This window comes from Astatotilapia calliptera, chromosome 12 (genome assembly GCF_900246225.1).
Source record: "Astatotilapia calliptera chromosome 12, fAstCal1.2, whole genome shotgun sequence".
Classification (NCBI taxonomy): Eukaryota; Metazoa; Chordata; class Actinopteri; order Cichliformes; family Cichlidae; genus Astatotilapia; species Astatotilapia calliptera.
Genome location: NC_039313.1, coordinates 13,901,387 through 14,116,479, shown reverse-complemented (window position 1 = coordinate 14,116,479; position 215,093 = coordinate 13,901,387). Strand labels below are relative to the sequence as shown.

The 215,093-nt window shown below is 40.5% G+C and overlaps 1 protein-coding gene across 7 annotated transcripts; it reads right to left on the bottom strand.

The window, feature by feature from the left end:
• Nucleotides 1–952: 952 nt before the first annotated feature.
• pde4d (phosphodiesterase 4D, cAMP-specific) lies at nucleotides 953–207,052 on the bottom strand. 7 transcript variants are annotated; one of them, XM_026186601.1, is made up of 17 exons: nucleotides 206,910–207,052; nucleotides 184,194–184,292; nucleotides 165,116–165,354; nucleotides 23,094–23,285; nucleotides 20,379–20,415; nucleotides 20,219–20,295; nucleotides 18,462–18,511; nucleotides 14,325–14,437; nucleotides 5,839–5,932; nucleotides 5,561–5,736; nucleotides 5,340–5,438; nucleotides 5,068–5,232; nucleotides 4,733–4,832; nucleotides 2,907–3,061; nucleotides 2,654–2,776; nucleotides 2,357–2,539; nucleotides 953–2,265 (listed from the first exon to the last, which is right to left on the bottom strand). In XM_026186601.1, exons 2-17 carry the CDS (start codon nucleotides 184,236–184,238, stop codon nucleotides 1,759–1,761), a joined length of 2,355 nt encoding a protein of 784 aa, XP_026042386.1. In that variant the 5' UTR covers nucleotides 184,239–184,292; nucleotides 206,910–207,052; the 3' UTR covers nucleotides 953–1,758. The 7 variants fall into 7 exon arrangements, with proteins under 7 accessions (XP_026042386.1, XP_026042385.1, XP_026042387.1 ...); XM_026186600.1 differs by lacking the exons at nucleotides 165,116–165,354; nucleotides 184,194–184,292; nucleotides 206,910–207,052 and adding an exon at nucleotides 155,899–156,362; XM_026186602.1 differs by lacking the exons at nucleotides 165,116–165,354; nucleotides 184,194–184,292; nucleotides 206,910–207,052 and adding an exon at nucleotides 104,149–105,222.
• Between the last annotated feature and the right edge of the window lie 8,041 nt (nucleotides 207,053–215,093).

Below are 215,093 nucleotides of genomic sequence, written 5' to 3'. Positions count from 1 at the left end.
CCAAAAAACACACACACACACACACACACACACACACACACACACACACACACACACACACACACACACAGAGGGGGGAAAAAAAAGAATCAAGCAATAAATAATAAATTGAGGCGTAAAATATGATAGAAAAAAGTGAAGAGTTTTGGCTGTGATGTAGGGCGACAACGTTCAAGCCTATGTGCGCACGCGTTTTGGCGAGTTTAAATAAAACAATAAATGTAATCATAAACGAATATATGTATCTGTGCAAGAGTATCTGGATATCTGTAGAGGATATCTGACGACTGCACGATGGAGCTGATTGTCTTGTCGAAAACAAAGACAGTAACTGGAGTTAACGTCGTGTAGGCAAAAAAACCCTATAAAAACAAAAATGTGTTCGTGATGAAAAGCACATTTACAACAGGTAAAAGAAAACACAGTGACTGGAAAAAAGCAGCAGTTCTTGATGTGCGTGTCAAATAAGGGCAAGAAAATGAAAAGAAGGACGATAAAAAGCTTTCGTAGCATTTGTATAAAATCACCCTATAATACCATTTCTATTTCTGTATACTTGGAGCACTAAACAAGCTTCTAAAAAAGGTGCTTTTTGTATCAACTACAAAGCATTGCATTGTCTTAGGATGTGTTCAAAAGAACTGCAGGCAACGACAATTAAATTTAAAGGCTTGTAACAATGTAACTGAAGTGTGAAAACCTCGGCTTTCACGCTTCCTTCTCGGTGAAGACGCTCACCAAAAACAATAGTTATTATGAATGAATTCCAAAATTCAAACTGACAGGACAAACCAAATATGAGTACAGTGGCATGGAAATAGTAGTATAAATGCTATTGGAGCAAGTGCAAACAGCTCAGAACACTCAATGTAACCCAGCTGTAAAGATATCCCCTTCAAGAAAAAAAACAAAACAAAAAAACACTGAATATCTACGACACGTTTCTCCCCCATTAGTTTCCAAAAGTGCCCTCGTTTTCTTTATTTCTAACAAAACAGAGCCTAAGATTGCAAAAGTAAATTCTAGAAAATATCTGAATCTTACATACAGTACGATACAAAAAAATTAAAGAGGTCTAGGACAGCGACACAGCCGTTTCGATTTGAGCTTGGTGTCAGTCAGGTTTTCAAGGAAGACTTCCACAGCAGAAATGTGTCTCAAAAAGTTCCCCGGTGTGCTGCAGCTTTCATCTCTGCGGCGCCCCGTCAGGTTTTCTCGACCGGATGACAGCATAACGTGCCTCCTAATTTGTAGCGGGAGGGGGGGGATATGACCTAACCGAGAGGGAGGTTCTCCTTGAACACGCCAACAACTGTCTCTGTAGAGTATGGGCACTTAATAAAACACGGAAACACTGGCAAACCTTCGGGCGAGGCTGAGACGAAGCAGAAAAGGAGGAAAACGTGATGTTACGTACAGTAAGAACAGCACGGAGGAGACTGAACTGCTGGTCCACAAACTTAAGCCTGTAAAAGGGAGGGGGCTGTAAAGGTGAAATAAAGACACACCACTTCAGTACAAATGGGAATGGAAAGGAGTTTTCCTGAGTGCAAAAAAACTTGAAGTAGTACCAGTGGGCGTGTCTGAACAAAGCGGGCAGGGAGGAGTGGCCAAGGTGGGGAGCAGCGCACGCTTTGGAACCAGAAACATGGATGTATAAAAACCACACACAGATTCAACAAAACCCAAAAAATATTCTATAAATAATCATCTGTCATTACTAAGAAGAAGAGTTAATCAGATGCTGTCCATAAACTGCTATGTGTCAGGGGATTTCGCTTTCTCTTCTTCCTCCTCTTCCTCCTCCTCTTCTGCTACCTCTTCCTCGACAACACATGATTGTGAGCAGGGTGTTTCTCCCTCTTCTACTACCTCATCATCATCGTCATCGTCCTCCCCCACCTGTTCGTCCAAAGGTATCTCTGTTGATTCAGAGTCCTGCGTACAGAGTGTTTTAGAATCAGTACAGCTGTTTTCCTCCTCCTCCTCTTCCTCCTCCTCCTCCTCTGGCTGGCTGCCGCTGTCTTTCTCAGTGTCCGACTCCCCGTCCTCCTCCAGGGTGAGCTCGAATTGGAACTTGTCCCCTCCCGGAGGTCGAGTGCTGTCCTCAGGCTCGTCCAACGCAGGGGAGGGACTTTGGGGGATGGTGCTTTGGTACCACTCTCTGTTGTCTTCTAATGTGTCCAGGATGTCCTGGGCATCCGGATGGACCAGGTCAGCCCACGTCTCCCACAAAGGGTGGACGATATAGTCTATGAATCCAACCTACAGAGGACACGCAGGAAAAACAGGACTCTCAGTGTGTGTCTACACAGCACACAAGTACAGTACACTTATCTGCCTGTGTGTGTGTTACCTGGCTCTTTTCTACTGAGGCATTGTGTTTGTCACACATGGGGCTGATCTCCATGCCCCTCTCCCGTTCTCGGTCACCTTGGCTGAAAAACTCTTCCATGATGCGATCCGTCCACTGCCGGTACAGCTGCAGAGGCTTGGTGGGGTTGCTCAAATCTGCACAGTGCACCATGTTCTGGAGAACCTGAATGTGACCGGTAACACAATCTAAAACACAGCGCCAATGTCCCAAAAGACAATATAGACAGCAGCAGGAAATACTACAACAGAGACGTGGATATTAGACAGCCAGTTTTACCTGTATCCTGTCAGAATAGTTATCCAGCAGTAAGACACCAGAGCTGGTCACTTTCTTAGTTTCCACCATTGTTTTCAGATCAGCCAGCAGATTCATGTGCTTGGACATGTCTGTAGCTAGCACCTTATAAAGACCAACAACAAACTGTTACTAGTACTCAGCAAAGAACACTGTCGCTTAATTTGTACGTAATATACTACACAAGGCTTTCTACTCAGCCTTTATTACAAAAGATGAAACTCTCTTCACTTACGATGTCAATGACCATCTTTCGCAGTGATTGTCTTTGTTTTTTGGTCAAGTTTTGGAAGATGTCACAGTTCTCCTCTTGCAGGAGCTTGAAACCGACTGCTAGATGATGGTTCTCTAAGACGGAAGAGTCATTGTACATCAGTGCCAACTCTGAATCTGCAGGGGGGAAACGGTTGGTTAGTTTAGTTTGCAGAAACTTAGCAGGAAGCTGATAAGTCCGCTGGTACACTTCTGTACATCCAACTGGAAATTCTTTTCAAGTTGCTTTTAGGCTAAGCTTAAGTTGATACACGCTGCACGCCACTTTGTAACCCACCCCATCTCTTCCTTTTCATGCTTTGTCCTGTTAAATCAGTGTCTGCAGTCATGCATGCCTGCTCTTGTTCTGTTCTGGAGGTGTTGCTGCTGCTCTCAGTGCCTTGTGCTTTCCACACATGTGCATGTGCCAAAACCATACTGCCAAATACAAATTACCATAGATGGGAACAGCAATTCTAAACTGTGCATTTCAGTTTAATTAGATCCATAAGACAATAAATGTGCAACAATCGCCTATTAGTGCAACAAATTTCTCTAATGGTGTCTTGCTGAATTTTATGTGTGCTGCTATGGATTCCTTGGTGAATGAGCAGCAGAAGAAAGCCCCATCATGTTTACCGCTGAGAGATTTCCCACTCGCGGTCATTTGAAGGACCTCTAGCTGTATTTAGATTTTCCATTAAGATGCATTAGTCTTGGCCACAGTGAAACCGAGCAGCAGAACAGAGAAAGGGGATCCTGCTCCGTTGCTCTCTGGCTGACAGCAGATCATTCTGGTGGCACTTAACAAGGATGACTCACACTGCCTTTACTGCAGGGATTCCCCATTTGGGGCTTATGGTAAGCACTACACATTTTATGTGTGTGCTACGTGTATGCGACTGCATAGTGTGCCTTCTGTTCTGAGGCTGGTGTTAGTAATACTCTTATGCATTTGTGCCCAGTGGATATAAACTGCTTTTGTTTGAGTTTTCCTCTAAACCGCCAAATTAAGGTGATATTTGTGATACTGCTAACCATAAGCAAGTGAGTCAGTTAAAGTGAGATAACAGGGGTTTAGTGTCTAGCTCAGGGATACATTAACAAACACAACAACATGAAGCAGGCATGCAAGTCTGGCATGGTTATAAGCTCAGTTGAGATGCTTCTATCACTACTCTTGGTGTTAGTGAGTCACACAGATTATCTGGCTTTTATTTCTTTAGGTTTTGATAAATCTGTCTTTGTGATGTCTACCCTTCACTCAACAATGGAGATTACTGGAATTTAGCAACCAAAATGCAATGGCCTATAAAAAGAAATAAGACTCTCAGCGTTGATTAGCTACCGCTTGATGTAAACAAGAAAATATTGAGGTCAGCACATATAGTGTGGCTACATTTGTCCTCAGAAGGACGTTTTCCTAAGAATCCTGAATGATGTTGAGTACAGGGATTAGGGCAATTATTGATCGTCTCTTTGAACTCCTCTGCTTTGGAATCACATGTCAAAGCCATCACACGTGCCTGCAAAAAACATGCTGGTAAACACGTGCATGTGTGCAGGCACTAAGTGTTTAAGCCCAACCTGCACATTTTGGAGTTGATGCAAGAATCAATTCAGAGTTTGGATTAATTATGAAATGCGATTTATGAGAGAAATTATATTTATAATGCAGAGTGTGTGCATATGTATGCTTGCTAACGAAGCAGAGGCATCAATGTGCATGTTCTCACCTTTGTGCCAGAGTGTGTGCGTTTGTGAATACTTGGTAATGACACAGTTGCTAACACTCATATTCAGGCTTACTGGTGTTAATGAGGAACTGGTTCGAGACTCCGGGATGGTCCACGTCATGAATTGCACTGGCAAAGATGGCAGCGAGGATCTCAAGGTCTGTGAACACAGCCTGGAAAGAAGAAGAAGCAAGTGTTGAAGGGAGAGCGGAGGGCACTGATGCGAGAGTCAGCTCGCTGGATAAAAATACCCTTTCAAGTTTAGAGCCATTGATTGGACGTGGAGAAGGAGTTTGATTGAAGCTGATTGTGGAAGCATGGCCTACGTGTTTGTGAGTATATGCATGTCAATGCATGTGTACAAGAGTGCTCCATGTCTTTGTGTGTGTGCGTGCACTTGCACCTCACCTCAAGGGCAGGGGTGGATAGCAGCACGTGAGTTGACTGGGTGACGTCAGCAGCATGGATGTTGTTATGATAGGCCACATCGGCATGGTAATGGTCTTCTAAGGTCATCAGGTAGGTTATAAAGGTGTCAAGTGGAATTTTAAAAGTTTTTAACAAGTCTCTCTCCTGCAAATAAGAAATAAAGGGGGGGATTACAATTAAGACGATTTGGACAATTTGGGGATTCATCAAGCAGCAAAAGAGCCAGAAAAACAGAAGAAGGAAGTCTTTACCTGGAATATTGTGTACATCATGACTGTCAGTGGTCGATTCCCAGAAAATTCGGAGATTTTAAAAACATTAAGGCCCCATTTATTCACATGCTCCAACTCCTGAAAAAAATCAAAACCCCAAAAAACAATGAGATAAGATCAGAAATAAATTCCCTCAACTATATACATCAAATTGCACACACTGTGCACTATATTTATGTAAACTATGCACACAAACACACCTTAGCAAGTTCATCTTCGGTCTCGGTCTTGACCCCAAATCGAGGGATGTTCGAGTTTGTGAGGCTGGATGAGTGCTGCAGCTTTTTCACCCCACTGATCTGAGACATGGGCTTGTTCTTCTTCTCCTTCTCCTTTTGCGTTTGAGGGGATGGCATCTCGACTTCATGCTGCTTGTCTGGAGAGACACAGTGCAGAAAAAAAAGAACAGAAAAGTGAATACAAAGATTGTCACGATGCAGGAAGGAGGGCGAGTCTATCTACCCGTGTCATCACTCACCCAGGAAGGTGTTGGAGATGAACTCAGAGACTTGGTTCCCAGAGCGGCTCATCTCCGAGAGGTGCGTGAGCTCTCTATTCAACATCCTCTTGAACTGAAAGCGGAGCACACACGTATATGAATAATGGGTTCAGTGTCTCGGAAAAAGGCATAATCACAATTACTTGGTTTTTCAGGTCAGAGGTGTTCAGAGGCACTTAATAATGTCATTTTCAAGTAAAGAACAGAAACTGAAAACATAGTTCAAGTTCCAGAACGTGAAAAAAAAAAAATCTATGCATGTAAAGAAAACAGATGATTTGATGGCATACACATTCCTAATAGCAACAGTCTTTTGCAGACAGATTTTTAAAATTTCAAGGAACAATACAGTAGTTATTCCCAGAAATTTCACCTTCTCTCACTTTAACACACACACACACACACACACACACACACACACACACACACACACACACACACACACACACACACAGAGATTTAGAGGGCTGCTGCCCTGAAAAAACTGACAGCATTTATTTATTCCTCATTTGCTCTTAGCTCTCCGGTGCCTAATTGAAGTGGCAGGCCCAAATTTAGCTGCAGCTTTGGTTTTGAAAACCAAATTGATTGATGTGGAGGCAAACGCTTTAAATCACTGATGTTCCAAACCACAAAGTTACAAAACAGATATTTAAAAAACCCCCTCAATGCATTATTTAATTATGAATGAATTTAATTATGAAATTGTAAAATGCACAGTGTATATCAATGATTTATGTAAAGCCATACTGATCACTTTAAGCAAGCCATAACACCACAGGAGTCTCTTTAGAGCTCAGTCTGATTTAAGAACACCCACAGGCTTTTTTATAATGATGACACCAGAGGCTGCGAGCCACTTGCAGCCATTGTTGCAGAAAAGCGACAAATACAATAATTACAAACATATAAAAATAGCAACATATAAATAAAAATGCAACCTACAAGATTTCCAGATATCTGTATAAAGTAAAATTAAAAGATTATGGACCTAAAAAGGAGAGACCTAAGAGTTGCTGTTTTCTTTGACCTAAGAGGCCACTTGTGCCGTTTAACCTTTGAAACAACCAGAATGGAAATAACGATCCAGAGATTTTGCGAAAACATCTTTGCTCTTGAATCCAAAGTCACCTAAATTATCATTTTTTTCTGTGAATTACACCCAGGCAGCACCATGCGAGTACAACATTGGCTCTTCACATCAAATGCATCAAAATGGAAAACGGACCCAGAAATCTCACACCAATGCAGCAACAGTTTGAGGAGATATATGACGTGCTTCGTATATCTCAACTGGTCTGAGGGATGAAAGTTACAAAAAAACCACGTCCTCTCGATGAAAATTAATTTAAGCAATCACGTCAAACTAGGTGTGAAGCATATGAATATATAAAAAAACTACACTAATATAAGAAGGGATCTTACCTGTATGTATCCCCAGGACACAGAGAGCAAATAATTTGCTTCAGGCATTTTGACAAATCAAGCAAACTGATCCAGAAGCAGAAAAGGTGCAGGTTTATAGTCCGGTATACTGCTCAGTCAATGAAAACACTAGACAGCTAGTAAAACAAAGGCAGTTCCCGCCAGTTAAAAGATCTCAACCTGAGGAGCCCGCAGAGCTCAATTCCAAGTAAATCAGCTGTGCAGAGTCCGTAAGTGAAGCATTGCGTTCTTGCCCTGCAAATAACCAAAGAACCAAGCCGAAGAAAAACAGATTCTGACAGAGAAGCGGAAGAAACGTGTCTCCACAAAGATCAGATGCGAGCATATTGTGACCACACACGGTGACACAGATTGGCATGTGAACACACAGAGTCAGGCACAGGGATGCACTGCTGAGTCTGTGAATAATTGATGATGGTGCGGATGCTTAGTAGATGCCAAAGCACCAGGACAGCAAAATTTTTCTCTCAGCAGCTCCCAAACAGGACTGCCTGGCTGCTTCTGTATGTGTGACACAAGCTCCCATGTGAAGCGCACAGGCTGCCTCCCTCACACGGTCGTACGACGGCAGCGAATCAGGGCCCGGATATGAAAGAAGTGTGAGCTCATCATCATCATCTCTGATTGGTTTGGATTGGAACAGACCTGAGACTGCCTGCTGTTTGATTGGCTGGGACTGAGGTCAGTGGAAAAATCTACCCCTTCCCTTTCCTTTAATTCCTGCGGTGCAAGGGGGATGTTAGTTTGCGTATGCATGTGTGTGTGTGTGTGTGTGTACAGTACACACCTACATTTGTGTGTTTGCAAAACATGTTCATATAAGATGCATGGCCAACTGTTCTAACCTTCTGCACAGCTTGATATACAAGTGCAGGTTACCTCATCCAACATGATATAATATTTAAAAAAAGCTGAGGTCACCTTCCACCCCGGTATTCAAGCGAGGTGAGTCACAGCAGCATCACTGATGAGATGATGTAAACACACACACAAAAAAACCCCATCATTAGTCTTACAATAAGAATGAGCGTCACAGTTATCTGAAGTGGGCTCAATAGGACAGAAACTAAAAGTGCTGCAGCCACACAGGCTGCTCCGTGTGCGTGTCAGCAAGCTCGGGAGGTCGTCGCTTTAATCGAAGGCAAAAGATGAAACCTTATTCAAGCAGGAGTTTTTTGTTTTTCTTTCTGAAGCAGCACCAAGCGACAAACACCTCCAAAGTGAGTATATCCACCTGATGCTTTATGAGTGCATTTCATGTCTCCAGCAGTCATTTTTTAATGTTGACATCCAGCATTATTGAATTATCCGCCGATAATCTCAAGTCTTAAATTTGAAATTTTACAGGAAAACCCACGTTGAGTCAGCTCGCCAACGATGTCCCAGTGAAAAAAAAGGGCATTGACAGAGAGCTGTTTGCAGTTTGCTGCAATTCAAATGCACAGGGCATCTGAATCTTGTCCTACCAAAATGAGTGATATTAGATGTGTAAGCTCAAATAATTACTGGACTGCTTCTTGTAATTGCAGGTGTGGAAAATTCTGAACTGTGATACTATTCTTAGGATCTGGACAGGGGGTATTTCTAAGAAAAGCAGAACCAAACTTTGGTGAAAAACATGTTAACTTTGGACTTTGGTTTATTTAAAGAAATGTCTTAGTATAAACACTTGTGTATGCTCTTCAAATTACCTGTTGAGGTACTGGTCCAAAAACATTTCCAATCAATGTTCAGAGTTCAGACAGCGTGCAAGTTTTGATATTACAGCTTTACTGATAAATATTGCAGTGATGATGATGATGATGATGATGATGATGGATCATTTTTCTAATCATCACCACCATCTAACTTACCCCACCCCATAAACCAGGGGTGTCTGACACATGGTCCTATCCTTATTAGGGTTGTGGGGGTGGTTGGAGCCTATCCCAGCTACCATAGGGCGAGAGGCAGGGTACACCCCGGACAGATGGCCAGTCTGTTGCAGGGCAGGGAATGTACAATGAAGAGATAAAACTTGAGAGAAGAGCATGTTTGCCCCTGAAAAAAGGGCGGCATCAAACATCTGGGAGATGAGGGGAAAAAAGGCCCAGCATTTTATTAATTTCTATCGGCTGGCACCACATGTAAAACAGTGGAACACAACCGCACGGTAATTAACGCGTAATCCATGACACACAAGCATAAATGTCGGGGATGATGTCGGCCGCTAACATAGCTAACGTCGAAAGGACTGCAAAGGCTGCCTGCAAAAGGCCTTAGTAATGCTGATGAGCATTAATAAACAGAATATAAAATTACAATTGTCAAAGTTAAAAAGATTATTCCAGATCTTTATATGGTTCATATAAACTTCTTTTTAAAAATTTGAATCTTTAAAAAACAGTGAAAATTTGAACCATAATCAGGTTATTGAAACTTGCGCACACCCACACAAAACATCCACAGCCCCTGCGTTTCTTTAGATTTAGAGTCTGTTCTTTCTTTTTCATGTTGTGTATGTAAACGCACATGTGTGCATGCATGTGTCGAGTGTTTACATTGATTGAAAAGGGACCAAATCTGTCTCTGATTACTTTACGCCCCACTTCCACAGCCTGTTTGGCACTGTGAGTAATTTACAGCTACACTGGAACAGATGAGCCCACCGGCTCGCTGAGATCCAGTCGCTTTGATTGACTCACAGCCAAGCAGGCCAGCACAGGCCCAACACACACGCACATGTGTGCACGCACAACACATGGTCTCCTCTCAGGTGGACAGTTTAAACAACGCCCGCTTACACCTCACTAATCCACACAAACTCCCACTCGCTGTCACGCAAACACACACAAAGCAATAGCTTAGCCAAGAGGTGTGAACTCAAACTATTGGGTAAAAATTGGAAAGTGTCACACCGAGCATAGATGTGTGTTGTGACCAAAAATATCTGTTCCTGCTGTGTATATATAGCTCGCAACACCTCCAGATCAATGTATTTTTTTCGTTTCTCACATTCTGCATTTATTCGGGCAGCAGACGCCCCCTCTCCGCAGAGGGAGCAGGAACACTTTAATTGTTGTCAGTGTTATAGATGAAATGGGTCTGTCACCCATTCATGACATACAGAAGACACCAAGGAGGAAATCCATATGTAGGAAGGCTACAAACAGGTAATGGTAAGACTGGTTGGTGGTTCGATCCCCCGGCTCCTCCGATCCACACATAAAAATGTGTCACAGGGCCAATACATAGTGCATGACTGTTAGGAAAAGGGCTGTACCACACAAATACTAGTCCATGTACCATTTATAGCACAAAGTATACCTATGAAAACTAAGATCAGCAGCAAGATGCAAAAAGCAAAGAGAACTAGCCACTAATTCAGCCACTGAAGAATGAGTCTGAACCGCATCGCATGTGTAAGCCCTCCTCGCTGAACTAGATCCAACTTTTAGGGACAAGACAGTTTGAATTCTTAAGGGAAGCTACATGTTATTCAGAAAAAGCAGAAACCTCTCCTCGCACAGATCTGAGATCAGTGATGTGAGGCTGCTAAACTAGGTGTTTCCTAAGGAACCTCTTGCTCTTTCTTGAAATGAGCTGCTAAGAAACACTAATAGTGAAATATCAAAAGAATAATACTTTTAATCATTTAAAAGTATCACTGCAACAAGTGGAGGAGATATAATCAGTTACTGGTTATACTTGCACATATTGTCTGTTGGCCTCATTATTTGAAACTTTGGCCACATTTAATAGCAGCACCTGCCATTATAGCAGTGTACATATATAACAGGAAAAGCATAATTTAGCACAGGTCCATATTACAGACTTTGGTATTTACTTTACCTGCTGCAACAATTAGAGAGTCATTATGAAAACAGAAGATATCCACCAACACCCACTGGCTGCTGCTGATTTGCAAAAGACAGGGAAGCTCAACCTTACAGGTTTAGGTTAAAAAGAGAAGTGACACGATCCAGATTCTTGTTCAGGTGTGGCACCAGTCGCACTGCAAGTGAATCAGACTTACTAAAACGGTGATGCCAGAAAAACAGAAAGAAAGTTTTAATGAGTCACTTGCCATATGCCAGGAGATCCGCAGATGAGATCACGACACAACCAAAATACACAAGTCTTAACTCCTTCCCACATAAAAAGACATTTGATCACCTCCCCAGTACCCTTAATGACGAGTTCTGAGACCTCAATAAACATCAATAAAGACAATTTTTGACGACCATCAGAATAGGTTCTAGGTTTTTCCAAGGGACGCCCTAGTAAGTTGTATACAAAAAGATCACAATCACTAACTTCTGATTCACACCTTGTCATTTTGTTCTGGAAGAAACCACTCAGTTCAGAAAAGAGTAACAACAGTTGCCCATAGTAGGAGTCCAAAAGGGGGAAAGAGTTCTTGCCTTTAGTAAAAAGGACACCTTCGAACCTGAACATCCAAGCATGACACCCTGATATTTCAAATGAGAAAACAGCCAACGCTAATCAGACTTGACTAGTGCACATCGATCTTACAGAAGAGCAAAAGAATCCTCGAAATACTTAATCACACACAAAGGAAAAATATCTAACCACGGGAGTATCCTGAACTTGAACCCACAGAGAACCAACAAGTGTCACCTCAGAGACCTATACGAGATTACAGCAAAGCGTCTAATAGACACGCTGTCTGTTAGACGTGTGTCAATTTCACACTTTGCCTCTGCAAAAGGGTGAAATAGACACACATGCAGAAGTTGAATTACCAGCAGGGGGAGATAATAATAATAATAATAATAATAATAATAATAATAATAATAATTTTTAAAAAAGCCAAGAAGTCAGTAGTGAGTAAAAAAACATGTGAAGTACATTTCAGGGTCCTTAATCAGTAGAATCGATTAAGCTAGGTGGCTAATATGTACATATTGTCCGTGTAACTGTGTTAATAATGTCTAAGAGTCAAAGCTGGAAATGGACAAGCTATGCCAGTGGCTCAGCGATTCTATTACAGGTTTTGCCGTGATACTGGGTTGCAGAGACATGTGCACTTTTAATGTCAAAGAAGGTGTTACAACTGCAAACGACTTGTTTCATTTGGTGTACAATGGGTGTGTGTGCTGTGTGTGTTTTTAGCTACTGTGTGAAAGTGCATTAAGTAGAATGGCAGTACGAATGTCCTGGAGGGCAAACTGACCTTGCCTAACCTACTGTTACAGCAGCCTCTAAGCCTAACAGAGTAACCTTGGGAATAGTGATATTCCGAGGTGACGTGCAGTATTTCACCAGAATATATTGTGACCTGATTTGAGAGCAGAGATGATGAATGGGAACCCACAAGGAACTGTACTTTATGGGCGGTGAGTTTTAACAATGGTCCCAAACACTGAGAGAAGTGATTTTTCCGTAATTTTATTCCATTTTCCTCAAATGAATTCAATCTTTTTTTTTTTTGGTTTCTTTTATTTATCTCGACGATGAGCTGAGGATACCTTTAAACACCGATGTTAAAGTCTGCGGGCTCCACACATAAAGTAATGGCCATGTGTGGGAGATGTAGCGACTGTATTACATGTGATGTCTTTGTCTGTACGTGTGTGAGTGTGTATGTGTGCATTGCTGGAGTGAGATAGCAGGGCGGCTGAGCCTGTGGCTGTTGCCATGACGACCAAAGATAGCTGTGCTGATAAAAGAGAGCATGTTACAGTTTTTCTTTTACCTCTCTCTCTCTCTCTCTCTCTCTCTCTCTCTCTCTCTCTCTCTCTCTCTCTCTTTTTAAAGAAGTGATTTTTTAAAATTTAAATGAGGTAGATGTGCAGCGTGATGTGTGTGATCGCACTAACATCAGAGGTGAACCTGTGCTTTTTGTTTGATTCCTTTGTCTGTCTCTCCTCTTGGTTCGTCCCACCTCGTGTGACATCACAGTGTGTGACATCACCACAGCCCAGAGCTGATCAGCATTCAGAGCAGCACACTAACACTCTCACACACACGGACACACACACGCAGTGGAAGCGACTGAGCATGCTCATACCAAAACTCCTCGCTTGCATGACGATGCTATCGCTAACATATATAAATGGTAAATGGTAAATGGCCTGCATTTGTATAGCGCTTTTCTAGTCCATAGGACCCCAAAGCGCTTTACACTACATTCAGTCATTCACCCATTCACACACACATTCACACACTGGCGATATAGACCATACAACATAAACAGACCAATGTGCGGTGTAATGACTGACGAGTATTAAGAAAGACATTAAACCACATAATCAAGCAGCACATAGATCAACCACACACACAAAAACAAACAAAATGTGGAAGAATCAAGTTTCTACAGTGCTGCTTTTACAGTGGGTTCATAACGAGTCATTATTAGGGATGAGGAGGTCTGAAGACAATGGAATTATGTTTAAAATCAACTACATCGACAGCCTGTGATACAATGGATCTCACTATTGTTTGTTAGTTTGCTAATGCAGTGCTAAAAGTGACATAAGCTTTGTCCAAGAAAAAAACCAAGCCATTACGGCATTTAAACTTATACAAGAGTTTTGTATAAGATGAGTAAAATGACTGTATTTTTACATTTCTTTTTCTTTTAGATGGACGTGTAAAAACACAGGCGTGGGTTAGCAACATGACAACTCCCATGAAAGTGTGCTGCACAATTTCTTTTTAAAAGATATATAAAGTTAATCATTGAACGCAGTTCTGTTAAGCAGTCAAGCTTCATTTAGTAGTTTAGCTTCTTAGCACTTTCAATCTGCAGGAAACTCTGTATATACTGTAAATATTTGTAAAAGTGCAACTTCAAGTAGAGTTTAGCACATACAGTGTACTGCATGTCCCACACAGCATCAGCACTACACTATATTTTGCTCAAACGCCACAAAATTAAAACAAAGCAGACAAACACTAAAGTGAAACCCAGGAAGCAACTTCCACATTACAGAGACAGAGAATACTTATAACATATACTGCCATGAATTAAAAAAAAAAAAAACCCACAACAACAACTTTTTAGCTATTCTTACCTTGTTTGAAGCCATCTCACTGACTGAGTGTCTCGTCTGCAGCGTCTCCAGCTGGTCCAGGCACCAGTCCAGCTCCTCCAGGGTCTCAGTGGCCAGTTTCTGGTAGGCCTCCTCTGCAGGGGCAAGACAGGAGGGCAGGGGATCAGTAAGGACCCGCTTCAGAGGGCTAGTGGACGGTCCAGGCCCGGGGTCTCCCACCCCACAAACAGCTAAGCTGGGATACCCCGAGTAGACACATGGGTGACTCTTCATACTGGACAGGTGAGCCAGCTGAGGGGGTAGGGGTGGGGGGCGTGGGAGCAGGGCCTTTATGTCCCGTATCCTAACCCGCAGATGAGCAGAGGTCAGCTGTAGCCAAGCTCATTGATTCCCCATGGAGAAAAGAAACCTTCACCGCAGTCCCACAGTTCCCGGCTTCTTCCTTTTAAGTCAGATACAATCCCTGGGAGTATGGCTGTGAGAGATGGATGGCAAACAGCCACCCCGAGTCAATTCAGTGTGTCCAGATGCTCGTTAACAGTAAGGAAACATCGGCAGAGAATAGAGACGTAAACCACAGAGCAAAGAGAGCAACAGCAGAAAAACAGACTTCCTCACTATCACCCATACACAGCACACATATTCTACTCAGTGATCTGGGTGTATAGGGTTTACTGTATGATTCATAAGAGAAGTATAATTCCAGTCATGTAGCAAGATGAACAACAGTCTGCTTAGCAGGCCCATGTCTGCCATAGGAGGGATGGAGCGAAGACGGGGATCAGGGAAAAGAGGATCCAGTGAGAGGCTCAGAACCAGGCAAGATCCATGTCACTATTGTCCAGGGTGGAACAAACACAAGATCGTTCACAGCAACTTGACATGGTTAAGAAATACATCTCACAGACACACACACATACAAAAACACGGACACCAACAGACGCACACATGCATACACATGCACACTCACACCAGACAAAATGCTAACCATAACACATCATGATTTTGTCTCCATAGCCTCTCTGCCAATGAAAACATCCATGGTATCCGGGAAGCAAAGGGTATAATCCAGTGCTGTGTGTGTACGCTGGACAGTGTTTCCTATGGATGCTGTGTGTGTGTGTGTGTGTGTATAGGGGGTGGGCTGCTGTTGCTTCAGCGTCCCTGGTAGCCAAACGTGCTGCTCTCCCCAAGCTGTACCTAAAGCCTGAGAGGACCGCACTGTGGATGGGGAAGGGAGATCATCAAAACATGGACTGGACTGCTGGAAGTGAGAAGCCAGAGCTGGGAGCTCCCTATACTGAGTGTGCATGCATGCCAATATGTGCTCAGCATACAAATACACCAAAAGAGAGAGGTAAACAAATAGATGGCAGACCATATGGTGAAGATGGCAGCGGTTTAGCGTGATGAGCCCGACATCGCAGTGCCACGGTATCCTTTTCTTTTCGTTTGAGATCAAAGACATGCACCTCTCAAAGTCAGCCTATGTTAGCAGAAAATGTCACCTTGTCAGAAGCCAATTAATATTGATGCCTTAACTAATTTAGGAAAGCACACAGGGGTTTAATGCAATGTGATCTGTGATGTGTGGTCACTAAAGCCATAATTCAGTTACACAGACAAGGCAGCGGCAGATTAAAACACACGAGGACTACATTTAGTTTCGTGATGCCATATCAACTTAGCATTTGTAGGAAGTGTTTAAAGTGCCTTAAAGCCTTTGGGAAACACTGCTCTGTCTTCATATTGACTTTACTGATGTAAATGTGTACAGTTAAGTTTTCAAGTTCATAGCTCTCGATTGCACAAGTAGGACAAGATAAGTAAATTTTATTAATATCTCATGCTTTATATTTGGAAGAGATGCACACTAATTTTGTTACCATATGGGTCTGTTTTGTGCACAACAATGCCTTTCTATGACCTCATACTCTGAACCCCTATCCCGCTTCATTGTCTTTGACAAATCTTTCCCACCCTGCTTCCATTAGTCCCCTTCCTCTCCCACACTTCTCCACTGATCATCCTTCCCCTCTTTGTCTCTCTCTCTCTCTCTCTCTCTTGCTCCTATTTTTTGTCTCTCGCTTCGCTTCCCCTCAGTCTCCTTTTCTCTCTCGGTGTCTCTCTCCCTGGTGTGGTGTCAGTGGCTGGGGTGCTACTCTTTCTGACAGCAACTGCACTGACGTCAATGACATTCTTCTCATGCTTAGTGCGACATCAGACACCGGCGCTCAGAGAGGCCACTCTGCTGCACAGACGCAGGGCTGCAGCCAAACTATGTACCGGAACAGCTTGACAGTGAAGTTGGAGTGGGAGACGATGAGAAGAAGAGAGAGGAAGAGGAGCAGCAAGGAGGAAAAGGAAGGAGAACGCAGAGCTCGGGAGGAAGGACAGCTCTTGTGACACTGAGTTTAGCATCAGCTTTGAAAATAGCTTCTGGCCGCATCGCGTGCAATAAAAAAAGGAAAAAGAATGAATGTAACCAAAAACATAATTCTACTGTGTTGAATACTGAATGCGAGTGACACGTGCATCTCTTTAAACTCACCTCAGTGCCTAAATGTTTAAAAAGCTGCCATAACCGTTTGAATCAATTATGCAAATTACTGCCTGCCTGCATTGCTTGAAACTTGAAATCGTTGTCTGTCTCTCCCTCTTTACTTTAACCAGCAACTATTCTCATCCACAACAGGTAAAAGGTCAAAGAACTATTAGTGCATCTTTCCGATAACAGAAGGAAAAAAAAAACTGCTCTGGCAAGCAGGGGCAGGAAGCTAAAGATGGAAAGACAAGCAGAGGAAGGGGCAAAGAGCCCTACATGCAATCTCACTTTTATTGACCAGCATCTTCTCCTTGACTGATTTACCGACTTAATTTTAATTATACTCCCTTTATTGTCTTTCTCTGCAATGCGACTTGTTGCAGGCTCAATAAGCCTTTGCGTTACAAGTATCAGTCAATAGTCTCAAATAATTATGCTCATGACTCACAGCTGTCACCAGTTTATGGCAGGGCTGTGCACCAGATTATTTTCTAAATATAGCACGATGTCAGTGGTTCTTAATATATAAGCAGGTTGGTAAGTCTTGAGATTTCGATTTTAACATCTGTAAGGATTGCCCACAAATACAAGAGTAAGCAAAAATTTGGCACCCTTAATAAATGACTTTTATAAATATATAGAATAATATATAGTTTTGTCCTTTTATTGAGCATATCTATGTCCATGTGTTTGTGCGTGCGCGCTCATGATCATTTTACCGAGCAATGCACAGTGAAATTATTTATTAATGGTGAAGGTTATTTGGTCTTTCCTGCAAACACAAGCTGGGTTGCAGCCATTGACACTGCTAAAAAGCAAAGTGACTGTCAAGGGCAAGTCTATTCTAGCCAGCTAACACTGTCTGTGCCATGTCTTCCTCACAACAAAAACACTTAAAGCAGACCAGACAATCTGTGCAGTACAGGGTATCTGTCCAATGTGTTCAACACATTAGGTTATCCAAGACAAGTATTACTATATATATACACACACACACAACCTATTAATCTGTTATGGGAACAGTGATCTGTCTGTTGCTACAGCCCCATGAGTGCTTCTTAGAATAGAGACGTGTTACCAAATAAAAACAAACACTTCACCATACTATCGGACAGTCTAATTATTGTTGCTGTGAACCACTTCTCTGTGAAATATACAGTTCATATTTATATTCTGGCTCATGGGTTTGTTTGTTTGTTTGGACTTATTGCACAACTTTTTGTGTGCTTGACAGCCCTTCATTGTTATCATATTTATCATCTTAAAACTGATAAAAGACATCATGATAATGATAGCGCTTCCGTTTTGTTACTATAAACTATTTAATCCCAGTTTCAGTTATGGATGAGACTACTCTGGTAAGGCTCTCCTTTTAGTTCTACTCAGAATTGCTCACCAGCTTTTAGACAATGAATGAGCCATTTATTACATATTTTAAGTTATTATCTGTATTTCACTATCATTGCTTATCATCTGCTTCCGCACTAGAGATCCCTGTGTGCCAAAGTGAGGTAAATACTGCTTTACAAAGTGCTGTGAACCACACGCGTACACACAAGGACACACAGTAGACAAAGATATCATCAAGTCATGCCGTTCTTCTGTCTACGTACCTGTGAAGGTGGTCTTGGTGATAGGTGGTGGGTTACACATGGGTGATCTTCTGTCATGGGGGAAACAAAGAGCCACACAAAACAGTCGGTTATTAACTCTAAAAATAACAGTAAGTAAAGAAACGTAATCTCCTTTTGCTGGTTTTTTGTGACTATTACAACAGTCACACTGTTGTTGTAATACTGAATATATCCAGCAGAGGGCGAGCAAAGCCCGACTATGTGTGAGCACTGGAGACAGTGCAGGCAGGTGAAGGATGTGAACAGTAGCGGTTCTTGATACGGGCGACACGGGCGGTTGCCCGGGGCAGCATCGTGGTGGGGGTCGGCATCACGGGCATCGGCAAAAAAATTTTTTTTTAAAATTGCTCGTTCTCATGCTGCCCTGACGTCATGCCAGCGCATATTAGGAATGGCACAGGCACCGATCGGTTTTCTATCGCCCATTTGCTGGGAGTAAGGGCGCCCTCCGTTTGCAAGGTGCGCCTGCTGCGTGCGGCACAGGGAGGAGAGGACGGGGCGGCGGGGGATTCTCTGGCTGGCTGAAGCAGCATCTAATAACCAACTCGCAAAATAAAACAAAATAAAAACAAACAAACCAACAAAAACACCAGACAAACAGCCTGCTGCTGAAGTCAAAGTAAACTTTACTGTCATCTCCGCTACATACAGTCCAGTATATAGAGAGACGAGACGACGAGGCTCCAGTTACAGCAGTGCAAGTAAACAAACAATAAATATAAGAAGAGTAAGAAAATAAACATACACTTTAGGACCAGGGGTAAAGAGAGGGGTAACAATTTAAAATTTCTATTTTACAGTTTGATGATTTAAAGTCTCAAACACACAACCCGTCGAAAGGGGAGGGGCCGGCTGCTTCGAAACAAAGCACATTTCATTCATAGTGTTGTAAATCCAAGCCCATTATGTATTGATGTTTTGAGTCCTGAGTTGTGCGAAATCCCAGAAATAAACCCTAGACAAAGCGAGTCTGTGAATTAAGGTGTAGGTCTATTAGGTTATGTCGTGGCGATCCTCGAGTTGGGGGATTTGTGTTCATATTGGAGTGCAAAATTAAAACCAATGGAAGATGGACAAGAAAAGTTCAAAGCCATCAGGTGCTCAGTTTAGAAAAAAGAGAAAAGAAGAGGAGGAGAAACGAGCAAAAGATACAGGTAAGCAGATGTGTCATTGGATAATGGCAGGTCATCCTGAAACCATCAGAATCAGAATACTTTATTAAATTAAGGAAATTATGTGGGTTACAGTAACAGACTAAACTCCAAACAATACAGTATGTTACAGATTTTAATATTAATTAGTCATTGTCAGTTGTTGATTGGTCCTGTTCTCATTGTATGATGAATTATGATGGCTGTTTGGTAGCCGTTTGCATACTATGCATACTCTCTCTCTTTTCATATGTGTGTGTGTGTTTCTCTGGTGAAATTCAGTATGGTTCCGACAACAGTTTTTTGTTAATGTACAATCCTTAATATGTTTTATGTGTGTGTGTGTGTGTGTGTGTGTGGGGGGGGGGGGGGGGGGCGCGCCAGAGGCAGAGTTCGCCCAGGGCGCCAAACAGGCTAGGACCGCCACTGGATGTGAATGACAAATTACTGCCACATGCAGAGTAGAACAACTCAGCCATAAGGTGACTGTGATCAGATATCATAAGCTGGTCACACTGATTATTAGAGTCCTCTCACTACAGCAAGGTTTTGTTTCAGTAAAGCTTTACAGCCTTCCAAACTTACTTATTGGATGTTCTGTCTTGTTGTAGGTTAGTTAATGCACCAAAGTTGTTTCGTACAGTTCTCAAGCTTGCAAGAACCTGAGGGGGACATGACAGAATTGAACGTCACATTATGGCAGTATGTAAGGCGTCAAGACATCAAAACTGGTGCAACCGCTCACCTGTGCAAAGGGTGTTACAATCATGTCATCACCATGACTGGAAGAAACAGAGAGAGTTTTATGTTAGACGCAGACTCACAGTATAATGATAATGATTCAGCAGCAGAAGGGTGATTCATTTCCATGCCTTTGTCCCTATGTTCACAAATCAGAGGAGGCCATATACTTCACAATGTTCAATAGTTTAAAGGCAGTATTAGGCTTCAGTGAGAGAACTGAGGGGCTTTATTGTTGTGTAACTGTACACGTAAGGTAGCTCAATGACATTTGCAGTAACTACCAAACCTATTCTCATGGTACTGGATAATGTAAAACATGGAAGCTGTTTTTGCACCTCTTCTTTCCATTTCTTTGCCCCTATCTACACCTATAGGGATCATTAAGTTCTTCTTTCATGTTTTTACTGACTTTTATTTACCCAGGTAAAAGTTAGCTAAGCACATTTCTGTCTTGTCTTCACTGATTGCCCCCATTTTTTTTTTATTGTCGCTAGACACGCTGCTCCTGGAGCTGGGGTTTATGAGCCTTGCTTAAGGACACCTCAGTGAACACTGTTAAGGGAGAGAAAAGCCTTTCTCAGTCAACCAAGGTAAAATAAATTTAATCAGTAAACTTTGAGTCAGTACCTGCTGACCTCCAAGTTATGTGAACACCATAAACAGCTTCAGGTGATGATTAGTGTCACAGAGCCTCTTTGCTTTACTGCACTGCTGAACAACCCCACGGCTCTGCTCTGCGAACACCTGGCAGCACCAGTGCAGTAAATACTGCAAATTTTGGTATCGATCTGACAGCAAATACAAGGCCAGTAATGGCACTACCAATACTGATACCAGTAGTTTTAACCTAAAAAGGCAGCTTATGGGAAAGCAGTCTATTTCGATTTATAAAGCAAATGTCATCAATTTGCAAATTCCACTAAATAAAAGCACTTTGGGTCGACTTCTGTTTTTTAAATGTAACAGGCAGGGGCGCGACGGGGGGGGGGGGGGGGGGGGGGGGGATACATCCTGTCCTACCTCTATTTCGAGAGAAGCTGGGATAGGCTCCAGCCCCTGTGACTGTAATGAGGATAAGCGGAAGATAATGGATGGATGGAATTTTGAGTTTTCCTATAATTTCTGGAGAGTTCTGAACTTTAGAGGTCGCTGAAAACAATTTCCTTCCATTGACTTGACCTGGATTTATGTTTATAAAGCTATGCTATTAAGTATTTCATAAAGCTTTCTTATTGTACTTCCAAATTTCATCCTGTAAGATGTAAAAGAGAGAAACATGCAGGTTTTTTTAAAACATGGTAACTAGTGTAATACCACAGAGCAAAAAGCAGCAGCAAGAACAAGGTCTAAGGTTACTGCAACTCCTTATTATTCATCCTTTTGTCTATTTGTCTTTCCTTCGGGCAGATCCAAGTGCTCTTTTTGTCAATATTTTTATTTCCTGTAGCACAAAGTGTACAGTACATGTAACTGGATAGGCACCATTGTGTGGGAAACACGAAAGAGCTATCAATATATATACTCTGACCCTGGAGATACCAGCTGATTTGTGTGTTACTGGGAAGTCTGAGTTCTTTGCTACAGCTGTAAGATAATGTAAAATCACGATTATAAAAGATAAATGATAAAACAAAGACATAAAAGTGAACATTTCAGAGCACAAATCCTTCCCATTATCTTTAGGAGACACAAACCAGTAACTCTGAGAAAACAAACCTATAGACGGATGCTTGTGAATGGTTTGTTACACCGTGCCGTTTCTGTGCTGCTGAATGTGGCCAAGAATAGATATGACACCAGAATCATCTGCAGGCCATGCACACGTTCCATAAGGCCCAAAGGATGGAAGCTTTGAGACCTGGGGACTGTATTACAGGGCGAGTTGAAAATACCTGGGACATCTTTCTGTTACATGGCTCCACTAAGCCTAACAGCCACAACAATGCTAAGCAGTCACAGTGACCCTGACACTGCTTATAAACACAGTAAGTCAATCCACATTTTTTGGGCTTAGCTGTGTGCAAGTTCACGTAAAAAGCTTGGTGCTGTCGCCAGATGAATAATCGCAGACACGGACAGCTGCACATTTTTTCATATGAAGAATAAACTTTAATCTAGGAATAGTACGACGAATTAAAAGAACATAATACAGGCTCAAAGCAATACAGATACTGCAAGCAAAGCCAGAAAGGAAAGACTGCACACTCTGTCCTGTCATTAAAGCAAAGGAAGATATTTCTGCAACTACATCTGTTTACGCTATAAAAAGTGTTTCTTATATGCATTCAAAAGGTGTGCAGGACATGTTTATCCTTATTCCTTCAGCTGGAACCATGACCGAGAATCCAAATTCCTCTCAAAACTGGAGACACTCACACTATCCCTGCATTGAGCAACACAGGATCTTCTAAAAATTGTGCTGCTATTTTTTTAGAGAATGGGTTGGTCAGCTGGTCATGGTTTTCTGTGATCTGTTATACCCAACCTAATGTGCTCTGATGCCAGTTATGATTGAATTATCATCTTTATATAACTCTTTTAGAAGTAAACCAGCATAACTTTGCAAACCCAGATTTAAAACTAAAGTTATCTCACTAATCCCAAACTCTACCGGTCTCAAGTTCAAGCTGAAGAAGAAGACATTTATCAGGATTCAACAGGATTATTGTTAATTTTATGAAAGTTGGGATGGAAGCAGAAGATACCATTTACTCACATGTCACTGGCAATGGAGGAGTTTCGCGACATGGACTTGGGTGAGAGGTCATAGTCGCTGTCAGAGCGGTAGAGGAATGACTCTCTCCGTTGACTGTGGACAAAATTGGCCTGCAGGATGAGGCCTGAGCCCGGGCTGGCCATTGGGTCCAGGGGGCTTCGACCTGATGATGTGCCATTGTCCACATCGAAACTGTAATTAGATAAAGAGAAAAGAACAAATATCAGAATCAGTATGTGAAAAAAGTTATTTGATCTTGCAAAGTGAGATTTCTACCACTGACAGATTCAAGCAAAATTTCTGAAGTTCAATGGTGAAAAAAAGGAAGGGAAATTTCCAGAATAAAACCCAATTATCTATGCTTCCGGAAAACACAGGATTTATGTACACATTAGTCACATGTTAGCGATGCTGATGACTTTTCATTGCAGCACCAGGCTCTCATGTCCACTGGTTGGTTTGGTAAATCTCCAAATCCATAGTTAGGTTCATACCAGACATGGTTTTAATTATTAGCATAGACCGTACAGAAAAGAAGGCCTTTATAATAATTTTTTTTGATTTCTGGTTGGGGGACTTTGTGAGCAAGACTAAGCCATTACGCTGAGTTTTTCTCCCCCAGAGTAATATCGCTGACACAGCCCAAGTATCAGCCTTACACTCCTGGGACCATTCATTATGCATGGGCTGTCTCTTTCCCACTCACTCTCTCTGTTATATGTTATAATCCAAGTGTCACTGATATCCACGTGATGTCCAGTGTAGGAATTGCATACATGGCATAGGAATAAAATAAAACAGAAGAATTTTGATGTGCAGTTTTTTCTTAATCTGCCCAATCTAATGTGCATAACATGCTGGACTTATTTTTCTTTTTAAAAATGTCTTTGTAGGGCTTAGCTTCCAGGTCTGAAAAGCAAAGCATACAACCTGCATTCTGTTTATTTGCCAGCGGGAAGCAAATAATGTGGCTCAAAAAAAGAAATCCAGCTGTAGAAAGGTCAATGTGAAAACAAATGTATGTTCCCCTTGGATAATTACCACGGTAAAAACTTATTAAATGGAATAAGATAATCATTTTGTATATTATGGTACCTGCTAGTGCCCATGAGGGTAGTAATCCAACATACCTATTAGAGCTGGCCTACTTTGTTACTCACATGTTCTCTTCACAATCAGATCCACATCACACTTTAAAATCTAAGCTGGTGACAGACAAAAAATGTCCATGTTGTTTTCTATAGTCTATGATTCACAACGAGTTTAAGGGAGAGATAAAAGTATCTTATCACCCCAATCACAGTCACTTAATTAATTTAAGATTGGATCATCAACATAAAATAAACTGCGTAATTCTGACGCATTTTTTGTTCTCTTTATCTGAATGAGCCTTACACATTAGCTTTGTAGAGACTAGCTTGCCTTAACAAGTCATTACTAGCTCCACTTGGCTAACTAGCATGAGCAAAATGAGCATATGGCTAATTAGCATATTCTTACATAATGCTGTTATTCATCTTATATTCTTACATGTGCCCTGTCCACCAACACAAAATGTGCTCTTAAAGAAATAGCTCAACACACAGTCACACAATCCCTCAGTTTTTCTCCCTTACGTGCTGTTGCATTTGACTTCAGCAGCTCTAGGGATAACACGCTCCCCCCATTACCCAAGGTGATGAGCTTTGAAAAAGCATAACGCACGTCTACTCCATAGGTATGTCAGCCCCACGGGTCCACGCTACTTGTGGACTGTTGGCTGATATTAAATTACTCACGAGTTTCATCTATTACAATTATAATGAGCCATCCATTTATTATGTAGCTGATTATGATTGGTGGCAGGCTAATTAGCACATCATTAACAGTAAACGACAAATGTTGCACGATACAGAGCCATCAAACATACAACTACAGACATTAACCTTTGTTTAAAGACTGCACAGAGAGCCACTGGGAATACCCCTGCTCCAATAACGCCACTGACTCATAGCTGAGAGGTATTTCTTAACCAGTGACACCATTTCCGGCTGGGACGTCATGGTGAGCTTCTTAGTCTCCTAGGTGATTGTTCACCCAGGTGATGACTAACGCTAATCATCAGGGATATCTGCCTTATTGCTACAGCTACTAAGCAGTCCCATAATCTTGTCTGGTGTAAATGCAAAGGTCAGGGGGGATTCCCCTCAGGAAGCTGCTCAATGCACATAAGAATGACATCTCTATCATTATAATTGTTATCTTCTTGATTATCAGCATCCTCTGAAATAAAACTAACACAGATTTAACCTGTCAGTGGTGTCCAGTACTCGATCATCTTCCATGTGGAAGAGCACAGGAAGCCAAGAACAGAGCGAGCACTTCGAGCGTGCACAAATACATGCTTGCATAGTATAGAAAGCATGTCCCTAAAACATTACTGAAACATTCCTTCTCACTACAAAACGACAAATTATTGATCTTGTACGATTTCTGCAGTTTATTTCCCAACTTAACCCTTCATAAGTATCATAGAGTCATAATTCTCATCTTTCAGGAACCATTTTAATGTTCTCTCTAGCCCAAATTGGTTGAGGAGTTACGGTAACCTGAAACACATAGTAAAATCTAGGAAGCGCTGATTTTCTTACTGTGTTTAGACAGCAGTGCCTTGTGAGTGCTTTGGGCTACCGTGATACACCAAATATCTTCACAAAGCTCGTTTTCTCTTCTTTCCGAAACCGTTTGCATTTTGTCTCTTGCACAAATGGTAAAGGTGTTACAGTCGTTTGAAGACTGCTTATAAAATAGGCCCGCCGCCGGGTTGATGGTTACAAAAAAAAGGGGGCTAAGCAAAAGACAACTCACTGACCCAAGAGCTACATCTAATGACTTTATAATGACAAAATCTGGGTTTTTGTTTGTGAACACAAGGGACTTTGTGAGGAAGAACAAGTCATTATGCTGAATTTTCCTCCCCCAGAGCAATATCGCTGACACAGTCCAAGTATCAGCCTTACACTCCTAGGACCATTCATTATGGATGGGCTGTCTCTCTCTCCCACTCACTCTCTCTGTTACATGTTATAATCCAAGTGTCACTGATATCCATTTGATGCCCAATGTATGAATTTCATACATGGTATAGAAATAGGAATACAATAAAGCAGATTACGTTTGTAGTGCAGTTACTTTGTAATCTGCGCATCTAAATGGTCAGATACCCAAGGTAATACACAGGACATGCTGGGCATATTTTCTACAGTAATTAAATGGTTAAATGTCACCGCTGTAATCTCATGGAGTGGCAAAAAGATAAACAAGTGCAAGCTTTGATTGTGGAATTTGATAGCTTGGCTATCTGCCTTATGCAAGAAAAGGCAACGGTATTGCCCTTGTCACCTTGCAAAGTAGTTTGCAGTCATGGTACATGACTATATCCATCTTTCTCTCTCACACACACAAACACATGCCTACTCAAACTCTTATAGCAGCTCTTGCCTTGCATATCACCCCATCTCCTTCCCAAAGTACTTCTCTTCTAGAAGTGTGTCACTCTAAACCAGTTTTATCTTCACTCACACACACAACCCCCTTTTCCACACACTTTTTTTATCACGTCAGGTAATCCATCTGTTTTCCTCACTGCAGGTGTGAAAACACATACTCACACAAGTGACTGATAAGTTGGCATTCCTTGCACAAGTCGGTCCGTTCTCCAGCTGCTCTGTAGTGAAGTGTTAATGGGTGTGCGGCTCATGTGTGCAAACAGGACAAAGATGACACCGTGAAAGTGTTGAAAGAGAATACTCAGCATATGCGTAACGACCGATTCATTATCGCACCTACTTTGACATTACCGTCTACTCCCATTTGCGCCTAAAACCAGAGACACGTAACCCCTCTCCCAGCATGCGAGGGTATGTGTACAGTGTCATTCCACTGACACACCCTCTTCAGGAATGACACAATGGATCTATGTGCTTGAATTAGTGGGGTATTGAACGGGCAATGACATCATAGTGGGAATATATAGCTTTTTTCCTGCGTTCAGCAAGCAGAAAACAGAAGAACAGAATAACGTCAACACCCCTATGACTATGTTGTGACAATCAACAACAACACATGAGTAAATACATGAGAATTACTGTTAAAAAAAAACAGGGGGGAAAACCCCTGTGTTACCTCAGGGCTTAAGAGAATGGAAATCCTCTGTTTACCCAAAAAGGAGTGATCCAGAACTGAGATATATATAATAGGCAAGGAAATAAACATTTGATCTGCAAGCACTAGATTGATGACAGAAAGCTCTTTAATAGAGTTCCAGACATCCCATCTGCTGAACATCACAAGGATAACACTTGTCTTATTCCACATTGAAAGGTTTAAGGTTGCCTCACTATTTTGTCTTGGACAAAATAAGGGACAGACGAATAGATAATAAGAGTCCAGGCTAGTTTTACACTGGCCTTTCCTTTTTTGCACATGGTCAGAAAGCTTCCTTGGAATAGGTTTGTCAATTTGGGTTAAAATGCCAAATAGCTATAGTTATACACAAGTTTATAACAAAAACTTCATTAAATGCACTTTTCCAACCTATTAATTTATATAAATATATGTCTCTCTATTACACGTAAAGCTCAAAATCAGGCCTGTGTGAGAAGATGATTCACTGAAAAAAAAAGAGAAGAGGACACACATGCTAACATAAAAGTACCTTATAGAGTGCGTGGCATCCACAGTGCGCAGCTACAAGAGCATACATGAATATTTGGAGCAAAGTTTCTCACAGGAGTGGAGTTTCGTGTTTGAGTTTGGGTTGCATGGGGGGAAAAAGGGAGGGTGGACTGTTGCCAAAAACCTTTCAAATTTACTGTAGCAAAGCAGTGGTCCATTTAAAAATAAGAAACTTTAAGCGCACTGAGATAGATGAATAGTGGCTGCTGTGACTTTCTACTGCAGGACGTGGCTGGGTCACATACATGCCTAAGGACACTGCACAGCTCTTTTATCGCCTCTCTTTTTGTGTCTGGCTCTACATCATTTTTGTCTCCGTCAGTTCTCCCATTCTGTCCGTCCGTCTCCAGCACACACTCTAAATGGCATAGATCACTGACTCATTCATTTTTAGCCCTGGGTCACTTGAGCAATTACAAACACCACGGGAGATGACGTGACAGAGCTACGGGGAGATGCACTGGAGAAAGAGGTCAGTGCACAAGTGTCTTTGACAAATAATAAGCCGAGTTGCAGATAGTGAGGCTCTGTTTTTCCAACAGTCATTCAGAGTTGGTGGACAAGAAAATCTGCACCAGTACCAGACACAATACGTAATGGAGACACAATGTTTTCCTTTGAGTTTATGCACAGTGTCTAAAAAGATCTCATAAACTGAAAAAAAGTGAAAGGGATCATTTTTAAAAAATATATATAAATAATCAAATTGATGCATATTTAAATGTGGAAAGTGTGCAGTTGTGCGAATCAGAACAGAGACGCGTTGAAGCAGACAGAGGAAAGATGACACTGGATTTATTTTAGAAAGCCGAGGGCACAGAGGGGAGCAGGCAGCAGAGTTGGACAAGGAAAGAACTGCGCATGTATAAGCATTCAAATGTGTATATATTTAAGAGGATTGTGATCCCGTGCATGTTTGTAGGCGTGAGGTACATGATCCTGAAGTGTGTGGTAAACCTGGCCCTGCTCTAAATGCAAAACAACCACCCATGACTTAAGATAAGAAGAAAAAAAACCCACAGTACTGTAACATCCACAGATGGAAGAGTGGGCACGGATGACACATTTGTTGCAGGCATATGTTGAATAACAGAAAAGCTATGTTTGTTTGCTGGAGATACTGCAGAGCCAACACCTCTGCTTGATGGTATCATCAGTCCTAAATGTACGTGATTTATTTTGTGATTTTTCACCACTGAAAAGCACACAGGCTAAACACAATGTGCTCTGATAAAAAAAAAGTAGCATATGTCTGAAACTTTTCTTTTTTTTTTCTTTCATATGTCTGAAACTAAAATTATGATAGTTTAGAACCTGTCTCGGAAACGACCATGTTGTTGGGTAGTACATGTGCACCTGGCTTGATTTTAGTTTCTATGAATGCAAACTTTTTGAATAGTTGTTAAAGGTAACACTGGATGTAATGCAAATACAGTACAGTACAGTACAGTACAGAGTGACATGACTATTTTGCATACTTAAAATAAAAGCAACAATTTTTTTGAGGTTTTAAAATTATGTCTAAATTCTTCATTCTGAAGTACAAAAAGAGCTGTTTTGGTACTGTTAGAGCTGGGCGATAGAACGATAACGATATGTATCGCGATATAACTTTTACTCGATAGAGAAATTAAGCTATCGCGATAGACCTCGCCGCTCTCGTCCTCTTAAAAAAAAAAAAAAAAAAAAAAGGTCAGCCAATCTAAATTAAGTAGCGCAGAGCCGAACCAATCACAGCCGCAGCGTCACGTCGCGTGACTTGTTACGTACAGCACAAGTGCCAAGCCGCACGTGGGTTTGTTTGAGAAGCAGCCAGCGGGTAATGCAGCCAGCGCGTAATGGAGGAAATGAGTGTGCCGACTAGAAAAATCAACCGAGCGTGACCGAAGAGAAAACAGATGATGGTTCCAATGCCGGAGAGATTGTCGAACGGAAGAGCCATAGAAGTTCCGTAGTGTGAAGGTATTTCGGCTATTTCAAGTCTGACAAAAAACAGAGTAGCGTGCACTGTAAATTGTGCCGAAAGCAAGTCTGGAAATACAATGAACTGGTGCATGCGTCACACTGTGCGCCACGTTATTGTTTCGGTGAAATGAATTTCTACAATACTGTTACTGTTAATTCTACTCTCTGCAGTGTTTAAATGCTTACATATACACACAGTTACTGTCCCTCCACACATACGACTCGGTTCTGCTTCTATGCCCCAGCTTTGTTTACTTTTTCCCACCGAGGCTTCTAGACTTCTGATTGGCCAACATTTCTGCACGGTTAGGAATCTAGCGCCACCTGCTGCTTTGGCATGTTCATAACAGCGTTTTCCTTCATTTCTGCCTTTATGTGTGGACGGGATTATTTTTTAAAACGGAAACGGAAAATCTCCATTTTCAAAAATAGCCGTGTACGTGTGGACGTAGCCTCAGTCTCTGACTGGAAGCGCTAATTCGTCATTCGGCTTTTGTCAGACTAAAGTAACTGTTAAAACTGTTTGAAAAGCTAAGCTATACAACAAGGAGAGATTGAGAATTTCCTTTTAGTTCTCAGTTTATTTGATATTGACAAAAGTTAGTCAGTTTTGTCTGTTCTTCTGTAAAACAAACTAAGATTTATTTTTAGAATTAATATTTTGTTTCTAAGTGGAATTGACAATTTAGTCTGTTTCGTTTGTTCTGTTTTGAAACTTAAACGCTTTAGCAGCTGCCTTTTGTGTAGTTTGCAATATTTGCCTTTATTTATCTGAAAAAGTCTCATGTTCCTTAAGTACATCTACCCTGTTGAACTTATTATGGGAAATAAATATTTAAATAAAAACAAGCTGCTGATTATTTCACATTTTACTTGTGAGCAACAGCACATTTAAATCTTACAAATATAGTTATTTGGCTTATATTGTGATAGATATCGTTATCGCCTGAAATGAAAAAAACATATCGTGATATGAAAAAATCTCATATCGCCCAGCTCTAGTACTGATATTGTATGTTTTAGTAAACTGAAACTAACTATCATAAAATAATATTTAAAAACTGTCTACAAAAGTTGGACGTAACCACAGACACGTCACCCGCTTATTAGTGAAGTCCCATCTTGAGGCAAAGATGACACCGTCAAAGTGTTCAAGCATAAAAATCAACATATGAACATAGAAGTTTTCAGTCTTGGGTAATTAGCAAAGAAACATGATGTGAGAATATAATTAAATTCTTTATCAAAAGGAAAGTGTGATTTTTTTTGGACACTTGAACCTAATGTTAGCTGGTATAATGTTAGCTTATAACTAGCTACTGTTGCTGTAGCAACTCGCTAACATTTTTAAAGAACATACTCCTCACAGTAGCACATTTCTGACCGGTGAGCACTCATTTATTGTGTCACGGTGTTATGATACCTCTAAGATTAAGTTGTGATGAGTCTAGAAAAAGGAAATTCAGTGAAACGACTCTGACTCTAAAGGAAAGAAATTTAGCTGTGCGAGCATCTGGGGCTCAACCTTCTTCTCTGCACAGGCTTATAAGCACAATGGTGAACCTAATAATGGGAGAATGGCTCCCTCATGTCTGCTGTTCCGCTTTTATACTAAGAGACCTGGCCAAAATACTGTACCATGGTAATGCTCAGCACTTTCCCTGTCATATTTTATTAAAAATGACAGAAAAGGCTGCTTTCAGATTAAATTAACAACAACAACAACAACAACAACAACAACAACATGAGTAACTGAAAAAACAGACTATGAGGAGGCCAATACCCTAAATGCATTAGGTCAGGCTGATAAGTGGCAGACTACTCGCTGATAACCAAGACACTCGTCATCTATCTGCCCCGTACTCATGCACAGCCCTTCATCGTCACACATTCATTGGCACAAGCAGCTTTGCAAATGCACATGCATTACATGAAATTAGCACTCATCCGTTGGCAAATGCATCAAAAATCTGTCTTTGGCGTTTAAAATCATCACTGAAATTCACTGTGTCACTGACTAGTGAATTTTAGTGATGGTAACATTTTATATAGGAGTTTATTTAAGTGTAACTCTAACATAGAAGAAAGCAAATTGTAATGTCCTTGTTTTCAGTAAAGCTTTATGTTTGTTTGAATTTAATTCCCAGCTTCTTGCAGTCTCTTGTTTTCCCACTTCTTCCATCTGGTTTTTCTTGCCCTGTCAAATACAATAATGCCAATCCTTCACTGTAAGCTGTGACACTACCTTAGCGCACACTCTCTGCACCATTCAGAAAAGTCAGTCAATCATGAAAGACTGACAAAGACGGAGGTCACCATGGCAATGCTGCGTCATCTCGGTTCACATATTTCAAAGCAAAGCAACACAGCTCTGCTCCTACATACATTGAGCTCCACTTAAATATAGACCTATTTTCAGTCTAATGCATCATCTTAGGACTGGCTTGCTAAAGGTCAAACCTGGGAAAAATGTTTGATAACTTGCACATTTTCAGGCCCTATGACAGGCCAGACACGTAACCTTTGGCATTTACTGCCTGCCTGAAATGCTCAACGGGGACTGACAAAAGCCAGATGCAAACGCTCAAGTTTAAAATCACACATTTCCTGCTCTTTCATTCTTTATCTGATCACACCAGATATTACTGATGATTACAAAGTGGGTGGAAAAGGGGAAAAAGCGCTTCTTCAGGTATGAAGTTAACCAGATATCACAAACATCCGATCCTTCCCATTTCCTTATCCATCACCTCCAAAACTCAAGCCATGTTTACTGAGCTAACACTCTGATGGATACCAAAAGTTCATGTACACAAGCCTACATTTGCAAGGTTGGGTGGAGAGGGGTCTGTTTGAGTTTGTTCAGGTCAGGGGACAGATCGCACATCCAGGCCGCGGAACAGTGTTATACAGACTCAAACACGCAATCACATGAGCATTCAATTGAGCATACAGACACACGCTCTGTCGCCATAACCATATAGCTACAAAAAAGCCTACAGTCACCCATAACTTGAAATAACACTAACGATTCAGATATTTAAAGCGCCATTATTAGTCACAAATCTATGTTTGCCTTCTAAGTGTAGCAATAAGAACCATGAAAGAGAAGCAGTGCTGTGAATTAGTGAAAGAACCCTTCATATAACAGTAAATAACAGAAGAGAGGAGGGCAGGACAGACTGAGGAGGCGGCATGCTTCGTCCAGCTGAGTGCTGCTTTTGGTAGTTGTTCAAAAAGATGGCTCATACAAACCTAGCACTGCCAGATTCTCGGCTTTATTGAGAGAAAGCTACATGCTGCAGTCACCACTAGCACCAGTGTCAGTTTTATGCACGGCCACACTGTGAGTTTTACACCCTCTCAAACCGTATCAGGTACAGTAATGACTGTTAAGAGGACTATTTGGAGAAACTAGTGCAGTGGAAGACCTAATTACTGCTGCATGTCTTCACTTCATTTGAGCCTTGTTTTTCTGTTGGGGAGGTTGTAGAGCTGTTTAAAATATACCAGTGTGAGAAGACTGACGCAAGGTCAGTCAGGTTTAAAACACGTGCTGCTAGGCCACACAAGCACTGCCATCACCTCTGACACTTCAGCATATTATACACTTGCCTAAGGTTGTTCTGATCCATTATCCATGTGAAAAAAGTGAATTTTAACTGCCAAAGCTCAAGCCACAGGGCAGTTTCTTATACAGACATGAATGCTAACAGGCAAGGACAAGCTCAGGCAGGAGGGGGAAGGAGACAAGCCGGGGACGCCAGGACAAGTTGCGCTTCTGGCACTGCATTCTGCATCCTGAATTTAATGGGAGCCATGTGCATACACGAGAGCGCATGGTGCAACATGACACGCTCCTCGATGAATGATGCCTTTGCTGTCTTGTGTTTTAAATAATCTCCTCGGCTGAATAGATGAGAGTTGGGAAGAGCATACTCAGGGTAAGACTCTGGGATCACTTCAAGCCAGACTCATGTCAATGAAGTAGTCTGATGCAGTCTAACAAATAGTAAGGTTCATGATCTCAGAGGAAGCCACAGAAAACAGTCCCTGAAACACATAACTGGCATGTGGGAGAAGTTTTGATTGGAGAAGAATGATGCTACACACCACACAGTAAAGCATCACTGACAAAAACAATGAAAGGAAGGATTTTTGACTGTGCCAGCAAGGAAGAGCAAAAAATATTTGCGACAGAAACAAACAGGCAGATGGAGAACAATAGAGCAATACACACACCTACACACACAAACCACAAAAAACACACAAACACATGCAGCAGGATTAACATGGAAACGCAGCCAAAAGGGAAAAAGTTTCTGGTCTATTTACCATATTCCCTCTGTGTTCTTCAATGAGCTGGTGGAGCGTGACCGTGGCTTAAGAATGATACTCATGGTCTCGCTCTTCTTTCCACATTCAAACACAAAACATATGCGCAGTCCACATGCACATAGAACCAAACACACACCCGCCCTCTGGGCCACCTGGAGCCCACTGGCCAGCCTCCGCTGTGCTCCTAAAGTCCTCTCTGGTCTGAAGAGATCCAGAGAGAGCTCACTTCCCACAGTCCGGTAGAGTGGTTAGGTCTGCCGAGCTGTTCAACAGCAAAACCTCCGTCCCAGCACAATACCACGCTGCTGCTCCTCGTCAAGCTCAGATCATTTGAAAGTAGGCGGCTTGTTACCCTGCTCTCCCTCTCCCTCTCACTCAATTGCTCTTATCTTTCTTGCCAGATCAGCATGTGGTCTTCCACTTTCCTAATCCAGCCATGCACTTGCTCTGTTACTCTTTTTCACTCTTTCCCCCCTCCCCGACTGATTGAAATAAGATCTCCTCCTGTTCCTCCCCCCCTCCCGCCCCTTACCTCTGTCTCCCTTGCTCTGTCTTTTATATGTGTCCCTGTCAAAGAGTTACATGACTCCCCACTCGGTCTTCTTCCCTGAGCAGCAGCTATGGGCTATGTCCTGGGTGGGAGGAGTTGTTTTGGTAGTAGTAATTCTTTAAAGGGCGGGGCTTGTATCCCCAGGCAATTCAAACAATAGTCTCAAGTGTCAATCACTCTGCTATCACAGTAACCTGAAACCAGCAGCTATGAATGCCACTGGTCAAGACAGTCTGATACAGAAAGGTACAACCACACTACACAGGTGTCTTCTGTGAAGACTCATCACTCAAATTGAGAGTAAACACTGAGGGAATAAACTGCTAAGATATGAATAGAATAGAATAATCCTTTAACTGTTCCACAAGGGGAAATTTGGGTATATATATATAAAAATGAACTTATTCACCTCTAAACTTCTAAAAATGGCAACAAGATAAAGTCTGACTGCCTTGTTGTATTCAGGAAAATACATTTCTTTCCACTATTATCTTAAATATTTTAACATTAAGTGATCTCATTTCAGCACTCACACTCAAGATACATATATAAGAAGCTCAACTGGCTCTACCAGGCCCAAACAGACAGCTGTCTGTCACACCAGTCATTCAGCATCTGCAGCATGTGATCCCAAAAGAAATATGGCACCTTCCAAGCAGACAACACAGGGAATATTCAGATGCAAGTATGGTGCATTTATTGAGAGTCTGATTAAAAAATATTTAATCACAGCTTGCTTATTTGCTTAAAAAATGCTTTAAATATGGGATCAAAGGAAAAAAACAACAATTGTGCCCTAAGAAATAAAAATCTCCAACCAAGTGCAAAAACAGGGAAAAAAACAATCCATATAACAATAAACATTATTTGAGCACTTTTATTTTGAAAGCGCCGAGAAGATTTTCTTTGTCACCCACAGTGCGAGTGACATCAGTTGAGTTATCCTCGTCTTTTGTGAAAAAGTGGAAATAGAGCAAGAGATAAAAAGCATCAGAAAAAGGATTTACATATACAATTCAATACAAGACAGAGTTTATATAAAAGGATCTGCTTCCAATGCACAGGAAGGAAGAACCATGAGGACCTGAGGAAAGTGAAAGTGTCACAGTATTGACATGGTCCACTAACCGTACATGTATACATGTAACAAATTAATCCCCACTAAAAACGTATATGTGCACAGTTACAAAGCACTAGCCTGCTTGTCTTAAATCTCATGCTGAGGCCCTGTGTTTAGGTTTACATACTATCCACTTAAGATTTCATGGGAGACCAAAAATGAACACTTTGAGAGCTTTCACCCTGATGGATATCTCAGTGCCTCTGCCTCTATAAGCAGTGCCTTAGATGGGTTGGTAGTTTTTTATACAGTTAAAAAATGCAGTCATGTGATTCAAAGTAATTGTAATAGGCACATCTAAAGCTTTCAGTGTAGCATGGCAGAATGATGTACTTTATAACATGGCCAAAGTGGTGAAACTAATCCTATTACCACGGTCTGCACATTCCATGTGGTCAGAGAAAGAACAACAAAAGACATTCCTCAGAAAACTGGCAGCTTCTCTTCTACGTTAAAACCGCACGAGTCCCAAATCCCTCTGAGCATAACCAATATACGGCTCCCCTCCCTACTGTATCTTGTGAATAAAAATGTAACCCACAAGCAAACGCATCTATTCACACAAACACACATTTATACATAGTGAGTATTTAGTCTATACTAAGCCGTTATCCCCGGGGCACAGAGGTGCAAGACACAAAGATCAAGAACAAAATTATCCTGCTTAAGAAGAGAGTTGGGTGTGATCGTTTGAGGAGGGGGTGGGTGGTTTACACATGTGTGAAGTGAGGGTCTTACTTGCTGTACTCTTGGGGGGATTTTTACATTTTATTTGCTATTAGCACTTGTTTTATGCCTTGTTATGTTTAGTTATATATTGTTTATAGTAAGCTATGTATAACACATGCATAACCAATTACTATAACATGTATACGTACATTTTCAGAATATACTGTATATACTTTAACTACTCTCTAATAAGCACATTAAATTACTGGCTTTAAAACAACTGCATAGCAGACTCTGCAATTCAGTGCAACTCAGAGAAACACTACTGCCACCTAGTGTTGAAATGTGTATATTCCTCTTATGAAACCAGTAACATGGATGAAGCAACCTCATTAATTGACAGCATTATTGATTTCTTCTTCTCTCGCCCTCTCTTTTTTTTTAAAGAGCCTCTCTCGTGGACGATGTTCAGTATATGGTGCCCGAGCCAACGCTGATATAAATAGCACTTAACTAAGGGAGTGAAGCACAGATGGCAGGTCACAGTATTGACAGGGCTCCATCCATATCTATATGTTTACAGTCGCCACCAGCCATTACTGTTGCTTCATATTTAAATGCTACAGAGGCACACACACACAGACACACACACACACACACACACACACACACACACACACACACACACACACACAGACACGCACGCACAGGCTGATGAGCACACTTAGTTTCAGGGGTACATGTTTGTCAGAGAAATGCAGTTGGAAAATTGACCTAACAAGGTCTTAACAGTTCTGTGTGAGCCTTAATGGACAGAGTGCTCCGATGATTGGCTTACGCTCAGGTCTAGTTAGTGAAGGGACCTGTCCTGCAGAAGGACTTGAAGCTTTCCATAATGACTTGATTGGACCTGCATATTTTTCATTTACCTTGCTCGCAACCATGTTTTGTAAAAGAAGACATTTTTCCTCATGGAGATGCAATGACACTCAAAAATGCACACACACACTATTCAGTCCAGCACTAAAGGTTTAGCAGAGCCAAGACAAAAAAAGCAGAACTAAACTAAACAACACAAGCAGCCACCAAGCAACGACCATTTACACAACACTTGGGTGTGAACACTGCTCCAGGTCTGTGTTGTCCAGGTGAAACTATTTATCAGTTAATGCTCTGATAACAGAGAACACACAGACTTTGTGTACATTTATAGAAGTAGTACAAACACAAATTAAAACGCATGCATATAACATAGTCTCAATATACACACAAAGCAATAAAGAGAAATTACTCTGACGCATAACTACCCTTGAGATTCACTAAATTTCCCTTCTGAGTTCTCTTACCACTTATGTTCTTATTTACTCCATAATTTCGACACACAAGACAAAGAAAAAGTAAAAGAGAGAAAAAAAGCAGAATACATTGAATATCCAACAACTCGAAACATGCAGATGAAAAAAAATTAGGTCCCTTCTCTGGCATACCCTCTGCGACATAGTTTCAGTTTCTAAGATGAGCCATACCCTCTCCTGCCACGAGGTTTGATGTCGATGGGCTTGTTTGTAGCACAGGGTGACCCGGTGGAGCAGGCGTGCCGGTACCGGGCTATCTTTTCCAAAGACAGATAATTCACTGGCAAACTCATTTTGACGCGGTTCTTAACCAATGATGAACATGGACTCACGTCAAAGACAGATGTGGAGAGAGAAACAGGGAGAAGTGACAGAGCGGCACGCCTAATAGAGCTATCTCGAAAGGAAGGAGGGAGGAGTGTGTGAGGAGAGATAGGCAGGTGAAGAGGGGAGGAGAGGCGAGCAGAGGGCTCAGTATGGGTTTGACTAAAAAAGAGGAAAGCATGGAGAAATATGGAGACTGAGGAAGGGGAGATGCATGTGAGGAAGAGGGAGCTAATGAAGCTTTTCTTTCAGAAAATGAAACTGAGCAAAGCAATGCTTGAATTTGTTTCTTCCATGCTGATTTCTTCTGCATGCAAACTACTAGAAGATTTTAAAAAAAATGTGCAAGAAACTGGGTGGGATGATTGCACGCTGGCTTGCATGCATTTAAACCAATCTATTTTGGAAATAGAGGAGCAATAAAATAACAAGCTTCTAAGGAGTGTTTTAATGTTAAATTCTCTCTCAGTTTTTTAAGAGTTCTTAAGCCACTAATTATGGGCCATCATGCAAATGATGAAATTAGCTTACACTGATGGTACAATGTGTAAAATAATACTTTCCAAGTACTCCAAGTAAACATTACACAAAACAGGAGGAAGGTTGTTTATAACGTTGCTATAATATACTTTAATATATGTTAAACCAGACAGTGTCTTTTAAATTCTTTTTTTTTGGGGGGGGGGGGGGGGGGGGGGGGGGGGGGGGGGGCAAAACTATGACTGTGCAATGCACATTTACACATAATATGACGACCTGAAAAATAACAGCAACAAAAGAAGTAAAGTACCTCATTCCATATAGGAGCGATGTTTCATCCTGGTAGTTCCTATATTTTACCTGTTGATGGCAGCAGAGCAGCACAAAACATGCCTTTCACTATATTACAAAATGTAAAATGAACAGTAGTAACTTAAGTTTGAGCCAGAACACTTGTAAACGAATTATGGAAAGACATGTTTATTATTTTTATTTTAATTTTATTTCAAATGAAGCCTATGGGTGGGTTTTGCAAGATAAGGTGTCATAATTAGAGTTGCGAGTGGAATGGGATCCACTAAGCAAGGAGATTTATGGCCTTTAAAAGACACAACTATCATTTATTATGTTATATCATTTTCAGATACTTCACTGCTATAAAGACAAAGAGCTCTAAATCAGCAGTCCCCAACCTTTTTTGCACCACGGACCGGTTTATGACCGACAATATTTTCACGGACCGGCCTTTAAGGTGTCGCGGATAAATACAACAAAATAAAACTAGTACCGGTACTGAAAAAAAGAAGATTTATTCATAACACACGTGAAAAGACCAAGGAAAACCGAGTTAACGATCAAAACGATAACAAAATAACGCTGAAAACCGATAAAAACCCTGAAAACCATACATTTCACACCTGAGCCTCAACTCTCGCGGCCCGGTACCAAACGACTCATGGACCGGTACCGGTCCGAGGCCCGGGGGTTGGGGACCGCTGCTCTAAATCACTGGAGTGTTTTGTTTCTTAGCTGCCAGCAGGGGGCAGTCTGCTCTGCAGGGAAAATATATGCACAGGTGGGTAAAGAAGGCAAACACAAAGCAGCCCAAACCCACAGAGCGGTAAACCTCTGTGGGGTTGAGGCTTCAGCTCTGCTCTGACAAAAGCAGCCAGCATGTGACAACGGCTCCTGGGTGGACAAGGAGGCTGTCAAAGTCACAGACGCAATGACAGACAAAACAGGCTCCTTCATTCGTACTGAGCCGGCACCATATGAGCACACCTACACAGACATGCACACACCTACACAACGCTGTCTGACTGCAAGTATTATAAATACACACGCCACAACATATACAGACATAAAACACACAGGTCATTACACCAACGTGATACAGACCTCTACATCTCTTGTGTATTCTCACAAACACAACCTGTAACACAAGCGTATGTTTGCTTAGCTGCCTAGTCAGCCACACACCATCAGTGCCAGCGACATGCTGTGACAGAGCGCCAGGTGACGGTTTGACTGTCGTCACTCAGTGTCCCTGAGGATCAGAGCTATAAAACTGGAACTACCGTATCTGAGCGCCACATGCAAGCTGCAACACCTTTTCAAACCAAAGGTGTGTGTTATACAAACTATTTTTAACAGTACACTGTAAATCATACTTAAAGGGATTTCATCACCATGACTGTGCTGTGACTAAACTCTGGAAAGAGGGTGGAAAAAAAAAAAATACTGCAGAGCCACAGAAGAAGAAAAGTGAAATGAAAACAGTGGAGGGAAAAGCTGAATAGTGTAATCAATGACGAGGTCAGGTGACAGGGTTGCAGAGTAGTAGGTTAGGTTAGGTAGTAGTAGCAGGTTTGTACAAAGGTGAATACAGTACACGGCTAACAAACTGGCTGTGTGCCAGAGAGACAAGGAGGGCTTCGATTTACTGCGTCCTCTCATGACTGGCAGGGACAATGCACCCTGGGAGTGGGAGAGTGAAGGAGGCAGAGAGAAGACAGAAACAGAAGCATTAAGCAATCCGCAGGACATACTGTATGACATCAAGTCACTAAAAATATTATTCATTTCTTTCATTTCATGTCATAAATACCGCTGAAAAGGTGTATTCTCATGTTAAACAAGGCAAAAGTTTCAAATAATGTGGAAAAAAAACTCAAGGTTCTCAAAACTGAGTAGTACCATTATAAAAAATGTTCTCATTGCCTGGACTGATTTACACTTAATTGGCTGCTCTTTTAATATTCCGATGAGATCCAGAAAGCAAAAAAGCACTGACTAGTATGCAGCACCTTGCAGTTTTTGTAATATTTTGTTATCTTGTGCAACTACTATTTCTTCACAGCTCTGCCTTTTTAGTGAGTATCGCTAGAGTTTGGGCAACAGCAAAGATACTCTTCTCACTGCTCTGTGACTCATGGCTTCTTCAATGATTTAATGATTATAGGGCAGCAGATTAGTAAGATAATCTTATTAAAGCGCTCAGAAGACAATTATTAAGATGGGCTGTGAGGAATAGGCATAAGAAAGGGAAAGGGCTTTATTAGTTGGCCCACTGTTGCCAAGCTTTTTCTATATACGAGGACAGGGAATGAGAGGAGAAGCTAATGAAGAAAGCGTCTCCATTTGAGCTAACTGAACGGCAGTAGTGTGATATAAGAAGAAAAAGAGAGTCGTAACTATGAATTAATGCTACTGAAGCAGCTCAGGGCCATGGCAACTGCACCTACCGTTGCAAGAAGACTGAATATGATTAGAGTGATTGGATATTTGTTTTCAAGTAGATAAATCAGCAAAGGTAATGTGATTAAGAGACAACAACTGATTGGTAATTGAGCTTCAGGCGGTACTGTATTTGCAGCTCTCTGCCAGTCACGCCGCATTAAAGGCAGCTGTCATGTGTGTCAAGGAGCAATTCCTTCGCCTCAGCTCGACTCGCTCTTCCCGCCTGCCTTCACAGTCCCCCTGCTAGATTCATGTTTATAATGTGGTTGCCATGGTGACCTGGCAGAATTCAAAAGGGACAGGTAGGTCCTCGCAGCCAATCAGGTATCAGTTGCTAAGGACATGGTGGCAGACTGTGTAATGAGAAAAGGAGAATTGACAGGGTCAATGGTCCACTCAGGGAAAGGACATCTGTTGCCAAGAATTTCATTCTAAACAGCAGCCACCTAATGTGTGACAGCCGCCATGCATGAGTTACTTGTGATCTATTTATATGTCCAGCTGAGTCACAGGCTGGGGAGGATTTAAGCTTTCTCACCTATTGTTTAGGTCAGAAACTCACCAGAGTACAGAGGAGAATAGAAAGCACATGCAGCGCAGACCGGAGGGAGAAATAAAAGGCTGGAGAAGCGTGACTGCTTAAGATAAGACCAACAAAAGCTCTTAGTTATGCTGTGCAATATGCTCTCTGTAAGTGCAGATGCATTCTGCTGCATGCAGTACTGAGAGCGCAAGTGGCGAGAGAGAGATGTCGTGATGTGTTAAAGCTGAAGCGAAGCCGGACATTATGAATGTGAGAACCGTGTATTGACACCAGCATGAAGGATTTTGTCTCAGAGGCATAAAAGCACTTGTGTCAGCACAGCTCTCAGAGTCACATCAGAAAGTTGGCGAACAGGATCATAAATGGCTTCAAGTAACCACTAACACTCCTTCCTCCTGAATCTGCCAATTTCATTTCTTTGTTCACGGTTTAGTTTATAAAATAGCAAAATTTTAAATGCTTTACATGGTCAACATCGTCATGATGGAGGGTGATATCAGAAGGTCTTTTCTTATGCTTTCATGTAGACTGACTAATTGTGTCTCAGCGTCCAAATTATATCTGAAACAGACACGTTTATACATTTAACACCTGCAAGTACAACAAATACTACTCTTCCTTCAGGCAGGGGTGGGTGGTATACAGGTTTTGACACCACCATCGCAACATTACCATCATATCGTGTTTCGCAATGTTGCAGTTTTGCAAGACATGTTTTGACTTTTGCAAATACACAAAGGACAACGTGCAATGAACAATGTCTAATGCACACGATAATAATTTGGAAGCTGATCTTATGGGTAACGTATATTGTCCCTAAAGGTTAGGGTAGTAACACTTGGATGAACTGCCACTTGCTTTAAGATGGTAGTTCTAAATGAAGTGTCAGTTTACCTGTAGTCTCCATTTAAGACAAAGGATCTTCTTGTTAGGTGTAATGAAACAAAGAAGTGTCTAATCTAAATATAAAGGGGTTTAAAGTAGGACTGGCTGATATTGTGCGTGTATTACAGTTTAAGAAAAATGGGGCAGTCTAATATGTTCAGGACACAGGTTACTCATTGCTGTGGGTTAGTTACATGTTCCACCTCTGTAAAATAAAACATGTGGATGATATCTACCTTTTATTTCTTCTTTCACAGGCAGAACTTTTAATTTTCTTTTTATATGTGCTCCCACACATTGCAGATTAAGGAAGGATCAAGATTGAAAGAAATACCTCTCTCTATATATTTCACATAGAAGCATTTATTGCATATATTTATAATACATTGTCTCCATTAAAAAGTTCCACAAACATTTTGGGGTTAGGCTTGCAGGCATGGAGCTGTTGTTGATATATCATCAGGGGTTTTAATATTCCATTGTTAGAAACAGCTGTGGTGCACAGACTTAGTCACTAGTCTGTTGGCTGCAACCCCAACAAAGACAACTGTTTACAATTAAGGCTGATGCTATTTAGCGGTTTTATAATCTGGAAAAAAAAAACAGTTTAAGTAGCCTTTGCTTGTACAGTCCAAATGTGATCACAGCACTAACTATTAATCTCAAAAGTGGTTTTTCTCAGTGACGCTTGCTGCCGCGCGTTAGAACAATAGAACAAAGCGCTGACATGAAATTTGTTTTGGGTATGACTTCCATGAGCCTTTGTGTGCTTTGGGCAGTATGCCAGTGTGTACTGACAATACATATTGAGTAATAATATTATGATATGGGTCTTGAAGTGCTTTTCATTGTCACGGCTGTTGACCAGCTATGTTGTTAATTCAAAACCACTCAGTAGAGACTCAGCTATGGACATCACAGATACTGTTTTGGCTGGCAAGCTGAGGCAGGTTTTTTTTGAAGGACACATTAATGGGAAGATGAATAGATGGAGAATAATGCAAATTCCCATGTCCTGCACAGCTTGCTCAATAAGCTCCTACATATCACACACACACACAGAGGGTCACAACTCCAGCTCTAGCGCACCTCAAGCACATGGTGAGGCTAATAGGCTTAACTTGGCAGCAGTCCCGGTGATGTCAGAATAATCCCTCATTAAAACCCTGATGACATCACCACGCTGTTGAGAGTAAGTAAGAGCCGAGGCCACATATTTACGTATGTAAGGGATACCCTGGCAGTATACGCCAAGGATGCCCTCCGTAAGAGATTATCCAGGTTAAGCTGTTCCTCAAAACATACCCAGGGAACACTAGCGTCAGAGCGGCTAGCTTAATTATAGTCTCTCCTCATATGCAGTTTATTAGGTACGCCTTCCCTTTCACGCAAACAGCTCTAATCTCCAGAAATGGTTGATGGGATCTTGTTAACCTTACATGAAGGGTTAATGAACTGCAGACCACGACTGTGTTTGCAGTTCAAATAGCGAACAATAAGGACTACCACTTCAAATTCAGCAAGACAAAAGGAACTAAGCCTTGTCTTGAAAAGCTTCTGTGAGTTATGCTGCAGCTTAAAATTAGCAAAGTAAATACTTTAACTAAACCATGCTTTGAAGACAACCCAGTATGCAGGCTTGGATCAGCAAGATGTGTAAAGTCGACTGATTTCTTCATTTTTTCTTTCATTTAAGGACAGGCTCAAAATGGGACAACTCAACAGTGTGTTGCCAGGCCCAAAGACTTGGATATTAAGGTCTAAATTTAGAGACAGCGGCATGGATCTATCCAGGTGTTGTCCACTGTGCAGGATTGCAAGCCTCACTCAGCTCACTGAAGTTTAACTGGCAGTTTGCATGGCAGAAAATGGCTTATGTGATAATGCAGTTAAAGCAAATGAAACCTGAAATACTGAAACAGCTATTCATGCACTTTTAGTACACACAACAGTAATGCTGCTGGACAGTTTCTGATTTAGGCTGTTGCAAATCTCCTAAATAACAACAACTAAATTAACAGGGAGGAAACAGTCACCACATCTGGGAGCATGAACTAATTTAACAGCTTTATTAGTTCAACTATTCCTAATTCTAAGACTAGCAGAATGGATGGATAAATAACTGAAAAATATTCAATTATTTTAAACAAGTTTTTAACAAAAACCCAAATTTGCTTCAGTTCAAAGCTTAAAACTTCCAAAGCCTACACTTAAAAAAACAGGCTCTTCTCTTGAACATGTTCCTGCCTTTACTTTGTCCCTCTCACAGTAAAGACTGCTGAGCTGCACTGTCAAAAATTACAAGTCTGTAGTGGTACTAATGCAAATGCATAATGCTTACATAGGCTTCTTTAATGGCTTAGTAAATACTGTCAGGGCACAGAGAAACTAGGCTGATTTTTACTTATTTAGAGAAGACACAAAGGCAGAAAGTCTCTAACAGACAGCTTCAGCGCTTGCCCTGTGTACCAAGTTAAATAGAGAATATGTGCAGGTAGTGTTGTCACAAATTCGCTCAGTGTCCACGTTCATTCCTTTCCTGCTGCGAGAGTGTTAATCTCCACCCCGCGAGTGAGAGTCTGTCTTACCGGATGGATGAGAAGTGTAACAGTTTGGATTGTGCAAGTGGGAGTTCCCTCAAAGGAAGCACTCAACAAATACATTCATAAAATGCCAGTGCTTATGAGAATACCGAGAAAGGCGCATTATGTAGACTGTTTAGTCTGTTTAGTTTACTGGTTATAAAAAGAGAATGGATGTGCAGCACCTGTAAAGGATCTCTAACTCAATGCACCAATAAAACTGAAACCGAAAATCTGTAACAAGTCATTGCAGTAACATTTTGACTGTCCAGGTTAGTGGTTTTATGTGGACCTGAATGTTACTTGTTGCTCAGCTTTATAATATAGCAAAATATAGTAATATAGAAAAAAACAAACAAGCAACAACCCAGAAATACATCTCAACAACTAACTTCACCTTCCTTTGTCTTGGGATTGGAATTAGTTGAAATAACAAAACTGCTTGTGTCTGTAATATTTCCAAATCCAGTCAGGTATGTGTGCATGCAAGAATGTGTGTGTGTGAGTGTGAGGGGACTCCCTCTCAGCCTAAATCCTCCTAATCTGTTTCTATGCCTCCTCATAAATGCTGCCGTCATCATGGCAATCCTAATCCCCATCATCGTCACGAGCAATTCCCCCCCAGAGACAAACTCCGTCATCAACATGTTTTCCTGCTATTATGAGGTAACTCCCAGTACGTGTGTGATGTGTCCGTCTCCTATGTCTACGATACGCATCGCAAGGGAGGTGTCTCAATTAGACCCGGCTGATGGGGTGACTAAGAACTGAAAATTAGCATAATTTTTATGGATTACTAAACACCTGTTTGGCAATGAAAACCTACAAGGGCTTAATCATTAAATAACAAAAACAAGCAGCCAAGAAATGAAAGCCATATGACCCTTGACCCCAACACACCTTCTATTCTCCACATCTTTTTCTTTCATTACAAGTGTTTGTTTTTAGCTGCGCTGACAGTTTATAACGAGCTGCCGCAGAGGGCGGCTTTGTTCATCCAGGAAAGGGCCTGGGCCCGATAACATCTGCTGGCAAAAGAGAGGTTTTGTTTAGGTCAAACAGTGACGTACAAAGCTATAATGATATTTCCTAATTTCTTTGTTTTTTGCCATCAGCACTTTTGAATCAACAATGACATTTGAATGTCAAGAAAACAAAATGATCATGGAACAGCGAGCGGTGAAGGACCTTTGTCAATAGGCTGTGTAGCATGAAGGACAACGGAAGTAAGAAAATGCTAATTATAGTTGCCTTGAGCCCAAATCTTAACATTCCATCTTTTGTACAGTCAACAGGCCATGGATGGATGGATGGATGGATGGATGGATGGATGGATGGATGGATGGATGGATGGATGGATGGATAGATGGATAGATGGATAGATAATCTCCCTGTCCCTTGATCTGTGTCTATTAATCAAAATCATATCTGTGTATATTTCCAGTTGAGAGCTGTATTTAAAGTTCAAAACTGAAAAGACCAACACACTAAATACTGTGAGTGCATTTTTTTAGTTTTATCACCCACCAGAATATTAATGCAAAGATACAAATGGCATATGATTATTCAATCATTTTTTAAATGCTGAAAGCAGTCCATCATTAACTCAGCAAACAAACAAAGGTTGATTCATTTTATTTGTCTGGCCTGGATAAAATTGATAATTGATTAAATAATTTTAATACTGCCAATGCAGCTAAAATGTGTTAGCCCATTGTTGTCTGCCAAAGTGAAGGCGTGCTTTTGGCTGTGCGATGCTGTAATGAACAACAACAAGAGCGCCTTTGGACGCTAGTTGTCATGGACTGCATCTCTTTGGGTATATTTCATGTAACACATGAGGAGTTGCTGTATTACACACAGGAGAAAGGGATCAACCGTGAATAAGAGGCAGCATAACACAATGAGAAATCCAGGAGCAGCAATGTGTGAAAGATACATTGGATGATGAAGCAAGTGGAAGGCTGGGGAAAAAGAAAATCTCAAGACTGCCAGTACTGACTGAGTCACTGTGTGTGCTCTGACAGACACGCACCAACAGCAAGATGTCCTGGGAAAATAGCTGTGAAATAATGATCATTTAGCAATTCAAAAAAAGGGGCTAAATGAAATTTCTCCAACAGAGAGATGGAAACACTGCTGTTGAGTCTTTAAGTCCGCAGCAGCGTGTGCCAAACAGAGAACCTCAAAAATATAAGTAAAAACATGTCAGCCAGGCTTCAAGGAAGTTTATATTCAAGCTGGGATGGCAAAGCTCCAACTAAATTCTTACTAAAGAAATGCTTGCACAATGTATGACTTTTATATGAGCAGAGACTACATACAATAATAATTCAGCCCTTTTGTCGTAGGTGTTTGCCACCCAATCTGCTTTTGTACTGTAGATTAATTAAATAGTCATAGATCTTTTGGCCTGACTGGGCTGTCAGATATGCAGCTGCTGGCTTCTCTGTATGGCTGAGAGTGCAGACAAGTTATAACAGGTCATCACGTTGACTTGATGCGTTTGAAATTGGTTATTTTATTATTTGCTCTGAGGCAGACGTGGCTCAGGTTGTGGAGCAGCTTGTCAACTAATCGCAAGGTTGGCTCCCCCTTACCCATCCACATGCATCCAAGTGTCCTTAAGGCAAGGCACAGAGGCCCCAGTTGATCCTAATGGCAGGCAAGAACCTTACATGGCAGCTCTGTAGGCGCTGGTACATGAGTGTGTCTGTGCATGAACGGCAACCGTGCTGCAAAGCACCCTGCAGACCAGCTAAGCTTAAAATTTACAATCGATTTAAGATGCATTTGTGTATGCAAACCATAGCAGCCAATATCATTAAAATATAACCAGCAGTGCAGCGAAGAACCTGGTAGATTTCTGCTTCAAGAGACACCATTCAACAATATCCTGTTACACTGCTGGGTCACAGCTTTCTTGGCACAAACTATAGCTAGTATTTTTCTTTTCATGATGCTCTGATTTGCACTGTAAAATGCAAAATAATCTGAGCTGCATACAAGCCAGGAGCAGTTATCAATCATTTCATTCACCATACACCGATCCAAAGCAGGTAGAAAGAATGCGGCGTGAGAAAATGTGTGAAGAAGAAACCGTGTTAAACTGTGTGGCCTTTATATGGGGGAGTGAATTGGGAGAGCTTTTAATAAGGCTGAATATATCAGCATCACACTGCACAGTAGGCTGGCAAAGATTGATGCTGTAGGTGAGCAGTAACGCTGTATTTCTCTCTCTCTTCCACACACACATACATACATATACTCCTGTTCTCCGGGACGCCAGTGACTGATGACTTTGTCTCCCCAAAAGTGACAGCAGGTCTCTGCAGCCTCCAAAAAGCCCATTTTAAAATCTCTGCCTCAGTCCCAGCAAAGTAACTCAGAGTGATAGAAAGCAATCTAAAGTTTGGCTGGGATTGGCCCAGAATCAATGACAATGTGCAGTGGGAGAAGGCCTCAAAGAAATGAGATAACAATGTCTTGTGTCTTGTTATCTTACTGACAAAATGCGGTACATCTGAGGTAGCCACCCTCGGGGCCAACGACAGTTAAGGACAGGAGGGAGAAATGGAAGGGAATGAGACCTGATGTACTCCAACTGCTTGCATTTTTTTTTTAAATACCCCTCAAAAATGTACTATTTGACAGTACAGTAATAACTGACAGTGACAGTACACACCACCAATGTAAAGCAGAGGGAGGAACAGAGAAAAGCGATGCGGCAATTCATTTCCAGCCCATGTTCTAAATATAGACTCTTCTATTCTCTCTCCCCAGCCTGTAAGGCGCTGGATTCACTTAATTGGATTACTACACACACTTTTCATTTCCTTTCTGGTGAGTGTTTAATGAAGTTTAGACAATCATACATCTCAGTTTATTCATTGTGGGCCTGTGGGCAACACCCAGCACAGTCAAACATTGCAGGACGGAGCAGTTACTGCACAGCTCTCGAGAGCCTGGGTATTTTAACTTCAGGTATACAGAGGCTGGAAGCACGGTGATCGATACAGATGCAAAAAGTAAAAATAACCTGACAATAATGCAGTGAGGAGGCAGAAAGAGGGAGAGAGAAAGAGAGGGTGCATAATGTTCTTCCATGGCTTGTGCAGTGAGTCGCATCTGCTCAAATGCGTTATTTTAGCTTTTAAAGGTTCAACGAATCCAGTTACGTATTCGCGTGTGGGTGAGTGCATATATGAATTCATATTTTAGACAGGAATGGATTTATCTTTTTAATCTTTATCAGCCTTCTTCTCTCAGTGCTTCTTGACTCGTATGCCACAGGTTTAACACGCAGAGAAGGGGATGTGTCCATTATCACGGTGGAATGAATAGCTCCTCCTGAAAGCTCCTCTTCACTCACACACCAACATATCAGTCAGTGCTGTAGAGAAAGGGGAGGGGGGGGGGGGGGGAATCCTGCCTGAGGTATAAACCGAGTCTGACAAGCACATCGCCCATTTTCAGATACAAGTCTCTGACAACTGTGACAGGCGTGAATTGTCCAACACTGTCACGATATTTGCTACATCCATCCAATTCAGCACCGCAGTGCATTCCAGCAGACTGTGAACCGCATTAGTGAGATTTTGCTCCAGTAAATCAAAGAATCTCATCCATGGAAGATTATACAAATACCTGTAATAGCTTTGATTATTTATGATTGTTTATCATTTGTGGCTTGTGAATTTCAGGTGAAGCAACAAGAGAGTAAACTAGGTGCAAATGAAAATGCAAAAACCTAAGACAGGCTTGGATGGTAACGTACAGCGACTTACCACTTACAGGCTAACTCACTTAATCTTTACACAATAGGCCCCTATAGCCCCAGGCTATGTTTACACAACCTGACATTGCATGCATGATAATCACTTCAGTGTATGTGGAAAGAAGAAGAAGGAACCAGGATGTTTTGCTGTGTATCTGTTTACAGTATGTGCATGTACAGTGTTACCAAGGAGGTACTGCTTTTGTAATCTGCTACCTGACTGGAAGGTAAACCCTGTGTGTGCATGCAAGTGTGTGTTTGTATACATATGTCTCACTAGCTGGGTGGACACGCTTGCGTGTATCGCATCCATCTGCTTCATCACATTTATTCTTCTGTGCTCTTTCCACGTCTACAGAATTTTCACTGTCTCTGCTGGAAATGTCACTAAATGGTCCCGTGTTTGCAATATTCAGGCGAACAATACACTCAGTTCATGGCGGGGTTTTAGATTCGACATCTATTTCATGCATTTATCATGCACATGCTGTGCAAAATAAGCAGATATGTCAGCCGAATTATCCCTCTGCTTTTACATGCATCATGCACCAGTTTACACTGGGATAATCCTAAAATACTGTGCGCCATACCAAAAACATGGTGAAGCTAGAAGATCAATAAATAAATAAATAACACATCAGTCCTTTTCTGAGTGCACTGACATTAAATCTATTTTGCATGATTAGCATGAGAAAGTCAAACCACTGGAAATAAGAATGCTGCTCATATCCCAACAGCCCACTCTAATGACATCACTGACTGCTGTGTCCCTCCCAGTTTGAACATAGCTGGGAGGCAACTATTCCCATAAGATAGCCATCCTAAGTATGACTAATCAAAACAACAGCAATAAAAACCTAGCAGCACGGCCCTTTTATCAAAATATTTTTCCAGCACTCAAAAAGGGGTCTAAGTGTTAGAGCACCCACTGTGAGCGCGTGTGTGTGTGCGTGCACTATTCCTGACTCGCTCTCACATTTATGGATCAACTGAAGCATTTAGTGTGGGAGAAAATGACAGGAAATGTCTGGCCCATTAAACAATAAATTTCCCCAAACACATCTGAGCCAAGCTCGGGACAAAAATGCCACAAGGCTGGGCTAGGCTAGACCTAAGGGAACTCTAACCATGCTATAAAATCAACAAACGTGCACAAACTGTGCGTGTGCTAATACACAACTTCACGTGTTTTAAATTAACTTCTGGGGAAAAAAACAGAACAAAACAGTAAACCCACTTGAAGATAAAACCAGAAACAAACAGTTTCAGCTGCATGTTTAAAACCGTCACCACTACAAATACTCACCATATCCAGGAGTGCCTTCTAAAAGGAAAATGACCGAGGTGCATCATGGACCTGTCAGTGGGAGCACCTGGGCATTGTCCAGGCTTCATACCAAAGCTGTGTCAGCGCTGGTCCCGCTTCCTGTTAACCTTTCACCCCTTAGGCACCCCTTTTTAAAAAAAATCTATTTAGCTATATATCCACAAACACTGCCCCACAGTGTACGTGGGCCGCGGCACATAATGTAGTGTCCCATGGTAAAGTTCACTGTTGTAATGCGTACATTCAGACCAGTTCTCAAGTAAAGAATGAGCTCTTTCTGAGTTTCCAGCTTCACTTGTTAGGTCCTAGGGCATCATTACCAAAAGCGCCAGCTTGTATCTAACAAGGCAGTCTCACAAATCAAACTATATAGCACCATAAAATCCATTGAGATCCTTAAGGAAGATAAAAATCCTGCTAAATGTGACGGCTTAAAAGAAAAGAAACGTAAACTGGAAGAAACTGAAAAGCAGACTTAAGCCCAGTGTGAACTCAGTTTTTAAGTGAGAGTTTCAGCAGAGCGAGCACACAGGCGGCCACCCAGCAGGACCAGCTAAGCTCTCCGGCCGCTGCTCTTTTTTCCGTGGGATTCTTCCGGCAAAGGTTTGGAAATTACTGTCCCACAGCCACATGGTGAACCGGTTCAGGGACTCATTCCTCCGGAAAGCATTCCTTTTCCTGACAGCCAAACGACGCCGGTTGGGGAGGCAGCGGTAGTCACACCAGCATGACAGAGCATGTTACACACAGAGTCACTCACACATTCACATTTGCTTTCATCCTCTCGGCTTTGCCCCCTTTGTCTCTATTATTTTGCGTCTCCCTCTCTGTTCTGCCCTTTCACAACCTCCCAGGGAGCGAAGCGAGGAAATAGAGAGGGAGAGAGAAGAAAAAAACAAAACAAAACAGAGAAGCGTCTCTTCAGTATCTCGCCGTCTCCCTCTGTCTCGCTGCTGATCGTCTCTGCCCTCCTTCTTCCCGCCTCCCTCCTCCCTCCAGTCAGTGGGATGTCCTGACCCTGTGTAATAGGTGTGCCTGCCCTATCCAGTCAGCTAAACCTATGGATCCTCTTAACACTTCATTCAAGAGAGGAACAAGACAGCACATGTGCAACTTACACACACACGTACACATACACAGAAAACCTCACTGCATAATCAAAATGTTGACAGAAGTAATCCCTTTCATTTCCTCCCCTTAAATCAGCTGCTTTACGTTTCATAGTAATGTGTGTTTGTCTCCGTTGGAGCCCTCCTTCGTCATAACAACGCAAGCACTGCTGCTGCCCTGTCAGTTTGTTTTTGACTTTTGCCACTCTAAGCACACCCTCTGTCTGTTTCTGGCGTCTGCGTGCATGCCGGTGAACCATGAAATTTCAAACCACATAAAGAAAAACCATTGTTTTGTTTTGCTTTTTCTTTCCCTTGCACATATTTGTGTGTATAGAGTGTAACTGGCGCCTACAAAAGCATATAGGGGGCCTTCCAGGCAGGTTTGTCTCAGAAAACTTGATGTACAGGATGTATAATGCATTCCTCTGTTCTTACACCAGCGGCTCCAGATGGACTTTTAAATTCTGACTGTAAGGAATTTAAAAAAGTAAATGTCATGCTGTCTTTTATGTATACTCGGTTACAACAATAACCAGATAAATCACAGCATATCTACAGTGGATTAATTTCCGTGTCAGTAAGAGTACATGTCTGTCCGGTGCAGCAGTCTGCCTGCCTGAGTGTGTGTGTGTGTGTGTCGTGTGTGCGTGTGTGTATATGCGTGTGTATGTGTGTGTTTTATTAAAAGCCATAGCTGTGGCTAAGCTCCAGTAGCTGCGGTCTGAAAAACAGGATCCAGCGCTGCTTCTTACACACATCCTGCCCAACATACACGTCAGCAGCTTCTCAACTCCTGCCAAGAGTCAAACCACCTCGCAGCCTCTCTAAGTCTGCACCTTCAGCCACAACAGCCACTCTTAAACAGGGCGGAGGAGTGCTGAATGTTGAGGAATCTCGCTTGTAGGGAAATGAATGCTGAAGAAATGCGGCTCGTTTGGGAAATGTGGGGAGTCTGTGTGCATGGACGGGGCCGGGTTGACAGCTTAGGCAGCAACTGGGAGTAAAAATAAAATTTAAGTGTCTTTAAAAGTTAAACAGGGGAGCAGCTAGAACGCACTGAAGCACCTGTTATTCATTATATACACATACAGAAAAACATTAAATCTCCATCTGTCTCTCTTCTTTATTCCCGAAACAGTCATATTGTTACAGAAATCATGTCTACAAACGGAAAGCAAACTCACATGTCTAATATATATATATATATATATATATATATATATATATATATATATATATATATATATATATATATATATATATACATACATACATACATATACATACATACATATACATATATATACATATATATACATATATACATATACATACATATATATACATATATACATATATACATATACATATATGTATATATATATATATATATATATATATATATATACATATACATATACATATATACATATACACACATATATATATATATATATACATATATATATATATATATATATATATACATATATATATATGTATATGTATATATGTGTATATGTATATATATGTATGTATATGTATATATGTATATATATGTATATATATGTATATGTATGTATGTATATGTATGTATGTATGTATATATATATATATATATATATATATATATATATATATATATATATATATATATATATATTAGACATGTGAGTTTGCTTTCCGTTTGTAGACATGATTTCTGTAACAATATGACTGTTTCGGGAATAAAGAAGAGAGACAGATGGAGATTTAATGTTTTTCTGTATGTGTATATAATGAATAACAGGTGCTTCAGTGCGTTCTAGCTGCTCCCCTGTTTAACATATATATATATATATATATATATATATATATATATATATATATATGTAGCTCGTTAACGGAGATTTGCCGCGTTGTGGCGTTAACGTCATTTCAACGAGATTAACGCTGACAGCACTAGTGGGAACACAACGAATATGACTGCACATTTACGCCAACATCATCCTAGTGCAAAGACAAGTGGAAGCAGACAAAAACAACAAGCATGCATGCTACAAACTTTACCCGAGTCATTTAGACAGCCGTTAGCACATGATTCTCCTTATGGGGACCTGATATGTTTAATATTGTGGAGACGGAGGTGTCGTTTGGTCTTGCTTCCCATGAGCTAGCCAGGGAGCACAGCCGTTTATTGACATCTGCAGAAGAACACTGCCGCTAGCTAACCGCTCAGCGCGGCAACCGCACAGCAACAACAACAACACACAGGGCGCCCTCTGACCCCGGAAGGACACACCGTCGCAGCGAGAGGGCGTCACCCGTCACTATGGCAACATAAACAAAACATAACTGTACAAACAGAACCCCAAACAGCCCTGACCCGCTACATAGCCCCCACCTAAGGGGTCAGTCGTCCCCGACGACCCCATTACCCCACACAAAGTCCTGCAAATGTCCAGGTGCCTTCTTTTGGCGCACCGGCCGGTCACGACCGGCGGGGGGAAAGTCACTCGGGTCAGAACATGGGGTGCCACCATCATCCCACTTCTGACACCAATGTGGCGAGCTCAGACAACGAGGAGACGGAGGTGTCGTTTGGTCTTGCTTCCCGTGAGCTAGCCAGGGAGCACAGCCGTTTATTGACATCTGCAGAAGAACACTGCCGCTAGCTAACTGCTCAGCGTGGCAACCGCACAGCAACAACAACAACAACACATAGGGCGCCCTCTGACCCCGGAAGGACACACCGTCGCAGCGAGAGGGCGTCACCCATCGCTATGGCAACATAAACAAAACATAACTGTACAAACAGAACCCCGAATAGCCCTGACCTGCTACAATATGCTGCTGAGAATATAGCCCAGAAGAAGCGGATAGTATAGCTTTTATTTTGGAAAGAGCCATTTCTCTGTAATAAACTCTGTTTTCCAAAGATGAGTGATTCCTCAATCAGATACAGAGCTCGCAAAATCGCTAGCCCGACGTCCTGGGGCTAGCGATTTTTCCAGTCGCGCTACCAAAATCTATCTCTGCCCCGGGCTATTGTAGGAAGGAAAATATATGTCAATGCTTTTGCATTCTTTCGGAAATGTAGCTGGGTAATTATGTCATTGGCATCGATGAGCCACTGTCAATATGTGACATATTGAAATCGCGTTTGAATTTGCGCTTGTTTTTTGCTTTCACTTTGCAATCGCGCCAACTGTGTATAGAGAGCGACAGCACTGATTGGTGAGTGATGATAATTTGCGCACCAATTCCTCTGACATTGTCTTATCAATCATTAGCTTACTATGCAAACATGACAAGTGAAATCTCCCGCAGCAAGCTTAAACATGTGAGAGGTTGATCGCGCAGAGAATCGCTGAGCGTTATGCGAGTGCGTGTGTAAAAGCAGCAGGATATATATTTTAGTTCTGCTGAGCCAAATAAGACAGGTCAGGGTGAAGAAGTGACAGCCAAAGAAAAGCTTACTGCAAAACGGAAAAGTTATTACAAAGCAGACTATAATGCAAAAAGAAAGTGCAGCTTTATGGTTTCATGGACAAAAGAATTTCTGTGGCTGCAATATTACGAGCTAAATAATAACCAGGGCTGCACATAAGTGGTCCGCAGGTGCACATTCGCTGTCAAAATAAAAAACGCGCACAAGATAAGAAGTTGCAACGCGTGTTTGCGTACATAAGATTTTCAGGAGGAGGACAGACATTTGTTTAGAACTCTTAAAGATGTCGAAGAAGCTCCTTTAAGCAATTACTGTGATGTTCCTCCACCTCCAAAGAAATGTCAGAAGGAGTCCGAACCACAAAAGAAGCACGTATTCTCGGAAAAGTAGTTGCAGGAGGTGAGCTGGCTTCAAACAAATGATGAACGCACAGAGATGTGGTGTGGAATGTGCCGTAAAAATTTAATAAATGACAAATTAAAAAGGCATGAACATTTTTTTTGTATCGAAAAAATATCGAACCGTGACACCAAAGTATCGAACCGAACCGAACCGTGAATTTTGTGTATCGTTGCACCCCTAATATATATATATATATATATATATATATATATATATATATATATATATATATATATATATATATATATATATATATATATATATATCAGGGCTCTAGACTAACTTTTTGCCATGGGCGTGCCGGTACGCCTAACTTTTTAAAGTTAGGCGTACCGGCACAAAAGTTAGGCACACACAAATTTTATAATAATTTATATAATATAATGTGTTTTTCTGGATACACTGTGCTTTTTCAGCATTCAAAGATTGATGACACCGTGTCAGAGCACTGGCTATGAATTTCAGAAGGATCAGGCCTTAACTTAACAGAAAGATTAGCAATAGTTCTTTTCCTATTACAGCTACAACCACTTCTGTCATGCCTAGGCTGCTCACTAGGGCTGGGTATCATCACTGATTTCTATAATCCATTCGATTCCGGTTTTCAAAGTCCCGATTCGATTCAACTTAGCCGCAGACAGTCAGAAATATTATAATTCTGATCATTTATCAGTACTGACTTGATCAGAATTATGAACATCACAGCAGATGCCTTTGTGTGAAAGTAACTGAGAATAAAACAGAAAAACATGAAGGAGATTTTCCTGGTCTGGCTTTTTATAGCAGATAACCTTAAAAATATTCTACAATGTTCTGCATATAAAGTTTAAATTTCTTCAGTATTGAACAACAGAAAAAATAGGCTTTCTTGTCTGAGGTCATTTAAGTGAAAAAAAGAAAAGAAAAAGACAGCAGCCGACAGCGCTGTAAACAACGGTAGACTGGTGGGTAATAAGCGAATGAATAATACAGAAAACAGAGATTGGAGACGGGAAACTGTTCTTGAAATACAGAGAGAGATAGAGAGAGAGCTACAGTGGGGCAAAAAAGTATTTAGTCAGCCATCGATTGTGCAAGTTCCCCCACTTAAAATGATGACAGAGGTCAGTAATTTGCACCAGAGGTACACTTCAACTGTGAGAGACAGAATGTGAAAAAAAAATCCATGAATTCACATGGTAGGATTTGTAAAGAATTTATTCGTAAATCAGGGTGGAAAATAAGTATTTGGTTACCTCAAACAAGGAAAATCTCTGGCTCTCACAGAGCTGTAACGTCTTCTGTAAGAAGCTTTTCTGTCCCCCACTCGTTACCTGTATAAATGGCACCTGTTTGAACTCATCATCTGTATAAAAGACACCTGTCCACAGCCTCAAACAGTCAGACTCCAAACTCCGCCATGGCCAAGACCAAAGAGCTTTCGAAGGACACCAGGAAAAGTATTGTAGACCTGTACCAGACTGGGAAGAGTGAATCTACAATAGGCAAGCAGCTTGGTGTGAAAAATCAACTGTGGGAGCAATCATCAGAAAATGGAAGACATACAAGACCACTGATAATCTCCCTCGATCTGGGGCTCCACGTAAGATCTCATCCCGTGGGGTCAAAATGATCATGAGAACGGTGAGCAAAGATCCCAGAACCACACGGGGGGACCTGGTGAATGACCTGCAGAGAGCTGGGACCAAAGTAACAAAGGTCACCATCAGTAACACACTACAACGGCAGGGAATCAAATCCCGCAGTGCCAGACGTGTTCCGCTGCTGAAGCCAGTGCATGTCCAGGCCCGTCTGAAGTTTGCCAGAGAGCACATGGATGATACAGCAGAGGATTGGGAGAATGTCATGTGGTCAGATGAAACCAAAGTAGAACTTTTTGGTATAAACTCAACTCGTCGTGTTTGGAGGAAGAAGAATACTGAGTTGCATCCCAAGAACACCATACCTACTGTGAAGCATGGGGGTGGAAACATCATGCTATGGGGCTGTTTTTCTGCCAAGGGGACAGGACGACTGATCCGTGTTAAGGACAGAATGAATGGGGCCATGTATCGTGAGATTTTGAGCCAAAACCTCCTTCCATCAGTGAGAACTTTGAAGATGAAACGAGGCTGGGTCTTCCAACATGACAATGATCCAAAACACACCGCCCGGGCAACAAAGGAGTGGCTCCGTAAGAAGCATTTGAAAGTCCTGGAGTGGCCTAGCCAGTCTCCAGACCTCAACCCCATAGAAAATCTGTGGCGGGAGTTGAAAGTCCGTGTTGCTCGGCGACAGCCCCAAAACATCACTGCTCTCGAGAAGATCTGCATGGAGGAATGGGCCAAAATACCAGCTACTGTGTGTGCAAACCTGGTAAAGACCTATAGTAAACGTTTGACCTCTGTTATTGCCAACAAAGGTTATGTTACAAAGTATTGAGTTGTATTTTTGTTATTGACCAAATACTTATTTTCCACCCTGATTTACGAATAAATTCTTTACAAATCCTACCATGTGGATTCATGGATTTTTTTTTCACATTCTGTCTCTCACAGTTGAAGTGTACCTCTGGTGCAGATTACTGACCTCTGTCATCATTTTAAGTGGGGGAACTTGCACAATCGGTGGCTGACTAAATACTTTTTTGCCCCACTGTAGCTGTGCATGAAGTGTGATTTTAATAGTCGTGGAAGCAAAACAGCAAAATTCATGACGACATTGATCAAATGTGAAGCGCAGTTTGCTGCTTCTTTTGCTGCTGGCTTGGTGAATTTTGGTTGGAAAGAGACAAAACCTGCAGCTCAGAATCAGCGCAAAAAGACGTAATCACAGCGCGGACCGGACGCATCAGAATCGCTCTACGGGCCGTCGGGTGAGAAAGTCGAGAAAGACAAAGCTGATTGTGATGCGTCGGTCCGTATATATATATATATATATACATATATATATATATATATATATATATATATATATATATATATATATATATATATATATATATATATATATATATATATATAGATATGTATATATATATACACGCACTGTCCCAGCATAAATGTGTGTGTGCTATTGCATAACCCAAGTCACTGCTTTGGGAACTGTTGGTCCCTGTTCTGCACAATGCTGGTGAGCTGTCATGACTCATCACGGAGAAACTGGAGGAGAGAGGAAAAAAATAAAGCGAGTGTAAAAGCAGAAACAAATAAATACAAGAGAGATAGTGACAGCGAAAGAGGAACAGAAAGCAGAGGTATGGCGCAGGGTTGAAGCAGCAATAAATGCCAGCATCTTTAATATATATATATATATATATATATATATATATATATATATATATATATATATATATATATATATATATACACACACACACACACACACAAAATTGTACTATGTAAAAAGTGTACCAGTGACAGATCTAGGTAAGACCGATGAGCTATACATGAAATGCAGCGGTAACGCAGGGCACGGAAGCCTTGAAACAACCTAAGGCTAGCACAATTACATGTTGTTGGCATAAAGTACTGGAACAGTATTAACGTATCATCATCGGTGACCTCTGCTTGTAAGCAGAACAATGTATTTTCCATCTACAAAACATCATATTTGAATCAGGCCTTTTCCATTACATTAGCGGTCTGCGTCTATAACTGGGCATCGGGGGGGGGGAAAGGGCTGGATTACACAACGGAACAAGTGCGTATCGATTGCATGATGTACTGACATTTAGCAAAGTACTTTTCTTTGGTTTGCTGCAAATCGATTGTCCAGAGAGCCCAAGCTGAACAACCTCTGCGGTCTAGTCATAGAGCTGGCCCAACAGCATGGCCTGCCAGCAGCATAACTGCTCCAGGTGTTTGCAAACCAACACTCCTTTGACTCTTGACGCTCTAAATAACCCTCAAGAAATGTAAGGCGAAATTTATAACAGTGGAATCAATACTGTGTTAATCAGTAATGCCTAATAAACATGCTGTGACATTCAATTAACAAATTAAAAGGAGAATTATATCAATACAAGCCCACAGATCTGGCAGTTTAGCAACTCAATCAAGGCATCTGTATGAAAAAATTCCACCTATTTTACATTCAAATATCAGAGCAAATCTCTCTAGAGGTTGACAGAAAACTGGGCCTGGTGTGCATTGCTCCTCTGAGGTAAGCCAACTGTCCATCACTCTGAGTGTCACCCTGGAAATGCCTTGCCCCTCCCCCCTTGCCATTCAAAGATGGTTATGCAGTGGCATTTCAGCAAAGGTTAACTCATTCCCCCTTCAAATCAGATATTTGTAATTAGATTCCTACATCTAATGGGGACACGGAGGTTTCAAGGGCCGTTTAAAAAATGTGAAGAATGTTTAAGTAGCCACAAAAATCACTCACTTGTGCAATGGAGAGGTTTTACAACTCTTTGATTCTTAAGTCAGACCAACAGACTGAAGGGAGGGGCTTAATTTATTAGGAAAATATGCAGTGTTACAACAAAGCAGCAGCTGTGGTTAGTGACGCAGAACGTGTGCTGTGCAAACTCAATCAAATAGCTCACTTTCACAGTGATGAAAACTAGACTGCATACGTTTAGGTAACTAAGAATTGAAAACACATCAAATTCAGGCCTATAATGAAAGTGAGTGAAAGATGACTAACAGCACAAATCTGCCACAGTAAAGATTATCATTCAATTTAAGCTTGTGCCAATATTATGACTGCATTTGCTCGGCAAAACAGTTTAAGTACAATGTGACGAGACTAACAAACAAACAAAAAAAATGTTCCTTAGCAAACAAAAAAAATGGATTAAGATAAATTTGACAGGTGCCTAATGTGCCTAATTACACAACAAAAATATCTATACATAAGTGAGAGTTAGACTCTAACACTGTGTCAATCTACCACACACAGATAGTTAATCCATGGATGTTCTCATCAAATGGTAAATGGCCTGCATTTGTATAGCGCTTTTCTAGTCCCTAAGGACCCCAAAGCGCTTCACACTACATTCAGTCATTCACCCATTCACACACACAGGCGATGGCAAGCTACATTGTAGCCACAGCTGCCCTGGGGCGCACTGACAGAGGCGAGGCTGCCGGACACTGGCGCCACCGGGCCCTCTGACCACCACCAGTAGGCAAACATGGGGTTAGTATCTTGCCCAAGGATATTTGGCATGCAGTCAGGAGGCAGCCTGGGATCGAACCACCGACCTTCAGAGGCTGACCTGCTCTGCCACCTGAGCTACAGCCACCCCAATACAAACTATGAGTTTAACAAAACTCAGGCCTAACATCTGAAGAGTCACACTTGAGCAAACATGACTGAAATAAATAATTCAAAGCGAAGATTCAAAGCGAACAGACACGAGGCGAAATCTGCCTCAATTAATAAGTCGTCTCAATGAGACGGTGGGCCAGACAGCGCGGTTAAAGGCTTCACGAACATCCCGTTCGAAACCACCATTGTAAATGGTTAGGTCTATTTTGAATTCTTCGCAAGGCTGTTCTCTGAGAGCAGGTACAGATGGGATCGTGCTGAAATATCAGCGGTCCATTACCAAAGGCAATCCTCGCTACAACACCATCTGGTGAGGATGGCTCTCACTAACAGTTGGTGCAATCAACTACGCTCTTCTCTCTGATACCTTCATTATCCAACTACTTACAGAAGTAAATGTTACTGCTTTAAAGTGCCAATAGTGGAATAAAAGTTAACATGCTTATTGTAATTTATTACAGAAAACCTGCTAAGAAACCACATTTAAAGAAGCTTTAAAGAACAAAGAGCACACAACTGCTTAAATACAGAGCACTACACTAGGTATGGCTGTGTGATTATTTACCTGTAATTGCCCACTGACTGCTACATGAAGATATAGGATATTTTTGAAAATTATTAGAAAATTCTCTGGATAGTTTTTCTGTGACTTGTGCCGTGGAGTCACGCAGTATGTCCAAAATGACAAGTCTCTTAAGCCCTAAACTGTCATGCGTATGTAAATGTCCATGTGCAGCCTACAGATCACAGTACTTTCTAAGTGTTGTGTCATCTGGCGGCATTGCGCTTTTGATCTGTTGCCATCAGAGAATAAATGCTGCACTGCACATTTCAAGGACAGCTTTGTACCAGGGACATCAAATTAAGATCACCCACTCACCCCACAGGGGTAAGTACATTTTGGAGGCTGGTGACTGTGGGAGCAAATAAAATTTCACTGCTCTACAGTCAGATGACTGTTTTGTATCCACTTTAAAATGCAAGGGTGCATTGTTGCTCCTACCGCTCACTGCTACGGATCAGACAGTTTGAATTTAAGGTATGCTCTTTATGCAGTTTTGTCAGGATTAGATGCTGAAATTGTGTACATTATAAAAATGCTTGATGCCACAGTTTACGTTTGTTTTACACATAATATTAGCAACTAGAGCTGGGCGATATGAGATTTTTTCATATCACGATATGTTTTTTTCATTTCAGGCGATAACGATATCTATCACGATATAAGCCAAATAACTATATTTGTAAGATTTAAATGTGCAGTTGCTCACAAGTAAAATGTGAAATAATCAGCAGCTTGTTTTTAAATATTTATTTCCCATAATAAGTTCAACAGGGTAGATGTACTTAAGGAACATGAGACTTTTTCAGATAAATAAAGGCAAATATTGCAAACTACACAAAAGGCAGCTGCTAAAGCGTTTACGTTTCAAAACAGAACAAACGAAACAGACTAAATTGTCAATTCCACTTAGAAACAAAATATTAATTCTAAAAATAAATCTTAGTTTGTTTTACAGAAGAACAGACAAAACTGACTAACTTTTGTCAATATCAAATAAACTGAGAACTAAAAGGAAATTCTCAATCTCTCCTTGTTGTATAGCTTAGCTTTTCAAACAGTTTTAACAGTTACTTTAGTCTGACAAAAGCCGAATGACGAATTAGCGCTTCCAGTCAGAGACTGAGGCTACGTCCACACGTACACGGGTATTTTTGAAAACTGAGATTTTCCGTTTTCGTTTTAAAAAATAATCCCGTCCACACATAAAGGCAGAAATGAAACAATAACGCGGCGCACAGTGTGACGCATGCACCAGTTTATTGTATTTCCAGACTTGCTTTCGGCACAATTTACAGTGCACGCTACTCTGTTTTTTGTCAGACTTGAAATAGCCGAAATACCTTCACACTACGGAACTTCTTTGGCTCTTCCGTTCGACAATCTCTCCGGCATTGGAACCATCATCTGTTTTCTCTTCGGTCACGCTCTGTTGATTTTTCTAGTCGGCACACTCATTTCCTCCATTATGCGCTGGCTCCATTACCCGCTGGCTGCTTCCCAAACAAACACACGTGCGGCTTGGCACTTGTGCTGTACGTAGCAAGTCACGCGACGTGACGCTGCGGCTGTGATTGGTTCAGCTCTGCGCTACTGAATTTGGATCGGCTGACCTTTTTTTTTTTTTTTTTTTAAGAGGACAAGAGCGGCGAGGTCTATCGCGATAGCTTAATTTCTCTATCGAGTAAAAGTTATATCGCGATACATATCGTTATCGTTCTATCGCCCAGCTCTATTAGCAACAAATACTTTGTTTAGTTTAATAGTAAAATGTGCCTGTTTTTATCCTACTAGAACAAGTCTTCTTTAAACGGAGAATATAGAGAGTAAATCTAGCATATAGAGAATAAAAAGTCCTCTGTGGGATATATGAAGCTGTCTAAAGCTCCTGTCGAGCATGCACTCAGATGACATTCAAACACATTTCATGCCTGAGTGACCATAATAGTCACTTTGCCTTAAAAAGTAGCAATGGCAATCTCACTAGATTGGACATTTAACATTTACATATCACTTTCAATATGAAACAAGACTGAGCAGTGCACAACTGCATTAATGGATAAGCAAGAGCATGATTCCAACTGTACATGCGTCTGTCTGACTTTCTCAACTCACTATGAAAAATAGTGGCGTTGGAGAGGGCTCTAAATGCCAATGTACATAACAAAAATCGAACTCGCCCACTTTGTCTGCCTTTCTTTTAGTGTTTAAATATTAACACAAAGCCAACTGCTAAGTTGGGGAAAACCAGCCCAAAGAGCACTTAAAAAAAATGTTGTGGTCACAGTGATTTAACTGGAGAAATGAGTACCTGACCCCTCCTCACTGCTTTTGTTACATGGGAAAACCAAGTGTTAGATGCTTGGCTTGGGTCTGCATGGTGTCATTTTTAACATGACTTCTCTGTCGGGACTCTTCTGAAAACCTATGCCACAACCTGATGTGTACATCTCTAGAAATGCGATGCGTTGACAGAGCTGGCAAATTTTGCTCTGTTGGATATCGTCGATTCCTCCTGTGTATTTCCGGCTACTTTTTAACAACGTTTTTTGAGTGGATGGTTGAAAGAATAATAAGGAATAGTGCAGACGCTGGAACCACTCGTGTGGGTAAGTCAGCCGTTAGTGAAAGTGTATCTTTTGAAATGCGTTGGTTATAGCAGTAAGTCACAACTTTTACTTCAAATGTCAATATTCTTGGTTTTTGGTTTATGGGCCACTTATTCAAGTGGACAAGTCAGCAACTATAGGCAACTAAAGAAATTTGCTAGCAATCAGAGCAATCACAAGAAACAAGTTGGAGATAAAATATTTTTCCCTAGCAACTGTAGGGGAGTGGGGGAGTCGCTAGTCTGTAGTACTGTGTGACTGAGGCCTAACTGCTTGCTGCACAAGTCTGTAGAAAATGTTAAAATTAATTAAATACTTAATTAAATTTTAAAATAAATAATCCAGCGTTATTACTGATTTTAATAAACTGTGAGTGAGATTACTGTCTTACAAAGAAATATAAACTTTCAGTAACATGTTACTTTGTAATTCAAATGAGATACCATGTGTTAGAACATCCTTCTCACAAATGGAAACTGTTCAATTTAATTGTCCGTTTGGCTTAAACTGTCTCTGTTGTTTTTAATGCTGTGGTCCTCTCTAGGCTTGTTTGTTAATGATGTAGAAAGATGTCTAGTCTACATACTGTTTGCAGATATGTTAAAATAGCTTGTACTGTATATTGCTATCATATGTATACAGTTTGCCCAGGGTCACACTGCATTAACATCTGCGTATATCCTATCCAATATTCCCCGTACCTCCATTACCAGCCTTGGTGTCAGCTCTGTTGCTGAACTCCTCCAAAAATAGACTTCTCCTGCATTGCACCAACGTTGTGTCACAGTTGCAGCCAAAGCATTCGGCTGGCTCCCCCTGCATTGTCTGTGCCTTAATCACAGCACTGGATGAACCCAGTGTCTGGGTGTGATTAGTAGTTCCTCTGAGGGATTATATGACCCAATGATGACCTCCTCTGATATGCTAATTACTGTAGGCTCAGGGGAAAATTCAGGTGGCTGTTACTTAGATACCATTCAGCCTAGTCTGTTTATTATCAGCAGCAGCAAAAAATTGTCTTAGAAAGTATGACTGTTTTGTCCAGTCATTTTTCGCACGCGAAAGCTTTTAATGTGACACCAAAGCCTACTGGAATTTGTGCACCTGTTCGTTTCATTTATCTACCACATTAAAATGCACATTTCATTTCTCATAAGATGAGATTTTTATTTTCAAAGTATTTTTAACTGCTTTCAACTCAGAAGACAGGCATTTGAAAAAGATTTTGATAGACATATGATATCTTTTATGAACTGTCTGATACACTGTGGACTAAGACTGCTTTAATCCACACTCTGTTTGCTTTCATTTGGCTCAAACATGTGATTGTCAGTATGCCACTGGAGGGTAGAGTGATAGTTTTATGATTTATACATCATATCCAAGACAAAGAAGCATTTGTGTTCTCTAGCAGCATAATCTGCCCCTGATATTGTACCATGTGGCTGCCGGCTGTAGCTGAAATACGATTTTGAAAGAAACAGATAAGGTAGTAAACAGTGACAGGACTGCAGCCATACAGAACTCATCTGCATGAGGCTCCAAAGCCTCTTTGCTTTCATATAAGTTTATCAAAAAGAAACAAATTCAAATCAGATGAACAGTTTCTCTGATCTGTACTTTTATCTCTGTGATGCTGTACTTAACCTTGTTAGCTAGGTTATCTGTGCACTAAGCTAGCATATCACACATATAATAAAATAGCTAGCTTACTGTTACCATCTTGGTTTATCTTGTTGGCTTCTTATGAGCACAAAAGCCATTGCACAACTAAAACTGATGATGGCTTTTGAAAATATTTGTTCAAAACCAAAAACACTGAAAATTTGCTCCAACTGTACCATGAGAAAATTTCACTCAAAACTATAAATGTCAACTTTATGGTGGGACTAGAAGAAATGACAGAATCACCACATTCACTGAGATCCACACTAAAATGCGTCATCTGGGAACCACTGACGTGGTGGCCACCAATTCCAGACTCATGGCTAAAAACAGTCAGGGAGAAAAGAAAGACGAGAATAAGGAAGAATATACCCCTTCAAGCCAATGAGCTACACCAGAAAATTCCTTGAAAGACGAAATGGTATGTATGGCTTAAACATGGGAATGACTATACTGAAGGAAATTTGTGTAATGGAAATTAGTTGCAAGGCATCTCCCTCTCATGTGTTCTCTGACTGTCCTAAATTCCATTAAAGGGCATGAATTATGAAGAAAGAGCAGCATGTAGGAAAGAGCACTGTGGGGGACTTGTGTGACATTAAACTGTTAAAGTAATTACACGTTAGGAGGAGGCTTGCAGGCTGTAAAATTATCTTACTCTGAAAATGGCTGTCTGTGACATTCTGTCTGCAAACTGAAGAGGAAACCACTGAACTCTGTTCACACAGAAGAGCACACGCCCTTCCAAATACTTGTATAACGGGCTCACAAGTTTAGATACACAGCAATAAATGTTAAGCAAAGGGCCAGAGCTAATATAAAAGGTAAAAATCTAAGAACTAGTAATAATAAAAAAATTCTAGACAATTCTAGGCATAACCTGCTGGTTCACAATAATCATAAACCTCTGAAGTATCATATTAAAGGCATCATTATACAGACAGATACATTTTAAAATGTGCAGCAAAACCACGAGGGTGCCACATCAAATATACAGTTAAAAAAAGGTGTTAAATAGAAAATAAAGTGTGTGATACAAATGTGTTGCATATTTATTCATTGAGTCACTCAAAAATCAGTATGCTATTTATTAGATTTACAGAATACTATATGTGGCAAACAACAGTGTATATGCTAGTAGCCAGACATATTATTTTTTTAAAACTTGCACAGTAATAAACACTGTATCTGTCTTGATTTATAGCACTGTGTAGAAGTCTTGAGTTACCGCTTTTTATTTATACCTTGTAGGAAAATGGTAAATAGATGCAGTGCTTTACCAATTAGCTGCGGTAATGTCTTAAAGACATAAATAGCTGGATGACCTCTGATGTTCTGCTTTTAAATTCAGATAAAACTGAGGTTATTGTACTCGGCCCTAAAAATTTTAGAAATATGGTATCTAACCAGATTCTTACTCTGGATGGCATTACCTTGGCCTCCAGTAACACTATGAGGAATCTTGGAGTTATCTTGGAGTTTTTGACCAGGATGTCCTTAAATGGACATATTACACAAATATGTAAGACTGCTTTCTTCCATTTGCGCAATATCTCTAAAATTAGAAACATCCTGGCACAGAGTGATGCTTAAAACTAGTTCATTCATTTATTATTTCTTGGCTGGACTACTGTAATTCATTATTATCAGGATGTCCTAAAGACTCCCTGAAAAGCCTTCAGTTAATCCTAAAATACTGCAGCAAGAGTACTGACAGGGACTAGAAAGAGAGAGCATATTTCTCCTGTATTGGCTTCTCTTCATTGGCTCTCTGTTAAATCCAGAATCAAATTTTAAATCCTTCTCATCACATACCAGATCTTGAATACTCAGGCCCCATCTTATCTTGATGACCTTATAGTACCATATCACCACATTAGAGCACTTTGATCTCAGACTGCAGGCCTACTTGTTGTTCCTGGAGTATTTAAAAGTAGAATGGGAGGCAGAGCCTTCAGCTTTCAGGCCCCTCTTGTGTGAAACCAGCTCCCAGTTTGGATTTGGGAGACATCCTCTCTACTTTTAAGATTAGGCTTAAAACTTTCCATATGATAAAACATATAGTTAGGGCTGGACCAGGTGACCCTGAATCCTCCCTTAGTTACACTGCAATAGGTGTAGGCTGCTGGGTAATTCCCATGATGCATTGAGTAATTTTTCTTCAGTCACCTTTTCCACTCACTATAGACCTCTCTGCATTTAATCATTAGTTATTATTAATCTCTGCCTTTCTTTCACAGCATGTCTTCCTTCTCTCACCCCAACCGATAGCGGCAGATGGACGCCCCTACCTGAGCCTAGTTCTGTTGGTCGGTTTCTTCCTGTTAAACCTAAGCGCTTGCTCATAGGGGGTCATATGACTGCTGGGATTTTCTCTGATGTATTATTGTAGAGTCTACCTTACAATATAAAGCGCCCTGAGGCAACTTTTGCTGTGATTTGGCGCTGTATTAAAAAAACTGAATTGAAAAGTTTATTAATGCAGTGGTTTATAAATCTGCAAACAATAATGGAAATACAGTGGATAAGGCAATTCTTCAAAAAAGTCTTAAGAAATAGTTCTCAAGGCTTCTTAAAGGACATTCAAAGATTTTCTTTGGATATTGGCTGCCTTTTCTTCCATTTTCTGTCATGATATCCCACACTGCTTGAATATTGTTGAGGTCTGGGCTCTAGGGAAGCTGACAATGCACTGTTAGTGTCTACTGTGTGTTGCTCTATTCAGGTATGCTTTTACTGTATTGGCAGTGTGTTTGGGATCACTGTCATGCTGAAAAATGAAGATGCTGCCAATCAGATGTTTTCCAGATGATACTGCATAGAGAATCATTATCTGATCTTTCTGCGTTCATAATTTCATAAATTTTAATCAAGAGTTCCCACAGCACTCCTTGAAATGTAGCTCCAAATCTTGACAGAGCCTCCGCCATTTTTTTTATAGATGGCTGTAGACCATGATTGATCATGATTCAAACCAAAAATTTCAAATTTGTATTATTGAATCTATGAGACCATTTGCCACTGATTTTCAGTCCAATTATCATATAATTACCTCAGCATTTTCTCCCTGTTTTCCTTTCTTAAGACTGTTTTCTTGACCCTTCAGCTGAGACCCTTTTTGATAAGGCTTCAGTGAAGGGTAGATGGATCCAGGTGCATCTCCCAGGTCCTATGTTAGGTCTTTGCTGGATTTTCTTTTCCCCTGCTCCTTAAGAACATAACTTTACTGTTCATCTGCCGTAGATAGTTTTTTAGGCCACATCTTCTTGTGTCCTCCACTTGTCCTGTTTCTTTAAATCCTTCAAGAACACACTGCACAGCACACGTTTTTGGCAAGTAGCTGGGATTCTTATTGGTGCAACAATGCTAATTTTGCATTTTTTACAGATTCAATTAAAAGAAAAGGGAAAAACAATATGTCTTTTTGTGACAGGTGTGTCCAAAGACACCCTGTAAAACTGGTTCTTTGGTAAGTTGTCTGTCATGTGCAGACAACATTGGTTTATCCCTTGGATTAGGTCCCTTTTTAATGCTGGAATGATTCATAGGTCAGTGTTAAGTGGTTCAAAAAAGAAAAAAAAAACAAGGACTATTCTGAAAATGAGCCACTGTCCAAAGAGAATCTCTGAAAGACTTTCAGAAACCCTGGAGAACTATTACTCAATACCACTTACAAAAAAAAGTCTTGAAGCAAAATATAGAGAAATGAGACGTTTGCACGGTACTGTAGTTCCTGTTAAAATGAGTCATTGTTGTGTGACTGGATAGGAAAAATGATTTCCATTATCCTGAATAAGGTTGTGACAACAATGCTGTAACCATACTGATATTCCATTTTGGAATTTTGACCACTATATAGTCATTATTAGTGGAATACAGTGACTTTATTTCCTAGTCTTTGCACAGTATATTGACAATATTCAGATAAATAAAATCTTTCTTTCACAACAATAATAAATGTAATAAAATGACCTCTATTACCCTCTGAAATATCACATAAAGCATAGACTCCAAAACAATAAGTCCCATTATGGTTGCATTAACTTTTTTTTTCTGTAATCAGTATCATAGTACACATTCATCATTGCTTCTTGACTAAATCTGACAGGAAAAGCTGAGGAGCAGACAGCAATGGCCATGCCACCCCTGTCTTCTCTCTAATATGACATTTAAAAGTCAAACTATCACCTTCCTTTCTACCACACCTCAACATCACCACATGAAATCTGCCAGCATACTAGGAAATGCTCCGCAGGTGGGTTCAAGTTGGAAATGGCTGGTGAGAGAATACTGTCACTAATAACGGCAGAACAACATTTAATGTAAAATAGATCCTATGATGAGATGAAGAGAAGAGAAGAGCATTATGTGGCGAGAGATCCACTAAATGTTTTATAAGATGCAGTGTTGCAATTGGGGATGGGATGGGAGGGTAAATGGAGTTTTAAGATGTGTAAAGATTCTGTAAAAGTCAGCGTGTGGGTGAGAGGAGATCTGTGTAAGGCTTGTTACATTTTTGTGAAATCTACGCGAGGCTGGTGGGGTGTGGTGAACTTTTCACATCATCTGGAAGTAGCTCACTTTATTCAAGAAATAAAGAGTGAGAGTTACTTGGAGTGTGGTGGAATAAAGTAAAGTAAAGTAAACTGAACTCATTGTTAAGTTCAAGATATCAATTTGAGATGATGATATGGTGTTTTATCCTGCTGGAAGCAGCCATCAAAAGATGGGTAACATCTTGATGGCTGAGCAACAATATTCAGGGGTCATGGTGGCCTGTGGTGCTTTATGGTGTGGTCCTGGCACCTTGGAATACAGAGTGACTTCACTCCCTAAAAGCAAGGAAAACCTGGATTTGTTCTGGTTCTTCAGCATGGTAGAGCCTTTCAGGTATCACCAACAATACAGCAAAATACTTGTATGTTTGCGCTTAAAAAAACGCTGCACAATACACAACAGTGGCAGAAGAGATTAGTATTTTTTAATTCAATTCAATTTTATTTATATAGCACCAAATCACAAGAGTTGCCTTAAGGCGCCGTTTTACTATTTAGGTTCACTGTCGACATCTTGGACCGTTTACTTGGTTGGGTTGCTCCAACTTTTCAAGTAGGAAATTTCTAGTTGCCATCTGGCACCAACAACCATGACAGATTCTAATTCCAACAGGGAACTTGGAAATTAAGACTGTGGATTTAATCAGGGATGCATCAAAAATGATGGTCAGGGGGTAGCAGCCCACAAAATCCCAAGAAAACATCCCCCACACAATTACACCACCACCAGCAGCCTGATACAGACTAGGATGGATCCATGCTTACATGTTTTTTATTACACAAAATTCTAGCCTTATATTTTGCTTAAATGTTGCAGCAGAGCAAACAATGTTTTTCATATCTTATTGTGTACTATTTAAGTGAGTACATGTAAACTGAAGGCTCGGTTTCCTGTTCTTAGCTCTTTGGAGTGGCAAAGAGCTGGTGGTTTTCTGCTGCTGTAGTCTAAGGAGCTTGGAAAGAAAAGCGTCTGGACTTCTTTAAGTTGCTTGAAGACGTTTCACCTCTCATCTGAGAAGCTTCTTCAGTTCTAGGGTCAAATGGTGGAGAGTCCCAGATTGAAACCACGTGGGAGTATCCCCCCAAAGGTGGACAAAAAGGACCCCCTGATGATCCTCTACCTAATCACACAAGCCAAGGTGTGAAAACAGGTGTAGGTCACAATCAGCCAGGGTTTCGGGTGAGCTCATTGTGAAACCTGGCCAGACACTATCATGTGATTTCCTGAGGTCAGATGGCCCAGGATGTGAGTGGGCGTTAAGGCGTCTGGGAAGGGATCTCAAAACTGGATTATAGATGGCAGACAGTTGGTGTCGTAAGCCACCGCCTCTGTTCAAAGATAGTCGCTCACAGTGGACATAAATGGCTTCTTTCACTCCTCTTTCAAACCATCTGTCTTCTCTGTCCAAAGTGAACATTGGCATCCTCAAAAGAGTGACCTTTGTCCTTTAGATGCAGATCGACTGCTGAGTCTTGTCCCCTGGAGGTGGCTCTTCTCTCTTCTAAATCTGGGACTCTCCACCATTTGACCCTAGAACTGAAGAAGCTTCTCGGATGAGAGGTGTAATGTCTTCAAGCAACTTAAAGAAGTCCAGACGTTTTTCTTTCCAAGCTCCTTAGACTACGATGACCTGGATGACTGAGAACCTTCACAGACATTCTGCTGCTGTAGTCCAACTGCTTCACGGTTTGAGATGCTCTTCTGAGCACCTTGGTTGTATCGAGTTATTTGAGTCACTGTTGCCTTCCAATCAGCTGGAAGCGTTCTGGCCATTCTTCTCTGACCTCTGACATCCACAAGCGATTTCGGTCCAGGAAATTGCTCCTCACTGGATATTTTCTCTCTTTCCTGAGATGGCTGTGTGGGAAAATCTGAGCAGCTCAGGAGTTTCTGATACTTAGACCAGCCCATCTGGCACCAACAACCATGACATGTTCAAAGTTACTGAAGTCACCTTTCTTCCCCATTCAGATACTCAGTTTAAGCTTTAGCAGGTCATCTCGACCATATCTACATTCCTGAGTTGTTGCTATGTGACTGACTGACTAGATATTTGTGTTAGGGATATACCTTTTGGCACACAGGCCTGCACTTGATATAGCTGTGGGCTTCAAAATTGTAACCGGAGAAGAAATCACAACTCTGAACAGTTTTAACATGAGATCAAAGGAAGAGCCTACTGCTTTACTGGGAGCCATAAAACATCTTGTTTCAAAAATTTAACTTACGTGTAGACTGACACAGAAGGGTGTATCATTCCAATAAGTATATGTCATCCAACAAGGTGACTCTGCTCACTGACAAATATTCACTCCAGTTCAAGTAAAATTCCTCCCTCGGATATGTTATATAAAGCTCCCTGATGCTCGCTGCATTCTAGGAATTATTTTGTAATCAAGTGTTATATCCGCTCTCTCCTAACCTGCATCATCCACTTGGTTTTCTACAGTTCCAGGATGAATTTTCAACAGGCTCCAGGGAACATTTGTGAACACTCTGTATTGCAGTTGTGCTGTACATGTGGGTGGAGGAATCAATGTGAAAATGACAGCCTAATGAGTTTTCCCAGTCAATAAAAGTGTGAAGTCATTCCACTTAGTCAAAGTGCATCTTCAAGCATGACAACTGAGGCTTATGTAGAAAAAAGAATGCAGATGCTTTCTCTGTATTGGATTTTAATTTCTCTAAGACTGTTAAATCTTAGAGGAAAATGCGAGTAGTGGACACTAAAATTGATCACACTTTTGATGCCTCAAAGACATGCAATTAATAAATCTGATTATAGACGAACAGAAAATATCTCCTGTATTATAAGAGCTTAAGTCACAGCTCTGACACAGAGAGAAACTTTAGCTTTCTAATGATTTGCTTGATTAAAAGGAACAAAAGGAGGGAAAAAAACAGTGATAAAGTGACAAAAACGTAATTTTGTTTTGAAAATAAATAAAGTCTTGGTAGTGGCGCTTCGCAGTTAAATGAAAACATTTCTAGCTGCTGTGTTAATACCACCTGTAGACATTGCCAGTACTTTTAAAAATGCAGATGCAATATGCAGCATCGACCATGTGTTCGAGGGTACTTGTGTGTGTGAATGAGACAAATGAAACAGGCTGTATTTCATAATGCTACTGGAGGTCAACAGGGTACCTTTTAATTGAAACACCGGTTCTCTTACCAGGCCACTGAAAATCTGATCCCACCAACACAGTCCTGTGGAAGCAGATGTAAATGCCATCCTCTTAAATAACTACAGATGTTTTCTTTCAAATTCTGTGGACTGGCTGGCTGAATTGAAAAGGAAAGAAACATGTTTCTAGATACCCTCAGGAGAAAGCCCATTTGCCTAATGTTAATATTTACACAGAGGGGTAAATGGGCATATCCAAAAGCTAAAGGTAGGATGTTTTTTCTTTACAGGTGAGGCAACCATAGACTATATATAGAAGAAGGATAAAGTCTCCAAGGTGTACAAAAATGAAGCTAACGCAGAAGTGCCTTAAACCTGCATTAAGACCCACATTAGAGGGAAAGCAAAGCTGTTGATATACCAGTTGCTTTATGTTCCTACCCTGACATAAGGCCCTGAGCTCTGGGCAGTGACCAAAAGAATGATGTCATGGGCTCAAATGAAATGTAGTTCCTCATAATGGTGGAATCTCCCTTTGAAGAGGGAGGGCCTGAGGGGAGAGACAATACTCTTCCACATCGGAAGGAGCCAGTTGAGGTGATTCAGGCAACTAACTAGTATGCCTCCTCTGTGAGGTGTTTCAGGCATGCACTGGGGTAGAACCAGGACATACTGGCTTGAGAACACTGTGTAGAGGGAAGTCTGGACCTGAACAACCATGGATGGATGGCCCTCGTGTTTACTTGATCATATTACTTTGCTGTTGTAGTCTCAATCATCAGTTTCATGTCTTAATGAATACAACATGATGTTCAATTATGGTTTAATTTAGATGAAAAGAGATTGCAAAGTACGAATTATTGTGTGGCTACCTTGTGATTGACAAGTCACAACCGTGTAAGCACGAAGTGTGCCTCGGTTCCTCAGCTACATTTACCACTTGCTCGTCAAGCCCAGGCCAGCAGAGTGGTGCGGTGGTTTAAAATGTCACTTAACGAGATTGTCCTGGATTCTAACACACCACTGAGCTGGTTGTATCATATGTCCCCCTGCGTTTCCATGGGTTCTTTTAAGGTACTCTAGCATCCTTGCATAGTACAAAGATATGCATATGTACATGTCCATAGGTTGGACTGTGAGTGTGAATGGCTGCCTGGGGTGCACCCTGCTCTTTGCTCCGTGGCAGCTGGAATAGACTCCAGTCCATCCATGACCCTGAACTGAGCAAGCAGTTAAGAAACTCGATGGATGATTGTCAAGTTGAGTTTGAGAAAAAAGACGGCAATGGTGAAAATGCTCAAATAGCATGAAAATCGCTTCACAAATGAATGAATCTCATTACGGCAGCTATCTTTAATATATAGTCTATGCACCTGACACAGTGTCAGCCACAGACAATAACAAAGCATTATGTTACTGCTATTAAGTGCTACTGACTGAGTAGCGGCTAATTCCCACAGCTGAGTTATGGACAGTGAAACATCTACTTAGCAAGCCTGGCATGCCATCAGTCAGTCAGCTGTTGCTGCAAGGAGTGTTTCAGATTTAGTAGATGTTAAGTATAAAGAAAAAAACATGCTTTAAAAACAAATAATTACCTGGATTATATTATGCAACTGAACGGTTCAATAGTCAAGATATAAATGTATTTATCATACGTTCTTCTCATCTCCTAAAACCAAGAAGAAAACAAAAAAGAATCTCTGCATTTTTTCTTTATGAGGAATATAATAGGTCCCTAAGAGCAGAAATGAATTCTCTTCAAAGTGACTGGTATAAAGGGAGTACTCATAAAAATTCTTGCTTTCTCTGACCGTGACTGCAGTTGTATCACAGGAAGTATGCTGCAGAGTGGGTGGGGATGGATGCATGAATACACCAACAAAGAGAATACAGTTATATTACAAGGAAGGCACAAGCAGAACGAGGCACAGAGCAAAGCAAAGACAGAAAAACAAAGAGGGAACAAACAGAATGCTGATTTGAATGCCTCTACAAGTTGTTGTCTACAAGCTCCGTATCAGCACAAAAGATCCCTTAAATCCCAACCAAACTCCACATCTCCAAAAATTGCTATACTCCACACAAGCAGTACATGTACAAATGCAAAAAAAACAAACCCCAAACAAACAAAAAAAGTAGAAAGGGATTGAGGAGAAAAAGAGAAGAGAGAGTGAGAGAAAGGCCAATAGTATGAGAACATGACAACAACATAGTTACATAAGAGATAGAAGCAGCATGGGAGCTACCATAGGGTAGCTCCTGGGCTTCTGCGAGTTGCAGAATGACGCATTGCCCTCACATACACACACACACACGCACACACACACTCACAAACCCCTCTCAGTGCAGTAAATGGCACATATTCACACCGATGTGCTCTATGCAAGAGAAGCCACACCCACACATTTATCACAATCTAGCTCACGACAGCAGGAGTGACAATACACTTACTATAACACTGCCTAGCAGCAGAGGAGCAGAAATACAATATTTACAATCAGTTCAATCCATGTACTATTAAGAGACCACAGGGTACAGCAGCCATGAGCCAATAAAATAATAAGTAGCCTTACATCCACCCACTCTTCTTGTATGGGGTCCCTAACTGATATTTTGGCTTTTCCCAGCCATTACAGCTGCTTCATACCTCTGCATGCAGTCTGACTGATAATAAATGGTGAGATTTATCAAGTGCAGCTCAGCTGCTAAATGTCAGATTTTGAGCCTAGGCAGGAATAGATGACTGATGGGGCTAACCTTTTTTTTCTAAGATCTATAAAGCAGGAAATTTTGCAATCAGCAAACCTACTATCTACTTAATTTATTCTTTCAATGCAATTTATTTATATAGCACAAAATCACTACTGTAGTCATCTCAAGTCACTTTCTGTTGTAAGGTAAATAGGGCTTTCTTATCCCAATAACGATATATATTGCAAAATAGTACATTTTCTGTAAATTCTGTGAATCTCGGGCAACTCGACTTGTGTGAAATGTTTTCAGCTGAGCATCGTGTACCTGGAGTCGAGTGTTTTGACCGATGCATGAAGCTACACCTTTTTAGACACAAGTAGTAATGGCCGCCGTTTTCTCTGTGAGTATTTATTACACAGCGTGCTGCGGGAAAAGCCTGTTCTAACGTTTGAGTCTAAGGTTTATTTTCAGCCCTTATGTATAAGTAAGCGTATAATATGAAACGATAGATGTTTTCATATCGTCATACATCGTCGTATCGAACAGCCCTAAAGGTAAAGACCCTACAAAAACACAGAGAAAACACCAACAATCACATGACCCTCTTTGGGGGCTCAAACGCTTGGTGACAGTGGAAAGGAAAAACTCACTTTTAACAGGAAGAAATCTCTGCAGAACCAGGCTCAGGGAGGCAGTTTCAAGCGTTGATACATTTCAAAATAGATGAATATTTTGACGCGCTTTCTTACTGATGTTTATGAAACAGTGTTCATTTTCAAGCCCATCTTTGTGTTAGATCTTTTTCACATTGTCTTTAAAAATACAATTTGCTTTTGTAGCAATCACGCTGCTTTGGTAGCTATTTTTAAATGCGGGCACACACACACACACGCATAGGTGAGATCAACTGATGAGCTTGAGGAACCTGCATTCCTCCCATCTGGGAATGTAGAAGCAGGCTGCTGTAGAGCGCTTTGCCCTAAACGCAGGAAATCAATATCCTGCAAGTTAATGAGATAGACCCCCTAACCTCAGCATCTGATTAGATAAACAGATTAGCAGCAAAACACACCACCGCCATTAGGTGAAGGGAGTGCAGATGCACACTGCTCATGATAGGCCCATTACACACACTGGCAAACTAACAATTAGTAATGAACATAAAAACAGAATGAAGCTGCTGATGTTCCTCCCAGAAAGATTCCCTTTGCGTTATTATCATCGTGTTAGGGATTAGTGCTTAATGCACTAGAAGTAGCAGTAATTTGATGGTGAAGGTGTTTTAATTGGGTTGTTTTTCAGTTTTTAACTATAATAAAAAATGTATTCACATCACAAAACAGAAAAAAAAAACAGCTACATTACCTTTTGAGGCATCTTATGTTCACATATAATCCATGCTGTTTTGTCACTTACCTAAAAAAGAGAACCGAAACAGAAGGGAGACAGAAGGGGAGAGAGAAGGTGGGGAAACAAAAGAATAATAGTTATCAGGATAATCTGTTGACTGCCCTGAGTTGTAATTTGTGCTTAAACAGGTAGCAGGGTATATTGTATGTTACTCCACCTGCTTCTTTTCACTCACATACACACAAGCTGGAGAAATGAGAAAGGCTGGGATTGTATATCAATACACTGCAGTGATGAAAAAGCTGCTCTCTCCTTATCTTTCTCCATCCCAATGCAAGAAACTGATCTGTGTCGAGCCTCCCATATTCAGCTTCCCATACCTGCCCCCCTTTGTTATCTGTGTCCAGAACTGATTAAAATGCCTGTATAATTATAGCGATGTCATAGATGCTGAGAAAAAGAAGGCCACTGCAAGAACCACATATCACTAGTAAACTAATGTAGTTTAGGAAACTGGGGGAGAGCAGCCTGCCCTTTGGATAACAGAGATGAAAGAATACTTAAACAAAATAAAAATTTGAGAAAATGAAAATTTTAACTAATAAATTATACTAGTACTATACCATTAAAATGGTGGTTAAAACACACAGACACACTCACATACACACACACACACACAATCATACACTTGTGCCTTCCACCTGGCTGCGTCAGCAACAGCACAACACAAAAGGTTATAAAAAGTCAAGAGGTGCAAGACTGACTGAATGCCATTTGTGTGAGGTCACTTTTGTCAGGCGACACTATTCGCCAGGGTGAATATAACGAGCATAATAGTACATTTTTAGACACACCAGTTTTTATGATTAATTTCAAAAGGTCAGTCAAGCTCTTGTTCCAACAACAGGAGCAGTTAACATAAACAGTTAATATAAACCTTGGCTCATGTGTGGATTAATGTTAGCCATTTAACTATTAGCAACTCCACATTTTGACATCTCTGGTTGGTTTTGTTCTTACACTATCATAGTAACCTGGTTAGATTAGCATTACAACCGATCTATGACATAGTCAGTCTTCAGTTAGCATTAGCCAAGATGTTAGCTAATGCTAAAAAGTATCACTAGCAAACCAACAACAGTAACCTAAATTTGGCTAATATCAAACCTAACTTGATAATATATTTATTATATTGGCATTTTTTGAACCCACATTTCAAAGCTATGACATCCCAACAACATGATTGTTCAGTTGTAAAGTTGAATTTTAAAAGGTCAGTAAAACTTCAGTGTTTCAACCACACTTTAGTATTTCAACCACACAGTTGGCATAAACATTAACCTGGTTCATGTGCACATTGACGTTAGCCGTTTAACTAGCAGCCGCACGATCTGATATCCTTGTGTTGGCATTGTTTCTACGTCATCATAATCACATTGGTCCAGGATCAACATTGCAACTGTCCAGGGACATTGGCTAAGCATTCAGTTAGCATTAGCCAAGACATTAACTTCTAATTAGCAAGCTAATGTTATTAAAAACTATCACTAGCAAACCAACATGAGTAGCCTAAATTTGGCCAGTCACATAGTTTATCCTGGACTAACATTATTATGGCAAAGGATGCAGAAACAACACCCGCACCTGGATATCAGACACACCATTTACTCATATTAGCTGTCTATTAAGTTATCAGCAAGGTAGCAGCTAATAATGTGGTCGCTAGAAAGCAAATGTTATCAATCTATTTTGTCTCTTTGAAATTCTAGTATCATGACAATAATCATCACTACATTTTTCTTTTATTAGATACCTGGAGCAAAACTTGGATCAGTTTTAAAAACTGTGACACAAGAGAAACACTAAACTGAAACAATGAGCAAGCAGCATCCACATAAAGGATGACTTTTTAGTATAGGTAAAGTCACTACTGCTGCACTGCAGTACTGCAGAGCAATATTAAAATATATGTTATAGAATCATATAAATGTGTTTATGTCCTGCAGCTGTCAGACTGCATTTATACTGTTTATACTGTAAAAGCTATCACATTAATATCGGAAGGGGCACTATCTTTAAAAATTTGAGGTTTTAAAGCTTTTTTTTTTTTTTAATTACTACCTCAGTGCTTAATTAACAATAAAACACAGTATTACTATCAAAGTCAATATTCGTTCATACTGACAAGACTACAACCCACCAGTGGGCCTTTTGATTTCCATCCATCAACTCCCATCCCCCACACGTCTTCTTTCCCTGCATTTTTCTGTCTATCTTCCCTCTTGGCCAAAAAGATTTGTAGCACGTTTAAATTGAAATGTCAAACATCTAGAAGAGGCACACCAACCAAAGTGAATGGCTGGTGTAACAATCAAAAAGGCAGACTCAAAGGAAATGAAACTAAAATGTTTCTTGCAGAGTTATGCTCAGAAGAAATGAGGCAAACTGCAACACAGAACGAAATCTAGATCCACAGATATGACAGTAAGCAGCGTCTTAAATGAAAAGGCCAGACACACAGGCAGGATGGCAAATGAAAACCGGCTTTCTTCTTCCAGCCATTGAAATCAAATTGATATCCCAAACTACTGATAAACACTTAAAATGTCACTATGCATCATTCAAGACAGTGAGAAAGAGCCTCAAGGAAAATTTTAAATCCTTATTTACTGAATATTCAAGAACATTAGAAATATTCTTACTGTTGATAAAATGAAAACTTGCTTTCCTTTCAGAAAGGAACCACCTACCACCTAGACATTTTTTTTTTTTGTCCTTAAAGCATGCGTGATTTATTCCACCGACAATTTGAGAAAGACATAAATGTAACATTGACGGCTCTTGCATAACCATCTCAATCTACTCTGTCAGTCATTATTCAGGAACATCTTTGAAATGTCTTGCTCAAGGGACAAAGAAGAGCCTTTTAAAGGGAGAACCTGCTGGAGATATAACACTATCCATTCGCAAATTGTCATTGGTGACATTTATGGAGAGGCAGAAGGTTTGCAGGCAGCAAAGACACCAGGCTTTAAAGAATACACATACTTTCAGACTCATTTCTTAGTATGGCAGCCCAGACCTGACTGCACATTACTTGAACTAAAAGATATAACTTGGAAATATGTAGAATCATCAGTTCAAAGCCCTTTATTTTCTACAAATGGATGTGCACACTTGACTGCACTGGGAGAAAAGGGAGGATATGATGTATTTCATATCAGCTATCCTTCAGCCCGTATGTAACCTCAGCAAAAGCCCCATGACTCTTGAAACCAGGCATCACCAGTGCCTTTGACTGCACACACCGTGAGCTCATGCTATACATGTCCTGAATGGAGCCAGTGCCAAAGGGTAGGCTGAAAGCTACAGTGACTAAAGCCCATTCTGCTCCAGGACTGTGAGTGAAGGGGTAAAGGACAACTCTCTTCAGTTAGCAGATTCTAATGAGGCATGTTTCCGTGGTGACTGGATTCTCAGCAGGTGATTTATGACATTGCGTAGTCATCACCTCCAGAGCTTCTGGTCCTAGAGTGAAGGGCGACAGCTTGTGATTGGGAACAGCTGTGGAAAACAGGTGTGTGCTTCTCATTACGGCCATAGCGAGATAATGATGCTTTTTAATCACTAGCCCAAGATACGAGACTGCGTGCGTGTGTGCATGTAGGACAGCGTGAAGATTCTTAGCTTTGTATGTGCCTAGTTGCATTGGAAGTGCATGTTTGCACCTTTCATGAAGGATTTGTAGAGAGATTTGCATGTCTTCCATCCATTCGCTTCCGCTTATCCTTTTCAGGGTCGCGGGGGGCGCTGGAGCCTATCCCAGCTGTCATAGGGCGAGAGGCAGGGTACACCCTGGACAGGTCGCCAGTCTGTCGCAGGGCTAACACACAGGGACAGACAACCATTCACACTCACATTCACTCACACATTCACACCTAGTGACAATTTGGATTATCCAATTAACTTTCAAGTGTAATTCTGTACATGTGTATCTGTGTTCTGTGAGCACTTGTGTGAGAGTGGATGGATAATGAAAGAGAAAAATCAACCGGTAATAGGATACGAGCACAAGCATCCTCTCCCCAGAAAATACTTGCTTTTTTATGGGCAATTCCAAAATGAAAGCACCAAGCAAGAAAGCAGTGACGCAAATAGTACGAGGGCCACATGCCGCTTTTCCACAAACTGCAAAGCATTGTCTCCATGTTGTAGTGTGGATTAAAACCCTGTTATCGTGTCCTTTCCCTCTCTTTTCTTAAGCTCAAGAGGAAGAATAATCAGGACTATAAAGGAAGGTGAGGGTGGTATAAAGGCAAAAAAGAGAGAGGAAAAAGAAGGTCTTCAATTTTGAGGCATCACCTCTGAGCAACACTTAAGAACTTAAGCTCCACAATAAACAGAAATAACAAAGCTCTAATTAATCATAGCAGCTTATTCCTCATGTCTCGGTCTAAAATTGGGAACCCACCGATAGCTGCTTTCCCACCCTGAACAAGTATTGTGGATCCCCTCATGGGGAGGCAGGCTTGTACACATGCATTACATAAAGTACACAGGCAGAGGAGAAAAAAAGCACACTTAAAAAACAAATGCATGCATTGGTTGCACATTCAGTTTATCAACAAATACTGTCTGCTCAGCCACCCACTCGCAATATATAACTGCACCGTACAAGCCCTGCATGCACTATCAGTAAATACACATTAGACTTAGTCTGAGCACTTGCTGCTAAATTTTGGAAAGAATAGAGAAAATATGTGTGATTTAGCGATCAATGTAATGGATTAGAGTTAAAGTGGAGTTCTTAGGCCTGGTCATCATAACAAATGCCTTTAGTTCAGTTCAAATCATTGATCTCGCTCTGCTGTTTTTCAAATCATCTCTCGGTGGTGAAACTGAAGCAGGAATTATGTGCATGTACGTGCACCGAATAAGAAGCAAGAATGGCCGAACAAAGGAAAAATTACCAATATCACATTTTGGAGATTTTCTCCAATGCTTTACTTGTATTGTTTCTTGTACGCTCCTAGCTGCACATAGAAAAGGTTTGCAAAGTCTATACCAAAGTTATTTTCATGTAAAAACAACACTGTTGCTGAGCTGTCAGAAATAATTAACCTGAGGAATAGCTTGGCCTTGTAGCCCACCAGTATTTTCTAGAGACACTTTTGCAAAGTCAAACTCTAAAATTCATCAGTCATAAACAAAGTCGAATGAACCCAAGAGCCTGTTTATGTACGTCCCCACAACAATTTATGGAATGGACTTCATCATATGTTATTTATAAACAGACAATAAATGCCAGTTAATACGTTACTTTATCATACTCCATGATCATCACTTCATCAGCAAAGTGGTTACTGAGTTCATAAATTAATTAAAGGGTTATTTCCCATAGACTTCTACACAAATTAGCTTCTTTTTGCAGTTTGGTGAGTCGCCCCTTGCTGGCAAACGGAAAGAATGCAGGTTTAAGGCAGTTGTGCATTGGATTTATATACTATAATTCATACTAATGTTGCACAATTAAATTAATTTTCATCTCTAAATGAGCATGACTCCATCATATTTAAATCAGCATGTGCTACATTCTGAGGCTGAGTAACACTGGGTTAAAGGCAGATATGCAGCAAAAATCATGATGCAAGAAAAACATTTTTTGCCACTAAAATCAATAAATAATTATGACAAGTAATTGTGATCTCAATGATGATCAAAACAATCATGATGATCATTTTGCCTCCCAGTCATGCAGCCCTATTATAAACCGTACGCAAAGCGAAAGCTGTTGTCTTCCCTTTCCTCTAGAAACATTCTGAAGGCAGAGATTTTGTGAATAATTTCAGGGGACAGGAACAAACAGCCAGACAGGGCAACAAATTATAGATGATAGAGAAACATTAATGACATTGCATTGCTCATCTGCGTAGCTTCTTGCCTTGTTTTCACTCCCAATACTGAGCAACGAAAATGAATTAAAGTAGGAATGCTGCCAGCATCTCTAAGCAAGGTGACGTCTACAATTTTACTTAGACTTGACTAATTAGGAAGGGATTCACGGCATGAATGACCTAGCATATATTCCAAAAGGAAAACACAAGCTGCTTTAGGCTGTACATGGAGCTGAAGCCTTATAGGAATTATGCCGAGGATACTCTGCCTGTCAGTATACATTAGGTTTCCATTATATTTATGATTTACTTGTACGGTTGGGCTACGAAGGTCTGTTCATGTGCAGTTGTATGGTTGTTTGTTTTGCAGCGTTATACGTTGAGTAACAGTCTGTCACGTGAAATGAATTCCTCCCAGCAGACAATAAAGATATCATCGTCACGATCATCAAGTTACTCTTGCATCTTGTCACGGTCTTTTCCATCTAAATGAATAATGCAGGCTTCCTCTCCTCATGTGGAATCAGCCTCCGAATGCCAAGATTCTAAATAAGGTTGTACAAAATGAAAATTTAAGCCCTCTATGATAATATTCAAACATTAAATCTTAAACAAGCTCTGCATCACTTTCAAATTTCATACATTTTGTTTTAGATTTCAGTTCCAGTGCACTCATTTAGACTGTAGTGTTACGGATGTTAGAGTGTTTTTGTGATCACAAAGGTGAAGATTTTTAATACAACAGGAGGATGTGACAGCAGTTGCACGTCTTGCATCGCATTACTTGGCTCAAGATCAAATGCTAGTTGCTGAATCACACGTAAACATGTTCATCAGCAATCTAAGAAAAGGGCCTCTGGAAGTTAATGTGCTGATGCACGCTAAAAATCAACTTTGTAATATATGGTGGATCTTTCATCACTTACTTCACCATCTCTTAAAGATAAATGGATGAGGTTTTCTTATTTATGTCTCTGCTTAGGCTTGAGTACTGTAACACCTCACAGAAAGACAGCAGGGTTTTGTTTGGTTTGTTTTTTTTGCCAAGCTAAAATGGGCCTTTGGGAGGTTACTACACACATAAATCTTTATACATTTAAGACAAAGAGTCGGTGTCATCTTACCTAACAGCGGTCTATGTGTTTTCCTGTTATTTCTGGATATTTGAAGAGCACAAGTGTTTTTTATGCGCAAGTAAATGAAACCCCACAAAACAATTTTGTCACACTAATGGCAATTTTTGTTTGAGGAAAGACCAAAATCTCTTTAGCGGGTGCCTATTTTGTTTTATATGCAGCCCTGGATAGAAACTTTAGGAGGTGCCATATCAACAGCCTGGGGCATTGTTAAAAAGAGGGCTTGCACTGGCCAGCTCAGCAACCCAAAAAAGGCCTGTGAGACCACAGAAGAAAACTAAACTGCATTCCTGGGTGAAAAAAAGCCCAACGCAGAGTAAGGAACACTTTTGACAAGGTAGGTGTGTTATTATCAGCATCTACAATCAAATACGTACCTTATGAATATCTACTGTTGAGAAGGTTTCCTTCAGTATGCAACGCACGGCTAAAATAAAGAGCTAAATTAGCTGCAATGAAACCACAATTAACTTGTACCGGAAAGTGAAGAAACAATCCATCCACCTATCCGATTCAGGGTGACGGGGGCTTAGGTACACCCTGTACATGTCAATAGTCTGTCGCAAGGCTAACACAGAGACAGACACAATTTGCACACACATTCACACCTATGGGGAATTTTAAAATCATCTAATACCACTCTCTGGATTTCTTTGATCTGTGGGGGAAAGCAAGAGTACACCAGACGAACCCACACCACACGACAAGGGGAGAAACTACCGGGCAGATGGTGGATTCAAACCCAGAACCTTCTTACTGTGAGGTAATGAACGACACCACTGTGTTACCTCAGGAAAGCAATGGTTCTCTGTGGCTTTTATTGCTGGCAACTAACTGGGTCTATTGATGATATGATTGCTGATTGAAAGCATGAATTCTGAAGCATGTAGAACTTTCTGCTCAGATTTTGTTGCAAAACTGTCAGGATGGGCCACTCCAGTGCTGACCGAGAGTCACTTAAAACATACCATGAAAGCAAAGCATTCGCTTCCTAAGGCAAAACATTAAATGTTATAAAAAGTCTCATCAAGTATGCTTTTCACTAAACTGAAGGCAAGTGCATTAAAGGCTTCGCCAAGCATCACAGTGCAGCAAACTCAGCATTTGGTGTTCCAGACTCCCACGCAATCACTGACTGTGAAGGATTTGCATTCAAGTATTAAAGATAATTCAGAGTATTTGCAATAACTTTTAAGCTTTAGGGGGGATTACTTAAAAAAAAAAGTTGAACTTTTAAATGGTTAATTACTTTACAGCTTTAATTGCTCCCATCAAACAAAGCTGCAAGCCAACACCTTCATTTTTCAAATCCAGCGGGGCAGTCTGAGAGCCCGAGATGCAGCCGAAGAAGGCTAAACAATGCAGACATCCTTTTCCTCAGCTATATCCATCAGCCTCTCCCGTGGGAGTCTGCAAACCGTATTCAATGTGTACCAGGTCTTCTCCCAGTTGGACGTACCTTATAACCTCTGTTGGAAACATTCACAAGAGGCAAAGAGCACCTTTGGTTCTTTCATAGCAAAATTCCAGTAGAGCCCTTGTTCAATCTCTGCGTGTCAGCCCAAACACCAGGAGAGTGAAATTCATTTTAACAGCTTGAGAAATCAGATTTCTCTCACACTAAACCACAATATACTTCTTTCAGAAGAGGAAGAAAAACTATGTGTGCTTCTTGGATGGACTTTTAATATGGATGAATACTGCTTTAAGACATCTGGCTTCGATATATTGTGTGTCCCTCTGCATACAAGAAGAAAAAAAAAAGAAACACAGATTGCAAGTCCCTTGCTTTATGCAGCAGAAACAAGTTAGAGTCTAAACAAAGAAGCCAATGCAGAAGAAGGCCACTGATGCAAAAGACACCAATCGCACTTTCATTTTCTTCCTTCCATTCCCCCCTCCCCTTCCCCTCAGACCTCCACATCCTCCTCTCTGGCATGTGAGATAAGCTTTCTGTCAAATACCAATTTTAAAAGAAGATTAAGTAGTTCTGGCTCTCAAATCAATTTTACCCCCCACTGCAACATGAAGACAGCTGCATACACATAAATGCACACCAGCACATAAGGGCCAGCACACCGAGATATCAACACACATTTCATTCCTGAGAGACGACACGGCACCGCGGCGCCTTAATCAAACCCACAACAGAAGTAATTAAGAGACGCTGTGGCATGATGGCCATTATTTCTTTAGTCAAACATCAAGGTACATTGGATTCTAAAATTAGCTCCTTATTTCCAGCTTATTCAATATGCCAGAGCACAATGAGGTTGGAGTCTAGCAGTGTTTTTTAAGTCCAGTGACAGCTCGGCGCTGTAACACACACACGATAACATTTCTATTGTGATCTAAGCCAAATAAACAACTATTTTCTCCTCCTTGACAGAGAACCTTTTCCACCTTTTATACAAAATAAATCATTTATTAGATAAAGAAGGAAAGGAAAGCAGTGGTTGAAGACTATGGCTTGAACAAAATTCTTGCAATGAATTTGGATCCTTTTTCCATTAAAATGCCCACTCGCAGTCAGCTGTCATCCTCAAAGCAGCTTTGCTGTGTCAAGCCATGGATAAAATGGCAATAAAACTGAGTCAGTCTGCTATTAGTTTGTAATTGAATGGGGCAAGTTAGCATTTTGGTCCATGCAATCTAATTGTGATAATAAAGATTAATAGTCACAAATTCACATTAAGTATTTACACTCAGATTCCAGCCACAACTTCATAGATTTTAAACAGAAATTCAGAAATTCCTCCGCAAACATTGACATAGTTACAGCAGGACAGGGATTTAACTGTTAGATGGCAATTATTTGCAAGTCTTCCTCAGTCTCTCAAATCTGTTCTGACCCCCCCCCCCCCAAAAAAACAAACAAACAAACAAACAGACAAACAAACAAAGAGACAAACAAAGAGACAAACAAAAACAAAAATGACCCAGGTCAAAATGATCTTGGTTCCTCCTTTGCCCAGCCTTTGCTCTACCTCTCCATCAAATCTAATCAAAATCAGTCAGGTGGTTTTTGTGTAATCCTGCTTACAAACTGACAGATGGGAAAATATGACCTCCACCAAGGTGCCACCTACTCTGCGGAGTTACAGTCCAAAAGTGAGTATAAATGAGTGCTGAAATTTAGGTTGCATACTCCAGAAAATACAAGACAAGCAATCAAAGCTCAAATCAGGTCGAGCAAAGCAACAGTGAAACAGAAGAGCAATATTTCCACAAACGGTAAGAAAGCAAGAGGGCATTTGATCACAAAGCCTTTCAACATCCTTGGAAACACAGCACTGCCTCAGTACTGTTGGCATGAAGAGTTCATTTCCAGGTGAGCTCCCTGTTGTCACGGAAACCAGTGGGTATATTTTTCAGTGACCAGTCGAAGGAAGGCCCTTTTCTCATAAATCAATGAGCAATTCAAACGTGACAAGGTCCTCTGACAGCTTTCTAAAATCAACAGCTCTATTTTTTCTGAGGCTTAATGCATTCTTAAGTGTACTTTCAGTATGTATGCAGTGATGGGGAAACTAGTTTGAAAGCACAGCTTTACAGGCTACCAGTTACATCACTGGAAGAAGCAGTAAGAAAAAGTTAGCTTATGGAGAAACCAAGTTTGATTAACAAAAAAATATGATAGTTTACTTATAATACAAAATCAGAATAAAATATCATTTTAAAAAAATCACATGCCAGCAAAAGCGGCATACAGAAACCAAGAAACATAATAGTGTTCTTATAATCCTATAATACTGTGAGAAAGTGGAGGAATGTATGCTTGGTAATGTATATATTTGTATTTGTATGCATCCATCAGTCAGACACCTTCCTTCAAGCTGGTGCACTCATTGATTACTCAGGTAACCTCTAAAGTTGCACAAATAGGCATTTCTAGACACTTGTTAATTAAAACCAGTAATCACTATCTGCACTTTACACCTAATATGTTCATGTTTCTTTTGATAAACATTAAGAACTACTGAACTGAAATAACACTGACCCAAAATTGTTTGTACTACAGTAGCTAACACAGAAAAAAAGATGATGACAAAAAAAGGAAATTTAACAGCTTCAAACATTATGGAAATATGAGTACAGCTACCAGGAGTGCAAAATTAATTCACTCAGACTGAGCCTTATATCTGCTTATTGTAGATTTAAAAAGAAAAAACATCATAATGTTATACACGTTGAATGCAGGCTTCTTGAAGTGCAGGAGCTTTTCAGCCAGAACAGGTCATTCAGAGTTCATATCGTGTGAATCACTCTACCTCACCTCGCTCTCATCCTGTGGCAACGTTCAAGTGCTGGACAGGCTACATCCTGGATTGAAAGTATTATTTTCTTGATGAAGCTGTGCTGTTACTGCCAATTACATACTGTATATAGCGACGGCATGGCCATGCAATGTCACTGGAAAGACGAGTGGAATTGTAATAATATTACAGTTTTGTCTACTCCTAAACTGTCTACATTTAGGAGCATGATTGTGCTCAAAGTATTCATCCACTGTAATCATGCATGTCATCAGTAATCCTTTTACTGGCAGTAGTAGTTGGGGAGTCAGAAAATAGCAAGACAGTGTAAAAAGGAGAGAATTTAATACAAAACATGAAAGAATTACCATTACACATTACCTTGACTGTCAGTGATCGTGTGTGCACACTGAATACGAAGCTACAGCCAGTTAAATCCCATCACTTCTAACACCAACCACCCCTTAACTGTTTTACCTTGAAATTGTTTATAGCAGCTATTACCCCACGGATCAGAATGCACACCGACCTGTGATCCCTCATTGTTAGCTAGCTTACTAACTGATATAAAAGACATTTGTATTCACTGTAAGCAAAATGATTTTTTTTTTTATCTTTTAAAGTCAGTCTAATGCTGCAATATTATATTGATATTGCAATATTATATTGATGAAAACCATTGTTTGCTGGGATCAGCAAACAACACAGCCTAATGCCACAGTGTATTCAAATATTAGAGCAGCAGAACCAACACGATTGTGCAGCAAAATTAATTTACAGCCCGGAAAAAGTGGACCATCTGTTTTATTTTTTTGGTGTTTTTTTTTTAAGGCCTCCCAACTTTCTAAGCTTGCTACATGTAGTCCAAGGAAAGAGATGAAGGTTTTCCAGGAACAGCACAAAAAGTTATGGATGTTTAGGTACTTGGAGGAGGACCACATTCAGCAACCATCAGTGAATGCAGGCTTTCAAATCTTCCTATGCTGAAGCCAGGAGAGGATGTTTTGAACAGAAGAGGTTCCTGTTGCACTGCTGCAGATTGCAGTGTTTAATCAGACTTATCTACAGTACAGTACGCACACATGACTGACAAAGCTTTTTCTGCAGAAATGATTTTATACTTTCAAAGCCATCAAACCGTGCGGATAGCTTTTGATTAAAAAAACCCCAACACTTATCTGCATTACGAGGCAGCATTAACTCACTGCACTATCCTTTGTATTTATACTAGCCGTCTGATCAGAGGTAATTTGTAATTCTCTTGTCATTCATCTGTCTGAAGTGGATGTTGCCTGACCATTTCCACCTACAAACAGCACTGAATTAATAAAACCTTTTCAAAAAATTCACCGCATAAACTGACGACAAGCTAAAAGCAAGGCTAACAGCTTGTATCACAAATATATCTCATTAGTGTGACAGCATTTACATATCCTGCATTACAAGATCCTGAAAGCATGTTAACAGGGAGGGAAACACTCGTGTCTGACACTTCCAAAAAAAACGTATATTTGGCTGAAGTAAACCTGCAGACTTTTGGAGTTTGTGCGTATGAGTGTGTCCGTGTGCTTTTGTGTGCTGTGGGGGAAGTGTGATGTAACTATTTTCCAGTGTGTTTCCTGTTTCCCTGTTTACACTGTGTGTGGGCATTACTGCACTGTGTGTTGCCAAGCAAGTGAGCCTTGGGACTGAAGAGCAGACATTTTTCAGTTTACTGCGCCATCTACTAAGAGGTAATAAGAGTCTGCTGTATACAATCCAAGCTAGGTTTACTGAGCGACTGAGAGTAATGCTATGTCAAGCAACTTATAATGCTGAGTACCTATTGTAAAATTTGTGAATATGGTTGGCTTTAAATTTGAAAAATATCGCGGTGAAATAGGGACTAAAATGTCTAAAACCTGCCCAATGGTGTATAGCATATGTAAGCTTATATAAGCTTACATATGCTATACACCATTTTTTCACTCTCCTGTGGTTTGACAGTTGCAATGAGCATCCATTTGAAGCTATTGGAGGGCTGAGATCAGTTCTAAGCACCCTGAACTAATCTTTTCCCTCCAGGCCATTAGTCAGGCACTCCCTAAAACCCAGCACAAAGGCTAGTTAATGTAGCTGGACACAATGCACGGAGCTGGGTCTACAATGTATTCACAAATCTCAACATTTACTGGATAGCACGCAGCATTCATTTTCTTTTACTGCAATGATGAAATATTGTTAGCTTTACTAGATTGCAAATATATTATTTACTAAGCGATTAGACATATGTATTCCCCAGCCAAATTCAAGTGGCTGCTGGAGGTTTCCCGGCAGTCCCTGTGAAATTACTCAAGCCCCAGTCACGCAGGGCTAGTGACTGGAAGGTGAGCCCATGGCAACCACTGGTCGCTAGGGAAAGGTGTGTAATACCTGACCATTTGGTGAGCGGTTGTTTACTATTGGTCACAAAGAGGTATGCAGTGCTGACTGAAAATCCTCTTTCCAGTTGCTTTAGTAGGTATCTGCAAAATGCTAGACACCAATTTGACTGCAAATTCTCACCACCTAGCCTCTTTGATAATTTAAAGAAGGATATGCAAACCAGGAACGGTGACTGATCCCTTTCAAAGTAAAAGTTGCGTCTTTAAAAATATGTTGGTTTCAACAGCAAAACTTTTACATCAAACCGCTTCAACTCATTTAGCTGGTTAGTTTGTGAGTTTTTGAAGACAAAAACAAGAAGGTTTGTGATGCAGCACCCTCTTTGTCACAGATTTCACCCAGCAACAGCAATTCTCACCAATCAGTCAGTGAATAAACATCTTTCCTTAGCAATCAGAGGATTCCCGGGGCCATGAACCAGTTCCTAGGCCTATGTGGCTGAGACCTTAGTGAGACAATCACACATAACACATTTTTTTTCTGCTGAAGTACTTTGTAGTAAACTATGGGTGAGTCTTGTCTTAGGGGTGACTTCAGCTCAGGAAGTAGAGCTAGTCATCTGCTAATTGGAAGGTTGGTGGTTTGATTCCTGACTGTTGTAGTCTGTATGCCAAAGTGTCCTCAAGCAAGATGCGTTCATTAGAGCATGACTGTATGTGAATGCCAGATAAAAAAAACAAACTTTTAAGTGTAGAAAAAAAAGTGTTTGAATGAGGCATGTTGTACAGAGTGTTTAAATAGTGAAAAAGCACTATATAACAACCAGTCCATTTACCAAATGTGCACTGATAAAAGCGATGAAATTATTTTGTTCTGCTTTGAAAGAAAAGGTCAGTGACTCACATTCAGACCAGTTAGATTTACCTGACCTTAACCAAAGCGTTTTGTTTCCAAACCAAATCAAAGACAGAAATCTGGATGCGAAAGCTAGTGTCTGCTGTGAGAGTGATCATCGCATGGCCGCCATCCACTTTCTGACGAGACTTATTCTTCCAAACCATCTGCTCACTCACAGACAATCCTGCCAGTCAAGCATCTGGCCCACACAGCAAAGTGGCTCTGCAATGCAAATATCAGCTTCTTTTTTATGGTGCTGCTTTCCACAAAACACACACACAAACACCCATTATGTAGAACTAGCTAAAACTAATGCAGTCCAATAAAACAGTCCTGTAGTGAATCCCACCTACTGCATCCAGCCTTCACCACATAATTGGGTGGAGAACTAAAACCAATTGAAATTCAACTGAAATATAGTACAGCCCTGCAAAAAATTTCTGTTCATGAAAGTGCAATTTATTGCAAGAAAGCTGCATAAGACGGTACCCTGTTTAGCCACGTGTGCTTAATAGACAGCCAACTGTGTGCTATAGTGTTAGCAATGCATGAGCAACATTGGGTTGAGAGAACACGGGCTGTCAGAACACACGTCCAATTTTCATGCTCTTGCCACTAAAATCCCACAGAAGCATGAAGATCACAAGCCTTAAATGTTTCCTATTACCCCCGCCCCCAAAAAGCAAAAGACAGAGATGCTCGCACAAAGCAGCACTCGCATGATTCCCTCGCACACTAATGTCTCCTAACATCCTCACCCTCAGTCTCATGAGAGCGATGAGAAGCAAGGTGCAGGCCAATTACCTCATAGTCAGAGCATGCTGTTCATTTTTCATCTTTCATTACAGCATGCAGCGGGCACTAAATCAATGCAATCAAAGGAGACAACCCTAGTGGTCAGACAGGCAGCGTAAGACTGGTAATCAGGATAGGAACCAACACCGACAAGTACACACATACACACACACACACAAGAAAATGTTTTAAAAAGGATGCACGGAGGAAGACGCGCACACAGAAATTTGAATATGCACGTATACATATTGCACAAACACAAAGCCACCAGATGTATTTGCACAGTCTATATTTGCACACATATGCACACAAATGCTAGCACATAAAAGATGAAAACAGGCTCTCATAAAGAGCAGGATATTGGAAGCAGCTGTGAAAAATGATCAAGGGATGACATCAATAACAGAATGGCTCTCACAACACAGGAGGCAGCTGCATCTTAATTGGACACGCACCTCATTAGAACTGCTAGAGGTGGACCAAGACCCCATTCGGGTAGATAAAAAGGAAAAGGTGAAAGAAAATGACCGGGTCACAAAGGTGTTTCACCAACAGGATTAGGGATCAACCTAGAAATGCCAGTTTTCCCTGTCAATATATAAGACCACTGAAGACTGGAGCGAAGTGAAATGGATTGAATTCAACAGGATCAGACTGGAGATAACTGATCAGGTAATAGAAGCTGTACAACACCGTGAGCTCATGTCTGCATTTTTTAAATATCAAACCAGGTCTTAAAAGTCTGATACAGACAAGATGACTATTATGTGAGTGCCAACCTAAGGAAAATGAAGAGTGGAAGAGCACATTGTAGAAAAAAAAATGTAGAAAAAAGGTAAAGAATTTGCACAACTTTTCCCCCCCATTTATATTTATACCCCCAATGTTTTACCAGATGTCTGTGCAATCGTTTTCGCTCAGCAGCCCTCTTCATAAATACCAGAAGTGATTCGTGAGACCACAGAAAGTGAATGATATTTGGCAACTGCGAAGTGGTTGGGATATGAGATAAACTTCAGGCGAGCCACTGAAGCATCTACCAGCGAGAGTGAACAACACTGTTGATTGGCATTAAAGTAAGTACATTAGAGGGTCACCTAGCAACCGGTGCCCAGGATATGTGTAAGCAACCAGCCATCGGTTTCAAAGTGATGTGCAACGAGCGTCCAGTGTACGCGCAGCTCACAGTGTCAAACCAAAGCAGCTTTTTTTTGCAGATGTTACAATATCTAGAGCTACTTTCAGCTGCTGCCTTATTCACAACTGGTTTTCAAAGCTCCACATATTTGATTTTTAGGTCATATGCAATCCCCAAAAGATCTGCGTCTTAATAATATGCTGATAAACCAAAACCTGACTGTTTCAACCATCTTGACATGTTTTCCAAATATAACATGGACAAACTTTTCTGCCTCTCAAATCCAAATATTAGAGAACTTTTCTATCTATCATACAACTAGTGTGCAGGTTCAATATTCTTTTGAAGAGGTGAGTTGACCTGAACAAAAAGAAGACCTTAAACTAATGGTTTCTAAGTCGAGAAAATGGGCATTATGAATGGAGAGGGTGCTACTTTCAATTATTGTTTAATGAGCTGAGCCTGCCAACTATAATCACACATGACCAATGGATTTACCACATCCATGGATCATTAATGGATCTCACCTCAAGCTAATAAGGCTCTCTCAAAGAAAAATGATAAAGGAAGCTTTAGGCCACATTGAAGTGTCTCTTTGAGTTTTGAAAATCTTCTCTCTCTTTTTTTTCCTCCCCTCTTGTTACATTTAGGAATGTTTCGACTGTGGTGGGAATGGAGCTGTGAAAGAGATGGAAATTTAGCCAGCACCTCTCAAACTACACAGTAGCTGCATCAGATACGCCTAAAAGAGTGCACGACCATCTGCAATCTGTTACAAAGATACTCAAAGCGATTAACAGCTTCCCCTTACATCGCCACTCCTCTTCTCAAGGCTCTCAGTCCTCAGGCTATTCTGGTGAGGCCCTGGTGCAGCTGCAGTTATCAGTACAGCCCCCTCATCAGCGGCTGAATTCTCCCTTAGCATTCAAGTCGAAGTTCAGATGGTGAAATCAACCGAAATATAACACGGCTCGAAAAGATAATGAAGGTGCGGCAAAAAAACCCCTAAAGAAAACAAGTGGGAAGGCGCTAAAGGGGCAGTGGGTGAGAACGGCAATGTCCAACATGTAGACTCTGACGTGGATACGCCGATCAATCTAGAGGTAGATAGATGCGTACTGCACATAACAAGATGAAAACAAAAGCATATGAATGGCTGACATGTCGGACCAAGCACAGGCAGAATCTTTCAGTAATTTGGTTGAATCAAAAACACATCAACATATCAAAAGGCCTTTGATGAAGCCCCCGCAGCTGTGGCCTCTTCAATGCAGATTAATTCTGGTCATCGTTTAATTAAATCTGGTAGTGCAGTAACAGCTGCTAAAACACCTTCATGTGTCTGGACCTGTTGGATTCAAATAATTATCAATATGCACATAACCCCCCCCTTCATTACGGATCACTGTAGACCTGCGGCTAACTGTGCTTCAGGGAAATTACAATGTTTAGCCTGGCGTCATGACTTTTAAGGGCTGAAAATACACATCAGCAAGCAGAATCTGAAGCAGTGTCAATCTCTTTTGGTTTTCAGAGCCATATTTCTATAGCCATATAGAAATTTTGCATGTAATAGATGTGAACCTTATTAATGCTGGCACTGAATTCTGGCTTGATGTGAAAAAACGTGGAAAGTGAAGGAAGGGGACCGAGGGCAACGGGAACTCACAGAAGCTTGGACAAGCTCAGGTGGACAAATATAGACGTATCCACTTATTTCAATATTTAAAAAAGGGCAAGAGGTGGTTTGTGACTGCGACTGGGGACAATGAACTTGTGATCTCACTGTCTTTAAATGAGGACCAGCCCTGCAACCATTCTCAATCAGTTGCTATCTTCTAAGCAGCATTGGTGCTTCACGTGCTAAACAGCAATAAGAGTCAGTCTGTTTCTAAGTGAATGGGGCGGTTACATCCAATCTGTTTGTGACAGTACAGTGATTACTGAAACAGCTAAAATTAGCAAAACTTACAGAGGAAAGAGAATTTAACATTTTTACTTTTAAAATACTTTCACAGTCTACTTCTGTTAATGTGATTGTTGCCACCTTTGAGCATCATGAATTCGGTCCAGTTGGTGCTTTATTGCAGGTTGCGCTCATACATGCATCAGAAATGTTGAGGCAACACGTGCGCTTTTTTATTATTGCCATGAAATATTGAATACATTATATAACATATAATGTCATTTTGAAATTCGAGTTTCAAAGTCAATATTAACAATTTGGCATTTTGATTATTTTATTGTTTGAAGTTAAGCACGCCACTTTTCTTTTTTCTTTCTTTTTTTGACTAATTGCAGAAAATCAGCAAAATGAAAGAAAATCACATTAAACAGAAATTCGCATTAGTCACTTCAAAGTCCAGATCACAGATTTGGAACAGAAGTTCCACCACAGATAATGATGCAGATGCTGCAAGACAATAATCTAACTGAAAAAATATAGGCGCTCAACAACCTTGCTATTATATGGAAATATAACCAGTTATGTCAAGTCTCCTACTGTAAAACAACGCTCTGCAGACAAATTGCACTCACTGGTGAAGACTAACTGTGACTAATTGGAATGTGCCGGCAAGACTGCAGTCAGTCTGACTTGGACTTGGACTGACTTGGATTGTTTGGAGACAGGTTGCTTCCCACAAAGCGATCTATGCAATCATCTTGCAATTGAAGGAGGTCACCCAGAGACTGAGGTTGGGTGACCGATTTGTCACTGCAACAACTTCCAATCAGTTATAAAATGAGAAAAAAAATTAAATGTAACCCACAGGCAACAACTCGTTTTGTTGTAAGGAGGTTGCCAACCTATTTTCACTCTTGTATGACTGAGCCATCAACTTCGGCCTTAAGTAAATAATTAGCGTTACTCTACGGTGGCTCTCAAACCTTTCACTGACACGCCCCATTTCAGAAGCTGAAAACAGTTTGCTGCCCACAATAAATCATCAACTACAAAACAAGAATTCAATTTCAGTTTCTGTGAAATAATGGTCAGCACGATAGCATCAGCAAATTCCTTTTGCTTACTTTCCCTTCAAAAAAGCCCTTTATTGACGTTAGTTTCACATCCTGGGTTTCCTTTGGTCATTCATACCCTAACCTGCATTGGCTGCATTCACCACACATGGGGCCGAAAAAAGTCCAGACTAAACTAATTATTATTACTGCAATTCTCTCAGTGTATCACTTTCTACTTTATCACATCCTCTCGGCAAGTATTCATGTTGATCATAAAACTAAATTGCACAGTTCAACCTGTACCTGACCCAAGATCAGGCAGTCCGGCTCGGATTACCTGACTAGAATTTATTCTGTAGCCTCAAAAGATGTCTTTGAATACTAATTTGGCATTTCATAAAGCAGTGATTCCCAATACAAAATAAAAAAATTTAAGAACATTTGTATTACGTGTTCAGCAGCAAGTCAGGTAGGTGGTTATAGGCAAAGGTCACTTTGCCGAAAAGCCTTCCTGTAATCTGTTTAATGAATGGCCACTCTGCAGTTACTCCAGGTCAGCTGATAGCACAGAGTGACCAATTCTATTTATACTGAGGCAATGAGCCACTGACGTATTAATAATTTCTCAAACAATGCAGTTATGTTCTAAAACTGTACAGGAAATGGGATGATGAGATTACTGCTGTTCTAGAGGGCATTTCATTAGTAAAATATTATTTCTGGTAAGTTCTAAAATACAGTGTATAAAACATAAACAATCATCACTCTGTGCCGTACTTATCGTTGCCTCTTTCACAGTCTCTCTCTGTCACACAGTTATATAATCTTAGCTTTCTTATTCATCTCAGCCAACACTGACTCGGCCACTACCTCAGAATACAAAGTCAAAGCTGAGTCATATAACCGGGGTCCTGTCTAATCTCTGACAGTGAGAGAATGACACAGAATAAGCATGCACATATCTATTTGTGTACGTTTGAGTGAATCCATGCGAAGTCGTGTACATGCTATTGATTGTTCTAAATCTGACTGGTCATGAAAGGAAAAGCCTGAACTGTGCCGATGTGTCGTGCAGCCAAGACTGTTAGCAGAGCAGCCACAGCAGCATGGCTCAAATGCTCATATGTATGCAAATCACAGGCGCTCTATTCTCCTGGGAGGGGAGCGGTGTTTGGGCTGATAAAACCTGTAGAATCCGTCTTACTGCACAGCAGGATGAAAGCTGCGAGCTAAAAAACGAATCGAAGGTAGAAGCTACATCTTTAAAACAAAATTTGTTAGGAATGTGTGAAGTATGAATTGGATATTATCATGCCAGACAAGGAAAACTCAGAGGATGTCACATTATCTGCAGTTTGCTTTGGTGTTATTGCAGATAGTAAGCAGATGATTTTAGCATTAATATCCACAACAAATCAAGCATGACAAGCCTCTTGTTTGAAAACTTTGCTAAATTAACCTGTTCGCTTTGAGAAATATGCTTTCACGTATCCATTTTCTGGCAGAGCTGGCTCACAGGAGCGATGCATCTCTCGTGTCTGTATAGTAAATATAAAACTACTGCCATTAGCTGGATACTGCGCCTCAGCATATCTGCCTACCAAGCTCGTCTTACATAACACATTATACACGGTGTTGTTTTATCGACACAAAACAAAAAATTGAAGGTTTCACGCCTGAAGCACTGACTAGCTGGAGCTACTGTCAAACTAATTCTTTAAAAAAGAAATGCATGTTTTGTTAGACTCCAACCATGGCCAGCTATGAGTCATAAGGCTGTTAAGCTGTACGGATAAGTTGTGAACAAAAATGGGAAACCTTGACCAACAATTACTGTAGGAAGTTTGTCAGCCGCGTTAAGATAAAAATGAAAAAATACATAAATAAATAAATAATATATAGTGAGGGAGAGAAAGCAAGACAGACAGACAAAGAGAGATGATATAACCAAGTGAGAAGTGAAGTGAAGACAGTCATGCTCTGCCTAGATTAGCACCACTGTGTTTAGCTTCAGGTCCTCTACTCCCACGCTCTTCCTCTCTTCTACCTTGCCTCCCTCCCTCCATACCACCCTTACCGCATTTATCCACACATCAATCACGCATCCATCAATTCAACATCCATCTCTCCTCAACGGTCCAACCGCTATCCCCACCTAAACCCCCGCAGTCGGACCACTCAGCAGGGGGAAGAAGCCCCGGCATCAGCACCACCAGCTAAAGCCACCTGTTCTCCCCTCGCTGAAACCCCACTCTCCTCTTACATAAAGAGACACTTACACTGTTGCAATGCAGCATCAGACGGTGTTGTGCAACAGCATTAAAAATACCTCAGGGTCAGTGAGGAGGAAAGTTGAAAACAGGATATCATCAGAGATATTCTGGTGGAGAGAATGCAAAAAAGAGTCGTGAGTGTGTCTGTCACTCGAAGGTGAGAGCACACCGTTCGACGCTCCCTTTTTGTGCACTCTTCAGCAGAAGAGCTGAGAAGGGATATTGACGAGCACCTCAGAGAGAGCACGGGCACATTTCAACCATAGCCATTGCGGGGGTCTGCAAGCGCAGTGTCAGGACATGGGACGTGACTCTTGAAAGCGATTAACCTCCGGTCACGCTGTATCGCACAACCAAAATGGTAGAGAAGCCTCTTGGTGATCAATGTGTACATATGCAACAAAAAACAACACAAAAAACCCCCCACATACATTTAATTTGGCAACTGCTCTCCGGTTAAACCAATCACCCCCCCCCCCCAACTGACTCTGGTGGCTCTCAAAGTAATACATCCCTTTATTGCAGGGCACAGTGCCAATCTGAGTCTTAAGTCTGTTGTCAGCACACCCCATTTTGTAGATACTACCTAATTCCATAAAGAAAGCCACACTAATGCGTCTGCTGCTGTTGGAGGTACTCCTGCAGCTTAGGTTACGATAATGCCGGCAACAATTAAATAAGAACTACCGCACTCTACTTAAAATCCTCTCAGCTAAATGAAATCCAGCTCAAATATTTACTTCTTTCAGAATTCTATTATATCATCGCTGTATCTTCCCAAGAACTGGGACTTTAAAAGTGTCGCCATTAAATGAGGCCAAACCCTTTTTTCGAGGAACTCTGTAAACCATTAAATTCCATAAAATCCCCCATAATACCTTTTTTATGTCTTTGCAAATAATTACGCCAATCAAATTCACTCAGAACAAAGAAGCCAATCAGCATTTGGGATACATTCTCTAAAGTGTTCTCACAGTGACTGTAAAACAATTTGTGAATGGTTTTCACAATGTCGAGTCCCTAAGAACAGCGACGCTGTACATCATACCAATCGGCCCGTGGAGGAGGATTGTCTTGTTAATGAAGTGTGGAGTGGCGCCACCGAGGACTGTGTATGTCACCAGATTTACACCACAGTGGTCTGTGATTCCCTGCAGCTGTAAAACAATGAGGAGGTGATTGGAGTAAATTACACTGCAGTTGTCAACCTCCGGACCGCTCACAGCCATTTTATGGTGTCTCCCTCTTAGAAACAAATTGTTTCTCTCCCGTTCCCTGGCTCGCACATGCACACACAAACAGCCATTCTTCTGCTTTCCTCCCACACTCTCTTTATCTCTGTCTGATATTCTGTCTGCTGCCTTTTTTCAAATGTCAAGACACAACACAGGTACATGACCAACAAGTTAGTTATTAAGTGGCCATTCTTCTTTCATGCTCTTGTTCTTCTCTCACCCCAAATGTCATGATCCAAATACCAGTATCTAACCAAATACACATTTCACAGATCCACACAGTCACCCTGAAGCAAACATATTTGGTCTCTCCATTTCAAGGACAGAGATGTTTTCTTCACCAGGATCGGGGGAAAGAAAGAAACTAATTAAACATTCATTCATCCAACTATCCATCCTAATTACCCTACTCAGGTTGCAGGTAACCCAACTGTCAAAGGCAGAGAGCCTCAGCAATGGCCAATCCATTGCAGAGCTTCTTCAAACATCCATTATGAATTTTAAAAGTGTTTTATTAAAAGACACGAACATATAAAAACAGAGTTGTGGTGTCTTACAGCAAAATGTCCTGAGTTCAAATCCACCACCCAGCTGTGGGCTGTCTGTGCAGAGTTTGCATATTCTCCCTGTGCTTGCATGGGTTCCCACAAGGTTTTCTGACCTCCTCCCAGAGTTCAAACACATGCATGTTTGGCTAACTCGTGATTCTACATTGTGAGCATCAATGCTTGTTTGTCTCTATGTGTTAGACTGGCAATCTGCCCAGGGAGTACCTCACCTCTCGCCCTATGATGGGATAGGTTAGGCCCCACTGCTATCCTGAACTGAATAAGCAAAAACAAGAAGGACGAAATGCTTAAGCCACAACCTGATTCTACTCCTCTGTGTCATAATCCACATTTTCTTTGTGCAGTTTAAGCTGAAACACTTCTGTGTTTCTTTTATCAGTCTCAGGAGAGTATATCTATTTGTGGATGTTGCATGACCATCTCTCAGGCTTGTGGTTATTTTATGGGTATTCAATATTTATTGGGTTGCAGGGGACATTATTCCCATCAGGGTGTGGCTTTGCAGACAATACTGGTCTTTTTATGGGATGTTCCAATAACAATAAAAAATACTCTCACAATTCATCTTCCTTAACAATAAGAGTGTAGTAATTCCTGATAGACTTTTTCCATATACATCTTAAGCAAAGTAAGAAAATCAGTTGAGCGACAGTCACCAAAAATAGAACAGCTAACTCGTCACGATGGGTTTTTTTTAAACATCACTGCTATTTTCTCATCTATAATAAATGACTCATCACGCCACCAGTGTCACTTCCTTTCTTTTTGCACCTCTCGTATTTTCACCTGTTAAAGATATATACCATTCTAGGAAACCAAGCCGATGTGCCCTACAAGACTGAGCGTCATTTAGAAAAAAATGAGGAAAAAAAGAAAAATCCCAATCCAAGAATAAACACATTTCTGCTTCTTAATATGGAAGAGCGAGAAATAGCTTCCTTTCTAGAGTGGCACTCGGGAGAGATGGTGTCGAATGTTACATAAGCTTAATTAATAATCACATACAGACACCCACATTTGCATGTACACACGCAGAAAGTGTATGAATCTGCACATGGATAATTAATTCACAAAATTAAAATGGTACAAACACGCAGGAGGCTGCACTAAAATAGCAAGAAGCCATGAGATACTGTACATCTTTTATCAGGTATTTGTGCCATCGGCTACAAAGAGCAAAGAAAAAGAAGAGAGGGCACAAGACAAATGACCAATAATGGCAGATTTATAAATTAATAGTGAAAAAGAAAAAAATGATGATAAAAATCAAAAGAATATAAAGGAGAGTGAAAGGCAGATGACTGGATAAAACACGCCTTGACGTAGAATCAAAGGGTGAAATAAATAACAGATCGGGGAGTAAAGAAATCCTGATATATGATTTTCTTTATGAGAATATGAGTTTTTGATCATGAGCCAGATCCAAATGCCAGAAGGGAGACAAATCACTGAAGAGATTGAGAGTAGAGGAAGTGGGACAGAAGACATTCTGAAAAAGAAAGAAGGAAAGAGGCAGGAGAAAGATGGAAGAAAAATGGAGAGGGAAGAGAAAGAGAGATGAGTCGCAAAAAATGGGGAGGGTGAGGCGGAGGAGGAGGGGATGGGGTGTAGCGGAGGGGGTGAAATTGATTAAGGGGGAGAAACAATGAGAGTGGGGAGGAGGCGAAAAGGCGCAATGGGAGAGAGAGGCTGGAGACTGGAAACGACTTGAAAGGAAGGGATGAGGTAAATGCAACAGAGGCTGATAGACAGCCAGGAAGAGACTAATTAATAGTCAAAAACTGCAGGGAGGCAGGCAGGTGTGCAGAGAAACCCACAGCAGGAGGGAATAAACATAGAGATGGATGGCTTCTCCTGCCTTGAATTACCTAACAAGACAGGCAGCTTTGGGGTTTATCTCGTGACATATTGCATGACTATACATCGCAGAGAGATAAAAGCAGCAACAGCGCAGGAAGGCGGATGGGGGGGGGGCTGCATAGTGCAGAGGGACACTGGAGAATGAGAGAAGTAAGGGGGACAAGCACTACCGTGAGGAAAAGGCAGAGAGGATCTCATTATCTAGAGGTGGGAAAAGGGTTTAGACATGAAGAAAAGCTAACAGGGGGATTCGCTCACACACATACCTGGCATTTCTGCAAGAGGAAAAGCACTGAAGTCAAACCGCGAACAAAGTTTAATTACACAAATGGCTTTTCACACTGCCGCCTCCCACCGCGCACACAGCGCTCAACAAACACAGTTGCGACCTTGAAAGTTTGCCACGGGTGTGGTTTAGACCACATGTTGTCTGATAAAAAAAACAAACAAGACACATTCCCTTTATCAGCCTCCCATTTATCAGCTCCACATCTACAGCCGCCAGCACACTGAACACCTGTCTGTTTAGCCCTCACCATGTATGTGCAACAGTGAAGCGCCTCTGTTTGTGGATGTTGTTGTTGAGCAACATGCGGCGAAGCAGTCGCGGCGAGTTGCGCGGAGAAAGGCGGGGGGAGATGGAGGAGGGCGATCGCCGGTGTCCTCGCGGCCTCTCCGGCTGCAGCAGGTTCTCACGCAGGATCTTCACCAGGTCTTCGTTCAGGCCGGAGTGTTTCGGCATGGGGGGCACTGCCAGGGTGTCCTGGTGGGTCACCCCCATGCCTGCCTGCTGGGCCATGCCTACCCCGGCTTCACCACAAAAAGCACCACTACCAGCCAAATGAATGAATAGTAAAGGTAGCCAAGATAAATCAGAGGTAATGCAATAAACACAGGTAAAATATGTGCCGCTCCTTTGTCACAGTCAGAGTTTAGTAATGTGCAGAGAGAAAAAAGAAAAGAAAAAAAAGCAGGCGGAAAAAAGAAATGACATCCAAAAATCCTGTGGATAACAAACTACAAGAAGCTCTGCAGGTAATTTGTCACGATAGCAGCTCCCTCTGTGCAAAAGCGAGGGGAAACAGAAGAAAAATCCCCCACTCCTTTTTTGTCTTTAAAGGAGCAAGCACAAGAACAGGACTGAGAGCTGCTGCCTTTGTCTGCTCTGCAACACTGAATATCTGCTGTGAAAGTGCAAAGGAGAAGATGAGCGCAGCACGAAAGCAGGAGAGAGGGAGAGCGTGATGCAAAATCTTGGAGGTAAAAAAAAAAAGGGGGGGAATTCCATTCCAGCCCTTTATCCCCCAGGCCTGCAGGCAAACTCAACACAGTCCAGTGAAACCAAGCCAGCCAGAGTTGAAATAATTCTGAAATAATTCAGTCGGTTTGAGCACAGAACAGCCCGGTTCTGTCTGGCTAAAGCCAACGGTGAACCTGTGGTGGTTCACTTCACTAAAAAGCCCCAGCCCAGTATGACTCAATCCAGAAAGGAATTCTGTTCCATCCAGTCACAGCAATTTATCCTTTCTTCCTCTTCCTACATAGAGTGACTGCTGAGTGCAGCCAGTTTATAAGCTACTGATCCTTCAGAGCTGAGCAGAGCGCGAGTATGTGTGACTGTTTGAGAGAGAGCGAGAGGGAGAGATGGGGAGTGTGTACACAATAGAGAAGAGAAAACAGAGAGGTATGGAGGGGGAGAGAGAGAGAGAGAGAGAGAGAGAGGGAGAGAGGCAGAGAGAAAGAGAGAGAGAGAGAGAGGCAGAGAGGTTGAGGTAATGGTGCTGTTTGCATGCTTGCGCTCGAGTCGAGGCACACGCAACTCTGCAAGGGTACATTTCCCGATGCAGCAGACCGCACTTAAGTCACACTTTTGCTACTGAGTAACCCTCAATCCAGACTGAGCTTCAGGGGACATCCCCTCTAAAAGCAAACAATTCCATGAGTACAGCTGTGTGTGCACATGTGCACAAATTTGCATTTCCATTTTACTAACATTTGCACACCCGAGGGAAAAAAACCAAAAAAAACCCCAACAAGCTAGGAGAGGGTTGCAACCAGCTAAACATCTTCTGCCACTAGCTGTGATTTCTTTCAATCAGGACAGACTCAGTTTTACTTTTGTCAGTATTGTCTGCTGAATTTAATAGGTAGCCACCTAGCCTTTATCCTCCTCCGCCTAGTGATTAGTAACTGCCTCCAACAAGCTTCTAGCCATTCTCATTTAAACCTTATGTCAACTGTTTCATTCTCCTATGCTTACATGTCCAGCTTCTTCCAAGCGACCCACAGTACTTAAATATACTTTAGCTTTAACTAGCCCAGCAACAAATCTACAGCAACATGTGTGCTATGACTTCAATGTTTCTTCTTAAGATTTTCAAATCACCCTAATACAAATAGAAAGATATACAATTAAAAAACATTATAAGTTTGGTTTTTGCTGTTACATGTTGATAGCCTATACTTGTATGGCATACTCAGAGTTAGTTGCACAAGTCTTTCTTTGAACAAGGACAATTTTGTAATTTTACCTCACCACGGTGGATTTTAAAATAAGCAGTCAACATGTGATTGAAGTGCAGTGTGACAGAACTGATTTAAGTGACTTTTTGCTTTAATTCAAAAGGTTTGGCAAAAGTATTATATTGACTGTTTGGGAATTTCAGCCATTTTTATACATAGTCCCCCATTTTCAGCAGTTCCAAAGTAAATGGAGAATTTAAAAGCAGTACAGGTGAGACCTGTTCTGTTGTTAGTCCAATGTTTTTTAAGTTGTTAAACTGCCATTTTATAGCTTTTCACTTAACTTTCAGTTTGAGGGCCAGAGAGATGTTGATGCAAGTGAAATGTGCTGAAAAAGCAATTTTAGATAGCAAAAACTTTAGGAGTAACCTAATAAACAATCTGTACATTCTTAAAAAGAAGGAATGCCCTGGGTAGCTCACAGAAGACAAAGTGCATGATGACAGAATTATTTCCATGATTAAGAATTACACCTTAATAACATCTAACCATCTCAGTAACATGTGTATCATTGTCAAAGTCTACAAACAACACAAAGCTTCATGAATGAAAATACAGTGACTTTACAACAGTGTTCAAACCTCGAGTTACATTCAGGAACAAGAAGGGCAGATTAGTTCTGGAGTAAAAAAAAACATCTTTGGACAGATGACAGAAAGACTCATTTGTAGCAGAATGATTGGAGGAGAAAAGTATAGAGATGGAAAGGAACAGCTCAGCTGATCCAAAGCAGGTCACATCATCTGTCAAACATGGTCGAGACCATGTTATTCTACAGGCATGCATGGCTGATAGAAATGAGAAAAAGCTTCTCAAGGATCTGAAGGCAACTGCAGCAAAAGCCTGGCAGAGCTTCTGCAAGGAGGAAACACAGCACTTGGTGACATTCACAGATTCTAGATCTCCAGCATTTTCATCCAAGTACCAAAACCAAATTATGTTATCTTGGCCAACTACTTTCAAACCTCTGAAAATAGAAGAAAATGGCTTTAAGTCCTAAACAGGTAATGCAATACTACAACAATCAGATCCTAAATGTATGATTGAAAATGCTGGTGTTTAGAGACAAAATCACAAATATTCCGCTATTATACAAATACTCATGGACCTACCTGTAACTATTATGTGACCTCCATGAAGGCATTCCATATATACAGTAACTTAAAGAATAAAGACACACACAGCACCTCTGGCTACAGATTCCTACACAACAGTGACGCTGTAGAGGTATGGATAGCATAATTGTTCACAGTGACAATGTGAACATGTAGCTGTGTTCCAAATATGTATAATGATTATTCTGAATAACCAACAACTTTGAATTTTTGATCAGAATACTATACTACTATGTAGTAGTGCTCAATTTATGCTGTATGTATTATTATATAAATACATTCAAAATATCAAACGTTGCAAGCATAGTATTAAAAGCACAATTGGAACCCAGCATGCACTCACAAACACTCTAGCAACACTAGCTTTAGTATTTCAAAAAGAGTGGGTGCTCCTCAAAGACTAGGAGCAAGGATATACAAATGATTCCAGTCAACCACGTTGGAGGAATGCCCAGTTGTGTTCTACAGACACAGTGTACTTACATTTTTTAAAAACAAATTAAAAACACAGTCAAATACCACCAGGCAGAAACCATCTGAAATGTCTCCTAACACCACAGAAAAAAGCAAAAACACTACCACAGGCTACCTATTTGACATCTCCCAGAGAGGTTTTAGCTAATGTCAACATTTTTTCAGACAAGATTATAAACTGAAATAGAAACGTTTGACTTCCTGCAATCATAACTGTAACTACGCTTTCTGATTGATAAGCCAGCCTTTTCTGGAACATAACATTCTGCAGTGAAGCTAACTCCCCAGCACTTTCCAACCAATATTTCCTTACTAGCAGGCTCTCCAGGTTGCTGTTGTGAGAGTCCTGGCCATTATTTACCTGTCTCTCTATAGGGAATCTTTGGTCCACTGGTTGGACTAACTCGTGCTGCTGTTACGAACAGCATTTGTGTCAGTAGTTCTTGCCTTTCTCAAGCTCCTCTGTGAGCTGGAGGGCCAATCTAACCTGAAACTGCAGCAACACCAAGCTTATCTTGCTGCAGGGCAAAGCAAGAAGACTAGCGCCACCAGCTGAATCATTCTGTGTATAAAATCAGAAAAGTTCCCACCTGACCATCACAGAATCAGCTGACGTTATTTTGTACAATAACTTTAGTACATATTTTGAAGTCCTGCTAAACTTTACTTTAAGATCTATCCAGTTTTATATCCAGTCCCACCAAGTGTGACAATCTAAAGCAAAAGTTCCTTTTTATATATTATGATACCTCAGAGTACAGTAACAGAAAAAAGCAGTGGTTCCCTGAACGTCTCGCCTGTGCCCTGGACAGTGGACTGAGTGAAAAGGGAAGATGGTCATTGCTCTGGTATTTAGTTCCACGTTGTCACTGTAGTTATTGTTATTTATTGGCACAGTATTTATAACTTTATTTAATAATCGGCGTGGGAGAACCTCCTTTCACACACATGCGCGCGCACATTTCCACGTATGGGTGCGTGCACTTTAACTCTACCACCACAAATAGAATCAAATCCTGTGAGGAAACAGAAGAGAACATTTTATTATTACTTCTTTTTGTCTGTGGGAATAAAAAAATTTGATTGCTCAGCTGATATTTATTACGTGAGTGTGTAATGGTACCCAGAGGAAGATTTCAAATCAGGAAATACAAAACTAACAAACTCAAGCTGTTTGGATGTTGTTCTTTTCCCACCAGACAAAAAGGACTATCAAAAGACGACTATAGGCTACTATATAGAAGACTGACTATAAAACCCACTAAATGTTTTCATCAAATTTTTGGATATTATCTTTTGCACATCTATCGCGTTTATGGTTCCTTCTAATTATCACTTTTATGCCACAGATTACTGTTTTGTCAAGTAGAAGTGCTTGCTACCAAATGTAAGCCTTTCTATAGTCAGAAGAAAAACAGACTGCAAAATGTATAGATATAGAAGCTAAAAAAAAACTTGATATTACTATTAGAACCAACAAATATAGGATTTTTGAGACCAGTACCGATACAGATATTGAGCAATTTAAAAATCTGACATATGGACCCATATTTTTTCTTTCAAGCACACGAAAAAAGCTGATTTCCTGAAATTTTGTTATGTGCAGGTTTATGAATCTTTACTAAGACAACATGACCTGTCGGTTTAAAAATAAACTTTTTATTGTCATAGCAAGCTTTGGATTATTTGTTAACACTCTGCCTGACACTATCTCTGTTTATCCTGTACTTTCTTTACTTTGTTAAATTCTCATTTATTGCCTGTTGTAAATGCTGATGCTCATATATTGCTATATAGCCAACAAGGACCGATAACATTAGACGGCCAATATATCAGTCTGGCTCTAATTCCAATAAATTCTAACCATAACACTTGCAAACATGCAAATACAACCCAGTGACCACTACAGGCACTTTGGATCCATCTGTCTAAAATCAGCTTTCCCTATGAACAAAAGCAGCGCACTGGCTGCCAAAAGATCAGAGAATGCATTCAATAATTTTTTTTAAGTTAGTTACAATGTTGCATCAACTACAGCAAAAAAAGATCAGGGAAAGCAGATTTTCTTTAAAATCTAATTAAGAGGATGCATGTTTTAATAATGTGTATAATATGGACTACCCATTTCATTTTTGCAGATTTGAATAATATTTCACACATATTTACAGAAGTAACATACATTTAAGACAGCAATGCAAAAATTAGACAGAGGCAAAACTAAGTCATGGTCAATACATCCTTCTGACTGATGGTTCAGCAGTGAACTTCTCACACATGAGGAAAAAAGGAAAATGAAACCACAGCAGGGAGAGTTTCCTCATTAGCAGTGCCTCCAGCCTGGCTGTGTGTTAAATATCATCATAAATGTCATCATCTATGCATACTTGGAATAATGGCTTTTAAAATATTTTTAAAATTAATTTCAAAAACCTTTAGTTGCTAAAAATGTGACATTTTGGAAGCTGTAATGGTTGGGGCATTTGGCCTTTCAACACCATCACAGAGCAACCTCTACTACAGGCAAGCTGATGCAGTCAGTAAGACACTTCCAGCCACGATGACAGTGGAGAGCTGTTGGCCTTCGGTTGACGGCTCGCAATTCATCATCACCTTACAACAGTCAGTCAAAAGGGATGAATGCCACTCCGTGAAAACATGTTTTATTTGTTTTCCTCTGACGGACTCACATACAGTAATTGCTGTCATTGTTCCATTGTTTCTCTTCTCGTGCTACCTTTCTTACGCCTCATCTTCTACGCTTTGTAAAACATTTCTTTTTTCAGCGATTACTTCCCCTTGCCACGCGTGACGTCAGTGTGCGTTTCCCCCTGGTTACCAGGGGCAACATGGCTGGAGAGGGACAAGTAGATTTTTCAAGAACCAAAGGCTGGAGGAACAAAAGCAAGAAAATGGAAGCCAATCTACAGGACAAAACTCAAGTGCATCACGCACAAAAAACAGTCTCAGTTGCTGCAAACACTACAACACATCACTGTGGTGCACACATATGACACCTCAGCATAAAGCACAAGCGACCACCTTCATTAAAGCAACAAAAAAGCGATAAAGAAAGGCATGGCAACGGCTAAGTGGATAAGTAGAATCATAGATTTATTTACTACATCAAGTAATGACAAGATCTGAAGGCTTGTGCATTATATATTAGCCTTATATTAAACAAATGATTGATATCCAAGATAGCAGAGCAGAAAATAGAGTTCACCACACCTCGAAGGAAACCAGATATTACAGAGTGTAGCTTTGTATGCATTCACATTCATACATATTTTAACTATGATTTAGTTTTGTCAACATTTTAATTTTCCATTTCTATTCTTTGCAAAACAAACTAATAAATCAAATCTTTGTGTCTCTACTCCTTGAAAAAAAAAAAAGCGGGGGTAATCTTGACAGATTGCGTGTGTTTCTTTTGGCAGCACACAGCATGCTGTCACCTCCCAGACTGCAGCCTGGAGTCTGGCCTAGTACTGGCAAAAGGGCCTCCGCAAGACACTAGATAATCAGATCAGTGCACCGTATTTCTTAATTAGAGCTGGGCGATAGAACGATAACGATATGTATCGCGATATAACTTTTACTCGATAGAGAAATTAAGCTATCGCGATAGACCTCGCCGCTCTTGTCCTCTAAAAAAAAAAAAAAAAAAAAAAAAGGTCAGCCAATCCAAATTAAGTAGCGCAGAGCCGAACCAATCACAGCCGCAGCGTCACGTCGCGTGACTTGTTACGTACAGCACAAGTGCCAAGCCACACGTGTGTTTGTTTGGGAAGCAGCCAGCGGGTAATGGAGGAAATGAGTGTGCCGACTAGAAAAATCAACCGAGCGTGACCGAAGAGAAAACATGATGGTTCCAACGCCGGAGAGATTGTCGAACGGAAGAGCCATAGAAGTTCCGTAGTGTGAAGGTATTTCGGCTATTTCAAGTCTGACAAAAAACAGAGTAGCGTGCACTGTAAATTGTGCCGAAAGCAAGTCTGGAAATACAATAAACTGGTGCATGCGTCACACTGTGCGCCACGTTATTGTTTCGGTGAAATGAATTTCTACAATACTGTTAATTCTACTCTCTGCAGTGTTTAAATGCTTACATATACACACAGTTACTGTCCCTCCACACATACGACTCGGTTCTGCTTCTATGCCCCAGCTTTGTTTACTTTTTCCCACCGAGGCTTCTAGACTTCTGATTGGCCAACATTTCTGCACGGTTAGGAATCTAGCGCCACCTGCTGCTTTGGCATGTTCATAGCAGCGTTTTCCTTCATTTCTGCCTTTATGTGTGGACGGGATTATTTTTTAAAACGGAAACGGAAAATCTCCGTTTTCAAAAATACCCGTGTACGTGTGGACGTAGCCTCAGTCTCTGACTGGAAGCGCTAATTCGTCATTCGGCTTTTGTCAGACTAAAGTAACTGTTAAAACTGTTTGAAAAGCTAAGCTATACAACAAGGAGAGATTGAGAATTTCCTTTTAGTTCTCAGTTTATTTGATATTGACAAAAGTTAGTCAGTTTTGTCTGTTCTTCTGTAAAACAAACTAAGATTTATTTTTAGAATTAATATTTTGTTTCTAAGTGGAATTGACAATTTAGTAGTCTGTTTCGTTTGTTCTGTTTTGAAACTTAAACGCTTTAGCGGCTGCCTTTTGTGTAGTTTGCAATATTTGCCTTTATTTATCTGAAAAAGTCTCATGTTCCTTAAGTACATCTACCCTGTTGAACTTATTATGGGAAATAAATATTTAAAAACAAGCTGCTGATTATTTCACATTTTACTTGTGAGCAATGGCACATTTAAATCTTACAAATATAGTTATTTGGCTTATATCGTGATAGATATCGTTATCGCCTGAAATGAAAAAAACATATCGTGATATGAAAAAATCTCATATCGCCCAGCTCTATTCTTAATACGTTATGAGAATGTCAAAGGTGACTTAGGCTTATTAAATTAACCTTTTATCATAGTTATAACTCCGATTACTGTAGCAGACATATGAATGGGAAGGAAGCACAGATGAAATACAAGGAGCTGGTGCACCAGGCAGTTTAAAAGCAAACAAGATGACCTGACCAAGACTGATTTCACCAAGAATTTCTGAGCAATTCCACGTAGCAACTACCAGCTGCAATATTAATGGCACAATACAGCCAAAACCTTAATGCAGCTCTGTCTCCCCCAAGTGGATATCTCCTTTTATTGTGTGAGCCAGGACTAGTCTAGAACACACACCGACTGTATATATCACTAATATACGGAAATTACCTCCATCACACCAGATGAACATTAATTCCAGTGCTCGGCGATATGTTTTTAAAAAGGCACAGCAGAGAGAAATATGACGCAATAGAAACAAATTTTACAATTTGCTCTAATCTTGTTTCCCGCCAAGACACATAATAAAGTCATAGCCCTGTAAATGTCTGCATTTTAGCATCAGCTATACCACCCTGCTGTGGGATCAAATATCCATGCATTCTTGTAAATCTAATATTAAATGAAACATTTATTTAAAATTTGAATTTTTATAAATTTTTCTTTAATGCTGCAATATTGGGTGGCATATGATGTCTATACATAAAAATGCATTGTTTGCTGCACAGAAAGTGATAGAGATTCTTTGTTTTCTATAAAAACAGACTATTTTGAAGGCAGTTGCAGATGACACAGATGCAAAATCTCAGAAAAAATCTCTGTGAAAACGACTCCTGGTTTTTACACTTCCATCTGTATTTCTGGTCACCATGCTCTTTCGTGTAGTACCATATACATATAAGCACATTATGAAAATAGAGTAGTGGCTGATGGAGAATCTGATGCGAACCACTGAGTTCTTTTTGTTCATTTTGCTTATTGGACCAATAGATGGCAGCATTTTCTCAGAAACATGAAGACATAAAGCAAGACCACACACGGCAGTTCATATAAACCATTCAGAGGCATCTTTGTGTGTCCTAGACAGAAACACAGCTCCATATATGTCAGACTTTCCACTGTGTGTTGCCCAACTGAGGCCATGCAGGGGTGCTCAGAGCTGTAATTTCCTGAAGATCTGTTATACCAACTGTCTTTTTCAGCACGACTACGAAGCGCTACAATTTTCTACTTTATGGGCAGTGACATTTTTCTTTATAGTTTTAACATTTAAAGAGCTCTCACTTTAGATGACTCACAGCCTGCGGTGAAAACAGTAAGTCTAGTGAATGCAAAATGGAGCCAGTCCACTCTTATGGAAAAGAAAGTGAGACATGAACTGTATATTAAGTATGAATTATCAATGCCTCTCTTGCTAAGGACACTGTAGAGCAAAAAAGATATGATAGTTCTCATGTTTTGTACAGTTTTCTCAGCGTTTCTCCCCCCGGCTGCAGCATACATCACGGTCCACTGGAGAGGCTTGCTATCATACCTTATGAAGTGCTTTTCCCCAGAAAAAGCAAAGGAACGCAAACTATAGATTCGGTTGGAATTATCAGCGTATCTTGAGAAAGAGCCAAATAACTCACTGTTCCCTCACGAGAGAGAAAAAATACTGAAGGCAACAAAACACAGTGTTCACGAGCGGATATGAATATGAATAAAAGAAATTCTTTGGGACACACTAGAGCAATACTTAATTTGGAGAATAGTTTCCATGATCTTCTGCCCGTTTTCCTGCTGTTTTGTGCAGCTGGTGTCTCATGCACAGTGAGAATATTTCATGGTCAGAAAAGCTGTCATGGTGACCCTGGCAGGGACTGTGGTCTAATTCCCTCAACCCCACTGATAGTAGAAGGTCACACGCTCTTGCCTCATGGTCTGAAAGCAAACACAGACATGCTGGGGAATACAGAAAGATAAGAATCCGAATCCAACAGGATGGCTGTGATAGAACTAGATTGTTTTGCTGCTTCCAAACTCTGCGTGTAATGGGCAGTGAATGTTTCAGTTTGAAGTGAAAGATCAGACCGTCCGATTGTTAATTATCTTCCTTCTGCCCGCAAGTACTAAGTAAGCTATAGGATTTGCTTTTCAATGTATCATTATGAAATCAAGTGTGTAGAAGCGCTTCAGTGCCAGGAACACTCTGTAAATATGTAAGGGGTGGCTGTAGCTCAGGTGGCAGAGCAGGTCAGCCTCTGAAGGTCGGTGGTTCGATCCCAGGCTGCCTCCTGGCTGCATGCCAAATATCCTTGGGCAAGATACTAACCCCATGTTTGCCTACTGGTGGTGGTCAGAGGGCCCGGTGGCGCCAGTGTCCGGCAGCCTCGCCTCTGTCAGTGCGCCCCAGGGCAGCTGTGGCTACAATGTAGCTTGCTATCGCCAGTGTGTGAATGTGTGTGTGAATGGGTGGATGACTGGATGTAGTGTAAAGCGCTTTGGGGTCCTTAAGGACTAGAAAAGCGCTATACAAATGCAGGCCATTTACCAATATGCAAGAGTGTTATTAAAAATAACACCAAGGCAACTTATTAAATGTTGAAAGTGAGATTTTTCTTTTTTGCAGGAAATATTTGTTTTTCTTTTCCTTCAATTTAGATGCTAAAAGGGCAGCAAGTCTATAAAGCATGCACAAAAACACAACTGGTTAGGTTAATTGAAAATGAAAACACTAAGTGAGCAAAAACAACTTTAGAATAAAATGTTTTAATTACAAAAGAAATGTGGGATTTCATCGTCTAATGAATATATCATTTAAAATACAGAGAATCCAAATAACTCTGTGCACAAAAGAGAAGAATTGAACTTGATGGCTACAATTTTTAGGCCCTTAGACAGAGATGGATTAAAAACACACATGACTCTATAGTGGAAATCACTAAACGTGCACCTCTGACAAGCATCGTCAGTGAACACAGTACTTATGACAGGAAGACTTTAAATGATGCACATGCTATGGGTAGCTTATAAATTTGTGAAAGCACCATTATGGCTAAACGACTTGCGCATGTTTTTGTGCGTTCCAATTTTACAAAGAATCAGGATACTTTATGGTTACGTTTTTCAAATCACTGCACTTCTCTGTAGTTGACTCTAGCTTTGGATGTGAAAATCTGCTTCAAAAAAATAAAAGAACTTCCTTGCCTTGCTGAACTAGCCTGGCTGCAGTTCAGACCTGTCACTTACTGAAAACATTTGGCGTGTTATGAAATGAGAAATGGTGTACAGTTGAAATCCCTTCTGAAGCAATAATAGGAAAGCATTTTGCTTTCTAAATTGCAAAAATTGCTCTCAAATGCTTACAGAGTGCTGTAAAAAAGGAAAGAGGTGATGGAGCGTGGTGGTAAACATGCCTCTTTCCCAACTCTTTTGCGACATTATATACGTTTTATACCACATCCAATTTGAAAACCAGAAGAAGGGTGGGAAAAGGAAAGAAAACTGAACAAAAACAAATGGTGAATAACAATCTATTAGAATTATTTTTTTGCAATTCTCAAAGCATTATGAGTCAAAGTCGATGTGCGTCAGGACTGAATAATAACCCAGTAAGCTAAAACTTCAGGGAGTCTTTGGTTATTACTGGGTTCACTGCCAAAGGAAAGTAATATAGACCCTGGTCAGGATCCATGAGAACACTCCACTGGAACGTTTGATTAAAAGCGTGCATGTGAGTGTGCATGCCGTTGAATAACTACCCTTGTGCAGACGTCTCATGTTCAGTTGTGCTTATTTTGGAGCGCGGTAATAGTTGTTATTTTATGAGCGGCACTGCATGCAGCCTGCCATGATGAGAGGAAATGGGAAGGGGGAAGGGGAGGTGGTCAAAAGTGAGGGACTGATGGAAGTGAGGGGAGAAAACTAGAGGAACGGCATGCCAAGTGAGAGAGAGAGTCAGAGCAGGCTGTAACTGATGCAGGGTGACAGTAAATGAAAGTGGATGAATACAAATGACCACGGGGATAAGGAAGAGGGATCGCGAGAGAATGAGAGGGGAAGAGGACACAAAGATCAGGGTGGTTCCAGAAATAACCAGTGGTTGTAAACATGGTGGTCCCAGGAAGTCAGAACTTCCTGTGTGTCTCTGTGTGAGGGGTGTATACCTGGAAGGAAGAGCACGTTTGCTTACTTGTGGACATGTTTGCATACATAGACCAGTGCATATAATACATGCACAGGCCAGTTTATGCGTACTTTGTAACGCTACGGATTTAGGAGTAAAAGCTGTGTTTCTCAGTGTTTTTGTACTAATGTAAAATTCAGTGAAAATCTAATTTTTTCACCTCACTCATACTCTATTAAAAGTGCATGGGCCACAATTCACACTTCCATTCCATATAAATATACATATGCATGAGAGAAAGTGTTTCAAATAAACACTTTCTCTCATGCATAAAGAAATAATGATATAAGATCTCAGAGTGTACTAAATTATGGCTCGCACAGGAAGGGAATACTAGAGCGATAATGTTGGGACTTGGATGTGGAGTGGCCACTGGTGGATAATGAGATGGGAAGTGACAATGAATAATTAATGACAGTGAATTATTTGCAAAATAACACCTGGGTGAAAAACATTAGGCAGGATTAAAATAAGGGAGTTTTTAAGTGATATGGGCTCAATTTTGTGCTGTGACTTAACACAAAACCTGCACGGATAACCTCGTAGCAAAGGCTGAAGGGTTCGAATTATATTATTGCCAGTAATTATAGATTTTATTTTTATCTCCATCTTTATCTGGTTCATTTACATCTCAAAAAATAACATAAATAACAAAATCTAAAGAGTGTAGGGTAGCTTATATAACACCTTTTTTTAAAATTAACATATAAGGAAGAATAAAATCAGCTACAGAATCACGACAAGAGTGAGAAAAAAGAAAGAAACATTAGATGATTAAAGGCATTGTCACACTAAACATTTATCACAACACTGAATAATTATGTTAGTTCTATACAATGTTTTTACAACTATATCAATGCGCTGCACATTTAAAAGTGCGCCATGTTAGGGTTGCATAGCATAACAGCCAGTGTAACATCTGTAACTGTGATGATCATGAATGTATTGAAAGCATGATTTTTCCCTGGCAAATTATTACACCATCACGATTATCCATGATGCAACTCACCCACGGGCAGTTCAGTGTGTGAATTTCAGGTTTGTTGTGATAAACATGGCTAACGCATCCTCAAGCTGTTAGCCTAAGGCTAGCCTCAAATAGAAATGGCATCAGGTGATGCTGACTTTGCAACGCTGACTTTGGGGCTACAAAAAAGGGGGGAAAAACAGAAACCTATGATAATAAAGTTTAAGTAAGTAAAGTTTATTTATTAAGCGCTTTTCATAGACAGGTAGTCAGAAAGTGCTGCACACAGAGATTAAAATAAACAGTACGATAAATAGCAATGGCTGAATTCCATTTAGGCTTAGGGTTGGGATTTTATACGTGTATCTGTGACACTGTCATAACTAACTGGAACCAAAGAGAGAATAAAAGGTGGCCATAGCTACTATGACATTCTCAGTTGGCCTTGAGATTTGTTTTCTCCTCCTGTGAAGCTGCTTTCTCATTGGCTAATCACTTGTCAATCACACGTTGTTGTGATAAAAAACTAAAAATTCTCTTTTATGAAACACAGTATGACCATTAATTACAAGGTGGGTTTGTTTTATCTATCTGGCAATATGGCCCAACATGAGTGACTGAGCACATAAACTTAAAAGAGTTGAGGACAGAAAGTCATCTACATACATGGCCCTTTCACACTGGAAGCAGAATGCGCTGCATTGACTGCTAGACTGAGCAAATCGCCCAAAATTTGTGTTGAGCTGTCAACTGTGCTCTGCCTGTATCTCATTTGCATGCACAAGCAAAAGAAGAGAATGGGGTTGAGAGTGCATTTGAATGCACTGTTACCTATGTGAAAGGACCTATTGCCTTCTATAGGACCAGGAGTCTTCTTGCAATCTCCATCTGGTGACCTCCAGATAGAATGCAGATGTAAAGCACTTCAGCAACAGATTCATTTTTCTGTTTTGTACCATCTGTAACTGGAACAAAGCAATTGTTCAAGACAAACTAGACCGCACTGATGTCATGATTTAAAAACACCAACTCCTTTAACTAATCCTAAGTGGCAAAAATAAACCAGCCTTAGGACTCGGAACTTAACTTTGATACCTTCAAAAATAAAAACCAGCTACTATGTCGCAGGCTCTCTTACATTATGCAATATTACAAACACATGTCAGAAGCATGCTGAACAGAGATTTGGTTCATGTGTTTTCATTGTGTTCTGAGGCTTGAGTCACATAGTAGCAGTAAATAAGTCCAAGAGATGTAAAGTATGGCTCCATTTTATCAGACTTGATGCAAATAGCATACAATGCAATATGCAAAAGGGCAGCGCTGCCAAGAACAGCAAAACAGCACATTTGATGAGACGCTTCAATGTGAACAGAATAAATATAAGAGCGGAAAGTTGCTCTGTTTCACTACAAAAAGGAACTACAGTCAACTTCTTCTCAATACTCAGACCTGTCTGATATTACAAAGCCGTCTGAAAGAGTCAGCCTCTCCAGGGTGTTCTTTCACTCCTGTTACGATTAATCCCATAAGTCATGAGATGTCCCACCAGGCCTCTTCTATTTTTCACTCCTGTCATCAAAGGCAGATTTTTTTTTTTTTTCCAAAAACCAATAGCATCTATTTTCTAGTCAAATATAGGGTTGAAATACTTTTCAGACTGTTTCAGCTTATTAACATTTATATTACCAAGCCCAGTTTCCAAGCTCAGAGCCAGCAAGTATCGAGTTTGTATCAGAACTTCAAATAAGAAGTTGTGGACAGTTTCAGGGCAGTTTCAGCTGGTGGATATGTGAACTATAAGTCAACAGTACTGACATTTACCCAAAAGAGCATAAGAAGCAGGCAAAAGAAGTGTTGTATTGTCCTGTACGGGCTGTTTTCCTGCTGTGAAACCGATTTCAGTGAAAAGACTTGATGGGAGAAGATGGGATATGTCCCAGTACCTGGAGTGACCCTGAATTGGGGTTAAAAAAAATGGACCGGGAAGGACTATGACCTTGAGATATCCAGAAAAAGCCTCGAAACTCGATACCATTTTCATCACCTTGGGGGTAAAAACAAAGACAAAAAATGAAGTTTTTTTGTCTAGTTGCTAGTCGACGTTTCCCTGCTTAAATCTTCAAAAGAAACAACAAAGAAAAGACACACAAATAACTGTGTTATGATGTTAAATTAACACCATCTATTAAAATTACCAATGAGCAGGACAGATCATGTTTGCTGCCTGGCTCCTACATTAATGTCCTCATTTTTATTATTAGCGCTACCTTAATTATAAACTTAACAATGGATAATCTGGCCCTTATTTCCCAAGGGGTCTTGGCATTAGAAACACACTAGCCTGTGACCACCTGAGGCTGGGTTTGTATCATGTGATTGCTAATGTTGAAACAGCTAATATTAAAGTATTTATACACTTCAACGTTTTTGAAAGGGGAGCTTTACTGACTGCTCGAAAGGGTTGTGTAGCATTGTGAACATCAACTCCTTAAGTTGCTGTCAAGTAGAAAGCAACTTGTATATTAATTAGTACTTGACTATCAATACCTTTCAAGAGGTCAGTTAAAGGCTCATCGCAATATCAAAGCCAAACACTTTTAACATATTCAATAAAATTGCACTTGCAAAACAGCACACGACTGAATTTGCTTAAAGGTTTAAATGTTTTTAACTTTTTTATAGAAAGTAAATCTTTTTTTTAAATATATAATCCCTTTAACGTGACTTTACAGTGGACTTCTGTGTGCTGCAGGCCTTCAAATAAAATGGGCTGAGTCATTTAGACTGTACAAAATCTTATTTTAAAGCTTGCACTGAGGTTAAACTGGCTTGGTTTGATATACATTTAGAGTCAGACCTCACTTTTTTTTACTGTCCAGTTCAGCTACCGGCTTCTTTATGCTCTCAGTCCTCTAGTAAAGTTACAGAGAGAAAATCTTGAATCTGAAGCCAACATATTAGTCTTTCACACACCCACATAGCAGCGTGGCACATGTTTTAACACCAGCTAAAGCAAAGCACTTCCATCCAGTTTCCGGGCCACACTGGCATAACAAAGATGCACAGTGAGACCGTGTGAACTACTAAGTGATGGAAATAAAATTGAGGAAAACTGAAATATTCAAAGTTCAAAGATCTTGTCGGAATACGAAATGATGGCCGTCGAGAAGATGAACACAAGTTTAAATTACAAAGAAATAAAATTCATTTGCAACTGCAAAAATGGCCTTTTGGTGTACTCGGGATTTGGTGGATTTCACAACAGCTTTTCTGGTCTACATATCCCAACCTCAGTTAAATATTATTTTTAAATCTAACCACAAATGTGACATCTGCAGATTCATATTTCAGCTTGTTGAAATGCACTTATGCACCAGGTCTTGTACACCAGCCAGGGGAGTCTCTGAAGAAATGTTATGCACATGGTTTGTTGACTTTGCAACTGATGCTGCAGCCACGCCTGACAGCTATCCACTGCATCATTCACAAGGTAGAACCTGCAGTCCATGATGGTGCAAAACGCATTATAGAGCTGAGTCATTTTCAGATATTTACTGGCTTTCAAAGTCCAAACATCTGCTGTTAATCTCAGTAAACGCAGCATGGCCACCTCCTTCCCTGCCTGGAGATTTGCGCATGGAGGTAAAAGAGGACCAACACGCCTCAGATGACCCTCGATGGGAAAGCACAAAAAGTCTTTCATTAAAGCAGACTGTTTTCTCGTTGAAATGTGCTGTACATGAATATTTTTATTTTGACAATATTTCATATTAAATATTACAGCTAAGTGGCACGTTTGGTTGACTGGGACTAAGTGAAAGGTTAAATAGTTAACATTTGACCTTTTGTAGTTTTACATTTGGTTCTGCATGAGGAGAACACGAAAGTCAGTATATTGCAATGGTGGTTATATTTTCAAGTTCTAAACTTGTGTAATTGAAGTTTATGATTATTCTATAGATGCTACATTGGGCAGTAATAAATAAGAAACACTATCAGGCTTCAGAGCATATAGGACTTCTCTAGGTCCCAAATTACTTTATTAGAATAGCTGACTCCTGGGCATACTTAGTAAAAAAGAAAAGTTTTCAAATCTCATAACTTCCAGAAAAGGTAAATTTCCTTCCTCTTGTTGAGATGAACTGAAACTGGTAAATGTCAAGCTGATATGTCACAGCATGTCATAGGTCATGCTTGCATCCTCCTCACATTCTTGTGAACATGGTGGCTCAAGAATGATGAAGAAATCATTACACAGGTAGCTCACATGGAGAACATGACCTGATTAGATATTAATGTGGCTTTGTGAATAGATTTGGAGGGTAGATATTAAAACAGTCAAATTTAATGGTAAAAGGCGTGTGTGTCAGAATAGTCATTATTAAATTTTGATTAGTTTCAATTAGGGGCTGAGAAATTTTCATTATCTTAGTTACTAAGATAATGACATAACATATTAAATACCAGGTTGCATAAAAAGGGAACTGTTTCTCTTGCCCATGAGCCCAGTGAAGACATTGATTTTCTGCATCATCATGAACTTTTTAATAGGGCTCCAGCTCTTGATATATAACTGTACACACAGCCTGGATTGTTAAATGCATTTTTAAACACACAGCCGTTAGGAGAATTGCTGCTTACCTCTCCACATGTTTGCATGGATTCTCTTTCTGGCATTTTCTTACAATCCAAACATATTCATGGGGTTAGGTTTAATGGTAATTCTATATTGGCCACAGGCATGAATATGAGTGCTAAAGGTTGTTTGAGTCCCTGTGTTAGCTCTGCGACTGACTGCCAACTTCTCCAGGGTGTACCCTGCCACCCTAAGACAGCTGGAATAGGCTCCAACACCACATGATCCTCAATTGGATAAATAGAAAAAAATGGATGCAAGGACAGACCCTTGTGTCACCTGGAAAGAAAAGCTGGCTGTCTTTGCTATGGTGTATTAAACTGATGTGTGTCATAATGTCCGCTGTTAGATAAAGTAAAGGAACCCAACACATACAAGGAAGTATGTGTGGACTCTGAATGTGTGGTGAGTTCCTAAGTGATTGTATGCATGTTAAACAAAAAAGGCAACTAACTGGTTTGTCAGTCTGCCACCTGGAGGACGAGAGAGTGAGAGGATGTGACTGGGCTGCTTTATAGAGGTTTCTCATGTGACATCATGCACACACTGCCTGAAAGCTTTCAGTCATATTGAACGTGATGCAACCACTAGTGAGGAAAAAGAGGATATGTGTTTCCTGACCAGTTAGCAAGTGGTTGGCTGGCAATCGCTAAGTGAAATCAGTCAGAATGCTGCTGTTGTCTGCAATCTGTCACTAACTAACTAACCACTGAGTGGAAATGAAACTTATACAAATGCAATGCAAACTGGAAGTGGAGAAGGTCTGCCTTCAGAGTAAAAGCACTGAAACCAACACTTTTCAAAAGATGCAATTTTTTCCTTGAAGGTGAGCAATATTCCTTTCTGGTTTTTGTTGCTCTTTTGACAGTTTTACTAACAGTCAGAGACCAAATCAATCACCTACAAATCAGAGCAATCTCAGGGAGATTGCCAACTGGTCAGGGTAGACACATTTCTCTAGTGTCCAGTAGCTGCGAGTGTGCCACTGACCAGTGTCTTGGCCTGTGTGACTCAGGATATCAACCTCTACCACTCGGCAAAGAGTCAAGGAACAGACATTTTTTTTTACTAACATCCGATGGTTGTCAGATGGATATCACCATGTTTGTCACATGTATAAATAGCATATAAATTAATGTTACACAGTTAGTCCCAGTACCCCATTATTAACCTCCTAGGACCTGGTGTCGACATATGTGGACATCACATTTTGGGCTATTTAGACCAAAATATTTAATTTTGCTATATATATATATATATATATATATATATATATATATATATATATATATATATATATATATATATATATATATATATATATATATATATATATATATATATATTGCCTGATATCCACTTACGAGGACATTATACTGTTACTGTTCTATCAAAATCTTAAACAAATATCCTCATTTTTCTTAGGAACAAAAATCAGGTAAAAAAAAAAAATCTGGTAATTCTTTGTTTTTACATTCATCAGGTCCCAATCAGCCCAAATATCAAAGAGAAATCAAAAATGCATGCCGTGGAGGAGTTCAGGTCTTAGGGGGTTAAGGATATCTCTGTACCTAAAAGGCATCTTAAGGATAGAGAACAAAGGACAGAGTATTCACAGGTGTATCCTATGCGGAAGTGTTCAGAGTATAAGAAAGGCGTGGTACACAAGTAGAATTTACAAACCGTAGCAGGAGGAGAACTCTTTAAACAACTCATCCTTTTTTATTCATATGTTGTTTCTGTAATTTAAGATGCTGGGATGTTTCTGTCCTTATCTGGTTTTCTCTTTGTGTGATTAAAAAAAAATATCTTGTTACATGCTATCATGTTGTTAATTTAATAAAAAAGTTACCCTGACAATAGATCATGTTATAAACATGTTATGAACACTGTTGCACCTGAGACAATAAAACACAGCTGCACTAGGGCTATAAAAACCCGCCCAAATATTTATGATGCAGATGTGGAAAACGTCATATTTAACTGACATTGCTTTAAAATGAGAGATCAGAAGAAGGATGTCTCATTTCATTAAATGCATGTTGCCCCGACTTCTTCACTCGTATGTATTGAGGGAGGGACTAAACCAGTGAGGAGAGAAATCCAGTATGTGCAATTTGGGAAATGAGAAAGGGAGTTTGGTAGATCCTTCATTTCTCGCCTTGCTTCCTTTTTTTTCACATCTTAGTCCTTCCCACCAGAGGGAGGGAGGAGTTGAGGTGATGGGCACTTAGAAAAATGAGACATCTTGTCTCAGAGCTGTCATTTTTAAGCATTGTCAATTAAACATGACGTTTAACACAGCTGCACATCATAAATTGCTTTGTTATAGCCCAATTAATGATGTATTTTATGATCTCAGATGTAAAAGTGCGCACTACTTGTTTTAATCCTTCACAGCCCCTTTTAAATTAAATTCACAAAGGCAATGTGACAAGATATCACACTTTTTTTGTTAAACACACACAGACAGTGAAGGACAGTGAGTTTGATCACCGTGAAATAACTGAATCATCTAATAAACAAAAGGGATGAGTTGTATCCTACACCCAGTGCGTTTTGACTATTCCAGCTGTGAAAACAGCTGTTTGTAGCTCCTCTGTCCTGTCTCTTCCAGATGCATTTTAAGAAATGAGACATCCATCAGCACGGGATATTGAGATTCATTTCCAAATCAGGCTGAAGGGCTTGGGACAGACAAGAGGAGGCTGGTGAGGTGACAATTTGCCTATTTTTTGTATATGGCCAATAAAAAAATGAAAAAAACTTGGCACACTGATGTGTAATACACACTAGCCATGCTTTTACTCTCATGATAGCTTAAGGGTAAAATTCATTCCTTACTAGACCTATTGACAGCAACCGTTTTATCACAGTGCTGTGGAAATTTGCTGATTTTTTTGAATAGCACGACTGTCTGCGCTCATTATTATTTTTAGCCTTTAATATTTGTGTTTGTGCCTGCAAGAAAGATGAAAGAGGCCATGCCATGAAGTGTGTGGGGGGTCACGTGGTAGCTAATGGTGTGTGTTGTGCCTGCTGTCAAGGGAGAATAATCCATAAAATGAATTGGCTGGCTGGGATGTCTGGAAGAAAACAGGTTTTCTTCCACCCACTTCAGATCATCAGATTTCTTCTGAGGCAGAAATACAGTGACATATGTAATGTTTGTCTACTCAAGGACCAATCAACTCATCAAGCATACTCAGTTTTGGATTTTGTTAATTTTTTTTTTAACACGATAACATCTGAAGAGTCAGCACAGTGGTTTTAATCTAATCGTGAGCGCACATGCTCGCTGCAGTGATAGCTTTATGTCCGATATCCTCACATCATCACGTTACTTTTCGAGACGCAGCTGTCCTGCTCTCTGCTTTATCACAGAGCATTACAATATCTGTTCTAGCCTTTGACTCCTCTGAGCCTCAGAGAGCAGCATCATCCACTCTGCCTCCCACTGATCCTCTCCCCCTTCCTCCATCCCCGTTCCCCTCCCAACATGTCATTCTTGTGGCCCCAGAGGACATGGTCGGTATGACCCTGTCTGAGCCTGATGGAGGAGGAGGAGGAAGAGTGGGGGGTGGGGTGACGGGCTCTTTGTCCTCTCCGGTGTTGTCCCTCTTCACTCCTCTGTGGTCTCTTTAAGCGAATCATGTTCAGGGACGCCGCGCACATCCAGTGTTTTTGCTCACATCGTCACAGAATATTTACTGCTCTCCTTCTTCTGATTCCTTGCTGAGCTAGAGTTAGCAGTGGGTGTTTTTCACAGTGGGCTGGTAAAACGTTAGGTGTCTTTAGATGAGGCTCATATACATTGATGCCTAAATGTAGATGCCCTGAAAACATGCTGACTTTGCAACACCAGCCTCTGCACACTTTACACCGAGCCATAAAATTCACTCTTAATGCCCTGTTCATATCACTTGTTTAAAATAAGGCATGTTTAAACGCTTAAAAATAATAAAATATGCTTATCTGCTTTTGCTGGGAGTCAGATGAAAGCATCTTTACAGCTCTTATGAACATGCACTAAACATGAAGCTACAGTCATGTAGCATTGCTCAGACTTGAGAAATACTCCTCACAGTAATTTGGACCTTGTCATAGTGTATCACGGAGTACAATGGCGGCTATGGGATGGTTGTTAGCAAACAGCTGCAACATGATACCGCATTTGCTCAGGTCTTACTCACACATCAACATAGCAAAGAAGTGGAATAACCGTTAATATGACTGTTACTGCTTTAGTCCTGCCACTGTGGCTGTCAGTCAGCCTCGGATCTATGCATAGTGTAGTGCACACAAGCTTGGAGGACTGCACATATGTGCATCGATGTAGTATGTGCGGTTTGTTTTTGGTTTTTTTGCATCATTTGCAGTAGATCTGAGCATATGGACACCTGTAAATCAAGCTTTGCTCAGCTCACCCGGCCCCTGCATTCCCTTCTGTGTGTCTACCGAGTATCAACCTTGTTTTCATCTATACGATCTTTAACAACTCCACAGCACACACGACACATATTTGCTACTTGATCTGCTGATTTTGCTAACTTCCACCCTCCGACCCTTTGGCTCATTTTTATTTTAAATTTAATTTGATCCAAGCCAGTCTCTTGTGTGGACTCGCTACTTCTCACTTTTGTTCGAGCCAGTTTGTGACACTATTTTTTTGACCAGGCACAGTGACTTCCTGGAGTCTCCTAGAGTTGCCTAGCAACCTTACATTGACAACAAGCCTCACAAATAGGCAGATTGTGTTTGGACAGACTTGCTGCTTCCCTCTGCATCTAGTCTCGTTGATAAGCTCACTAACCTCATATTTAAAAGAGAGATGCGAGAGTGGCCTCAATCTTCTCAGGTAATAAAGTGAGTAAGTGTGTTTCTCAAAATAACAAACCTTTCCTATCTTTTAAAAAAAAAAGAAAATACCCACACGGGGTTACCCGCGATCAGTTAGGATTTAATATGCACACTTTTGACAGCATAATCATCTTGTTGCAAAAGCACTTACTGAAGCATGCAGCGCTCTCTTACACACACATGCCTCCTGTGGCACTGAGACTCCCTTGTCAAACCAGGAATCCTATTAATGTCTTCTACCAACTACATTAAAGTTCTCTTTTTCCTTTTATAAAAACTTTTTAAATGGCTACACAGACATTAAAAAGTACAACAAAAATGTGACAAGTTGTCTTAAAAAAAAAAAAAAACCTCTTGAAATGCACTGACAAGTGAGAATTTTTTTTTTCTTGGTCTTTTGAACTAATATTTTATGTGAAACAAAGTTACGTTAAATAAAAATGCAAAAACTTTTTTTTTTGGGGGGGGGGGGGGGATCATTTTATGTGAGGTAAAATAAAACAAGAAGAGACCGAGGTAGAGAGTTGAAGAGATTCTGGGGAAGTCGAGAGTTCACACTCATGTTGCACAGAGAAAGAGTGGAGCTTCTCAAATATGTCCTGCTTTTTTTACACGTGCTTTTTACAGAGCAGCCACTTAAAACGGCTCCACTTTCGTCTTTTCTGGTGTAAAGACATTATGCAGTCTCTTCGAACTTCAAATAACACCTGCATTTCTCATTGGGCCTCTGTGATGTATAGCCTATTAGCACCTTCGTGTACAGTATGCAAGGTTTGCCGGGGTCATAACTTATTCATGACTTGCTCTTAGCTGCGTTTGTAGAATATGCTGTGCGGACATCTCCCACACATTAATGTTATTTCTGACTGATTCTTTTACAATTTCATTCCTTTTAGCCCTGGGTGATTACATTCACAGCACCAAATCAAATTTACACGGATCAAATGAAAGTACAAAGTGCTGCGTGATTTTCAGATTACAGAAAAGCTCCAGCCTGGCAATTACCATATTTCAACATGTGCATCTGAAATAATTATTGGCTGATATTTGCTTCATATTAAATAAACTTGAGTGTCTCTCCCTCCTCCTTTAGATCCCTGACCACCTTTCCTCGGAGCATCTGCAGCATCTGCATTCATTGGTTCAACCAGACAAGGTACACATTTCTGTTCTGACAAATCACCATAATTAAGCAAGTCAAAGGTTGCTCTCTTGCTTGGAAAGCAAGAGAGCAACAGTAAGGGCTAAAAAGATCCAAAAAGCACATTTCTGAGAACTACACTGTACAAAAAGAGGGTGCCATTTCATTCAACAGTTCTAAAAAACATGAAAACATTCATTCAGAAAGCATTGTATACATTGGGAAAAAGAGAAGAGAGTCTACCGTTTCATTGCAGTGCTAACGTGTATGGGATTCAAACAACTATATTTGTTCAATCTGTCAGCCAGACCATGAGTCGTGCCCCCGGTCATGCTCACACATCAAAAGCAATACAAACAAGAACAAAAACAGAAAGATAAAAGCAGCTGTGTGGCACTGAAAAAAAAACATAGGTAAAAGGGAGTTTAGCATGCAAGAACATTGACAGTGTAGCCGAGCAGAGTAAAAGAGCACAATAATGGCCCCTCATTTGTGGCGTCCAAATGGACCCAGGAGCAACACTAGAGATTTTTATTTTGTTACACACTGAAAGACGGAGGAATGTATGGATGACTGACTGAATAACTAATAGACGTGGCAAGCAGATGGTGGATAACCTGAGGAGCAGCTTGCTTTCCGAATGAAAATTTGGTTTAGAGCCCAACGGATCCTAGAGTTTTGGGACGGATGCCGAAACCGATTTCTATGAAGAAAAAAATTATAATAAAATGTTTGGTACAAACTATTAATCAGCTTATTGTGAAACGCCGTTTGACCGTGCATCAACTCTACACAATATGTGGAATATGCTTGCGTGGACAAACTATGTAATAACACAGAAACACAAAAATGATACTCTTTTACCAAAATATCGGCCATACTCTACTCCGACTCAATAACTGGCTGCTGTTTCTATCATCCTCTGGCTGGGGAATTGGTTATATGGCTGCCTGGCAGACTGGTCTGCTGGCCAACCTTCTGTTACTAAGAGGAAAGCTGCCCAGAACATAAACACATACACAGTTAACCTTTTACTTCAGTTACCATACTCAGCTTTGCAGGCTGTTATTAATGAGGGCCTGAGACACATAATGCAATAGATATATTAATTCTAAAATAAACTACATTTTAATGAGACTGTGTTCGTGATATCATGTACATTACTTCTGCGTGCTTGTCACTGACTCGCTCGTTACATCTACAGCAAAAATTAGATTGCGGTTGCTGTCTATCATTGCTGTAGAGTAGAATGTCTTACATAGTATAGTGATATAGTATAGTGAAATATATCAAGCTTTACTTGTCTTAAACTGCAGGCAGCTTCATGTTCAGGGCTGAAACATGAAGCAAAGTCTTCAAAAAAAAGGTTTTCATTTTTTCTTCTTTTTTTGAAAAGATGAAAAGAAAGTGGAGCAAATTTATCCTCCATGTCTGTTTGCTAAGCCCCATAATGGTATTTTCAGAACCAGGAGTGGAACCTTTCAGTCCCTAGCTAAATGCTTAGACAGACTTTGCCACTAATAGGAAGAAAGTAAAACATACCCTATGGCAGGAATTTTAAAATCAGCAAAGCTTTTAGTGTGCACATATTCTAATAAAACAAAAAACAGACATAAAAAAGCAGGTTGTGGACATTAAATTCAGAAAGCTCAAGCAAGCAACAGAAATAGTTTGTCTCCTTGACTCTAGTAATTATTATCATAATAAATGATATCAGGATCATAGAAGCTAGCCCTTTACCAGTCCCTATATTTAAAATCCCTACTCTCACCTCCACATCCCTGCCTTTCCATCTCTCTTGCTATCTCCAAACATGCCTTATCTGTGTGTCTGTTTTTATATCGTCTGACTTCATTAGCCAATTCTGAGACGTTTCTACAGTAAAATAGTTCAAATTCTTTTCTCCGAGGTGTTACAAGAAAGTTTAACGGCTAGCTATCCGTGAAGAAGGATCTAGAAGGTTTGGCAGCATTGGAATTTCTGCTAGCTAATAGAACTGCTAGCTTAAAAAAACTAACAAATGTAACAGCCCATATGGAAAAGAAATAGTAAAAACTTATATGATTTACTCATGAAAGTGGCCACTTTCTCATTACTTTCATATATTGTTTTAGTAAGTATCCAAAACATACAAGTTTCATTATATAATTTTTCAAGGGATCTTATATCTGTTTTCACTCTTGTATGCTTTTCATACAAGTTTCACACAAGACAGATACAAACTTTATAAGATTTATATATATCTTTTCCATATGGGAGTGCTATAATTTTAGACACAAAAAAGCTGGAGAATTAAACAATGTCATTTGGCAGTGGCAGAATGTCGCCTTTGGCAGCAAAGATATGGGATGACCGTTGACTTGTTGTTAATAAGAGTTTGTGTTAAGTGCACCCAAGACAAGCAGAGACAAACACCATTAACCAAATCTTAGCCAGAGTGTTTTTTTATCTGAAGCATTCAAAAATTTGATGTGTGGGACACCGTGAGCCCATGGGCTGTAGTGTACACCGCAAGCTTTAAAAACATAAAGACGCACCTTATATAAATAATGCTAATAAAATCCTTAGAGATAACAGAAGAGACCACAGATTACTTTTGGGGATTTTTTTTAAAATGTTGATTTTTAAAGATGTTTCTGTTGAGACAAAAAGCATTATAACACAGCCTCAATCAATGGACGCTTGGATCTGGAAACAGAGTTGATACGTCATCACTTAACAAGCAGGTAGGTTCAACCGGATGGTAGCACCCAGCAGGCACGCCTGCAGGATGTTGCCATGTGTTCGTTCATCAGCAGCTGAAAATAACCACTCGTTTAAAATCTGTCTAAAGTATCTGTTCAAAACTGGACGAGCAGTTTGTTACATTTAATATGGAATTTGGCAGATGCTCACGTTCTCTCTCTCATGCACACCAAGGGCTTTGTTTATTAATTAAGCTCACATTTAACTCGTCCCTACAATATCAATAATAAATAAGGTCAACACCTCAATGACAGTGTCAACAAAAAGTCAACATTACATTTTCCTGTCTATGATAACGCGTTTTAATTTTGCCCAGGGATATGACACTCATTTGTTCATGTCAGTTGATGTGAGCCTCACACTGCACTCATTGTTTTCATCATAAATAAAGTGACATCTAATGATAAAGCATTTGAAAATGCCATGGATGTGAAATGTCGGTCTGCGCACTGGTGCACTGACTGAGAGCAATCCATTTGGGTGGAATCAACGCAGACTTAAGTGTTCAAGAGGCCCAAACACAATCAATGGCCCTGATTGATTCGTGTTGGTCAAGTAAAACACTATTACATCTCACACTGCATTGATATGCATCACCAATAAGCAAAGCACCACACTACCTCTGTGAAATGACCTCTGTTGACCTCAACACTGCAAGCTACCTCTCAACATCTCCTTGTGCACAGATGCACTTTATCACCTTTTCAGCCATCTCGCCAAGGACAAACACTACAAAGCTTTTTGTAGCACTAAACATGTAAGAATGACACCTTATTCTGCAATAAGAGGCTACCACTAAATATACCAATGGTATAAAATGTGAGTACCGTGAATACAGTAACTGTCCCCCAGCACAATTCTGTTTTCATCCATGTTTTTTGAGTGGATCTGAATGCACGCAGGATAACTCAAAACATATTAAGTATTCATGCTAATTATGTGTTTTGTCTTTTACAGTATTCATGAACCAAAGGGAGACTGAGACTTGATTAAGAGAGTTGCATCCTTGTAGTTTGCATTCTTAAAAATGCTTCATCATTCTAATTATTTCATAACTTTTCAAAATAAAGTTTTAAACGCAGTTGCGTAATGTCTTTCACTGAGATGCGCATAACTGAATTGCTGATTTTAATGCTTTTCTTTTTTCAATAATAGCTGAAGGAAACAGAGAGACTAATTGCACTGCTGTGTTTGTTTGTAGAGCACTGGCTTTTCAGGGAACCCAACAAGCTTTTAGTTTCACAGCTGCTTTTTGATGACATTTAACAACTATATCCCCAGAAGGGTTTTAATATATAACTACAGCCCCTAAGGAATCGTTCCCGCTTACAACATAATCAGTCTGTAACAAAGCAATGACAGGCGGCCGAGGTCACCAGCAAAAGGAAAAAGCTGTGTCTGTGTGCCATTTTATGGGGGCCCACATTAAATTAGGAAGTCCCTTTGCATCTGTGTTATTACTGCAAACAAATTCATGCAGCATTACACTACTGATGTGTAAAGATAAAATGTCTACAGCTGAAATACATGGCGATGATTTGTCTTACAATTTCTGATACAGAGGAAATGGTTAACAATTGTGTTGGACTGCACAGTTTAAAACCCCAGGCTCATTAGCCTCAGCTTCGTGCATTATCTATTTGATTTAAAGCCACTTGGAGCAGACTAAAGCACAACACAGTAGCATATTCCATTTCTGCTCAGTCCATATGTCTTACCAGTTGCAGGACAAAACAGGCCCTTGGTGCTTTTGTTATTCAGCTGTGGGAAGATGCAGAAAGCCTGTTAATTTTAGTAGCTCTCTCTCATTAGTGGAGTACATATCAGGTAACAGACATCTGCAGAGGAGTGGACCTCGTAACACTTCAACTACTCTAGCCAGATGGCAGGGACAGGTTGACCCCCACAGAGACCACTTAGAAACAAAAATGTCACGGATAAAGAGAAAAACCTGTCGGATAACAAAAACAGTTCATAAACCACGCTGTTGGAATTTTAAAACACTTGAATGTAAATTGCAATTAGAATACCAAATGCATTTAATATGCTTTTCGACTTATAAACAAACAACATTAGCTCATTAAGTTCATTTCAAAGGCACTACGGCTGTATAAAGTGCCTGAAGCCTTTTGTGACATTTTAAGTGTCATGGGGCAATTTATTTGTGCATCTCTCCAAAATAACAGAGTGTTTACCCAACAGTTTTCAGGTTTTTAGTCATGGGACCATGAGACTACATTCACACGTACACGGGTATTTTTTACAAAACTTTTTCCAGGTCAGTTTTGAAAAATATGCCCGTCCACATAAAAACTCAAAAAGCATTACCAAGAACTTGCCAAAGCAACAGGCTGTGATATAACACAGTCTGACGTCAATAAAGAATATGAAGCAATGTCAGAGCGCATCTCGAACGTCCATCCTGGCAGGAGTTTTTCATACCTGAGATTTCAGTGATCCAAAACACCGTTTACGTGTAAATAGAGAGCCAAAGTGCATGCTTACGTGTGTATCTAGCCACACGTCTGGATTCATTTTAGACCGGTTAGCAGTGATTTCAATCTTAAGCACAACTACAAATACAAGTACACTATCTGCAGCATATCAGAGGCAGTAACCTATGGTGGGTGAACCAAGCACTGGAACCAAAAACAATAACATTCAATCGAATATATTCGATATATATTCAATTTATTTGAATATATTGCTCCCTGCCATCTGGCAAAATATTTTATCAATGTCACCTCCTAACAATGTTATTTGTTTTACAGACATTTTTTAAAATTACCTACTGTAATGAAATTTGGGCTTTGTTCATAATTCTTGAAATTCAAGTAGCTCACGAGGGCAATTCTGCTCATATTAAATCTAAAAAACACATGACATATAATCTAATTCACACCCACTCAACCATTATTCGTCTGTTTAATCATTAAAATGGATGACACATTTCAGATTTGAGTATTGTGACTGAATTTGCCTCTTAACAATTAATCTCTCTCAGTATTGGTGCACTTCACCTCTTCCTCTTCTACTGAATGTTCTTCACTTTGTCCCAGATTTCAGATGAGAACGTTTTCACAGCCACTAAAGGTGCTCTAAACAGTGTTTTGCTGTCATTGAGCTTTGTTAATGTATCTTAGTTAGGGTTTCTGTTTAGGTTTTCCTGCACACTAGAGCTTCAGAGAGTTTTTCATGTGAGTTTTCTTCATTGTTTGGTATTTATGTTATTTAGAGAGTTTAAAGGATCTTCTAGTCCTAGTTTTGAGTCCTTAGTCTTTATTTAGCTCCAGCTTACGTTTGAATTGGTCATTTCCTGTGTGCTTAGTTCCCTCAGTGTTTCCCTATGTGTTACTTCCTGTCTAGTCTTTCAGTGTTAATGCCTTCGTCCTCCAGTGTTCCCTGGCCTCTGTCTTCACGTTTGGTGTGACTTTTCTCGTCTCCGTGTTTCCTAATGTGTCTCTTTTGGTCATTTCCTGTGAAAGATAGTTTCCTGTGCTGTCTGTGCTTTACTTCTTACTGCATGGCTATCCTGATAGTTCTCATCTGTGTTTTTTTTCTCTTTATGCTCAGCTTCATTCTCATTTCACACCTCGCAGGTGTACATACAGCACTATACTGTATAAACTGTATATACAATATAGTACTGTGTTTCCTTTGTCCTCTGCCGCATCCGCGGAGGTACATGGTTTATTCTTTGAATATAAACTCTTGCTTGAATTCATAGAGTATCAGATTTCCAACTCTCTAGCTCCTTAGTGATTTCTGAACTTTCTGTTTCTTCTGTTTCTGTGTTACATTTTTATATTTTGGACTGGAATATCAGCTTTAAAGTTTGCCAGTCGATGGATTATTTTGGTCCTCTACACTCCACACAGCTAACTGTGCCAAATAGAGTCTGAAGTCCAAAACAGTTTTGTCCATTGCCTGATCTTTAGTAATTAATACCAACTTAATACAATATGATGGGCGTAATTTTAGAATGCCGTAATTATTTCTCGATATAACCAGAATACAAATACTGTGGAAAAGTGAGGCTACTGGAGACAGAAGAACAGATTGTGGTGTTTACTTACCTGGATGATTGAGCATGCATCAAGACAAATGATTACATGCCTTTTCATAGGAAACATCTATGAACTTGTCTTTCTCTCAGGAGCCATAAACGAGTTACAAAGTTGCACATTAAATGTGCAACACAAGCACAAGGTGCTCTTTGTATGAAAAGAACCAAAGTTTTACCATCAGCTGTGTTATGTTCTGCCCAGCCAGTCAACTTCCCTCTGCGCAGCAACACCACTAACAAGGCAATTTCCAATTATAGAACCCAGACACCCCTCCAGTGGTTCTTTCACTTTGCCAGCATGAAACAACACATTTATTAAATCAATATTTGACCTTCTTAATTCTTTATATTTCTGCTGTCTACAATAGAGAGCATTTGCCGCTGTTCAGACATGCTCCCAATTAAAGCAGACGGCAGAAATCTGGATAAAAGTAACAAAATTTTAACTAAGACAGCTCTTTCCTGTCTCCATTTCTGTTGTGAGTACATTCTTTCCTCACCTGAAAGCTGTCAACCCTGACTTTTGAATTTAGAGAACTTCTAAAACGCCTCTTCCGGACAAGAGTCTTGCAATTTCTTTTGGTATGTAACTCACCACGAAAAAAGAGAAAAAGCACGCTTCTTTCTGAATCATCAAAGCACGGACAAAATGTGCTTATTAAAGCAGCAATAGCACCACCACTCTATCACCCGATTTAGGGCTCAGTAAATCTCAGTCACCATCAAACTGTCTGCACATTCACTTTCAAGTCCAATTGAGCCACAACCAGAAATACCGCACGCATAATTTCCACCCCAATTTGGTATACGATTTCGGATTAGGATATATTACACTACTTATTTGTGGAAAAACAAAAGTTAAATGGAATGCACATTAAACATCACCCAATCGATCTCTGCCGTAGCTGGATCAGTGACGCGGTAAAAACAGATCAGATTTCACCACAGAAACAAAGAAGGCGGTCATATCCGCCACAATAAAATAAGTCAAGAATTGGTGGGTTTTCTGTCCCACTGCACCGTCTGTGCTTCAGAGGTTTTCTTTTTTATATTAATGTTGAAATTTATCTTTGGAGTGAAAGGAAGGAAATCTAAGGTCGTATTTTTATAGCTACTCATTCCAGTCACGACAATGCATGAGTCCGTGATATTGATTGATTGATTGATTGATTGATTGATTGAATCTTTATTTTGAACATGTTGAAAAAGTATAAAAAAAAAATAGAATTAAAAGAGACAAATGAACAAAGCAAACAAAAGGAAAACGAGCAACCACAACTCCAAATAACGTCCATGTTCAAAAAGGAGCAGGAAGAAGCATAAGCTTATTTAATCCCACCCCTTTTCCACTATCTAGTATCAATAGACTACAGAAATACCTCCTTGCAATTACATTATATGTTATGTGTATTTTTTTTTTTTTTTTTTTTTTAAATATATACACATATATGTTTCTATCTATCCATACATACGTATATACACACATACGCACATATACACATTTTCAATAACCCCATTAACACCTCAAGGATACACAGCCTACAATTATACATATATACCCATACCAACAAACCCGTGCATGCGCACACACATGAAAATATTAGACAAGAACACCCTATCAAATCTCTACCTTTTCCCTGTACCCTGTAAAAACCATATCCTTAAACCGCTTTTTAAACTGCGCCATGCTTGGACATTGCTTCATATCTTTACTTAGTCTGTTCCACAGCTTCACTCCACACACAGAGATGCAAAAACTTTTTAATGTTGTACGGATACGAGGATGTTTTAAATTTAATTCCCCCCTCAAATTGTATCCCCGTTCCCTTTTAGAAAACATTTTTAGAATATTGTCAGGAAGCAGGTTATTTATTGCTTTATATATAATTTGTGCTGTGAGAAAATGAACCAGATCTGTGAATTTTAGAATGGAATAGAATAGAATCTGTGAATAGAATATTAAAGCTGGTGTAAAAAGCACTTATTTTTTTTGACATTATTAGCCAGAAATCCATAATAACCTTTTAGCATACTGTAGTCCCACTGCGTTCAGAGGAAGGTAGACGCTTGTACCTCTTGAGGACATGACAAAAGACTACCACTGGTCTCTTCAGAAATGCAGCATAAAGGCTAAAAAAAACTGAATGAAGAACTAATGCGTGGTGGCACAATGCGTAAAGCAGAGGACTTTCACCTGGGAGAATAGGCCAGAAAGTCAGCACTACCTTTGAAGGTGGTCTGGTGGAAGCGCCTTTAGTGCAGGAGTATGGTCAAGTTTGCAGTTTTTATATCATCAGAGAATCCCATCTGATGATGGCAAACAGTTATTCAATATGATGCTCAGACCTACAGCCTTATTAAATACTGGCTCAGGGGAAATATGCTAGAGGATATACCTCACTCATTATGGCACACTTTCTATGTATTATTTGAAAACTGTGCTGCTCACAGATTTAAAAACGCACTGCAGTGCACAACTGAAGCATTTATTTGATTGTAGATATAGCAAAGCTGTCTGAAGTTCTGAAATGTACTAAAGCTTCCTGTAAGAGCTATCATTGATTTACAGGGTATGTACTGGATTTTTAACAATGTGATGGGCATAAAAATGATTTGCTCTCTTTTTACGCTGCCTCTTCTTTAACGTTCACGTCATCCATTTGTGGCTATTGTGAGTCCTGATAGTAAGGACAAAAGACAGATGGAGCATGACAAAAGAAGACAAATAGGTGACATTTCAGTCTGTTATAGCACACCCACTGTATGAGAATAGTGTGGTTTCAGACTGTCAACTCATCCGTAACCTCAAGCAGAACCTTGCTGTGTGAGTGCAGAAAACGCTGAGGGACAAAATATCGTTAAGGTACTTTAAGGTCATATTCCACTCTACCTTTAAAAACACAAAGCAGCATGGTAGTGGTGTGTTTAGTCCTGTCACTTCACGACATTTCTAGGTTCTTCCTGTGCTTGCCTGGATTCTCTCCAGGCACTCTGGCTTCCTCCCACACTCCGAAGACTTGCATGCATGTTAGGTTAATGATTTTAAATGGGCCATAATGTGGATGCAAGTGTGTGTGCAGTTCTCTGTCTCTCTGTTTGCACAGTGATGGACTGGCAAGCTGTCCAAAATATATTCCACATCTCGCCTGCCGTCAACTGGGATACATTCCAGGACAATGGTGAATTTAATCTGGAGTCTAGAGCACATTGATTGGTCAGCATAACATAATGCTATAGAGACAACAGTCCTTTTGCATTTAGTGAGCGCACAGCTGAAGACTGCATGATGAGGGATCTTCGTTAGCTTGAACATCTTCCAATTGTTTTGCAGCAGTTACATTTCGAGGCACGAATAAACAAACTCGCACCTTCACACTCTACCCTGCGGGAAGCTACTGCATGCCAGGATTTGTGTGAATGCAGCTGAAAAACACAGTTCATCCTGTACGTCGTGTGTGTCTACACGTGTGCATGTGAGTGTGAATGAGAGACCAGAAGTGATAAATTCTGAATTCTGGTTGTTAATTTTTTATAAAACCCTGACTACCCGCGCGCGGGATTTGGCTCATGACGAAAAGCTGCAGCCCAGAAACTTCCTGAAGTCCACAAAAATATGATGAAATGAAAGAGTAAATACACCGCGCACCTCATACAGGTTACATGTCATGAGTATTGTGCTTTCTCCTGATACCTGTACATATATATTTATGAATGTTATTGGTACGAAAATGTATAGATAAATATTCAGATTCATTTAGTTATCATATTTAGTCAAATGAACAGTGGAGAAAACTGAGTTGTCTCACATTGTCAAGATAAATTAAGCATTTCCAGCTTTCTTTTTAACACTTTCAGAACCCTGCAGCTCCTGAAATATATCTGTTAAGGTACAGTTAATCCTTGAGTCATCTTGCGCAAAATGACGTAGATGCATACAGGCAAGTAGGGAACTCCGGAGGGAAAGGAAGGAAGTAGGCCACAGTCATCCAGTTCCCTAAGATGCCCTGCAGATGTGTGTCTATTTTTTAATGCTGCTGCATTTAGAAAATAATGAAATCAACTGTGACTGACTACTTCCCTAGCCGTGTACGCAGCCATACATGGAAGAACAATTGAGTATGGCAAAAATAACAGGGAATCCCTGCTTGCATGAAAACCACAGCCTGGCAAACTGGCCACAAGAGAGATTGATGTTAGTAGACATGTGTGGCGATCGTGGCTCAAGAGTTGGGTGGTCGCCTTGTAATCGGAAGGTTGTCGGTTTGAGCCCCGGCTTGAACCGTTTCGGTCGTTGTGTCCTTGGGCAAGACACTTCACCCGTTGCCTGGTGGTGGTCAGAGGGCCCGATGGCGCTAGTGTTCGGCAGCCTCGCCTCTGTCATCTTGCCATCACCAGTGTGTGAATGGGTGGATGACTGGATGTGTAAAAGCGCTTTGGGGTCATTAGGGACTAGTAAAGCGCTATACAAGTACAGGCCATTTACCATTTTAGACATACATTTAAGACTAAAAGTATTTCAACAACTGCACAGTTTCTGTAATTGCCTCAAGTTTAGAACCCATGGGCATCACCAAAGGCTGTGTTTCCTCCCTTGAGATGCTCTGCTAGGCCTTTACTGTAGCCACCTTCAGCTGCTGCTCGTTTGTGGGTCACCCTGCATTCAGTTTTGTCTTCAGTAACTGAAAAGCATGCACTATTGTGTTGATATCAGATGACTTGGCCATTGAAAGATATCCTATTCCTTTGCCTTGGGAAACTCTTGTGCTTTGGGTCATTCTCTACTTGCACTGTGAACACTGATCAGTTCTGCATTTTTTACTTGATCTGATCAGACAACGTGGCTCTGTACACTTCACAATTCATCCTGCTACTTCTGTCTACAGTCACATCATCAATAAATACTAGTGACCGGCTCAACTAGCAGCCATACATGTCCATGATATAACATTGGCTCCATCGTGTCTGATGATGTGGTGATGTGGCATGTTACTCCCACATACCTCTCTCTTTCCGTCATCCTGATACAAGTTAATCTTTGTTTTCCAGCAAAGTCTAATATCTCTTTCCTGTTCTTGAGTGTAACCAGTGGTTTTCTACTTGTGTTGTAAACACTCTATTTATACTCATGAAGGCATCTCTTGATCTTTGACAATGACACATCTACCTCCTCGACAGTGTTTTTGTCTTGGCTAGATGTTGTGAAAGTTTTTGGTGTTTAACCAAGGAAAGAATCCTGTAATCATTCACTTCTTCTTCTTCCAGCTTTTTTGGTCCTTTTGGATACTTCCATCTTATCCCTCTATATCTTCACCAAAACTGAACTCACTGCCATTGCTAAGAGTTTTTTCCTTGGAACAGCACTGCAGCAGCCAATCCTAAAAACATAGATTTGGGAAAACCCTTTTACAACTAACCTCAGGAAATAATGCAGTCACTGACGACCTTGAATGAAGCCTATCTAACAACAGCAACAAATCATTAGCTCTTTAATAATTTTGTTTAGAGCTGATGTTGTCTATGAACAAATTGCTTACCATCAGCTCAGCAGTCTCCACAATGGTTTTAATGTACGGTTGAACTAGTTTCTCTCTGTTCGACTGCTCTCTGCTTTGTTTCTCTCTTTTTCTCTCTTTTGTAGCAAAGAAGAACATCTTCATTACAAAGACTACAGTAAGAATTTATTTAAAAATATATATATAATTCTCAGAGCTAATGTTTTGGTTCAAGAGCAGGTGTAATTTCAGTGAACCCAGACTTTGTTTTCCTCATAAAAAAAACTTCCACTTTAAGATTTCTTGCTTTCACTGATGCTTCTTTGTACATCACAGGCACCAATGCTGATAAGTAGAATAACATGAAATGCAAGGCCAGCGAGTGTTTTGCAAGCTCAAAATGTGGATGTGCATATGCTCTTGAGCAGTTACACAGTAAAAACAAAGTGGGGACCTACTGGTAAAAACATCACTCCACAGCACTATCAGTGTTTCAAGTCTCTGCTGGGTACCTTTTGTAGATTTCATTTTTAGCTTGAACAGCTCTGACTCATGTTCCTGTGTTCCTGCTGTTGGAGAAAATGATAACCTGAGCAACTTAATTAAAAATCTGTTGGCACAGGGTATGGTTGCATGGGGGAAAAAATAATTTAGCTGTAGACCCAAAAATGCTAAACCCTGAAGACTGCTGCTGGCATCCCCTTCCAAGTCTTAAAGTTGAAAAACTTTAAGGTTGAGTATATTTAAAATGCTAGCACAGGGTAAAAGAGATGAAAAGTGCTTCAGACAAAAACTTGCCCATCTCCGCCTACTCTCCAACAGATAATTTCCCCATGTTCCTCTTTCCTGCACTGTGCTCACTGTCCTCCAAGCATCCTCATGAGATCTCATCTCTAATGAAATCAGCGCACCCCTCTAACTAATGTAGCCATGGTGACTATTTCCCAAATGAGCAAGGTGACCTTCAGTGGAAGCATCCAGGAAAAATACAAGCAGATTATAATTCGCCTTAAATAGGACAGATCTATTTCATACTACAGCATGATATTTAAGGCACGATTGGACCTCAGTGTCAGTAGTATGTGTAACATGGCTTGCACGCTTCACTCATTTTTAAAGATTTTTCATCAGTATTCATAATACTGACGTCCTGTAACTTTGACAGACAAGGCCTAGCTTTCAGCTTGCCTATGAACAGGCGGCTGATGGCGTCCTGTCAAGTGTCAAGCCTGGGAAAGGTGAAAGCTAAAGCCCTTTTGTGGTTTTTAGCCACCCTCTGCGGGAGTCACACTGACATGTTTTGATATGACAAAATACCTATCTTTGGAGTTAGACTTCAAAAAGCAAGGATCAGACTGATGTCAAGGAGGTCACAGTACAAATGGATGGATCAGAATTATTCGAGCGCATCTGACGGATGCTTGCTCGGATTGGGAATTGGGATGTTCACACCCCGTGTCAACCAACCTCCGGCTCTTTGTCATGTTATTCAAGCAGTATTTGCAAGGGGGTTTGGGAGGGCTCTGCACTCAAGGAGTTCACAGATGCAAGGTTGCCAGCAGAACATCGTTAGCCATTTTAAATGGCTAAATTTGGTTTCCATAAATGTTATTTCATGCCTCCACTGACCACATTGAAGATATTTTTTTAAAATCACCTTCCTGCAGAAACTATCCTTAACACTCGGCAAAATTAAACCTTATTAACAGTTAAAATGTACAACTCATTTACAACAGTGACATTTTTTCAGATTTAGATCTGCAAAGACAACGATTTTGTAAAGATCATTTCAGCTCTAACACCGGAAAGCTGAATAATCCTACTGGGTCACATTTTGTCTCTGATGATGATGTAAGTGCAGAGATTGTACAAAATGTGAAGAGATCCACTAATGGCTCTGTAATAGGAGTGGTCAAGGCCAGCATTTCCATCCTTCCCCATGGAGTCCTATGAAATCCATCTCCCATTAATAAGCACGTTGTCCCGGCCCATTCATTAGCCAGTCAAATCCCTCAAGTGACATGAATTCAAATCCAATTCATGAGTCACAGTTTTAAACTGCACCAAAAAACCTTTACAGTTTTAAGCAGAGACACATTATACGCTTGAAAGTTAAACCCAAGAGCCAGTATCCATTACAGAAAGCATGTCACAGTCATACTGCAAAGATTCAAGTTAAATGTGAACTCTGAAAATGAAGCATCATTTCTAAATGGAATACCGCTTTAGAGGTCACAGCCATAATTTTGCATATAACACATATAGGAAGAAGAAAAAAACATTTTAAAGTTTTATTTATTTATTTATAGTTTTCAAACCAGTGGTTCCATTCCCTTCCCGGAAGACGACCACTATCACTGCCACTAGTGATGAACCATGAATTATGCATGCTACTCAGATGGGCTGCTTTTTTCTGTCTCAAGGAAACTAAAATGCAAATAGCAGATGACCTTGTTTTTCTTCAGGGTTGTTACGACTGTACACCGAAAAAACTGCTTCACACCTGCTAGCCAGCCTTGCGGTAACTTGACTGTTGATGCCCCCTCCTACCACCACCCCCAGTTGCAAATTTAATTCATTTGCTTTGTGACTATATAAACTACACTGTGTACTACAAAAGAGGCAATACATTCGATTTATGCCTCCACGATAGCCATGTGCCCTCAAGGGTCTGAATAAGATGAATGGAAGCCTGGATTAGGAGGATGCAGACTTCTCTTCCTCTATCTTGTGGATCTGATCTTATTAAGATGCTTATGTTAAAATCTATAAATGCAACCTAATTTCAACTACTCAGCATCTAATCAATAGCAAGAGTTTGCCACGCTTAGCTTTCAGAGTTTAGGCGAGGTCAGAGGGAGCCCACAAAAGGCCTCTGAACATAAGTGAAATGTGTGATTCATAGTGAACTGACTTTTATGGGTAATAAACAGAGTAATATACACTCACTGGATGCTTCATTAGGTACTCATTAGGTGTTCAACTGCTCATTAAAGCAAATATCTAATCAGCCAACAACATAGCACCATTAAGGCACATCGACATGGTCAAAGCTACCTAGTGAAATTCAAACTGAGCATTAGAATGAAGAATAAAGGTGATTTAAGTGACTTTGATCATGGCATGCTTGCTGGTGCCAGACATGCTGGTCTGAGTGTTTCAGAAAGTGCTGATCTACGGGGATTTTTTTCCAGTGAGCAGCAGTTCTCTGGACAAAAAATTCCTTGTTGATGCCAGAGGTCAGAGGAAAAATGCCTGATTGCTGTAAGTTGATAGAAAGGCAACACTAACTCAAATAAATTTACAACCAAGATAGGGGGATAATACCACAAAGCTCAAATCTTCTCAGACTGGTTTTTTGAACATAGCTGAGGTTTTACTGTCCTCAAACGGTCTTCACAGTCATCAGATCTCGGGAGAAATGCATAATGGATGTGGAACCACCAAATCTGAAGCATTTATGTGACGATATCATGTCAATATGGACCAAAATCTCATTGAAAAGTTTCCATCTTCTTATTGAATCTGTGCCACGAAAAATGTAATCCAGTTTTAAAAGCAAAAAGGTGATCAACCCTAGCATTGCATAGCTGAAAAAGTGACCAAAAACTGGCCGGTGGATTTCTTCATATTATTGAGTCTTAATCAGGGATGATGAAGTGGCTCAGGAGTTAGGGTAAAATCAAGAATCATATAGTAATGCCATGACTTGATGCAGTCATAATGACTGATTTTAAACTAGGACTAGAACTCATACCTCGATTAAAGTGGCACTGTGGAAGTTCATACCAACAGAAATTTGAGAATCGTCAAGCTTTCCATGTTTACAATTAATACAGACGTTGTAACCTCTGATTGCTTTGCATCTGTTGTATTTATCATATGGATTTCATTCATGGACGTGCACTGATGTGTTTTTCTCATTGTGCTGTTTATGTTTATATATAGCTGTAGTTATTCTGCTGCCTTTTTCTTCTACCTGACCAGGTACAATGGACGCAAATTACCAGCACGCTAACTTTGGTCCAATTACTTTTAATTGTGCAGTGTCTCTATAAAACCAAACGATAAAAGTAAAGGAATAAATAAATAAAATACCAGTTCAAGCCCGGTCAGTGACATTTATGCATGCCGTTCCCTATTTCTCCCTCTCTATATTTCGTCTCTCATTTCCTGCCTGCTACTCAGAATATCAAATAAAATACATAAAAATACCTAAAATTGCTTCTTGATGATGAAAATGATTTGGTTCAAAAGAGAAATGGAGGAGTTTTTTATTACAAAATTAAGCCACAGTGGTTCCCGTAATGCAAATAGAGAAGTACCCAAGCTATTTAGAAGAAAATGTGGCTCGTTTATTTATCCTTTGTTAAGATTAAAGTAGAGCTAGTGGAAGCTGGTTGCTAAGATGGCGAAGAGCCACAGCAGGGCTACTTTCATATTTCATGACAATTGCGGGTTAGCTCACGTGTGTGTGGCAGGCTTACTGATAAAAGTTGATAGATGTGACAGGAGACATGTGGAGCTCAGAGGCATATCAGCCAAGAAAAGGATGCTTAAAAAAGAAGGGAGAAAACAATATATAGATGTATATACATATATAGATACAGCATATGTGGAGCAAGAGACACATAAAAAGAGAATAGACGAAGATATGAAAACAGGAGAGTAACTGTAAATCATGGTGAAGCTATGTCCTTAAATCAGCAGCATTTGTGAGCGTGCCCATGCCACATGTGCCCCTGCCTTTGTTTAGTTAAAATCCATTTTCTCAAGCAGATGGCAACTGCCATCTTACTATCTGTCACAATGTGGTCACTGCACATGCAAACTTTGCCAACAACACAGTGCTGTACCCTTTGCAATTCAACTTTAGACTTTTGCCGGAGTCGTCTTCTAATGACAGGTGCCAGCGCACGTCATCGAATCACAGTCGGGGTTTGTTCCACAGTTTTCTGCAAAAATGACTTTTGCGAGTTGTCGCAACAATCTCCCTCCCTTTGTGCCATCTGGAAATCCGTATGCTCGTTATTGGTTTCAAATTTGCTGTTCAAGTTTCCAAAAATTTCTTACCGTCCCTTACTGTGGATCAATTTGATGAGAGCTAATGCAGTAGTGCAGCGCGAGTACGAACAAATCCCTGCTGATGACACAAATGCCCTCCAGAGACAGACCTGCTCACACACTGGCGCCTCCAGTCTGTCAGTGTTGGATATGAACCAGGTGAGCTACTGTGTGCAAAACTTGGGAGGTGCACAACCAACCGTAACACCAAAAGTGACCAGTACGCCAGTCAGCGGCATAAACCCAGCTTCACTGCTCCAAATACAATAAGTGAGATCACCAAGAAAATCACTGAATGTGGGTTCTGTTGCCACTGGAGCTGTGTTAGATTAGAGCTCTAAACAACACTGCTGTCATACTCACTGATGACAAGCATCTCACTGCCACCACAGAGAATCTGGTCACCAGAACTTGAAACACAGTTTGATGAAAATGCATCTTTTTAGTCTTTATTTAAGGAATTACTAACATTTAAAAATGCTTTGCTGTCATGTATTCTATTAAAATTCAGAATTTATCAGTTTTTTTTAAACTGCATCCTGACAGAAATAATGAACAACTGAAAATTCTGCACAGTCCGTCTAAAAGCAATCAGCGTATCTTAGACTAGAGCAGTTGCTAGCCCAGCAACACTCTTTAGTACCCTGTTATGTGTAACATGATCAGCACAGCCAGCCAAGTGCTCAGGAAATCACCCAGCATCAAGCCGGCAGTCTGGAGTGGCTTTGGCTTGTAACCCCTTACAAGGCTGTCCTTCAAAAATGGGTTTCAAGCATTTTATTAGCCTAGCAGATGACCAGCGAAGGCAAAAGAGCCAGGGGAGGGCTATGAATAACAAATGGCCGTTCCTGCTGGTAAAAAATTAGATGACCAGTCTCCTCCACTTCTCATACACTGTTGAGCTCTGCTTGTATTTGAGTTTCACCATTTCAGCAAATCTCCTCAGCTTTACAAAGCATTTTCCCCCAGAGCCACAATCTGAACATTGTCCAGTGTCAAAACCATAAATAAATGATTTTCCTGAAGCGGGACGTTTTTATCATTCATTTCCATAATGGATGTTTGCATTAAATATTCATGTTTCCAGTTTTTCCTGCTAATTTTAAATATCATTTGCTTTGGTAAAGAAAAATATAAACAGGGTGCAATCCACTTTTCCTCCAAAACTGCAGGCTTGATTAGACATAGATGCATTATGTTTTATTCAGAAATGTTGGTCTTAACCTGAAAACAGAGAAAGCAATTCCGGCAACCACTTATTGTGACATCAAAATTGCTTGCACATACTGACGCAGTTTTTTGTTGTCATGAAAACAAAAGCATCAGAGGAGGCTGACCGGTCATTTGTCGAAAATCGCTGCATTTCTATGCTTCAGAGTAGGGCTGGGCCATATTATACCGTTCACGGTAATACCGGTATAATGTTAGGCAACGATAGGAAAATGAAATATCGCGATAGAATGGGAGTAAAACGCGCATGCGCAGTGCCTTTGTTTTCATACGCACATGGCCGATTGTTGAGTGAAACAGATGATCCAGAATTGGTTTGTAAAAATGGTGTAACTTCCGTGATGTGGAACTGGTTTGGTGTTTGTCCGTCAGATACACAACAAAGCACATTTTTTTGCAGAACATGCAAGCGGCCGTTGTTATTGTCGTATTTGTCGGACTAAGATGCTCTTAAATCTGGGAGTAATCTGGGTCCTAAACTCCGTATCTTTCAGGTCAAACAACACTGCAGCATCACTTAGAGTTAAAAACTGTCTAAATTCTTTCATCTTTAATAAAACGATCAGCATTGCTGCTTTACGAGGTGTAACTATAAAGTTTAACTTCCAGGCATCCATGAAAACAAAAGTTATTACATTTAACGGAGTTAGAAGTTAGCAGGAAGCTAGCGGAAGTTAGCTCGCTAGTTTCGCTAGTTACCTAAGCATGATAATGCATGTTCTGACTGAGAGATTTCTGAAAAAAATCAAACGTACAGCTCTGCTATCACTTCCAACATAAATGAAGACAGGAAACTAAACAGCAGTGACGTTTGTAGGGTTACTGAAGTTGGGCTAGCTGGTATATAATGATGTGCTACGTGATCGCTAGCGACACAGCTATGTTAGCATAACATAAACAGTGAAGCTGGAGGACGAACACTAACACTTTTCCACTTATAAAAGTTAACGTGAAGGTTCTTCATGGTTAGAGACAAATGCAATCGCATGGCAGGATGCTGTAAACGGACCAAACTTCAGTCAGGAGAACAACTGAGATAATCCATCCACAATACGAGGTTAGTCATTAATATACTGCAACAACATGGGAATAGAGCAGCTGCCAGAGAATTCAACATTAAGGAATCAATGGTACAGAAGTGGAGGAAGCAAGAAGAATGAGTTTAATAAAGTTTGATTTATCTGACTGCTTTGTTTCGCTTAATGTGCCTTATAATCCCGTGCACCTTATGGTCCGAAAAATGCGTACTGCACACTGCAGTTTAATGTTGCAAAGCACCTCTTTTTAACTTCAGTGGATATTATACATGGTTATGCTCAGGACATGTCAGCCCATTTCTAGTGGAAATGCCTTTTGGTTAAACTTTCAGCAAGCAATTTGCATTTGTACTGTTACATTTTTATAAAGCTTTAATGTACATAAAAACCAGCTTCTTGTTTAAGTGAATATAAATGGAAGGTTGTCTTTTTGCGCTAGTAATGTTGTGGAGTTGTATTTTGTCTCGCATCAATTATATCGTCGGTTATATCGTTATCGCAAATTTTCAAATATATATCGTGATAAATATTTTTGGCCATATCGCCCTGCTCTACTTCAGAGCTCCATTCGCTATTAAATAAAGCATCTACTGTAGGGACAAAAATACAGTATGCTGGAATCAACACACCATTTCATATATATTCAAGTCCAATGAAAAGAAAATATATGTTGCCTTAAAACCTAGAAAAAATGCAACAGCCACTAGACTTGTAATGTACCCCTCTATTGTCAGCCTTGTTAAAGAGTTACAGCTACGAGACACTGAGATCAAAATGGGAAGACCTGTGCTATATGGATGAGAGACAGTTGGGAGGATTTTGAAATAAAGTAAGTCTCATTTTGCTTATAATCAGCTGAGATTGAAAAACTCCATCTAGCTACGCTAAAGCCTTTCAGCTGAATATCTTATCAACATATCAGCATATCTTATCATGAGAAAAATAGCACAACAAATTAGAGATGTCACAAGAATCAATGTTTTTTGATACAGAATTATGAATTATTATTACTTTGTTTTTAGTATCATAGGTACCTCAAGCAGTGTGTATACTGAGTCCTGTTATCAAACAAATATTCAGTATTGAAGAATGAAACAGGTATAATAAATGTTATGGTGACTAATAAAATGGTAAAGTTGGGGCAAATGTTATCAGTTCTGCCCACCTGTAATGTTGACGGTCAGTGTTAATTAGATGTGTCTAAAAAGTTTTATGCTCCTGACTGAATTCGAGGACAGTCTATCAGAAGAAGTGGCAGCAGTCCCCCTTAGCAAATATTTGATCGGCAATGGAAGTATGGTCCCAAGTCACCAGAGGCACAGGTAATAAACAGGGCTATAGCTGAGTACATTTTTACGGACCAGCATTGCTCTGATCTTGATTTATAAACAAATACACCTCTTAATTTGTCATTTTTCCCCTGAAGTATCGAAAATAATCCTATATACTGAGCATTTTCCTGAATGTCTATATCAAGTTTATAATAACAAATCCTTTATCTATTTTATACAGAATAGTAGACGTTGGCATGTTTGGTGCAATGTGTCCTGCTTCGCAACTTTCAATTAATGCCCATGCATTTTTATAACAAACAGCTGGGAGCCACAACACTCTGCGGAGGAAGAGGTTAAAAAAGTAGGCCTAAGTATAATCCCAAACACTCGTGGAAAACAGCAGTGAAATTCAGGCATTATTCACTTCACGCTTAGACAAATAACATGACTTAAATATGGGTTGAAAGTGTATATGAGAGAAAACTGGTGGTAAGGAAAATCTCCACCTTAATTACAATTTCCTATGGTTTTATGACTATTTGGATGCATTTACATGGGCATTCACTATATTCCTTTAATTAAGCATGCATGTGACTGCATGTGTTAGGAAACCTGCTCTATATGCATGCAAAGGGCTGTCTGAGATATTTCATTATATAAGATCCTAATGCACATACTCAGCCTTCAAAGCCTTGGTAAATCACAAAGCTGATCCGAAGGGTAAACTCAATACACCTTCCATTTCTGTACGATTGAGTAGGTCGGCAAGTCACAGACAAGGGCTTAGCGTTCGTGTAATTATCAGCTCTGCCTGCCTTTCATTCTGCGACATGAAACACAGCAGAAAATCATACAGAGTGCATTTCACTCATGCCCCATTTAATTACCCAAGACACGCCATGTCTGATGCTGATCTCTGCTAATGGAAAGTTTACTACCCAGTTCCTAGTGTGTTTATTAACATGTTCTAGACATCTTCCTGGATGACAAAAGCCTTGCAGTAGATGTCTACTGTGACAATACAACAGCATGTGCAGTAAAGTTCTGTGCAAAAGTCTGGAATCGCCCCTTATTTCTTTATATTTTGTTTTCAATAAGCCAGACTTTCTTGTAATTCAAGAAAGCTTGGCCTCTGGACTCTGTTTCTCAAGGTTTTGAGAAACAGAGTGAAAACCAGGCTTTTTAATTATTTTAATCCGGGCCTTGATCATTTTCAGAAGAATGTTTTTCTTTTTATTTAAAGCTGCTTAACCCTGACCTACAAATGATTCGAGAATAAAAAAAGGCACCTAACTCAAGAAATTAACCACTCTTGTGTCTACACACAATAGACAACTTAATAAAGAACTAGTTTTAAATTATATCTTTAGCCGTCTGTATAAAAAAAAAAACCCTAATTGTCACCATTTGTTTCATCGAATCTATAAAATCTGACAAGGATAACACAGTTTTACAAGTATTAATTTTTTTACACCAACAAGATGATTCTCAAAGAGCTATTAGCTGAAAACATGGTTTACAGTGTGTCCTTATAAAATCAGAGAAAGCTGGACAAGTGGGGGATAAAAGATCAAGTGACCGACATGAAAGTCATGCCCTTAAGAAACAGGACCTGAGACATGCATCTCTCGTATTTAATCCTTCACCTGTTCACTGAAGTCTCATCAGAAATGTTCTCAATGGAAGGATTCGGGGAATCACAGAGAAAAGGCTGAGGTATGCCAGATTGCACAACTGGACTGAACATGATGTCTTACGAAGAGACGAGTGCAAATTTGAAATTTTTGGTTCAAATCATTCTCAGCATGTACGGAGGACATCGGGAGAGCATGACAATGATCCCGAACACCCAACTAAAGCAGTAAAAACATACCTGGAAAAACACTAATGCTATGAAATACTATGAGTCACGGCTTGTCCTCGCCGAGTCTGGACCTCAACATTCTTAAAGCAGTGTGGGATCATCCTGACATAGAACGGACCAACAGGAAGCAAAATACAAAGAAGAGAGTTGAATGTCCTCCAGGAAGCCCAGAGAACCACAACTGAAGACTACTTAAAAAAATCTACAAGCTTGTCTACGAGAGTCCAGGCTGAGATGAAGAATAAAGATTAACCCTATCCCAAATATTAACTTTTAATATGCTCATTAGAAATGTACAAATATACTGTTTTTACCTTATATGCTCCATTGTCATTTATATTTTTATATTTCAAATCGCTGCACCTATTCCCACTTTCCTAGCAAAATATTTTTAAAAAAATGAGGAGTGACTCAAAATTTCTGCACAATACTGTATGCCTGTGATTATGGCTGTGAGTGGTTATATATAACCACGTACCGAAAAGCAGTTCCGTCTTCACTCTCTAACACCCATGGGATCTAATGACACAGCCAGGGGGTTATGCTTCGTCGTGGCTAAAAACCTCACTGGTAATGGCATTCACAGCAGGAAGACTGGCTGGAGAAAAATCAGCGGCCTTTAAGTACAATGCAAAGGTAGAGGACAGAGATAGAGTTTCCAATCTGCCAGCCAGTGATGAAGTAACTAAATATCCAAATTAAGCACTTTTCATCCTTTCTCACTTCCCTCCTCAGATGTTTCTGTTTTGTTTTTGGGGGATTTTTTCTTTCAGTTTTGACATTTGCTTTTCCACCCACTGAATCATCAAATCTTAAATTGTGTGATTGTACAGCAAGAAGGCACCATTATCCTCCTCTTCACTGACATCTCTAAAGATAAAGATAACCCCCCTGTAGCGTCCCCATGGCAGGGACAGGCAAGCAGCAGGAGAGGAATGGGAGAGATGCCATCTCCTCATCAAAGAATGCTCCAGATTTTAGCTGAGGTCTCACAGAAGCCCTGAGCAGCATCCAGGCCCAGCCTAGCCTAGACTGTGACACATTTGGGTGATGTCTTTTACCTTGGGGCTGATTGACCTCGCACCAAACCAGCTACTCAGGCACACGCAGCCACATCGACAGTCCTCTCACTGAAAGATTTGCTGTCTCTTTCTCTGCATAAGATTGACATCAATTGTACGTGTTGAGCAAGTAGCTGGCACTTCTTATTAGTTTTCTACTGGGGCACTGCCGCAGAAGTTGTTTATGTCTGTCTGTTACAATCAGGAAACACGTCTTGTTTAGCTGACTCGCAGCAACAACTTGATTGCTGAATTTTCATGTGAATTTGTGTGACCTTCTGGAGCCTTGTTAATTAAAACCGTCAATCAAATAGGTAAATAATGCATGCATCACACATGAACACTATGTAGCAATAAGTGTATCTGAAGAATGAAAAGCTTTTAAGCCTGCAGGAGAAATAAGCTGTGTTTCTTGTCAAGTAGCCTAGAGAAGGTTTTATGTTCACAATGGCGGTTAAAGGCTCTAAGAGAAATCAGAGTAAATGCCAGGAGGGCAAACACACTGCTGTTTGAATGACAAAATCAAAAATGCACAATGCCAAGCAATGTTGTTTTAATGAAACTGCAGAATATGTATTTTACATGTTTGTTTTTTTGTGCTCATGTGCTGTTTGGTTTCATTTAAAGCAACATTTACAGCTCAGTCACACTAGAGTAAAGAACGGGACAGCAACCGCCTTGAGACATTGCCTATAGTTGCATTGAATGTTTTTGCTGTTAGCCGACAACCCCAAGTAGTTGGGGCAACCAACAGAGATTGAGAGACTAAGCGTATAGCATCCTTGACCTCTGGGTGACCTGTTTCGATCGCCAGGTGACTGCACAGGTCACCTTGTGGGAGGCAATCTGTCTCCAACCAATCCCGGTCCGACTCGGACTGACTGCTATCACTCTCAGACAGGTTTTCAAAGGTTTGCAAACAACTGGCCACTAATTTATAAATGCAGACAGATTGCCAATGTGTTGCAATCAATCTGAGTCAATCTGCATTGGTGACTGCAACTCATCCATATTCTTCCACTTATCCCACTCAGGGTCAAAGAGGGGACAAGCGGAGAGGCAGGGTCTACTCTAGACTGGTCGCTGCTTTGTCACAGGGCTAACACAGAGAGTTGGACAACCACTTACTCTCACATTCACTCCTATACTCCGTTTGGAATCAGCAATCAACTTAACCTAACGTCTGTGGGAGGAAGCCACAGGACCCAGAAAGAATGCACACAGAAATTGTGCCAACATGGATTCAAACCCAGGACCTTGCAGTGAAGCGACAGTGCTAACCACCACCACTATCTGCGACGTGTCTCTTTACAATAGATGACTCCACTATATACAATGTAACTGGTGCAGGATGTCATTTTGCAGTTAAATCACCATCCGGCAGCAGTTACATCACTATTATTTCATTATTTCTGATTCCAATCTGACCTTGTGACAGCACTCTAAAAATAAGTAGTTAATATGAATTTCCGTTTGATGAGAATTTATGTGTATCTGCAACAGATTTGCAGTTTTCGCCGATGTATTCAGTTAATTATTGTATTATCACAAATATTTATGTACTGATGGGAGACCAACCTCGTGTTACTGCCATTTCATCACTGTTTTGATGCAGTTGTTTGAAGATGGCAACTGACTGTGAGTGGTCTTTAAAGCAACCATTTCAAAGGCAACAAGATCTCATGTTCATTGCACACAATTATATTAGATTTGTTTGTGCTGTAATACATCAAGGCTGGTCTTCTGAGTGTTTTGTAATATATTTTGTGTCACACAATAAGCCCAACACTTGGGAAACGGTGTAATAATCCGATTATATATCTAGACTGATGTTCATCTAATGACATGTTCACTGAATGAAGGTCCCTGGGGGGGGGGCAGTTCCTGAAGACACTGAAATCAGTAATTACTAAAACATGCAACCCATTGAGCACACACAAAAATCAACAACCAATTACGTGAGCCTATTGACCAAGCGCAAATAACAGTCCAATGGGCTGCGGTGTTCAAGGGCCATTGATTTGGTTTTGTGTTAATGTTCCTGCATATGTGCTGGACTGCAATGTGCCTCTTGCGTAATTAGCCACCTGTGTGAAATTCAATTTCTTTGGGTTAATCCAATTTTAATTTTCCTTCTGAAGCAAATGTATAAGGTGCATAAACAATCTTCAAATGTGTGCGTGCATTTTCTTTTGCAATTGAAATCAATATATTTTCAACATAGTATTGCACGGTTGTTTTACTAGGCCCACACACCACCACCTCTCACCACTCCCTCCTTCCTTCCCCTCTCTGTCACTCGCTCGCTCTCTCCTTCTCTTTAGCCTCTCCTCTTTGTGACAGGAACCATTCGGCTGGCCAGACGAGCCAGTGTGCTTTCTATAGCTGACTGGTGACTGGACGCTGCAGGCGAGTATCACTCATATCTAAACCAACAATTATAAAGAAAGGAGGAGGAAAGAAGAAAAAAAAAAAGGGAAACAGCGAGCCATTTGACAGAAACTTACATCCACAGCAGTCACTTAAGCCTGAGAGCTGAGGTGACCTTCTCAGATTTCATTTCATTTGGTCTTTTTTTTCCCCTCCCTCTTTCCCAGAACATGTGAGTAATTAGAGCAGAAACATTTCCCTCACACAACCAGGCTGGCTGTCTGAGCACGGAGGTGCTTTAGTGTCTCTGTCTGTATGCAGACGAGATTCACTAAAACTATTCTTATAGCAAACATTGTTACAGTAGCTCCTCTGGATAGCGGATAGCCTGTGAAAACACAGCAGTTGTCAAGAGCACGTGTGTTGTGATTATCCATATTGTCGCATGCAGTGAGTCATTTCAGAAGATGTGGTGATCATATAGCAAAGACATTCTACTATATCTACTTTGCTTATCGAGAGCAGAGTAGTGCCAAATGCAGTCATGAACGCCGGGCTTCTTGGAGATACTAAAACTAAGTGGAGCCCATCCCTCAAGACCCCTAAACACTTAGGATACAAGGAGGTTGCATATGTGTAATATATTTAGGATACATCATATATGAATAATTCCTGTGACCTTCCTTTGGTTAAAGCCTGCCTCTGACTCCCACAAGACTCTTGTCATTCCACACAATGACAATTGTGCCAAATATAGACCACCTAATTGATATTAACAGAGAGAATGGCTTGTGACAACCAAAAGAAAAAACTCTTTCTCTTTGCATCGTTATTCTTGCTTTTCTTCTCTCCAGTATGACACATCTTTCTGACCCAAATGAAACAGCTATGCGTAATCTTCCATACTCTCTGTTATTAAAGCATATTTAAAAAGATACAAGTTATGGGATGAGGTGGTTTTATAATTGCCAAAGAGGGTTTATACCGATAAGACTGTGTCCGTTGTTTCTTTTTAACCCTTTAGCGCTGCACGGCATATAGCATATAGTTTATTCACCATCTTCTTCCTCGTTACAGCGCAGTAAATGTTTGGGACCTTATGTTACAAAAAAAGTGATGTAAAACAGAGGTCGAGCACCGTGTAAGCAGAAAGATGTACTGTAACCTTCTCAAAGTTAGGACTAAATAAGAACCGAAACACTTCTTCGCTCAGTCAGCCACACAACGCCCATCTTCATCGAGGGGGAATTAAAAGGAAACAAGCCGAGGATAAGCAGTTTCCTTTTATATTTTGTCCTTACCGTCGAAGACCTTGAAAGGACGACGGCCACGACATCCTTGATTTCTTCAGCCCGGGTCGGTGCCCCGTGTCCACTGCGTAAGTCCGGTCCATGTTCCTCGGGTTGAGGTATCTCTCGGTGTCCGAAAAGCCTCTTTGTCTTACACGGTCGTTCTTGCGCACTACCAGCGCGTGGTGGAGCGGAGAGAGCGCTGCCTGATTCTGCTGCCTCCACAGATGTTTGGGCGCCTTTGCACTCACGCCGGTTCCGCCGCCAGCGACCAGAGGCGCCGTCCCCACTTTGCCACAGGCGGGATCCATCCTCCTCCCCACGCTGGTTATAAAATTGTTTTTTAAAAACTAAATCTACACTTTGGGAGCATTTAAGTTGAATGAGTCAGGAAAGCTTACAGGAGGTTGACTAACAGCTGCGAGTTCAGGTGTTTTTTTTTTTTGTTTTTTTTTATAAAACAAAATCAAATAATACAAGCAAGTAGACAACTTTGTTGTTTTGTTTTGCTTTTTTAGCTACCCGGGTGCTTCACGTCCAGTTTTTGATTTTTAGCTCACGTAATGAGCTTAACTCCATCAACTTTATCGCTGACACCATGCGCAAACACACTGAAGCAGTGAGATAAAAACGAATCCATTTACGCATCACGAGGAAGACCTTTAAACTGCAGTTTTGGGGATGTATCCCTGAGTAAAGCTACGAGAAAGAACTCTCAGGTCAGTCTGGTTTCCAAGTGCTCCCCACTTCCTCCGCACACGCCCATTTCTGCAAGGTGCTTGTATTGCTGCGGCAGTGCGAGATGTTCAGCACAGGATGGTCCAAACGGACGGATGGTCTCCCCAAATGATGCAAACTTGTGCAAAACCAGTTCAAGGTAACTTGGCGCAGAGTTATGCGTAAAAGCATCCGGACTTGACAACACTGTCTCCCGTCTTCATGTCCCCTGCAGGAAAAAAGCGGCGACAGGATATAGGGAACAGGATAATACATTAAACATGAGGGACCCACCCAAAGTACCTCCCCTAAAAACCTCCATGATTGGAAAAAAAAAAGAAAGAAAATCAGGGGGTGGGATTGTGCAGAGCCGCTATATCATATAATACCACTGAACCAGTTTTATGACAGTTTTTGTGGAGATGCACTGGATGGAATGAGAAAATGAGAAGCATTTTTATAGCAGCTGACATTAAATACACTGCAGGTAAAACAAGTTCACCTTCACACTAATTAATGAAACCATTCCTGTGATGTCCACAGGGTACAGGGGAGCGCAAACATCCAGCCACCTTGTTAAATCCCCCCCGACTCTCTTCTGTTTGTCTTCATTTTCAGGGAAAGGGGGACTATCAGGGAAGAGTTCTTTATTTCCTTCCTCTCCTCACACTTCCCTTGCAGCTCAAGCCCATTACTCAAGAAAATAACAGCGTGGGGATTGTCATCTCTCCAGTCTTAAGCGTAAAAATGTAATCTGAGAAACGAGGGGAGAGAAGACTGAAGTGGCGAGTAAGAGTATTGGTAGCAGGACAGAGGAGAGAGAATAAAGAGCATATGCCTGCCATGTATGCATACACAAGAAGCTCATGTGCTTACTTTGTACGCGTCCAAGTTTACCTACTTAAGCCAACCAAACACCCTACAACAACACGCACGGCAGAACCAAATACTCTACATACACTCTAAGAACTGACCTGAAACTTAAACCACAGGCTATAGCCATTTCATTTACTTTCCATTGCTTTGTTGCTAAACAGGGTCATATAAGAGTATCCCAACATGCATTTGGGGTCACCTTAAAGAAACACAATACCGACTAATATTAGCAAACCCTCTATAAAATGTTTCCCACTAATGTTGCAAACAGCTAACATCTGTTGACGCATAAATCTGTCAGTAGCCAGCACAGCCATGTGTAATCTTCTGCATGCTCTGTTATTAAAAATATTAAAAAGCTACAAGTTATAGGGCGGGGTGGTTTTAATTGTGAAAAGAGGGATTATACACAATGCTCTAATGCTGATAACTCTGTACCCTCGATTTCGTCTTCTTTTTTTTAACCCTTTAGCTCCGAACTGCTCATAGCAACACAAAACCTTTGGTCGATATAATGAAAATACTGACACAGCAGAACATTTTAAAGTCAAATAACTGCAACTGAATCAATGTTTATCCCAGCTGTCACTCTTGAAACATCTGTGACATTAACTGGCCGCCTGCTTGACCTCCTTCATGAATGTTTGATGGACATTGTTTTTGGATGTTTTAGCAAAGTGGATCTTGTTCAGAAGAATTTTTGTATATTATTCTTTTATTTGTAAGATTGTTTTTAAAGTAGCACAATGGATGAGTCAGACACACAAAGGTTTATTATAATGCTTAAAAGAGAAAAGCAGACAGGTAATTGTTATGCACTGTGACACATTTGGCACAAATTTGTTTTTGTATTAATAAAAAAACTGTCTTCCATTAATATTAGTATATGAATCGAATGCTGCATGGCAATGGGTTTGTACTGAAATGTCCCTAACAAGAGAAATATGATTTCTTTTTCTTTTTACTGGTTTGCAAGCTAGGGTCTGATTGAGTGACAATTAGATGTGGAAACAATGTCCCCCTCTGGCCATCCACCTAAATAACCACACTGCGCCATTTCTGGCACAGGATACATATATAAGATATTTAAACACAGGTCACGAGTGTTTAAATATCTTATATATGTTTTTATATATACAGTGCTCAAAAATAAAGAAATAAAATGACATGTTCTTGGACAAATGTTAGTGGGCTGTGAGTACAGGCCAAGAACATGTCATTTTATTTCTTTATTTATCTGTACTCTGTTTCCACCTTCTTTGTTCTATTTCTGACAGTTTAGTCAGAAACACGCACGAGTAGTCCGCTGGAGGTCATTTTTCTAGAGCTCTGGTAGCTCCTTCTGTTTCTCCTCCTGCTGCTGGGTTGAACCCTTCTATAACCCTGCTCAGCTCTCCTCATATAAGAGCCTGTCTCATAGTATCACAGTATCTCCTCCACACTCTTGAGACTGTGGTTGGACAGCGACCCTCTTTAAGATCGCAAGCGTGGGTGTGCCCTCCGGAAGGTGAGAGATGGACTACCTGTGCAACCTGAATGGGCTGCATGGACCATCTCATGCTACTGGCAGTTAAAAGGACATGACAAAAAGCAAAACTGGAGAAGAAAATACTCAATTTTTGAGGGCTATGTTGTGGTTGTCTCGGCAGTGTACCTGTTCACCTGCTTGGATTTCCACCAAAAGCAGGTGAAAGTAGTTTTTATCTCTGAAGTTTAACTGACTGTCTGGTATACTGCGTTCCCTTCATTTTTTAGAGCACATTTAGAATCCTTAGATTGTTTCACGTGTCACGCCAATTTCCCCCCAATATGTGTTTCTTTTCTGTTCGTGCTGAATTAAAACGCTAGGAGATTATGGGAACGGGATAAGTATAGTGCGGTCAGTAATTAGTGATTACACCTGATTGCTCCAATACTGATCTTATTAGTACTGGAGGATTCTATCAGACACACTTTGCTGATTTACATTAAGTCGTATTTTTAATCATGACATGATTATCTAAGCTTCCTGTAATAACTATATTTGGCGCTAGCCTAAAAAATATTTGCATTTAAATGTTTTTTTTGGGGGGGGAAAGTAAGTCAAGTTGCAGGCTTATGTTTCCTCACATACAGGAGAATGAACTCAATCAGTTCCTCGCAGTGAGCTGTACAGACTTTTAATGAAGAAAGAAAAAAACAGAACTGCTATTGGATTGTTATCAAGGGAGAGAAAGTGGAATCTCTAGCCTGTATCTATAACGTGTGTGTGTGTATAAAATGAAAAATAAATAAGTGTTTATTTCCAGCTGATCTCTCACATAACACTCCAGAGATGACATTTTAGTGTCTGGAAAATCAATAGAGTGGTAGCTGATTTGATCCAGTATTGAGTTAATATCCAGCGCTGATCTTGTTGTGCTGTTCTCAGTTAATGTCTTTTAAGACACTTTCTTTCTCATATTAATAAGTTAATTAATACCTGTTAGCTGGTGTTGAGCTCTTTTGTTGATTTGCTCCTAACATGTTGGGCTCATGTGCAAAAGAAATCCATGCACACTAATTTGTATTTAATGTAAACTGTATACAAAAGATGGGCCGAACTGCTGCAAAATAACACACAGATGCCTGACAATCAGGGCAAAGTAGCAGCTGAATAAAATTCTCACTGAGCCGTTCTTGGTAAGTTTGTTAATACAATCAGCCACACACGTGAAGCCATATTATTGGTCAGATGACTCAACTGAAATGCTTCAATAGGCACCAAACATGACAAAAAGTGAGAATCAAGAGCTCAGGTTCCTTTCTTCCTCTTCTTCGTCTTTCAACTCCTTCCTTTAGGGGATCATCTGTCTTCAGCTCAACCGAACCCTAGCATCCTCCTCTCTCACATCAACCCTTTAAATGTCCTCCTTCGATACATCCGTGAATCTCTTCTGTGGTCTTTCTCTTTTCTCCTGACTGAGAGCTCCACATTCAGCACCCCCAACAAAAATTTTAGCTCCTTCTACTCTGCCTCCACCTCGTCCCCCAGTCTTTTTGTTAGCATCACAGACACCAAACCATCATTTAAAGCTTCCCCTTCACTCTTTCTGCTATCCTTTTGTTATAAATCACCCCTCTGGACCCTGCACCAAGGTCTTCACCTGTTTTGTGCACTGTCCAGTGCTTCGGATGTTTGACCCCAGGTATTTAAACTCATCTAACTTCATTATCTTTACTCCTTGGACAAAAACTCCAGTTCCAGCCACTGGAAGTAGTAGAAGTGACACATCAGACAGCGATGGTCTAAAGCCCCCTGTAGCAGTATCCACCTGTCAGTCAAAGTGGTGATAAACGGATTGGTATTTGGCACTTTTCCTCTCTGATTGAGCACAAAAACCTCACTCAGCCAATCACACACACATTCACACTTTATTCTATGCCTAAAGCACCTTGTATAAAATGTAAGCACACACTCACAGTCCAATGAATACATCAGGAGAAATTCAGTATTTTGCTCAAGGATACCTAGTAGACGGACCCACTGTATCTTGTTAGCTGAGCTATGTGATGAAGATAACAAAGTCCAACGGGTCTATGATTCATTTTTGGAGGATGCATGAAGTAGCCCAGTTCAAGGAATTGCAGCTTTTGGCGCTTCTGTGGCAGCTTCATTTTTCAGCTCTGGAGATTGTTGGCTGTTATTTAAACTGAGCAGGTTTTCATCCACTATTTTCCACTGTTACATTATTTATAATATCAGCAAATCAGCTTCTCTTGGGATATTACAATAAGCGTGTGTTTATATATTGTAAGGCTTTGGGGGGAACTCAGATTTTTTAGCTGTTATGCAGCGGGTAAATGCTGGTGGTCGTAGAAGAGAAGCAAAGAGAAAAACACTGAAACGGTTTCATGCATCATTCTTTTATATTAATTATGTGAGGGCATCTAATGGAAAGACAGCGCACCACTTTTTGACCATTTCATTAATACTGAAGACAGTCTCATTTGGCAGCATACAAAGTTAATGTCACTGAATTTTACTAAAACACCGCAGTTGGAGCATTTAAAATGGCACGCTTTCAACCCTAATGCTTCCCCACTGTATATTTCTTCCACGCTGCTGTGCTGAATTATGAATGAACGGAGCTCGAAGCAACGTTAAGACATATGACCTTTGTTAAAACTCATCCCAGCATCCATTTCCTCCCTAAGCCTCTTTTTTTGTCTTTAATTGATCATTCTATGTTCAGTTATGAAAGGAGTCAAATTTACTGGATATGGGTTTAAAATAATGGATTGTGATTTTGAGTCTGTCAAAGCTGAGTGACAATTAATCTTAAAAAATAATCAGTAACATAATCGAAATGTTGACAAGCGTATAATATATTACACCACAAAACACTGATCTAACATGTAGCAGTATTTTTGGTACTGCTGGCAGATTAATTTAGAGAAAGATGACAAAAAAATGTTCCCCCTTTCATGTTCTCCTTAAGAAAAGGCTCATTGGGGCAGAGAGAAGTCAATACAGCTACGTGAAGTAGAAAAGGAGATGACAAGCCCCCTCCTGTCTTTGTCTTCTTAAAATAATCTCTCAAACCACCTTTAAAAATACCAAATCCCTGTCTCGCAAATGCAGCACGCTTTTTAAAGAGTGGTCAGCAGCCCACACTTGGGAACAGTCTGCCCTTTTGTGAAGTTCAAATAAAAGGGATTTGACACTTTTTGGCATTATCACAGTGCCATAATAAATTATTCAGTATTGACTATGTTTCTGTATTATGGGTAGCAGTTTCTGCTGCTTATACAGTGCAGCTGACAATGTGTGACACATCAAGCTGCAGACGACACCGCCAGAAACAAAGACACAAATACACTGTATTTCCTAAAATGAAGATGCTCTTGACGTGTAACAGCAATTTTGAAGACAAAGAAAGCCTTTCAGCGCTATTGTGAATCAGAGTTGCCTTGAAAATTGCTCTGCCTGCCTGAAAATGTAATTTAGACACAACTGAGTGTCACCAGCTTCTCACGCTTCCTTACAAAAGAAGTCTACAAGTCAGCGGCACTGTCTTCTTGCTAAAGTGTGTTCACAGCACCCTATAACAAATTCCTCAATCTTAGGCTTAATAAGAGCTGCTCATTTCTCTGTCGGTTGTTCGTCGTTTGGAGTCAAACTTGCCAAAGAGAGAAAGGGAAAAGGACAAATCAGCGGCACCAAGGGGAAAATCAGAGAAGGCCGATCCATTTACTTTCACATCTGGCACAGGATGAGCCAGCGAACAATGTTATGCAGGTAGCACAATGTGTGTGTGAAATACCGAGCTTCGTGAAGCATGCCAAGGCGATCAAAAATGAGTCAGAGGGGTGTCACTTTCCCCTTGGGTTGATGAGTAGATTTGTCACGTTTCTAAGTGCGATACTAACCCAAGACAATGGGGATTTTCCACTGACAGATAGGTTTGACCACTGAAATTATATGCTTCTTCAAACTGCCTGAATATATTTCCTTTTCTGAGTTAAATTATGACTTCCCACTAGACCACTGGCTCTGATACAGAATGCTGTTTGGTACATTGTTCCTCTCTCCCCTCAGAGCAAGCTGGTTGGAGGCTTGGTGTTTGTCTGTGCCAAACCTCATTTCATCTGAGGCGCTCATTCTCCAACATTCTCCGGAGAGGCTGCGATTCTTTTCTTAGTTGTGGTGCAATCTTGTTTTCCAATCACGGAGAGGCTGCGAGGCTACACTACAGACTGTACAATATGTTACAGAACGGAGGATAAAAATAAACGCCACCTAAAAGGACTCGGCGCACTACACAACAGATCAATCAAATCCACAGTTCAGTCCCTGATTTTAACTTGTTTAGCATGTTTCACATGGTAAATTACATTCACTCTTTTAAGATTAGTGAGTGTCGGTGCTGACAAACAGAACTCTGTTAGACCTCTACATCTGATGAGTCACATTCTTAACAGCATGTAGCCGACAGGAATGATTTAAATGCATGTTATTTATCCACTAAACAACAAGCACACTCTGCACTGCTGTCAAATCATGCTGTATTTGATTTCTTACCTTTCTGATTGTTTCTATTCATTTCGCCACGCCATGAAACTCAACTTAAAGACACCTTAAAGCTGTCAGAAGCAGGTAATCTATCACAATAAAGAGCTGTATTCATATCTTTAGTTTTTGCATTATCATAGTTATCATATTATCTAGTTAGGCTAAAATAATGTGACTGATCTGAAAGCTCATATTGTTGCTATGTTTAGTATACACGGGCATCTACAAAGTGAGAGTTGGCTGTCCAATGACAACCTTTTTCACTTTGATTGATGAACAAACCTCACTGCCAGCAGCTATTTTTAGCTACTTTTGTTCTCTGGGTTCTTTGCCTACATTATATGAGTCCTGTTTCACAGGAAGGACTTTAACTATGTCTGTCATTTGATTCTAAAATACAATAAAATGCTGCTGTATGGTGGCTCAGTGGTTAGCAGTAACAGTAAGAAGATCCCGGGTTCAAAGCATCATCTGGCTGAGGCCTTTTCTGTGTGGAGTTTACATGGTCTCCGCATGTCTGTGTGGCTTCCTCCCACAGTCCAAAGACAAGGAGCACCCACATGTACTTAGTGGGTTAGGTTAACTGGTGATTCTAAATTACCCAAAGGTGTCAATGATTGTCTGTCTCTGCGCTAGTGCTATGTGCCCTACATCTTTCCCTGTGGTAGCTGGGACAGGCTACTCCCTCCTCGTGACCTTCAGTTGGAGAATAGATGGACTATTTTGCAAATAGTAGCTTGACGATTTCAGGGAATAGTTGGATCTCTGTATAAAACACACTAGAATCTCAAAATGTCTCGCCATCATTCGTTGCCGTAACGACAGCATACACTTAAGCTGGCGTGAACTCAGTGGCGGCGCAAAAATTTGATTGCCTGTGTTCACCCACCATGATTTAACAATATTCCAAAGATTTTCCTCTTGGTTTTTCTCAGCCTTCAAGAGTCCCCACAAAAGTTCAGCTGGGTTGAGGTTGGGTGAGGAGTCGTCTTTGATCTTTGTGTCCTCGATGTGCAGAATATGAATCCTTCTCTGAAAAGATTTGTCTGACGGCTGAAGTGGTGCCATAAGCTCAGCCTGGGTAGACTTAGCTCATTGCAGGTGTACAACTCCAGAGAAGTGAAAACATCATCAGACTTGTAAATAACAAACGCTTTATTTAATCAGTAAATAGTCATCTGTGAAATGTTGGTATTTCTTCACCTACCTGAAGAATTTGAGGTTATAAGGCAGCGAGACTGCTGCTTGTCTTCTTTTGACAGCCCTTGTACTGACTCAGGTAATGTCTATGAGTGGGCAAAAACTTGTATGTACCTGCTGAAACCTGTTTTTGGCTTGTAGTGACAACTAAACATCTGATGCTACATGTGCATTTCTTTAGAGGTAAATATAGTTCCCTTAACTCACGGCATAAAGCTGTCAAGTTCCTAACTGAAGTATGAGTATTTTTCCAGGAACAGACTTTTAAGCATGAGTATTTAACGATCAGAGCTCAGCCACCAGTAAAGTTTGAACACATTTTCAAACTGTATGTAAAATGAAGTTACCTGGAGGACTTAAAAAAACACTTTTAAGAAAAGCAGCACACCCACATCGTCCTACCTGCTGGTATCAGCCGCGGTTATAGCAATGAGTGGCGGTGTGCGCAGTGGCAGTGTTGTGGGCCGTGGTGGGACTGTCACTGTGTCCGGCTCCGGCTTGCGATCACAGTAGTACTGCTCTGCCTGTCGAAAGGCTAAAGGGGGCAACTGGACTGTCCTGCAGGAAAGCCTCCGCACCATGAAGGGCTCCATGCAGGTGACTGGCCCCGGCTCTGGGGAGTCGGACGAGTCATCGGACACCTGGAGGGGGATGATAGAAAAGCAGGTAAATTGAAAATGCCTCACAGATAACAGATTTCATCCTAACGAGGGTGAAACATAATATGAAAAAAGAGGGAAAAGCAGGATCAGAAAGAAAGGGAAGACAGAGACTGAACTCCTGGTAGCAGCTTGGAGTAAAATGGCAGTCAGGTGGTTTTGGTAAATACAGAATCCCTCGTTCTTTCCTTTACTTAAGGCGTGCAGTGTTTGGTTGGTAGTTATGTCCATCAAAGGGCATAAAAACCAATGTACTGTGTGTTTTAGGCTTCTGATGCTTCTCTTAGCACAATTTTGCCTTGTGCTCAAAGCCAAAGATTACTCCTGTCCAGAAAAGTCCATTAAAAGACATCTTGCTCTCTCAGCCTTCAATATGTGGCCAGACCATTCATCCAGCACCACTGGTACAAGCTTTCACTTGACTGTTTATTGATGAAAAGCACAATCTGATTAAAAAAAAAAAAAACAACGAAAAGAAAATCGGGCTTTTCTTGAGATCTACGGCATCCTTAACTCTGACTTTTAAAAAATCTAATTTTATTAAGTACACTTTGCTAAACCTAAAGCAGTATAATACAACTGTCCTGCAATAGATCCTAATCCCTGACAGAGAGAGGGTGGGCAAAAATGATCAAATTTCCAGTCAGGATAACGTAATATCCAACAAACTACAGCCTCTAAAATGATCATAAAGTTGAATCATCAACTTTTAGCAGTTTTTATAAAAACTGATTACACTGATTTTTTTACAAGTCTCTCAGACGCCATAGCTTTTAAAAAGTTCAGTTCAGTTTTATTCATTTTGTGTTCATTTGTAGTCTTCTCTCAGGGCAATTTACATTACTTGCTTACTTTCTCACAATATCATAAAGACTCAAACTCTCTTTTAACAGGAAAAAAAACCCCTTTGAAAATCAGACTGAACCTTTCAGGCCGGGCTGAGGGACAAAGAAAAGAACATTTTAAAAGAGGAAAAGCGGCTGCCATAACAAAGGTGTCCCCAGTAGACCTGCCACTCCACACTGCCCATGTAAATAGGGAGAACATATCTTGGTACTCCTTGTTAGATTTTCCATGTGGATAAAATGCTAACTAGCTGCGCTTTAAAGTTAAAGCATGTTTATTGAAGGGTAGTGTTTACATTTGTACAAACAGTAGTTTTATAATTAAAGGGAAAGTGCAGGTGTATTAATGGTTGCTTGACTAACTTAGGGGAGGTTCTGCTTTTGTGTGTGCTTCTCACAGTCATGGCTCACTCAAAACGCTAACAGAAGTGAGCTTTCAGAAATTCCATCAGTGCTTTTTCAACTGTGACAAGTGTGAAAAAAGATCCCTAGGTCATTTGTGAAAGGCATTTCTCAGGTCACCTTTTTTATCTTTTTCACTTCAAGACACAATACGTGACTCGTTCAGGGGCCCAGTGATGGGCTATTTCTCAAGAAGTGATGGCAAAACAGATATACAATGGCTTGCAAAAGTAATCAGCCCCCTTGAACTTTTCCTCATTTTGTCACATTACAGCTACAAATCTTATTGGAATTCCACATGAAAGACCGATACAAAGTGGTGTACACGTGAGAAGTGGAACGAAAATCATACATGATTACAAACATTTTTTACACATAAATAACTGCAAAGTGGGGTGTGCGTAATTATTCAGCCCCCTTTGGTCCAAGTGCAGTCAGTTGCCCATAAACATTGCCTGATGAGTACTAATGACTAAACAGTGCACCTGTGTGTAATCTAATTTATAGATTTATATTTTTTATTGGAGGGTTAAATATCTCCCGTGAGTCTGCGTAAACTAGCCTGTGGATATTTGGACCAAATTCCTCAGAATCTATCAAAATTAACACCGCAACCTGCAGTCCAATTTGTTTAGTTAAATAGTGCTCACTTTCTACTGTGATGCAGGTGAGTGACCCCCTGTTACACACAAACTAGCACTCATCGGTCGGGTGTCTGTTTTCATATAACACTTCTGTGTTCTGCGTAAAAAAAAGAAGTATACATTTGAATGCATCTTGATGATTAATTTATCCACCGCGAACTTGTGAAAATTGTTTTCTTAGTTCAGTATTAAACATAACAGAGGTGAAAAAAAATAATTGCTTTCTCTGAAACCTAAAAAAACAACAACCATGATTGTAGGTTATAATTACAAAAAATCTAACAAAAATCAAGATTGATTAAATACAATGAAACACAATTTCTGAAGGGCAATCTGTTGGATTTAACAAATGTTCAAATAGGAAGTTGCTCGCTTAAGAAATAGAGGAAGCTCAAAGTGAAAATGACATAGCACATGGGGTCAAGACAGAAGGGAAAAAAACTGATAAGAAGTTCAGCAGGGGGGCAAGAGCTATCTGAAAGACTGTGTGTGTCTGTGGTGACACAAAGTGAGAAGGGACAGAAAGTCATTTACAGCAGCAAGCTAACCTGGAGGAAACACATCAGGTGGTCAATGTGCCATTAAGGAGTTACCAGAAAAGTTGATTCTACTGCTTTGATGGCAGCAGCAGAGCCTCTGTTTTAAAAACAGAACTGTTTTAAGCAAGCTTTCCTGCATTAGAGCCCATTTTCTCAACAAATCATGCAAATTCCTTTTTTAAATAATATTACTATCAATTTTGGGTGGCACAGCTGCAGCGGTTAGCACCATCATTGGCTATATTAGAGTTTAGCAGAATAAGCCTTGAACACAAAGCACGAAATTTGAATTCTTCTTAGGTACGCTCTCCTCATGGACAGGAAGGAGGCAATCAGTTATTTGTGTAGTGAGTGGCTCCAGGACAATCTTTGATACACGACACACTTGATTGCACACACACACACACACACACACATATACACACACGCGCGGACTGGGTTTGTGAGGTGGTATGATAAATCAAGGCTGATTCTGTGCCATTAATCTTACAGCAACCACAGGGAGTTTTTGCTCTGCATGAATAACAAGGGTTTCCTATTAAAGTAAGGGTCAACCATTATTCTTTTACAGGTGATTACTCCCTACATAACAAGCCTTTAAAGTGAACGTGACTTTTCATTCATCTTCCATAGCGACAGAATTAACTAATAATAATGCTCATTAGCTGATTTTATACTTTAATTGTGAAAATTCCCGCACAGGTTTGCTGCTAATCAAACAATTAACACGACCAGCAGACCAGGAGCTTTTTGTAGCACCCATGGGGACTAAGACCTGAGGCAAGTTACCCATTTTGTCAACTCAATAAATTAGACCTACTTAAAATAATTCAGCTGTCGAGGTCCTTATTCACACCATGTATTCCTGGTGTTCTTCCCTTCCTCTTGTTCCTCTGCCCTCTGTATATTTCTCTTTTCGGTTTGGCATCCTTCTCGTCCTCTACGGCTGCGGTCAAACTGGATGCACACTGCCATCCTTTCATAAAAGCTGGCACTGCGCCTATGCTTACCGAGATAGGAAAGGAAGCTTAACAGCACCTTTATTTAGCATTTAGAAAATGTGACTAGCGCTAATCATGGCTTCTACTTTAGATACTTCCAGGCCATTTCACTCTGTAAGGAGCTTTCCTTAGCAAAAAGAAAAAAAAGACCATCTGACTTCTTTTGATTGATGATCAAAAGAACCCAGCAGCACATCAGGCCCAGATTTCCACCCACTCTAGGCTAGTTTGTTCACTTAGCACGGTCCAGTGCCCCTTCGTGTGTTTGCCTGCTTGCTCATAATGTTAGGAGGTAGAAGGAGATGGAGATAAACTAACTCTGTATTTCTATCATGGTCTCTGTTTTGAGTTTTGGGATGTTTTGGGGTTTCTCTGGTTTTGTGTGTTTGATTATTCTTTGTTCTATATTCTATATTGTCTCCCTGGTTATGTGTTTTTTGGTTACTTTCCCATTTTATTTTTTATAGTCATCTCGTGTGTGTTGTGTTTCGTTTTGCGTCCCCTGTCTCATCGGTTGGATTCTGTTCAGCTGTTTTCCCCAGTGTCTCCACTCTGCTTTAATCTCCTTGTGTTTATTTAGACCCTCAGTTTGCTTCGGTTCTTTGTTGTATTCTCCCTCGGGGTTGGATCCTCCTTTGCAGTTTGTGTTCCTTTAAGATTACTCCGTGCTTGGTTTCCTAGTTTTTTGGACCTGGATTAATTTGTACTTTGGGTAACTTCTGCAATAAAGCTGTCTTTTAGTTTAAACTTGGTTTTCGAGTCCTGTGTATTCGGTTCCTGCCCGTTACACAGCCAGCATTTACCTGCACGCAACCTTAGCCTTATGCTTTCCTAGCTACAACACAACACGTGACAGAGGACATGAAAGGACATACATGTTTATGTGATGTTGCAGCAATCTTAGGGCCAATATCAAAGTTAGGGTTGGCATAAAAAGTCATCCTATTACCTAAACAGCTGCTTACTGGACACTTAATCTTTCCCTTCCTTCACGCTACTCAGCCCTGCCTCTCCAGCCACTAGCTTGCCTGCCACTCCATCCTCTCATCCACACTCACTCTCTTCCCTACGTCCCTGCTCTGCCCACTCCACCAGCCTTCCTCCTCAGCCCCACTAAGCCACCAGCTCTCCCCGGCCTCTGCCTGTACTCACCACTACCTGCTTCCCTCCATTACCTCACGGCTTCAAAGAAGCTGCTGTCGTTTGAACTTTTAGTCTGTGTCCTGCATCTGGGTTTGACACCCCCCCCCACACACACACACACACTTTTTCTCCCTCTGATTGCAAATGTAATAACAGAACGCTCAAAAACACATGTTCACCTTTCAATGACGAAAAGTAAATTTTCCAAGCAGATCGCTCTAAAGCATTACATACGTATTACCCCAGAATAACCTTTCACGTCAGTGACTTGTGTGTGTGTGTGGTTGACTTCCCTCTCCACCTCTGTCGTGACTGTTCTGCCTCACCCTCCAGTGTACAGCGCAAACACCTCACCCTCCCACCCGTCCATGCTTGCATTAATCAAGATGCCAATCTTCATCCGTGAAGCTATTGAGCCTTTCATTCCTACATAATTACCTGTATTAGACTCGTTGCCACAGACGGTGGCTTGCAGAGGGAAACGAGGGGAGCTGGCATGCTTAACCTTCACTTTTCTGCAGGCTAAATGTAAAGCAGGCTCAAATGAATCAATGGGGCCCAGTCAGGATTAACCATTCCTCCAACAGTACATTCAGAGTCCTTTAAGCGATTTATGTAATAGTCATTCAGTCTTTTGTCAAAGCGATACAGGCTAGTGCTATTATATTTGCACTTGCACTTTATGTAATATGCTTCAGGCCCTATTGTAGTGCTCTATTAGAATCCTGTGAATTTAAATTCCTTTGATTCGTATTTGTGGGCAGCACGGTGGTTGCACTGTTGCCGCACAGCAAGAAGGTCCTGAGTTCAATTCCACCATCAGGCCAGGGTCTTTCTGTGTGGAGTTTGCATGTTCTCCCCGTGTTTGCGTGGGTTCTCTCCGGGTACTCCGGCTTCCTCCCACCGTCCAAAGACATGCAGCTTGTGGGGATAGGTTAATTGGTTAATCTAAATTGTCACTAGGTGTGAATGTGCGAGTGAATGTGAGTGTGAATGGTTGTCTGTCCCTATGTGTTAGCCCTGCGACAGACTGGCGACCTGTCCAGGGTGTACCCCGCCTTTCGCCCTATGACAGCTGGGATAGGCTCCAGCGCCCCCCGCGACCCTGAAAAGGATAAGCGGAAGCGAATGGATGGATGGATGGATGATTCGTATTTGTTTGTTTTTTTGTTTTTTTATTTGACATGCTGTCACTAATGTCTACAACAAGCATCTAAAAGACCGTTAATCTTCATCATGACAGTGTAATCAGACAAACAGACAAATACTGAGAAAAGAAAAATGAAACAAAATAACGTTTAAATTATAAACAAAGGAAGACGAGAAATTCAAAGTAAAACTGGAGGGAACACGAGTGATCACGATGATTTCAGTGTAATTAAGAAGCCATGGGTGAGAGGTAGTATAAAAGTGACTGAGGTTGTGAGACTTTTGAAACGTGTGTGCGTGATTATGGACACAGTACTTCATTTTTAGGCACTTGTGCTGTCTCTCCTGATGCCTGAAGTGGCTCTTTATAATAAGTGGGATCACTGAAAGGTTAATTGGTCTGCTGTGACTCTCCTGGGTTCTCTGCACACTTCATATGCCAACCCAATGATGGTCAAGTCGAAATGCGTGAATGTGAAAATCAATGAACAGTTTCTGGTAAACAACCAAGATGTGCCAGGTTTTTAATTCAGTCTTTAGGAAACAGTGAAGGTGATGAGGAGTCTGATAGTAAATACATAATGAAGAGAACTGATTTGCCACTAACACTATCGCTACTCCATCCTTCAGTTCTCTCAGGGAGTTAATAACAAGAGCGGTGGCAGAAAAGCAGCACATACTCAATAGTAACTTTGACACAGTCTAGGCAGAAAGTTAGCACATAAATCCATGTGTAACAGCTGTGCTCTTGGAAAGGTGCGTATCTAAAAGTCCAATCAAACATCAAAGATGTTTGTCCCAGCCAAAAGTTAAAATCGGTCAATATAAAACTCACTAACCACTTTATCAGGTACAGCTGTTCAGCTGTTAAACTAAATATCTAATGAGCCAGTCACATGGAAGCAAGCATTTATGTAGACATGGTCAAGATGACTTTTAAAGCTAAAACTGAGCATGAGAATAGGAAGGAAAGGCGATTTAAGAGTTTGAATGTGGCATGTTGATGGCAGACAGACTGGTCTAAGTATTTCACAAACCGCTGATCTACTGGGACTTCCCCACACAGCCACTACTACAGTTTACAGAGCATGTTCCAAAAAAAGAGGAACTATCCACTGAGCAACGGTTCTCTGGGTGAAAATGCCTTGTTGATGCCAGAGATCAGAGGAGCATGGTCAGACTGCTTCGAGCTGGCAACAGTAACTGAAATAGTAACCCACTTATTACAAGAAAATTTTGCAAAAGAGCATCTCTGAATGCACAATGTGTCAAACCTCAAAGCAAGGTGAGCTACAGCAGTACAAAACCACACCCGGTGCCTCCTTTCAGCTGAGAACAGAAAACAAAAGCTTCATTAGAACCAGACAGTAAAAGACTAGTCTGTCTGATCTGATGAGTCTCAATTTCTGCCTTGACATTCAGATGGTGGGGTCAGAATTTGCAAAAACAACATGAAAGCATTTAGTCTGCCTTCTATCAACGCTTCAGGCTAGTGGTATAACGGTGTGGGGGATATTTTATAGGTGCACTTCAGGCCTCTTAGTACCAAGTGAACATCAGCCTGCCTGATTATCACTGATGACCATGTCCATCTCTTTATGACCCAAGTGTACCCATCTTTTGATGGCCGCTTCCAGCAGGAAATACACCGTATCACAAAGCTCAAGTCGAACTATTTTTTTGAAGATGACACTCTACTCAAATGGCCTCCGCAGTCACCAGAGCTCATTCCAATAGAGCACCTTTGAGATTTATTGGAACAGGAGATTCAAATCCTGGATGTGCAGCCAACAAATCTGAAGCATTTATGTGATGCCATTGTGTCAATATGGAGCAAAATCTCTGAGGAGTGTTTCCAGGACCTTGATAAAGCTAGCACAAAGAATTCTGCAGGCACAAAGGGTACCTAACAAAGTGTTCAATAAGTGTATATAAGCCTATTATACTACAGAAGTAACTTTGAGTTTTTTGAGTTTAACCATGTGGTGGCACTTAACTAAATTACAGTTATCCCCACCTCCCTATTTACTTGGATAGAGGATTGGTAAACCTACAGCTTAAATGTAGTTACATCAGCATGGTTACATGTTCAGATGTTTTGAATTTCCATAGTTGGCAAATTTACTTTCTTTCATAAACTATAAGAAAATAAAATCCCCTTCAGAGAAACTCTTAGAAATACTTATATTTTATCAGCCCAACTCAGCCTCGCGACAAAGTAACATGCTCCCTACTTCTTGCTAGTAAAAGTACTTAATTCACTTAATTTGGTTTTGGTGACAGAGGGAGTAGAAAAATCAATACAAAAAGGGTCATATTCCAACTCGAGCCCTAAGCTTACAGCTGACAGAGGAGCTATCTGCAAGAAACAGGAAATGTTCATCCAGTCTGATGCTTTGACCACACAGGTGCATCAGTATGTATCACCAATGGAAATCCCTCCAGCTGGGTAATCTGGATACCAATCAACATCCTGTGCAATATAGTTGAGAATACACAGCTCACACTCTGCTTTGATTTTATGCTTTTTTATTATGGAAATGATCAAAAATGCATGTGAATTGAAATTTATCTGACAAAAAAAAGAAAAATTCATCTTTTCTGCAGGATGCTGAAGCCTTTGATGACGACTATTGATGTGAGTCTTCTTAGATATGCAGGTGGCTCAATTTTGGCACTATTCAGTTATTTTGCACACACGCAGGTCTCATTTATTCACGTAAGGATAGCCACACACTCTCATTTAATATCATTTCCTTCATGCTAATTCTGTCCTCTTCCTGTCTTTTCATCTGGCGCTGTGAATAAGTCAGATGATACGGACTCTTTATCACTGCTACATATTAGTAATGGTCCTGCTGCACATCAAACGTTACACATTTCCATGCAGTTCAGATTTCTAGTAACATCACTGAGGATTCAAACTGTTCCTCCCCCTTTCGTGTGCATAATTTATTAATTAATACATGTCAATTAGGCCACAGCAAACAGGAAGCCATCCCTTTTTCATAAACAGAATTTTTCATTAGGCTCCCTTTTTTTTTTATTGGTTGACCTTTTGGGAGGATTAAGACGAAACAAAAAAACAGTTGGCTTGGCTTTTGTAGAAACAGCTGAAAGTGGTATCTAAACAGGCCTTTTTCTTTTTTTTGTGGATTTAGTTTGTTTTTCATCTGTTCCTTGATGCTGCTTTCTTTGTCTTCCTGCAACACCATCTGCAGAAAGTGTCTGAGCATTGCCGAAGGCAAACTGAGGGCATTTCCTTATTTTCTCTATTAAAAGAAAAGAAGAAGATGAAGAAGCATTACCTTACCGATGTCAGTTTATTAATATATGCTATTTCATTTGACTTTCAAGGACTAAAAAGGGTCACTCACGTGTGGAACGATGTGTGCTAAAATAACAGGTGTGTGATCTTGAAATTTATCTAACACTTTAGTTTGTCAGGCTACTTAACAAAGCGGCTGTGATCAGCAGCTGGAATAAAATACAGGGTTGCACCATTCCAATTTCAAGCCCGAGGTAGCCTGCACTATACTCAGTATGTGCAACCCCTCATCTTCAGTCACATCATTCATCTCTGTGCTCAGAATTTAGCAATTGGTTTTTATCGGAGAATAAATCTTAAATGGATTCTGGGTGAAGCCCAGAGGGGAATGAGAGAAGTCTCAGAAGTGGGAAGAACTTAACACAAAACGGAGGAAGAGAGCAGGGGACTGAGAGAGGAGATGAAGGAAGAGCGATACCTGCAGAAGATGCAGTAAATCTCCTGGTTAAAAACAAACAAACAAATAAACAAAAAAAGCCGTTAAGTTCAAATTTATCTGAAAGCATAGTGAGCTTTCAGGAAGTCACCAACACATTTGAAGCAAAAAACACAAAGGTTTTATCTGCTCTGTCTCTGAATGCAGAATGCATACTGTTTGCAACCGCGTCTATTTTGGACACTGTAATAACCACAGCTTCCAGCATGTTACTCTTCAATATGAAAGCCTCACTTACAGGTTTGTCTGCTCAGTAAAAGGGTCGCTGTAACAACGCAGGTTTATATTTGGCTCCATGGTGAGAATTACTGGCATTTACAACCAGGTGTGTTTTTACTGCTTGGCTTAGTGGTTAATGTAGCTGTAAAACACAGCATCCCGTGGGGTAATAAAAATTAACTTCAGTTCATCTTCCACAGCACACAGTGATCACAGCAGTTTTCCCTGTATTATATTCGGAAAGTGAAGAAGGGGTGCAGTGGTCTGCAAATCAGTATTATTTAAATTTAGCACCTTTATTAATAATATTAAAAGAAGCTGCACAAGGAAAAAATACAAAACACAAAGGGATTCCAACTGGATGCAGACAACAGATGACATCATGGGATTTCCGGGGATTTACAGTACAGCAGAGTGCATTCGAGACTAGGCGTGCTTTATTGTACGCTGACATCAAGGTTTTTATTGAAAGAGAAAATGTGTACATCTCTAGGGATTCTGTGAAGGCCTTGAGGCTTGATCACTCATTAGAAAATGACTGACATTTCTTTGTGAAGTGCAGAGTGTGAAAGCAGCTGCACAAAGATGGCATTAATAGTACATCATACCTCCCTCCTACTACACTTGCAATTGTGAAGAGGGTGGCGGGGGGCAAGTTCTGAAACACCTCCCTCCCTGCTAGGCATATGCAGCTGCTGTTATATGCAAATTGTCTTTCTATTCGTAGACACTCTCGTCATACATGAAGCCACAGGATTTCTTTTTCTTTCTATTTCAAGCAAACATTTCAGTTCAGTTAAAATAAACATGTATATTTTATTGAGACATTGCATGCATGCAATGCTTTAAGACCGTAGGTTGTAAAAGCAAAACAGACACATTGCAGTGACGCATCCTTTTGTTTACTTGCTATCACAGCAGCATTTTGGACAAAATAGGATGTGCAAAAAAAAAAAAGAGATTACTGAGAGAAAACTAGAAGGCGGGTGATAAAGAAGCCACAGCCTGGTTGTACTGACATGTCACCCTGAAGGTGAGGTAGATGAATCAGTTTGTTTCAAAGAGCCCCCTATCTGGTAGCCTCAAGGCAGAAGAATAAACGTCTGGAAGGGACAAGACCAGATTTTTCTTGGCTTCAAGCGTGGCTCTGTGATGCTCTGGCCTGAGAATAATAAAATGAGATGAAAGTGCCTGAAACCTACTGTTAGGAGAAAACTTTGCAGAAAAGTCAAGAAGGCAAAGCTTGATAAAAGTGAAAACTAGAAGAGATAGGGTCAAGATACTTGAAATCCAAAGCGCGTTTCCTTACCTGTGCAAAGGGGAAAGGTCACTCTACTGTAATATATCCGAGTCTTATTGCAGTTTTTGTATCCGTGCACAATAATGGTGTTCTGAAGATTGAGCATTAATGTCCTGAGGGTTTTCTTTGACGCAAACATGATCAATGTGTCATCCATGAATTAAATATTGGTAAATTTTGACACTTAACAGATTTAAGATTCATCACTCCACGCAGCCACTGTGCCGACCTTCCCTGGCAGAGTTTATACACCCTTCATGCATCAAACCCACATCCGGAACAGGCACGCTGCCAAACATCTTATGCAAGATTAATCACACTTAAAATGCAGTCAACAGGCTGTGAAATGAGAATGGCGAGCAGGTGGTAATGTTTCTTTACACACAGTGTAGAAGACTAAATAAATGTCAAGCCTGTCTAGATAACATAAAGACCAGAGGCCTCAAATCTAATGTAAAAAAAAAAATACACAAGGCCTGTGCCGCTTTCCGTGCACATGTTGGTGCCTACAAAACCAAACTTGATGGGAGAATGTGCACACCTGGGCAGAAACTCTGATCCATTCATGTGCACAAACGTCTGAGAGGCAGAGGAAACTGACAAGGCAGATGGTGCATTTGTGAATAAAATGAAATTAGTACACATATATGAAAGCCTGACTCACACATTTAGTCTCACTTTTAACTGCACGTTACTTCAAAGCCGGTTTAACAGTCAAACCTGCAGTCTTATTCGCGTGTGTGGGATTAGGCAAGCACCTTTTAACTGTAAAATATATGAAATCCCAAATCAAATTCCGCTCAGTATTTCATCAGCACCATCTCGCTATCACATTTCCCACTCCTGGAGCACCGGAGAGCAAGTCAGCCTGTATGCTGCCTCACTCACACCTGTGGTTAGCTGAGCAGTTGCAGTTGTGCGACGCGGCAGGTGGATTTAGGAAGGTTTTGCCGCACTTTACCTATCAACTGTGAACACAGGCCGACTCCATTTAACTTCACACGGGCTAAAATAATGACTTTCAGTGTTAGAAATTCAAGACAAGAAAGTGCATGAAATAACTGCAGATCAAAGTCTCGGTAGCTTTAATCTCCTAATTCTGTGCATGTATAACTAGTCAGATTAGTTGTGGTTCAGTTTTTGTGTTTAAAATTGTGTCTGTAAACACAATCTGTGTCGTGCAGCGCACAGAGTGCACTGAAAACTCTGCGATGCACTCTGTTCCTCTTCCAGTCACCACACCCCGTAGATGCACATGTGGATTGTCTAAATCTGCAGCTTCAACATCTTCTTTTCTTTGATCCCTTTTCCTTCAGCCTACTAATTGGCTGTCCCTTCTTAACCCGCTTTTATTGGATGTCACTTCCTGTTAGATAAAAGTTTTTCCTCTCCACGGTCGCTGAGTGATTAGTCACAGAGCATCAGAGAATCAGATTCTCTCTAACATTGTAGGATTTTTACCTTATAATATAAAGCACCTCAAGATGGTTGTCAGTTGGTGCTGTATAAATAAACCTGGAAATACTGCTTGCAAAGCTGCATGAGGGACGCGGGCACTACACGCGAGTATAAATGGACTGGAAGAGCCATTGATCAGCAGGCTTATTTCAGTTCATTAGTATTCACCAGGTGCTTTGCCTTGACCATTTATGGCATCAAGAAGGCAGAACATTAGGCTGGTCCACATGAGCACATTTCCAGGTGGATTGCGGTTTATAAAGGGAACACTGCATGCAGGTGTGCATGAGCACACGTTTCAGAAATGTGATTATTCCTTTTTGGAGCACGCCATTTTCAGCTTTTGTGCACATGTCCACTTTTAGTATGCTTCCAATGCACTGTTTCATAAATGAGGCTCCAGACAGATAAAACAAATTCACCTAAGCCAAGTTTTGGCAGGGTTGAGAGGAAAACAGACATAATTTCCCTGAGTGCTTGAGTATGTCCCCTTTGTATTGAGCTGCTAATCTAATTACATGTTCAAATATGCAGGACATTGGTCCCCTTGCTCATAAATAAATAAACAGGTAGATAGGCAGTAGCTCGAAATCAATTAACATCGTTTGCACTCAACCAGACAAATCAGAGATAAAGAGACCGCTAGTGTCAAGTGTGTCAGTGACCCCTGCTGTGCATGATGCAATAAAATATTCATTTAAGTGAAAATATTTGTTGAAAGCGGTTTAAGCGCAAAGAGAAACTGCCATTATGCTAATGTGCTAAACATTAAAAACAAAATACTGCTTGAATTACTTTGGTGGGTAGCCTCTAATCTTTAATCATGAGAGGGATTCCAACAAGAGTCAGAGCAGTGGCTTTGTTTTTTCAGCTTTTGTCAACTGATGATCTCTTGAAACTGCACTTCAGAGCTCCGCTGCCTTTCGTGAGACGCCGGCAAAAGAGGACGGAGAATTAAATAAATCATTACGTGCTGTCCGATCCTTTTATTCCATTACATTGTTGTCCATTTTCTTTACTTCATATCCTGCCGCTGTCTCTTGCCGTGCTCATCCTTCAGTCACTTTTCCGCTTCTCCTCCTCTGATCCTGTTCAATTTAATTTCCCAGCTCTTTTCATTAAACATCGTGTCATCCACTTCCCCTCTGCTCGTCCTGCCAGCTCTCACCTGTACGCGCTGTGTGACAACTGGCTTTAATGTGATTTTTTAAAATCATCAAATGATTTAGGCTTGAATTGAAATGTACCTCCCCTCCCCTGTTACCACTCTTCCAGACACATTAAATTTCTAACCGTTACCTTCACCGCGCCCCTTTGTCTGTTCACCTCACTGCAAACCTGTTTACCTTGTCCTCGATACAAGCACATGGCCTGGAAGCTCCCCTGCTGGGCTCTAATTGGTGATCGAGATGTGCGCGGGAAGGAGACGGGAGCAGCGTTTGGCCCATTTCTATTCCCTCATCACATTCACAGGGCCACAGTCACATCTGCGTAACCATGGTGATGCTGATAAGGTGACTCATGACTATTCATCAATGGCGCCACCTGATTGGACAGCCCCCGAGAGCCTTGCAAAACGTATTCATCAGCGCAGCCTGTGTCCCTGCTCTACCTCAATATGCCCCTCAGGATGATGAGGAAGCATCTCTGCTTCTGTTTGTTTTTAACACCCGCTTCTTGTCTTCACCTCACCTCCCACCTCTCCCCTCTAATTACCTGTCCTCTCTTCACGTCCCACCTATACGTCTCCCAACGGTCTCTCTCTCGTCTCTAACCCAGTGGTCTGCTCTCTTCGCTCTGTCTCAGTTGATGAAGACATCAATCACGTGCACATGTGACATGAACTCTTGCTCATCTCGCCGTGTCCCTTGCTTCTACTTAGAAATCTTGCACGTATCTCACACAGGTTATTTAATCACCACAATAACGTTGGAGTAGTTTCTGACTAATAACAAAGGGAGAAAAAAAATTATTTAATCATATTTCCCCTGGACATGTTTTTGTTTTTAGTAAAGCGCAGTTTTAAAGCCCCACAAGAGACACCAAATGTGACTCATCAGCCAGTTTTTGTCCCATTAGTAGTGTTATTTTATTCCATTTCAAAGGTCATTTGCTCTTGTCATTATCAGTTTTTCCAGTAACCCTTTTAAATAATGTGCTTTCCTTGATTCAATACAATATTATGAATCAGTTTGAGCGATCTAGCTTGCAGGCAGCTGTTCCTTTGGATGTTGTTAACATGATGACCTTTGACCTTAGATCTCCCAAAAGGAGATGCAGGGAGCTCATCAGAGCTCACTGACCTTCAAGTGAAGTAAAGCTTGCAGTTTGCAGACTAAAATCCACAGTTTAGTGCAGAAAGCTGTATTTACATGCATTCGCAGCCCACATCATGTCGTTGGAACTGTAAGGTAGATAATAATACACACCAAGACAGATTGGAAATGTGTGGGAACCTATAAGCGCCAGGCTGTAATAGCCATTTTGACATTTCTATCTAATCTTTCACTATGATTCACACAGAAATGAAAACCATGTGGCAGATTTACAACAGGAATGAAAGTATCATTTTTTTACTCAGCTGAAATCTGTCATTTATATTTTGGCTAATAATCCCACTACAGTGTTTTGTGAAGAGAAATTTTCCGTTTTTATTTTCCTCTCTGATGTTTCAAAGAGCCAAGACGTGGCCCAACATTTGAAGCTCAACCCAAGTTCAAGTGTATGACTGGATATATAGCATCAGTAGTTTTTCTTTCTTATTTTCAAACACAGCAATAAGAGAACAAATTCAGAGAAACATCTTCAGACTGATTCAAAAAATGAATAGAAAATAGAAATAGTTAATTTGTTACTAAAACAAGTGTCACAGGTCTCTGTGATTTTTAAGGATGAGCCAGTTTATCAACTATATGATTGCATGTTTCATTAATACATATGCAGGTAATCCTGCTACTGTTTGCTGCTATGCAATACTATCTACCCTCTTATTTCTCCTGCTATATGGGATCTCTGATCTCTGACCTCTCTTGTTTTTCAGGATTACCAGAAAGCTGCCAGTTAAAAATCCAGATGGACAGCGGTCAGTGATGGGCAGCTTGCACATAGCTCAGGGAACATTATGTGAGAGCACAGACATATTCTGTTTAGGTGGTAGTGTAGCTGTCGTGGGGGATGCGTGATGAAGGAGGTATGCACTGAAATAAAAATTCCAGTTTTGAAATGTGTGGAGTTTGTGCTGTAAAGTATAAATACTTCAGGATGTCTAAATAAGAAATGAAGTCATTCATGCTGTCTGAGCATACATGACAGCCAATAAGGATTTAATGTATGCTCAAAGAGCATACAGCTATGAGTTAGCTTCGCTGGCTGTATGTAAAAGATGGGCCTAGCTTTTCCGTCTGAAAAGCAAAAAAAAAATCATAAAAGCTGCAGTCTCTGTAATGGCCAGCAGAGGGCGACTCCTGTGGTTGCAAAGAGAGGTCAGATTGTATGAAAGCCTATTGGAAAATGACCTTGCAGCTCATTTGTCCACTTGATGACCTCGGTAAACATTAGGTATGAATAGATTTGCTTATGTCTTATTTGCTGGTTTCTCTTAATGAATACAAATGATGTGTGCATATATAGTATTGTGCAAAAGTCTTGAGCCACCCATCATTTGCAAACGGGCAAACATAAATGGAAATGCAGCATAAAAGACAAAAGCAGAGTTTGTATCATTCTAAAAAGCAATATCTGGTATGACCACCTTTTTTCTTTATCACAGGCAAGCTTTCTAGGGATTTCTTTAAGTAGTATTCAGGAATAGTTTTGTAGGCTTCATGATGGGGATTCAAAGCTCTTCTTTGGATGTTGGCTTCCTTTTGTTCCATTCTCTGTCAAGATGATCCCCGCTTCAATAATGTTGAGGTCTGAGCTCTGGGGAAGCCAATCATGACTGATAGTGTTGCACTGTGTGTTTTTTACTGCATTGGTAATGTGTTCGGGATCACTGTCATGATGCAAAATGATGGTATTTAATGATGGTTTAAAATCTCACTCTATAGTTCATGTTCATGATGCCATTAATTTTGACAACAACACTGGCTGAAACACAGTCCCAACTCATGTCCAAGATGATGGCTGTAGACACTTAATACTGCACCTCTCTCCAGAGCTCGTCTGCACAACACTGACAGTGATTTGAACCAAAATTCCAACTTTGGATTCGTCATTTCCTAAAATCTGTTGCCACTGATTTTCTGTTCAGTGCTTGTGTCATTTGGCATACATCACCTCCCTATTTCTCCCTATTCTCCATATTTAGGAATGGCTTCTTCACAGCACCCTACCACTGAGACCATTTCTGATGAGGCTTCAGTGACTGGTCAGGTCTTCGCTGGATCTTTTCACAGCATGACTTTCAGATACTGTACATCTGCTGTAGATAACTTTATAGGTCGGCATCTTTTGTGTTGTTAGGTGCCTTTTTATGATTCATAGGTTGGTAAATGGCTTAACAAAAAAAAGATCACATTACCCTGAAAATGGTCTGGTTCAAGGAGTGGACTGAAAAAAAAGCAAATGTGAAAAAGCATCTGATGTCCAAAGACAATCTTTGGATGACCTTTACCAAGCCTGGAGAACTATTGCTCAAGACCACTAATATGTTTTATATCCAGTCTGCCGTAAGCTTGTTAGTTGTGTTGTATTTGTAGTGCAAAACTAATCAGTTGATTATCAGTTAGTTGACTGAGGGAAAAATAATTGGCAAATATTCAGAAAACTGGTTTGAAACCATTTTAAGGAACAATTTGCAAACAGAATCTAAATTAATATTCTCTTGTGAAAATTTGCTTTCTCATGCTAAGTGAGAGAATCTCACAGTGTGTCTTTGCTTTGTAATGGATAACGAGAAATGTCACATCAGGTCAGGCTCTTGAAAAGTTTTTTTTTTTTTTTACATTCAATGAACCAACCAATTACTCTGGAATGAAAATAATCATCGAGGAAAATTAAAATTAAATTAGTCACTGATGATGATGACTGCATGACTAATTAAACCCTAAAAACATGATTGCCGAGGTGAAAAACATTTGTCAGTCAACAGCACAGCTTCTTACGTATAACAGTCCCAGTAACCCAAGCTCTTTATCATCATCTAAAAGAAACCACTGGCCTTTAATCACAGAGTGATGAACAAAAAGATTTAATTTGTGTAGGAAAAACATTGACTCTGCCATTTATAAAGCTAATGTTAACATACATGAAGGCAAAGGTGTACATATGGAGATCTTTGAGGCTGGACTACATTTTATATGAGGTTCATTTAAAAGAAATCATGCTCATATTGCAGGTTTATAGCAAACATTGAAATGCCATTTTCGTCTGGGCATGCAAGGGAATTTGTGTTTTATTAACACATTATGAAGACTAAGATGTTTTCAAAAATAAAAAATAAAATGCACTATCTTCCTAACCCTTACAAAAAGAGACCTCTTATTTTTTTTAAATCACAAGTTTGTTTGTTTTTCACTAGATTTCACAGACCAACCCTATAAAATGTACATATTTAGTACATTTAATTTGAGGTATGTCTTCCTCTCAATGTGAGCCAAGCAGTTACCCATTTGAGCATGGACTCTACACATGTCCAGATGTGTTGTTGAATTGCTCTCTGTTCCTGAACGAGTGTGACTGTGCAATGGTAGTAGCTGCCTCGGATAAACATGTTGACCCACTATGTTCTAGGCATGCCTAGAACATAGTGGACATATCAGGACTAAATGCTGGCTAAAGAAGTCTCTGATTATGCTTCTCATCCAGCAAGGATCTGGCAGTGTGTGGGCGTGCAGTGTCCTGCTGAAACAGCTGCAGGGCAGTGTGCTGCTGTGAGAATAGCAAAAGTACAGGCTCGAGCACCTTGATACCTCTGTCCAGTCAGATCTGCACCAAGAACAAGCAGAGTTGGTGCTCGCATGGATGCAAACCTGCAGCAACAACTCCGACACATATACCAACATTCAAAATCCCAATAGCCCAGCCTTGGTCAACTTTAGCGATGGCTAGGCTGTGCATACACTGTGGCAGTGAAATTAAACAAATTCTGTGGTGTACAAGTGCACAAATTACAAATCCCTCCATTAACCAAAAACGACTTCCTGAACACGTTTGGCTTTTCAAAGAAATAAGAATTATAGACCAAGAAATGGATTTAAAACAAAGATTAAAAATGTATTTCAAGACACTGAACTTGTACAACAGAATCTTTTTGGCTTATGAAGAGAGAAAACAGAGAATACTGAGATGTAAATGCATGTAAAAAGGAAAAAAATCAATAAAGCTGCAAAAATTGCAAAGCTGGTGTTCACTCACGCTGTCTCGCTGGCTGTCGTCCCCGGACCGGTCATCCTTTTGCATGGTGCGGGCCACCTCTGGCAGGGCTCAGTCAGTCAGAGTTAATCAAAAAGTGGGCTAACAAAACAAAAAGAAATAAAAAAAGATATAAGTATTATTTGTACCCATTTCACACATTTGTATTAACCTAATGTCATTATCAAACTGGTGATGTAAAGTGGTATAAAAAAATCCAAAGTTCTGCTTGTTCTTTGTGAAGATTAAACCAAATGGAAAAAAACAGATAAATATTTAAAGAATTTATACGCTGAGTGTGGAGTTTCTAAAATGTACTACTTATTATTTTCAGGTAAGAAAGCAGTAATTTGACAGGCTGAGGCTCTTCCACCTCCTGGCAGCTTTGTGGTTTCAGAATATGAAAGCTTTGATCTCCCAGACAACATGCACATGTGTATACATGTGCATGTATGTGTGCGTGGTAAATGGGGAACATAATGCCCCGAGTGTGTTGGTAAGAAAGGAGGCATGCTGGGATCCACTGGCCTAATAGGATGCATTAGAGTGTAAAATGTAAAGGTCAGTGAATTATCAGCCAGAGTTGCACAACCCTTTTCTGTTTACCTGGCCTAATAACCCAGAGCCTACACCTGTCTCATTCTCTCTCTTCTTCACTTTCTTTCTCTCTCTGCCACACACACACACACACACACACACACACACACACACACACACACACACACACACACACACACACAGATAGGACCAACTGTGTTTAAATGGATGTCCAGAACCATTCCCAGAGCCTAAAGTGTTTTGACACATGCACAAAATCCGGTGTAGCTTCAAAGAAATGAATAATCTAATTGGTATGGTCTGTTTGCTGCATAGATAAATAGTCTATTTGAGTGTTAGCATTCTTGTCATCTCTTGTTTTTATGCACCTGCGAGAAGCATCAAGAAAGTAATCAGACAATTCAGAATTCCTCGTTTCACTCTCTCCTGCGGTTCTGCCTATATTTCTGTCAAGGCTAGTGCGAATCCATATGTGGATTTCTCCAACAGCAACTTCTTCCGTCTGTGTTCCGCATGAGTGGTACCCAGCCAAGCAATGAATTTTTATCAGCCATATAAAGCAACCTATATACCTTCACATCACTTCTTATTTACTATATAATCCTTTGTTTCCATGGCCCACGAGCCCAGGTACAACAGCAACTCCATTCTGTCCCTGCCTGCCTGACAGGACTCAGCAGAAACACTGGATGTACTCTAAGTGAGAGATCAGCCAAAAAGGTCAGACATTATCCTTCTGTCTGGTCTGTCAGACCAGGTGCATGTCCACTAAAAACATGTGGAGTGACAGGATGGTCAATTAATCAACACAGACAGAAAAACTGAAGGGCTGGACAGACTTTATTGATTAGTCTCTGAAGAGAAGAGAAGAGAAGAGAAGAGAAGAGAAGAGAAGAGAAGAGAAGAGAAGAGAAGAGAAGAGAAGAGAAAGAGAAGAGAAGAGAAGAGAAGAGAAGAGAAAGTATTGCTTTTTATGTTAGTCCAAATCTTAGTACTCATCATCATCATGAACATAGGGTAAACATGTTCTTCACTAAGCATGCACAGGCACCTAAAATTTACACACAATGATAATACTCAGACATTTTCACAGACAAGTTGCATTCAAACAATGTAACAAACACACAACAATGTAATGTAAGGCACACAAGGCAGATTATAGTGCATGCAGAGCACAACACAACCTCAGGGAAAACCACAGCCTTGACCTATGCCGAACGCTCATGATCAACTATTTGTTCATTTGTTAACTGTTATGAACCCATACACTTCCCCACATTTACTACAGGTCATGCATTTCAACTGTTTTGCTTCAGTGTTTTCTGATTTAGCTTTAGTTTTAAAGTGCCATGAATGAATAAACAACAAAGATGCAAATAAATATTTGTTTGAATCTCTTATTTTACTTTTCCTCTACAGTCACCTCTTTCGTGACAATGCAAGGGCCTGTGATTATGCTGTCTGCATGTTCTACCAGTGCCCGTCTGGAAAACCCTGTCAATTATTTTGAATTTGGTTATGTTGCAGTTTGGCAACACTATGCAGCTATTTATCAGTCAGTGCAGCTCAATGCTACCAGACTGACAATGCTGGAAAAACTCTGACAGACAAATTGGTAAAAACATTCTGTAAAGTTTCATAATTGTAACCTGAAGAGTCGAGATACCATCATCTGACAAAACCCATCCACAGACAGACATATAAATACCTGCCAAAGAGCTCAAAATGGCCTTTGAGGTAGTCACCGCAACAGCAGGTTTCTCCAGGACCAGATTTTCCCATTATTGCACAAACACACACCAGCTGTGTTATTTTTGTGCTTACACACCATAAAAAAATACTTCATATAACAAATGTAAAAGAGTGTGTGGCAAGAATGAAAAGTGGGCCTGCATTTAAAAATGGAGATAGCAACAGTGACATCATCCATTGGTTTATGGAGATTGAGTGGAGAAACTTGTTTGGGGTTTTGTTTGTTTGTTTTTTAATGGATTTTAATGGAGAGTCATTGCCAGCTAGCTTGCTTAGCTAAATGCATCTGCAGAGTCACAGCAACAGAGGCTTAGAAATCGGTCTTGCAACCACCAGTTGTGAGGGGAAAATGTGTATTCGCTGACAGGTTGTGAGTGGCTACAGTGCCAGTCATACAGGGCTTCGGGCTGGTCATCAACACCCTGGTCATTAACTACCTATGGTAAAACATGTACTCCTCACCCCGCCCCCAAAAACCTCCTTGTGACTGCTTTGATAGTTAGTATATTGCTGTAATCACAGTTTGAATGGAAGTGACAGACGTGTCTACAAACATTGTTTTGTTACAGTGAAAAGTCCAAAACGACGTGGACATGAGGAAGGTGTGCCTTCAAAGTAAAGGTTTTGACTCAACAAGTTTCAAAAGACTCAACTTTTACTTTGAAGTCACGTTTTCAAGTATTACTGCCACTCGTCTAATAGTTAGCAAGTGTTTGCAGACAAATATAAAATATACTGGGAACCACCAGTGCCCCCCCTCAGACACACCTATGCTATCAATTTCAAAATCCCACTTTGCTTTGTTCTTGAGTTATTTCATTCATAACATTTTCAGAAAACTTGACCTCTTACCTTGACCTTGAGGTCAAGGACGCTGAGATTTGAACTTGTCAGAGACTTTTGAGAGAATTTTTTACAGTGAGAGAATTTTTTGCAGTGGTAAGAAAATACAAGAAACTGTAGCCATCTGCTAGCAACCAAAGGAATTAGTAGGAGGATTTGGGTGCAGGGCGTAGTTTGCAACCAATTTCACCCAGTGACAACCAGTAACATCCCAGGAACCACCTCCAAGCAGTTGGGCAATACACAACTCCCTAGCAAGCAGTGGCTGCATCATGTTCAATACGGTCGACAGCTCTTGAGCAACGTGTGCATGAAATATGTACACTAGAATTATGTTCATACAAGGGAATTCTGGACTTCTTGGAAGGGGCTTTAATGTTGAAATAGATAGCTACAAGATTAGTTGAGGTGAATTTGGGATTTTTAACTTGGATTTCTGTAGAGCTTTCTCACAAGGTTAAGCCCACCTTGCTGCTGAAGTTGTATAAACACGAGAGGTTGTATCATGTGCAATATGGACATTGTGCAGCGCTCATGAGTCAGCCAATCCATCCATCCAGTAATCATAAAAAAATATGTGCACAAATACATGACATCTGTACATCTTTCAAAGTATTTATTTTGCCATGACAACACACACACGCACACAGAAGTTGAAAACAGCCACACTGTTTTGGCTTTTAAGGGGAAGAAGCTCTTAAGGAGAATGAAGCAGACTTCTCTTCCCTCGCCATCTCTCGAAGTCTCTCTGGTCCTGGCCGGGAGCCCAAATCTGATGATTCCTCAAAATAATCAGAAGAATTTCAGCCTTGAAAGCACTGGGCTAATTTAACAAAAACGGAATCAACAGGAGACATGGCTCAGCTACAAATACACAGAGAGAGAAATAGAAGGATAAACGGCATCGCACTCTACATCTCAGCCAGCTATTATTATTCACCTTGTTATAACACGCTGCTGGGAGCTACGCTAAGTGGATGAGAAGAATACCAGCATGTAAATTCTCAATTAAAAGTGCAGACAATAATTACAGTTATCTGAACTGTGCTATAAGGATTGGTCATGCATGCCTGCACTCCTGACAGAAAGTCTAAATAAAGAGTCAAAAAAATAATAATAACAATGGCACACTCTCTTCCGGAAACAGCAACACCTCCCCGACAATTTACTTGTCTAACTGATCTCTCACAGACATACGAGTCAGCAGCACCAGAGTTTGTGCATTAAAACAAATCCTTTTGTTATTTTTGTTTTGAAGACAAAGGGTCCTTCTTGCTTGTGTGTCTGAGTGCATGTGCTGGATCAGCGCAGCAGAGCATGTGCCTGCACCGCGACCACAGGGGGCTGATTTCTGTCTGAGCTCAAGCATTAGTTACACAAGGCACGATTAGACTTACACATCCCCAAATCCAGACATGAGAACTGCCCTCTGCTGGTGCCAATTTCTTCCCATGTCCCTTTGATACATCCTCTGTTGGCTTTTTCAATTAACTTCCTGCCACCTTTAGGAGAGCAATGAGAGTTTATCCTGTATAATCACATTAGGCGAGAGAGCAAAAATACGATGAGGCACTGTATGGCCCCCCTCCCCACACCCAACTCAGTAGTAGAAGGTCACGACTGTCTAATATGCTCTAAATTTTAACTGCTGTTTGAAATGTGTCTTTTTTTTTCTTGTTCAGAGCTCACAACTGGTTATTGAATAATCCCTCAAAAGTAGCTCAGCCTTTTATTGTAGCCGTTCAATCAGCTGAGATGAGCAGACACTGTGGCTTTTGTTGAAATAGCCAGTCGCTTTTATTCTCTTTGTAGGCTGATCTGCCTAGACTCTATTAGTCAGTCTAGGCAGTCTTTTTGTACAATTTGTCAAGCTAATATTTTGTCGACAAGCCGCTGGGAAGTCATATATAAAATATTAATATTCAACCTTAGATGGGAAACGCTGAAGTGGGACAAATCCGTAAACAAATCAGTCAAAGCTGTTGCAAAGCTTCATATTAGACTCTTCAAATTAAAATAAATTACAAACCATTATGAGGTACATTAAAGTGTTTGCTGGGTGAATAGGCAAGGAAACGTGTTTGATGCGCACTAAAAGCTCCCCACATGCCATCCAATTATGGGTCTCATTTCTCAGCCACTGACAGAAGAGGGCTTTTTTTTCCCACCTCATGTAGCTCCTCCACTTATCTGAAGATGGCAAAACAAATAATATCCAGTTGATTTAGTCATTTGATTTTGGTCACTGATTGCTGCTTTAAGATCGCTGTTCAACCCCTTTTGAAGTAAGATGAGCTCTCGCACGGAGGAATAAACTGATTTTTTTTAAAAAGAAGTAGAAGAAGAAACCTGGCTTCTCAGTGCTGAGCAGCAAGCAGCTGTCTCCCCACTCACTGACTAAAACATAAGCTGAAACAAGGCAGTGGCTCCTCCAAGTGGTGCTCTGATTGTTAGTTATGACAGTAAAAGCAGAAAAGATGAGGCTGAACTTGTAAGGAAACAGCGATGCCGACGCCTTTATTTGCCTGACCTTGTCTTGTCCTATATACTAAGGGCAGCCATTTACTGCCATTCATTACATACGTCAGCTAACCAAACCACTGAAGGGCACACACACACAAACAAACACTCACTTATACTCAAAGGCATGCCACTGTAGATTTGCAAACACGCGCCCTTGGAACACAACACACAAATTATAGATGTGTGCTGTCACTTCAGGAGGGATTGTGACAGTCCTTATTCTCTACTTCAAAAATATACACTTTATCTTATGCAAAGCTCCAATTCACTGTCAAGCACGGACGAATGGAAAGCGTCTGTAATAAAGCCATATCTGGCAGAACAGCACAAATTTCCTCTATTCATTATTGCAGCGCTCTGTTGACAGTGATGAAGTCTTTGCGGCAGCTCGAAACAATTCCACAGCAAGTCGACCGTGAAAATACAACAACATTTTACCTGAAATGTAAATTGGCTACCACCCCTCAAGCCTCCTTAAAAATAATTGTCTTATATTCCACCTATTGTCTGACAGACCCAGGCGTGACTCAGACACTACACTGTTTTCTTGTTGTGTAGTGAAATTGAGGTCGTCACACGTGGGAGTATTTCGAAAACAATTTGATATTCAGCTGCGCCGTGACAACAAAGTGCCATCTGATTGAATTTCCTTCAATTTTAGGCAATTCAGACACACGTATTGGATCGCTCACCGCTAAAAAAAAAAAAAATTGATTGGTGTTATATTTTTAAAAATCGTTGAACGCTTAAAAAAAGACAATACATTTCCGAGATCATCTGAAGACCAACTTTAGAGTCACTGAGATCTTTCCTAAAGCACTAAAATACAACCTGGTTTTATAGCAAAGCATGAAATAGTCATGAAAAAATAATAAATATGTTTTGTTTTTGCACAACTTTGAAATGAATGTAGTTTAATAGCAGGTATACAGGCAGACCCATAATTTAATGGACAGACACACACATACATGTCGCACTGGCTATGAAAAAAGTGACGACTGTTGTGTTTTATCTCAAACGATCATTTTTTCTCACCCTAACCAATTCCTAAACTCTAAACAATGGCTAAACCTTTCCATTACTGATGCAATCACCACCACCACCACCACGCCCTCCAGATTTCAAATGTGGATGGAAAACCTTGAAAATTAAAGGTGGAAGATTTGTGTCCAGTAAACCGATAAAAAAAGAGTCCATTGATTAGAGCAAACGCAGTGAAAGGATTTAAAAAGTCTGAAGAAGTGCATAGATTTTGAACTTAGAACTACATGTTCATGATTTTTTACAGGTTCTTTCTATTGATACAGACCTCCCCCACTGCTATTCATACTACACCAAATAGTTACTTAATAAAAAAGTAACTATTTGGGCAAGATACTGAACCCTGAGTTACCCCTGATGCACCCATGTGAGTGCAGGAATGCTTGGGTAAAAGTCTCTAGAAGTGCATAAGAAAGTGCTTGGTTTGTAGTAAGAAAGCTCTTTCTATTAAAACAGTAGAAAAGCATTATAAGCATTAGTAGTCCATTTATTTCACAAACTGCCTAAAAGACTTTTATAAACCATGAGTTGGAATATACAGTGTGGAAGGTTATGTGCTGTAAATTTATATAACTTTACAGTTTTAACTGCTGCAGCTGCTGTCAATCTTCCATTTTCACCAAAGACCACCTCTTCAGTTTAAGAAGTCCTTGAATTCATGACAGTTTTCAAACCCTTTGACCTTTCATATCTAACCTATCGCTTCTGGCAACTTCTCCAATTTATCATAGTTAATACAGCACTAATTGTCTCATTAAACCACTCTAATCAGAGGGCTGATCCCCCTCCTCCCCTCATACAGGATTTTGCTCATTGGGTTCAGTTTATCCACTGCACTGCAATTCTTGTGAAAAGAGCAGAAAATGTTCTGGGTCTCAGAGGGGAGCTTTCTAAAGCCTGAGACCATTACCAGGTAAGTGGTGTCTATTGGAAGATAATGCTGAGTAAAACTGCAGAGCTACAGTCAAACAATTTTGGAGACTGTTGGGAACTAATGGGATAGCTTAGAGTCTATTGGCTTGACTTATTTTTTTACGTGTTCCCTATCGCAGGTCCATTAGCTTAATGTAAGCACAATACAAAGCCAGTGGTGTACCCCATTAGTATATCATGTATATGACTTAATAATTGTTTAAAGAAAATTTCCCATTGCTCTCAGCAATTACAGATAATGGTTTAATGGTCTTTTATCAAAACTTGTGAGTGAATGTTCTGATAAATGCACCAGTCACTGAACGGTGCACTTTTGTGCACTTTCACTGCTTGGTTCAGTTTTCATCAGCCTCGCATACAGCCTCAGAGGGCAGCTGTTGTCAGGAATAATGCACAGAGAAAGCCCTTGTGTGCTACTGCCACATGACAGTATTATCTTCCTGTACTGTATTTACAAAATGTTGTATTGTGTTTGCAGGCTGTAAACTTGGATCAAATAAAATGTATCTCATTCTATTTGAGACAAATGTAGCTGGAGATTACAGTATAATACAGTAGAACTCGTTTTTTCTCTCTTTACAAGGTATTGATGATCTCAGGACTGCTGTATTAAAAAGTGAATTGGAGATGCTTTCCTATGCTTTCATCTCCTTGGTTTTTAGTTTTGAGGCCTCCACCTACATAATCAAACTCCTCCACCCCTATTCTCCAAGCCAGGTTCTCAGGGTCTCAGATCAGGGCCTTCTTCTGATTCTCTGTACCCAACTTAAAAGCTCCTTAGCTAAAAAAAAACAACCTTTGGAACAACTGACCACTCCCACTTTGCACCTGTGGCTCATTTGGTCAGTCAGGCATTTGAGCAGTCTTTGTGTTTTGTTTTGTGTTGTTTTGGTTTTCATTGGTGCATCTATAAAACACTTTCTGCTGATAAGCAGCTTTGCTGTTCCATTGCTGCCCCCTTGTCTTCATTTGTTAGTTGCAGTTTACCAGAAACTTCATGATGTATACTTTAAGTGCTGATGTTGTGTTTGTGGCTTGCTTTGCTGACCCCTGGTGGCCAAAATATATACATATGAAATTATGCTGGGCTGATAATGATTTAGTGTCATTAACAGCATAGTATAATATTACATTTATGCAAAAAAAATCATTGCAGATTCTGCATATAAATGTGTATATATTTCTATCTATTTTATTGTCGGATACGTCCTATACTGCAGATGCATGGAAGAAGTGTTTTGCTTTAAACTTCCAGCAGAGGCTCCCAGAGAACCAAGATTTATTTCTTGCCTTCTACTCTGTATAAATTTTAAAATGACAAAACTTAATGATATTATAAGACATGCTGCAAAACAATATGCTTTTGAATACGAAGCAGCGATATATATTCACTATATGCTGCTTCTAGAACAGGTTTTTCTTCTATTTCCGCTAATATCAAATTGCAGAGTTGTAAATATTTGTGGTTTTTCCCTGAGCTGTGATACCCAAAGACAAAGTCTGCTATCCAATGTCCCCCCTAAACACATGGTGCTAGCCCTGTTGACATCATCGACCCCAGGCATTAGAAGGCCCTGCAGAGCTGGTGATGAGTCACTCCTGTCGGTCCAGGCCAGTAAAAAGCAGCAGACACACAGTGGTGGGGCTCTATTGCAACTTGCATCTCTTTCATCAGATGTGATTCGATATGCACGCTGATGACCAGCAGGACAAAGAAATGAAGCAAGGTCACGAACCCGCGTCTGCTGGTTTCTTTCCATGTAATGACCCGGCTAGCCTGACAACTCCATGCTTTCACAAGAGCTCGTGGGTAAAATTCTGCAAGCTAAATATGAGAAAGATTTTGGAAGTAGCCTTTCATAATCACATACAGTTGATTTTAAACTTGAACTGCAAGTTGTTGTACTTTAATGTAATTATTTTATTAAGTCATACAATTAACTAGAAGAACCTTTAAATGGATTGTCAGTTATTGTAAACATCACAGTCGACAGTCTTCTTATCAGACGTGTGATACACAAACTGTTCCACACACACATACGCACGAATACACACTTCAGGGGGAAAACAAATGTGTCAAAGCACATTAAAGCATTTCCACCTGAGGCTTTTCATGGTATTTCTCTTGGCTCAGTAGCTTTATCTCGTGCGAATTTCTGCAGTGTTAGTGTTGCACCTTTTCTGCCCCACAATATTTTAACAGGCAATTTTTATTCCAACTGAATGAACACAGCTCTGCCGAGTGCCTAGGCTTGTGGGGGTTTTTTTTTCTATCTGTAGTACAAATGAAAAACTTTTTAAAATATAAAATATTACATTTAGTTGGTAATTTCTTGATTTGATCCTTAATTTAAGCAGTGTTAGTGCTGGTCTTCTGCACACTCCAACGCTTCAGGTCAAAATTGCCATAAAGCAAGCAAACAAGATACAAGTAAACAAAAGTGGCAGACTTTAAGTGCCCTTGTGGATTTTGTTATATTGAGGTCTAGACTGAGAAGGAGCATTAGAGTAATATCAGAAATAATGGTGATTGGGCCCCTACAGGCAGACATTTTCACTCAGCTGGGAATGAAATCAGCGTGTGTGGCTGCACTGATGAAAAGGGGTGGTGATAGGGAGCGGAAACTTCTACAATAGAGAGGCCTATTTCATATATCATCTGCAAACAGTGTATTCTGAAGGATTCAATGATGAACTGTTATTGTCCATGTCTGTAGTTCTTATTAAAGATCCTACCACCTGTATAGAGACTGACTATTGTAGTTCCATGTAATGGTTTGGAGATAATCATTGATTTTCAGATGTATACTTGAGCTTATTCAGACAGAATATGTCATTTAGGATTTTTTTTTTCTGTTATGGGTTTTCTAATGTGGGGTGAGGATGGTACATTTTAATACCTTGATAGAAAAACACACAATGGAACAGTGTTAGTCATGGTTTGGTTTCCCCAGAGTCTAGACCTCAACATTATTGACACAGTGTGGATCATCCTGACAGAGCACACAACAAAAAGCACATTCAAGCTTGTTAGAGTTGTAAAAACTCTATTTTTGCCTTATATACTGCAGTTATATACTGAGTTAGCATATGTTTCCATAAGCTGATATACTAAAAGCCTGTATAGATACACTACCTACAATTTTTACACATAATTGTGAGCATTTAAAATTCAAACTATAGTTTTTACCTCGAGTTTGGTGATATGTGTTTCATCATTTGTGTCTGCAGGGAGAAGCCTTGCTCTTCATGTGGTTTACAACAGCTTAGCTTTGAAGGGGAAAGTGCTTTTGTTAGCTAACTAGCTAGCGAGCAAACATTCAGGAATATTTGGAGTTAACTGTGTATCTAGATGCAAGTTAGGCCTACAGGTGATAAATAATACATTAAATGCCTTTAATCCTCAAGTGACCAAGCTATCATAACTGAATGAGGTCATTTTAAATTTCATTTTACACAGGAATACTTTCAATGGCTACATCAGGTTCTGTAGAGCACCCCCGGGCCAGGGACTGGTTTGGTACTGGGCTGCGAGAGTTGAGGCTCGGGTGTGAAATTTATAGTTTTCAGGGTTTTTATCGGTTTTTATTGTTATTTTTTTGTTGTGTTTATCGTTAACTCGGTTTCCCTGGGTCTTTTCCCATGTGTAATGAATAAATCTTTTTTTGTACTGGTACTGGTTTTATGGACACCTTAAGGCCAGTCCGTGAAAATATTGTCAGACATAAACCGGTCCGTGGCAAAAAAAAAGGTTGGGGACCGCTGCTGTAGAGAACACTTTGAAAAGCTACAGTACCTAGATAGCTAGATCATTGTGTTACAGCATTTACAATAAACAACAAATAACTAACAGTTGAAATAAAAAGTAAAAGAAAAGTAAACAATTAAGTTAGGTAAAAATAGTAAAAGTAGGACAGTAAGAGTGTAAAAGGAAAATGCCATTGTAGGAAATATTATCACCCCAGCCATCTCTACATGTTAAGTCAGTGCTCATTACTACATAATTTAAGGAAGACAGTGATCCAATCTGCTCCTTTATTTTGTAAGGCTGGGGAGAAACATTTGTTTGCTGATTCTGACCCCATGCAAAAATGGTAAATGGCCTATATTTGTATAGCGCTTTACTAGTTCCTAAGGACCCCAAAGCGCTTTACACATCCAGTCATCCACTCACACACTGGTGATGGCAAGCTACATGGTGGCCACAGCCACCCTGGGGTGCACTGTCAGAGACGAGGCTGCCGGACACTGGCACCACCGGGCCCTCTGACCACCAGCAGAAGGCAACGGGTGAAGTGTCTCACCCAAGGACACAACGACCGAGACTGTCCAAGCCGGGGCTGGAACCGGCAACCTTCCGATTACAAGGCGAACTCCCAACTCTTGAGCCACAATCGCCCCGGCAGAAATACATTTGGTTATGTTGTCATGCTTTATTGCAATCATATACCCTCAGTTTACATTAAACTGGAAAACCTTTGTTGGCCAACACTGCTTATGACAGCAGCATTTCCCAATATTTAATTAATTTGTTTGTTATTTGGTCCAGTCATAAATTAAACTCTGATGAAATAAAATGCTTTTACAGCTTAACGCTCATATCGAGCAATGACTTTTGTCTAGAGCCAGATGTAACACTAAAAGAAAGTTAAAATATACAACACCTGTAAATCTAATATGATCATTTTTCTTTCTTTATAAGCAATATGAAATTATGCAGCAACAACCCTAATAGATTCTAGCAAGCAAGCTTGCATCTTAGTCTTTACATTGGTTCCCAGTTGATTTTAAAATGCATTTTAAACTTTTCATGCTTAAATACATATGACTAAATGGACTAGCTCACTAACTTATTCTTGTTCATGCTCAAAATTAGATTGAGAACTAGGGGGAGCAGTCTACCACCACACTACTGCAGCTACATTTATCTTACCCTGTGGACTTTTCGGTTTAACCAGGTCTCCTGGGAAGAAAAACTTTAAAATCAGAGTATAGCAGGAAGTCAGTTAAACTTATCTGGACAATTATGTATCAGAAGAGGTTCTTAATCAGTTACAGCTGCTTTTGTGTTAATTATATTAACAACAGGTTCACTAGAGGGGCAACAATGAGACAAACCCCAAAACAGGAATGGGTTTATAGGTTAGGGCCACTGACATTTTTTCCCTCCTCATTTTTTTCCGACTGTTTTTTGCATTTGCCTAGGCTCAGTGTCTCTACTGGTAGCATGACATACGGTGGCCCCTAGAGACAAAGCACGTGCAAACTCCAAAACACTTGCAAACTCCAAAACACTTGCAAACTCCAAAACACATGCAAACTCAAAAACACATGCAAATTCCAAAACACAACGGAGGTGCTCCAGGACGCTAGGGGCAGTGTTGTTGCAAAATAAACGGCAAGTTTGTCTGTATGGGACGGTCTAGTCTCCATCTCGCTTCCCAGGTTGCCTAGCAACCATAATACTAACCGCTGGAAACGTGTCATACAACTTTGTTTGACAGAAATGAAGGAGAACATATTTTGTTAATTTGTTTGTTTGTTTCTACAAGAGCTTTGTGTGATTTGATAAGTATCTGAGGCTGAGACCACAGGACAGTAAAACATGATTTTTGGGCTTCATTTCTGTACTGAACAGTCATTTAAGATTAGTTAGTAAATAACAATTAGCTAATGTTGTTCATGAGACTAAAGTCATATCACTTTGGTAATGTAAATATAATATGGCCAATATTATAGTTATTATATTAATCATTATTAGCTATTACAGCAGTGAACATGAACTCTGTGCCAAATACTGAGCCTCAGTACAGATTCAAGTTGCAGTTATTTATATGTCTTATCACCTTAAATCTTCACTCAAAGACAAGTGTCTTTGACAGTGTATATATAGGTGTATCATATATAAGAGACAAATGTTGTTCCTTCAGTACGTTGGCATTACTAAATTTGCCGAAAAATATAACGGTGTACAGAAAGAGTTGAGCGCGCACAGGCAGAAATGTTGAGAGCGTAAGCAGCACATTGCGAGCAAGCGCAAGTGCAAATACTGAGCGACAGGGGCTGCTAGCAAACACTGAAATACATTTTTGCACGCAGCAATGAATTTTGTTCACTCAAATTTAGCTTTTCTTTGCTCAAAATAAATTTCTCCTCAAAATGCAACACTTGCACCTGCAAATTTTTTTTTACGTGCGCTCAATTTTTTTTTTTACGTGCGCTCAGAATAGTGGCACAAAAATAACGCCATACTAAAGAGGTAGGACAGGTAGGTAGGATGGCACATCAATACATGCTGTTGCTGTAAGGTTTGCTGTGTCTCCCAGCACAGTCTCAAGAGCATGAACGAGATTCCAGGCAGTTACTCTCGGAGAGCTGGACACGCATGTAGAAGGTCCTTAACCCATCTGTGCAAGGAGGAACAGGATGAGCATTACCAGAGCCCTAGAAGATTATCTCCGGAATACCACTGGTGTTAATGTCTCTGACCAGACAATCAGAAAAAGACTTAATGAGGGCACCCTGAGGGCCTGATGTCCTCTAGTCAGCACTGTGCTCATTGCCTGGCACCAGAGCCCAATTGGAATTTACCATAGATACCAGAATTGCAGGTCCACTCCTGGCAGGTTCACCCTGGGCACATATGACAAATGTGAAAGAGTCTGATGAAGCCGTGAAAACCATTATGCTGCCTGTGACATTATTCAGCATGACTGGTTTGGTAGTGGATCAGTGATGGTCTGGAGAGACATGTCCATGGAGGGATGCACAGACCTCTACAGGCTATACAACGGCACCCTGACTCCCATTAGTTATTGGGGTGAAATCCTTGGACCTGTTCTCAGACCCTACGCTGATGCAGAAGATCCTGGGGTCCTCCTGGTGCACCACAGCACCCAACCTCAATATGCAGGTAGGAGCATACTCGCCTGACCTAAATCCATATAATGCTACCAAGAACGCCGCCAGGCTGCACCTCAGACTGTCCAGAAGGAAGGGATGCCCTAGTCCAGATCTGAGAGAACATCTCCAAGACATCACCTGATGTTGTCAGGCCCTGCATACAAGCATGTGGGGGCCGTACAAACTGCTAAGTACCATTATGAGTTGCTGCAATTAAGTTTTGGCCAAATGGATTAGCCAGCTGCATGATTTCAGGGTGTCTTTAAAGTCAGCCGTCTGTAGGTTTATCATTTTCATTGTTCCTCACACATTACCCAGTCCATATCAGTATAGATATGATATTTTTCCCATTTCGATCCTATGTGTTTTTTGAGTCTTCCTTTAATCTACAAGTTCTCTTCTGCATCTTATTCATGGCACCCCTTGTTGATTTAATCTACCATTATCTAGCATTCTATATCGAACATTATATGCAACAAAACCTTTCATATCAGGAGGAAATATAATCTCTTACAAACTTTACTCCAAGTAATTGCATTCTGTGGTACCATTGTACAAATAAGTGATTCTAATCAGCTGAGCTGTCCTGAACTACATGGTTCAGAAAAATTATGGCTTCTGTATACTGGAGGAGTTTCCTCTCATGGGAACGCTGTGTTAAGGTCACCATGGGTTAATCATAGCAGGCAAACCAATGAGAGCAGCAAAATTCTGCTGCTCTCACTATGATTTCGTGTTTCTGATTTCTTGTCATGTTATGTAAAGAAGACCCACCCTCTGAGGCTTAGTCTAGCCTCGGATTATATCAGGAGAGCCAGAAAGCTGATTACATATCTGTAATCTTATTTTTATAAAAACATTTCCAGTGGCAGAAATACAGAGCAGGGCTCTTTTTTTTCCAACAAACCTCCCGTGATAATCAGATTTGCCAATTTGAAGCAGCACCAAAAACCACGGAGAAATGTTGCCATATTGTCTACGTAATAACGGTCAGCTATAAACCCAAATACTTTCCAGCAGATATGCTTACACAACTGGTTCATCAAGAGAAAACATTTGCCATTAATTAACACTGTAAGTCATTTTCGGTGTTTCAAAGTGAAACAGGACAAGAGACTGATCACAATCCCCTGAATTCTCTTTTTAACCATTTAAAAGGGGCATAGCAAGCTAATCGTACAGATACACAAGACCAGAAGAGTTAGAAAAGCTCATTTTCATAGACATGTCATAAACACCTGGCCTGACCTCTGCAGGCATCAAAGAACTATGTGAATACTTTTTGGCACAACTCACTGTTCAAAACTCTGCGACTACATAAGTGACCCACCTTTATGCTATAAGACAACATGTTATGAGATGTGAAATTCATTTAGGTCTCTCTGAGACCTGTGATCCAGCATCCTTAAACGGTCTCATGGCATTAAACCCTGTTCCACCAAATATGGTGGGGAAAGAAAGGAGAGTGGGAGTGAGAAAGCAAAGCATGAGTGACATTTTAGGACAGAAAGCATTTGAACCAAGAGAAAAACTGCCGATAAACAATGTCGTTTTTTACTTTGCATGAGAGTCTGTGTTGTTCGAATAGGAACATTTCATTTTAGTGCAATCTCATATCTGTGTGAGGGACTATTAGAATAAGGATAGGATGAGGATAGATAAGAGTGCGATGATGCATACAGATATCTGTAAAAGACGGAGAGTTTTATTGGGGCTTTACTATTGCACTGTGCTAGCAAGACTGTGACTTACTGAGTGATTCCCAACTTGATTAAGAAAGTAAGGACTGTGGTGTTGGCCTGTTCGTGGGTTTCAACTGCATCCGGAGACCTCTATATTATGTTAGCGTTTCTAAATGTCCTGTAGGTGAGGATCTGAGCATGAATCTGTCCAAGGTCTACTCTGTCTCATGTCCAAAATTAGCTGAAATATGCTCCAGCCTCCCGCCACCATAGAGGGAGAAAGAGAGAACAGATTAGTGAAAACCTCCTGTTTTAGCCAGCCGCATGGGAAGAAGAAGTTTCACATGAGTTGATTATCTGTGACAGAGCTGATAGCTGGCATTTTCTGATCCAATTACTCACTCACCAGAGTAAATGAGGGTTAAGTGAGTAGATTGCTGTATGTTGCATACATGAGTACCACATTGAGTTCCTCGGTACCCTTGCAATAAAAATATGTAACTCAAAACACACTAAGGTAAGTACTGGACTGCCTACACCTACATTACAAGGCGTTTACACGCTGTAAGTAACCCCACTGAAACTTTACAATGTAACCTACGGCTAATGTGCACCTCCCCAAACTATACATCACATTGGCACAGTCTGTAAAACTACTGTGAGTGGCCTGTTCAGTACTGTTGACTCCTCCTGTGCACTTCCAGCTACTTTTTCACCACAGATTTATCAATGACAGCATAAAAATCATTGCCTCAATATAAAGGATTTTAATAACAGCCTAGATAAAAGAACTAACAGATATCAGCAAGAGTTCAAAATCAGAATGGGCACGAGACGATATATGAAGATGGCTCTGAAAAAAGCTGATGACAACAAAGGTTGGGGACACAGGCAGAAAATAAAGTCCCAGCTTGTAATCAGTTTGTATCCATATAAAAAAAACAGCAGGACACAACCACAAGCTAATTAACATACAATGTATTATAATGCACAAGTATTAATGCTGCCAACAACATCACCCACTTGCCGAGGTCATATATAGATTGTGCAAAGACTTTCATAATCTGACTTGTTGCGGCTGTGGCTTCCTATTACAGTACCACACTCAAATTAATTGAGCTCTCTAAAATAACTATACTGCATACTGCATTGTTAGGTGCTTGATTTTATACACCTGCAGCAATGGAAATGAAAACACCTGATTTCAAAGATTAAGAGGTCTGGCCCAATGCTTTTGTCCGTATAGTTGACACTGAGTTCAGTACAGAGCAGAGAAGTCTACTTTTTCATCTCCAGTAAATATTTTCCAGTGCTCTACAAAGTGAGATCGATTGATCTGAGTGCATAAATCCTTCTTCTGTGCTTCAGCTGGCTAACACATGTCACTAACAAAACAGATAAATGTTTTTTCTCCGTTTAAACTAACAAAAACCCCTGTTGGACAAATCAGCCACCACTTGTGACATCACATCAGATAGATGGATATTAATACACATATTTGCAATGAGCGCGTCAACAGCAACATAAATCAAAAAGCTCAGCCCACTGGATGTCACGATGATGCGAAACAGAAGAAGAAAGCTGTCACATTAACCTTTCACTTCTACGCGGAAACATTCTCCACATGATTAGTGAGGAAAATGCATCATTGTGACGCAAGTTATAGTTCCCAAGAAGCTAATATAACAGGAAGATCCTAGCAATGCGAATGGCCTCAGAGAAATTACAAGATTACTTTCACTGCTGACCCCAGCCTGCTGTATCAACAGGAAGCACTCCCCAGAATAAGGAAAGAGCCTTGGGGGAGAAAGCCTCATTTTCTCTCTGTTTTGTTTAGTTACCCATAAGCCACGCCCAAAGACAAATTATATTCTCATGGATGGTAAGAGTTTTTATGAATGTCAATATTGAACAGTTATAGATGATCTTACATAAGCCTAAAGCAAAGCCATCTGCAGAGCAAACATTTTAACTCAACCATTAAAACGATAAACATGTATAATAAGTACAAATGTAAATACTGGATGAGTGTTTATATGGACAGTTTAAAAGTAGAAACCAGCAAACAACACACACGCAATTTATCTCTGAATTTTTTATAACTTTGCAAAACCTGAAAATCGAACACTCGTGTTATTTCCTGTCACTTTTCTTCTGAAGAGGCAGGCTACTTGAGAGTTCATGAATGCATGGGGCATTATTCCCAAAGTTCCATGGGTGGGAAAATGTTGGATAACAAGTGTTATTGTAGCATACCATGCTGTTAATGCAGGAGAGGCAGAATTCAACGCACCAACCGTATGAACCCAGTGAAAACAGGATTACTCTGTCCTGCAACATGATTGGACTGTTCCCAACACAGTTTGGCGGAGCTTAGCCAGTTTAAATAGACAGCTGTGCTTAGTGAAGACAGTGCTAAATGCTGCAGCAGGATAAGCAAATCGTGGCAAGCAGATATCACTCTGTTCATAACGTCCTGGACCAAGCAGGATTTCTATCAGGGTCATGACCTCACAAATACTCCACAACCAAATGACCAATTATAAACTCGCTAGCCAACTGGCAGGCCATCTCTACTGATAAGCTGCTCATATACTAGATATAATTTAGCTGTGGGTGGAGGCTAGTTATCATGAGCTAAAGGGGGTCATTTTGTGTTTTCTTGCCAGACAAAAAAAAAGTCAAGTAATCCATTTGCCACCCTTGATGTTTATTCATCCCTTCCTTGTACAAACACTAGCTGTCAAAGGCACTTAACTCCAATTACTCTGTGGGTTGTGCTCACTCCAAGCAGTGCAATCAGTTCTCAGTGAGAAACGATTTGACATGTTACAGTGAAACTCAATCCAGTTGTTTGACTGTGCTGGAGACGTTGTGGTGGGACTGGAACGATCATTAAATGCTGAACGCTCTCGTTTCGCTGTTAATCTTGGACGTGGACTCTCTGTGTATGTGTGTGTCTGTGTGTGACACAGCAACCCAATGTGGAATAACAACAAAAAACGAGTCGAGTCTCAAAGAAAACACTATTCAAGTCTCCAGTAGCACAAAGCCTTTCTGGTCTCCTGGACCAGGAGCAGCATCGCTGTGACCCAGTCCAAACACTGGAAAATGTCAACATTTGTTTACGGAAAGTTTTCCGAGGTTGAGGAAAACAAAGTATTTTGTATTTGTTAAATAAAGCACGGGGATGTGCTGTGAAGGAGATGACCAAAACATAACGAGCACATACCACCACCCTCTAGAGACATTATCAAGCCCATCCAACCCCCACCACCCCCATTCTCTCCACAATTAAGTCCCTGGGCAGTTCCCAAATCCCTAGTTGTGTTTCTATAAAAGTAGTTTAAGCTCTTAAACTTTATTTTTAAAAAAAAGAAAAGCCAACAAGCACAATGGCAGGACTTCCAGAGTGACAAAGGGAAAGGGAAGTACAAGTAAGCTGCAGGCCCCAGATGCTTCTCTCTTCTTCTCCTCTCTCGTGTCCCTCAAAGGTCATTCTTCCTGTTTAACGCAGCAAAGTCATCACACACAAAAGCTGCAGAGGCAGAGATCCTCAAGAAATGTCATCTGCTTATGTCTGTGTACATGACTTCAATTAAAGACTAAATCTGCCCTACTGCTGGTCATTACAGTGTGGTTTATTAGTAAGACTTTGTGTTGCGGTTCTTTTGGTGCTTTCCAGCTGTGCTGAATGCTCGTGGGTTTTTTTATTAGCTTCATTGAGGTCGAATGGTGGAGAATCGATCTTCTTGTAAGTTTCTGTCGACACTGTTAAACACGTGTCTGTCTAAGTCTTTACACGCCAAGGGATATTGTTATTACATGTCACATTTGTCCTTGGACTTAATATCAGACAGCGCGCTTTGTACTGGAATCGCTACAAGGTTGCCAAACATCTGGAGTCAGAGAAACACCCTCTGAATAAGCAGCAAACAATTCATGACTCAAAAAGCGTGTATCATGTCATCTTGAAATGGAAAACAGATGTAACATTAATTGCTGAGAGTTTATTTCTTTGCTGGTGATCTCACAACTAAGGCGAGAGATCATGACCTGACTTTAACTATCTGCAAGCTCCGCAAAAAAAAAAATGGATAGTCCCAAAATGACTCCTAACATCCAGAGTACACAGAGATTTTCCTGCTTATGGTTATGAGAAAACAGTTTCCAATAAAAAGGCACTTAAATGCTGTTGGCTTTGCCTGCTTATATGTTCTTGTGCGTGCGTGTCAGCGAGTACGTATGCATATTGCAGTGCTTTTGCTTGAGAGCTTTGGAGGACTTTAGCATGCTCTTACTTCTACTTAGTAGAACAGAAGAAAATAAACACTGCCATTATTACAATAATGAATATGCTTTGGGAAGCAAATGATATAATTTTCCATTAACTCCCACTCATAAACAGCCAAGAATGGCTCAGGGAAGCCTGTGACATTTGACTTTACTGGCACAAACACTGCGGTACTCCGCTATTGCTTGACCCCTGACCCCTCACTTCTGAAAACTCACAAGACTTACATCGCTATTTAACTCAAAGCCTCTCATGCTAATTGAGCCATCTGAGAACAACAAAGTCTGATAAACACCGGAGTTGACATTGTCACTCTAAGTTAAGGTCTTAAGCATCATCACGGCTGTCCACATGCAGTGTGTGCGGACAGTTCGCCAAAACCTGCAGAGACCTTCATTACAAGACTGATACAAAAGACATCAGCAGCAGTGCAGATGCCTCCTGTCCCTGCACACTACACACACAGTGCACTGAGCCAAGCTCATTACTCTGCATTCACACTGAGCAGCAGCAGCACTCATTCAGAAAAGAGACCCAGCTCAACATAACACCAGGGATAAAGAAAGAGGCTCGTAAGATTAAACATTTTCATGTTGGTGGTTTTAATGCAGTCATTGTCTAGTGAGCACAGTTATTCATTATTCATCCTAATCTGACTTGTTCTGATCTCTGCAAAGTGGAAAAGAGCACAAACACTCCTTCATGTAGGTCAGAGTCTAAGCTTGCGGTTTCAGCCACTATCGACGCACTCAGGTGCTGCACAGGTGAAACAATGGGCTTAGTGTGTCGCTTGCATCTCGCTGATTAATCCATGAGGAGGTGGAGTGCGGCACTCTACTATATTTGCATAGTAGAGGTCAGGTACAACACAGGGCTCACTGTGTTCAGCACGATAACAACAAGGAGCTTAAACAGACAGGAAGGTATTAAAAATCGCACCACTTAGAAACTACAAAGGAGACAAGAAGTGTCATCATTTCCACAACTTTTAACTGGCTTCACAAATAAGGTGTGCTGAAGAGTCACCGTGACATCACAACAGTGGTCACGGTCATGTCATGAATCACAGTCTCCATCTGTGAGGTGCAACACATAAACAGGTCCACATGTTTGTTAGCTGGTCATCTGGAGCCACATTAAAGCCTCCTGGATCCAATGAAAGTGTAACGCTGTGTGAATATGATCTAACTTTTGAAACTTTTCCTGTGTTCACACAAGCGAGCACACATTATCCCGAGACAAAGCCCAGCTTCTTGTATGGGCTCTAACACACCTGTTTAACAATCTGGCGAGCTGGTTTGACTGGAAATTTGATAATCACGTCTATGGAAATCAAGAGAGCAAAGCATGTGACAGTTTAACATTACTAACTGACACTTTTCACACCCTGTGCATTAACTGAGTCAGTCCACACTGGGAGACAGACTCCCAGGAAACACTGTTTGTTTACCTTCCTCTCCTTCTTTTCCCATTCATAAGGCTGTTGCTGTTATGATAAAGAGATGAAAGATGGGTAACAGGTTATCCTGCAGTGTGTATTATCAATCATGTTCTGGAAGGAACAAAGTTTTCTTAAACAAAAAATTTAACAAAAGAAGAAGAAGAAGAAGAAGCAATGACTGTGTTCTTTCTTCCCCCACCCTGAATTTATGTGTGACTGCAGCACAATTTGGAGCAGGCCTATTTATAGCCGACTACCGCCACAACCACCCCGCAGCCTGAAAGTCACACCAGGAGATTTTGGGAGGGGAGTCCTTGAGCTCCTCTGTCAATGCAAAGCATTGCAGTGACAAGTTTGCTGATGAGGTTGGTGACTGTGAAGTCGCACTGCACCGGTCCCTCCCCTAAAGCACAAGCCTGCTTTCTATGCATTCTTCCAACACACTGAATCTAAGTCCAGCGCATGTGCATTTACACATAAACCAACCGCACGCACTTACTTGCACACACATGCAGATGGCTTCTAGTATTTGATTAGCTGTAGTGATGAGCTGGTGATGATGGTGTGAGTGTTTACTATAACCGCTGTCACACTGTATCAGTATTTGCTCTGATGTCATATTACAATCGCACGTGTGTGACTTTAGCTCCACTGCCAAGTCCACAGAAAGATAAGCCACTGTCCTACAGCTACTGTTATCAATACAGAGGAGTGACAGACAGAAAAGGGAGGGCAATGTCAGAACTTACTTTAAATCCTTCTCAGAAAGTTCCAGAAAGAGATTATTTGTCCTCTAATCTTCTGTTTCCTCTCTGAGTCCAAATGAAAGATCAAAAACAAACAAAAGTGTATTGTGTGCATCTCACACACCGCAAGTCCCACTCCACTGCTCACTGATGTTCTCTGGAATAAGGAGGGAACTCTGTTGCCAGCTCCCAGGCTTACAGCCAATCCTGTTAAAGTTCTTTCTGACTCTTGGCCAATGGCGTGCGCCTCATTCTCCGGCCCTCCCCGCCCCCCTCCTCTTCCTCCTGCTGCTGAAGCTTCTCATGATTGTGGACAAACTCATAGTTGTGGAGTATGACAGAGTAAGAGGAATTACTGTAGTATTTACAGTGTGAGCAGCGGTGGGGAAGATTTCCATTACGAAAGAGCGGCGAACAAGTGGACAGATAAAGAAGCCAGAGATTAATTATAGTGGTTGGTTTTAATCTGTCAGGATACTTTTCCCTTTTTTTAAAGGGTGATTTATCAGCATGGATTATTAGTTTAAAATAGTACAATCCTGCTCCGTCTTTTTAAACTTAGCTCAGGCGCTGACATGTTTAATTATTACATGATTGTAATAAAAGAATTATGATGGGGGTTGACGGGTCACTCCATCCTCACGATAGATTATCTGCTTATCTTTTTAGCATCTGTTCACATGAAAATAAGGACTGTGACGCAAACAGCGACAAAGACTGAATCGTGTTTGACATGTTTTACTACATAGCTGCAGTTCTACAGATGATGTGACACCCTATTGCTTCAGTGGCCAGAGGGAATATAGCATGCTCCGAAAGACATGAATTGCAAATGCTCCCAACAACACACGGACAGATATGGCTTGTGTTCCAGGGCCAGTGAGCATCTGCTCTGCTTGTATATCACGGAAGCCTCTCTAGCTATCAGTGGTACTGATAACAACTCACTTGATAACATGCACACTCAGACATCTTTCTTTTTGCTCCCGAGGGGCTGGAGCCATGGTGTTTGGTCAAGAGGGATTCTCCCCTCAGTCAAGAGGTGGAATTAGTCAGGTTGCTTTTACTCCAGCAAGTCTTCGGGCAAAAGCATGAGCAGCAGTAGCAGAGAGTCTTTTTTCGAAGGGTAGATAATAACGATGATATTTGAATCAAACTGCGTTTTCAGCCCGTCTCATCCATCTCAGGCGCAAGATGAAAATACTTTATTTATTTATTTTTCAATTTCTAAAAAAAATGCAATTCCAGGAAAATAATGGAAAAGAGGAAGAAAAAGTAAAATCATAAACAAAATGGTATTACATATGAAAGTCGTGCATATTAATTTATTTTCAAACACAGTCTTTTATTTGAGGTTAAACAGGTTTCACCTTCGAGCCTGTGTTCATAAATGAGGATATGACTTTATTAATGATTAAAAGCTACAGTTTGTTTGATGCCTATTAAGACTCTCTATTGACATATGATCTTTATTTAAGGGATTTAAGTGACTTTGAAGGCGTCGTGGTTGTTGGTAACAGACGGGCTGGATTTAATATTTCAGAAACTGCTTATCTACTTGGATTTTCTCATTCAACCGTCTCTAGAGTTTAGAGAATGATCAGGAAAAAAGAAAAATATATTAGGTGAGTGCCAGGTTTCTGTTGATGCCAGAAGTCAGAGGAGAATGGCCAGACAGCTTTGAGCTGATAGGAACAAATGATAATCCACCTTTGGACACTGAGGATAGTCTATAAGGCAGAAGTACAGAACATTTGGAAAGAAAAATGTTGCCCAGTCTGATGAGTCTCAGTTTCTATTGTGACATTTGGAATGTGGGATCAGCATTTGGTGTAAACAACATGAAACATGTCCATCTTTTTATGACCACAGTGCAACCATCTTCTAATGGCTGCTTCCAGCAGGATAACACAGCACAGAGCTCAAATCATCTCAAACTCAAACTGAGTGTTCACTGTACCCAAATGGCCTCCAAGGTGACCAGAACTCAAAATCTGCAACTGTGCAACGCGAACTTGTTTCCAGTACCTTGTTGAATCTGTGGCATGGAGAATTAAAGCAGTTCTGTAGGCAAAAGGGGAGATCAACACATCACTAGCAAGCTGTAAGCAACAAAGTTGCTGATGATACTTTTATTTATCCATACTGTTGAGTAGATATGAACTCGTATTCCTTCTCGTGTTTCTCCATGTTCATATTTCCTCCTATTTCCTTGTTTCTTGCGTTGCTCACCTTTGCCTTCCTTTGTTTAAAATTTGTATTCTGTGTCCCTGTGGTTTTTCCCGCCCAGTATTTTAGTCGTAATTTTCCTGGTTTGTCTCTTGTTATGTTGCATCCTTTGATTTCCTTCCTTTGTGGCCATCTACCCCACCCTTAGCAGGTTCATTGTGTTCAACAGTTATCACCTGTGTCCAATCAGCCGTGTGTGTATAACAGTGTCACTCCCAGTGTCAGTTTATGTATTTTCCCCCCTTTCCTCTGTTTAACCTTCTCAGTGGATTTCTCTTTTGTTATGCCAGTTATGTGAACTGTTTTTTCTTTTTCCTTGTTTCTTAGCTGCAGCTTATTCTGGTGTTTGCATTGCATTTTTTGGTAATACATAAAATCTATGTATTACCTTAAAAGTAAAATTGTCTTTCGGGAGTAACTTTGTGGTAAATATCACAATGGTGGTTCAGTTTTATGACAAGCATGCAAAAAGGCAGGCAGGGATACATGCAGCAGAGCTGGGAAGCCCTCAGAGAACAGCCAGGCATTCAGGTTGGGCTTCAGCAAAGAAAGCAGAGTCCTACTACACAAAGCTGTCTGGCCCCAAGGTTTGTCAAACTCACAGGAGTGGAAGGGTTATGCTAATACTGTGCAAAGGGTGAACATTTTGTTCTTCTTTTGCATTGTGGCATCAAAACATCATACACAGAGTAAACAGCAGGAAATGAACACAAACTTACAAATGCAATTTGTCGGAGGAAAGGGAAATTGTTTTGAGTTTAACCTGTAAAAGCCAAAGAGCGGGAATTCCTTGAAGACATGAGAAAGTGGGAAAAAAGCACCCATTCTCTGCTGCCTCTCCCTGAGCAGACATGACAGGTTTACAAGCACAGAGGAAGCAGCTGACAAACACACACACAGAAGCCTTGTTGAAAGACAAAACGGCAATCGATAAGTCTGCTTTGGGACGGGTAATACACCGCTGCAGATACATAACTGCATAACATCCCCCTCGCCAAAACGCACCACATTTGTTCCACTGCAGTGAACGGAGAAGTACCGCAAAAGCTGTTGACAGGAACCATCTCTGTGGGGGAAAGGTGCTCTTCATGGTGTGAGTTATGGAGACTCAGTACTGTGTAAAAAATAAAAAATAAAAAGTTCCCAAAGGGACAAACACACGGAGGAAAGTAAAGAAAGTAAGCACTGTGTTCCAGTGTTTTCCTAAAAGCAAGCATGAGATCATTCCATGATTTCAGCTGTCATTTTTCTCCAATTCTTGGACAAAGATGAGTAACAAAGGATCCGGACATAAATAAACGTAGTGTTTGGCTTTGAAGAGACGGCTCGTCGCAGCAGATTATCTTTGCGGTGAGTGACGTTAAAAACATAACGTGATTACAAGGTGTCGAAAACCACGTCTTCCTGTAGAGCATCACCTCTGTCAGCTCCGTCAGTTACAAACCTCCCCCCCACCAGGCTTCATTTTTAATGAGCATATCAGTTTGAAAACATTACAAATGAAACCTGTAAAGGTGGGAGCACTTTATATCTGTTATTTAAATTTTGATCAGCCAAATCGTAACTATCTTTGGCCTAAAGGGAGCGTATGATGAGAAAAGAGGGCAGAGAAGATTTTGTTGTAATTAGTAAAAAAAAAGAAGAAAAAAAACCCAAAACACTAATAACTGACAGAGAACCATCTGCTCTCAGCTGACAGACCCAGCAGTAGACACACAAGCATGCACAAGCACACACATTTGTCCCGGTCACATCACTCAGTTTGATTCACCTTCATTAAACTGCACTGTGCATAAACTTCTCGTGTCACAGAAGTTTATGTCAAAGAGTGGCGCTTTTTTTGCCTCATCTCTTCTGTTCATCCTCTTGTTCTTTCTCTGGTCACTCCTCCCCTCCAGCAGCGTCTGTTCTCCCCGATACAGCCACGATTTTTTATTTTTTATTTGTTCATTGTTGTCCTCTGGAAAGTTTCCAAGGTGCTGTCACTCCTGAAGAAGACAGGTTATATGCTTTCCAAACAGTGGTCAGGACTAGTATTAAAAAAACAGACATGCTCAGATCTTGTTGCTGTTCCACATGATGCCTGGAAGCATCCTGATCTGGTGAATTATAGAGCCCACAAAGAAAACAGTTACCATTACTGTCTCTGCCTTTATAAAAGTCTAGTTATTCTCCTGACAGTCACCACCGCAGTGGGCAGGACCACATTGTGTCATCCAAGGTGGCTGTCTCCATCTTTTATGTACATGGATATATCCCCCACAGCCACGCCTGGTGGTTTCAAAAATCCTTCCTCTCAAATCACCTCATGTTCATATGAGGTCAGCTGAATTTATTTGAAACTGGAGAACTTACAGCTTAACATTTCTGAATTGTAGCTGTTTATAAGGTTTTTGGCTACTTCTACGTGACCTTATTTGATGGCTGAACTCACAACAGAGCAAAAAAAGGATACCAACCTTCTTGCAACAAGAAAAAAATCGGTGGTTGCCGGCTGCATTCAATTTTTCCGCAACCTGTCTCCAAACAGATGTGGGTCCAGTTCAGACTGACAGACGTCACTCTCAGACAGATTGCCAAGAAATTGCAATCAGTTGCAATCAGTCTGCACAACGAGTGGACACACCTACTTTGCAGTAGGAGACTTGACTCAACTGGTTGCCAGCTGGTGTTCTGGTTGTATATTTATATATAAAAGCAAGCTTGCTCACCGCCTGTGAGGTTTTGCAGTTAAATCGCTATCCTGCAACATCTATGACACTATTTAGGCAAGAATATCTGAATTTCAGGTTCGGATCTATGAGGTTCTGGCTGGACTCTGAATTTAAGTAGTCAATGTGAATTTCTCTGTATAAGTAGTATCTGTAGTAGCCATTCACCTTTTCACAATTATTTATCTCTTTTGATCACTTAAATAAAAAAATAAAGAGTTATCTTTATCTTTAAGCATTTCTCAGTCGTTTTAGATATCTCTTAATCTTTCTTCTCAAACTTGCTCAGACCCACTTAGTTCTTATATATTTATTTGACTTCATGTTTTCACGTACTCCAACGATGTGCAGAAATCCTGATTAGGATGCTTCTTGGACACCTCTTAGGTGAGGTGTTTCAGGCATGTCAGATTGGGATGAGACCCTGGCACTAACCTGCAATGTGCTGGAGAGATTATGCCTTTCTGCTGCCATGGGAACACCTTGGTATCCACCCAGAATAGCTGGAGGTGGTGGCTGGGGAGAGGGAGGCATCGGTGCCTCTGCTTCGACTGCTGCACCCAGAAAAGATGACCAGGAAAAGTGGTGGAAAATGTTGCATGAATGCATCTTTAAAAAATAATAATGGTTAAACTATTCAGAGTTTGTGTGTCCTCATCAGGACTGTAAGAGCCCAGTAAAGGAAAAACACACTATGCCTTCAAGACAGAAGTAATGCGCTAATCTAATTTCTAAAATCAGTCTTCACAAATATTTTATAACATCGGAACTACTTAGTTAATATGTATTGCTTAGGCCTACTGTACATCAATGTGATTAACAGGGACAGAAATGCTACAAACCGATGGACTGTAATAGCATATTCAACGATCCATTTAAAATGTAATACTATTAAAATAAGTGGCACTGCACAGATGCAATTAGAGCTTCTGGAACTCATATATTAAACCACTGTGGCACAAAAACTGTTGTTGGGAAGAGTGCTTATTTCCATTATCAGGCCTAACTGACAGTTATGTCCGTTTAATTGGGCATATCAGGATTTTGTTTGTTTTATTCCTAATGTTTAAAATGCAGAGACGGCCGTAGCCGACACTATCCGTACATCTGATTCTATTTTTTCCACTTCTGTTGTTCCTCATTAAGAAAATATGAGTATGAGTGTTTCAATGCAACAGTAAACATGACAACACTAATTAAACCAATTAACAATTTGAATTGTTCGTGCATGTATCTTGCAGTGAAAGACGGGAATAACTCACGCTTGATTTATTTTATTTCTTTTTCACATATTTCCAGTGATAAGCCATTTTACATAGTCATCCTCTATCACAGCGTCTCCTACACTGAAACTAGGGAAGGACCTGTGAGGGTGGCTTGGAGACAGACAGGGGTTGTTGGAAATCGTCACAGAGCAGAGCAATCATGCATGGCCTTCCAGCGTCGGTCTGTCCTGCTGCTTTTTCCTCATTTTCTCCATTCAACCGGGTCGTTTCAGCACTCGTATGCCACAGTTTTAAACATATTTGTGGGAAGCACAGCAGACTTTATTTTTTTCCATCCATAGCTTGCTTCTTAAAAATCTGACAGGCTGGATTGAGATACTGAATGAATTCTTTTTGAAGTGCAGCCATAATTTGAGCTGCAGCACATTAATATCTTTTTTTTGGTCAGTTAGCAGAAGAAAAAAAAATCTGTTCCTGTTTTAGAAACACACTTTATAGAACTGAGTCCTTCACCCAGCACAGTTTGTTATCCTGCATGGACTCACACAGAGGCACAAGCAAGGATCTGAGTAAAATGTTAAAAATACAATCTTAAGTCACCCTTTACTTTTTTATTTTTAGCGTCCAAGGAGTTGGACTCTGTTGGATTTTTAAAGCGGTCTTGAGCAATAGTTCCTCAGGCTATTTAATGGTATTTCGAAGTTTTTCTTTGGACATCAGTTGCTTTTACACTTATTTTCAGTCCAGGCTTTGTACCTGACCATTTCAGAGGAATGTTTTTTTTGTTAACACTGACCTATGAACTATTAAATCATTAAAAAGGCACCCAAATCACAGGAGTAACCAGTGTCTACACATAACCTTTGAGTTTAATCTACAGTTTGAAAGGCACCAAGATGATTTTTGGAGAACTATTAGCTGAAAACTTGGCATATCTTTGCACGGTGCGCAGTATGTCTTTAAAACTAAGAGGAAACTAGGCAAGGCAAATTTATTTGTATAGCACAATTCAACAAGGTGATTCAAAGTGCTAGATAAGTTCAGATGAGAAGTATCTAAATGTCATGCCCTTAAGTAAAGAGAAAAAAAGAGAAAAGAAACCCCAGCAAAGACCAGACACAGGTCCAGGCTGACAGATGCATCTGGCCCTGCAGTTAATTTTACAGTTCACTGACACTTCATCAGAAATGATCGGCGGCAGGATGGCTGTCAAGTCATTTTTAAGGAAGGGAAGCAGAGAAAAGGCTGAAGTGTGACAAATTAAACAAACATGAACTGAAAATGTCCACAGGTTCAAATCGCCATCAGTATGCATGGAGGTCAGGAGAGAAGTACAACATTAAGAGTGCATTTTAGTCCCAGGGAGGGGTTACCTGCCCCTCCCTTCCTTCCCTCCCCATCTCCAGCTGCCTCCCTCTTCCCGCTCCTCCACAACCACCCACACATGCAGGGCCTTGGAGTGGGGGTATGTCACCAGGGTGCAGAGGAGGCTACCCCCCCCCCCCCCCCCCCCCCGTCCCCTTCTGGCTGCCTCTGCCTCAATTTTATCCCACAACTTAGACATTCACATTATTCACACTCTCATTACACATACATATAGGATCTTGGGGGTGGGCACAATCACGGAGTCCAAATTACCATCAGGGTGTACACCTCACCCCTGACGTCGTTGCCCACCTCTCAATTTTAAATACACTTAGTCATTGAGGGCTAGCAGGAGGGACTATGCGCTTACCTGCTGCTCCTTGGCAGGTAGCTCCATGCCCTCCTGGGTTTTAATTACACCTTAGAACACACATGCATCAACACTACAATGAGCGGGTGGAGGGAGGTTTGGAGTCTTCTCCCACTCCCATTCTCTGCGGCCTGCTGGAGCGGGAGGGCTAGTGGGAGGAGTTGGCCGTCCGACTGCGGTCTGGGGTGTGGGGCCTCCCTGCTGCTGCGGAGTCGGGGTGGTCTGCCTCTCCCCACCGCAGGGAAAAGGGTAACACCACCTGGGTCTGGGTGCAATTCCCCCCTCC

What these genes read in the sequence shown, in the direction of transcription:
- pde4d (XM_026186600.1), bottom strand. Translation starts at nt 156,197, where the DNA reads ATGGATCCCGCCTGTGGCAAAGTGGGGACGGCGCCTCTGGTCGCTGGC. An exon ending in TGATGTACACAATATTCCAG is followed by an intron (nt 5,233 to 5,339) that starts GTAAAGACTTCC and finishes TCTTATTTGCAG; the next exon opens with GAGAGAGACTTGTTAAAAAC. An exon ending in TATCCACCCCTGCCCTTGAG is followed by an intron (nt 4,833 to 5,067) that starts GTGAGGTGCAAG and finishes TCTTCTTTCCAG; the next exon opens with GCTGTGTTCACAGACCTTGA.